At 38.8% G+C, this 265,845-nt stretch overlaps 3 protein-coding genes and 1 pseudogene across 8 annotated transcripts; 3 read left to right on the top strand and 1 right to left on the bottom strand.

Annotated features, from left to right (window-relative positions):
- Positions 1 to 2,719: 2,719 nt before the first annotated feature.
- METTL24 (methyltransferase like 24) lies at positions 2,720 to 107,437 on the top strand. Its single transcript, XM_030316149.1, has 5 exons — positions 2,720 to 3,037; positions 36,315 to 36,413; positions 43,687 to 43,826; positions 52,299 to 52,527; positions 105,570 to 107,437. The coding sequence occupies exons 1-5, from the start codon at positions 2,720 to 2,722 to the stop codon at positions 105,882 to 105,884; spliced, it is 1,101 nt and encodes a 366-aa protein (XP_030172009.1). The 3' UTR covers positions 105,885 to 107,437.
- Positions 107,438 to 115,347: 7,910 nt separating this feature from the next.
- Positions 115,348 to 176,467, bottom strand: CDC40 (cell division cycle 40). The gene is made up of 15 exons (XM_030316148.1): positions 176,221 to 176,467; positions 162,899 to 162,985; positions 155,083 to 155,212; positions 144,259 to 144,342; positions 142,623 to 142,762; positions 140,999 to 141,095; positions 139,273 to 139,412; positions 138,566 to 138,640; positions 136,297 to 136,342; positions 133,602 to 133,703; positions 132,537 to 132,652; positions 132,145 to 132,278; positions 120,065 to 120,141; positions 118,413 to 118,557; positions 115,348 to 117,389 (listed from the first exon to the last, which is right to left on the bottom strand). Exons 1-15 carry the CDS (start codon positions 176,407 to 176,409, stop codon positions 117,212 to 117,214), a joined length of 1,740 nt encoding a protein of 579 aa, XP_030172008.1. The 5' UTR covers positions 176,410 to 176,467; the 3' UTR covers positions 115,348 to 117,211.
- LOC118517990 lies at positions 145,650 to 149,409 on the top strand (annotated as a pseudogene).
- Positions 176,468 to 177,239: 772 nt separating the features above from the next.
- Positions 177,240 to 248,686, top strand: WASF1 (WASP family member 1). Of its 6 annotated transcripts, XM_030316142.1 has the most exons (10): positions 177,240 to 177,416; positions 178,119 to 178,269; positions 229,174 to 229,334; positions 235,026 to 235,160; positions 239,809 to 239,962; positions 240,997 to 241,141; positions 242,605 to 242,777; positions 244,610 to 244,789; positions 245,872 to 246,500; positions 247,819 to 248,686. In XM_030316142.1, exons 3-10 carry the CDS (start codon positions 229,202 to 229,204, stop codon positions 247,974 to 247,976), a joined length of 1,707 nt encoding a protein of 568 aa, XP_030172002.1. In that variant the 5' UTR covers positions 177,240 to 177,416; positions 178,119 to 178,269; positions 229,174 to 229,201; the 3' UTR covers positions 247,977 to 248,686. The 6 variants fall into 6 exon arrangements, with proteins under 6 accessions (XP_030172002.1, XP_030172007.1, XP_030172006.1 ...); XM_030316147.1 differs by lacking the exon at positions 178,119 to 178,269 and having other exon boundaries at positions 240,997 to 241,114; positions 242,608 to 242,777; XM_030316146.1 differs by lacking the exon at positions 178,119 to 178,269 and having other exon boundaries at positions 240,997 to 241,114.
- The last annotated feature ends 17,159 nt before the right edge of the window (positions 248,687 to 265,845 follow it).

Raw genomic sequence — 265,845 nt, 5'->3', positions numbered from 1 at the left:
ATTTGGATTTTTTCTCATAATGGAAACATTATTAGAGAATCATAGAAATGAGATAAGGGAAAATATGAGGTCATCTTGCCCATTTTCTTCAAGAGCTACACTGTTCTGTGTAACCCGTCCCAACCCCAGTCCAGAGCCTTATTAAATATCCCCATTTTCATAATATAGGATCCTCCTTATGTCCCCCTCCCCCCCTGGAGAGTAACTCAACAGATGAGCAGAGGGCTTAAGTTAGTGGTTTTGTAATATTCCAAAGATTACCTCTTTAGCCAGCACTGTGTTGGTTGCATAGAAAATAAAACTTCTAGCAAAGTCTACACCAGACTTTGGTGATCCAGATTTATCAAGCACAATGTGCATCATGTCTTAAACAGCTTTACTGGGGCACCTGGCTGGCATAGTTCGTTAAGTGTCAGGCTCTTGATTTCGGCTCAGGTCATGATCTCACAGTTGGTGAGTTTCCCGTGTCTGGCTCTGCACTTACAGCATGGAGCCTTCTTGGGATTCTTTCTCTCCCTCTCTCTCTCTCTCTCTCTGCCCCTTCCTTGCTCGCATGTGCACGTGTGCATGTGCTCCCTCTCTCTCAAAATAAATAAACATTAAAAAAATAGCCTTACACAGGGGCGCCTGGGTGGCTCAGTCGGTTAAGCGTCCAACTTCAGCCCGGGTCACGATCTCGCGGTCCGTGAGTTTGAGCCCCGCATCGGGCTCTGGGCTGATGGCTCAGAGCCTGGAGCCTGCTTCCGATTCTGTCTCCCTCTCTCTCTGCCCCTTCCCCGTTCATGCTCTGTCTCTGTCTCAAAAATAAATAAATGTTAAAAAAAAAATTTAAAAAATAGCCTTACACAATTACACAACTTAATGAAGTATATCTGTGAGCCTTAATCGTTGTTTCTTGCAACTGTTGGATACTCCTGATGCCAGACAATGTGTAAGATATTTATAAATCTCCTTATACTTTCTTACATTTACCTACTTTAGAATCAATGCTTAAATTTCATTTTTCATGATAACATCCAGGATTTTCTTTAATGGTAAAAATACCATTAATTGAGTAGCTTCTGTGAGCCAGGCATTATTTAAGTTACTGAACATTTAATATTTTATGCAATCTTTGTAATCCTACCAGATATATAGGTCTATTTACACACCAGAGAATGGAGGCTGAGAGAGGTTAAGTACTTTGTCCAAAGTCTCACAGCTTCTGCAAGACAGGGTTCTGATCCAACACATAGGTCAAGTCTGACTATTTAAATAGTCACAGAATGTGAGATTTTCTCTAAAAATTTGTGTCAGGGAAATGTTACTTGCTTGGATTCCTTAAAACAAAGCCCATCTGCAATAGCCCCAGGGCTACATCTAAGAAAAAAAACAAGAGTCAATCATAATGAAACACTCGGGAGCCTGAAGACTGGTGTGGCCCAGGGAATGGACTCCATTGTGTTGTTAGATGTGGAGAAAAATAGCCCAAGTGCTTTGTACAGTGACAGAGAATAGACTGGCTCTTTCTTAAGCTACAGAGGTTTTAGAGAGGAGGGCTCCTTGTGGAAAATTCCTGAGATTCAGGGAGTGGGGGAAGGGGACTCCATATTTGGTTTCTGTTGTCCAAGCTGTGGGTAGTTAGGGGAGAGAATAGGACTGCAGGGGTAGTCTCATGTATAAGTATGGAAAATAGAAGCATAGAACATAAAAAGAAGTGGCCACAGCTAAAGAAAACAAACCCAAATCCAAACCTTAAACCCCAAGCCCAAACCTCAAACAGGTTATGGGAAAGAATTGTAACCATTGGAAATGAACAGTCAACACCGGACTTCAGGCTGTGAGCGTTCAGTCTGATTAATTAAGGTCAAGGTGGTGATGGAAATACCAGCTGGGGAGCATTTTGCCTAAAGATAAATTTGTCCCTCTGTATCTCTGCAAGACAGCAGGGAGGTGTGTGTGTTTGGAGCTAAATTAATTTGATTTACATCATGCCATGGTAACTTCTGTTCTCTCTCCCTGCTGTCAGATGTCTTAGCTGGCTCTTTCCCTCTCCTTCACCCCCACACATTTCATAACACGGAGAGAAAGCATGGATTGGCTTCGGGCAGAATTTAGAAATGGAATAGCTCTAATTTGATTATTTTGTATCGAGTGCTATTTCCTCCCCCCCCCCTTTCTTGAGGGAGAGAAGTTGTAAACCCGAACCTAAGTGCGATATATTTTTATGCTGTGCTTAATGGCACAAACTGCTTGACAATCAGAACTTGTTCCGTGTAGCAAAACCTAGCAGCTCACCTACCTCCTGTGTTTCTTCAACAACACTAATGCTACAAAATGAAGTTACCAACCAGGACCCCGTTAGGAATGCGCTTTTTCTGGCCATGTAGCTTTTCAACTCTGCCTGGCGCCGGAGGCCGGGGTGGAGCCCCCCCCCCCACCTCCTCGGGGACCCCCCCGGAGCCCGGGTTCTGGCCCCGCCGAGCCTCCTGCACCTCCGCGACCCCACCCGGCACGCCGCCCCTCACCCCTTCCAGCGGCCGGCGCGCTCGGTCGGGCAGGATAAGGTTACGCCGAGGCTTCCTTGGACCGCGGGGAGGGAGGCGGGTCCGAGCCCGCGCCCCGGCCCGCGGGGGAGTTCCCACCGTGGGCGGCTCGGGCCCGCGGGGCCACATCCTCGCTGCCGGACGGGCGCGGCGTGCGGGCCGCCGAGCTTAGCCCCAGGCCCGGCCCCCCTGCCATGGCGCGGGAGAGGCCGCCCGGGAGGGGCTGCGGCGTCCTGCGCCGGTGTGTGGTCGGCGCCGCGCTGCTGCTCGGCCTGCGACTGTGCGCGGAGCTGCGCCGCGCCGGGCCCCGGCCCCCGGCCCGTAGCGCCCCGCCGGGCCCGGCTCCCGGGCCGCCCGGGCCGCACCTGCCGCCCGCGCCCGGCCCGCCCCGAGGCGCCAGCAGGAGGCAGGTGACCTACGTGCGCAGCGGGCGCCGAGCGCCTCCGGAGGGCGGCGGCAGCGGGACGCCGGAGCCGGGCTGCTGCGCCCCGCGCGGGCGTCCCCGCCGGAAGGTCAGTTGCAAACGGTGCAGTCGTGGGCCTTTAGACCCGACTCCCCTCCCCGACCGCGCTCAGAGCCCTCCGCTCGGGCCCGCAGGCAGCCCCACCGGGACCTTCAGGAGAAGTCTTCTGATTCTCCCAGCTCAGCCCTCCCTGGAGGCTCCAGTGGTGGCACCCTCCAGCGCCCAGAGACGAAGAGGGACTGAGCCGAGTCCATTCAGTATTCCACCGAGCGTCCACCGCGTGCCAGGCTCCCTGCAGGCTCGCATCCAGCAGTGAGGGACCAAGTCCTGCTCTCAAGGAGCTTACATTCTAGTGAGGAGGGGCTACGAGTGATGGGCAGGGAAAGGAAAAGAAAGGTGTTGGGGTTTTACTTATATTCTGTGCTTCCCCCGGTTTTCTCCTTGAGGCCTGGCAAAGCGAGGTGGGTATCCACCGTGAGTGGCTTTTCCTCTCTGCCTTCATCGAGGCGATGGAGATCCACTCTCCAGCCGAATTTCCCTTGAGTGCCGCCGCAGACGTTGGCATGGTGGCTGGCACGGAGCGAGAAGCCGAGCCCCGGCGCCTCTTGATGGGAAGTTAATTGGAACCTCAAGGACTGAAGTAATAACCTGGGTTTGTCTTACAGCATTCGACAGTGTTGCTCTTCCTACCGCATTAACTTCTTGGCTCACACCTCAGTGAGTGAGTGGTTCAAGTTTAACCTCTGGTTGTGAAGCCTCTGGCCTTCTTCCCTCCTTTTGGAGCTCAGTAATTTACTAGGTCCTTGAGGATGAAAAGATTAAGAACTGCAGGTATGAGCTTGCCTGGGCCTCACACCCATCAAGCCAACCACAGCCTCTAGGGCAACTTCTATCTGTTGCCTGGCTCACCCTCTTTTCTTTAAAACATCCCCTGTCCCCCACCCCCCACCTCTTGGGGAGAGGGAAAATTCTTCCTTTGACTCTGCTGCTTCCTGTAGCTTCCCAGGCTAACCTACTTTTCAGGATCACACCCCTGCCTTCCTTTCCTCCAAGGCTTGCCTCTGCGGTGCCATACCCCTGCTGTACTTGCCTGGCCATCAGTGTTACCTTCCTGGATAAACTCAAATACTTTTTCCTATCTCTGAAACCTCACTTCGCAAATCTTTTTTTTTTTTTTTAAGTTTATTCATTTGTTTTGAGAGAGGGAGAGAGAGGGAAAGAAAGAAAGAGAGAAAGAGAGAGAAAGAAAGAAAGAAAGAAAGAAAGAAAGAAAGAAAGAAAGAAATCCCAAGCAGGATTTGCACTGTCAGTGCAGAGCCTGACATGGGGCTCCATCCCATGAACCATGAGATCATGACCTGAGCCGAAACCAAGAGTCAGATGCGCAACCCACTGAGCCACCCAGGTGACCCCCCTGCTACCCCCCCCCCCCACCAAGTGAAGTCTTAATTTGCTCTTCCACTCCCTTCTTCATGCTCCTAATGCACTTTCCATGACACCATGTTATGTCTCCAGCACATGTCTGCCAAAGGCTTTCCAGGTCCCAGATGCTGTATCAGGTGCCGGGGCCCAAAATGAGTTCAAAGTCTGGTGAGGGCAGCACTCGGCTTGGGCCTCTAGTAATATGACTCAAGTTGTAAATAAGGTCTTGAACTCCAGCTGAGGAGTCAAAAAAGGCTAACCGTGAGGGGACATTTGACCTAGGACTTGATTTTCCTTAAAGGTTCAGGTTCTTTTGTTTCTATGTCCTCAGATGTCCCCATCAGGCCTGCCCTGCAGTTTTCCTCTCACATCCGCCCTCAGCCTGTGTTGTTTCTGTTGTCACCTGTCCAAGAATCACTCTTAAATCTTGGTCACCACTTGAGACAACAGTGTCTGTAACTGGGGCCTGTCCTGCACATGGACAGGGTTGGAATGCACAGACTCCGAGGGTCGCTGGAGGGGAGGTTCACATCCATCCTTTTCAGGAGTCTGCAGCAGTGATGCAGGGGACAGTGGTGGCTTATACAGGCTGGTAGAAATGGAGGTGTGCAAAGTGGTCTGATCCTGGATGTGTTTTGAAGATGAGGGAGGGAGGAGAGGTTTTTGTTGTTTAGCTTTGGGTTTGGGGGGGAGTGGACAGAAATCAGGAGGTTGGATTTAAACAGGTTGAGTCTGAGGTAACCTTTAGACATCCAGGTGGAAATGTCAAACAGGCAGTTGGACGTATTAGTCTAGAGTTGGAGGAAGCATCCAGGCTGAAGAGAGAGATGGGAGTCATCAGTGTACAGGTGGGACTAAAGCCATGAGACTGTAGGAGATCAGCTAGGGAGTGGGGGGTGGCTAACACAAACGAGCGATCTGGGTCTGAGCCCTGAAGCTCAGTTTTATTAAAATTAAATTAGAAAAAAAAAAAAAAACAGAAGGAAATATGTGCATAGAGTCTTGCATGGGATAAGCACTCAATTAATGGTAGCTTTAATATTCACATATCTGTCCTGGGTCTTTAGCCTCAGCCGTTCCCCAAGTGTAATTTGTTGTAACCTATTTCCATTCCTTTGGCTGATGCTGATTCTCTTCCTTGCAAGCCTTCCATCCTCCCTTCCTGTGATTCATGCCCTTTCCATTCTTGACCGCTCAGGTCAAGGGTCATCACCTGGAAACCTTCCCATATCAATCCTACTTCCATGCCAATCTTTCCCCAACTGGGGATGATGACAAATGCATCCTGGTTTGTCATTTGCTTTGTACATGTCGCATGGTAATCCATTTCAGATTGACCGTTTTGTCCCCACAGTTGTGCTTGATGGAAAGGATTGTATTTCCCAAAATGACCCCTTGTAGATGCTTACTCCTGAGACACCGGTATGTAAAAAAATATGAGAATCTTACTATTTCAACCTATGATGTGTAACTCTAAATGACTTTGGTTAAAAATATATAAGAAAGGACTGAGCTTATTGCTATTTTTAAAGTACTGCTTAATTTTTTAGCCTCCTAAGGAAGACTCTTCCCTGGATTTCTTTTTTTCCCCAGCTCTCTATTTATTTACTCTTCTTCAAGATATACATTCTAACTTCGTCGCATTCCTAGCTAGTGGGAATCTTGAATGTGTTTCATTTTCCCTTTTTTTTTCAGTTGAATTAAAATGTTCCTCAAAACCGGAAAGACCAGTTATCCAATCTGTTCTCCCACTTTTGGAAACAGAGTTTGCCATCCCTTATCGATCTTACTCCTTTGTAGCCTCCTGTCCAGATGTGCAATATAAGCTGAATGCACCATTAAGTAATTGACACCTAAAGTTCGGAAATTATGCGTTAAAAACCTTGGATCTTATTTAAATTTTGCTTGTTGAGAATAACGGTAAACAATGCTATTTAGGTTCTTGGTTACTTTGTGGAAGGCACCTACCAGATCCGTGAAGGAGAAAAGTTCCATTCTATTTTGAGGATGGCTTTTTGGGTGGATGAAACCTGCATGGAATAATTGGGTTGTGGAGGGTTTCTTGTCAACGTGCTTCCTTTGCAGGTGTTAGAGGCACAAAAATTCAGCAATTATATTGCCACTTTAATCATAGCTCGTGCTTCTCTTAAAGAAAATAATCTGTTATAAAAAAGAAAAGCAAAGTGCGGTCCTCATATAATTCTTTCCCTCTTTCCTCCTCCCCTTCTTTCAGAGTCATGCAAGAAACTAACTCTAAATATTACATCTGCTTTCACATTAGAGGTCGTAGCCTTAGAGCACTGTGAAATCGGGGCAAATGATACATGGTGGATAAAAACTGTCTTTTTTCATTAGGGCAACCCTAGAACCCATGCATTTTGGTATAGACAGAAGCTTTCCATCAGAGCTCTTAGGCACTAGAATCTGCATACTACATATGAATAAAAACGTCGCTGTAATTCTTTTCCTTCCCCCCATTGCTGTGTTTCTTTCTGGTTTTTCTGTCTTTGACATTGCTGTAATTCTTTTCCTTCCCCCCATTGCTGTGTTTCTTTCTGGTTTTTCTGTCTTTGACATACACTGTGATCACATGGGCGAAACCTCACATGGGTGAGGACTAAGATACGGCCTCCATGATTTATGCTGCTTTCCACAGTCTTGAGTAGATGTTTCTCTTACAGGTTAGCAATCCACCTAAAAGGCAGCACCACAGTACGTGGCTCATTTGCACAGGAGAAGCACTCACATAGGAGCCAAGCTTCCTGAAGAAATTTTTTCTGTCTTATCAGAGATATTTTACTTGACATTTAATATGTTGGAGAGAAAAGTGGCTTCTGAGTCACAGAGCCAGGGAACCAGCAATGTGCTGGATTGGTTTGTTAGTTACAGATCCTTTGGAACAATGTGTCAGAAAAGAAAAAAAAAGCTGTTTCCTTTTCTGAATAACCATATGGAAAAATTCAGTCGTTCTTCCTCACTTCTCATCATCTTAGTTTTATAATTCTGTGATTTTCATCAGGAGGGAAGAGGAAGATGCATAGTAGAGCCTTTGATATATCCAACTGCCTTCAAAGTCCTTACTCTTTGCAGAACCCTTGAAGGTAGGTTTGAATGGCTTGTAAAATATGGCCCAGCGGTAGTTTCCAGCTGCTTAGATTTTTGCTGTGCACCTACAACTCCTGTCCTTCAGGGAACAACATTAATCAGTCCTCTCACACTGTCCTCAGGAGGCAAAGCATTTTCATTTTAAACAAAGTCATTGAGGGTAATTGAATGAGCTCCAGCAATATGTGGGTGTGAAATAGCAGTTGCTTGGTTTCACAGAGAAAAGCAGGTTTTGATTAAAACTTGGATGTGCCTCAGATGGAGAATAGACCTCCGCACGCCTTCTAAACCCCCACAGTTCCTCAGAGAACATTCTGTGGGCAAAGGAGCTGGTAGTGGAGGCTCCACTGTTTGTCAACAAGTGGTGGTGGAGATGTTAGGTGCAATGTGTCCAGTCCATTTTCCGAGGACAAGAAAATCCTGTCAGTTTTCTCGAGTGAGGTTTCCCTTTTCGTCTGCGAAGAGAATCAAGAGTTGTGTAGTCAAACTGGAGACTGTCAAGGGTGATGGGCATTTGAGGTTTTCCATCTACGCTATGACACCTTTGGAGTACTTCTGCCTCTAAGGAGTTTGGCTCTTTATTCTGTGCTTCATAGAAAGTAACAGGAGCCTGCTTCATTTACCACGAGACACACACAAAAGCAGGAATCTACCAGCGTTGATAAGCTTCTTTTAAAAGCAGCCCTTAGGTTCTCTAGAGACCTCACGCGGGTCCCCTTAATGGCCTGTGGAGTTTTCTGCTAAGAGAGGGTGGGAGGATTTGCTGTACAAGAGCATTTTTATCCTGTCAAATGATCGAGACAAAATTTAGTTGTATGAGCCTCACGGTCTAGGACCATGGGTAATAGCAAGCTGGGTTGTTGGTGAATGGCTCAGGCAGTAGATCTCGCCCGTGAAGAATTTTATTTGAACCGTACAGTTTTTTAAGTATTTGAACATTAATATCATTCGATGGGGCCTACAGTGTCCAGTGGAACCCAGCACAGCACTCTCTCCATTTGCATTACCTGTCTGATCTCTGAACGCATTTGAAGTTGCAACCTCTTAGCCAGACGTCAAAATTGATCATCGTTTTTCCTAAGAAGTGACCGGCAATGTTAATGCTGCTAAGCTCAATGACCACACGGCGCAGAAAAACTAGATACGCAGAAACCAAAGGGCCTTTTTAGTCATTCCTAGTCAAGAAAGATGAGTTACTAAAGGCTAGAGTTGGATAATGGGGAAAGATGGTACAGCAGTATACTTGGTTAATGTAATGTTCTTTTGGTTATAAACAAGAGACAATGGACTCTGACCTAACTTAAGCAAAAAATGCCAAAACAAACAAAAAAAATTAAAGACATTTATTGGGAAAACCTTGAGAATTTCTCACTGAATTGGAGGAAGAGTTAAGCGACCACTATGTGCAGGGGGAAGGAGCAGGGTTGCCCAGGAAATCCCAGGTCTCCTTGACCTTTTCCCCAAAGTGTTACTGTAACAAGACTGGCCTCCCTCAGCTCCAGCTTACTGTCTTAGGTACTCACCTTGGATCAGTCAGCTCTAGCCACAAGCCATAATCATAGCCTGGGAGCCCCCTCCCTGTTCCAGAAGCCATTCTTGGAGAAAGGGGAAGCCTTCCCTAAGTTACCTCAAGAAGTCAAGTCCTTGGCATTCCTTAGCTGTTTGGTATAGTTATTGTACAGTTTTACCCTTAAGGTTTTGCTTTCCTCATATTCTAATATTTTAACTAGTCCAGTTCAGGGATCTTGAACCTGAGCACCCAGAAGCAGAGTTTAGGTTTGTTTGTTTGTCTTGCTTTGTTTTGTTTGTTTTTTAATAAGCCTAGCATCTGTGCCTCTGTGTGTATGTATTTCTCTATCGGTTAACTATTTCTCTGTCTAGATATATTCTTATAGATAACCTTTTTTTTTTTTAAATGTTTATTCATTTTTGAGAGAGAGAGACAGAGCATGAGCAGGGGAGGGGCAGAGAGAGAGAGAGACACAGAATCTGAAGCAGGCTCCAGGCTCTGAGCTGTCAGCACAGAGCCCGATGTGGGGCTTGAACTCATGAATTGTGAGATCATGACCTGAGTTGAAGTCGGATGCTTAACCCACTGAGCTACCCAGGCGCCCCAGATAACCTTATTTCCATGTAGCGTTTGGCAGTAAGTTGGCACCTTCTGCATATTACTCATTTTAAAAAAATCATTTGGGTATATGCACACAAGATCTTTGTAGATGCAACATTTTTCCTTTTATTTTTTTTTAAGTAAAAAGTAATTTGTGGGGACTTTTAATAGAGAAAGTAAGTGTGATCAGTACGTAGCCCATTATCCCAATTAGGGTTCTCAAACTAAAGCTAGAGTCTTATGTTTTTTGTTTCATTTTTTTTTCTGTCAATGCAGAGAGTTGCTCTGCAAAAAAAAAAAAAAAGAAATCTGAAAAATTCTTCACAGCATCTAAATATTTACACTCCTGTTTGCAACTGGCTAGTTTGAGTCTTTTTAATATACGATTACTTCTGTATCAGGAGTCTCTCGGTTGCAAGTGACGGAAGCCAACTGAAACTACTGAGAAGAGGGATTCACTGGAAGGGTACTTGGGTAGAACTGAGGGAGAGGTAAACCAGAGAGGCTCTGGGAACTTGACTGTGGACTAAAATGAGCCCTAAAGACCTTAGTCATCCCTGTTACTTGCTACCCAAGATGTAGCAGGTATTAATCGTTCTTTTTGACCACACCTTTGAATTTCTCTACTGTATTTGAGGAATTCTTCACCTTTCTAAGACAAAAAAAAAAAAAAAAAAAAACACCAGAAAAGAATTTCCCCATTTTTCCTTGCACCGAGAATGCATTCATGCAACCGAGGCCTAGCATTCAGATATACCTGCGTGAGAATATGGTTGTACCTTAGAGATTCAAAGAAACAAGTGGCATGATGGCTGTGGAGTAGAAATGGTGGCCGACTGGAGGCATTCCGTGTCCAGGTTGGTGAAATGAGCCATAGAGTCTGTGCCCAGCAGTGGGGCAGTGTAGTCTACACTGGCGAGTAGGGTGGTGTTCCTGCCCTTGAGATTCTGCAAGCTAATAAATCTTTAATCAATTCCTTTTCTACTTAACTAGCCAGAGTGGTTTCTATTGTTTACAACTAAGAACCTTGACAGATCAATAAATTAGAACTGGCAGTTTGGAAGGTTACAACTGTAATTTTCTCTCTCCAATTTTGCTTGGTCTATTTAATTCAGATTTTAGAACATGATGATTGGGGTCCGAGCGAACTATGGGCCGACGGATCTTTCCCTGACAAGATAATAACATTTAGCTTCAGATACTAAATTACACAGATCTGCTAACTTATCACGAGAGACATCAAGCCCTTTTTCATGGCACCATTTGTTGGGGGTGTCGGGCAGGAGGGGGCCAGTTTATGCTGTGATAACAAACAACCTTCAAATCTCAGGGCTCACACTAACAAAAGTTTATTTCTTGCTCATGCTGTGTATCTGTCACTGGTTGGCTGGGTTGGGGCGACTCTCAGTGCTGTTGTCATCCTCTCTCTGGACCCCAGGCTGGCAGCGCAGTCACCATCTGGAGGCTTGCCTGGCACCTTGGCAGAGGGGTGAACGCTCCGGAGGGTCTTGCATGGCATTATTAAATGTCCTGGCTGGAAGCCACACCCAGCACTCATGCTGACAATCCAGTGGCCACGTACCCGTTATGGGAGGACAGAGGCCTGTCCTGTGCTCAGAAATCAGAGAGCTGGAAATGTTCGGTGAGCAGCACTTCCGGCCACCACGGTATGGTAACCCTTCAATCATCCGTATCTAAACGGGCATCGTCTAGGTCATGTTTCTTGTTCGCCGTTCTGAACGCCTCACTGAGTATGCACATTTGACAGTATTGAATAAAGCACGTGAAGCTCTTTTCAGGAGGCCTGGATCTAAAATGAAGCAGACATCTGAATTTAGCAGAACAGGGGAAATAAAACAAGACTCCATTTACATCTTATAAACACTGCTGTGGCGTGTCCTGGAGCTTGTTAGATACAGTGATTCTCATTGACATTGTTTATGTTAGATTCCTTGCACAAAGTAGTGATGGGATGATGGGCTGCAGGTCTTTTTTTCTGGGGAGAAGGCAAGCAAGTTTTGAATAAATAAAGCCATGCATCTAAATGAGCTGAAGGCCTCTGGGGAGATGACTCAAACTCCATGTTTAAACCCATCTTCATAGAGATCACTTACTTTTAGTTGGAGCAAGTTGAAAGACTTCCAAACTTCTTTTCAGGATCTGGCCCCAAATCAGAGGCAATATGCATGTTATACAGTGTTTGCTATTGTGCATAACACGACAGCAAGTGTTTTCAGTTTGTTTTTTATCTACTTTGAGTGGAGTACAACAAATCACTTACAAATCCTAATTCACAGAATGCTAATTGAGCACAGTGATTAGATCACATGTGGAGGGAGGCCTCCTCATTCAGCAGTTTTGGGGGTAGAATATGGGGAAGCCAGTGAAGGTAACGCATGAGATTCTTGGAGACCTGTTTCTGTGGATTTGCACTTGTCATGAAAGGACTTGATTATCGTGCAGCCTCATCTGTGAGATGGGCTCATATTTTTATACTTGAGGCTGGAAGTTTAAATTCTGCTCCCGTCCTCACTGGATGTGGCATCCCTGGTCTAGTCTTTAGTTTTCTCCTCTGTGAAAAGTAGTAGTGCTTAATCCACATGAAAGTTGTGAAGATTAAATGAAAACATGTAGGTAGAGATGCCTGGCCTATGGGAACAGCTCTGGAAATGAGGATGGTCTCTGTTCAGCCTTGCGTTTCTCCTGGGAAGCAGGCCCTTTGGCATCAACAAGGTATAGACATCCGTGTCTGGGGGGGTATAAAGCCTAATATTCATTGGGATGTTTAATATTTTTCATTCTTGAAATTTTTAATTTAATTTTTGTTAAGTTTTAATTTAAATTCCAGTATTAACGTACAGTGTTACACTAGTTTCAGGCATACAACATAGTGATTCAACAATTCTGTACGTTACTCGGCGCTCATCATGACAAGTGCACTTCTTAATCCCCATCACCTACTTCACCCATCCTTCCTCCTTCCTGCCCTCTGGTGACCATCGGTTTGTTCTCTATAGTTAAGAGTCTGTTTCTTGGTTTGTTTCTCTTTTTTTCCCCTTTGTCCTTTGTTTTGTTTCTTAAATTCCTCAGATGAGTGAAATCATATGGTATTTGCCTTTCTCTGACTAACTTACTTCGCTTAGCATTATACCCTCGAGCTCCACCCATGTCGTGGAAAATGGCAAGATTTCGTTCTTTTATATGGCTGAATGATACTGCGTCGTGTATATCTACCACATCGTCTTTATCCATTCTTCCAGCAGCGGACCCTTGGGCTGCTTCTATAATTTGGTTATTGTAAATAACATTGCAATAAACATAGGGGTGCGTGCATCCCTTTGCATTAGTGTTTTTGTATTCTTGGGGTAAATCCTCAGTAGTGTGATAAGCAGATCATAGGGTAGTTCTATTTTTAACTTTTTGAGGAACCTCCATACTGTTTTACACAGTGGCTGTGCCAGTTTGCATTCCCACCAACAATGTTCAAAGGTTCCTTTTTGTCTGCATCTTCACCAGCACTTATTGTTTCTTGTGTGTTTGATTTTAGCCATTCTGACAGGTGTGCGGTGATATCTCATTGCAGTTTTGGTTTGTATTTCTCTGACGATAAGTGAGGTTGAACATCTTTCTATGTGTCTATTGGCCATCTGGATGTCTTTGGTGAAATGTCTGTTCATGCCTTCTGCCCATTTTTTAATTGGATTATTTGGGGGTTTTTGGGGTGTTGAGTTGTATCAATCCTTTATATATTTTGGATACTAACCCTTTATTGGATATGTCATTTGCAAATATTTTCTCCCATTCAGTAGGCTGTCTTTTTGTTTTGTTGGTTGTTTCCTTTGCTCTACAGAAGCTTTTTATTTTGATGTAGTCCCGAGAGTTTATTTTGCTTTTGTTTCCCTTGCCTAAGGAGACATATTTAGAAAAATGTTGCTACCGCCAGTGCCAGAGAAATTGCTGCCTGTGCTCTATTTTAGGATTTTTTATGGTTTCAGGCCTCACGTTTCGGTCCTTGATCCATTTTGAATTTATTATTGTGTGTGGTGTAAGAAAGAGGTCCAATTTCATTCTTTTGCATGTAGTTGTCCAGTTTTCCCAAGATCATTTGTTGAAGAGATTGTCCTTTTCCCACTGTATATTCTTTCCTGCTTTGTGAAAGATTAATTGACCATATAATTGTGGCTTTATTTCTGGGTTTTTTGTTCTGTTTCATTGATCTATGTCTTGTTTTTGTGTCAGTACCATACTGTTTTTGATTACTGCAGCTTTGTAATATAACTTGAAGACTGAAACTGTGACACTTCCAGGTGTCTGATTTGGGGAAGCATTTTTATCCTATGTTAATGAGGGAGAGTAAGTTAATTAGGATGAGCATCAGTGTGTGTGTGTGGAGGGGGGCGTTTAGAGGGGGGTGTATGCAGGGAGCAAAGCTTTGTGGCAGCTCCAGAAGTCAGAAAACTGAGCTCCAGGCCTTTGTGTGTGTGTGTGTGTGTGTGTGTGTGTGTGTGTGTGTGTATGCATGTGTGCACATGGTGCGGGAGGGAAGGGTGAGGAAGCAGGGAAGGTGTAGTTCAAAGGAGGCCAGTGGAGTAATCATGGGTTAAATAACTAAATTATTTTTCTGATCCTGCCTTCTATATTTTAGTCAATTAACTGCATGCTATTATACTTGGTATTTTATATACATTTAAAAGATAAACTTAGTTTAACCAACACAAGAAACCAAAATTTAAGTATTGACCTTGGTAGTACAGGGAAGATAAGGCCTTCGAGAAGTTTACGATTTAAGAGTGGGGTGGGAGAGGCCCTGTGCTAGGGGAGTTGCATGTGTTCTTTCATTTAATTTTCAGAAGAAACCGATGAGGTGGGAATTGTCCTCATTTTGCAGTTGAGGAAGCCCAGGCTCAGAGACATTTACCAATTTGGGTAAAACAGAGCTATGTGGGATGAAATGAAGGGTTAAACTCAAAACCCATGACTGTTTCCATTTGCCTGTTGAGATAGGTAGCTAACAACCAATTCTTACATAAGGTAGATTACTTACCAGATAAAAATTAAAATCAAATTAAAAGACAATCATAGGCTGGGAGAGGATATTGAATATGTATCACCAATAAAAGATTAATATCCAAAATATAAAAACACTACCACCAACAAAAGACCCCCCCCCCCATACACATAGGTTAAAAAAAAAGAGAGAGAGAGAGATAGACAACTGAACAGAAAAATAAGGAGGGGATTACATTATATATATTATATATATACACATTATATTATTATAATTATATTACATTATAATTATAATTATATTATTATTATATACATTATATTATGTACATCATATATAATATACATATACACGTATATATATGTATATGTATACATATATATATGAGAGAGCAATATGAGTATACAGAGAGATGATTAGTTCCACCAATAAACCATGGAAGCAGATCAAAACACAGTGGGATTCTAGTTTACCCCCATCATACTGGAAAAAATCCAAAGGTCTGATAAAAAAAGGGTTGATGAGAATGTTGAGCAAAAGGAACTTCTTACTAAATGACTTTATCCAGGTAGCTCCCATCCACAATTTCTTTTGTTATGTCTTCTTACTTTCTCCATAGCACTCCTACTTGATCACAGTTTTTTCTTTCTTTTATTCTTTTTTTTTAAAGATTTTTTAAAGTAATCTCCACACCCAACATGGGGCTTGAACCCACAACCCTGAGATGAAGAGTCCCATGCTCCACCAACTAGCCAGCCAGGGCCCCCCCACCTCCACCTTTCTTTTATTCTTGTTTGCAGTCTTACCCCCCGTGAAGATCAGGTGCTCATCTGTCCTGCTCACCACTGCATCCCCTGTGACTATGATAGTACCAGCACATAGTAGGTGCTCAGTAAATATTGGTTGAAAAGATGGTTATTTCAATCATTGCAGTGCTAGACCTATGTGTTTGAGGAACATCTGAATCTTTTGAGAGCTACTCTAGAGTCCTTTTGAGGTGTTTAATTTCTGAATCAAGGTATTACACTACAGATTCTTGGAATAGAGCACCCAGCATTGACTTTGCTTCAAACATTGGTGACTATAGAACAGAGGTCAGAAGCCATATCTGGCTGGCCTGTGCCTGTTTTTGTATGGCCCATGAGCTAAGAATGGTTTTTATAAATGAGCACTTGCAACCTACCTTATGATAGGAAACATTAACTTTGCGGGTTTTTAAAGTTTTTTCAATGTTTTTATTTATTTTTGAGAGAGAGAGAGAGAGAGAGAGAGAGCGAGCTGGGAGGGGCAGAGAGAGAGGGAAACACAGAATCCAAAGCAGGCCCCAAGGTCTGAGCTGTTAGCGAAGAGTCCAATGTGGGGCTTGAACTTGTGAACCAGGAGATCATGACCTGAGCCAAAGTCGAACGGTTAACCAACTGAGCCACCCAGACGCCCCTAACTTTGTGGGTTTTTTTTAAGTTTATTTATTTATTTTGAGAGAGAGAGAGAGAGTTCAAGTGGGGAAGGAGCACAGAGAGAAGGTGAGAGAGAATACCAAGCAGGCTTTACACTGTCAACGCAGAGCCCAATACAGAGCCTAATCTCATGAACATGAGATCATGGCCTGACCCAATATCAAGAGTTGAATGCTTAACCAACTGAGCCACCCAGGCACCCCGGGTAACATTAACTTTGAATCCCAGTGAAGCAAAATGCCAAAAAAAAAATTCCATTCTTCTCATTAGTGGATCTATATTACAAAAAATGTACACAATTGTTATATTTTGAATTTAAGAAATAAAAATGTGTAAATTTGTCTTTTCTCTTGTTATGTAAGTATCTACTTAATATCTTTAATTTTGCTTCTTGGCTCACAAAGTCTAATGTATTTATTATCTGATTGTTACAGAAAACCTTTGCCAACCCCTGCTATGGAAGTGGACCCAGGGCCACTTAGCTATGACCATTCCACCTGGGGCGATCACTGACCTTCCTGAGAAGAATGGTCTTGACTTCCAACAGGGACACTGAGAAAAAGTTTTAATCCTCTAACTATTCACAGGAATGTCATTATAAAGTCTTCAAGGTCTTTGTTTTAAGTCCATTGCCATGCAGTGAACATTAAAGTGAGTTAAATCTTGGTGTTTGTTTACCACTTCCAGTTACCCGCCTTTTCTAACACAAGTGTATTTTTTTGGAGCAGACTGTATTATGACAATCAAATGACTTTTCCAGTCAAAGATTCTTTTCCAGTATCTTAGGTCATAGCCCTTCATCCGTAAGTAAGATGGCTCAAGCCATGTGCTATGAGAGGTCCAGGACTTTTCCTGCCCTCCAGTGTTCTGATAATATCTGGAGCTTACATTTTCTGGTCACTCTCTCTGAATTCCTGCTCAGTGTTCTACCTGGGGCCACTGCTTTCCCCTCTCTGCCCATTTTTTAATCCCCCAGTGTGACACCCACACAGGCCTTGCTGAAGGTCTCAGGGTAATGGAGGGAGATACTAATGCAGTTCAAAACAGAAATTGACTTAAAATTGATTGCTCAAAGTTTTCTTGGCCATTGAGGATTTCTTACTGGCTGTATTTGCTTCTTAGACTCATGCACCATTGATCCTGCCTTCTCTTGCCTATACTTTAATTCCTTTCTTCCCTTTTCAAGGCTTCAAGCTCCACTCCCATTCTACTCTGTTGAGTTTCCAGAAAATTCCAGATACATGTCATTTTCTTACTCAGGCAGTTTATCTTCTTCTGGTTTTCTCTCTCCTTGCAGGCCTGGCCTAGAGATGAATTATGCCACTCTGGTGGGAATTGGCTGCAATCAGTGTTTGTTTTAAAAAATCATGTTTCCCCATCTTCTCAACTGGTAGACCACCCATGTAATGTGCCTAGCACAGTGCCTTGGATGCAGTGAGCACTCATTACATGTTGGTTGTTCTTATTATTAGGAGGATTGTGCCAAATTAGTTCCAGTGTTGGTCCCCTCATCCTAACTATGGCTGCTGCTTTTGTATGGTGTGGGGAATTATATGATTAGGACATTTTTGGGACCAGCAGTGTATTGCTTCATGCAGAACTCCCCTTTTTCCTTTATGCATGTCTTCATCTCCTCCTTTGATTTTTTGGGCTCCCTGGTGAACTACATTGCCTTCTGTCTGCCATGAAAATGAGTTACACCGAGGGTGCTGACATGAATATTAGGGTTCAAGAGTTCCTGGAAATAACCCAGCCAGTGCATTCTTTGCGATATAACCAAGAGAACTGAAAACATAGGTTCACACAAAGCTTGTACATAGATGTTTATAGCAGCATTATTCAGAAGAGCCAGAAGTGGGAAGCAACCCAAATGTCCACCAGCTGATGAATGGATACTCAAAATGTGGTATATCCATAAAGTGAAATATTATTCAGCCATAAAAAAAGAAAGAAGTCCTGATACATGCCACAATGTGGATAAACTTTGAAAACATTATGCTAAGTGAAAGAAAACAGTTACAAGAAATAACATATTGCATTTCTCCATTTTAATGTAATCACCTGAGTGGGTAAATTTATAGAGACAGGAAGTAGATCAGTGGTTGCCAGAGGCTGGGGGGAGGAGAGAATGGAGAATGACTGCTCCTGGAATGGGGTTTCTTTTTGATGTGACGAAAATATCCTGCCGGTAAAAAGTGTTGATGGTTGAACAACCTGTGTATATATAAAAAACCGCTCAATTGTTTAAAATGGCAACTTTTATAGTATGTGAAATATACCTACGGTAAAAGTAATGCCCAGAGGCCCATGGAATTTATGACCAGGGTGAAACTACATGCTTTTCTCTGTTCAGTTAAAGATATATTCACTGTGGGAGAGTCCTGGACCCTTGGCCTGTTGGTGCTCATTAATGGGGATGGGCGTGCTTAGCAGAAATGTAGTGTCTGTGTGTTTGCTCCTCTTGGGCATTTGTGTTAAAGAGAACAGCAGTTATACGGATACCTCACTTTTAAAGTTTTTTTTAATGTTTATTTATTTATTTTTTTTTTAATTTTTTTTTCAACCTTTATTTATTATTTTTGGCACAGAGAGAGACAGAGCATGAACGGGGGAGGGGCAGAGAGAGAGGGAGACACAGAATCGGAAACAGGCTCCAGGCTCTGAGCCATCAGCCCAGAGCCCGACGCGGGGCTCGAACTCATGGACCGCGAGATCGTGACCTGGCTGAAGTCGGACGCTTAACCAACTGCGCCACCCAGGCGCCCCTGTTTATTTATTTTTGAGAGAGAGACAGAGTGTGAGCAAGGGAGGGGCAGAGAGAGAGGGAGACACAGAATCCGAAGCAGGCTCCAGGCTCTGAGCTGTCAGCACAGAGCCTTGATGTGAGGCTCAAACCCATGAACCTCGAGAGCATGACCTAAGCCGAAGTTGAACGCTTAACCAACTGAACCACCCAGGCGCCTCCCAGGATACCCCACTTATAAACAACTCTTCCCAAGCTTACAAAAGCTTGCTGTGTCATTATCCTAGGTGGTTCTCATAATAGCCTTATGAGTGAGATGGTTGTTATTTCCTTTCTACCAAGAGGGACTCTGTTAAATTACTGCTTTAAGGTAAATAGAGGTTTTAAACCAGGTCAGATTTAATACTCTTTCTACTCTATACTGTGCCCTACATCCATGCTGAAATCTGGATCTCAGAAAAATATGTTGATTACTATAGATTTTAGGTTTGATATTAAGGCTTCTTAGATATTTTCCAAGTCAGTTAATATATTTTAAAGCTTAATTTTAGCTATTTTGTCAGGGTGGAATTTCAAGCATGCTTTCCATTGCTTAAGAACAAATTTGAACTGATTGTATAATTATGATAGGGAATATTCTTTTGAATAGTGAATATTCATTTTGTACAGAAATAGTAAAAAAAAAATGGCTTATTTAACTAATGTGCACTTATAGGACATTAACCTCAATCAGAAGCAGAGAGCTACATCAGTTTGGAAACCTAAGTGTTTGACTTCATTTTGGTACCCTGGATACAGAGAATTGTTTTGGAAAATCTGAATGCCTGGGCCTTATTCCTGGACAGGGAATGTTCTTATTTATAAAACCAAACCACTAGCATAGATTGAAGTCTGTTTACACATATTAACATTGTGTCCTTTCTCATTATGGTGATAGGTTGAGACAGGGAACAGGAAAAAAAAAATACTATCTCTATATGTAATTTTGTTATTTAAAAAATATAGGTAAACTAGGATGCTGATAATTAAAGGTACATATGTTTGGACAAGCCATTAACTTAATAGAAAAAAACAGATCAAAAGTGCTCTTAAGGTTTATACATTTAAAAAAAAAAAAAAGAATAAAACCGTATAGGAATGGGAGAAGTGAGTAAGGGAAGTTGGAAATTTAATGTTCTGTGTCTTTTATTCAAGGAGTTTTTGGATTATAGTTATTTTGAAGGCAAAATTTTTCAATTTAAAAATAGAAGGGAAGAAATAGGAACAGATTGGAGTTTGGTGGAAAAAAATTAGAGACAGAGAAAAATACAACAGGGAGGCTCTGTGTAGGGAATTCTTATGTTCAGTTTCTTCTCAAATTTCCTGTGGCTTGTGTAGACAGGAGTTACAAAATTTGATGAAAACAATCCGATGGAAGCCATGGACAAGCATTGCAGAATCACGAACATCTGTTTGCATACACATTTGTTTGCAGTTGATTTCAGGGGGAGCATGGGCCTCAGGAAGCCCTTAATCTGGGAGTGGATCAGAATCAGGCATAGGAGTTTGCAGAATACAGATACCTCTGCCTCCCCTACCCCAGGCCTCCTGTGAGGGACCACTCCCTCCCTCACGGGGGTGGGTGCCGGGTTAAGACTTGTCAATTATGATTGAGATGGTTCACTCCTAAACCTGGTGGAGAAGCATCCGCAGCAAGTGTTCAGGGTTGGTTTTTTTTTAACGTTTATTTATTATTGAGAGACAGAGACAGAGACAGACAGAGCACAAGCAGGGGAGGGGCAGAGAGAGAGGGAGACACAGAATCCGAAACAGGCTCCAGGCTCTGAGCTGTCAGCACAGAGCCCGACGCGGGGCTCGAACTCACAAACCGCGAGATCGTGACCTGAGCCGAAGTCGGAGGCTTTACCGACTGAACCACCCAGGCGCCCGGCAAATGTTCAGTTTTTTTTTTTTTTTTTTTTTTTTTAATTTTTTTTTTTTCAACGTTTATTTATCCTTGGGACAGAGAGAGACAGAGCATGAACGGGGGAGGGGCAGAGAGAGAGGGAGACACAGAATCAGAAACAGGCTCCAGGCTCTGAGCCATCAGCCCAGAGCCCGACGCGGGGCTCGAACCCACGGACCGCGAGATCGTGACCTGGCTGAAGTCGGACGCTCAACCGACTGCGCCACCCAGGCGCCCCAAATGTTCAGTTTTAAGGGAGAGCTGCCCCAGTGTGATGTGATGGGCTTTTGTCTCCTGGAATCACCTCACTGCCAGCTGGGCTGAGCCTCAGGAGGTGGAGCCCGGGGTCCTGCCCAACAGCCTGGAGGGTGGGGCCCCCACCAGCCCCACCCCTGGAGGTGGTGCTGAGGCGGACAATCCTATCCGTGGCCAGTTCTGCCTTCCTCGGTCTCCTTAAGCTGCACCTGGGAGAAGAGCCATGTTTTGTTTTCAGGGTAGTAGCCAATGGCTCCTCCCTCGTATTGATTTTTATGTTACCTCATTTGTAAATAAGTGCTTGTTTTATATTGTAAAAATGTTGAATGTCAAAAAAAAACACCTTTTTTTAAGACAGAAAACTTGGTAGCTTCTTGAGAAACATAAAAGAAGTTGCGGTCATCTCTTCCACTCTTCTGCCTTGTCCACAGTCCTGCTTTATGTTTGCATTTCTCCAGCTACACACTGGCATTAGTCTAGCATCTAAGTTGATTAATAACATCGCCCTGTCTCTGTGTGCGTGTGGAATGTCTACAACCATTTATTTAGCAAGGTGAGTAGAAGCCTCCTATGGAAAGTCACTGATTCGCAGTAATTGGTCAGTTATGTAGAAGGTAGTTAAAGCAGTGATTAACAAAAAGCATACACACAGTCTGCTTTAACTCAAAACACGCATGCACATTTGTTTGTCAGGCTTTTGTTGTGAGTTTGGCTCCTAATTGGAGTTCTGGTCTTTCTTGCAAAAACCCATCTGAACTGCATCACCCTTTTCCAATTTTGGTTTCTTCAAAGTGGGGCAAGAACTTAACACTTGTGAGGCAACCTACGTGCAAAACACCTTTAGATTTCAGTGATTTTGTTACTCCGTTTTACAGTTGCTTTACTCATACCTAACATAACGGCATTTAAAAATAGTACCTAGGGGCGCCTGGGTGGCGCAGTCGGTTAAGCGTCCAACTTCAGCCAGGTCACGATCTCGTGGTCTGTGAGTTCAAGCCCCGCGTCAGGCTCTGGGCTGATGGCTCAGAGCCTGGAGCCTGTTTCCGATTCTGTGTCTCCCTCTCTCTCTGCCCCTCCCCTGTTCATGCTCTGTCTCTCTCTGTCCCAAAAATAAATAAACATTGAAAAAAAAATTTTTTTTAATAAAAAAAAATAAAAATAGTACCTAGCTTTTATTGACTTGGTTTCTGTAGAAAAGAGAACTGTTTTCTTTCTGTGCACAGGTTTCATCAGTTTACCTAATTTTAATTAAATTATAGGAGTTCAATAACTTGTGCAACTGATGTAAATTGGTTTGGGAACAAACCAAATCACTCCTGGTGAAAATACAGCTACACTGGTAGCAGCAGGAGAGCACAGGTAGAGACGATGCTGAATGTCCGTTGATCTGACAAGTTAGGTTTTTTTTTTAATATTTTTAATGTTTATTTATTTTTGAGAGAGAGAGAGAGAGAGCAAGAGTGGGGTAGGGCAGAGAGAGAGAGAGGGAGACACAGAATCTGAAGCAGGTTCCAGGCTCTGAGCTGTCAGCACAGAGCCCGATGCAGGGCTCGAACCCACGAACCGTGAGATCATGACCTGAACCAAAGTCAGACACTTAACCGACTGAGCCACCCAGGTGCCCCTGACAAGTTAGTTTTGTAGAGAGATTAAGAATGCTCCCACTGTAAGAAATGTTGAAGAAGAGCAAAACTTCACCATGTTTTCAAGTATGTTGGAGTTACTTTATTTGTAAAATGAATTCCTACAAGGAGGAATGCATCTGTTTACCTTTAAGAGAATCTGCATGCATAGTTGTGCAGGTGGGATGAGGGGGACTGGACCAGTTATGAACAGAAGGGGCATCCCTTCAAGGCTTTGTGGGATCGGCCTTTTGAGTCAAACATAGTTTTGCATTTAACAAATAAAATTGACTGTAGCAAGTGTTTATAGTTTCGAGGTTACAGGTCAACAGCTTTGGGATTATGAAAACAAACTTTATATAGTAGAAAAATCTCAGTTCTCTTCTTAACAAATAGGTTTGGATAACACCTAACTTGATGATTTCAAGGTATAGAATATATATGTACAGGTTCCGATTAAATTTTACAACCGGTACATAAATCGTTGTTGCCCTTTTTATCTGTCACATATTTAAGGTTGATAACTTGATTCCATCTAAATAAATAAATAAGTAGTATTTATATTTGGCTAGATTGAGGTATTACTATGAAACCCAGCTAGTGGATATCCCTACTTTCATCCAAAGTTATTTAAAAAAAATTGTCCTCAATCCCAAGAATTATGTCATGTTCTTTCCTCCCTGGCATTTAAATCAATATAAAAATGTCCCTTGGAATCACTTATGTGGGGGACTGTAAACGAAGTAAAATACATGGTGTTCTCATGAGGTTTGTAGTCTGGTTAGAGAAACAAGACCAAAGTACTTGCAACAGATTACAGCAAACATTTGATTAAATATAAAATGAGAAGTGCAAGCAATAATTGCTGAAGAACCTGCTTTGCATAATTTATCTTGCACACAGTAAAGGCTTGAGTGAATAGGAAGTTTGGGGGAAGTATATGAGACAAAATAAGTGGAATTTGAACTGACTAGTGAATAAAAGAGAGGATTGTTGGTAGGAGAGGAAAGGTATGTTCAGGATAGGATGCACTTAGGGAGCAGACCAGAGAATAGGGTTTGTTTTATAATACTAGAAGGCCCTATAAAATCCTAAAAAGTTCCTTATAGTATTTATCTGAGCACCTCCTAACTTCTCTGAGTCTTGGCAGTGAATTATCTTTGATTATACTTCTTTTCTTTCCCTGGGAATATCCATAAAACCAACGTTCTGTTACAGCCTACCATTCAATCTCTAACGTTGTGGCATTGGGAGAGTTCTGTGGGGATTCATACCCAACAATGATAACCATCTTTTACCTAGTGCCTTGTAGGTACCTGTATCAGTCAGGATAGGATAGGTTATGCTGCAGTAACAAACATCCTCAAAATTTCAGTGGATTAAAATAACATATAAAGTCTATACTAATAGGAAAAGTATAAACTTCCTATGGGGAAGATAAAACTCTGAGACCTGGGATGGGGGCTGCATAATGTAGCAGAGCAAGTATGGGACTAGTTGCCTATAGGTCTGGCTCTGAGTCACAGCCCAACTCCTCCTACCTATGTGACATCGATATGTCATTTCATCTCTCTGAGCTTGATTTTCTTCAATTATATCTTGATATCTTGATTTCTTCAATTATAATATGAAGGAGTCTAGCTCATCCTTAAGCTCTCTTGAATACAGTGATTCTCTGCATGCATAAAACAAGTAAAAATAAAAGCTAGAATAGTTTCTGTCTTCTAGATTCTAGAATGTATTTGCTTTTTTTTTTCTACATGTTTATGTATTTATTTTGAGAGAGAGAATGTATGCGAGCAGGGGCGGTGGGGGATGGCAGAGAGAGGAGAGGGAGATTCCCAAACAGGCTCTGCACTGTGAGTGCAGAGTCTCAGGAGGGCTTGAACTCACAAACATGAGATCCTGACCTGAGCCAAAATCAAGAGTTGGACGCTTAACCGACTGAACCACCCAGGTGCGCCTATAATGTGTTTGCTTTTTAAGCTCTTCCAAGATGTTTGTTTGTTTTTCTTTAACATAAGGACTGCCAGTCTTTTTTTCTCATACCATTAAGAAATATGGTCAACATTTTCATCAGCTTAGATCTGCTATATTTATTTGCCCAATTTGTCCCCTTTACTCTTGTTATTTCCAGTCTGAAATGGGGAAGGAGACTGGGCCAAGGTCGGCTGCCACATTGACGGCTCCACTTCTAACCTCAGGGATTCTTGCTCTCATTCACCAGAGAGCTCTGAGCCCAGAAAGTTCCATGGTGGCAAACCCAACTGACCTCTATAAAGGTCTGCTTCTTTCAGCAATGCTTCATGTTCCTAAAAAGGGCCAGTTAGTGATAAAGATTGTAGATCTTTCCTTCCATTTAGGTTTGAAGCTTAAGTGCTTTTGGTTCCAGAGTTGTGCAACGAGCTTGCCCTGCCTTGTGTTATACTGCTGGCAGCCTCCCATAGATGGAAAAGAAACATTTATTGGGCTGCTTCTGCTTGTCAGGCACTATAACTTACAGTGCATTCAGACAGAAGAATGTTCTATAAATACAGAATCATGAGAGGAATGTCCCAGCATCAGAGTCTTATTTTTAATTGTCAGTAGGATTCACTCAGGCTACCTAAAACTATATAACAATCAAAAAGGACCAGAGAGTGGCAGTATGGACAATATGAAAATGACAGAGATTTAATAATGAGTGAAAATGTATTGAAAACCCATAAATCATACATACGTATGTGCATACGTGTGTAATTGTGTGCAACTGATGGCTTGTATTCAATGGGGTGTGATAGCCTCATCAGAAAACTGATGATGCCCTTGAACCATGCGCAAAATGGTGGGTGGTTTGGCTGGGCTCCTGGACTCTGCTGTGCTCTTTTCCTTCTACCTACCCTGGGCTGCCCTACCCACGGCAGAGGACCTTATGCCTTGCCTGCTTATGCCCTTTCTCAAAGGCACCATGCAGTGTCTACCATTGATTTCCAGGAAAGGTTTTGCTTCCCACCCATGTGCTGTGCCACACTCGGCTGCTGTTCCATGTGTCAGCCTTCAGGGTGGCTGCAGGGTGCCGCAGCTCTGTGACTCAGATGCTCAGTGTGGCCTCTTGGATACATTCTGCCACGACCCCTGTTTCTCTGCACTTGGTCACTCTGGGTGACACATGTTAATTCTCTTTAGTAATGAAAATCACATCTTGTTTAGACTCTAGAACTGAAACCCTTTCTCTGTAAAATTGCTCAACAGCACTGAGCTTTACCATTGACAGGCATTCTGCTCGACATTATTCCCCAGAGCCTCCTTAGAGGCTCTAGGGCTGGGAGGCTAATGGGGCATCCGTATGGATGTGACTGGAAGTCTTGGGATTACAGTGAGGGAACCATGGGGAGATCTGTGGGCTGGCCTGAGAATTGAGGACCAATGTGGGCTGAGAGGCACCAAAGAGGCCTTAGGCACCCCTCATGGACAACTCTGAGTCCCAAGTGACCTTGTGGGGAGGATAGAGGTAGCTATTCAGGTATTGGGGGGAGTATCCCCTCCTTCCTCTCGTAACCCCCTTTCCTGTCTTCCTTTCTTGATTCCTTGATTCCGTTCCCTCCATTCAGGTAGTTTTCTTGTTTTCCCCACCCTCTACTTCTCCTTTGTCTTTGACAGCTACTCAGGATCTAAGGATCCTTAAAATGGGTTTATAGGGGGTGCTGCAGACTTTCTATCCTGAGGCTGATGATTCGGGAGCTGGTGAATGGGGAGATGTTAACTGGCTGGAGTTTTCTAACTGAAGTTAAGTCCACGAACTCCTAGAAGATGTTGATTCAGATGATGTTAAGCTTCTAGGAAATTTTTGAGTTTATTTATTTATTTTGAGAGAGAGATTGAGAGCAAACAGGGAAGGGTGGAGAGAGGGAGAGATAGAATCCCAAGGAGGCTCTGCACTGTCAGTGAGGAGTCCAATGCGGGCTTGAACTCACAAACTGTGAGATCATGACCTGAGCCGAGATCACGAGTCAGACGCTTAATCAGCTGAGCCACCCAGGTCCCCCAAACTTCTAGGATTTTGACTTCCAGAGGGTCTGGGTCCCCTATATGTTTTGAATATGGCATGCATATATGTGGAAGTGTGTGTGCGTGCGTGTGTATACGTGTGTGTGTTTGTGAGAGAGCTAGAGAACACGAATCCCTAAAAATGTGGTTAATGTTGTTCTCCAGTTCCTGTTTGATTTGTTAGGCAACCTTTCTTCTATAATCTTACAGACAAATGAGACTCCTCCCTCCTTTCCTGGTTATGTATGTGTTACCCCAGTGACAAACATGATTTGACATTTGAGTTCCTACTTGGCATGTAGATGCTGTGTAGTTTCTATATCATGAAACCAAATGAGAGCCTCTGCCTTTCACTGGATCTATCCAGGAATTTGGCTGTTCTTTCTACTGTCTATGAGAAAAACCTAAAATACAATATGTTTTATTCTTTTAGCTATTCCCTCAGGGGTTCCAATCTCACCCAGACTTGAACTATTTTGACACACATGCACACACACACGCGCGCACACACACACACACACACACACACACACACACAGAAAACATGGTAATTTAAAGATGTCGGTTGAAGAACAAAACCCAGCTCAAATTTGTTTGGCATTTCTTTCCACCTTACCAGGGTAACTTAGAGATTCAATCTAGAGCTGAACGTCTTTTCTTCCTTGTCCTTAATTCCTTCCTAAAAGTTATCAGGGCCTGCTTGAATTATAGTGCATTTTTTCTTGTCAGAGTTGATTTGATTTCTGGTTCCCTTGCCTCCCAGCCTACACTCTGTGTAATGCTGCAGAGGCAGCAGATTGATGGGGAAAGGATTCAAAATGCTGCTCTGCATTTGGGTTTCAGCATGTGTGCCGTCTGCTGCCAGAGGCATTTAGCAGATGGACTTGGAGAGGTAGGACTGTGCCTCCACAGGGAGGGGACCTCTGGGGAAGAGGTCCCTAGGGGAGGGGCTCTGCCTTTCCCACCTCGCCATTCGGACCCTGACCCGCCACAGAGTCGAGTCCATCATGAGATGATTAGACTCGGCTTCTGTCGTCATGTTCAGTTTGGAACAGTTTGCTTATGATGTGTGTGGGCAGGGATTTCTTGGAGTCTGTTTGGGGCTCGCTGAGCTTCTTGAATCTTTATGTTTAGAGCTGTCGTCAAATTTGGGCATCTTTTCAGCCATTCGATCTTTCAATTTTGTTTTTTCCTTTCTGCACTGCATTCTTACTCTTCCTCCTCTGGGAGTCTAATCTGAAAGTTAGACCTCTTGATATTGTCCTACAGGTCCCTGAGGCTCTTTTTACTACCCACCCTCCCCCGCCAAAAAAATCATTTTTTTTCTCTCTGTTGTTCAGATTGGGTACTGTCTATGGATCTGTCTTCAAGTTCACTGACCTTTCCTTGTGTCCTATCCATTCTGCTGCTGAGTCCATCCATGAGACTTTTATTTTGGTTATTGCATTTTTCAGTTCTGAAGTTTCCATTTGGCTCTTTATATCTCGTATTTCTTTGCTGAGGCTTTCTGTCTTTCCACTGGTTCCAAGAATGTATGTCCTTGCTTCTTGGAGTTTTTCTAGAACAGTTGCATTTAATTTTTTTCAAATAATTCCAACATTTGTGTTATGCCTGTATTGGCATCTGTTGATTGTCTTTTTCCCACACCAGTTCGGATTCTCTTCATGTGCCGAGTAGTTTTGGGTTATATCCTGGACATTTTACATATTATATTATGAGACTCTGAGTCATAACTCATAAACTCTGAGATTAAATACCATAGATAAGGTTGATATATTTGTTTTCACAGGCAGTCTGGTTGGATTGAGGCCTCACATTTCAGCCGGCCTTCTGTGGATCATAATTTCAATATCAGTCCTGTTTTCAAAGTCTTTGCCATGTTTTTTTTCAGACCTCTCCCACATGCATGCCACCCAGTGTCCAGTCTGGGACCCTGACCCAAAGGTCAGTCGCCTTGGCTTCCAAAGCCTTTGATATGCTAACAAGGGTCAGATCCATGTTCCTATGGCCCAGGGCTTCATAAACCACTTTATGGGGTTGCTTTCCTTTTCCACGATTTTCCCAGTATTTTCCGGTTCCTTGTGGTTTCTGAACCCCTGACCAGAAAGGGTGGGCTTTAGTTATTCCTGCTCTGCTCATGCTGTACTGCATACCTCTGGTAACTGTGCCTGAGTCCAAGGCCAAGATAACAGAAGAAAGAGACAGAAAACACTCGCTGGGACATTTACCCCATCCTCTTGGGGTGATAGCCACAGATAAAAGGGTGAGCTGCCCTCTCCTCTAGAGTTTTAGGTGCCTGTGGCCCCCTGCTTGACTTCCACCACTGCAGTGGGATGGCCCAGGCATTGGGATGCTAGAATAGAGGGGGAGAAAAAAGAGAGAGAGAGAGAGAGAGGAAAATGAAGGATTTTCTCACTGTCTCTGAGCATTAGGAGGCCCCTTCTCTGCTGGAGCCTGAACTGCAGGGCCTTTCCCGATGCTCTTGGTCTGGGCCAATGCCCGCTTCCAGTGTGTGGCTGTCTCGAGCGGGGGCCAGGAAAGAGGACCTCCGAAGAAAAAACATTGGTGACCTCACTGCTCGTTCAGTGGTACTTTGAATTCTGGTCTTCTTCTCCAATCTGCCTGCTAGTGTTTACTTTTCAGATTCCTCAAATCACTGCTCTGTGTGTTCTGTCCAGGTTTTAGTGCTGATTCAGTGCAAGACACAGGGTGGGGGTGTGCTTACACATCTTATCCAGAACTGAAACTGAGATTCCTTTGTTTGAATGACATTTTTGCACCGGGTACCTGAATTTTAAATGTCACCACAAAACGTGTAACTGACCCCTGCTCTTTTTGAAGCAGGACTGACTGAGAAAAAGGGCCTGAGCATGCAGAGGGGAATGCGTGTTCCCTGCCACCCCAGAGACTCACAGAGCCCTGCACACTCACTCAGGCCAAGTCCTAAAGACCGTGATTATCTGAGGATGTTACAGAAAGGTTGTGGCTGATGCTTGCACGCTCTCAGCTGTGCCTGGTCGCATGTCCTGCTGGGGACCGACTCTACAACTCCCACAACTCCCTTCTCCTAAAAAGGAATAAATAATTTCCTTCAATTGTTGTCTTCCTGCCCACTAACGGATGCTCTTAATTAGCACAAGATTGCAAAATAGATATATTTTTCTTGTTTTGGGCTTGTTCCTCCCAGAAAGCTTAGGCTTCTCCGACATCGACACATCCACACATGCTCAGTGGATGGTTTAGTTTGCCTCAAGGACTCACAACCTTGTTCTTTTCCACAGAAAAGATGCAGAGCTTCAGTTGTTAGCCATCTCTCCTGATATAAAATTGCTGGTTCTAAAACCTTTCTGGAGCTTCCTAGTTGTGAAAATGTGCACTTAGGAGTATTGCAACTTTATAAAAATGTCCCAATCACTCTGCCAATTATCCAGCACGGTAAAGAAACACCCTTTACATCACTCATCCTACAATTTCATCCCTAAAGACCTGTGGCATTGAAGTACAGAGGAATTGGCCATTAGAAGCCTTCCTTTGGTTTATGTTTGTATTTTACACAAATATGTTGAAAAATGTGCGATAGTGGTACTGTTCCTTGTTTGACAATTTCTACGGGAGCTACTTGAGGTCATTCATGGGTGTGGGGAAACTGCCTACGAAAAAAGAAGCCGTTATTCCACATTTCAAGACAAGGAAAGCTTTTGCACCAGGCGGAATTGATGGCTCTCTTTTCTAGGTCATGGGTGGGTCTGCTTTTTTTGTAATAACTTTTTTTTTTAATGCAGTCAGTCTTGCTTGGGGCTTACGGTCTCGAATTAATGCATTTCTATTATGTGCATACGTGTAGGCTGGTAGGCAAAAGAGCATGTTAAAACATTGCTTTATTTCTTGTATTATCTTTTAATAGTAAAATCTTGGAATTCAGCTCCTTTGGCTTGGAAGAATCATTTTTGTTTTCAAGAAACAAATTTAATGCCGAAATCATAAATCATAAAAAATATCTGAAAGCTTCATGGCGATGCTTGTGGTCTTTTTGAGACTGACTCAGTGATCACTTTTTGCCCTGTGGAAAGCAGAATTTCAGATGTCTGCAAAATAGCCTGAGAGCGACATGAGTTCGCGGTGTATATCTTTTGCTGTCCTAAATCGTAACTTTTGGAAATGTTTTCTATGCACTCAAAACATATTAGAGGAGGCCGGCTCACTTTTCAATGCACATTGCCTGAAGAAAGTGGCAGATGGAGCCTTGACAAACAAAGTGGAGGCTGCTTCCTTGCCTCAGAAATCTGGGACCTTGTCTTCCTTGTGCCGCTTGTCCGTGCTTGGGGAGGGGCTCCTTTATAGGAGTGGCCTGGTGGTTCAGGGAGCAGGACCTTGGGCTGCAACGGAGTAGAGGGACCCTCCTCCCTGGGTTGGCTCAGGAGGAGGCCTGCTTCTCGGTGGCCGCTCATTGTGTGTGCCCGATTTGACATTTTAGCCCAGGTCTGCTGGGGACAGACAGACCAGCCTCAAATGACAGTACGTCCACCCCCTTCTGCCGAAGCAGCTCCTTGCCCCATCCCGAGGGGAAGCGGGGGTGGCAGACAGGACTGGGAATCCGTGTTTCCACCTCCTGGGAGTGATGGGGGTAGCATTGTTCTGGCCACATGATATTTGCAGCATATGGGTAATAGTGTATCCTGGCATTTAGGGAATGGTTTGGGGGTAAAATCATGACAAATTTTCTTAAAACAAAAAGATTTGGTGGGTGGGTGTGTTTGCCTTGTTCTATTTAATACCGGCCATTGGTGTTCTAAGGTGCTCAGAGAGTTCTGCGTGTGGGATGTTTGGAGGGACAAAAATTGATGTATGTACCAGAGAATTAAGACAAATGATAATTGAAAGAGATGATAAAAGCTAGTGGTTTCCTTGGGGTAATAATCACGAACTGCTGTCAGACTGATTCCAGGAGGAACATTACTTTATGTGAAGTGTTTTTTAAACAGCTCGAGCAAAGCATTAAGCCAGAGCATTTCTGGGGCATCTCTTTGCTGTATATTCCTATCATGTCTCCACTTGAGATTCCTCAACAGATAGTCGCTGTTCCAGCTGCCATGTTTAGCTTCATCGGGGTCGACAATCAGTTGGAAATGAGAAATAGGAGCTTGCAGTCAGGATCTTGTCTGTGGATTCTGAAGATAATTCTATAGTCCTGCTATATGGATTCACCATTATTGATCTGTGAAGTTATTTTTATGTGTTAGTGAAGGGTGAGTGGCTTCTGCTGTGTTTCAAGGTGTCTCTTTCATGAAGCCTTTGGGTTTCTTGCAGTAGAGACAGATTTCTGCAATCTGCACTTGTGTTTTTGGCATTTAGTTTGGAGCTATGTTTACGTCCTCGATCTCTTCGTGACCCCACTTACCCTATGGAAATTTCCATCAGAGCCCCTATAGAACTTCATTGCATTTATCGGGTTATAGCTGTGTTAAATTGTAACCCAGAGCCTGGCACAAGGCACAAATGCCCACTGAATCAATGGATGACTCCCTGGTCGAGTCTCATTGCTTCTTTCCAAAGAATGCTGTGCAGGAGACCTTCTATTTGTCTCTCCAGATCCACCATCCACTCTTCTCCTCCTCCTCTGCACCCCCAGAGGCTGACTTTGCATGGACAACCATAGCCTCCCTCTTCTCTGCCTTCTCTTGGCTTTGACAGTTGGTGTGCATATATAATAGGACTGGATGTGACAGGATTGGCTATGTTCCTTTTTGAAAAAAAATTTTTAATGTTTATTTATTTTTGAGAGAGAGACAGAGCGTGAGCAAGAGAGGGGCAGCGAGAGAGGGAGACACAGAATCTGAAGCAGGCTCCAGGCTCCGAGCTGTCAGCACAGAGCCTGATGCGAGGTTCGAACCCACAGACCACAAGATCATGACCTGAGCCGAATCAGACCCTTAACTGACTGAGCCACCCAGGCACCCTGGATTGGCTTTGTTCCTTTATTAAATGCCTGCTCCATAAAGTTTCCCTCTCTGGGTTCCATAAATTCCTCCTGCTCCTTGCTCCTTCAGTCTTAGGATTTGTAAAGTCTCTCTGGTGCTACCTGTCATAGATACTGCATTATTCGTTACTGGTTTCCTTAAACCCTGCCCACACCTTTATAGATAGTCTATTGAATTCTTCTTGGATTAGCCAGTTGGAAGGAGCCTATTGTATCCTGCTGGAATCCTGACTGATATTTGCCCAAGTCACCCAGATAACAAAGTTAGCTATAATCTAGATATCATAATCTTGCATTATTTCAAGTAAACAGTCTCTTCTAGGCCAGTCTGCCTCCAAATTCGAATCAAATATAGCAGGGGTCAGCAAACTACAGCCTTGTGGGCCAAATCTAGCCTGCAACCTATTTTTGTAAATGGAGTTTCGTTGGAACACAGCCACGACCATTGGTTTACTCACTGTCTGTGGCTGTTTTGAGCTACAGCAGGGGGTGGGGAATTGCAGTGGAAAACGTATGGCCTGCAAAGCCTAAAATATTTGCTGTTTGGCCCCTTATAGAAAGAGTTTCCTGATCCCTGATTTAGAGGAAGACCATGATGGGTGAACTTTATCATTTCTATCAAGAGGCTCCTGGGCCAGATGCTGGCACACTTGTGAGTGGCCGTGTGAGAAAGACATGGGGAGTTTTAAACCTGGACAAGCCTGCCTGAAGCTCTGTGTTGCTGTGCAGACAGCAGGGGCGACCTGGAAAGGCACTTTGTCATTTGATGCAAGGACACGACCAGGCACAACTGGGAGGCGTTTGTACTTAACTGTGCTTATAATTTATGATTTCATAATTCAGTACTTCCTGAAAAGAATTGCTCTCCCTAATTTTCAGCTTTTACCTGCTAAAGTTATTTTGTATGTGTCTGTCTCTGCCGCCAGACTGTGCACTTCTTGGGAGAGTCAAGGTTTTTTTTTTTTTAATTTTTTTTTTTAATGTTTATTTATCTTTGAGACAGAGAGAGACAGAGCATGAACGGGGGAGGGGCAGAGAGAGAGGGAGACACAGAATCTGAAACAGGCTCCAGGCTCTGAGCCGTCAGCACAGAGCCCGACGCGGGGCTCGAACTCACGGACCGTGAGATCATGACCTGAGCCGAAGTCGGACGCTCAACCGACTGAGCCACCCAGGCGCCCCGGGAGAGTCAAGGTTTTATTCGTGTCTGTGTTGACCAGTGTCTGGCACAGGGTGGCTGATGCTCAATGAATATTGTTTGACCACGTGGTAATCACCATCTACTTCAGAGAAGAAAGGAAAGTAGGGGGGTGGCGGAAGGCATTACCTGGGAAGATATGTTAATGTTCTCGGGCTTTCTCTGATTAGACTCTCTGCCTGATCAGCCTTCACAGAACAAGAACAGCTATAAGAAAAGGCTGCGTTCCCAGAAAAGGGTGCCCCTCAGGGCAGACTGGCTACATAATTTGTGGGGCTTGGTGCAAAATGAAAATGTGAGCCCTCTTGTTCAACATTTATTAAAGAATTTCAAGACGGTGTCAGCAGAGCATTGAGCCAAGCATAGGCCCTTCTTAAAAAAAAAAAAAAATTAAGATTTAATCTTTAAGTAATCTCTACACCCAGCATGGGGCTTGAACCCACAACCGCAAGATCAAGAGTCACACGCTCCACCGATTGAGCCAGCCAGGCGCCCCCAAGCGCAGGCCCTTCTAAGACTGCATAGGTTGCACGCCCATGAACCCGGCAGCTGAGAACAAGACAGCGTGTGGGAAATCAGTGAGGATTCCTTAAGTCTAGAAAGCTGCAGGGTACTTAGCTACTACAAGGAGGCACGGACCTGTCTAGACGGTAAGACTGTGGGCTCTTGGGCTTTGTGCCACGATGTGAGGCTAATCACATCGGACCTGGAATAACGCTTATCACTTACGAAGTGTCCGCATTTATCTCAGACCCCCATGCCAGGGTGGGCTTCTCTTCCCCAAGCTCACACACCTGGCTTGATGCTGACTGACCTGCTTGCTCCCCCACTCCTCCTGGCTTTTCAACCCCAGGTCACCCAGGCCACCCCATCCAGGGGCAAACCCCCCACATTTGCACTAAAGTATATCAGGGCTAGCCTGTTCAGGTTTTTTTTTTGGGGGGGGGGTGGGTGACAGACAGTTCCTGTCATAATACCTAGTCTTAGTCTGTTTGGGCTGTCATAGCAAAATGGCACAGACTGAGTGGCTTATAAAGAACAGAAGTTTATTGCTCACAGTTCTGGAGGCTGGAAGTCCAGGGTCAGGGTGCCAGCAGAGTTGGTTTCCAGTAAAGGCCCTCTTCAGGGTTGGCGCCTTCTCTCCAGGTCTTCACATTGTGGAAGGGGCTAAGGAATTCTGTGAGGTCTTTTTTAGAAGAGTACTGATCGCATTCAGGAGGGCCCTACCCTCATGACCTAAGCTATTCCCAAAGGCCCCACCTCCTAATACCATCACCTTGGTCATTAGGATTTCCACCTATCAGTATGGGGGAGGGGAACACACACATTCAGATCCTGGCAATATCTGAGTGAAGAACAATGTGTATGCGTGAATGGTGCATTTATCTGTCCCTAGAACCTTCCCTTGCCTCCTTCCGCATCATAAAAGGGGGTTTAAAGGCCCAGTCTAAGCACTGCGGGAACCCCTGTGCCTAGACACCCAGCGTCTTTCCTGACTCCAGACATCTACCCTCCCAGCAGATGGGGCTTCTCTCCCCCCCCCCCACCCCCTTCCCCACCCTGCACCCTGAGCGCTATTCTCCCCCTGAGAATCACAGCAAGGCTTTGGAAGGTTTCTAAGTGGTGATAAGTACAGGTGGGGGACTTGGAACTCTAGAAAGGACTTCATGACTAGTGCTTCCTTTTGACTAGAGGGATCCCACTTGCGTTTCTTCCAGACCACTGCGATCCCCCAGCCCTTCATCCCTCCCACCACCCTTGCTGCAAAAGGAGGCCTAGCCTTCATCTCTAACCACTGTGCTCATCAGTGCTCCTCACGTCCTCTGCTGAAAGGCAGCAGCCCCTTGCTAGAAGGCTACTCTTGTCAGCCTTGGTGGTGACAGCTCCGGGGTCCTCTCCCGCAGGTGCACAGCCCCAGATGCTAGGCACACTGAGACCTGGAAGACTGAGTGCGGCTGCCCTTGTCTCCCTGTGCTGGGGAAGGCACCCAAGCACCCAAAGGACTTCAGGCTTTTGCCTCGACGACATAACTGGCCCTTAGGGAGGCTCATAGTTCTGAAGCTCTAAGCTTTGGAAACTCTAGTAGATAGAGGAGTTTTTCTTCGCATGGGGGAGAGGCACAGTAATACAAAGCCACAGTTGAGAGAGCCTGATGGGGTCAAGTGGAGTTTATTTTTGATCAGAAGAGTCAGACGTCCCCAGGCCTTTGCAGTCTTTTGCTTAACCTGGTAGCTGGGCTTTCTCAGGCCTTGCTTGCCTCCCTGTGATGGATGTGACTGTAATGACAGCAGCTCCGAACCCACTCCCCACCGCCTGTGCACAGACACGTTTGTTTTGCAGACAGTTAAAGTGGCCAAGGAGCCTAGGTGATGCTCTGTGTCCATCCCACCCCCACCCCCACCCCCAGTGCCTCAACACTTTACACATCAACCTGTTTTCTGTTTTCTGTCTTCTACAGCATCCCCGATGGCATATAGATCTCCAGCCGTGGGCAGGACCTGCTCAGTCCCTGGACGAGGAAGCCTTGAGGTTTCTGAGATACATCAGCACCACTCAGGTTGTATTTCAGGTGCAATTGGATCTGGAGACACTCTAAAAGATATTGATCAACCCCCTTTCAAAAAGGATTCGATCAGTGAGGGGGTAGGAAGATTCTCAGGGACTCCTGGTGGGGACTTGATAGGGACATAGTTTCTGAGGCCTCAATGCTTACATTTATCCACTTGTTTGAAGGCAGATAAGATGCCTTCTATTTGCTTCAGCATCTTCTGCCTTCCAGGGGTATTGTCATCTTGAAATGTTTTAATGATTCATCCTGACGTGTTCTTAAAGATCCACTTTAGCAAATTGCTTTGGAAAACCATTTGAGGCGACAGATTCACACCCGTGAGTAGGCAGTCAAGTGTGTCATAAAACAAAACCATCATCTGGAGGTTCAAGTTCCATTTTGGATTTGGAGGAATCTGCCTTTTTGCTTTTCTGCCACAGATGCTTGGTGGACAGGGCCCCGCTAGGCCAGGGAGCAGAGGGGACATTGCAGGAGGTCCGAGAAGCTAATGAATCCAACAGTACTTTGTTCTTAGAGCATTTAAAGTCATTATGGAGCATCGGCCTTAGTGGTGACTTAACACATTGTGGCAGCTCCTGCCGAGGCTGAGCCTGTGCCCCCGGCAAGTAAAGGGACTGTCTATTAAGGAGAGTCTATGGCTCTTGACACGTTAATCAGGAGGTTCTGTCCTCAAGTAGCCTGATCCTGGGGACGGAGAGACAAGAGAAGATCAAGGCCTAAGGGAAACTTTGCCCTGGATTAAGTGGGAGGTGTTAGTAAACTAGAAACTCACACTGCCTCTAAGGCGCCTAGGCCAACTGGGGAGGTAGCCTGTGGAGCTCGTGTGGCACTGAGGGTCTCAGGCTCTTTTGATGTCCCTTCAGCCCCCTGGCATCCCACTTCTTCTCCCAAACCTTGCTGGCAGCAGAGCCCATTTTTCATCTGTGGAGAGAATATGTTTCTAGGTCTTTAGAAGACTGGGCGTAAAAGAAAGTCCCATTTCTCATATAATGCAGTCAGACAATTGGACTTTAATGGTTGTCACCTAGACATGGAAGTGAAAGCTTGTTGAATTAATCGCAAGTTATGGAATGATAAATTGATCCCTGTGCTTTACATAATTTCATCTTGTTTTGCTGCTGCAAATTAATTTGGTGGACACTCACAGATTTAATTAAGGTGCTGAAATTTTAATTGTACAGTTTGGTTTTACATGAAGGATGAAAAGCCCGACCTCTTGACTGTGACTTTAAGAAACTCTTAAGACACCAGAGGAAAATGAGAGGTGTTAAACTTATGAGTTGGGTTTGAGAACTATGGGCTCCATCCCCGCCCCAAATAAATTGACCAAGTAAAAGCCTCTAGATTCCATTTTATATGTATTTCAGGTTAATGTTCTGTAACTTATAAAAGGCATATTTACTTAGAAGAAGCTCGTGAGGCACGAAAGGATTATTTCAAGCCCCTCTTGGATTTTCCCCCGTGAGTTATGAACTGAGAGGAGAAAACTTTTGAAGAGAAAAGAAAAGCATCCCACAATGCAGTCTGAAGTGACTCTGAGCGATTTATTTTGTTTCTCTGTTTCTCAATGTTGCGATCTTGAAAAGGATCAAGCTATTAAATTCTTCCTTAGGTTTCTCCCAGTTCTGTGAGCTTGTACTGCGCCGAGAGTAGTGTAGGATCAATATTGACAAAGTAGTTTTGAGCACCTGCTTCGTGCCAGGGATTGTGGCAGGCCCTGGGGATACAGTCTCTGCCCACAAGCAGCTAACCAACTAGTTGGGAAAGTAGATACATAGACATCTTATTCACCTTGATGAGTGCAGTTGGTTTATAAAGTTCACTAGAAGGATTTTCATCCTCCAGAAAAACTGAGATAAAGCTCTAGACCTCACAGTGGTTTTGTACCCAGGGGTCATTTTACCCAGGTGAAGTGCTGTGCTTTTCTGCACGTCCAGGTCACGTGCAGCCAGCACGTGGGAGTTCATTAGAGATGACATTAACTGACTCTTAATCAGAATCTTTTGCTAAACAGTGTTCCTTCCCCATCTCTATGTAATGCAGAGGTTTTTTTGTTTTTTTTGTCTTTCTGTCTCTCTTTTTTTTTTTTTTTTTGGCTCTTTTAGGAGCTCAGGCTTCCCTTAGAATTCATCTTGACAATGAGAGCCTACAAAACTGGAAGAATATTAGAGTCACTATTACCTAAAATTTCCATAGTTAGCAGTAGTGAGTCATAATGGCAAGGGGGAAAAAAAAAACCTTTGGAAGGTACTAAAGCAAATTCCACCCCCATTCTCTTATGCTACTTAAAAAATATCATCTCCTTCAAATCTGTGTTCAAGCTTGTACAGCAAGGCCGAGCATTTGATGTGTTCATCATTGATTTACTCCTTGTTCAATTCAGCAGGCATTTGCTGAGCACCTGTTCTGTGGTCGGCACTGCCTGGGGTATAAAACCTAAATTCAATACATACGCATGCTGGCAAACAGCTAGGATGCAAGAGAGTTGTGTGTTCTCTAACACGGGTGAACAGATGGGTGGGGGAGCTTGGAAACGGAAGCACAGGGCCAGGGACAGTGTGGCATTCGACTGCAATGAGATGGCACACTTGCACGCTGTGTGTCCCTGATGGCATGATTGGGGACCTGAATTTTTAATGAAACACCAGAGGATATGGTGTTTGGTAGAGTGTGCACAACGTCAAGTGCAGTTTAATTAGGTATTGTTTCCTAATGTGAAAGACCACGATTACATCGCTGAGTTCTGGAGTCGATGATACACTGTTTGATGCTAACAAGAAATGGTTAAATCATAAACACAGTGCTCTGTTCTAAGGGAAGGCTCCAGATCCAGCTTTTTATGGCCACCCCCAAACCATATGCCTCTGGGAAGCAGGCCTTGCGGCACAAAATTAATCTAAGCAACAGTTGCTGTTTTAAAAAAGAAAAAGTAGATTTTAAAACATTATCTAACTACCTATCTAGCTATCATCTAGCCAGCCAGCCAGCCATCTCTCCATCCATCTATCTATCTCATCATCTATGCATCTATCTATTTGTAAAAATAACATAAAAATCCAAGCCCTGGAGATGCAGACTTTACGACTTTGTAACAGTAGTATCTGTTATATTTACTGGTACACACACACACACACACACACACACACACACACACACGGATAAAGGCAACAAAAATACAACTCTTTCCTTAGATGTTGCCTTTCAAAATAATGGTATTACATGAACATACAGTTGATCATTGAAGTGATTCTTGCCAGAAGTCCCCAAGTTTTAAGGGCTCTCTTTACCAGATTTTACTTATGGGGTGCCAGAAATTCTATTCCATCTTTTGGGATGCCAAATGAAATGAGAATAAATTAATCCCTTTAAGCGGCACCTGGCTGGTGCCATAAGTGGAGTATGCGACTCTTGATCTCGAGGCTGTGAGTTCGAGCCCTGCGTTGTCTGTAGAGATTACCTAAAAATAAAATCTTTAAAAAAAAATGGTTAATCCCTTTAAGTTAAATAACTAAAATGCATTTCAGAAAACATTTTTTTTTTCCTGGAGTTTCTTCTCCTTTATCTAGGCCTAATTTGCTTTTGCAGCTAAAATTACAAGGGGAATTAGAGAGAGAGAGAACATAATTACTGGAGTTAGAGCTTAGCTAGGAGTTATTGCCCTCACTTATTTTGCTTACGAGAGTTTATTGAAGCCCTGGCCATAAATCTTAACAAGAAACTTTGAAAAATCAATATTTAATTAATTTTTAGGAGCTGAATTTTACTGAGTGCTTCTAGTTGTTTTGCAAAGCTAATGTCTATCACTGAGATAGTTAATAGGGCAAAACTCCTGTGTTAGGTATGTTTGAGCTAGGAGTGGAAAGGGGAACATTAGCAGAGAGATTGAATGGAAAAGAATGTCTTTCCAACAGGGGTATATCTGTGTAAGATGAAATCTTTGGAAGAAGAAGAAATGCTTTAAGTGTCACCTTTAATAGAATAAAACTCTACTCCCCAACATTGGCAAAGTAAGGGCAGTTGAGCCTCAAAGCCCTGAATCTTGACCCTTAATAGTTATCGGATTCTTGGAGGCCTCTGGCTAATTGTCACTGCCTGCCTCTCTGGCTTTTTGTTAGGGGCCGGGTTGCAGGGGCTGCTGTTTTCATTTTAAAGCTCTGGCCCAAGCATAAGAGACTCTTAAAAACTGAGAACAAACTGAGGGTTGATGGGGGGTGGGGGGTGGGTGATAGGTATTGAGGAGGGCACCTTTTGGGATGAGCACTGGGCGTTGTATGGAAACCAGTTTGACAATAAATTTCATATTAAAAAAATAAATAAATAAAGCTCTGACCCAAGTGGAGCCTCTTCCCTTAATTTGCTAAGGCACAGATGAGGCCAAGCTGGAACCTTCCGGTGGGGCTTTACAAAAGGGTTCCTGTAAACTCACAGGACTATCCGCATAAGAATCACCTGGGGCAGCTTATTAAAAGGCATGTTCGCAGGCATCAGCCTCAAAGATGCTGACTTTACAGAGTGGGACTTGAGAATCGGTATTTTTAGGTGCCTCCCAGACCTGTCAGAATGTAGGTGGGCCATACCTTGGGAAACATGGTGGGAGAGGCGAGAGTTAAATTTTAATGGTGTTAGGAGGGAGTCATGAACAAGAACCTGTGAACATCTATATCATGTTCTGTCATTATGGAGGTTCTTAGGGAGAAGTGCACACAAAGAAATGGGAATCGTCAGACCACTTTAATAAAAATGCTCCAGGAAGCTGACCTAGAGCAAATGGTTCAGGCTTGTGAGGTCCAGGTATGCTTTAGGGGCCTACAGAACTGCCTCCCTCCCTCCCTCCCTACTTACCTGCCTACCTGCAGGGGTGAGAGGAAGGGAGAGCGTCGGACACAATGACAATGAAGGTGCTGATGTTTAAGGTGCAGTAACCTGCCCACTAGTAAGACGGGCCCACCAAACACATTGAACTTTAATTAAATTAGCAGTTTTTCCTCCCTTGGTGGGTGAGTGGGGCCTAGGATATGGGCAGAGGCATAATTCCCATGTCTTTGTGGGTGAATCATAGGAAATGAATTAGACAAATTAACATGCTGATGTACCTAGTTAATAAATGTATTCTGTAATAGTTGCTTAAAATTCAGTTCCATTTTCTGTTATTTTTTTCCTTTAAACAGGGGTCATGGGTAGAGAAGTAGAAAGACATTGGTGAGGGGCAAGAATATATATACAGGGTTTCACATTTTAGACTTCCCTCTAAAATGTCCAAATCCTAGCAATATGCTCTCTCATTTATCTCTCTGATAAATAGTGCTGGATAATTTTGCCAGGCCAGTAGCCCTTGATCACAGCATAAGTACGGGAGATGCTATATCAGTTGACTAGGCTACATGTATATACTCTTTTCAGATTAGAATTCTGGAAACTCTGTTAAATAAAAGAATTGGGCAAACCCAGAATATCTTTTAAAACATTTTTATTTAAAAAAAACTTTTTTTAATGTTTATGTATTTTTAAAAAAAAATTTTTTTTTTCAACGTTTATTTATTTTTGGGACAGAGAGAGACAGAGCATGAACGGGGGAGGGGTAGAGAGAGAGAGGGAGACACAGAATCGGAAACAGGCTCCAGGCTCTGAGCCATCAGCCCAGAGCCCGACGCGGGGCTCGAACTCACGGACCGCGAGATCGTGACCTGGCTGAAGTCGGACGCTTAACCGACTGCGCCACCCAGGCGCCCCAATGTTTATTTATTTTTGAGAGAGACAGTGTAAGCGGGGGAAGGGGCAGAGGGAGACACAGAATCGGAAGCAGGCTCCACACAGAGCCTGATGCGGGGCTCAAACTCTTAAACTGCCCTGAGCCAGAGTCGGCCGCTTAACTGAGCCACCCAGGTGCCCCCAGAATATCTTCTCTTTTTTTTTTTTTAATTTTTTTTTAACATTTATTTTATTTTTGAGACAGAGAGAGACAGAGCATGAACGGGGGAGGAGCAGAGAGGGAGGGAGACACAGAATCTGAAACAGGCTCCAGGCTCTGAGTGGTCAGCACAGAGCCCAACGCGGGGCTCGAACTCACGGACCGTGAGATCATGACCTGAGCCGAAGTCGGCCGCTCAACCGACCGAGCCACCCAGGCGCCCCCAGAATATCTTCTTAAGAAGAAAATCATTTGCTGTTATATTTTCCAATGAATTAAAGCAATGAACCTCAGACCACCCTTTGCACCCAGAATGGTCTGTTGTCTGTGACGTGACAGAGCTGCTGCATGATTCATGGAGCATCATGATGGTGATGGGAGTTTTGAAGGATTAGGGGGAAATTGATGTTCAGTGAGGTGCTGCTGGCCACAAAAGAACACCTGGGCCACAGAACCTGCTTTCTTTGGTTCCAGCCACCTCAGCGTGCACACTGTGCCAGCCTCAATCACAGTGCATTTGCTAAATGTGCATTTGAAATCAGAGACTTGCTTCTGCTTGATTTAGATACATGTTCCCTTTGGTTTCCTTATCTAATTTTGATGGATGAGTTAAAAGAAGTGCTTTGGTTATAGCTCAGGAAGAGCTTCCTTTCTTCCTGCGTGGGGCTCTCGCTCTTCTCCCCTAGGAGGAAGCTCATTAGAACAGTTTCTCGCAAACAATACGGTCTTGGGAGCAGGGACCATGAATTAATTTCACTTGACCCTTGATCAGCTGTTTACCTTGGATAACTCATGCTACCTTTCTGGACCACGGTGGCCCCAGCTTATCTGCCTGAGATAAGGAATTGATAATCTGTATCCCTCTGAGACCCATGGCCACAGTTGGATCTCACAACTTCTGGTAGAAACACCATGGATTACAGTCCTCTGTGTTTTGCCAGCACTGTTCTCTATGTCTGGAATGCTCTTCTTGATCTCAGCGTCTTGGTCAACTTCTGTTCATTCTCCAGGACTCACAAATCTCTGCAAAGCTTTTTGGGACACCTCCTTTCTGCCACCTTTGCTCCTGACCTGTTCTCCCTTACATACTCTGTGCATATGGCTATAGCAGCTCTCAACTTCCCTTCAAACCTGTCTATAGTCTCCACAAGGTTCCTTATAATCCAGTATTTGGAGTTCCTCCGAACATTTGATAGCAGTCTTGTGCTTCCCTGGGGGAGAGGAGTAGTTGGCAGTGGAGAAGGACATAACTCTCCTGTTATGGGTTTCAGGGACCGAGAAAGCAGTACCTCCCCACCTGCCACTTATCATCCAGCGCTTTAAGTTATTCACATTGATTTCCAATCCTTACAGATTGCATGCAATCACATGAGCACAGACAGCCTAGCTACTGACTCCAGCCCTGCAAAGAAGCCTTGGTCAGTCTGTCTTGATGACAGGTTTGGCTTAGCTCATCAAATCCGCAGCAAGCGATGCCGCCTCTACTCTTTAGGGTAAGTGCATTTTATAGCAGAATACCAAAACGGTCCTGCAGGTGGCCAAGGCTATTTCAGTAACACAAAGTTATGAACGTAACAATGTGTAACAGGTGCTATACTTTGCCTCCTACACTTTGTTTCAGACTCATGTGTCAGGTAACTGTCGGCACTTGCGGGTCCCCAGAAGCCGCCAGGCCATTTTCTCTCCCATTCAGCTGGGGGTGAATTGGCAACTTCAGATTTCAGTATGATGATGATCCTCTTGGCGAAGCCCGTGGTCGCCAGCTAGAATTACAGCATCCTTACTGTGAAGAGAGAGAATAGTAAGAATTAAGGGGGGGGTGGGAAGAACAGCAAGCATATTAGAAATTTTTTACACATTTATGAGGAGTGACCCAAGATGAATGGCCACTGTTGGATTTTTATGGTTTGTGCCAATGGTAAATCTGTGTGTACATTTACATTAAAAAGAAAGAAAAGGGAATTCTTGTGAAATCACTGTGATTTTGTCGAAACTGTAGGAAATAATATTCAGTTATTCAGGCTGAAAATGAGCTAAGTGTACAAATGGATTTAGAGGGATTTTTGTAAAAGGGCGAATATAAAATAATGAGATTATTTCATGAAATATATTAGGACTTGCATCCAGTTCTGAACTTATAAAAATGTGTCTCAAAAAAAGGGGGGGGGCAGGAAAGAGTTGTTTTTATTGGGAACACCCTATTCCGTAGACTCTTTGTGGAAGCTGTGTGGCTAGGTTCTCCGACAAGGTCCCCAATGTCCGTTACAAAAGCACTGGGGACCCTAACAGGTGTCCTATGCCTGTTTCTCACTAATCGCTTTCATCATCTCGATGATTCACATTCAGGCACGTGAGTGACAACTGCTAACCCAAATCCTAGATGATAAGGGTTGGGGGCAGACGTTTGGGTCTGTGCCCAGAGGATCACCATCAACATCAGACTTTATCAAACAAGAATTCTTAGTTGTAGTCACTGTGGACTTTTTGTAAAAATGAACGGTTCAAGTAAGAGTCTCAGGATAATGGAAATGTGTATCAGTGGAGCTTGGGACGCAGTAGGCACTCCATATATATTTGCTACATAAATGATTGCTCTAGGTAAGGAGAGCAGGGAGAGTTGCTGGTTATGCTGTGATTTAGACCGGGAGGCTGAGGCTTAGGAAATTAGTTGCTCAGCCACTTGATTAGAACAGAGGGGAGCCCACCAACTATGCTTCAAGACTGTAGAAAGGATGGGAAGTTTTGACAGTAGAGTTTATTTTCTGTCATATTAAAAATGCATGAAAGTAGGTCATAAAAGTAATTGCAGAGTACCACATGCAAATTGGAGATCTCAGCTTGGTCCTGTTTTCTTGCTCTGAACTGCCTTTATAGTTTACTTATTATTTTACACCCTGGAATAATTTCATTTAAAGCCTATCACTGAGTAAAATGAAACTAGGAAAGCTGTTCGGGGGGCGGGGGGATTTTTAAAATTCCTTTTTGCTTTCCTTGTACTTCAGAACCATTAGATAATTTTGTTGCAAGATTTCAGATTACTTCCTGTAAAAAGGTGGTTTCTTATTTTCATCTAAATGTTCACTATTCAAACTCAACGTTGTGAAGAGCAGATAAGAACAATTGAATTCCACTGGGAACAGACGTGAATAGATTATAAGGGCCAACATTTGATTCAAAACCTAGAAATGCTTAATTGAAAACGGGGAACTAAAAATATTTCTGATGGGTAAAAAAAAAAAGAAAAGAAAAGATGTTTTGGATTGTGGTTGCACACATTGATTGCACTGTTATTCAGGACTGAGGATCAGGACAAGCATACCCCTTTCTCAGGTGAATTGCTTGCCTGGGGGCAGGTAAATAGCCAGCTGACATCTCAATTGATACTGAGAGAAGAAAGAGACCCAGCCCAGAAGTGGCGGTCCTAAAATGAGGCACAAGAACAGGGAATGTGGGTCATGGATGGTCAGCGTTCGGGAGTAGTGGGATAGTTGAGAGATGGGCAAGGAGGGCAGGTGGCAGATGGGTCATGGGGTCCCTACACCAGGCAGTAAGTGCTCGAAGCCCCAGGGCTTTGGCAGCAGCAAGACTATGCCACTTCTGTGCCCAGTCATTCTCACGTCAACCAAAGATGATTGATAAAGCCATAGCTTGGGGTGTCTTTCCTAGAGAGGAAGAAAGGAGTCGGAGGACAGACGGACCAGAAGACAAAGGCTGAATGTCCTGCCTTCTGATCTGTTCCCTACCTTTCCTCCACCCCAGGAACTGAAGCAGGAGTCACTTCCACCTTATTTCAGAGTCTGGAATGTCTTTACTAGAAGTCAAAGCTCTTTATTCCACAGTTAATGTAAAAGCATTTTTTCCAGGAGAGTGTACTCTGTGTGAAGTTCAGTTGAAAATTAAAATCAGATCCTTTTCAACCTTGAAATGGGGTAGAATAGACCAATTAAGATAGGGGAAGGTGCTGTACAGGAAGGTTATGTTACAGAGGAAGGGGAAGAGAAGAGGAAGGAGAGGTTGTGTGTTTAGGTGATAATATCATGTACTTGACCTCTTCAGCCTGCGGTGGTGGCTGCTCTGTAAGTCTTCTCCTCTGTGACTTGGAGGGGGAGGGTTGGGGAGGGTGGTAGCTAACACGAATCGGGAAATATCCCCGATTTTATCCTCCCTTTCAAAGATTGTTTTTTCAGAGGTGGGAGTGAGAGTGGAAAAGAAAACTTGAGAAGAGACAATACATAGGTAGCAAATCTTCTTCACCTCTTTTTTTTAGTTCTCTGGCTGGTGGTACCGTTTGGTTTCAAGACATAAATTCTCAGCATAAGACAGAAGAACATTTGATAAATGGCACATGGTTAGGCAACAACTAGTATCTTACACAGAAAAGCTGGGACTTCCAGGTGCCAAACATTTTCAAGTTGTAATAGTTTAACACAGCAGGTGCTCATAGTATACATGAATGAGGAATCAGAAAATCATGGACCCAAGGATCCTTTTTAAATAATTTTTTTTCCTAATCACCACTCCCCCATGAAATTTTAATGCCAGAGATAAACTATATATCTTTTTATGTAACATATGCATGTTGCTTTATATATAAAAAGAGGAAGTATTGTTGACTCCCAAGAATGGAATTTTGCCCCATTAGGGGTGCTATCATTCCTGTTGATAATACATGTTTTGGACAAAATCTTGGCATTTCACGCAATGTTATTTAATAAAAATTAATAATTTATAACATATTTTTTATCTACTATTTAGTGTCATTTATGCTTTGAAAAACCCAGAACAGACCATGAAACTCCTGGGAAACACGATTGTCTTACTTCTTCCAAACCTGATGCCTTCAACGGTCACAGTTAGAAACCTTTCCTATATCTGCTTTTATTTATTTTTAGCAGCTTTGTTGAGCTATAATTCACATACCATACAATTCACTCTTGTAAGGCATACAATTCAATGGGTTTTTTTTGTCGCTACAGTCAAATTTAGAACATTTTCATGACCCCAAAGAGAAAGCCCTACACCCAGTAGCAGTCATTTGCAAATTCAACACGTTTCCTGCTTTTCACCCCCTCCTCGTAGGCAACCACTAGTCTACTTTCTCTCTATGAATTTGCCTATTGTGGACATTTCATGTAAATGGAAGCACACAACATGTGGCCTTTTGTAACTGGCTTTTTTTCACTTAGCATAATGGTTTCAAGGTTCATCCATGTTGTAATAGGTATCAGTACCTCATATCTTTTTATGGCTGAATAATATTCCATTGTATGGCTACACCTCATTTCATTTGCTCATCAGTTGATAGACATTTAGGTTGTTTCCACTTTTTGGCTACTGGGAATAATCGTGCAATGAATATGCACATGCAGGTTTTTCGGTAGACATTAGTTTTCGCTTCTCTTGGGAATATACCACTTCATATTCCCACCAGCAATGTATGAGGGTTCTTATTTCTCCACATTGTTGCCAACATTTGTAATTATTGGTCTTTTTGATTGTAGCTACCCTAGTGGATGTGAAGAGGTGTCTCATTGTGATTTTGATTTGTTTCTCCATGTTGGTGAATGGTCATGAGCATGTCTTCATGTGTTTGCGCTAGGACGTTTTGATTCCTGGGGAACATAAAGGACGCTTACCTTAATACTCTTGGGAATATTTTTAAAAGAATAACCAAGACCTCAAACAGTACCACATCCATACCTTCTACCCTTCAGTAGCATTAAAGGGCATGCAGTTGCTAGCACTGTAGCTGGTCCAAAGGACACCTTTATATGACTTGGGAAGAGGCACCCCCTCAAGAACCCCTACCCCACCTGCTAGAAAACCATCATTATGGTGACTATGATGTGAATGGTACCGTCTAGAATTGTTGGGTGCACAACTCACACAATCACACTGAGGAATCTTGATTGTTGCTCTCTGAGCATCAGAAGAGGGGGGTCAAGATGGTTACTGTTATTCTGTGACCTGTGGAAATTTAGTCCTATAATTCTCCCCGTTCCTATTTCTTCAACAAATCTCTCAGATTTGATGCCCTTTCTGTGCTGAAGAGCTTGTCTCCATCTCAAACCCTAGGCTTAACATATGCAGAATAATATTCATAAGCATTAGTTATATAATTTTCTCTCTCCCCCATGTAGAGAGATAGGTTATAGTCTTCATGAATGCTTATACATTTGAATATACCTATTAACTGCTTACCTATTTCAGAAATGGGTTGTAGCAGGAATTTCCAGTTGTCCTCTGATATCCATTCTTTCCTTTTTTCCTTTGGTAACAGAACTCCTGAGTTTAGCAGGGCACCTGGCCACCTTGCTGAAGACTGCATACCCTAGCCTTCCTTGAAGCTGCAAGTGGCCGTATGACTAGCTTTGAGCAATGAGATATGAGCACATGTGATGTGTACAACTTCTCAGCCATACCCTAAGAGGAAAGGACATGACCTTCATTCCCCTTTTACTTCTCCTGATGGCTGGAAGGCAGACGTGGTGGCAGGGAATGGAACAACTATCTTAGATCATGAGATAGAAGCCTCTGATCTACATGTCTTGCTTCATGGAATACACATTAAGTAGAACATTCCTGTAAAGTAGGATTTTCTACAGTGAATTCTCTTTCTAGATAAATAAGAGCAGCACATGATTTCCTTACAGACTAAATACATTTTTGCTGTAAGTAATATTTTTGTTTTGGCTACTTCATAATTTTACTATATTTATTTGTTCAGAAATCTCTCTTCATTACTACTTGTGAACTTCAGATCAAGGGTTATGACAAATTTATCTCTGGTGTCTAGTATAGTGCCTTAAACATATTAAAGTGCTTTATCAGTATTTGTTTATATACATGAAGAAGACAGCGAAACATAGCCTACCCTATGCCATGCTAGTTACTGTGTACTATGTATTCTAGGAATTCCAGACCCTATAATTTTCTAGTTTTCTCTCACTTGGGGCAGCATTTTGTAGATTTGCTGTCTCTTTACTCAGCACTTGGGATTCAGAGAGAAGCAAAAATGTTATGCTGTATGTTAACCATTTGGAATTGAAATAAAAACTTGAAACGAAAAAAATAAAAGCAAGAGTGACACAGTTCTCTTCCTTATGGAGCTTTACCCTCCAGTAACTGGCGATTTCGTAGATCCCCGAGATCACAAATATTCCTTCCAGGATTCTGTGTCCTGTGCTCATTCACAGTGAGGTGCAGTATAAGGAGCACATTTACCTGGATTGGATTTGACTCCTGGTTTTCCTACTTTGGGCCAGGTAGCGCCACACCTATGTATATTACATTTGCCTTTCCTGTTGCTTTTTACACCTACCACAAACTTGGCTAATTTAAACTAAGCTTGAGGAAGTACCATTTTGAATAAATGGAAGTAAGAATTATAGACATTGATTAAATTAATGCAGCTTATTACTTTCCAGTATAGTACACTTGTGTATTAAGTGTATTTTATTTACTAAAAGTAATGTAAGTTAACCCCCAAATTACAAATTTCAGTAGTTTCATTTTGTTTAGTGCCTACAAAATAGTTCCTCACTATTTGATGATTAACTTAAATATGTATGTGTGTACTTATGATATCTCTAATAAAGAACACTTGTACATATCTAGAGAATTTCTGGAAAGATACACAAAAATTACTAACTGTGATTATCTCTGGAAATTAGTGGCCAAAATTTCTAGGGGTAGAAAACTTCCTTTTTATTTTATCTATTTCCTTGAACTCTTCCTATGTGTCTTTGTTATTTTTTCATTACAAAATTTTTTGTTTAAATTGAAAACATCAATATGTAATAAAGTGCCTTACTAAAAAAGTTAGTTACAGAACCGCATGTGGTTAATTTAATCCCCAAAAGTTTTTGAAGTCTTAATTAAAATACATGTTTTAGAGTAGAGAATGTTTCCTTGAAAATAATATTTTGAAAATTCACTTAGAAAGAAATTATTCAAATTTCTCTACTCTAGAAAGTTTACATATAAATTGTATTTAATGAGTACTTTGTTGACATAGTGTTCTCCTAGTAAAGCTACAGTATTGCCATTTTCCATCGGATGACCCATAGTAACACTGGTTTGCTCATCTCAGTTTCAACATATTCAGTTAAGTGAAAAATCTCTTGGGGCAGGTGAATGTGGCAACATTCTGATAGGTATAGAAAGAAATCTGTCTACTAAAAAAATGCTTTGTAGTTTTTGCTCAACTCTTGGATTTATATTTCATGCCAGGTTTATACGTTAGCTGTTGCTGTGTAACAAATCACTCTCAAATTCAGTAGCTTAAAACCATTATTTATTCTTGCTTATATGTCTACAAATCAGCGGGCTTCCATTGACGGAGGCTGGGCTCAGCTGGGAGACTTTACTTCAAGGTGTGGTGACTAAGGGAAGTTCTGCTTTTCATAGAAATTTGGCAACTTCACTGGGGTACCACTGCCTCTCATGTTTCTTATTTTCCTGAGCCTGGCAAGTTATCTAGGGTATGTTTTCATCATGAGAATGGTATGAGGATGTCCACGAGAGTGGACAGAAGTACTTAAAGCCTCGGCTTGGGACTGGCATACTGTCACTTCCTTCCACAAAGTAAATCACCTAATCAAGCCAGACAATCAAGGGGCAAGAAAGGACGCTCTGCTCATGATGAGCACAGCATGGCAGTAGTGTGGATGAAGGGGGACAGAATTAGAGCCAGTCAGTCAGTCAGTCTGCCATCTGAGTTGAGTAGGTTCAGTAGGAGGTAAAAATTAGGAAACAGAATTTCTCGGGTAAAAGGAGTGATATAGTTTTGAAGGGTGCTACGTCTTCTAGCCACAAGGGGAGAGAGAATTGTAGCTGAGGGACAGCAGAGGGTTGACATGCCATGCGTCCAGTGAGGGCAAAAGCAATGTAGTAGGAGTGAAGGGAAAGAACAAGGCAAATAAGAGTAGTAAGAATGTCTAGGTGGAGGGAGGATCTCTGTACTGAAGGCTTATTTTAATTGCCTAATACCAGGTAAATAATTGTTAGCCAATGAGCTTGTACATGTCCAAATTATGAAATGTCTGCGATACTGGAGTCTAAGAGAATGAAGCATTTCTGCACTGAGTTCAGGTTTGGCCAATGTCTTATAGATACCCTTTGAGATTTTGGTATCTTAAACCATATCTAATTATAGTATTTTGAGCAAAGAAGCCATAAGCACCATTAAAAAAATCGTCTTTCATTTAATTTCATGTTTTTCATCCAAGCTGATGCTTTAATCAAAGTGATGAATATTACTCCACCAAATAAGGAATATGTCTGAGTAAATTAAAAATGTGTAAGTATATGAATGTTTCACATGACGTGCTACAAAGTGGATACTTAAGTACAATTCATAATTTCTTCCTCCTGTTGATGTGAATTTAGGTGAGGTGTCTCTTCTACTTCTTGAGTACCAGATCCAGTAGAACCACACATATTTGCCTCTTCTTTAGCTGTACTATTTTAAAATGCATTTCCACTTCTAAGACAACGGATATTGTCTTTAAGTCAGGCTGCATGCATCATGGCCATTAGAATGGAGACAAATTACCTCATTAGTACACTGCACCTCTCCCTAAGGGAACCGATCCTGGTGCTTCTATTTTTGATGTATTCTGAGAAAAGCTCTTAAGATTACTGGATAGACTTGTTTCATTGCTACTATGGTTTACATCTTAAAAAAATTAATTTGCTATGTCTCTACATGTTTGAACATGTGATTCCCTGGTCTGCATTTAGCAGATAATTTCTCTGCTTGCTTTTTATCCAGAAGCTTTTAGCTATAATGCTTTTTGTGATGGAAGCAGGTTTATTGAATGTGTACAGTTAGCCATGTGTTAAAACAGGAGAAAGCTTGATATGAATAAGAAAATTGTCCTTAGAATTGTCATTTTATCAATCTAACACTTTTGCTTCATTATATTTGTGTTGTTATTGATTTCCACGCTCTTTCTTTATAGGCTGGGGAATGATGATACCCAATTTGAGGTTAGCATGGCCAACAATGGATGTGAAGTACATCGTTTTGATCCTAGTGTTAAATCAGCTCATGTTCTGGAGAGTCCGCGCCTTTGGTATCACCGCTTGTCCATTGACTGGCGGGACCCCCATCCAGCTGTTGCTGCCCCCAAACTGCACAGCAACACCAGGAAACTGGGAACCATTTTGAATGAATTTGGGCATCACAAGGTGGGATTTTTTTCATTTGATCTTATAATTAAGTAAAGTGAACAAACTCGTAAACTTTAAAAAATGCAAACCAAGAATTGGATAGTTGAGGATCTAGTTTCAGTTTTACTGATGTTCACCCACCATTATTTATAGCATCAGCTCTGTAGACATGAAGTTTTGGCAAGGACAGAGATCTTAAGTTGATTTGTAGATTGTAGTCGCTGTTGAGTAGCGCTAGGGTTTTGGCCAAGACTGGGCAAGGAGCTAAGAAACCTACTTCTGGCGTAGGTTCAAGAGTCCCATTTTCATTTGGCAATTGATTTAAAGTGTTCAGACAGAGCAAACTACTTATGTCGGCCTCAAATACAAAAAGTAATCAGAGCCAGGTTTTTGTTTGATAAGAGATTGCTCATGTATCATGTTTCTCACTGTTTTAGCAACTATTTTGGGTTTCTAGGCTCTTAAAGACCAGAAAAAAATGTATATCTTTGATTAAAATGAACTTTGTAAAATTGAACGGACATTATGTGTGTTGCAACTGATATAATTGTGTCAAAAGTATGTCAAATCCCTGCAAGTATTTTATTGTGAATGGATAGCAAGAGGAAACTCAATCTTTGAACTGTGTTCCTGGAAAGCAATTTTTTAGTGTAGACCTGAGCCAATTGCATTCTGTAGGCAAATACTAGATAATTCTCCTGAGCGTGCTTGGCTTGCGTTTGTTTGCTAACCTGCCTGGGCTCGGCCTACTTTGCCTTCATGTTCTCAGCCAGAGATGGCATGTGATTTGGAACATGCCAAGATGGGTGCCTCTGAAAACCAATGTACATGGAACTTAATTTTAAACTTGAGTTGGCTCCTTGATCTTTAACAAAAGGGCTTTTCCTCTGCGTTGTTCTTTTTCTTCTCCGCTCCCTCTTGCTCCACTTCCTCCTCCTCCTTTTTTTTTTAAATTTTTTTTTCAACGTTTTATTTATTTTTTTTGGGACAGAGAGAGACAGAGCATGAACGGGGGAGGGGCAGAGAGAGAGGGAGACACAGAATCGGAAGCAGGCTGCAGGCTCTGAGCCATCAGCCCAGAGCCCTACGCGGGGTTCGAACCCACGGACCGCGAGATCGTGACCTGGCTGAAGTCGGACGCTTAACCGACTGCGCCACCCAGGCGCCCCTCCTCCTCCTTCTTAAAACACACACACACACACACACACACACACACACACACACACACACACACACACACACACACAAAACTTCCCTTTAATTGGACAGCTGGAGCTTCTTTCAGAACGATTTCAAAGAATTTGCTGCTCTTTTGACATGTGATTAACTGTTGATTTGTATTTTGCTCTGCCATTGACGGTCACTAGCATTTAATAATTAGGAGCCTAAATGAAACATATATAGGATTTGGGGGGGGGGTGTAAAAATCTCTAAACAGAAACTGATGTGAGAGCATTTTTCAACACTTCATTTTCTTTTTGCTACCTGTTACCTTCAAAGACCTGTTTTTTGGCAGCTGAAAATTACAGGCTTGAATCTCTAATGTGTCAGCTCTCGGATATTCAAAGAGCTAACTACAGATTCTTTGTGTTCATTTGGGACTCTTGTTGCTCTACCATGATGTTCTGTACACCTTGGCCCTGTCTACCCTCACTCTTTAAAGACTGAATAGAGACTGCTTTTTTCGCTAATATAGTAGCAAACGATTTGGTAAATGTGACGATAAAATAGGGCTTTGAAAAATGACATGTGGATATAATTTATCTAAGCCACGTTTCCTATGAAAAGTGTGTTTTCAGATAACCAGGTATGCACCTGAATTGTGTTTGTTTAACTGCCTAGGAGCTGCAGTGGGCAAACCTTTATGCTGCTGATGAAGCATACAGTCTTTTACACTGCTCCTAAGACAGCGGAAATATATATAGGGGTACCTAAAAAGGATAAATGTTCCAAAGGATTTTTTATATTCCTAAGGCTACTTATTTTTAAAAAAAATTAACATTAAAGCATTATTAAATTAAAAATATTCTGATAAGTACTTATTTAAAAACATTAAAAAATTTTTAATTTTTTTTTATTTTTGAGAGAGCGAGAGAGACAGAGTCTGAGCTGGGGAGGGGTGGGGAGAGAGGGAGACACAGAATCGGAAGCAGGCTCCAGGCTCTGAGCTGTCAGCACAGAGCCAGACGCAGGGCTCAAACTCATGCACTGCGAGATCATGACCTGAGCTGAAGTCGGATTCTCAACTGGCTGAGCCACCCAGCCACCCCTATTTAAAACATTTTAAAACTAAAAATGGTTAAGATGGTAAGTTTTATGTTATGTTTTGTGTATTTTACCACAATAAAAAAATTGGAAAAAAAAAAACCATAAAAGTGATCTGGCTCAGAATTGCCAGTATATATTTGCTGCTTTAAAAATTCCTTATTGAGGAATTGAAAAGATACTGATACACTTGCATAGGTGTGTGTGTGTGTGTGTGTGTGTGTGTGTGTATTTGAATGCTTTAAAACAAAGCAAGAAAAATGAAACCCACTGGTGACTGATTGCTTCCATTAGAAACATGCCTCTAAAAGCTATGCGGTGCCAGATAAAAGGAAACTGCATTTCTGGCCTGCAGCAAGCAAAGTCTGTTTTCATTTTTCTGCATGTGTACAGACACTGGTCAATAGGATGTGGCTCTGGCAGGAAAGCAAATAGAAAACACACACACACACACACACACATACACACTAAAATATGTGCATGAGCCTTGCCTTCTTCACTCATTTTTTTCTGCAAGTGATTTTAGAAACCAGAGGGTTTTTGGTTGTTTTGCTTTCACTTCACGATGCTAAACTATTTTACATAGTTTGGTGATGTTCTCCATGTTAAGCTGTGATTTTTCTTCTTCTCTTTATCCATATCTAGACTCCAGCCCCTCAGGCAAAAAGGAAAGGCAATCCCCTGACATGGTGACAGAAAGATGCATGTGGCTTTTGCACTGCTTTAAAAACCCTTTGGTAATTTTAATTTCAAACTATAAATCAAAGCCCTTTTGAAGCATCAGGTGAGAGCAGCAGCAGCACCAAAACCATGTGAACCATAAGCCATAATAGCACCTGGATCCAGTATTATTAACGATGAACTGTTTTCTCCTTGCTGATGTACTTGTTGCTGTAGCTATGCATAAGAATTTTTCCAGGATGGGACTAGAAATATTGAATCTGAAATTTCTGCTCATATTAATTGTAACGTGTGCTTTTCCCCTAAAGTCTCTATGACACAGAGCATCCTAAATGATCCAGGCTGATGAAAGAGAAGTTACTACTTTCAGTCTTAGCCATGCTGATGATAATATGAATAACAGGACTGCCTTAGACTTTGACTCTGGAAGCTCAGTAATTTACATTTGAGGCGCCGGTTCTCGTGGTGGTGATTTTTGGCGATGGGCAAATCATTTAACCACTCTGGTGCTCATTTTGATCGCGAGTGTAATAGGGACAATGACACTACCTGGATGGATTGTTTTTGAGAAGTACATCAGAGAACACAGTACGATTGAAAAATGATGATTTCAATTCAAAGGATTTTTTAAAACAATTTCAGTAAGTTTTTACAAAACTCTATAGAAAACATTTCTGTTTTCTTTCTTTGTTTTCAGGGAAAATATATCAGATTTCCCTGGAAGTTGCTACCTGCACCTAATTCCACTCAAGAGTTTTTAATGAAAGCTCTGTGTGACACTGAAGGGCAATTGGTTCTTCAGACGTGGTGGTAGAGAACTGTTTCTGTCTGCTGCCCTGGGGCGCTGAACAGCTTTGCTGGCGATTGTGTAGAAAGAAAACACTGTACTGTAGATAAATTAAATAAGCTGCTGAGAATTAATACAGAGCAGAAGTGGAGCAGGGGGCCTTGGGCGGCGGGTCAGAGGGACCGGGTGGAGCTGACCGATGCCTGCTCAGTGCGGGTGCGGGCGCGGGTCCTCCCCTGGTGGGTGGGGCCGCTGTCTTGGGCTGAGTGGCCGCAGGTACCCTCACTGGAGGGGTCGGGGCTTGCTTCCCGGCCCTCCACCCCCTACCCCTCTGGCTCCCCAGGGATCATGAGAAGTCAGCTGTGTTGTGTGATCCCCACTGTGCTGGGGCGAACCCGGACTTTGAAATTGAACTACAGAAAGATTCCCTTTTCTTTTGCTTATCGAATCGGCAAATATAAACAAGATGTTGATACTGGCCTAGAGTGGAATGCGTCTTGGGAATAATACTCCTGCTTTGCTGCTGGCAATGGAAAACGATAGATTCAGGAAGAAGATTTGGCTCCACGTGTATATTATGTCACTTCATTCTCAGAAATTTTCTTTACCTGAAATTCTATTTTGTCTGCTATTAGTTCTGCCGTGCCAGTTTTTTTGTTTTGTTTTGTTTTGTTTTTTGATAAATATTTATGTGAAATGTCATTCCACATTCCTGTCTTTTTCGATACAGTTTTAGTTTATGTCGTGCTCTCTCTCTCTCTCTCTCTCTCTCATAATTTTCTCTTTTTGGTTTGTGTTTGGCGTGGGGGAGGGGTGCATCTTCCCTTTAGGGAAGAAGGAAGAAGGCGCGTCACCTTTCTTAGAATTATCTGGAGAAATAATATCCGTGGAACTCACGAGTAAACTGGCTTAGTTATGTTTTCTGAAGCATACTAAAAATACCTAACAAACAAAAGAGTTTGAAGTACTTACTTGTACTGACCCAAATCCTATTCCATGCCATTCTCACACATTTAATGTGTATGTGAATCATCTGGGGATCTAACTAAAATGCAGATGTTAATTCTGAATTCTGGGGTGGGACCCAAGATTCTGCATTCCTAGCAAGCTACCTGGCCCTGCTGAGGCTGCTGGTTGGGGACCATACAGTGACTAGCAAGGCCTGTTGGCAGAGGATATTTACTAGCGGTTGATTTCCCCCCCGGAAGCCCAGCCCTGGGCCACTTTGTGTTCTGATGCCCTCCACTCTCAGCCCGAGTCTCTGCCAAGGGTGGCATGAGGCACAGATGCTGTGCTGTGCTCCAGATCATTTTCCCGTTCCCGTGCCAGCCTATGCACCACATTTCTGTATTGGACTTGCTGTTTTCTTGGAACAAATTTGTTTTTCGCAGGAGGGAAGCTCTTCTGTAAAAATGTCTCATTGGGTGCCTGGGTGGCTCAGTCTGGTGAGCGTCCAACTCTTGATTTTGGCGCAGGTCACGATCTTGGAGCTCCTGGGATGGAGCCCTTCGTCAGGCTCTGTGCCTGGGATTCCCTCTCTCTTGCTCTCTGCCCCTCCCCCATTCTCTCTCTCTCTCTCTCTCAAAATAAACATTAAAAATAAAAGTCTCCTAGTGGTCTCCCACACCAGTTCAAGGCCCAGACATGCCCGAGTTCTAGATGACTAATGGTTAAGCCTCCAGCTGGACCCCTGCATCTCAGATGTGTGTTCCTCACTAAGCAGTATATGGCTTAAGAATGGGACTCATGTGGGATCCCATTCCAACCATCTAGTGAAGTGCTTAGGAAATATATGATACTTGATCTGACTTACTACCTAGTACCTTCCTAAATAAGATGCAGAGTATCAAAGTTTGAATGCTTTATCTTTTCACACAGCCTAGTGCAGAATTAATAAGCTGCAGTTAGAGCATCCAGAGGCCTTAGCCACCGATGTTTCAGAAGAACATTTGGGTGGGAAACGCCATGGAAACAAGATATACTATGGTAAAGGTAGAAGTCCAGGTGATTCTTTTAGGGCCCGGTGCAATCTTCTGTTTAGACTTGTTGATACTCCTTTTTCAAAGAGAGGTGTGTATCTTTCTGTGTATTCGAAGGCAACTTCGTCTTGCAGAATTGCTATTTAATCATGGCAAGGCTATGTGTCTGTGAAATAAGCCAGTAGCAATTTAGGAGTAATGAGTCAGTTACATTCCTGAATTGCAATTTGAAATGCAGACACATCTTTCTGTCTCCATCAACCTGTAGTGGTCCCAAAGGATGAGCCATCGTGAGCACGTGGGTTGAGAACTTCTGCACTCAATATGCAGGAAATGAGTGTCGGCTTTTTACCCTTTTCACTCATCTATAATGGTGAGATTTGCTGTGAGGCAAATTTCCGGGCCCTTAGTGATTTTCAAACCATTCAGTATTTAGCTAGCATATAGATTTTAAAGCCTGTTTTGAAGAATGAGCTAGGTACATGTGGATTTATCCCTGGTTTGTTTTTTCTTTGATGTGTTTTCCTTGGGCAGAAGGCATGACTGGCAAGGTTGCGTGTGAACCGTGCTCTGGAATCCAGAGACCCACTCCCACCTGTACAACTGAGTGTTTCTCAGATCTCAGTGTTAGAATTGGGAACACTGGAAAACAAACCAAAAATAACAGCACAAGCAAAGAATCTGATCACCCAGGGACCTTGATTAAACTGTTGAACCCAGAGCCAACCTTAGAGATTCTCAGCTGGTATGGCATGGAGCCAGAGAACCTGCATTTTTTTGGGGGGGGAGGGTGTTAAATCAGGTGGTTTATTAAAGTTAATGCTACACCTGGTTTAGTTCTTAAAACTGTGGTTTACCGACATGGCTTGCATCATAGTTCTGTTGGATAGGGCTGGTCTAGAATTCTAGCTCCAGCTTGGACTGCTTCTAAGGAAGCTTCTCCTAAGGAAGCTACTCCTGAGTGGGAGAGACGCAGGGTCACATGGAGTTCAGTGGGTTACTTGACTGCCGGGGTCTTTGCAGAGTTTCCTTGTTTTGTCTGGCCTTTTGAGATTCATCCATGTTGTGGATGTCAGTATTTTTATTCCTTTTATTGCCAAGCAGTGTTCGAGAACCTGCATTTTTAACCAACCCCCACCTAACTCTGACCCAGGTAATATGAAGATCACCCTGTGAGGAGTGTCAATGTGTAGAGAGGACTTCAGTGGCTGAGCCTTCCATTTGCAGATCCCCCTTCCCCTGCTGCATATACAAGGACTAGTATCCAAAATCTATGAAGAACTCGCCCAACTCCACACCTGAAAAACAAATAACCCAGTGAAGAAATGGGCGGAAGACATAAATACTTTTCCAAAGAAGACATCCAGATGGCCAACAGACACATGAAACGATGCTCAATGTCATTTATCATCAGGGAAATACAAATCAAAGCCACACTGAGATACCACCTCACACCGGTCAGAGTGGCTAAAATAAACAAATCAGGAAACTATAGATGCTGGCGAGGATGTGAAGAAATGGGAACCCTCTTGCACTGTTGGTGGGAATGCAAACTGGTACAGCCGCTCTGGAAAACACTGTGGAGGTTCCTCAAAAAATTCAAAATAGATCTACCCTATGACCCAGCAGTAGCACTGCTAGGAATTTACCCAAAGGATACAGGAGTGCTGATACATAGGGGCACTTGTACCCCAATGTTTATAGCAGCACTTTCAACAACAGCCAAATTATGGAAAGAGCCTAAATGTCCATCAACTGATGGATGGATAAAGAAGATATGGTTTTTATATACAATGGGATACTACTTGGCAATGAGAAAGAATGAAATCTTGCCATTTGCAGCAACGTGGATGGAACTGGAAGGTATTATGCTAAGTGAAATAAGTCAGAGAAAGACAGGTATCATGTATTTTCACTCATATGTAGATCTTGAGAAACTTAACAGAAGACCATGGGGGAAGGGAAGGGGAAAAAAATAGTTACAAACAGAGAGGGAGGGACAGGCAAACCATAAGAGACTCTTAAATACAGAGAACAAACTGAGGGTTGATAGGGGGTGGGAGAGAGGGGAAAATGGGTGATGGGCACTGAGGAGAGCACTTATTGGGATGAGCACTGGGTATTGTATGGAAGCCAATTTGACAATAAATTATATTAAAAAAAAAGAAGCAGGGGGTTGAGTGAGGTTCTGTGTCCTCCTTCTCTGTCTCTTCACCAAGTTCCTTTCTTCTTTGTGCCTCAGTTTTCCCTATTATAAGATGTGTGATATGACCCCTGCCATTTAAGAAGGTTGTGCAGGCAAATAAACTCATGTTGGTGAGAGAAATGAATGGAGTATTTTCATGAGCCTAGAATTGTGATTTTACATAAAACAGAGCATTTTGACTGATTGTCGCTTCTTTGAGATTTTCAAAGGGGTCCAGTATTATTACATAAAGGGGATGATTTCACACACAGAGGACATTAGGCTCCAGTGAATGGCATTTGTTTTTCTTCACTGCTGTGTCCCAGGGTGGGCGTACTTGAGAATTCTGCCATTTTGACAGGGTTTTGGGAAGGAGAACCAAATGGATCCTGAGGAAGCGGAGGGGTTCTTAGCTTCAGGTGTCCACAAAGGTTTCCCTCTGTGTGACTCCCTTCTGTAAAGGAGATTGTGGTTCGATAGAAGAATGTTATGTTTAGCGTTGCACAGCTCGGTTTCGCCGGGTCATGACACTCTGCCATTTATTTTATGTGTGTTAAAAAGTGCTTAATGCTTTTTGACAGTAAGAGGCCCCAGAACTTGTTATCATATTAGTGAATCCTCTGAGGGTGTATATTCTTTAAAATTTTTTTTTAACGTTTATTTATTTTTGAGACAGAGAGAGAGCATGAACGGGGGAGGGTCACAGAGAGAGGGAGACACAGAATCCGAAACAGGCTCCAGGCTCTGAGCGGTCAGCACAGAGCCTGACGCGGGGCTCGAACTCACGGACCGTGAGATCATGACCTGAGCCGAAGTCGGCCGCTTAACCGACCGAGTCACCCAGGCGACCCTGAGGATGTGTATTCTTGAGCAAACCCTGTGAGGTCACATCCCGGCCAGCCATTTCTGCCTGGGGAGCTCAGCCATGCCGGTTCTCTGAAGTGCCCGTGCATAACCAACCCCCCATGAAAACAGGCTCCAGGTGCTTGGGGGAAAAGTGGGCATAGTTTTATGTGGAGGTAAAACTTGATTTCTTTTCCAGCCAGTGAAAATATAAGGAAAGGAAGGTTTCACTTGCCGCTTTTTAGTTAAAAACATAAGGACCTTATAAAAACACTAATTTCCCAGCATGGAGTGGCATTCAACAGTTTTGCAATTAAAATGATAATGAAACATTTCTTATAAGAACTTCTCTTTAAAATCAGCACACCATTAGAAGGAATTATGTAAAGCGGCCTCTCTGTTCCAAGTTTTATTTTAAGCTTTAATTTATTCCAGATTCTGCAGGAAAAAACCATCCATGTGACGAGCCTGCTAACAGATGTCAATTTAGTTTTATAGCACATGCCTGCACTCCAGAGTCAGAAAATGGAGATTATCCTTTTTGCCTGCTGTTTATTACACGGCACCACTTTATAACACTAAGCCCTGGAGGATAGTTGATTAATAACTTATGGGCAAGCAACTTATCATCTGCTCTCGTCTTCTGTGGTGTTGAGCGTAAGCTTTATTTCACATTACCCTTTTGGATTAAAAGAGGTGCCAGAAGGAGCAAAGGTGACAGGAAATGGATCTTTCTCTTTTAATTTCATCTAGGCCAGACAACAGATTATACTGTAGTGAAGAGAAATAAGAGAGAAAAATAGAATTATTCAACTAGAAAGAATTAAATTTCTGGTAATTTTTTTTTGTGCCTTTGGTAGATAACACAAAGTAGTTCTATATGGCAAATATTATATCAAAATCAACCATAACCACAATTCTTCCCTTCCTCATAGTCACAGGGTCCATTTCTCTATGTTCACATGGCGTACTAATTATTGGCTGATGTTGCACCTCTGTTCATATTCCCATCTGTCTGTCCAGTCCATTCATCCGTCCATCCATTCCTCCCTTGTCATCTGTCCATTCAATAAAGACTTATTAAGCATCTTCCATATGCAAGTATGGTGCTTAAATAATGAAACTACAGGGGAAAAACTCTTTATGAAATTAGAAAAAATTTTAAAATGTGGTAAAGTACACATAACATAAAATTTACCATCTGAACTGTTTTCAAGTGGTTAGTAAGTACAGATCTTCCTCGACTTGAGATGGGGTTATGTCCTGATAAACCCTTTGTAAACTGAAACTGTCATAAGTTGAACTCGCATTTAACACACCTACTAAACATCATAGCTTAGCCTAGCCTACCTTAAGTGTGCTCAGAACACTTACATTAACCTACAGTTAATGCAAAATCACCTAACACAAAACCTATTTTATAATAAAGTGCTGAATATCTCACGTAATTTATTGAATGCAGAAAGTGAAAAACAGAATTGTTGTTAGATACAGAATGGTTGTAAGTGTATGGGTTGTTGACCCTTGTGATCGCATGGCTGACTGCGTGCTGGAGAAAGGGTCAAACTACATATTGCTAGCCAGGGAAAAGATCAAAATTAAAACACGAAGTATGGTTTCTACTGAACGCGTATCGCTTTTGCACCATGGTAAACTCAAAAAGTCCTGAGTGAAACCACTGTAAACCATCAGGAACCATCAGCATATTCACATTGTTGTGCATCCAATCTCTAGAACATTTTCATCTTGCAAAACTGAAAGTCTATTCCCACTAAACACTAATTCCCTCCCTCCTGCAGCCCTTGGCAACCACCACTTTATTTTCTGTTTCAATGGATTTGATGCTTCTAGGTACCTCATATAAGTGAAATCATACAGTATATGGCTTTTGTGACTGGCCTATTGCACTCAGCATAATGTCCTCAAGGTTCATCCATGTTGTTGCATGTTTCAGGTTTTCCGTGCTTTTTAAGTCTGAATAATATTCCCTTGCATGTGTCAGTGGACCATTGGGTTGTTTCTACCTTTTGCCTATTGTGAGTAACGCTTCTATGAGTATGGGTTTGCAAATATCTTTTCAAGACCCTGCTTTCTGTTGTTTTGGATATATACCCAGAAATGAAATTGCTGCATCCTATGGGAATCTATTTTTAATTTTGTTGAGAACCTGACATACAGTTTTTCATAGTAGCTGTACCATTTAACATTCCCATAAACAAGTCTCTTCAGATTTAGCATGTAGCGGGGCGCCTGGGTAGCTTAATTGGTTAAGTGTCCGACTCTTGATCTCAGCTTGGGTCATGATCTTGCGGTTCATGAGTTCGAGCCCCACATTGGGCTCTTGGCTGATGGCATGGACCCTGCTTGGGATTCTGTCTCTGTCTCTGTCTCTCTCTGCCCCCCTCATGCGCGCGCGCTCTCTCTCTCTCTGAGGCTGTCTCTCGCTCTCAAAATAAATAAACTTAAAAAAAAAGATTTAACGTAACTGAAAAACAGAAATGTGATCCTGTAAAGAGTGCTACAAAGAAGTATGATGTGCTATGGGAGTATTTAATAGAGAAATCCATCTAATACGCCATTTATTTTTGTATTCCTGATGCCTAGTCCATAGTGGGGACTTGATGAATATTTGGTGGGTGGGTGAATGAGCCATTCAGACCCTCGGTGGTTAGACCCCTTTCCTTTGTTTGTTTCCTGATATTCAGCTCCCCTCTGTTCTGCAGGAATGGCATAGGAGGGCAGCAAGAGGGTTTAATAGATTGCTAGCTTTTCCTTGGTTGCGTCTATTGATCTCTGGCGAGAGTATGGAAAGTATTTTCCAGTAGTGTTTCTTATTCTGTATCTCATCTAATATCCAGAGATGTTGAGATATTTCCACCAGATATGTTTCTGCCTTTTCTTTTTTTTTTTTTTAATTTTTTTTTTCCAACGTTTATTTATTTTTAAGACAGAGAGAGACAGAGCATGAACGGGGGAGGGGCAGAGAGAGAGGGAGACACAGAATCGGAAACAGGCTCCAGGCTCTGAGCCATCAGCCCAGAGCCTGACGCGGGGCTCGAACTCCCGGACCGCGAGATCGTGACCTGGCTGAAGTCGGACGCTTAACCGACTGCGCCACCCAGGCGCCCCATGTTTCTGCCTTTTCTTTGGGGGAGAAAAAAAGAAAGCTGCCTGCAGATGTAGGATGAAAGTGTAGTGAAGTTAGGGAACGGTGGGGATATTCAGGGAGAAAATGTTCTTCCTATTCTTAGAACACTGCCTCTAGTCCCTAAAGAATTTTGTTCTATAAAGATAGCAAAAGGGCCTCTTGCTCATTTTCTCATTTGGCTTAAATCAGTAGCATTTTGCTCAATTCCATGCTATTTATAGATATCTTAAATTGCAATTTAATTCTTGAGATTTTTAAAGGGAATTTCAGATATTTAAAATGTATAAGGCATTATATTCATAGACTTAAATTTCTTGTTTCTGGTTTTATGAAAGCAATCTGTTAACCTGATCCCCAACCCAATGAAAGACATAGTTATTATTCTACCCAATTTAAAAACAGTTTTGTTGGCAATGGAGGCATAGAGGCTGGCCACAAAAATATTTGGCACAGCTCTTTCCTTAGAAATTTTTATTGGTTTTGCTGTTTGCCACAGCATTATTATTCTGATAAGCTAGAGAAATCCAGTTATCTGTCTGAAATGAGTCCTGAGGTTTCTGTCAGTTGCTCTGGTCATGGTATTGGCCCAGGAACACATTTCATTGGCCCAGGAAAATGATGACATTTTCAGAATGGTGCTCTGGAGGCAGGTGGCAAGTACTGGGCCATGTTGTCCAGGGGAAGGGTCGCTAGCTCTCATCCAAAAAGACCCCAGCATTAGCTTAATCTCCTGTTAGTTGTGTGTATAAGCCCTCTTATTCACCTCAGAGGGTAAATTAAGCCCTCTGAGCCATGTGTTATTTTTCTGTCAAATGGGGATGATAATCCCTTCTGAGAAAAACCATCGGGATTAAAGACAAAAAGGCCTGTAAGGGCCTAGAAGAGTGCGTGGCCAGCTGCTTCCCAGATGGGAGCTGTTTTTTAAATAGTTATTAAGTGGAATTGATACGAAATGTTTTAGACCAATATTAAAATACCTAGAATGGAATATTATGGTATGGACTATTTGGTATATTTTTTTGATCTTTTGCTTTCTTAGTAATTAGTGGGGAATCTCCAATTGGTCAACCATTTACTCCAGAAAACATTAAACTGAATCCATGTTCTGGATTGGATTATGGAAGTGTGTAGAACACAGCAGTATGAATCTGCTGTCCAGACACCACTGCAATGTCCTTAGGATCGATCTTTCTACAGTGATAGTCATAAATATAATTGGTGTGAATTTCAAATAGTCCACCTGCTTCATGACATTGGTAGAAATCTTGGAGTTCCCATGTCCATCCCTGGGCATAAGTACTTAAAGTGCCACAAGCTTTTTGAGTAAATTTTTGGGAAATCATTTGGGTGGTGAGTATTGATGTCTTTGAAAGTGCTTTATATAGCAATGCTTCTATAATACTTTCTATTACATTTGCCTTGTGACATTGTATTTTCTTTAGGTTGACTTCTCAATCTTTGAAACACCCTGTTTTTATTTATTATTATTTATTATTATTATTTTGATTCCTTTTTGGAGACATATCAAATATAATACCAACAGTTGGCTAAACTAAGTGCTCAAGAATATTTTGGATAAGAATTTTCTGACTAAATGAAAGAAGTGCTGTTGCCTGCCTCTGTCTTTATTGTTTCTCTCCTGAGCTACCTACTGTGTTAAGTATAAACATCTCAGCTGATGTGCAAGGTCTCAATTCAGTTTTCCAACCTCCCTATTTTCTACCGCTTCCCTACAGGTATTCGGGTCTCTAACTTAACTAGACAGTTTTGCTTCCAACTTGCCTAAAATTTCTCACCCCAAAGAGTTTCAGCCACAATTCCTTTTATCACTAATATTTTCTCTGTTTCTGAACAAACAAAAATTACACCTAGTTTTCTTTCTTTTTTTGTTTTTAGTGTTTTATTTATTTTTGAGAGAGAGAGCGAGCGAGTGAGCAGGGGAGGGGCAGAGAGAAAGGTAGACACAGAATCCGAAGCAGGCTCCAGGCTCTGAGCTGTCAGCACAGAGCCTGACACAGGGCTTGAACCCATGAACCATGAGATCATGACCTAAGTCGAAGTTAGACACTTAACTGACTGAGCCACCCAGGTGCCCCTTACCTACCTTTCAAATCTATTTAAAATGCTGTCTCATCCATGAAGCTGTTCTTAAAACCTTTTAATATTTTTAATTATAGAAATGTTATTTGTTCCAGGAAGAAAATTTAGATAATAGAGATCACAGAAAGTAAAAGGATGAAAATTGAAATCACATGTAATTCTACCATTAAGATAATTACTATTAATATATGAAGTCTCTCCTTTCAGACTTTTTCTCACTATGATAAATATATTTTAACAAAATTAAAATGAGATCGTACTGTGTATGCTATGTGATTATTTCCCTTTTGTTATTGACTTTATTTTTTAGAGCAGTTTTAAGTTCACAGCAAAACTGAGGGGAAGGTACAGAGATTTCCCATATACCCCTGCCCCCCCACATGCACAGCATCCGCCATTATCAGCATTCCCCACCAGAATGGTACAAGTTGTTACAATTGACGAACCCACATTGACACGTTGTAATCGCCCAAAGTTCATAGTTTACGTTACAGTTCACTCTTGGTGTTGTACATTCTGTGGCTGTGGACAAATGTATAATGACATGTATCCATGATCATGATATCATAGGGAATATTTTCACTGCCCTAAAAATCCTCTGCCTCATCTATTGACCTCCCCCTCCTGCCACCCCAAACTGCTGGCAACCACTGATCTTGTTACTGTCTCCACAGTTTTGCCCTTTCCAGATTGCCATACAGTTTGAATGATAAAGTATGTGGTCTTTTTAGATTCACTTCTTTCACTTAGTCATACGCATTTGTTTCCTCCATGTCTTTTCATGACATGATAACTCATTTCCTTTTAACTTTGACTAATATGCCATTGTCTGGATGTACCACAGTTTATTTATGTATTCAGCTACTGAAGGACCTCTTGGTTGCTTCCAGGTTTTGGCAATTACATATACAATTGCTATAAACATCCACATGCAGGTTTATGTGGGAACATTCAATTACTTTGGGGATCGTATGACAAGAGTATGCTCAGTTTTGTAAGAAACTTCCAACTGTCTTTCAAAGTGACTGTACCATCCCATTATGCATCCCTCCCAGCAATGATGAGAGTTCCTCTTGCCCCTCATCCTTGCCAGCATCTGGCATTCCAGATTTTGGTCATTCTAATAGGTGCATGGTGGTGTCTCTTCATTGTTTTAAGTTCTATTTCTCTGATGACATATCATGTGGAGCATCTTTTCATATGCTTATTTCCCATCTGTATATCTTCTTTGGCAAGTGTCTGTTCAGTCCTTTGGCTCATTTTTAAAGCTGGCTGTTGGTTTTTTAATTGTTGAATTTTAAGAGTTCCTTGTATATTTTGGATAACAGTCCTTTACCAGATGTGTCTTTTGCAAATGCTTTTTTTTCCCTAGTCTGTATCTTGTCTTTTCATCCTCTTGATGTTTTCTTTCACAGAACAGAAGTTTTTCATTTGAATGAAGTCCAGCCTATCAGTTGTTACTTTCATGGATTGTGCTTCTGGTGTTATCTAAAAAGTCACTGTTAAATCCAAGGTCATCTAGATATTCTCCTATGTTATCTTCTAGGAGTTACATAGTTTTGTGTTTTACATTTAGGTCTATCCTCCATTTTGAATTTTAGTTCTTGTGAGAGATATGTCTGTCCAGATTCTTTTTTTTTTTTTTTGTATGTGGATGTTCAGCACCATTCATTGAAAAATTGTTTTCCTCCAATGCTGTCCTTTGCTCCTTTGTCAAAAATCAGTTGACTCTATTTATATGTGGGTGTATTTCTAGGCTCTCTATTTTGTTCCACTGATCTGTCTATACTTTTGCCAATAACAAACTGTCTTGATGACAATAGCTTTATAGTAAGTCTTGAAGTTGGATACTGTCAGTCTTCAGCTGTGTTTTTCTCCTTGGATATTGCAGTGGCTGGTCTGGGTCTTTTGTCTTTCCATATAAACTTCAGAATAAGGTTGTTGATATCCATAAAGTAATGTGCTGGAATTTGGATTGGGATTGTGCTGAATCTATATATCAAATTAGGAAGAACTGACATCTTGGTGTTGAGTCTTCCCTAACCATAAACATGGACTATCTTTCCATTTATTTAGTTTTTCTTTTATTTTGTTCACGAGAGTTTTGTGATTTTCCTCATGTGGATCTTATACATATTTTGTTAGACTTATACTTAAGTATTTCTTCTGCTTCTATCCCCTGAAAGAGATTGTTGGGAATTGGTATAATTTCTTCCATAAATGATTGGTGGAATTAATTGGTAAACTCTTCTGGGCCTGGTGTTGTTTTGGAAGGTTACTAATTATTATTATTTTTTAACTATTTATTTATAGCACACAGGAGAGGGGCAGAGAGAGAGGGAGAGAGAGAATCCCAAGCAGGCTCCACACTGGAAGGTTACTAATTATTAATTGAATTTCTTTAATAGAGGCCTATTCAGATAGTCTGATTCTGCTCGTGTAAATGTTGGCAGATTTTGTCTATCAAAAAATTGGCCCATTTCATATAAGTTTTAAATTTGTGGGCATAGAGTTGTTCATAGAATTCCTTTATTATCCTTTTAATGTCCATAGGATTTGTAGTGATTTCTTCTCTTTTGCTTCTGATATTAGTAATTTGTGTTTTCCTTTTTTGCTTAGCTAGCCCAACTAGAGGCTTATTGATTTTATAGATCTTTTCTAAGAACCAGCTTTTGGTTTCACTGATTTTCTCTATTGATTTCCTATTTTCAATTTCATTGATCTCTAATCTGATTCTTATTACTTCTTTTCTTCTGTTTACTTTGGGTTTAATTAGCTCTCTTTCTAGTTTCTTTTGGAGGAAACTTAGATTATTGATATTAGATCTTTCTTCTCCAAGTATGCATTCAATGATATAAATTTCACTTTAAGCATTCACTTACACAGCATTCCACATTTTTTTCTTTTTTTTCCTTTTTCTGCATTCCACAAATTTTGATAAATTGTGTTTTAATTTTCATTTAGTTCAAAATATTTAAAAAACTTCTCTTGAGATTTCTTTTTTGATCCCTGTGTTATTAGAAGTTTGCTTATTAATTTCCAAATATTTGGGGATTTTCCAGCTATCATTCTGTTATTGATTTCTAGTTTAATTCGACTGTGATCTGAGAAAAGACATTGTGTGATTTCTATTCTTTTAAATTTGTTAAGGTGTGTTTTTTGCCTCAGAATGTGGTCTCTCTTGGTAAATGCTCAATGTGAACTTGAGAAGAATGTGTAATCTGCTATTGGTGGATGAAGTGTTCTATAAATATCAATTATATCCAGTTGACTGATGGAGTTGTACAGTTATGCGCTTACTGATTTTCTGCCTACTGGATCTGCCCTTCCCGATAGAGAGGTATTAAAGTCTCCAACTATAGTAGTGGATTCCTCTATTTCTCTTTGTAATTCTGTTAGTTTTTCCCTCATGTAGTTTGATGCTCTGTTGTCAGGCACATGTACGTTAAGGATTGTTATGTCTTCGTGGAGAATTGACTCTTTTATCATTATGTTATGCCTTTCTTCGCCCCTGATAACTTTCCTTGCTTTGCAGTCTGCTGTGTCCAAAATTAATATAGCTATTCTTACTTTCTTTTGATTAGTGTTAGCATGGCATATTTTTCTCTGTCCATTTACTTTTACTCTATAGGTGTCTTTATATTTAAGGTGGGTTTCTTGTAGATGGCATATAGTTTGGGTTGTTTTTTGATCCATTCTGACAGTCTCTGTCTTCTAACTGATATATTTAGACCATTGACATTCAAACTGATTATGATATAGTTGGATTAATATTTACCATATTTATTACTGTTTTCTATTTCTTGTCTTTGTTCTTTGTTTCTGTTTTTGTCTGCCACTCTTTTTTTGCTTTTTGTGGTTTTAATTGAAGGTTTTATGTGATTCCACTTTCTCTTATTTTTTAGCATATTGATGATACTTCTTTTTAAACTTTTAGTGATTGCCCTAGAGTTTGCATTACACATGTATAGTTAATCTGAGTCCACTTTCAAATAATACTATACCACTTCCTGGATAGTGTGAGTACTGTATTATAACAAATCACCCTAATTTCTCCCTCCAGTCCTTTGTATCATTGCTGTCATTCATTCTACTTACATATAAGCATATGATATTTACATATGTATACACAATAAAATACATCATTGGTATGATTATTTTGAGCACACTGTTATCTGTTAGATAAGAAAAATATGGGGGCACCTGGGTGGCGCAGTCAGTTTGAGCATCTGATTCTTGATTTCAGCTCAGGTCATGATCCCAGGGTCATGTGATCAAGCTCCTTGTTGGGCTCCACACTGAACATAGAGCCTGCTTGGGATTCTCTTTTTCTTTCCCTCTGCTTCTCTCCCCAGCTTGCATGCACACACACGTGCTCTCTCTCTCTCTCTAAAATTTTTTTTAATTAAAAAAAAAAAGAAGAAGAAAAATATGTTTTTATTTTACCTTCACTTATTCCTTCTTCAAAGCTCTTTCTTATTTTATGTAGATCCAAGTTTCTGGCCTTTATTAGTTTTCTTCTCTCTGAAGAACTTCTTTTACCAATTCTTGCAAGACAGATCTCCTGGCAAAAAAATTCCTTCAATTTTTGTTGGTCTGAGGAAGTATTATTTCTCTTTCATTTTTAAAGGATAATTTTGTAGAGTACAGAATTCAAGTCAGTGGTTCTCTCAATGCCTTAAATATTTTACTCCACTCTTTTTTAATTAAAGAATTTTTTATTTGAGTATAGCTGACACACAATGTTACATTAGTTTCAGATGTACAATGTAGTTATTCAGCATCTCTGTTTGTTATGCCACGCTCACCACAAGTGTAGCTACTATATGTCGCCATACAACACTATTACAAGATCATTAACTATACTCCCCTATGCTGTGCCTTTCATTCCCGTGACTTCTTCATTCCGTAATGGGAAGCCTGTATCTTCCACTCCCCTTCACCCATGTTATCCATCACCCCATGCCCTCCCCGCAACCCTGGCAACCATCCATTTGTTTTCTATATTTATGGGTCTGTTTCTGCTTTTTGTTTGCTTATTCATTTGTTTTGCTTTTTGGATTTAGACTTTTGATTTTAGACTTTTCAGATTTAGATTTCTTTTTTTCATACGGCATTTATCTTTCTCTGACTTATTTCACTTAGCATAATGCCCTCTAGCCTATCTATCCACGTTGTTGCAAATGGCAAGATCTCATCCATTGTTCTGATTAATATTCCACAGTGTGTGTGTGTGTGTGTGTGTGTGTGTGTGTGTGTGACATCTTTTTATCCCTTCATCTATGGGATGAACATTTCGGTTGGTTCCATATTTTGGTTATTGTAAATAATCCTTCAAGAAATGTAGGGGTGCATATATCTTTTTGAATTAGTATTTTTGTTTTCTTTGGATAAATAGTATACTCACTGTCTTCTTGATTGCATGGTTTCTGAAGAGATCTAGGATATAATTCTTATCTTTCTTCCTCTATAAGTGAAGTTATTTTCCTTTGGCTTCTTTCAGGATTTTTTCTATATCTTTAAGTCTTTGTTCTCTTTGCTTTTCAGTTTTAGACATTTCAATTGATACGTCCTTCAGCTTAGAGATTTTTTTTTTTCAGTTGTGTCCAGTCTACTAGTAAGCCCATTGAGGATTAGGGCTAAAGTTTCAGTGTTTTTGATCCCTAGAGCTTCTTTTGGATTCTTCCTTAGGATTTCCATCTCGCTGCTTACATTGCCCATCTGTTCTTGCATACTGTCTACTTTTCATTAGAGCCCTTAGCATATGAATAATAGTTTTAAATTCCCAGCCTGTTAATTCCAACATCCTTGCTATGACTGATTCTGGTCTGTCTCTTTAAATTGTGCTTTTTTGCCTTTTAGTATGCCTCATAATTTTTCTCGATAGCCAGCCAAGATGTATCGCGTAAAAGGCACTGCTGTAAATAGGCCTTTAGTAATGTGATAAGGTGTGTGGAGAGGGGAGGTGTTCTATAGTCCTATGATTAAGTCTCAGTCTTTAAGTGAGCATATACCTCTGGACTGTGAACTTCTCAAGAGTCTGTCACTTTTTTTTCTCTTCCCTTAGGTGGGACAGGAGGGCTAGAGTAGGTTGGATTTGGATATTTTCCCTTCCCCCAGGTTAGTTAGGCTCTAAGAATACCCCAGCAGGTTAAACTCCACTTAGCCACTCTCCTGAGGGCAGGCCTTGTTAAGAAAAACAGAGCGCTCTGCCATATTTAAAAATGATTCCTGGGGCTCCTGGGTGGCTCAGTCGGTTAAGCGTCCGACTTCGACTCAGGTCATGATCTCACGGTCAGTGAGTTCGAGCCCCGCGTCGGGCTTTGTGCTGACAGCTTAGAGCCTGGAGCCTGTTTCAGATTCTGTGTCTCCCTCTCTCTCTGCCCCTCCCCTGTTCATGCTCTGTCTCTCTCTGTCTCAAAAATAAATAAACGTTTAAAAAAAATTAAAAAAAAAAATGATTCCCCCTGCAGAAGCCTCAGGGGATTTTCCTCTGATGTTTATTTACCACAGGAATATGGTCAAGCTCCTAGGAGTAAATCTCACAATACTGTGGGGACCACCCATGACTGGGTCTCCTCAGAGTTTTTCACTCTCAGACTTGTCCACACCGAGCTTCCAGCAAGTTGTCAGTTAGAGTCCAGGTTTTCCATCCCTGGCCCCCGTGCCTGCTGCTGCATTCCCAAGACTCTGCTCTGGTAAGCCAGGACTTCTGTATTCTCTCTGTACCTCTTGTTCTCTAATCTTGGGGGCTGTGGTCTGCCCTGTGTCGTCCTCTCTTATGGATCCGAGAGGTGTCGATTTTTCGGTCTGTTCAGCTTTTTACTTGTTGGCAGGACGGTGTCACAGCCGCCAACTTCCTACATGAGGAACTGGAAACCAGACCTTCCTCTGCCTTTGTTTTTCACTTAACAGAATATCTTGAAAATTTTCACATAGTTGCTAGACATTTCATCTAGATATATTGCAGCATTGTTTGTAATAGCAAAATTCTGGAAACAACAGAATTGTCCTTTGATAAGGGGTTGAATAAGTGAAATATAGTTAAAACCCATACAGTTGCATCCTGTGGTAAAGAATAGATCTATATTTTGCTGGTATGGAAAGATCTCCAAGATAAATGGTTAAGGGCCAAAAACAAAGTCCCAAGCAGTGGGTATAGTATGACACCACTATTCTATAAAAATAAGGAGGCATACATACAAATATATATTTGTACGGGTATGTTAAAATAATAGTGTCTTTGGGTAAAGGTACTGGGGATTCTGGAGTGGGAGGAAGACATTTCATTGTCCTTTTGAAGAGTTTGAACATTTTTTTTTACCATGTGTATCTTATACTTTTCCTATAACACTGTATGAAATACCTACCTGCAATGTAATTTTAAAAAATTTTAATGTTTATTTTTGAGAGAGAGGGGGAGGGAGGGAGGGAGGAAAGGACAGGGAGAGGGAGACAGAATCTGAAGCAGGCTTCAGGCTCCAAGCTGTCAGCACAGTGCCCGATGCGGGGCTCGAACTCATGAACCGCGAGTCATGACCTGAGCCGAAGTCGGACATTTAAGCAACTGAGCCACTCAGGCACTTCTGCGATGTAATTTTAAAGAGCTGCATATATTCTAGTGAATGGATGTATCAAAGTTTGTGTAACCACTCTCAAAATTTTAGTTGTGTGTGTAGATTATTTTCAATTTTTAATTACCATAAACCTTAAGAGTCTTAAGGTTTTTCATATCCATTGCTAAATTATCCTCAGGAGAGTTTGTACCCTTTTATTTTACTGGGATCCTTCCAGTGAATATGATTGCTTACTTTTTTGAATTTCCATACAGTGTGCTTTGCATGTCTTTTATGGGACGTAGCTAGTTTTTTTTTGTATCACAACTACCTGGGTGCTTAGTGTATCTTTGTGATACAGCACGTATGTCTATGATACACAATGAAATTCCTGCGATGTTGATCGATCATATTTACCTTTTCTTCACTGCAGCACTTAGTGTAATGCCTGGCCCATGTGGAATGTGGAGTAAATAAATACAGGTGCAGTGAAATGAGTTTAGTTTCATACTGTTCACGGGCATCTTTCTGAGATGACAGTAGTGAAACCTGTTCTGCTGGCTGAGCATCCTGAGATCACAGCCTTCTTTATAGACCACTGTCCTCTTTGTGGAACATCATCAAGTCCCAATACCTGTAATTTAACAGTTTGACTTAACAGTAATGTTACCAGGAGGAAACATGATATGTATGTATGTAATACAAAGCCACGACAAGGACCACGTGTAGCCAAGCTGTAGGACGAAAGCAGGGTTGACTACTTCAGGTTTCCCCATTAATAGTTGGTTGCCTTCTTTCACTTATTTTTCTTCCATTGGCTCTTGGTGGCAGACAGTTGGCAGACAGTATGAAGGCTTGAGAGACACTGATGAGTTTTGTCCTGTGGGAAATTACCCTGATGCAGTGTAGCCTCCAAATATACTACAAGGTAAGCTATCCCACGGGCATGGATCATAAGCTAAGATGCTTGAATCACATGGTTTATTGAATCCATTAAAAACATACAGCGAGAAATAAGAGAAAGAGATGGAGAAGGTTTATGTATTTAGAATGAGGTACAAGTGAGGTAGAAAGACCACACTGCATGAATCCAGGTCAGCTCATGTCCCCCTCACCCTCGTCCTCCCTCCTTTTTCCTCCTCCCCCCTCCCCTTACTTTCTCATCAGTCTCCCCTGCCATTGGTGTGGTTACAAGGAACAGAGTTGAGGTTTGGAGCAAGGAAGCTTAATTGGAGAGACACAGAGACAGGTGTCCCAAAGGCTTGGGACTTTGTTTTTGGCCCTTAACCATGTCTGGCCACAACTGTAAACTCACTGATTAGACTATGAGCAGCTTTGAGTTTTATTTGGCAAGAATTATCTGTGGGGCCATGATGGGTATAATCAATGGGTGGCCGATTTAAGACCTCATAAATATTGGATGACTCATATGCCTTGTGTATATTTAATGTTTAGTGACAATTTTAGTGTCTACTCAGCCTTTCCATCCCTGTCGATGTTCAGCACATGCCTGTACTACTTATGTGACTTATGCTTAATGTCTCCTGAGTTATGTGTCTATACTTAACACATCTTACGAGTTTCATCCACCCCCACTTGATTTCTTGTTTTCTATAGCAGAATTGAATATTCTCAAATAAAACAACAAATGCACAGTTTTAGTTTGCAACCTAATTGATAAGATTGTGTTGGTTAACTTTGTTGTCATCATTAATCCACTACAGCCCCTCAGTGTTCAACTGTCTCCACCCAGTATTCCACTGGAGCTTAAACCAGTCATTAGTAAGACCTTGTTAATAAAATAGAGTGAGCAAAGAGAGGTATTTGACAATCCTGTAAAGTCTTCCTGAACTTCACTCTTATGGTACAGTAATTGGTTGTAGAAGACAGAACTGGATAGGCACTTATCTTAGGACCTTCTGTGGAAATTGTTTTCATTCTTTAAAAACAAGATTTCGTATATGAGTCTGTTCTCTTGGCATTCATGTCCCTTAAAATGGATCTGCAGAAAAAGTGTTTTTTTGGATATTCATAAGCCCCACAGTGCCCAAGAGAGTGCTTTATGACAAATAGGAATTTTTCTTCTGTGGTTCAATTCTGGTTCATTGAGATTTTGCTATTCGGCTAATGGCCATCATTGCAGAGATGATTCTACCGGAAGATATAAGTCTGAAGGACGAAGTCTCTGCTCTCAGGCACAGGATGGCCAGGATCTTAAAATTTCATAGAATATTGGGGCGCCTGGGTTTCTCAGTCGGTTAAGTGTCTGACTTCGGCTCAGGTCATGATCTCACGGTTCATGGGATTCAGCCCCACGTCAGGCTCTGTGCTGACAGCTCAGAGCCTGAAACCTGCTTCAGATTCTGTGACTCCCTCTCTCTCTGCCCCCTCCCCTGCTCGTGCTCTCTCTCTCTCTCTGTCTCTCAAAAATAAATAAACATTAAAAAAAAATTAAAAGCTTTGTAGAATATTGAACTCACCAAATCACATATTACCCTTCTTTAACCATAGGTTCTTCCCCTGGTCTAGATTTTTTTTTTCTAGTTTAGTGAATGTTTTTATTTTTTTATTTTATTTTTTATTTTTAAAAATTTATATCCAAATTAGTTAGCATATAGTGAAACAATGATTTCAGAAGTAGATTCCTTAGTACCCCTTACCCATTTAACCCATCCTCCCTCCCACAACCCCTCCAGTAACCCTCAGTTTGTTCTCCATATTTGTGAATCTCTTCTGTTTTGTCCCCCCTCCCTGTTTTTATATTATTTTTGTTTCCTTTCCCTTATGTTCATCTGTTTTGTCTCCTAAAATCCTCATATGAGTGAAGTCATATGATATTTGTCTTTCTCTGACTAATTTCACTTAGCATAATACCCTCTAGTTCCATCCACGTAGTTGCAAATGGCAAGATTTCATTCTTTTTGATTGCCGAGTAATACTCCATTGTATATATGTACCACATTTTCTTTATCCATTCATCCATCGGTGGACATTTGGGCTCTTTCCATACTTTGGCTATTGTCGATAGTGCTGCTATAAACATGGGGGTGCATGTGTCCCTTTGAAACAGCACACCTGTATCCCATGGATAAATGCCTAGTAGTGCAATTGCTGGGTCGTAGGGTAGTTCGATTTTAGTTTTTGAGGAACCTCCATCCTGTTTTCCAGAGTGGCTGCACCAGCTGGCATTCTCACCAACAATGCAAAAGAGATCCTCTTTGTCTACATCTCGCCAACATCTGTTGTTGCCTGAGTTGTTAATGTTAGCCATCCTGACAGGTGTGAGGTGATATCTCATTGTGGTTTTGATTTGTATTTCCCTGATGATGAGTGATGTGGAGCATTTTTTCATGTGTCGGTTGGCCATCTGGATGTTTTCCTTGGAGAAGTGTCTATTCATGTCTTTTGCCCATTTCTTCACTGGATTATTTGTGGGGGTTTTTTGGGTGTTGAGTTTGATAAGTTCTTTATAGATTTTGGATACTAACCCTTTATCTGATATGTCATTTGCAAATATCTTCTTCCATTCTGTTGGTTGCCTTTTAGTTTTGCTGATTGTCTCCTTCACTGTGCAGAAGCTTTTTATTTTGATGAGGTCCCAGTAATTCATTTTTGCTTTTGTTTCCCTTGCCTCCGGAGACGTATTGAGTAAGAAGTTGCTCTGGCCAAGACCAAAGAGGTTTTTGCCTGCTTTCTCCTCGAGGATTTTGATGGCTTCCGGTCTTACATTGAAGTCTTTCATCCATTTTGAGTTTTTTTGTGTGTGTGTGTGGTGTAAGAAAGTGGTCCAGGTTCATTCTTCTGCATGTCACTGTCCAGTTTTCCCAGCACCACTTGCTGAAGAGACTGTCTTTATTCCTGCCTCGTCAAAGATTAGTTGGCCATATGTTTGTGGGTCCATTTCTGGGTTCTCTATTCTGTTCCATTGATCTGAGTGTCTGTTCTTGTGCCAGTACCATACTGTCTTGATGATTATAGCTTTGTTGTATAGCTTGAAGTCTGGGATTGTGATGCCTCCAGCTTTGGTTTTCTTTTTCAGGATTGCTTTGGCTGTTCAGGGTCTTTTCTGGTTCCATACAAGTTTTAGGATTATTTGTTCTAGCTCTGTGAAGAATGCTGGTGTTACTTTGATAGCGATTGCATTGAATATGTAGATTGCTTTGGGGAGTATCGACATTTTAGCAATATTTGTTCTTCCTATCCAGGAGCATGGAATCTTTTTCCATTTTTTTTTGTGTCTTCTTCAATTTCTTTCATAAACTTTCTATAGTTTTCAGTGTATAGATTTTTCACCTCTTTGGTTAGATTTATTCCTAGGTATTTTATGGCTTGTGCAACTGTAAATGGCATCGATTCCTTGATTTCTCTCTCTGTCGCTTCATTGTTGGTGTATAGGAATGCAACCGATTTCTGTGCATTGATTTTATATCCTGCAACTTTGCTGAATTCATGAATCAGCTCTAGCAGTTTTTTGGTGGAATCTTTTGGGTTTTCCATATAGAGTATCATGTCATCTGCAAAGAGTGAAAGTTTGACCTCCTCCTGGCCGATATGGATGCCTTTTATTTCTTTGTGTTGTCTGATTGCAGAGGCTAAGACTTCCAATACTATGTTGAATAACAGTGGCATGAGTGGACATCCCTGTCTTGTTCCTGACCTTAGGGGGAAAGCTGTCAGTTTTTCCCCATTGAGGATGGTATTAGCTTGGGTCATATATGGCTTTTATGATCTTGAGGTATGCTCCTTCTATCCCTACTTTCTTGAGGGTTTTTATCAAGAAAGGATGCTGTATTTTGTCAAATGCTTTCTCTGCATCTATTGAGCGGATCATATGGTTCTTGTCCTTTCTTTTATTAATGTGATAAATCACGTTAATTGTTTTGTGGATATTGAACCAGCCCTGCATCCCAGGTATAAATCCCGCTTGGTCGTGGTGAATAATTTTTTTAATGTATTGTTGGATCTGGTTGGCTAATATCTTGTAGAGGACTTTTGCATCCATTTTCATCAGGAAAATTGGTCTGTAGTTCTCCTTGTTAGTGGGTTGTCTGTCTGGTTTTGGAATCAAGGTAATGCTGGCTTCATAGAATGAGTTGGGAAGTTTTCCTTCCATTTCTATTTTTTGGAACAGTTTCAAGAGAATAGGTGTTAACCCTGGTCTAGATTTTAACATAAGCTGTTTCAGAGAGGAAAGTGAAGAGAGAAAATTTAGCCTTGCCTAGCTTCCTTGTAAACAGTGGTAATATATAGAGAAGCCAAAAGCATTAGCAGAGAACATAAACAGAAGGAATATTCTCCCCACTGGAAAGTCAGATCTCAAGATGTTCTTTATTCATTTAACCACATAAGGGACACAGAAATGAGACACGGTTATCGCACATTCAGTGAGATAACTACTTTGGCCTGATAGGGTTATAGGAAGTAAGAAGGACAGGGATTTGGCCAGCAGTGTTTTCATAGAAAACACACGTGTGCTAATACTGGTGGCACTTCCAATAAGCCCCCCATGACAGTCACCCAAACTTTTCTTCTTCATGGCTGGACATATAACAGGCAAAAGTTAAAGAAAATTTCTCCTGTCCAGAAAACCAAATATCATTCTTTTTGCTTCTTACACATTCTGTTATCAAGGATATTCTTTCATTAATGCTTAGGGAAATAAGCATCAGAATCATCTTGCCTGGCTTAGTTCAGGCTGGAATATTCCAATTTATGTTTTTAGATATGCTAAGATAAGTGTGTTTAATCAAGACAAATTCACTTATTTATAATAAGATTCTGCATCAAATGCAATCAAAATGAAGATTAGGTTATTATGGATAAGAAAATCTATCCAAGTAGAAGAATGTTAATGTATGGGAGCAGCAAGAGATATTAAAGGAGGGTTAGCTTTCTATAACACTTTCCTGACAAAGATTCCTATACTAACTTCAGCTGTACATGTGAGGAGCTTTTACATTTTATAGTGAATTAAAGAATCATAGATAGAATATAGGGTAGCAATTTCCAAGACATTATTGGATAGCAAAGCTTAAATGAATCCCGTTCCCTAGGCAACCACATGGAGGGGTATCACATCCTCAGGCTCCTAAAATGAAGTTTAAAGTTGCACTATTTTTGGTTTTGGCTTCTTCTGGAAGTGGTTTTTATCCCTGGAAATTATTTTTTATGTAATGAAGTTTGAGCCCTTTCCAACTCTTCTCTCTGTAGCATTTAGTCTTCTTTGCAACAGCCTCTCCATCCTTTGATCTCAGCATGCGTAGCTATAAAAGGAATGGCCGCGCTGAAAATAAGATCAGATTTGGGGTAGAAACTAATATCATGAGAAGTGAGGGTAGAGCAAAGACATTTCTAGCTCCTCAGTAGGCTTTCATAATTTCAGGAAGAAAAGTACTCTGGAGTTTTCTGACCCACTCCATCTTTTATGAATTTTTTTTTATAGCTAATATGTTATAGGACACTCAGCTTCTTTAGGGGCAAAACATTTTAAATAGAAAAAAGTGATGGGATGGATGCATTTCTGATTTTTTTCAGTAAGCTTTTTGTGTGAGTGCCCAGTGTCATCTATTTAGGCATTTTATCTTCTGTGTGGTTCCCCCAATATTGACGTGCTTTCTCACTTCCTCTCCACTTTTTTCCTCCTTGTTTCCCTTGCCCTGCTTCTATAAGTTTGTGTGTTTGTTTGATTTTAGAGAGAGAGAGCACAAGTAGGGGAGAGGGGCAGAGGGAGAGAGAATCTTCAGCAGGCTCCACACTCAGCCGATGTGGGGCTCAATCTCATGATTCTGCGACCGTGACTGAAATCAAGAGTTGGATGCTCAACTGACTGAGCCACCCAGGTGCCCCCTTCTATATGTTTTTAGTGATTCTTTCCATTAGGCCAAAAGTGTATACACTAAGCAATTGTGATCTTTTGAGCACGGACCGTCTAAGCAAGGTGCACTGGGAAATTCCTGCAGACATGCCAGGTGTGGCCAACCTTTCCGGTGGGGGTGTGTGTTGGGGGGGGGGTCCAGTTGCTGAAACCATCTCTTCCATCTTGGAGCTGGCGGTATCTGGTGACCGAGAAAGTCCAAGGGACTTCTGGAAGGCCTTCCAATAAAAATACCTTGTTAGTATATTCTGCTGGTTAGACTCAAGTTAATTAGTTGATCTTTGAAAATGATTTTTCTCTCTGGAAGATTGAGCCTATTCTTACCTGAACATCAGTGACTTAAGTCATACAAGCTTATTTGTTTCTTGAGTAGGTGTCTCATGATATTTGGCTGAGAGAGTGGAAGCTGGCTGAGGTGGAAAGGGGAAAATACTTGATGTATAGCTTGGTGTACAGTCCGTAATAAGCTGTGACCAGCCAGTGGGCACCCAAGAGCAAATGCAATGGGTGTGAAGTCACTTTCTGTCAACAGAAAGTAGGAAGGAGAAACACTCGGGTATAGTATGCCTTCTTTGCCGTTTCAGCTGAGGCCATGGAGGTGCCCACCTGCAGAGTTTCATGGCATGCTTTGCTTGTGAAGGTCAGCCACAGGTTGTTAATGCTGCTATGTCCTAACTACTCTCAAATATATCATATTCCATGCCCTAGATGAAGAAGAGAGAGTGTTTTTGTTTCCTTTTGCTGAATGCTAGTGAACACTCTTCAGGTACCCGGTGAACCCTGTGAACCCTTTTTTAGGAACTCAACCAGTGGCAGGGGAGCAGTGATGAGGTCCTTGACCTCAAAGACATCATGGTCTATAGGGAGAAACCTGTGTTTGTACAAAGATTATATGGTAACATACTAACTACTGCTGTAAGAGAAGCAGAAGAGGAGTAACTCTTTTTTCTTGGGGTGGGGAGTGGTCAGGGAGGTGATAGGAGGAGGAGAAGAGGAAATATTTCAGCTGGCTCTTGCAAGTTGAAAAGGAGTTTATCAGAAATAGAAGGTGGGAGGGGTTAGTAAATGCAAGGGCAGAGGTGTGGTAAAGATCATTGTAAATTCCAAAAAAGTAAAAAATTCAACGTGGCTGGCGCAAAAGGTGATTTGTGGAGAGAGCAAGGTCACGAGGCAAAGAAAGGAGAGGTTGGGCCCAGGCGGTGAAAGACTTGGTGAGCCCAGTAAAGGAGGTTGGACTTTATTTTGAAGCTGCGGGCAGCCTGCAGGGGCCCTGAAACAAGGGACTTAAATAATAGGGTTTTAAATTAGGTAGATAATTCTAGAAACATTGTGGAGGGTGGACAATTCAAGGCTAAGTTCTCCTGAGAGTAGAGTTCATTGGAAATATCGGGTGAGCAGGCATTAAAGGACTGATAAGAGCCAGTGCAGTGCGGTGGAGGCAACATTAGTCAGCCTTGGCATTTTAGCAATAGCTTTCACATCTGTCAGTGCCTGCCAAAATTTAAAGTGTGGGCAGGAATAAGGGACTTTCACTTTTCGTTTTATGTATTTCTTTCCCAGTTGCATTGTTACAACCAACTTTTTAATAAAACAAATTTGTTTTGGAAAAAAAAAAGAAGTTGAATCCCACTGCAATAAAATTAAAGCTGCAGAACAAAACATCTTAAAGCTCTCTTTAATAATTCATTCTAAAAAGAAATATTCATTTCTAAAACATTTAAAAATTCCTCTAGGGCTTGCTCTAAACAAATTTGAACTGGGTTTTTGCCGATGAAGAAAACAGAAACATGTCACATTCCCCACAAACAATGTAAGTGGTTTTTGCACTATCAGCGACTTGTGATTTTCCTCTAGGGATCTGGTTAATCCAAATTGTTTATATCTCAAAATAAATATTTGATATTTAACTATGAACTGTGCACTTATAATTGCTTTTGAAAGTGGGTGTGGAAATTATCCCACAGATAAGTGAGAATTGACTTAAAAAAATAATAACTTCCCCGTACACTGTTTCTGTAGAGTTCAAATGTGGGCCTGGTTGACAATTTCCAGCACAAAGATCAAGAAACTCACAATTGATACAGTCTAGTTTACCACACTCAGTTTTTTGGAAACAGCAAATTGGAAACATACGCTCTTAACTAAAGATATTGAGAAGCTGTTGCAGTCTGAATTCATTAGTTAGACATCCAGTTACTAAGGAACTCAATCAAATTTGGCAACTCACTTTAGAAGATGGGGCTGCTTTTGCTTTTTTCACAAGAAACAAGACAATTAGAACACATCTGTCTCCGGGGCGCCTGGGTGAGTCAGTTGGTTAAGCATCGGACTCTTGGTTTTGGCTCACGTTATGATCTGGTGAGATCGAGCCCTGAGTCGGGCTCTGTGCTGACAGCATGGAGCCTGCTTGGGATTCTTTCTCTGCCCCTCTCTCTCTCTCTCTGCCATTCCCCTGCTTGTGCTATATCTATCACTCTCAAAATAAATAAATAAACATAAAAAACCCACATCTGTCTCCATTTAGACATTTATGGAAAATACTGATAAGAGGGTCATTAGTAAACTGAAAGATCTTAAACTTGCTAGTATAATGTCTTATAAGAGATTTGGTTTTGCAGGAAGTTCAAATGTTATTACATTATTCAGAGAAGAAGCTGGTAGAGCTAAGAGGGAAGGATTCTCATTCTTTTTTTTTTTCAATATATGAAATTTATTGTCAAATTGGTTTCCGTACAACACCCAGTGCTCATCCCAAAAGGTGCCCTCAATACCCATCACCCACCCTCCCCTCCCTCCCACCCCCCATCAACCCTCAGTTTGTTCTGTTTTTAAGAGTCTCTTATGCTTTGGCTCTCTCCCACTCTAACCTCTTTTTTATTTTCCTTCCCCTCCCCCATGGGTTTCTGTTAAGTTTCTCAGGATCCACATAAGAGTGAAAACATATGGTATCTGTCTTTCTCTATATGGCTTATTTCACTTAGCATCACACTCTCCGTTCCATCCACGTTGCTACAAAGGGCCATATTTCATTCTTTCTCATTGCCATGTAGTACTCCATTGTGTATATAAACCACAATTTCTTTATCCATTCATCAGTTGATGGACATTTAGGCTCTTTCCATAATTTGGCTATTGTTGAGAGTGCTGCTATAAACATTGGGGTACAAGTGCCCCTATGCATCAGTACTCCTGTATCCCTTGGAAGGATTCTTATTCTATTTAACATGCTTGGGAGCTATCCTTGGTGCCTGAAAAAGTGTCTGCCTAAAACCACCTACTCCCTGAAGTATAGAGCATCCATATTAGGGAAGGTGTTCATGGTGACAGGTTAACAATGGACTGACTGTCAAGCTCCATGAGCAGTGTATGTATGTTAGGAAAACTGCATCCTACCCTTGATTTCTATTGAAAAAGTGCCATCTGGAAAACTCCTCCAGCTCCAGTAAAACTGCATTGCCTCATGGCAGAAGTTCCCAGGCATCAGCAATTCTTTTAAAGAAGGAAGATGAATAAGAGGATAGAGAATCCTGGGAACCTCAATTTAAAAGTGATCAAAACAGCCACCATTGAAAGCAAGCAAGATGATGAAGTTCCTGGTTGACAACCTGTAAAGCTTTCATGATTACCTTCACTCTCTTTGTTCTGGGCCAACACAGAGACTTAAAAAAGCCCATTATATATATTGATCTCTTTGATTCAGTTAGAAGCGTATAGATTTGGATGATTTTCAAAGATAATCATCTGCCAAATCTCCCACATGTCAATTAGTATCAGACAAAGTAGCAAATGCATCTTTTCACTTTCACTGTTGGGCAGCCCTACTGTTCGCTGGGTCTGAGGAATACAAAAGGCCTTAGGGCAGTGGGAGAGGAGAAATCTCAACCAGAAGTCCTCTGCAAGCCTTGTCTCCCCCTTCTCTTTTGCATCCTCTTCTTTCACCTACCTGTTCCTTGTCAAATGAATGAGGCTCTTACATACTTTGATCTCAGTGTTTCAGTGACTCCTTCGCTCTTCTGTATGTGCCGTATCCCTTCCTTTGTTTTGAATTTGCAATCTTTCCTGCTTGTGCAATTCAGAGATTGCCAGGTGTAAATCATAGATGTTGTGAAACATGAACAAAATACAGACTTCTCATTAAATTCATGTTAGCATGAAAATACAGTGCCAACTCTTATTTTCTGGGAAGATCAACTCTCACTTTGTCATGTAGTCCTATGTACAGTAAATCAAATGGGCATATCTCCACTACTATGGGATCACAAAGGCCTAGGACAGCCCATTGAATTACACCAAACAGAAGCTTGCACTGTTTGCACACGTCTCTAGAATACACAAGTTGAGATGTTGAACTGATCTTTGCCTGAAAAATAAGGGAGCTGTATATGAGCATTAAGAGCAGATAGCTTTTTGGGGTGCCTAGGTGGCTCAGTCGGTTGAGTGTCTGACTTCCACTCAGGTCATGATCTCATGGTTTGTGAGTCCGAGCCCCACATCAGGCTCACTGCTGTCAGCACAGTGCCCTCTCAGATCCTCTGTTCCCTTCTCTCTGCCCATCCCCTGCTTGTGTTCTCTCAAAAATAAATAAACAATTGGGAACGCAAGCTGGTGCAGCCACTCTGGAAAACAGGACGGAGTTCCTCAAAAAACTAAAAATAGAACTACCCTACGACCTAGCAATTGCACTACTAGGCATTTATCCACGGGATACAGGTGTGCTGTTTCAAAGGGACACATGCAACCCCATGTTTATAGCAGCACTATCAACAATAGCCAAAGTATGGAAAGAGCCCAAATGTCCATCAATGGATGAATGGATAAAGAAGATGTGGTATGTATATATATATATATATATATATATATATATATATATATATATATACAATGGAGTATTACTCGGAAATCAAAAAGAATGAAATCTTGCCATTTGGAACTATGTGGATGGAGCTGGAGGGTATTCTGCTAAGTGAAATTAGTCAGAGAAAGACAAAAATCATATGACTTCACTCATGAGGATTTTAAGAGACAAAACAGATGAACATAAGGAAGGGAAACAATAATAATATAAAAACAGGGAGGGGGACAAAACAGAAGAGACTCATAAATATGGAGAACAGAGAGTTACTGAAGGGTTTGTGGGAGGGGGGATGGGCTAAATGGGTAAGGGGCACTAAGGAATCTACTCCTGAAATCATTGTTTCACTATATGCTAATTTGGATGTAAATTTAAAAAAAAATAAATAAATGTCATAAATTGCAAAATAAATATTTAAAAAATTTATAAAAAAGAGCAGATGGCCTTTTATTTTTTTTTATTTTTTTTTAACGTTTATTTATTTTTGAGACAGAGAGAGACAGAGCATGAACGGGGGAGGGTCAGAGAGAGGGAGACACAGAATGGGAAATAGGCTCCAGGCTCCAAGCTGTCAGCACAGAGTCCGACGCGGGGCTCGAACTCAGGGACCACGAGATCATGACCTGAGCCGAAGTCGGCCGCTCAACCGACTGAGCCACCCAGGCGCCCCGCAGATGGCCTTTTAAAGTGAAAGAAAAAACAACAAAAAACCCCACTGGCAACAGATTTCAGTATTATATATACTGTTTGATTTCTTTTTTTTTTTTTAATTTTTTTTTCAACGTTTTTTATTTATTTTTTTGGGACAGAGAGAGACAGAACATGAACGGGGGAGGGGCAGAGAGAGAGGGAAACACAGAATCGGAAACAGGCTCCAGGCTCCGAGCCATCAGCCCAGAGCCCGACGCGGGGCTCGAACTCACGGACCGCGAGATCGTGACCTGGCTGAAGTCGGACGCTTAACCAACTGCGCCACCCAGGCGCCCCTATACTGTTTGATTTCAATTACCTGCTAAGGTAGATAAAATGATACAAGAACTATAACCAGAATGTTAATAGTCATTTCCTCTTGGGACAGGGATTTTGGACAATTTTTTTTTCTTTTTCTCCATATCTTTTCTCACTTGCCCAATTTTTTAAACAGTTCCATGTCTTATTTTTATAAATAGAAAGAAACAAACAAATAGCATCCCAAATTGTCCTCTTCTAGGGAATGGAGAGGCCTGGGTGGGGGGGGCAGGATGTCATATGTTTGTTGTTTGATGGGTTTAGGTGTCAAACAGTTTTTCTCTTTTTGACAGTTAAACATGTTTTATGGTGTTGGCTATAGGCCTGGCCTCTTCCAATTGGACCTGAACCTGAAATCAGGAATCGAAGGGAATATACAGTCTATTTTGGGTGTGGAGGGGATGAATTAGTGGGAGGAAACCCATCTTTAGTAGGAGCGGAGGCTTATGGCCATTATTCCAGCCTCCACAAAACGCAAGTGGTAGTTTTCTTCTTATTATGCGTTCATGCTGATTTGTATGGAACTTCACAAACCATGAAGTGGCAAAGAAAATGTCCCAGCCCCAAATTAGGCCTTTTGGTCATACAGAAGCTATGAAATGAATATAAATGACAATTTTGTTATTCTAGAAAAAGTAGTGCATGGAACAAAGGGGAGAGGATACTCGTTCCCATGGTTAAATAAGCTGCAACCACTCAAATGTGTGTGCTTTCTCTGGACGCAGGGCCTGAGTGTTGCCTTTTGCCTCCAAGAACAACAGTTAGTAGACCACGCACAAGCAGGGAACTCAACAAAGAATTCTCAAACTAATAAATACTGCCCGTTTGCTTTTCTCCTGTCTTTTTGCAAAAAGGAGCTGTAAATTGGGAAACCACTGACAATGTTGTATTTGGGGCTTGGATCCCTTAACCGTTGTTAACAGTTCTGAAGTCAGTCCCAGTTAGAATCCTGATTCTACCACTTAGTAGCTGTGTGCCCTGGGTTGGTTGGTTAACTTCTCTGAATCTCAGGTTTCTATGGAAACTGCTTGGATTTGGTTTTGGCTTCACCTTTTACAAGCTGTGTGGCCTCCCTAGGCCTCAGTTTCCCTACCTGTAGCATAAGGATAATGAAACATTTCATTCGTTGGTTGGGAGATTAGTGGGTATTGCAGGGAAAGTGCTTAGTGTGCTGCTTGGCTTGGCACATAGCAAGTGCTTAATTAAAGTTGGTTGTTAGTTTTTAATTACCAGTAGTGGCGAGGTAAAAAGATACTCTGTTCTGAGAGATGGTGGATATAAAACAAATGTTAGGGGCTTTGTCTCCAGTGAGAGCTAATGAACAGTTACTTCTACAAGCCACAGTCTTAACGTTTTCCCAGAGATGAGGTTTCTAGATATAGTCTATACCTGAATATCTAGCACATTTCTTTCAGTATTTTATGGGTGATATCTATGTGTTGTCAGTACCGATATTTACGTGTATAAATTTTTTTCTCCTCTCTCTGTAATTGCCACATAAATTTAACAGGATCTTCAAAACTGGTACACTTGTATTTTTTCTTGCAAGTTGTTTTTAAAGACTTTTAAACTTTTTCTTATTTTCTGGCTTTTAGCCATACATCTGTTTATAGCTTTCTTTCATTTAATCTTGTCTTTTCTCTTGGGTTGGGACTTGTGCATATGTCTTGATTATAAGCAGAAATGATTTCACCTAATTCTGTATTTATAATTTTGTATTCTTTTGCATAAAGAGAGCCCTTAAATTAAATAAGCTTTAAGCTCTACAAAACCACAGTCTGCTTCAATTAGAAGCTACATTTGTTTTGCAGGTGAAAGACTTGGTATATTCACCTTAAAATCATCTCAAGTGAATGTTATTATAGGAGGATTAGGAGACTAAAGAGGTCTTTATTTTCTTGTTCCACTTGAGTCTTGCCTGAATTTTGCTTTGCTTCTTTGAGAAAAAAGCATCTGTGCTTTCAATGAAACTATGCAGACATGTAGAATTCATTGGGTGGTCAAAATATAATCAGTCAGTATCTGGTTTCTTAAGTATATATTAGAATTTCAAATGTATAGAACAGATTAAAAAAAAAAAAGAGAACTAACTTCATTAACATAACTCCTCAAACCTAGGTTTTTCAGGCTAACGGACTGGCCAAGTGTGATTTCACAGCCCCATTTTGTTAATGTATTATGCATTTTTTGGGCTCAGAGAGAAAGGGAGAGTGCAGTGTTGTGGTCCTGAGAGGTCTGGCAGGAGAGCAAATGCCATGACTCTGGAGCAAAGAGGAGGAGGCAAGAAGGAAATACGTAAGGAATCCAAAGGAAGAGTGATCCCAGAATTAGAAAGTTGCTTACCAGTTCAGGACGTGCTGAATAAAACCGTGAACTTCTAAGTGGAGACTTTAACTTCCAGTAGGCATGGATTGCTGCCTGGATTCACTGCCACTAATTACTTCCCTACAGAAGGCTTCAACTCTGAGTAACTTTGAAAATAGAGACACCACTCTTTATAAGTAATTAAGAAAACTAGAATATGTTAAAGGTATCTAAAATCAAGTTGGGTTGCATGTGAAAAACAATTACAGTGGCTTAAACTGTAGAAAATTTTTCTTCTCTCACATAAGAGAAGTTCTTAGGGTAGATAGTTCAAATCTTGCAAAGAGACTCTGTAGTCATCAGAGACCTAAGGTCCATCCCATCCAGCTCCCCTCTCTTCCTTCCCTGGGGTGGAATTCTTCTCCACAGGGTCCAATAGCGCTGCTATAGCTTCGGCCATCACACCCCTGCCCCAGGCAAAGGGATGGAGAAAGCACTACTACTAAGTACAGCCTTTTTTTAAAAAAAGAAACTTCCTGGAAATCCTACGTGACACTTTAACTTCTATCTTATTGGTCAGATTTTAGTCCCATGGCCACACAGTCATAAAAGAGACTGGGAAATATAGTCTTTTATCTGGGCAGCAATGTGATCAGCTGGAAATCAGATTTTCTTATTGAAGGAAGAAGGAGGAATGGATATGTGGGCAAGCGATACCTCTGCTGTGATACATTTGCCTTCAAACTAAGTGATGGTATATATGTTGCTATTTTTCTTTATTAAAAACCAAGCATTATCCAAATTATGGAAAGAGCCTAAATGTCTATCAACTGATGAATGGATAAAGAAATTGTGGTTTATATACACAATGGAGTACTACATGGCAGTGAGAAAGAACGCAATATGGCCCTTTGTAGCAACGTGGATGGAACTGGAGAGTGTGATGCTAAGTGAAATAAGCCATACAGAGAAAGACAGATACCATATGTTTTCACTCTTATGTGGGTTCTGAGAAACTTAACAGAAACCCATGGGGGAGGGGAAGGAAAAAAAAAAAAGAGGTTAGAGTGGGAGAGAGCCAAAGCATAAGAGACTCTTAAAAACTGAGAACAAACTGAGGGTTGATGGGGGGTGGGAGGGAGGGGAGGGAAGGTGGGTGATGGGTATTGAGGAGGGCACCTTTTGGGATGAGCACTGGGTGTTGTATGGAAACCAATTTGACAATAAATTTCATATATTGGAAAAAAACAAAAAAAAGAACCAAGCATTTTATAGGATCTGAATCTGTATTAATATGCTTAGGGGGAAGCTGGTAATGATCATAAGTAAATTTAGAAAATGCCCAATTGTGCTTTTTCTGGGTACTCCTGGTACAAAGAGATGCTCGGCAGAGAGGGATATTGGGAGAAGGAAGGGATCACACTTCTTTCTCAAATATTGTAGTGGTCCTTGAACGGAACTCTTTGTTAGCCCTTAAGTCTCAGTCTCAAGGACGATAAACTTGGGGTAGTATTTGCCCCAAAGCTGCACTAGTGTCTGATGTATGTTAATAATGTGTGTGTATCTCAGATTTAGAGCAAAGGGATGGTATTTGAGATGTGGAATATATGTCACTAATTAATTAATTTGTGATCTTGGGCAATTAATTCATTTAGCCTTTTCAGGCTTTAGTTTTTCCATGTCTATAAAATGAGGAGGTTAGACCAGATGTTCACAACCCCACTGGCTTCAATTTTCCATAACCTGGAACCTAGGAGGTTGATTTAACCATCTTCCCATCTACCTATCCATCTGTCCACCTGTCTACTCATCTACCCATCCACCTATCAACTACTTTTGATAGTGCTTGGTGGTGTGCTAGAAGCTGGGGATTAAAAAAAAAGTTATTAGCCTTCATGGAGCTTATAGTCCATTCTTGGCCACGGGGAGTATAACTCTTTTGCCTCTTGTCAGATGCAAATGCAGTTGAAGAAACTGTTTTAAATTTCACCTGCCAGTGTGTTATGTAGAGATGGTTCTTGTCTATTATGTGTGAAACATCTCTGTAGATTTCCTATTTTAATTCTTTCCCTGAGTCATCTCCCAAAACATAGCTGCTGTGGTGCAGAGAAGACACATTTTGATATTAGCTTAAACAAGATGATCATAATTTGGGGGGGGGGGGGAGGGTTGGTTATGGACCTCATTGTGGATTGGTAAAAATAATAACAGCTAACACACATACTCTGTGTTGGGTGCTGTGCATGGTGCCTTATGTGCATTTCTCCTCAAGGCCATTTGACCTCAAGACAGGTAGGAGTCCTTTTGTTCTTGTCTAAGTCACTGAGAGGCTATACAACCTGGGCCAGACCCATGTGATGAAGCAATTGTCCCCAGAGCCAAAGTCCCAGGGACCACAATGTTCTTAGTAGAGTGTTCATGAGCACAAACACACATTTTTACATACAGTTCCAAGGAGTACAAGCCACACCGACACCGTGGTGATGTGTTTAGGGAACCCTGACCTAACTGTATCCTAATGAAGAAAATAGCTGATGTTGGAAAACCATTCTGTACCCCCTCAGGTCAAAGAGTCCCAGTGTGTGGATACTTTCTGCACTGGTCATGAGAAGGGGGAGAACCCAGCCCATGTTGAGGCTGAGAGCCCTGTGCATACATGCCGTGAAAAACTAATGTAATGTCATCAGCCACATCCAGTGGTTCTCAAAGTGTGGTCCTTGGATCAGTAGTGTCACCAGCAGCTGCACTCCTGGTAGAAATGCAGATACTCAGGCTCTGTTCTAGATCTACTGAATCAGAGGCTGTGTGTTGACATGCCCTCCGCTGATTCTGATGCATGGGATACCCGGAGCAGCACTGTCCAACAGAACTCTGTGTAACGATGGAAGTGTCCCAGGGCTGCACTGTCCAGTATGGTAGCCCCCAGCACAGGTGGCTTTTGAGCACTTGAGATGTGGGTGGAGGAAAACTGAATTTTAAATTTTATTGGATTTTAACTAATTAAAATGTAAATGGCCACATGTGATGAATGGCCATTGTGTAGGGCAGCACCACTTAGCCCCATGGCATTCCTAAATACTCCTGTTCCTCACAACACAACAAAACAAAGAACTGAATGCCACATCTAGAATTATGTATTATCTGTTTGCTTATTCCAGTGTTGATGTTATTTAACTAGAAAATGTTTGGGATGGGGGCCTTGCAGTTTAATGCCAGTGACATATTCCTGTGAGGCGTGAGATGATTCATTTTCAGAAATACCAAATAAAAGCAGTGCTGTCTAGTTCACAATAGGCTTACAACCTATTGGAAATATGTACGAACCACCCCCCTCAAAATGGAGTCCCAAACCCTTAGATGCTTCACTTCCTGGTTCTTCTTCCTCCCTCCATTTCGAGGGCTTATTTTCACGGACTTTGCAAGGAGCATGCGCCAAAGACCTGAAGTGTCTGCGTCACCTCAAGGAGGGTACTTTTTGCCTTACATGGGCATAGGCGACTTCTGGGTAAGGCTGTAAGCTCTGTAGTGCTCAGCCAATGAGGAACCAGGGGAGGGACTTGCATGCTAGGAGATAAATTGTCTGATGCGACTGCCCCAAGTGTGCCTGTCCATCAGACACCCGCTCTTGCAAGAATGTTGAGTAAAGCCTTGCTTCACTGTGCTCAGAGTCGCCGTGTCCCTCCTATGAGAGCTTATTTTTCACATTCTATAACAGAAAAAACAATTTGTATACATTTCCAAGTCCCGTCAGAACTTACGGCATGTGTGCCTTCTTAGGTGCTTTTGGATTTTGAGGGCAAGTACTTTTGAATAACCCCAGCAACTCAAATTCCTCAAAGAACGTGAAATTCTGCTTGTACTTGAGGGACAACTATGGTGTTCTGTATGTTGGTCGAGGGGAGATATGGTCACTAGCAGAAAGTTTTGGTGTCCCACACCGAGAGGAAGTCTCATGAATAAAAGGAACAAGGGCAGGACATTGCATGACAGAATAACATTTGGCTAAAGCGTAAGGTTCATGAAGTGTTGAAAATTAAGACCCCGACACCACTTGTGCAGAGTGGGATGATGGAATCCACAGTTGCCCTCATTCCTGACTTCCAGCCTTCGACTCTCTCGCCACTGTCTCGCCACGCAGTCCATGGGATCCTAAGCAGGATGATCACAGTGCTGGTGGTAGAAAAGAGGGGCCCAGTGTAAGATGTCACAGGGGCAGAAGGGCCAGGACTTGTTATCATAGGGGCTGGTGTACATACCGCGTGTCGGGAACTTTCATAGAAACGTGGCACCCAAGGAGGAGTTGGGTGCTGCCCTGAAGGAACTTAGAGCCCAGGTAAGGGAAGGGAACCGACATGTCAACATATGAGTGCAAACCATGCTATGCGCTTCCCTTAGAGATCAATACGGGGTCCAGAAATGGAGGACATCACATCGAGGTGACCCTGACATATATAGCATATACCCCGAGACCTCTTGCTGTTTCCTCATCTCTCATTTCTGGCTTCTAATTCTGCTGGTCCTTTTATAGTTTTCACCCATGGTCGTGTTTTTCCTCACTCATAGCTCAGTGTATTTTAACCATTAAAAACCCCAGCGAGTATATTTTCTGTTTCTCTAAGTGCTTGGGGCCATGTTTGATGTAGCGTAAGTCACATTGCTGGCTCCACCATGCTCTGAGATTGACCAGTCCCACATCTAAGAGTAAACTGTCTGGCTGAAAAACAGTTTATTTGGGTATTTTCATGGGTATTTATTTGTTTATGCATCTCTTCACTTAGGAATGGTTTAGAGACTTTTTTTTTAAATGTCCCATCTCTTTCTGGAAATACTTGAGAACTCTTGCGTAAATATGATTAGGCCAGAAAAATAAATTAACCAGGTGATGTGGCTTTAAGGCACAGGGTTCTGACCTCAGGTCAGAGACAGATGCCCAGGGAAGTGGGTAGAAAGAAGTAAATTAAAGCATCTGCCTAGCGCTGTCCTTGGTCCCCCCACTGCTTTCCTGCCTGACCGCCGGGGCCAGGTCCCTTGCAGCCTCCTCAGTCCTGCTAAATGTGCCCTGCTTGGCTCTTTGCTGCTGCAGATCACCAGTAGCCCAGCTGACTTTTTGACTCCTCACCAACTCGCCATTTCCTGTGTCTGACCTAGGTTTCTGGAGCTAGGACCAGGTTATATCACTGCATCCAGCCCAGAAGATTCCTGCCCAGCAGCCTCAGGTTGGACGCTCTGAACAGGCTGGAGATCTGACAACATGTCTGTTTGTAAAATTTTCCCTTATTTCTTTTAAAATTCCTTTGTAGGGTGTTGCTCCCCGCAGAGGTCATTTCTGTGATCTGATTACTATGTAAAATTATTTTCCTTTATTATGAGTTCACAATTGGTCTTGACATTAGCTTGGAGTGACCCTTCGTATTTCTCATAATATCCAGGGCGGAGCCTTATCTCTCTCTCTCCATAGTGGTAGAGGAAGTCTTGTAATGTCACATTTCTGCCAGCCAACAGTGGTAATTGAGGTTGATTTAGTGTGTTTAAAGTCTAAGGATCTTAAAGAGACTTTTAATCCTCTTGTTCATTTAGGATAGAGTCATTTCTTCCATTTTTCTCTATTTTCTACAAAACTAAGATCCTCTTTTTAATGTGTTCAGCTTTTAATTTTGTAGGTGCAGATATATCTTGCTGTAAGTAGAATTGATATAGAAAAGCCTGGCCTTACTTTGCTTTCTTCATTAAATAACAACTTTTCTTAATTATGCTAAAAAACAGGAAGAAGTTGTATTGATGCAATTATTTAAAGATTATGACTGAATATTGACCCAAACTACAGTAGCTATGGCGAATGAATGTAGCTCGATTTGTTAGGGTGGTAATTAATGATAATAACTTAATTTTTAAAAATATTCATAAATAACTAGATGTGTGGTTAAATGATCATTTTTATAATATAAGCCCAATTACAGAACTCAGTTTGCACGCTCCTTTTCAGGAATCCATTTTTTGCAAACTAGATCTCTTTGTAAATGCCGTAATGTGTATGATTCTGGCCCAAAACCCAGGCAGCAGATATTGAGGCAAGCAGCTGTGTTTGTAGGTCAATTATGGCTTGAATAGGAAGTTCCTTGTTCTGTTAGTTGATTGATAAGCCGGATGGTTGATATTGACATTTCATTGGTGTTATAGCTTAGGCTCTTAGCCAGAGATTTTGATTAATATAATGATTAATTAGCTTTATAATTGATGGTAATAGCCAGTTTTAAGCTTTAATTCATGTTTTCTGGGTGAAAAAGAGAATCTATATCCTTTTATTTATTTTTTAATGTTATTTATTTTTGAGAGAGAGAGAGGGACAGTGTGCGAGTGAGGGAGGGGTAGAGAGACAGGGAGACACAGAATGTGAAGCAGCCTCTAGGCTCCGAACTGTCAGCACAGAGCTGACATGGGGCTCGAACACACAAACTGCAAGATCGGGCGCTCGACTGACTGAGCCACCCAGGTGTCCCGGATCTATAGCCTTTTAAAGATTTAATGTAGAACAATACATAAAGCATTTTTTTTTACTAAAATGTTTTAAATAAAAAGGTAGAGACAATTTAACATGTACTTAGGTAAAATTAGTTTGTCTTGCTTTTTCTTTAAATGGCATGAAGGTTTTTGTCTTATCTAGTGAATCATTCAGACATAGAGACAAAGGTATGTTTAGGAAAGCTCCAGAATGTCACATGGCTTCGGGGTAAGAAAACAAATGGTCAGTTGACGGGGTGATGACAGTGGAGGAGCCTTTTGTAGTGCATCAGTGCAAGCCTCCCAGCCTGAGTACAACTTGGTTTGTCCTCAGTTTCCCAAGAGCAGGTACAGGAAAGGTCTATAGCTTAGTAAAATTATTGAAAGTTATAAACGGTGCCTGGCCTTTGCACATGCTACTCCACTTCTGGGAATATGGTTCTTCTAAGAAAGTAATAGAACAGACTTAAATATGTAGCTCCAAATTAAATATTTGTTGATCGCATCAGTGCGCAGTATCCAATTGGAAAGAATAGATCAGAAGGAGGATTGATTGGGGTGCCTGGATGGCTCAGTCCGTTAAGCATCTGACTTTGTCTCAGGTCATTATCTTGCGGTCTGTGAGTTCCAGCCCCACACCAGGCTCTGTGCTGACAGCTCAGAGCCTGGAGCCTGCCTCTGATTGTGTGTCTCCTTCTCTCTCTGCCCTGCCCTTGCTCGCTCTCGCTCTCGCTCTCTCTCTCTCTCTCTCTCTCTCAAAAAATAAATAATAAAAATTTAAAAAAATTTAAAAGAAGGGGGAATGACTAAGTAAATTAAACTAGTATAAAAGTTAAAAAACATGGAAATGGAGTCAAACTTTTTTCTTGGCAGGAAAGCTCTTTTTCAGGCAAAAATTTGTGAGGGATTCCAAATATATAAAACAGAGGAAAGGGGAGTTGCTTCTGTCGAATTGAGGTAGAGGGCCTAGAGCCTCCCCCACATCTCCTTCACGCCTGCAGGGGCCTCAGCCACCTCAATCACATGCTTAGGCAATCCCCAAGGGACACAGAGAACATTTTAATGAAAATTTATTGGCCTGGAAAGATACTCATGGTTTGTTACATTGTTACATGAAAAAGCATATTTGAGGGGCGCCTGGGTGGCTCAGTCGGTTAAGCATCCGACTTCAGCCAGGTCACGATCTCGCGGTCCGTGAGTTCGAGCCCCGCGTCAGGCTCTGGGCTGATGGCTCAGAGCCTGGAGCACGTTTCTGATTCTGTGTCTCCCTCTCTCTCTGCCCCTCCCCCGTTCATGCTCTGTTTCTCTCTGTCCCAAAAATAAAAAAACGTTGAAAAAAAAATTTTTAAAGAAAAAGCATATTTGAAAACACAATGCGATTCTAATTTTACAAACAACATGTGTGTTTGAATTTTGCCTGTTTATGCTGTGATATATGTGGTGTGTGTGTGTGTTTATGGCAAAGAAAAATGTTTAGCAAGAAGAACACCAGGTATTCAAGAGTTAACTTGTTTTTTTATGGCCATATATATATATATATATACACACACACACATACACACACACACACATATATATACATATATATATACACATACATATATAATTTTTCAGTATTCTTCATTTGTTTGAAGTTTCAATACTTTATCTTTTTAAATTTACATCCAAGTTAGTTAGTGTATAGGGCAATAATGATTTCAGGAGTAGATTCCAGTGATTCATCCCCTACATATAACACCCAGTGCTCATCCCAACAAGTGTCTTCTTACCCATTTAGCCCATCCCCCACCCACAACCCCTCCAGCAGCCCTCAGTTTGTTCTTTATATTTAAGAGTCTCTTATGTTTTGTCCCCCTCCTTGTTTTTATATTATTTTTGCTTCCCTTTCCTATGTTCATCTGTTTTGTATCTTAAATTCTTCAATGAATGAAGTCATATGATATTGGTCTTTCTCTAATTTTGCTTAGTATAATACCCTCTGGTTCCATCCATGTAGTTGCAAATGGCAAGATTTCATTCTTTTTGACTGCTGATTAATACTCCGTTTTGTGTGTGTATATATGTATATATGATATATACGCATACATATATACATATATACATACACACACACACACACACATATATATACATACCACATCTTCTTTATCCATTCATCCATCAATGGACATGGGCTTTTTCCATACTTTGGCTATTGTTGATAGCGCTGCTGTAAACATTGGGGTGCACGTGCCCCTTTGAAACAGCACACCTGTATCCCGTGGATAAATACCTAGTAGTGCCATTGCTGCGTCATAGGGCAGTTCTATTTTTAATTTTTTTGAGGAACCTCCATCCTGTTTTCCAGAATGGCTGCATCAGTTTGCTTTCTCACCAGCAGTGCCAAAGAGATCCTCTTTCTCCGCATCCTTGCCAACATCTGTTGATGCCTGAGTTGTTAATGTTAGCCATTCTGACAGGTGTGAGGTGGTATCTCATTGTGGTTTTGATTTGTATTCCCTGACGAGTGATGTTGAGCATTTTTTCATGTGTCGGTTGGCCATCTGCATGTCTTCTTTGGAGAAGTGTCTATTCATGTCTTCTGCCCATTTCTTCACTGGATTATTTGTTTTTTGGGTATTGATTTTGATAAATTCTCTATCAATTTTGGATACTAACCCTTTATCTGATATATCACTTGCAGATATCTTCTCCCATTCCATCAGTTGCCTTTTAGCTTTGCTGATTATTTCCTTCGCTGTGCAGAAGCTTTTTATTTGATGAGGTCCCAATAGTGCATTTTTGCTTTTGTTTCCCTTGCGTCCAGAGATGTGTTAAGAAGTTGCTGCGGCCAAGATCAAAGAGGTCTTTGCCTGCTTTCTTCTCTAAGATTTTGAAGGCTTCCTGTGTTATGTTTAAGTCTTTCAACTATTTTGAGTTTACTTTTGTGTATGGTGTAAGAAAGTGGTCCGGGTAAATTCTTCTGCATGTTGCTGTCCAGTTTTCCCAGCACCATTTGCTGAAGAGACTGTCTTTATTCCATTGGATATTCTTTCCTGCTTTGTCAAAAATTAGTTGGCCATACGTTTGTGGGTCCATTTCTGGGTTCTCTATTCTTTTCCGTTGATCTGAGTGTCTGTTTTGTGCCAGTACCATACTGTCTTGATGATTACAGCTGTGTAGTATAGCTTGAAGTCTGGGATTGTGATGCCTCCCGCTTTGGTTTTCTTTTTCAAGATCACTTTGGCTATTCGGGGTCTTTTCTGGTTCCATACAAATTTTAGGACTGTTTATTCTAGCTCTGTGAAGAATGCTGGTGTTATTTTGCTAGGGATTACAAAAGTTAATTCTTTTAGACTCTGGATTATGAGTACTTTAATTCCCTTTCTTTTTTCTTATCTGTAGTTTTAATTTTGAAACAATGACCATGTATTGATTTTTTAATAAGAGAATATTTTTGATTAAATATACATATGAATTTATAGAAATCATGGCTTTGGAATATATAGTATTTATATATCGTACATCTAAATGTACAAGTAACCTCTAACATTTAGAAAGAAGATCTGCATAAATAGTACTTGGTCTCTGTTCTAGTTATCTTCTGCTACATGAAAAGTCACCCCCAAAACTCAACTTTCTTAAAACAACAACCAATCATTTCATTATTGATCATAGTTTCTGGGGGTCAGTATTTGGGAAGGGCTTTGCTGGGTAGTTGTGGCTCAGGGTCTCTCTTGTAGTTACAGTCAGATGATGGAACAGCCGGGGTTGGTCAGGCATCTTTTTCTTCCTATTGATTTAGGGTCTCTCTGCAAGGGCTAGTCTGGACTTTCTCACAGCACTGTAACCTTGGGACAGTCAGACACCTTGCATAGGGGCTAAAGTTTTCAAGGGTGAGTATACCACTGAACAAAGTAGAAGCTTTTATGGCCCAGTCTTGAAGTCATCTGGAACCATTTCTACCATACTCTTAGTCAATAGTAACAAGCCCATCAAGGTTCAAGGGGAGCATCACAGGATAGGAGACATAATTCATGGGGCCCAGTGCAAAATGAAAATGCAGGGTCCCTTGTTCAAAACTTACTAAGAATTTCAAGTCCATGGCAACAGAGCATTAAACAAGGTATGGAGCCCTTCTAAGTGGGGGAGCCTGGTGTGGCTGCACAGGTTGCATCCTATGAAGCCATCCCTGGGGAGGGAACATCAGTCCCATCTCTTGATAAGAGGAGCATCGAGGCCATATTGTAGAAAAGCATGAGATGGGAATTAACGGTGAGACCATCTTTGAAGAACAAATCTGTCAGTCTCTGTGACTGATATTCAGTTAATGAGGTGGGTCACATTTTTACTCCCCGGAACTGGAGCTATCCATTAAATACAAAGGAGGAACTACTGACTCTCCAGCAGTCAGGCTGACATAAGAGTAACAGGGATGTATTTTTAAACTCTTTGTGGAGAGATACTGCTTGCCTCTAAATAGACTCGAGCAAAAATACCTGTTTTATATCTGTTATGAACTGCATTGTGTCCCCCACAAAATTCATAGGTTGAAGCACTTACCCTCAGTGTGACTATATTTGGTGAGAAGATCTTTTTTTTTTTCAAGTTTATATATCTATTTTGAGAGAGAGAGAGAGGAAGAGGGAGAGAGAGAGAGCACATGAACAGGGGAGGGACAGAGAAAGAATGGGAGAAAGAATCCCAAGCAGGCTCCGTGCTGTCTGCGCCAAGCCCAGTGCAGGGCTCAATCTCACATGACCTGGGCCAAAATCAAGAGTCCATCGCTTAACTGACTGAGCCACCCAGGTGCCCTGGTGATAGGGTCTTTAAGGAGGTCAAGCTAAATGAAGTCATGAGGTGAGGACCTCATCCAATAAGACTGGTGCCCTATAAGAGGAAGAGATACCAGGAGTGCATGAGCACAGAGTAAAGTCCATATGAGGGCACAGAGAAGAAGCAGCTGTCAGCAGGCCAAGGAGCAGCCTCAGGAGGAACCACACTCGCCGACACTTTGATCTTGGACTCTCCAGCCTCCAGACCTGTGAGAAAATATAAATGTCTGTTGTTTAAGCCCCCCGTTCTCTGGCATTTTGTTATAGCATCCTGGGTACACTAATACGGTATCTAAGATTTTTACCTATTTGCTTTACTTGTCCTTGTGTTTTCTTATTAGTCATCCTTAATCCATTGGCTGTCCCAGTTCTTTGTCAGCTTCCAAGGAAAGCCAGATCTGATAGCAAATGCCACGTTTCAATTGATGTCCCTTCTTTAATAATATTTTGATGACTAAGGGCTTCATTATTTATTTTTCCTGGAGTATTGCTTATGTCCAGCAAAGGTTCATGTCTACTCTAATACTGTAGATCATTCATGGATTTGTATGTACATTTGAATATTGCTTTTATTAACTGGGTCAATTATTTGCAGACATGACCATGAATGGTTCGTTTCGCCCTTTCTGTGTATGCCACTATTGCCCTCAAGGGTTGGAATCTTTCTCACCTCCCCTTGAGTCTGGGCTGGCCCTATGATTTGCTTTGACCGACAGAATGCAATGGAAGTGATGTTGGTGAATCCCAGCCCTAGTTCTTTAAAGGTGTTGCACTGTGTAATGCGGTCTGCCTATGCTGACGGGAGTACCTGGGAAAGGGAAAAGGCTCAGGTGGGGAGCTGCAGGCATGAAGATGTTGAGTGCCTGCTGAGTTCCAGGACGGAGAGGGAAGTGGCTAGGGAATGGGGGGATGTAAAGGACAAAGTGCACCAGCTGGCCCTGGTCTTGTGTCCAGGAAGGAACCAGGAATGAAGCACAGGGGTTTCATGATGGTGGTTTTAATTGGCCTCGGAGCCCTGTTGACCTGCCCTGGATATTGCAAAGTTGGAACTGTCAGGGCTGGCTGATATAGGGGCTAGCAGGACAGCATCCATAATTGCCTCAGAGAGCTGCTGGCCCTTGGATCTCTGGTACGGGACACTTTCCCCAGCATTGACTGCGGAATTGGCTCCAGAACACATAGTGTCTTCCCAAAGCTGTATGATGATAGCTACCCTAAACACTGTAGTACTTTGAATTGCATGATCCCAAAATTCATATGTTGGAGTCCTAACCGCTAGTACCTCAGAATATGAACTTAACTGGAAATAGGGTCATTGCAGACATAATTAGCTGAAATGAGGCCATACTGCTGAAGGGTGGGCCCCTAATCCAGTATGACTGGTGACCTTATAAAGAGGGGAAATTTTGGGGCGCCTGGGTGGCGCAGTCGGTTAAGCGTCCGACTTCAGCCAGGTCACGATCTCGCGGTGCGTGAGTTCGAGCCCCGCGTCGGGCTCTGGGCTGATGGCTCAGAGCCTGGAGCCTGTTTCCGATTCTGTGTCTCCCTCTCTCTCTGCCCCTCCCCCGTTCATGCTCTGTCTCTCTCTGTCCCAAAAATAAATAAACGTCGAAAAAAAAATTAAAAAAAAAAAAAAAGAGGGGAAATTTGGACACAGGCACCACGTAGAAGAAGAAATAACACAATGTGAAGATGAAGAAATAGATCAGAGTAACGCAGAAGCCAAGGAACGCCAAAGACTGCCAGCAAACCACTAGGAGCTAGGAGAGAGCACGGAACAGGGGCAGAGAGAGAGGGAGAGAGAGAATCCCAAGCAGGCTCCATGCTGACAGCACAGAGCCTGACTCACGGACTCACAAACCGTGAGATAATGACCTGAACCGCAATCGAGTCAGACGCTTGATGGACTGAGCCACCCAGGTGCCCCTGTGGTACTTTTTTCTAGCAGCCCCAACAAGCTAGTACAGAGGCTGATGCCCCTTTCCCCACTTTCCCTCATCCCTGCAGTTCTGGGTGGATGAACGCAGCCATCAACTTGTGCCCAAGACGAGGAAGCTGCCAAAATGGCCTCACATCTTAATCCACTTAAAATGAAAGTTCTCGTTTCCTCAGAAAGTTCTGGGAAAGGAGATTTATTGGATCTTTCAGGCACAAGGGAAAGGAGATGATTTTTGGTAAGAGGACCCCTTTAATGCCTCTGAAATGATGCTAGATACGTGGTTTGATCTACCTTCTTCAAGACCTTTCTACCCAAGAATATGTCTTTAGTTATTCCAGAGTTTACGGAGGGTTAACACTGAGTTGTTTCTCTCAAGAAAGCTGAGTTAACCTAACTGTATTAGGATTGGCACTCAGTTATTCCAATGTAATCATTTGCATGACTTTTAGTGCCTTAATTGTTGAGAGCTGATGTTAGCATCTGAAAAGTAAATACCTGGTGCGGAAACATTTAGTGCCTTAGACTAACGATAACATTGGGTGCATTATGAAGGAACAGTGGAAATTACATTTGCAAGATCGCTGTGGTGATAGAACGTTCTGTTAGACAAAAAAAAAAATGGGAAAAGCACGCAGGAAAAGAAAACCATGTTTTATTCACAGCATTTGTCTGGCTACGCTCTCAGACTGGAAGGCAGGGAAGAGTTTATGAGCTGCTCAGTGCTGCACCAGCCTGGGCCGGATGATTTAGAGTAGCCTACCCAATTCTGATTGAAGTAGAGAATTTTCAGTCACTGGAATCAAAAGAGGTTGGCAGTGTTGTTGTATTTGAAAATGCTTTTCGCACTTTAGATAGGATAGCATTTTGTAAGTGAAAATTGGATTTCCACAGAAAGCACATATTTGCAGTGATGTATCCCAATTTGGTTTTTTTGTGTGTGTTTCTCATAACTTCTGATTGATAGCTTATTTTAAAAATATGTTTGGAAAAAAATATGTAATGTATATGCCTCTGTCTTCACCAGTGTAGTTTTTAGGTCAATTTTAGGCTGATTAACTTTGCCCTGTCCCTTTAATAGTTCGTTTTATTGATCACGTTCGATATGTGCAAACTCATAGAAAACTACGGTAAGAAATAAGGCTCTAAGGATTTAAAAAAAATTCTTAACTATGTGAATTGGCGCAAAATGTTGATTTTGAGTTTGGGATACTTTCTGTACTAATTGAGAACATTTTGTGAAGTTTTAATTCTATATTTCTTCTGGCAGTTTAATTACCCTAATTCAGAAATATTCTGCTTAAAATCTCAAAGATTAAACAAGTCAAAAAGGTGGGAGGGCAGCAAGATGAGAAAAGAGTGAATTAATTCTGTTGTGTCCAGTTCACAGGAATTATCTTAGCCCTTGTGCATGTTCTGGAATCTGCCTTTAGTCGGTTCCTTTCAGAAAAGAAAGTTGTTTTGTGTTTTGTTTTTCCATGTTGCTTTTTCCTCTTTGAGTCTGGACAGGCTGGCTTCCAGATATCTGGGCTATTCTAAGGCCTCTTGGTATTCTTGGGGTATTGCCATCCCTCTTTCCCAGGTGGATCATGAGGTACTGTCCAAAGCAAGACAGTGGCAAATCATCTCCCCTGGGATCTCAGGATGCTGCTGGGCCAAGACCATTTTCCTGGAGCAGTAATGTCTAAATCCTCTGTATCTTCTCCTCCACCCAACTCTGAAATCACACAAGCAGTGTTGACAGCCCAGAGTCATTTCTACCAAGTCTCTGTCTGCCTCTAGGGCTGTTTCACTGAGATTGCACCTGTAGAGAGTAATTCTTTAAGCTGTAACGTGTTCTGCAACTCTAAACTGGGGATGTCGGTAATACTGCTTCTACTCGCTGACCCTTATTCACTCTCTAATAGCAACCTGGTTTCCACACTGAAAGCCGTCGAGGGAATCTGAGCTACCATTTTGCCCCTTGTGGTTTACGAGGAGTCGGCATCGCATAAGTGGTTAAGAACATGCTCCAGGTAGACAGACTCAGTTCACCTGTCACTACTGCCTCTCGGGCTGTGTGACGGGGGATGGGTTGTTCTCTGAGTCTGGGTTTCCTAAACTTCAAACAGGGATGGAAACAGCATCACCCTTGCAGAACCGTTGAGAGGAGTAAATGGACGTTGCAAGCGAAGCACTATGCGTAGTGCCAGGCGCATATAAGCACTCAGCAAGTCGTTAGCTCTCATTGCTTTCTGGAGGTATTTGGGGTTCTGTTATTCTAATAGCAAAGCCAGCGAAACCGAGCTGATTCTCCTGACTTAATGAATTGCAGCATCTTTCCTATCCTTTCCTACCCTTCCTATATTTCATCTTCCCTGGAATGTGAACTTACATTCATTAGATGAACAGAGGATGGTGTTGCCTCCCCCTTCCCCGCCCCCTTTTAAAATGCTGTGCTGGTGTTTACTTTGAAAAAGAAATCATGGAATAATAATAGATTTTTTTTTTTTTACAAGTCTAACATTCAGATACCTGAGAACTCTGCCTGGCTTCTAGTCCTGAGAAATTGGAGGGAGCTGAGGTTCGTGAGGCAGTCTTGCAGGCAGTGGCCCTCTGCCAGTCCCTCCCGGTGGGCCACCATTCTGTCTGGACCATGGCTGGGTTCCTGTGAGCAGGGTCTAGGTTGTTGGGGAGGGGCCATGGGCATGCAGTTCTGTGAAAACACATGCTCCAGCATCTCCTTCTCAGGCATCCATTCTCATTGGGCAGAAGGTAGGACGGTTCATTATGATTTCTGGCTGGCATTTCATTATTTGTATATTAACATTTAGTGTGGAGTGAGGTTAAAAATTCATGTTGCGGGTGCCTGGGTGGGTCAGCTGGTTAAGCAGCAGACTTCGGCTCAGGTCCTGATCTCACAGTTCATGAGTTCGAGGCCCACGTGAGGCTCTGTGCTGTCAGATCAGAGCCTGCTTCAGATCCTCTGTCCCTCTCTCTCTCTCTGCCCTTCCGCCACTCGTGCTCTCTCTCAAAAAAACCCAAACATTTTTTAAAAAACGCACAAAAAAACATTTAAAAGAAAAGAAATTCATGTTGTCAGTGGCCATTTGAAAAAGCTGTCTAACTCTAAAATTTGAAACATTCTGCTTTCGTAGGAGGTAGTTATACGGTGATGCTCCTGATGTCAAGATGGTATTTTTAACAACGCTTATTGAATCTGCTAATCTCATTTCATCATTTTGTTACAGATTGATGTTCTCAAAGCAGATCTGGAAAGCGCAGAATGGAAAGTTTTAGAAAATCTTATTCTGGAAGATGTCCTTGAACAAATTGGACAGCTCACCTTTGAGGTTCATCTCCACTGGCCCGGGTTTGAGGTCAGTGGCCGGGACAGCAGTGTCGTGAGGTTCTGGTACAGCCTCCTCAAAGAGTTAGAACTAAAGGGTTTCAGGCTTTTTCATAGTTACAAAGATTTATCTAAACCTCAGCTGTTCCTGAAGAAAGATATTTTCAATGCAAGTAGCTGTTATACTCTGAGTTGGGTGAATACAAGATGGAAATAGGATGAAAGACCTCATCAAGAACTCAAGGAAATAATTACAGCATGAGGCGTGTCCAGTAGTCTAATTATCGGTGTACTTGTCCAGTCTCCACTAGCCTGTTACCTGCTTGAGGCGGGGGTTGTGTTATTGCCTCTGTAGTGCATGTAGCTTGGCACCTGCCACGTGCTAGGGGCACAGTTAACACTCAGGGAAGGGATGGACACAGAGGGCCATAGGAGTCAACCTCCATCTGCCCAGATGCTAGGCCTTTCACCTGTTTGCCTCTGACAGAGTGGGGACGCTTGTCCTCCTTCTTTTTAACATGGAAGATAATCCCCCACATATCTGTTTTCCCTAAAATTCGTTTTGTGTCTGAAGTCCATGAATTCAGCAACATGAAGAAGAAATTACATAAATTTTCCACTCTTACTGCGTTCCTGAGATTAAGTTTGTAGCTTACTGTTCAAAACAGAGCCTTTCCTTTGACTTTCACTCAAAGGTTTTTTTCTGTTCACCTTGGTCAATAACATTGTTTACAACCTTGTAGATTTCAATCATTCCTACTTGCCTTTTGCCGAGGGCTCTGCTGTGGGGTTATAAGAGCCACTGATGCTGGTTTCTGGGAACTCAGGCACACCAAATTCTGTCTTTGAGTTTCAAAGACTAGAACATCAAGAACTTCAACTCAGGATTCCTTCAGACTCAGCCTTAAATCCCCTTCTGTTCCTATGAAACTAAGCACAAAGCAGAATTTGCGTGTCTTTACTGTTGCCTTTTCTGACTTCAGACCTGATTTCTCAACCACCGACTTGCCTACGCTGTCAAATATATTTTTTTTTTTTTTAATACATGATCTGAAAGATTAAGGGAGTTTTTCGTAACTGCCAGTTGGCATTCGTTACAAGACTGTGGCCTGAGAGCCAAAATCTGTATCTTTCCTGGGATGGTTATGCAGTATTTCAGTAGTGCCAATCTTTTTTACATTTTTAAATATTAAACAGAAAAGTGTAGGTTCTCGGTAGTTCAAATGATCTCTATCATTTTTATTTATAGGATTAGACATTTATCCCTACGAATGATTTTCAAAAATTCTACTTCAAATAAGTTAAATGGTATAAAATAAAGCAAATTATTACCTTATTATAAATTAAGTTTATTTCCTGGCATTTTTACATCCTGAGAGAGCAGGAAAATTTTGTGTCCATTGTTTGTTCAAGAAATCTAGGGAGTGAGTAAAATACTGATTGCTACTAGTCTTTATTCCTTTTCCCCATTTTTTACCTCCTTTTACTCCAGATGTTCCCTGTGTTGGCTTTTTGTTTCTTGCAGTGGTTTGAAAATACCGTTCCTCAAGTGAGAAACCAAGATATATTAGCTAGATAATCTTACTAACTTCAGTTCAAAAGGGAACAAGATTTTCTGAATTAGTAGTGATGATTTTGAAAAATACAAATGAGGTTTTTATTTTAAAACTCATAGTACACTAATAAAATTCATTGAGGTGGGAAGACCAGCTTGAATAAGCGTGATTTAAAGTAGTAGTTAGGAGTGCCCGGGTGGCTCAGTCGGTTAAGTGTGCGACTTTTTCAGGTCATGATCTTGTAGTTCGTGAGTTCAAGCCCTGCATTGGGCTGTGTGCTGACAGCTCGGAGCTTGGAGCCTGCTTCAGATTCTGGGTCTCCCTCTCTCTCTCTCCCTCCTCCCCCCCCACTCTAAAAAAATAAAAAAAAAAAATAGCAGTTAAGTTGCTCTCAAGACCATAGGTATTTCAAAAGCACAAAGTGGCGTAACTCTCAGTGTGCATGGTGTTGTCTCCAAAACAAGGTTAACTTCAGCCTAGTTCCTGTTTGGATTATATCACAGATTCTCTCTTTTATTTTTTAATTAAAATTTTCCACATTGAGGTATGTACAATAAACCTACTTTTTACATTAAACCTTTTTTAAACCTTCTTTTACACTAAAGTGTGAAATGTACTAATCCTATGTGTCCAGGCTGATCAGGTTTTAGATATGTACACACCCATATTAAGATTTTTAATTCATCAGATTGAAGACTTAAGGAATTACTGAAAGCCCCCTTTGTACAGGGCAGGTTACCACTTAGTCCAGATTGGTGGTGCAGAACGTTGACTTCATTACATTATATATATATCTGAGGTAAGAATGGCTGCACTGTTAAGGAGAAAAACCACTCAAAATAAATCACAAACACACCCACCCACACCCACCTACTAGGCAGCTTGTTCAATAGTTATTTGTACTTGTTTTATGCTTATTTCTAAGGCTGTCCTTCATTCCCTTCATGGATAGTTTGAAATTTATGATGAGTATTCTGACTGTTGCTATGGTTTCCCTGCCTCTAAAATTTATTATGCTTATTGTGTAGGCTGGGGTTTCTTAACCTCAGCACGGATTGCCATTTGGGGTTGGCTAATTCCTTATTGGGGGAGGGAGGGCTGTTCTGTGCATTGTAGAATGTTCAGCAGCAGCCGTGGCCCCACTCTATACCAGGAGCATCTCTCCCTCTGCTCCCTCGGTTGTGACAACCACACATGTCTCCAGACAGTGGCAAATATCCCCTAGTGGCAAAATCATCTGCTGCGGAGAAATACTGGTGTAGGCCATGAGACAGGGTCTGGGGTACCACAGGACTGCTGTTTGGGAAGCTCCTGTTTGAGAAGAGTGGGAAAAATGAGAACCAGCACCACTGTAACCACCACAAAGGCAGCACAAACAAAACACAGAGAACAGATGAAGTCAGGAGCTGCTATTGAGAGCTTAGCGTGTGTCCAGCACTGGGCAGAGATTGCCCCTGATTCTCCCAGCAACCCTGCCAGGAAGTGTAATTTTCCCAGTTATACCGGTAAGGGAATTCTGAGAGATTAGATAGCTTTTCCAGAATATGCCACTAGTGGATGATGGTAGAGCAGGAATCCACATCTGAGCCTTTCAGATCCGGAGCCTGTGCTGGCCCCCTTCCCTCCACAATGTCACCTCAATAGCCTCTAACAGATGTAAGATGCTACTCCCATGGATGTATTTTTGCTTCCTTATTAGTAAATGGGGTGTGTGTGTGTGTGTGTGCGGGGGAGGGAGAGAACCACAAATATACTAAGATCAGACCTGCAAATCTGTTAGCATTGGGACATTTTTGTAGCATGCAGGTTTAATTTAAACAACCTACTTGCGGGGCGCCTGGGTGGCTCAGTTGGTTGAGCATCCGACTTCGGCTCAGGTCATGATCTCACGGTTAGTGAGTTCGAGCTGCGCATCGGGCTGTGTGCTGACAGCTCGGAGCCTGGAGCCTGCTTCGGATTCTGTGTCTCCCTCTCTCTGCCCCTCCCCCGCTCGTGCTCTGTCTCTCTCTGTGTCTCAAAACTAAATGTAAAAAAAAATTTTTTTTAAACAATCTACTTGATTAAAATATGCCTGCCAAATGGAGGCTCAGTGAAAGAATATGGGGACCCAGCAACCCCTCGGTCAGTATTTCAGTTGCCAGAAAAGCTCTTGCAAGGCCTGGAAGCCGCTCTTGGCCCTGGCTCATCCCACTGTGTGGTACTTTCCTCATGGGTTTAGAAAGGGCACAGTCACTTGGAAGTTCAGTGTTTCCTTTGTTTAGTCTTTGACCTGCACATACATGAGCTTATTCTTAACAGAGCAATGCTCATAGATGGATCTGAAAATACAATTTACTATTGGTCTTCAAATGATGACAAATCTGTTATTTTTTAGGTGAAAGACACAGTGTGTCAGAGATTCAGAGGTCCCCTTTTAGCACAAGCTGTGCCACAAGTTGAAATTAAAGTCAAAGAAAACAGAATTTCCCTTTTCTCTTAGAGTGATTGTATTTGATGCAGCGATCACAGGTTATGTGATAAACATTTGTAACTATTTGGTACGTTCAAATGAAGGCAGCCAGGGAGAAGTTGTTCGTTGAACATCTGTTAGAGTTTACATCAGGGTAGAACAAAAGTAGAACAAAAGTAACTGCAAACTCATGAATTTACAGTGTTTAGTCCGATTAGCTATTTGTGTAAGCCATTTCTGCCTTGGCTATACGATTTTAGGTATAGTAAATATGGCACAAGGTTTGTATTTCTGCAGTATTACATGTTTGGATTTTGCAAAGCTTGGATTCATACTGGGGAACCCCCCTCATCATCGTATTTTGTCAGATTAAAAATGAAGCCCTCATTAAAACAGATTATTTTACTTGACAATAGTACCTCCCAGCTCAATTAATATACTTGTTCACTTCTGCTAGAGGTAAGTTTATGTTTTTGCCTTTTAGGCAATAATGTAATTCTTTTTGTATTAGCCAATTGCTGGTTCTTTGTGAGTTCGTAAATACACTTAACCCTATGTAAAAAAGTCTTTTTCTGATTGAGAGAGGTATTTGTAGTTACTTATCACATGAAATCGGAACCCAAAGATTCAACGTATTCAACTGCCTACATTTAGATCTTATTGAAATTCTTTACATAATTATATTTCTGTCCTCAAGGAAAATAAATCAAGCAAGCTAGTGCCATACTTCGTGTTTAGCACTATATGGAAAAATGCTAGCTCTCATTAAAACTGATGCTTTGTAAAACTAGCAATGTTGCTGTGGGCACAGTTGTGAGAAAGTGATGGGGGCCCGACTCTAATGGAAGAGGCCAAGAGAACGTCTTTAGCTAGGTTCTGTTTTACTGAAGAATGAAACACACATAATCTGGGTATCTGAGTGTTTCTTTTAAATTACCTCGGAGAGAGCAAGCTGGAAGCCGCAAAGATTATGCTGCAAATCTGAGATTTAAAAAATACACAAGAAAGTTGCATTATGTAAAGGTGGCAGAATAGTAGGATGAAAGGAGACAGATTTTGATGCTGTGGGTAACTAGCTATGTGGTATTAAACAAATCATCACCTTTATTGGCCTGTTTTCTTATGTTAGGTTGGAATATTTGATTTCTAAGGTTTCTCCTACCTTGATGATCTCGTTATTCTAAGGTTTTTGTGATTAGAGAAGGCTTAGACAGTGGTAGGATAATTTCTTGATTTGTGCGCTATAAAGGGAAGCCTTGGGATAAATTCAGAAGGATCCAAATGATGTGCTTATTCAGAAGAAAAGGCCGGGGCACCCGGGTGGCTCAGTCGGTTAACTGTCCGACTTCGGCTCAGGTTGTGATTTCGTGGTTGGTGAATTCCAGCCCCGCGTCAGGCTCTGTGCTGACAGCTCAGAGCCTGGAGCCTTCTTCGGACTCTGTGTCTCCCTCTCTCTCTGCCCCCCCCCCTTGCTCGCACTCTGTCTCTCTCCCTCAAAATAAGTAAACATAAAAAAAAAAAAAAGGCCCAGATAATAGGGGACTCTGTTCTGATGGCTCTCCAATCAAATGAAGTCCCCTTAGGCAAAGTACCTTTTTGGATAACACACTTAAACTCACCTGGTTCTAAAAAACAGGTCTCAGACTGCACTGGTTTACCCTTTTGTTTCGAGAATGTCCTAAAAAATTGGCGATATCTGAAGATACTAGGTTAAGTATGTATGTATCTATGGTGATCCTTTTGTGTGTACATGTGTGAACGTGTTACCTTTTGTACACACACAACACAAATGTATAGACATATACCTTTATATGTATGGATGAATTCGTGAGAAAGAAAAATCTTCAGACACACGAAGCTCAGAGGGAGCCTGGACCCTGACAGAGCAGGAACCTGTACCTCCTGCATTAGTGCTAGGAGTTGAGTGTATCAGTGATGCTAGAGGCCTACAGCACTGGACATAAGGCTGTGTTGGGGGAAAGGATTGTCCTGGAGACACCTGCAGCAGTGGGCCCGTTGGAGGGCGACAGCCTCAAAGGAAGAGTCCTAAAAAACCCACCCCTCTCACCCCCACACCACAAGAAAGCTTTATCCTTGCTGTAGCTCTAGGAGGAAATCAAAGTTTCCCATGAGAATTTGAAGCCCCTGGCCGTTTTAAGGAATTGAATTTATATTAATCTCATGGTGAGGAAAACCATAAGGTGAGAAACTGAGGTAAAAAACTGAGGGAGTGAGGGTGAGGGTAGATGGCAGAAGCAAATGTAACACCACTGCAAAGGGACTGCTTCAACTCAGACTACAAAGGCTTTCTTAAAAAACAAAATGAAAAACAAAACAAGACCCACAGGAGATGCATTCTTAACACAAAGTTACAAGTGACAAAGAAATGGCCCACCATGAGGTCGAGTTGACAGACACAATAAACACTGGGATTTTCAGCCTAAGAACTTGACATAGCAAATCTTAAAGAAAATACAAATTGTTTAAAATGATTACAGGCGTAAAAGACTATACAAATAGACCTTCCGTCAAGGGAAAGTCATTGGAATACATTTAACGGATTAAGTGGCAGATTAGACACAGGTGAAGAGACCTCCAGGTGAACTGGAGGAAACTGCCCAAAATGTAGCACAGAAAAGTATAAACATGCACATTCTTTTTTTTTTTGTTTTTTGTTTTTTGTTTCTTTTTCTGATTCTGTATCATGATTGTATTCTTTATTTTTTTATATATATATGAAATTTATTGACAAATTGGTTTCCATACAACACCCAGTGCTCATCCCAAAAGGTGCCCTCCTCAATACCCATCACCCACCCTCCCCTCCCTCCCACCCCCCATCAACCCTCAGTTTGTTCTCAGTTTTTAACAGTCTCTTATGCTTTGGCTCTCTCCCACTCTAACCTCTTTTTTTTTTTTTTTCCTTCCCCTCCCCCATGGGTTCCTGTTAAGTTTCTCAGGATCCACATAAGAGTGAAACCATATGGTATCTGTCTTTCTCTGTATGGCTTATTTCACTTAGCATTACACTCTCCAGTTCCATCCACGTTGCTACAAAAGGCCATATTTCATTTTTTCTCATTGCCACATAGTATTCCATTGTGTATATATACCACAATTTCTTTATCCATTCATCAGTTGATGGACATTTAGGCTCTTTCCATAATTTGGCTATTGTTGAGAGTGCTGCTATGAACATTGGGGTACAAGTGCCCCTATGCATCAGTACTCCTGTATCCCTTGGATAAATTCCTAGCAGTGCTATTGCTGGGTCATAGGGTAGGTCTATTTTTAATTTTCTGAGGAACCTCCACACTGCTTTCCAGAGCGGCTGTAAACATGCACATTCTTAACATTTTTTAGGTAGTTTGAACCTTAGAAGATGAAGCAGTAAAGTTGAACATTTGAACCACGTAAAATGTGCTGCTAGGCCTGGTACGTGCAGTATGGCAGCCATTAGTCACATTTTGCTATTGAGCACTTAGAATGTGGCTAATGTGACTGAGGAACTGAGTTTTACATTGTATTTACTTTTAATTAACTTAAATTTAAAAACTTATACCTGATTCAGTTATTAGAAGACTCTCTTTGCAACAACTTGGGCATGTAAATCGACTTGGTATAAAAGAGGTGGAATATTTCATGGATGTTTAGGGTCTGAATGGAGATGTGCTGTTAAGTGTAAAATATACACCAGATTTCAAAGACTTAGTATGAGAAAAGTAAATATTTAAAAAATAATTGAATGTTGAAGTAATACCTTGGATATGTTATCTTAACTAAAATATTAAAATTAACAACCCCTGGGCTTTTTTTTAACCTTTTTTTTTTTTTTTTTTTTTTTTCATTTATTTATTTTTGAGAGACAGGGCACAAGTGGAGAGGGGCAGAGAGAGGAGACAGAGCCCAAAGCAGGCTCCAGGCTCTGAGCTGTCAGCACAGAGCCTGGCATGGGGCTTGAACTCACAAACCATGAGATCATGACCTGAGCCGAAGTCGGATGCTTAACCGACTGAGCCACCCAGGTGCCTCACCCCTGGGTTTTTTTGTTTTTTTTTAAATGTGACCATTACATTAGAAAGTTAAAGTCTACGGCCATACCACCCTGAACGCGCCCAATCTCGTCTGATCTCGGAAGCTAAGCAGGGTCGGGCCTGGTTAGTACTTGGATGGGAGAAAGTTAAAAGTGACACACATGAAAAAAAATTACACAGCTCACATTTTTCTATTCAACAGCATGATACTGGGACATGTACTTAAAATATGCTTGAGATTTGAGTTAGTCCCTCAGATCTCAAATGCTGAAGGGTGGAGAGTAGGTTGTGGAGAGCTAAAAAAAAATTCATCTGAACTTTGTGACTGCAGTTACAGGAAGCTGTACCAGCAAAGGAATTATCTTTCTTTGTCACTAAAAATAAAGCCACTCTAAGGACTCTGGCTGCAAGTTGTGCCTTCTTTTCCCTTAAGTTCCAGATAAAATTGTGGTGTTTAGGTTGAGAAAGTGGTTCCTACAATTATTATAGTGATTATGAACATGGAAAGTACACATAGAAATACAGATAATGTATATCTATACATATAATCACACACACACATGCATATATACACAAACACGCATGCACACACATGTATTTGTTTTTGGTTAGCAAAATTTGTCTTGAGTTTACATGTTTCTGAAATGAGGCTCAAGATAGACTCTACATCAGTGTTTCTCATCCTCAGTGTACCTGCCTATCAACTGGGGACCTTACTACAAGTGCTGAATTTGATCCAGTGAAGAATATATATATATATAGACACAAAAATATGAATATATGAATGAACACAGAAATATATATGTTCACTGGCTCCTCCAACGAACCTCCATTTTCTTTTCTGTATCTCGGTGAGCAACATCATCTCCACGTGATTCTGATACAGCTGGTCCTCAGTCCGCTCTGAGAAACACTTTTTTCCAAGGAGAGCCTCCGTAACCCACGAAGTGTGGCAGTCCTTATGGCTATCATCCAAGGGTTTAAGATTTCACTGTTCTTGTTTTCCTCCCGGTAATTTATAAACGTGCTAAGGACATCAGGCACCCTCACAGTGCATCGTCAAGAATCACTATACTTTTTTACCTAGGGAAGCGCCTGTTTGACGCTATTCCCTGTCCTTTATCTTCAGAGTGTCTCCTTAGGGCAAAACATTCCCAGCTTGTGCTTCAATATTTAAATGTTCATTTGATTAAAACTTTCAGTATAGCATCACTTTCATTCCAACCTTTAGGGAGGAAATCTGTCCTGGGTGTGATAAAAAGGTTGCAGTGAGGAAAAGGGGCCAGAAGGTAACCACTTAATTTCAGCGACCATATGGATGGTCTTGAGGCTTTTTGAAGCTGGGCAAGAGCCGCACTCATTTGTGTACTCTGAAATAGGTACAGTCATGACTCAGTGTCACCACTAGGTGTATAAATATGGAAGGCGTTAAACTTAATCTGTGTGCTCTCAGCGTGCTGCCCTGTATTTTTGTTACGTAACTAGAATAAACCCACTAATGTTCCATATTAAAATACCATCCCCACCTCTAAAGCACCATTTCTCCCCATAAGATAAAAATGACCCATGAAAATCTGCGAATGGTTTAATCTGTTGTCTCTCAACAGAGTTAACACTTAAAACTAAGAATGAAAATTTTGATAATACTTTCTACAAAAATGCTTTATTTAAAAATACGATCTTTTTAAAAAAGAGACAACTTTTATATACAGTTACTTAGTTTAGAAACAGTCAAAAACACAATAAAATAAACCCAGATTTAGAAATTATGATTTGTAACGTACACAATACTGATGCTGAACAAGATCAAAGTTTAAATGTATGGATTAATTCTTTTTGTCCCATCACATTTCAGTAATTCACATTTGTTAAAACCAGTGGCTTGGGACTGAAGAAAAGGTCTTGTGTGAATTCCTTCCTCTTCAGGAACGGCAGCCACCCTTCCTGGCAGATACAGAAAGGCAGTGTAGCAGCCAGGCAGTGTATTCTTATTTCTTTGAGTGTCTGTGTGTCCAAAAATAACACGTCTACCATTTTTATTCTCTTTTTCCATTTTCTTCTTTGGGATTTATTTATGTGTGGCTCTAGTACCAGGTCATCAATACCAGGCCTTTTTAGAAATTAATTTTTAAAAATGGAAGTTCTAAGCACAAGGAGCATGAATTGCTATTGATAGCCCAGGACTCCGAGCTAATGCCCTTAGGATATCAACATTCAACATGATTTTGGTCTCCACGTCGGCACTCTGAGCCACGATGAACCGTTCTTTGTAAGCATGGTACTGAAATATTTCAAAGTATATTCAAATATATTATAGAGATTTGTACTAAACCAGAAGAAATGGCTTGTCACCCAAAGGGCTATTAGCTACTGTATTCGAGAGGCTATCTTGATTCCACAATTTGAAACTTAAGTTTTTTTTTTTAAACCAACCAACCACAGTTATTGCTTCTCAAACTGGGGAACCTTAGCCAACTTCTTGGAGTATCAATTTTACTCAAAGATGTGGAAAGAAGTTAAACATTTTTCAGATCTTAAAAAGTTCTGTTGACTATATCCACGAGCAAAATCAGAATAATTTTGAAGATAAAACATACAACTTCAAAGAAATGACAAGGTGACACTTTGGACGATGACCTCATACCCTGTCTCCTATGAGGAGTATTTCAGTAGTAACATCTATGAATCAATGACCTAGGAGACCCTGATTTCTGAAAGTGTAGCCAGGTCCTTACAGACAGTAAATACAAATAAAATTCAAAGTCTTCACTCATCCTCTTGAGTGTCACCTTCAAAAATAACATAATTCTCTGATTATATATATAGTCCTGTCTGTACTGATCAGGAAGAAAGCCAAGGAAAGAACTCTGGACTGTTTATTTTCCATCGTTTAATAATTAGAGGAATATCTGCAGTTAGAGAAGATTGCTGGCTTACAAGTAAACACACAATATATGTCATAAAAAATAGAACTCCTGAATCCAAAAGATTTGAACTTGACCCACCAAAAATAATGGGAACAATAATTGTGGGTGGTTTTATCCTTCTTTCACATTCACATTAAATTATACCATCCCTGTTCCTTACTTCCCTTTTTGTCGAAGAGGTACACATATGGTGACTTTCTGAATTATTTGTCATTAGTTATATTACCTCCTTTAAAACCCCAAATCCACCAGGGATTCTTCCTCAATTCAAGAGAGATCCTTTCAGTATATCGACTGGGTAAACCCCAACTGCCTGCCAACAATAACCCTCACCAAATGGAAAGTCAGTGGTCATTCTCTGTATAAATAACATCTATAAAGAACTAAATGAAATTGCCAATGAAATTATAGGAGACAAATTTACAAGAAACGTTTTTTTTAAACAATGGGTCAACTTCATAAGGCCATGTAAGGAAATCATAATTTGTAAATCAAGTTGTCATCCAACACATTTAATAATTAAATATAGTTAAATATGATATTGGATCAAAAATGACCCTAGATAAGGATGAATCTCATTAATCCCACAATTTAATGAGACCATCCCAACCACATGTGATGACTTTCGATGTTTCATGAGGATGCCACACTGCACCTATGCACACCTTATCATGAGCTTTAAATCGACTGTAGAGTTTTGTGGTCTTCCAGTCCCAGATATTCAATTTTCCATTTCCATCTCCTGAAATCACATAGCTAGAATGGGAAGGAAAATAAGTTCAAATTATTGAAACACCTTAAAGTGGATAAGGAACAGAGAAAGAGTTCATCTTTTTCCCTGTAACATTAAAAAAAAAAAGTCAATATGAATATACAATACTCAGAATAACACAGTAGAGTATAAAGTAGTCTATAATTTAAACTTCTACTTAAAAAATCTCCCCATTGAGCTACCAGCCTATGAGTCAAAATTTATTAACTTGGAAGTTATTTAATAAATTAAAAATTCATTCACTTGGAAATTTATTAACTATGGAAACCCAGGGGCCACAATAAATGGAGTATTAAATCACTCTCTAGACAGAAACGGTGCAGGGAAACGAGCTTCACACAGAGCCAGCGAACACCGGTTCTACCAGAGTCAGACTCGACCACCTTCATGGTTATTTTCTGGCTTCAACGTCTTTTGAAAATGTTTAAGACTGACTCAGAGGGGTCAACTCCTAGCCTAAACATACAAGGTTGCAGAGACTTCAGAATTACTTGTACCTATATATTTTAGCTGAGAATAGGGGAATGAGTGCAGAGTTTAACTCCAAGAAAGGCTCCACCTGGGCTCCGCAAATCCAGTGCAGCCTAGAAAGAGCCAAGAGCTGGATTTGAGTCTCAACACAAAGGCTGCCGTGATGTTGTTCATGTCAACACTGTGATACAGAATTAATTCTGCTGTAGAGCGATCTATAGCAGTAGAGCGATCACAGTCTGGCTAGCCTTGTTAGAAGAGCAGAGAGACAAGAAGGCACTGCCTGTATAGATAGGCATTTATGATGTGGTTAAAGGCACAGGACCAAGCAGTATAAGGAGACACAGTACAGAACTTAAAAAAGCCAAATGTAGTTTTCATAGCTTGCTCTTGCCTTTCCAGCAGGCATTGTGACAATCTGCACAGTTCTCATACAATTACATATGTGGGAGTGATTTTTAAAGTGTTATTACTTGTACAACGGTAGGTCATATCATCATTATTTGAATATGAGAATACAGGAGATTTAAACTTACCTCATGTCTGGTGAAAAGTCCACCTGACAAGCGTAACCTGCTACCATATGGCCCTTAAAAATTTTTTTCTTATTTAATCTAAATCTATTCTGTGCTCCAAAAATTAAGATTTGGTTGTCCATCGATTGGCACGCTAGCCATTTCCCTGTAAATTCAAGAAATGGGACATTTTAGAGCCAAGACCAGAAATTCTAAAAAGACTTTATTTTAAATATGTTCAGACATTAATATTCTCTTGTTACCAACCACTTTACAACAATAGGAAAATGAATTTACTATACTGTCTGTAAGGTATTACAAATGTGTTGCTGACAAGAGGGATTTATGTATAAAGTAATGGATTTTGTGCATATAATCCTGTATCATTAAGTACTCTCCATATAAAAGCTTTTTTTTGCCTATATAAGGATATACAGAAATTCTGAGTTTAGCATTAACAGAACTCAAATAAAATTTTATTAAATAAAATTAACTTGGACTAAGTCCAACAGAACCATGGAGGAAAAGAGATTTACCTATGTTAATTACGGAAAAAGGAAAGATTACCTCTTGGTGAGAAAACCTAGGATTATTAAATAAAACTATTCAAAAAAGATGTATCCCCAAACAATTATAGAAACTGTATTGAAAGGCCAAGTTGCTTTTATCTACCCAAGACTCACCAAAGCCTCGAGAGCCTATCTTTTTGCATCCTAGGGAACTTGCAGACATTATTAACTAAGGAAATGCTCTTAACAGTATTCAGTCTGAGAGGGTAAATAGCCTTGTTCAGGGCACGATATCTGTGATGGATAGTTTAAAAATGCATACATAAAATGTAGACACAGGGTGACAAATGTGACAAGTATACAATGTGATTATCAAAGCAGAACCCAGTTAGGTTGCTCTTCTCATAAAAATCATAGGGCATTTGACAGAAGTGATCACTGATTTGCCTGTGGCAGACTCCTTGATGGAAGCACAAACTGTTTCTTGCCTCTTTCTTCTTCCTTGCTCTACATTCACAGGAGCTATGTGAGTTAACAGTGATTTGATGAGTGTTGCCCAAACATCAGATCCTCTACTTTAATACCCTCATGGAGAGCTATAATTATATCAGTAAACTGTCACGGTATCTCTGTAGTGCAAATTACCTTATACTTAAAAGGCAATGCATTATTGAATAGAAAATAGTATTAGACGGATTTATCTTTTTTATTTTGCCTGAGAAAATCTTTTATGGTAAATTGCGAAAGTATTTTTATTATGGGGAACCAGATCAAAATTTTCTATCCCTTGAAAGAGAAAGAACTCACAGTAAATCACTAAATGACTGAACACGGTTCTGTCGGAAGGAGAATTCTCAAAAAAACAAAAACAAAACCCGATCCTCAGATAGAAATCCTTAAGATGCTCAGTGTTAGCTAGAATTCAGTTTGCTTGTTTGCTTGCTTATTTATTTATGTATAAAAAAACAAGAGAATGGGTGAGGTGACTCACTTATGAAAACCAGTGATTATTTCCAATTTTGAAAACATTGCCTTATACAAGTATGACCCTGTGACAGACTTGCCCTAGGAGGGAATGGCCAAAGTTCTTCTGAAGACAGAAATCACACTTTGTCTGAGAGGCTCATAAAACACATTAAAACCACATTCTACCTACTGACTCACCATTTGGAGACAAAGTCACTGCAGGCATCGAGTGCATACTGGGCTCTGCTATGTACTTGAAATCCACAGGGATGTCCCTAAAATTTAACAACAGCTTATCAGAAAAAGTAATTTTTAAAAAGTATCTTTAGGAGAATTGTCTCGGAAACTAAAGAGATATTCTTGAAATGATATATTTAATGAACCTTTCATGAAACTTCACGGGGGGAAGGAAAATCACAAAATGGCATCCCGTTGCTTATTACAGATCTTTCACTTCACAAATGCCTTTCCGTGAGAATTATGACAGTGTTCGTGGTTTTCCAGTTCTACTGAAACTTTGAGTTTTATGTCAGAAAAAAATCTGTGACTAGAGTTCTTTAACAATGAGTTCATCTGAAAATGTACCACCGTAGGCAGAAGCAAGATGTCTGAGGCAAGCCTACAGGGACGTATTTTCCCTGCCAGTCAGCCTTAACGTGCTACTCTGCAAACAGGTGAGAGTGTAAAAGAGCCTTCAGCAATGCAAGTGGATGGTAGGCGAAGCTGCGCGGGGATCTGCAAGCAGGCAGGGCCCATCCAGAAGTAATGAGATTTCTGCATGGGAAAGGGCGATTAAGGGCCTGGTACCTGGACATCTTCTATTTTCAGTCTACATGTGAAGGATTCTAGATGCATATGGTGCAGGGGAGAAAATGCATTAAAAAATTCTTATGTGAGTGACACAAAGAATAAAACAAAAACAACAAAAATGCCAAACTAGTCACACCTAGATCTAGAACCATGACAATTTCCATATGCCATTTTGTTTTTAATATTCTCCACTTAAAATTCTCCATGAAGAATTCTTTAGTAATTCTGAGGGATTTGGGGCTTGTTGCTTTTCATGAGTGATCAGGAATGTTTCTTACAGGTAATGTGTGGAAAACGTAGTCTGAAGAATAACACAGATATAAAGCAGCAATATCAATTTCTAACTATAGTGCAAGTTTCAAAACTTTGATTAATTGGAAAATAACAATAATCAGAATACTAATTTGCTTTAAGTAAGAATTTTCTCTATCCATCTATCTACCCATCCAGAAGAAGCAGATGATTAGACAAAACTTCTATGAGCGGGAATGCCTGGGGGGTTCAGTCAGTTAAGTGTCCAGCCATTGGTTTCGGCTCAGGTCATGATCTCACGGTTTTTGAGTTTGAGCCCCACATTGGGCTCTGTGCTGACAATGTGGAGCCTGCTTGGGATTCTCTCTCTCTGCCCCTCCCCCCTTGCTCTGTCTGTCTCTCTCTTTCAAAAATAAGTAAACTTAAACTTCTAGGAGGGTCTTGGTTAGAAGAAAACATTTTTAGGTGTAACCTGGGAAATAGTATCATTTATCAAATTTCCAATGCTTTATACCTCTAAGATATCAATGAGAAGTCACATTTAAAATTTTTTTTCAACGTTTTTATTTATTTTTGGGACAGAGAGAGACAGAGCATGAACGGGGGAGGGGCAGAGAGAGAGGGAGACACAGAATCGGAAACAGGCTCCAGGCTCCGAGCCATCAGCCCAGAGCCTGACGCGGGGCTCGAACCCACGGACCGCGAGATCGTGACCTGGCTGAAGTCGGACGCTTAACCGACTGCACCACCCAGGCGCCCCGAGAAGTCACATTTAAAATGACTCAAATGTATCGAAAAGAACCTCAGTCTGAAAAAGGCTCAACCATTTGTCTCTCCTCATATAAAATTATTACCAAAAATCATCGGTAACATGGACTAAACCACAGGAGCAGTTCTAAATTAAATTAACCATAGTCTAGGTTCAGATCAATCAAGGTTTTACTAAAAGTAAACAGAAAAAAAAATGTAAGTCGATCCCTTCTTTCAAGGAATCTTGGTACAATGAGTGGTAGACTAAGAAAGGAGTCTCAATACTCTGTGGACTTCGTCACTGCTAGCAAAAATGCCTGCTAGGCATAGTTATATTTAATAAACACAACGCTATTTTCTAATTAGAAACTGTAATTCAGTTTAATAAGCTAGTAGCTTACATCTTACAATCATCTTCAGTCTGGAAATGATATCACTGAAAAAGCCTTAACAAAAATCCATGAAACTGTAAAGATAAAAGATAAACAGGAGGATCAACCTCTGTCGAATTTTCTTCCAAAAATATTTTAACAAAATAAACACCTTTGGGAGAAAACATGTCGGTGACATCTCACTCGTTTAGCAATTAGCATACCACAGGCTGCTCCATATCTAATTATAATCTCTTATTCTCCTTTAAAACTGTCTGCTAGTCGTAATAATTTAGTATTGTTTAAGAAAACCAAGTTTCCTTTAGTCTGCTTGTATCATTGTGCTACTCTTAGCAGGCTTAGGGTGTACAAGTTTGGCAAACACCACCCGTCTGAATGATAGTAATAGTAATTTCAATTTTCCTAGTAATAATAGTAATAATTTTCCTATTGGTGGGATCAGTTCTCACGTTGAGGTGGCCAGGGCCTCCCTTTGTCTTCCAAGGAAGCTGCCAGTAGCACCAGTAGTTGCCTTTCAGAGACAGCTGTATGTGGTGAAGGATGGTGCTGGGGATCCGGAGGTGGTTTTGATGCCTACTTGTCTTTGTAGCAACACTGATCCTCACTTCTGTTTCTTTCCAACTAATCAGACTGGATGCAAGTTATCTTCTGTCCCCACCAGATCCTTCTTTCATCTAACTGTCCAGCCATATAATTAATTCAGGTTCTGGATGTTTTAGGTAGGCCTCAGGGTATCCACAAGGCACAAGCCTCTAACAGATACACAAAAGAGAAAGAGAAAGAAATCAAAGCATACTGCTATATAAAATCATCTAATCACAAAGGAAGAGAGAAAGAGAGAAAGGAATAAAGGAGAGAAAGGAATAAACAGCCAGAAAACAATGAACAAAACGGCACTAGTAAGTCCTTACCTATCAATAATTACTTTAATTGTAAATGGACTAAGTTTAGACAAATATAGGTTAGCTGAATGGATAAAAACAAAACAAACAAACAAGACCCAATATTGCGTATAAGAGAATCACTTCAGTTTTAAGGACACACACAGATTGAGAGTGAAAGGATGGAAAATATATTCCATACAAATGGAAATCAAAAGAAAGCAGGGGTAGCTGCTCTACTTGTATGAAACAAAGTAGACTTTAAGCTAAAAATTCCCAGTAGTAGAAAGGTCATTATATAATAATAAAGGAGTCAATTCATCAAGAAGATATAACAAATATAAATACTTATACACCCAACATCAGAGCACCTAAATATATAAAGCAAACATTAACAGATCTGAAGGGAGACATAGATAGCAATACAGTAATAGCAGGGGACTTCAGTACATTGTCAACAATAGATAGATCATCCAGACAGAAAGTCAATATGAAAACATTGCACTTAAATGACATATTGGACCAGATAGACCTAACTGACATACACAGAATATTCCACCCAACAGCAGCAGAATACACATTCTTCTCATGTACACATGAAATATTCTCCAGGAAAGATCATATATTAGGCTACAAAGAGTCTTAATATCTTTAAGAAGATGGAAATCATATCATGCATCTTTTCTGACCACTATGGTATGAAGTTGGAAATCAATTACAATAAAACTGGAATATGTACAAGTATGTGGAGATTAACAACACACTACTAAACAAAACATGAGTCAAAGACATAATCAAAAGGGAAATCAAAACTATCCTGAGACAAATGAAAACAGAAAAACAACAGACCAAAACTTATGGGATACAGCAAAAACCGGAGGGAAGTTTATATTGATAAACACCTACATTAAGCAAGAAGAATCTCAAACAACTTAACTTTACACTTGAAGGAACTAGGAAAAGAAGAACAACCTAGGTCCAAGTTAGAAGAGGAAGAAAATAACAAAGATCAGAGAGAAAAGAGACTAAATAGATACAGATAGGAAAGAGACTAAATAGAGACTAAAGAGATAACAGAAAAGATCAATGAAACTAAGCAGTTTTTTTTTTTTTGAAAAAGAAACAAAATTAACATTTAGCTAAACTAAGAGAAAAACTCAAAAGAGACATTACAACTGATAATATAGAAACACTAAGGATCACGAGAAACTACTATAAACAATTATATACCAACAAATTAGAAAACCTAGAAGAAATGGATAAATTCCTAGCAACATGCAATTTACCAAAACTGAATCATGAAGAAGTAGAAAATCTGAACATGACTAAGGAGGTTGAAGCAGTAATCGATAACCTCCCAACAACAAAAAAAGTCCAGGACCAGATGGCTTCACTGGTAAGTTACACCAAACATTTAAAGAAGAATTAATATTAATCCTTTTCAAACTCTTCCAAAAAATAGAGAATTCTTCCAAATTCATTTTATAAGGCCAATATTACCCTGATACCAAAGCCAGACAAGGATACTACAAGAAAATTAGAGGCCAACATCCCTGATGAATATAGATGCAAAAATACTCAATACAGTTTTAGCAGACTGAATTCAACAGTACATTAATGGAATCATATACCATGATCAAGTGGGATTTATTCCTGGGATGCAAGGATGGTTCAACATACACGTATCAATAAATGAGATACAAAAATGAAGGATAAAAATTATATGATAATCTCAATAAATGCAAAAAATATTTGACAAAATTTAACATCCTTTCATAATAAAAAGTCTCAATAAACTGGGCATATATAGAACATACCCATGTGTGACAAACCCACAGCTAACATCATACTTAACTCTAAAAGGCCGAAAGCTTTTCCTCTAAGATCAGGAAGGGTGTCCCCTCTAACCACTTCTATTCAACATAATAGTATTGGAAATCCTGGTCAGAGCAATCAGACAAGAAGAAAAAGGCATCCAAATCAAAAAGAAGTAAAACTGTCTCTGTTTGCAAATGGCATGATATTATATATAGAAAACCCTAATGACTTCACACACACAAAAAGACCGTTAGAACTAATAAATGATTCAGTGAAATTGGAAGATACAAATTCAACATTCAAAAATCAGTCGCATTTCTAGGCAATAACAATGAACTACTGGAAAAATAAATTAAGAAAACAATCCCATTTATAGTAGCATCAAAAAACAAGAAAATACGTAGGAATAAACTTAACCACGAAGTTAAAAGACCTGTATACTGACAACTATAAAACACTGATGAAAGAAACTGAAGATGACACAAATAAGTGGAAAGATACTCCATGTTCATGGGTCTGAAGAATTAACATTGTTAAAATGTCCGTAATACCCAAAGCAATCTACAGATCTGATTCAATATCTATCAAAATTCCCATGGCATTTTTGACAGAATTAGAACAACAATCCTTAAATTTGTATGGAACCACAAAAGACTCCAAAGCAATCCTGAGAAAGAATAAAGCTGGAGGCATCAGGCTTCCTGATTTTAACCATATTACAAAGCTACAGTAATCAAAACAGTATGGTATTAGACATTTAAAGCAGAGATAATACCTATCCTTCTCAACCTGTTCCAAAAAATAGAAAGGGAAGGAAAACTTCCAGACTCATTCGATGAAGCCCGCATTACTTTGATTCCCAAACTAGACAGAAACCCAGCAAAAAAAGAGAACTACAGGCCAATATCCCTGATGAGTACAGATGCAAAAATTCTCAATAAGATACTAGCAAATCAAATTCAACAGCATATAAAAAGAATTATTCACCATGATCAAGTGGGATTCATTCCTGGGATGCAGGGCTGGTTCAACATTCACAAATCAATCAAGGTGATACATCACATTAATAAAAGAAAACATAAGAACCATATGATCCTGTCAATCGATGCAGAAAAAGCATTTGACAAAGTTCAGCATCCTTTCTTAATAAAAACCCTCGAGAAAGTCGGGATAGAAGGAACATACTTAAAGATCATAAAAGCCATTTATGAAAAGCCCACAGCTAATATCATCCTCAATGGGGAAAAACTGAAAGCCTTCTCCCTGAGATCAGGAACACGACAGGGATGTCCACTCTCACCACTGTTGTTTAACATAGTGTTGGAAGTTCTAGCATCAGCAATCAGACAACAAAAGGAAATCAAAGGCATCAAAATTGGCAAAGATGAAGTCAAGCTTTCACTTTTTGCAGATGACATATTATACACGGAAAACCCGACAGACTCCACCAAAAGTCTGCTAGAACTGATACATGAATTCAGCAAAGTCACAGGATACAAAATCAATGTACAGAAATCAGTTGCATTCTTACTAATAATGAAGCAACACAAAGACAAATAAAGAAACTGATCCCATTCACAACTGCACCAAGAATCATAAAATACCTACGAATAAACCTAACCAAAGATATAAAAGATCTGTAAAAGCTTATGAAGCAAATTGAAGAAGATATAAAGAAATGGGAAAAACATTCCGTGCTCATGGATTGGAAGAATAAATATTGTTAAAATGTCAATACTACCCAAAGCAATCTACACATTCAATGCAATCCCAATCAAAATTGCACCAGCATTCTTCTTAAAGCTAGAACAAGCAATCCTAAAATTTGAATTTTTTTTTTTAACGTTTATTTATTTTTGAGACAGAGAGAGACTGAGCATGAATGGGGGAGGGTCAGAGAGAGAGGGAGACACAGAATCCGAAAACAGGCTCCAGGCTCTGAGCGGTCAGCACAGAGCCCGACACGGGACTTGAACTCACGGACCGCAAGATCATGACCTGAGCTGGAGTCGGACGCTTAACCGACTGAGCCATCCAGGCGCCCCAAGCAATCCTAAAATTTGTATGGAACCACAAAAGACCCTGAATAGCCAAAGTAATATTGAAGAAGACCCAAGTGGGAGGCATCACAATCCCAGATTTTAGCCTCTACTACAAAGCTGTAATCATCAAGACAGCATGGTATTGGCACAAAAACAGACACATAGGCCAATGGAATAGAAACCCCAGAATTGGACCCACAAAACTATGGCCAACTAATCTTTGGCAAAGCAGGAAAGAATATCCAATGGAAAAAGACAGTCTCTTTAACAAATGGTGCTGGGAGAATTGGACGGCAACATACAGAAGAATGAAACTAGACCACTTTCTTACACCATTCACAAAAATAAACTCAAAATGGATGAAGGACCCGAATGTGAGACAGGAAACCATCAAAACCCTAGAGGAGAAAGCAGGAAAAAACCTCTCTGACCTCAGCTGCAGCAATATCTTACCTGACACATCTCCAAAGGGAAGGGAATTAAAAGCAAAAATGAACTATTGGGACCTCATCAAGATAAAAACCTTCTGCACTGCGAAGGAAACAATCAACAAAACTAAAAGGCAACCAATGGAATGGGAAAAGATATTTGCAAATGACATATGGGACAAAGGGCTAATATCCAAAATCTATAAAGAACTCATCAAACTCCACACCCAAAAAACAAATAATCCAGTGAAAAAATAGGCAGAAGACATGAACAGACATTTCTCTAAAGAAGACATCCAGATGGCCAACAGGCACATGAAAAGATGCTCAACGTCACTCCTCATCAGGGAAATACAAATCAAAACCACACTGAGATACCACCTCACGCCAGTCAGAGTGGCTGAAATGAACAAATCAGGAGACTATAGATGCTGGAGAGGATGTGGAGAAACGGGAACCCTCTTGCACTGTTGGTGGGAATGCAAACTGGTGCAGTTGCTCTGGAAAACAGTGTGGAGGTTCCTCAAAAAATTAAAAATAGACCTACCCTATGACCCAGCAATAGCACTGCTAGGAATTTACCCAGGGGATATAGGAGTGCTGATGCATAGGGGCACTTGTACCCCAATGTTTATAGCAGCACTTTCAACAATAGCCAAATTATGGAAAGAGCCCAATTGATGAATGGATAAAGAAGTTGTGGTTTATATAAACAATGGAATACTACTTGGCAATGAGAAAGACTGAAATATGGCCTTTTGTAGCAATGTGGATGGAACTGGAGAGTGTTATGCTAAGTGAAATAAGTCATACAGAGACAGACAGATACCATTATGTTTTCACTCTTATGTGGATCCTGAGAAACTTAACAGAAGACCATGGGGAGGGGAAGGGGGAAAAAAAGTCAGAGAGGGAGGGACGCAAACCATAAGAGACCCTTAAAAAAGAATAAACTGAGGGTTGATGGGAGGTGGGAGGGAGGGGAAAGTAGGTGATGGGCATCGAGGAGGGCACCTGTTAGAATGAGAACTGGGTGTTGCATGGAAACTAATTTGACAATAAATTCATAAAAAAAAAAAAAAGATTACTTAAGTAAATTAAAAAAAAAAAAACCTAAAGAAAAAAAGACTGAAAATCAACAATCTAAACGTGCAACTCAAAAATTAGAGGAACAACAAGTAGAACAATGAAACTAAAAGCAATAAAAAGAAGTAATAATCCATTAGTATAAAAAAAAACAAAAAAAAACCCAGTATGGTATTGTATAAAAACACAGATCAAATAGAGCAGAACAGAAAGCCCAGAAATAAATCCATGCATATATAGTCAACTTATTTTTGACAAAGGAGCACAGAATACACAATGGAGAAGGTACAGTCTCTTCAATAAATGGTGTTGGGAAAACTTGATATTCACATGCAAAAAATGAAACAGGACCCCCTATCTTACACCACACACAAATTCAAGTCAAAATGTATTGACGATTTGAACATAAGTCCTGAAACTCCTGGAAGAAAACACAGCAGAGAAGCTCCTGGATACTGGTCTTTGCAAATATTTTCTGGATTAGACTAACCTTAAGCAAGGCAACAAAAACAAAAATAAACAAGTGGGACTACCTCAAAGTAAAAAGCTTCAGTACAGCAAAGGAAAACCATCAACAAAATGCAAAGGCAACCTAAGGAATGGCAAAAAATATTTGCAAACCACAGATCTGATAAGGGGCAATATCCAAAATATATAAGGAAGTCACACAATTATTATCAAAAATCCAAGTAACCCAGTTAAAACTTGGGCAAAGGACCTGAACAGACATTTTCGCAGAGAAGACATACAAATGGCCAACAGGTACAGGAAAGTGCTCAACATCACTCATCATCAGGGAAATGCAAATCAAAACCATAATGAGATATCACCTTACATGTTGGGATGGCTATTATCAAAAAGACAGACAACAAATGCTGGTGAGGATGTGGAGAAAAGGGAACCCTTGTGCACCGTTGGTGGAAATGTAAATGGGTGCATATAGCTACTATGGAAAATAGCAGGGAGATTCCTCAAGAAATTTAAAATAGCATTACAATATGATTCATCAATACTACTTCTGGGTATATATCCAAAGGAAATGAAATCACTATCCTGAAGAGGTATTTGTACTTTCCTATTCAATGCAGCATTATTCACAATAGCCAAGGTAGGAAAGCAACCGAGGTGTGAAAGAATGGATTAAAAAAATGTGGTATTTACATATATAATGGAGTATTATTCAGCCTTTAAAAAGGGGAACGAGGGGCGCCTGGGTGGCGCAGTCGGTTAAGCGTCCGACTTCAGCTCAGGTCACGATCTCGCAGTCCGTGAGTTCGGGCCCCGCGTCGGGCTCTGGGCTGATGGCTCAGAGGCTGGAGCCTGGTTCCGATTCTGTGTCTCCCTCTCTCTCTGCCCCTCCCCCGTTCATGCTCTGTCTCTCTCTGTCCCAAAAATAAATAAACGTTGAAAAAAAAAAAAATAAAAAGGGGAACGATGCCATTTGCAACAACATGGATGAACCTGGACAGCATTACGCTAAGTGAAATAGGCCAGACAAAGACAAATACTACATATTATCATTTATATGTACAAGAGTCAAACTCTTACAGAAATAGAGTAGATCGGTGGCTGCCACAGGGTTGGATCAGGATAGGGAACTGCATGAGGCTGGTAAAAGGGCACAGACTTTTAGTTGTAAGATGAATAGGGTCTGAAGATCTAATGTAGAACATGGTGATTGTAGCTATTGTATTGTATAATTGAAATTTGTTAAGAGAGTAGATAGAACCTAAGTGTTCTTACCAAACAAAAAAGGTAAATATTAAAATACTGTACAGTGGTAGATGGGCTAACTTGGTAGGAATCCTTTCACAAGGTATACATATATCAAATCGTTATGTTATAAACTTTAAATATATTACAATTTTATTTGTCAATTCTAGCTTAATAGAGCTGGAGAAAAAACCCCTTAAGCTTTGGAATAAGTTTAATACAGGTTTGAATTCTGGCCTTTCATGTGTCATGGAACCTGGGGTAAATTACTTAACCTATACTAGTTTCCTCATCTATAAAAACAGGGATAGCAAATATATCTATTCCAGAAAACCACTTTGCACATGAAATGAAAGAGCTCACACAAAATGCTTGGGATGCTTGGCACACAGAAAGGGCTCAATAGATGCAGCGTCATTAATCACTATGACAGTAACGACTCCCTTAGACACTCAGTGCATACGGCATGCCAGGCACTGTGCTGGCACTGGGGACACACCGTGAGCACGGCTGACACAGGTCTCTCTCGGTCGGGAACTTGTCAGGGAAGAGGAACAAATACGCAAGCACTGAAAAGCGGCAGGAAGCAAAGCATTATGTGGGGTCACAGATGGGAAGCACTTATCCTCGTGTGAGGATTGGTGAGGAAGGCTCCACTAGCAAATGGGGATTAAACTGAAGTAAGTCTAAGGATGTCATCATTTATAATGAAACAGTAGTAGGACTCTTAGGAGCATTTCTTCAGCTCTGAGAAGGGAAAACAAGAAACATGCTGAGCTCACCCCTTAATGTAATCAAAATATGTGCTGACCAATGCTGTCATTTAGAAAACACACACAAGTGTTCTTAGAGCCCTGTAACTGGTGCATCATTTAAATATTTACCCATTTCTTTTATACCATCCACGTTTTAAAACAAAGCTGAAATACTATCTGAAGATAGAAACATCTGAAAGTTTAAGTATAATCGAACTGTCAGATTCTGTGCGTGTAACATCACTTCCACAGAAAGATCTTAGTTATAAGAGGGTCTCAAAACATGTACTTTAAGGATGACATAAAAACTATACATAAAGTATAAAGTCAGCTCCCCATGAGATGGGGGTGATTTGAAGGGGTGTACTGGTGGTGAGTGTGGGAGAAATTGCAGTTAAATTACATGAAACCTTCAATTACTCAAATTTCCCTGACAGTGGCTAGGGACCTGCTCAGCTCCCCAAAGGGACTCCGTTTTCAGTTTCAGGAGGAAACTACTGGCTGTAGTTCAGGGCTTCCCACTTCTTAAAGCAGAACAACTTCTGTGGTGAGAAGTCACATTTTCTAGTCCCTGTAAGGCCATAACCACGGTTAAGCTGTGCTTCCTAACTGACTATAAAAACAACCTGGGCTCCATCCAAACATTCATTTTAACAAAAAGATTATTACGCATTTCTTTGTAAGGAAATTATAAAACATGACCTATGATACTGAGTGAAACTAGCGTTAGTATTTCTTGACTTTAGAAAAGTGTTGTTTTTTTTTTTTTTTCCCTTCTCTGGGAAAGCAAAATTAACCAATATATTCTCCAAATAAAACATCTGTTTTCTCCCAGTATGGGCTATGAATAGCAGGACACGATGGGTGATGACATGGGGCAATTTTCAGTACCGAATAATCATAATACAGACATTTAAAAAAAATCAAGATGTTTTAAAATATTTTCTTTGGGTTGGCTCTGAGGCCAGGATCTAATGCTCAATCCCAGCCGTGAACAATACAGTCTATACATTTGTGGGCCCTATGTGTCATCGGTCATTTTGCAAAGCACCTAACGAATCTAAGTCAAAACAATATAAACTTGTCGGCAATACAAGAAAAATGACTCCAAACATATAGCCTTTGGTTAGACTGTCCCAAGACTATCAAAGGTAGCAGGTCTAAATTTTTATTTCCATATTCTGGATACTTAAATATTTACAACAGTTTGGTTGGCAAGCCAGAGATCACAGTTGTGAAAATCTTCAAATGGTTGCATAGTATGTACGAAAGCTGGTCTTTCTTTGGCTACAGATTTTTAAACTGCTTGCTATTTATATATGAATCAGATTTTCTACCAACAGAAACTCACCATTCCCAAACTCGGAGGCTCTTATCGTCAGATGTGCTCACAAATCTCCTGTTCTCATCAACAAAAACAATGGTGTTGACGGCTCCCAAATGCCGGTCATACTCCTGCACAATTTCTCCACTTCGAATGTCCCACTGTACATCAAACAAGACAAGAGGTAAACACAGAAGTGGAGCAGATTTATGAAAATAAAGAGATATCAGACCCATGGAAAGTGAAGAAGAAAAAAATCTCTAACATAATGTTTTTTACGACCGACTGTTTTCTACTAAAAATAGCCCATTAGCAGTCCCTAAGAGCAGCAAGCGTTAAACAAGTTAATATTCTTTATTCCATCCCCTAATACAACATAAGCTGTAGAAGTCTTACTAAAATACTGTGAAAAGACTTACCTGCACAATCTTCTTATCAGACATGCCAGCTACAAAGAGATTTTGCTTATCTTCATCAGGATTAAATTTGACACAATAGGGCACTTTTCGGTTTGTAAACCTTGATATACACTGTCCTAAAACCAAAGACTCAAGTTAAGGTAGGTAAAATAAACCCTGGGATGAAAATCTAGAGACCATCTGCTTAATAAATTTTGGGGAAGGGCAGCCTGCTTGTTCTTTACTATAAACTACATTGTTCCTTTTCACAGATTCTTAATGATTAAAAATAAATTTTTCAAAAGTGAATCATCAATTGCAGAATAGATAAAATGATTATGATGTGTAGCCGGAGTTGAGAGCCACTGTGGGTTAAGAGTATGGGCTTTGGCATTAGACCTTGGCTGAAACCAGTTCGGCCATTTACTAGCTGTGTGACTCTGGAAAAGTTACCTCTTTAAGCTTCAGCTTCTTCGTCTATAGGAATGATAAGAATAATTATAGGGATATTTTAAGAATTGAATGCAATACTGGGCGTAAGTGCACAGCACAATGCCTGGTAAACAGTGTTCAATAAATATGAGCTATTACCTTTCCCCTTAAAACTCAGTAAGACAAAAGATGGTTATACAAAACCATACTGGCCACAACGTACTGATGCAATTAATGTTTGTGAATATATAAAACCAACTCGCCTATGGGCCTGTAAACTGACTTATCTTAATGTGGGCAATCAAATTTAATGTTGTTCATCAGACATTTATTGTGCTTCCATTATGTGCAATGCCGCGTGCTACGTGATGGAAGAGAACAAAAATCAATTAAATAGTCTATGGAAGATTTCAGATTTGCTTGTCTATCAGCACGTTTGCTTTATAAATTGTATTTGATGGAAACAAAGTTTCATAGTAAAAAAGCTACTTACGTAGCTGAGTTTCAACTCTACATTTTATGATATTAGCTGATGGTGGTATGAGAATCAGCAGTTACAGATGGCATCATCTGCCACAGAAGACCACTCACACTATTTCATTTATCAATGCTAATTTATAAGATAAATATGGATTAGTATCAGTGAGCTCTTACCTGTCTCAGTGTCCCAGAGCTTAAGATACCTGTCATAAGCTGCACTGAGGAACTGTGTTCCTGCAGTATTAAAGCAGATGTCCCTAACAGCTTTACTGTGACCTAAAGGTGGAGACAATAAAAACGGAGGTGAGGTGAAATATCTCTTAAAACACAAGCACTGTTAAGAGAAATAGCATTTTCAAGCCACACTGTGAGTCAAAATCTCTGGAATCCTATTCCCTGACTTACTGACTCAGAGTTCAGTTAGGTGTGGGCTTGGGAACGTAGGAGGTTTTTTTATTTCCCCTTCAAAAAGCTCCCTAGGTGTTTCTGAGGCATAACATTTAGGTAAGAACCAAGAGACAAGGGGTAACTTTTTTTTTTTTTTTTGAAGTAGGTCATAGCAATCTTTTAATATGTAATACACATAACTGATGACTAAGCAGTCAAGAATTTAAGGAAACATAACAGGCCAATTATTGCCAACGAAAAAGAAGGGACTAGTGACATGTCGGAGGTTCGCTCTCCAGATTACTCACTAAGTGAAACAAAGTGACCTAACCCTCAAGTTCATGGAATCACAGCCCTTCTTCAGTAGCTGTGGATTTCTGTGATCACATTACCAAGTTTCACAGAAGTGAATTCAGAATCTCCGAGACTAATAAACCTTTTTGAAACAAATATCAATTTCTATTTTAAGATAGCATTTTGACAATATATTAATTTTAAAGTGCTTTGCTTGGAAATCAATCCTGCCAGGCCAGTCAACTCTTCTGAAAGTTACAGAGACAAATAAAATGTGGCTAAATGAAAGCAGAAACTTTCCTATTCTTTACCACCCCATCATGACCAAGACTGACAAGTACAATTGTGCAAAATGTGCACTGCACAAATTGTCAACCACACACAGCAGCCCTGAACCAGCACCACCAGTGAACTAGTCAGGCAATGTGCTACAGTAATTAGGTATTCTTTTCTACAGCAAGAGTCCCATCTTCCGAAAGCAGGTAATTTTCAGTTTTCCACTGAAAAACTGCCAGGTTGCGGTGGGGAGACAGATGGGGACCAAATCCACTAAATGTACAGGAGGCATTTTGTTCCCCCGTACGCTGCTGAGAGCCTTCCCACAAGTCCTCCTATAGGCACCTTGGGCAGTATTTATTTGTGGGGTGAGGCCCTAAAATCATAACAAAGCCTGCAGAAAGGACTCCCACTTGAATCTAAAAACAGAGCCACTATGATTTACACAAATAGTGTTTCGATGATGTACAGTTAAATCTGGAAACATAACCAGCCTTCATATGAAATCTGCCCAAGACTGTAAACTATTCTCTGCCAGAAGGGTTTGCCACGAAGCTGTTCTCTTTTTGGCCTTGTTTTCTCCTTCAAGGAGTTCACTCAATCTTACCCTTTTGTATGCTGTAGCTGTCAATTCCTAACTTCTCTTCAAAGCTCAACATCTGGCCATCTAATTGCTTACTGGAAATTTTCATCTCCATATCCCAAAGGCAGCTCAAACTTAACAAGTGATACCTCATCATCCTCTTCTGTTCCCTCTCTTGGCGAATGGCACCACCATTCACCCAGCCAGCTGGGAGTCACCCTAGATTCCTGATGCACTCTTATCACTTACATCCGCTAAGTCCTGCTGATTTTTAACTCGATTGTTTTTCCTCTCTATGCGCCGCTTTAGTCCAGACTCTTAGCATTTCTAATCTAGACCAATGAAATAACCCTGTAATTCATTTCCCTGCCAGCGGGCCTGCCCCACCAAAACATCTTCCATACTGTCACTGTGATCTCTATAAACTTCAAATCTAATTAAGCTAATTTCCTGCAAAAGCCGTTTAATGGATGGCTTTCCAAGGTCCTCTGGATAGATTCTACACTCCTTATTTTTTTTAATTTTTAAAAAATTTAGTTTATTTATTTTTGAGAGACAGAGAGAGCGAGCGAGAGAGAGAGCACGAGAGTGTGAGTGTGGGCGTACATGTGGGGGAGGGGCAGAAAGAGAGAGGGAGACACAGAATCCAAAACAGGCTCCAGGCTCTGAGCTATCAGCACAGAGCCCAATGCGGGGCTCGCACTCACAAATCGTGAGATCATGACCTGAGCCGAAGTCAGACACTTAACTGAACCACCCAGGCACCCCGATTCTGCACTCCCTACTAAGGGCATGTAAGGTCCTCCATGCCTTGCCTCTTGTTATACTGCTTTCTCTGCTTGTCATCTCTCACCATATCCCATACCCTGGCAATTCCGAAATATACCTGGCTGCCCCAAAGCAGCATGCTTTCTCAAACCACTTTTGCTTTTCTTCTCAGTTCCCTTTTTTGTCTGTTTGGGAGGACTTAGTCCCTCTTCAAGACTCAGCTCAAGTTTTTGAAGACTTTCCTTCATTATCGGTACAATAAAATTACTGTCAATGATGTTATCTTAGTTTTAAAAAGTCTTTCCAAACAGGGGCTCCTGGGTGGCTCAGTCGGTTAAGTGTCTGACTTTGGCTCAGGTCATGATCTTGTGGTTCCTGGGTTCAAGCCCCGTGTCGGGCTCTGTGCTGACAGCCTGCTTCAGATTCTGTGTCTCTTGTCTCCCTCTCTCTCTGCCCCTCCCCTACTCATTCTCTCTCTCTCTCTCTCTCTCTCAAAAATAAACATTAAAAAAAAAAAGTATTTCCAAACAGATTTATAGCCAGAGATAAAAGAAGTATTACCAATAAATGTTCGTAGACAGCGCCTGTCTCCATAAACCTCCCATAGCTGGGGGAAAAAAACACAGAGAAATTAAATTTAATAGAAGACTTGGGTAAAATGACAAGTTTCAATCAATAACAACAGTCGTATGCTGGCTATGTGTGTGCATATATGTGTGTACAGGGGATTTAACCAAAGGCATTATATTTAAGGGAACATGTTGCTTAGAGCTGTTAGTCTATGTTGCAACATTTGAACCATACACACACACACAAACACACACACACACACACACACACACACACACACAGAAGTTTGAAATCTGACACTGAAAGATACACCAAAATATCAAGAGAACATAGATGGAGCTAATAAAAGTGACTTTCACTTCTTGTTCTTTTCTGTATTTGATATATTTTCTATGATGAAAACTTTTATGTAATATTATGAGCTACTTCTGGAAGAATTAAATACTATTAAAAACTGCCATGTTTATAACATTTTGGTCCTTACCAAATGTATTTCATTTTTTTGGAACTTACTGAAGCCACAAAATATTATAGAAGCTATATGGAAATGATGATCTAGGCTATAATAGGCTAATAATTCTCATCACATCTAAAGTGAATTAATACAATAGCTTCAAAACTACCTTTATTCTTGCCTACCTCAAATCAAACCGTTGGTAATGTTACTAGTGTTCTAAAACAGCACTTCCTGGCCACCCAGTGCCAACAGCATAAAGTCTCAGTTCCCACAGCATACCAGGCAAAGGACTTCCAGGACCTACCTGGTCCTTGGCCTATGACTGTTGCCACTCTGTATCTCTCAGATTCGAGACTCCAGAAACCACAAACTTACAGTGTTCAGCACACGCCATGCCTATGCATCCTATTCACTCTTTTTGGACCTGCTCCACTCCCTACACTCCCCACCCCTGCCATCCCCTTTACTTAGTTACCCTCCTACTGAAGTGTGCTTCCTCTTTGAAAACAGAGCACCTTATGCCAGGTTCTATAAGCATCATTTACATCATAAAGAAATGATTACCCTAAGGGCAGGGAGAGGGTCTTTTTTAAACTTTTTTTTTTTTTAATTTTTTTTAACGTTTATTTATTTTTGAGACAGAGAGAGACAGAGCATGAACAGGGGAGGGGCAGAGAGAGAGGGAGACACAGAATCTGAAACAGGCTCCAGGCTCTGAGCTGTCAGCACAGAGCCCGACGCGGGGCTGGAACTCACGGACCGCGAGATCATGACCTGAGCCGAAGTCAGACGCTTAACCGACCAAGCCACCCAGGCGCCCCATGGAGAGGGTCTTAATATATTTTTAGTCTTGGCCTGTTGACATATTAGGTACCTAAAAAATGCTTAGGAAATGAAGTAAATTGAACTCTGTTTTTTCAATTGGTCAGAAAGACCTTAATCTTAATATAGTTTGTATGAAGTGAAAGTTAAAGGAAACAAGGGGTTTTTACTCCAAACTGTTAGCCTGTCATTTTAAGCTACTGAGTAGAGACAATTGCCTAAATGACTGCCCTCATCAAGAAAAGCTACCTTCACATATCATTGAGTTGTTTACACAGAGTACAATTTTAATGATTCAACTTTCTAAGCCTCAAGAGTACTAGAGGGCTGATATGTCTTGACCATCATAATAATGCAGACACAGAAGACACAAAAAAGAGCACTATTCTTTCAGATTTTAGTTTTAAAAAGGCTTCTCCCATGTTCAAGTTGATATGCTCTGGCAACTGAGCTTTTTCCCCACATACTCTAGAGCGGAAACTTAACCTTAAAGTGGAGCTTCCCAAGACTGTACAACCTGAGAGAAGAGGCTGGGAGCAGTTCTGCTACTTGGTGTCTACTTGCATTTATAAGAAAAAGGATGAATTATGTTACCTACTTTTTGAAATGGGATTTCTATCATGTGTCCTCTCTACCTCATAAGGTTCTGAGGAACAAATGAACTCATATTTGTTACGTATCCAAAGCCTCTATAAAAATACATTATTAGTGATTAAATATTTATATATCTAAATCCAAAGTGATTGATTACATCCTAATCAGTTATCTAAGCTTACAAATGAGCCTAGAGAGTTGGACCACAGAGCCATATTTGAATCAACATGTTTGGAAGCAATTCATAAATGGCTGCATTCACGGGGCCTAAGAGAAAATAATTAGCCTCTAGTTGCCTAACAAACCCAAATTTATTTATAATTAACCAAATAGACTTAACCAAAGCACTAGCATTGCAGCACTCCTACTCTGTTACTGAAAACTCACCTTAATTTTACAGTCCATGGAACAAGACAGCAATAAATGGCCAGAGAGAGGAAACAATCTGACAGCACTGACGCCCTATAAAAAGGTATTACAGTTATCAATCAGAAGGAGTCTAATGTCCGCTAAAGTGAAACAAGGAAAGTATGATATATTTTTAAGCAACCTAATTTACTGTTTTTCTTAATTCCAAAAATCATGCCCCAGAATAACCTTTGTTGGTAGTCCAAGAGCAGCCCTTATTGACACTAAGCTTTTGAAGATTTGTTTTTTGACCTTTAATACTGACTTTCTCACCCCAGGGAATTCTTAGTCAATCAAGTTGCTAATGCTCTCTCTCCTCTTCCTACTTTTATTCAGTTCCTTCGCTCTTTGCTAGGAGCTGGAAAATTATCAGTTGGAATAGTGCAGATGACAAAGAATATCAACATCAAAAGTTTCAAGTATCTTGTCTCTGCATCAGTTTAAATATTATCATGGTTTATAAACCAGAAACCATCTAATCTTCTCTTAAGCATGATAATCCCAAGAGCTAAGGCAACATTACTGAGGTCTTAGTGCCACTACCAACCCATTATTCACTGCTGTGGTTCCAGAAAAAAGCAGATTGGGCAGGAATATGTGGGGAAAGGCTTGGGTTACCCCTAAGGGGATAGGACACCAATTATGAATGTGATGTCATGGCCAATCCATATGACCACTTTGCTTACCTTCGTATGTCCAGACCACACATGAATTTGTTTCTTGGGAAGATAACACTTCTCAGGTGGCACAGTGGACCGCAGATTAACACCAACATCCTGAGGTATGTGAAGATAGGATCTGCCTTGGTAGTCATACATTTCTTTAACTGAAATAAGAAAACAAAGGAAAGCAGTGAACAAATATAAGCTACAGTCATAAAATCTATATCCTTAAATGATAACTTTTTTTTTAAATTTTTTTTTAATGTTTTTTTTAATTTATTTTTGAGACAGAGAGAGACAGAGCATGAGCAGGGGAGGGGCAGAGAGAGAGGGAGACACAGAATCTGAAGCAGGCTCCAGGCTCTGAGCTGTCAGCACAGAGCCCGACGTGGGGCTCGAACTCACAGACTGTGAGATCATGACCTGAACTGAACTTGGACGCCCAGCCGACTGAGCCACCCAGGCGCCCCTGGTAACATTTTATTCATAGGGATATTGTTCCCTATTAAGGTTTAGGTACTAACATTCTGATGAAGTTAAGACCAAGAGTCAGCTAAAATTTAGTTCTTGAAGTCACTGCTATTGTTTACAATTAGAGGTAATACTTTGGAATTTCTAAATACCCAGAGACTATCAGACCTTTAAATAAGATCTATACTTTTACTTAGTTACACATTTTAATGATATAAAAAAGACTTCACTGCAGCATAATTACAGCGAGGGAAGAAAAGATAATACTTGAGCCTTGTGAGTCACTGGCAAAGACTCAGAAGCAAACCAGGATAAAAAAAAGAAGTTAAAAATATCAACTACCCTTTTTCCCTGTTTTCCTCTTTTATGCCCTTCCAGGTTCCTATTCCATTCTCTTCTCCACTTTCAACATAAAGTTTACAGTGAAGTCACTGGTGGCACTTAAATGGCATAGTATATATAAAACATTTAGCGGCATGCCTGGCACAGAATAGTCCTCAATAGATGTGGGCTGTTACATTTATTATGGCTGCAAGCACCACAGTACTCAACAGACTCCTTGGAGAGAAAACTCCAGAAAACTGGAGTTTGAGAAATCGAATATGGCCTCATCAAACCTAAATATTTGATATGTGATCAATATAAGAATAACCAATACATCAGTACTAAATTATTCCTTACAGTTTGCTAATCACTACATAATTTTCCAAAGGTAACTAATTATTAATGAACCAGATACATTTGAGAATACTTATAATTCATTTTGGACTATATTTCCTGATGTAAAGGAAATAGGCATTTCCTTCCACATATCAAAATTAGTATAAGAATTTTAATCTCCGGTCTATTCACATGAAAAAAAAAGTTTTTCTTTTAAAGTAAAATTTAGTAACAATTATGAACTCGGAGGATATCTGGAGAGTATCTGGCTTGGGTTAAAAACAAAAAGTTAAGATGACTGGAGCCAAGAGTCTGTTCTGAGGAAACAATAGATTGTGGACAATTCAGACCTCTTCTTTATCTGCCATTTTTAAAAAGTCACTAGCACTTCGAAGAATCATCTGTGGCAATCATTAATCATGCTATTTTCTCTCCTTTATTAGAATACAGAAGAGTCTGGTATAATTTCTTTGAGATGCGAACAGTCAAATACAATTATTCTTAATACAGTGAAGCACAGCAGCTGATTAATAAGGGCAATTGATACTATATGAACAGAGAACAGAGTAGATACCTGAAAGTTTATCATAAAAATGAAGAAGCATAAAAAATATATTACCATGTAAGATTGTCTTCTCCTCCCCAGGTTTCTCTTCTTCCTGTTTGCCTTTTTTCTGCCTCTTGGCCGTGATTTCATCTAATTCTTTTTGTTCTTCCTAAGGAAATTAAGAAGTGAACTTTAAAATGGATGTTTTAGAACCCCACCGTGCCCAAGGCTGATTATAAATACTTTATGATGAGGTCCACTTTTTGGTGAAGCAATAGTTATAAGTATGTCTCTCGGATAACAATCTCAACTCTTTGACGGATTACAAAATGACGTTAACAAATAAAAGGTACTAGTTGATACTTTTAAAATCATTTTATACAAAACCCATCCTTCTGGAACACCTAGAAGCAAATTCAATGTGTTATGCTAATTATGTAAGTGAAAAGACAAAGCAATTAGAAAATCTACTACTGTAAAGGAAACTCCGTTTTAGGACATAATGTTGTTCTCCAGTAATGACAGCTTTTACTAAGCCATAAGCATATAAGCAATGACTACAGATCTGTGACAACTTTTATGGGAGGAGCAGTGGAAGGAAGGTGGGGTAGTAATAAGTCCCTATCTATAATAACAAAGAAGTCAACAGGACATGAGGACAGGATTTTCTTGATCTTGTCCACTGCTATATCCCTAAGACCTACAAGAGTCACTGGCCCATAGAGACAGTAGGATTAGGAGGGGGGAAGGGGCAGATAGGGGTCTATAGTTTTATTTTATAAACTTCATGGTATTATTATTTTAAAATATAGATAATTATTAAAATTTTTAAATATGTTAATAAATAAAACCCATCATCAATCCTAAAATCATAGAAAGGCTAATTTAGTATTCTAGATACTCACATTACTATCTGAATATCTAGTATCAGAAGAACACCTACCACAATAGTTTAACAGCATTATCAACTTTTATTAAATTTTAACTTTTCTTAAAAATTATTCAATATTGTATTTTAATTAAAAATATGGAAGAAAATCAGGGTGCCCAGGTGGCTCAGCTGGTTAGGCGTCCGACTTTGGCTCGGGTCATGATCTCATGGCTCATGATTTCAAGCCCCATGTCGGGCTCTGTGCTGACAGCTCGGAGCCTGGAGCCTGGAGCCTGCTTCGGATTCTGTGTCTCCCTCTCTCTCTGCCCCTTCCCCGCTCATGCTCTGTCTCTCTCTCAACAAAAATGAAATAAAATAAAAAACCAAAAAGGTATTTAAAAAAATACGGAAGAAAATAAATCAGAAAAAGGATAAATAAAAATATTCCCAGGGCACCTGGGTGGCTCAGTCAGTTGAGCGTCTGAGTCGTGATCTCGGCTCACTTCGTGATCTCAGAGTTTGTGGAATCGAGCCCCGTAAGTCAGGTTCTGTGCTGATAGTGCAGAGACTGCTTGGGATTCTCTCTCTCCCTCTCTGCCACTTGTCTGCTCATGCTCTCTCTCTCCCTCAAAATAAATAAATAAACTTAAAAAAATATTCCCAAGAAAAATTTAAAAATCTTAGTGTATTTTCTCAGCCATGGCAGGGAAATTCTAATGAGTCATCATTTGGTTCTCTAAGGAAATCTCAAGTTTATTAACATAGATATCCTTCACAGACACACAGCATCTACCTGAATTGGCAATGAAAAACATCAAAACTTACTTCTGAGGGTTTGGCTACATCTTTTTCATCCACATATTTTGCCCATGGTCCCAAGAAACCATCAATATTAGATGCATCATTTTCTTTAAACTTTTTCCTTTTTTCTATTTTTTTCTGACCAGTTTCAAACACAGTTAAACCTATATTAAAAAAGAGATTACAAACATGGATATTTTTTAAAGAAACAACATTTATATAAATACATATATAGAACATATATGTTTTTACTTTGTATGGCTAAAGAAAAGTGATTGTTCAAGTGACCAAAGATTTATTTAAAAACACAAAATAAAATCTATATGAATCTGCCAGATAGACCAACTCATGGTATACAAAAAGAGACTCAGCCTTCTGGGAAGAGAAGCTTCCTACTGTTCCCAATATTTTGCAAATCCTCATCTATTTAAAGAAAAGACCCAGCTATGTAATCCTACAATGATACACAATCCTTTTAATGAATCATGGACCTAGATCAGTAGATTTTACCACTTTTTGAAAGAAATCCAGCAATTTAATATTGCTAAATAATGATAAAACTACTTTTGAAAGCAAGAATAAATTAAAATTTATCATTTAAAAACTGAATTAGGTTAAATTACATTAGGAAATTAATAATTTTGATTCACTTGTAATTCAACAATATTAATTAAACAAGGTTTCACAAGAATCTGGTATTCTTCCAAGTGATCTCAATCTAAACTTGACCTCTAAATCATAAATCTTAGAATTAAAAAGAAAGGAGGAAAGAGGGTGTTTCTGGTTGAGGTTCTGATTTGATCAGTAGGAGGTGGCACTCTGGGTGCCGGCACTAAACTGGAAAAGGTTTATGGGTCACAGTCACAATCTAACTACATAAAAGATACGGCCTGTAGAGTTCTAACTTAAAAAAGCTTACCTATATTAATTCAAATCAGTTTCCTTCAGGTTGCATGTTACAACAAAAGCTTGTTAAAATTCTATTTTAACAATAATGTAGCTGGATGATATGATATAGGGTCTGTAGCTACTAACTAGAAGTCCTCATACAACCATATTCTTTTTCTAATGAGCATATTTTATGGGTAAGATTCCAATGATGAGCTTTGTGAGAAGTTAGCATTTAGAATATGACACTTTGTCTTGTAAGTACAAAATGAAAATCTGCACAAACATATATTCTAAAACACATATTCAAACTCAGCCTTCAAACCTTTAAAGATAATCTTTACAGACAATGTATAATAAAATTTGTTCTGCTCTGTAAAAATGTAGCTTGATGTTAGTGTTGAGAAATAAATTGCCAAGGTTAGCTACACATTAATTATAATTTATTGAATGATTTCTACATGGTTGGCACTGTGCCTAGTGCTCATCACAACCCAGAATAATAGGTACCAACATCTTCCCTACAAGGTTGCACACCTAGTTGAGTGGCAAAAACAAGCTCTAAACTATAATAGTTCTAAATGATACTGCTCTAAAATATATCACTGTATTGTCTCAGCTTAAAATAAAACCAACCTAATAAAACACTAGTTTTTTTTTACTGCTGAAAGTCAATCTGCAAGACAGTAATCATAAGTGTATGTATACATAGATATAGACACATACATATATATTTGATATTAAATATTTTAAATAAATTTGAATAAATTACCTTGATTTTTTTCAGCTTCTTCTACAGAACCAATATATTTAGTAGACACTTGGTGATTATCTAATGAAGGGTCTAATGCATAACCTGAAAAGGAAGAAAGTACACATTATGGATACATTTTTGTCATGTATAGTTTATTTTATTACTATACGAATACACTCATTTCACATTTTCCTTCCTAGATGTTGAAATGGTCTTTAACTTAGGACCAAATCCCTCTTTCCTGAGCTATGTTCCTTTTAGAACAATTAACCCAAATCTCAGGGGGGACCATGCATGACTTCAGTCGAGTAAAAAGTATTCTTATAGGATGAATTTAGCATTTTGTCATTACATTATTAACAGTCTCTCTGGCCAAGATATCAAACTTTAGTCTTAAATTCTAAGATCTTAAAAATATATGTACATCACACGTTCAGAAGCTTAGAAACCATTTCCTTTTTGTTTTCGGTAATAGATAAGACATGGCTTTAGCTTATCAAATTATATAAACTATTAAGTAATTGAAAAAAGAAGAGACTAACAAGAATTATATAAAATCTAGCTATTATTTTGAAAATGCTATTCTCAGGAAAGACAGTTTTGTTTCTCAATTTTAAAATAATACATTTCTACTTCATAAATCACTATGTATGTTTCCTTGGTAAGAAAAGTAAGTAAGAATATCTACTAGCATGTGAATACACTGCTTCAAAAAGTCATGAAAGTGGGACGCCTGGGTGGCTGACCAGTTGGTTGAGTGTCTGACTATTGATTTTGGCTCAGGTCATGATCTCAGGGTCGTGGGATTGAGGCCCATATTAGGCTCTGTGCTAAGCATAGAGCCTACTTGAGATTCTCTCTCTCTGTGTGTCTCTCTTTCTCTCCTTCTGTCCCCCTCCCTGGCTTGCTCTCCCTCTCTCTTAAAAAAAAAAAAAAAAGTGATGGAAGTATGTAGCTACTATATATATAAATGTAGTCTTCAGTGGTCTTTGGGAACTTAAGGAAAGAAAATCTATCTATATGAACTCAAATCAATTTTTCCTTAAGTGGGGGTGCTATAGCATGATAAATGGTGAAATTAGTTTTAGCAATAATCTAGCAAATTTATAAAAGAGAGCTAGATCATTAATCAGTTTATGGCCTATGACTTGCATGAATAATCATAAAATATATAAAAGTATTAGCCAATTTTTTAAGGGGTACATCCTAGTGGATCAAGTTGACACTTTAATTTTCCAGCTGAAGATAAAAGAGAACTTCTTTTGGGGAACAGAAAGAGATTTGTCATTAAACATACTTTTCAAACAAACTAAGGATATAGGCGTTCAACTCATCCTCATGATATGCTAGAATAGAAACAACCACCTTGGCTATTAGCTCATTTGCATAGTTTTTTTCAGTATTACAATATGTTCTTAGCCAGAGGAGAAAGCTTGATGACAGAAAAGCAGCTTTGGAGTAGAATCTCTGAAATCACAGGTTCAAATCCCATGAGTTATTTTATCTTTCATCTCTTTGACATACAGAACAGTGTTCTGTAAGGGATTTTTAAAATGGGACTTTACAAGGCTCATATACAATTTATACCAACATATCTGATGTTAAAAATCCCCATCTCAATCATAAAAATTTATCTAGAATGTAATTCTATTTTGTTGGAGAGTTATGTCTATACCAACGACATTGCATTATGGGTTTGGAGGAAGGGAGGGGGAGGCAGAGAAGAAAGGGAGATCCCTGGTCCTTCCTGTGATATCTGTGTAAGCACCAATCCCCAACTCATTTGGCCATAGTCTTGTCTCTGGGACAGGAATTCATGCTCTCTTCCTTTTCCACGTCATCTACGGTAAAATAAATCTTTACTGCATTATCACCATTACCACTACTGCTTCCCACCCAGGTAATTAAGGGACAATAATATTTTCCCTTCACAAATAAGAGAAGTTAAATATTTAGCTATATACCCTACTAGAAGCCAATCAAGTGATAGAGCAAGATATAACTCTAACACTACAGAATTTTAGTCTAATTAGATTTCTATCATCCTATGGCTCAAGTAAGTTTGAATATGTCTGCGTTTCAGTTCTGAGATATTCTCATCTGTGTTTCTAAAGTTCATTTTCCTTTTTATGCTTTTAATACAGTTAATGCCTACTTTCTTCCTCTGTAGTCTGTCTGAAGTAGCTCTAACAATACCAACCTTATTAGTAGATCCTTAAGATTATTAATACTAATATACCAGTGTATAAATAAGAAGATACAGTCTGCAAAAGAATCGTCACAAATTTATGGAAAAACCTTCAACCTCACTAGTGGTCTACAAGAAAAAATAAAAATAAAGAGATATATTTTTACTATCAAATAAATAAAGGAAAAACAATCATACAGATCTTGGGTAAAGAGAAATGGGACTTTTGGGGCGCCTGGGTGGCGCAGTTGGTTAAGCGTCCGACATCAGCCAGGTCACAATCTCGCGATCTGTGAGTTCGAGCCCCGCATCAGGCTCTGGGCTGATGGCTCGGAGCCTGGAGCCTGTTTCCGATTCTGTGTCTCCCTCTCTCTCTGCCCCTCCCCCGTTCATGCTCTGTCTCTCTCTGTCCCAAAAATACATAAAAAACGTTGAAAAAAAATTTTTTTTAAAAAAAGAGAAATGGGACTTTTACATGTGGTGGTGGCAGTATGAGTTAGGATTCTTTTGGATAGCAATTTGACAACATTTAACAAAACCTTTAGAGACACTTATATTTGGTGATGTGCAGGAAACCATTACAACACCACTCGGACCGTGCTCTCTGGCCACCGCACTCCCACCCTTGCCTCCAGTGCACATTAAAGATCCAACACCATCACTGACTCCAAGTATTTCACAACCAATAAAAGAGGAGAAGTCTTTGAGTTGAAGGCTAAAGTCAACAATGAAAAGAAAGAAAAGAGGAAGGAGGCTATGAAGAAAGCGATTGTTTCCATGACTATGGCCCAGGACATTAGCTCTCTCTTTCCAGATGTAGTAAAGTACGCAAACGGACAATGTGGAATTAAAGAATCTTGTGTATCTCTATTTGATGAACTATGCCAGCAGTCAGCCAGACATGACCATCATGGCTGTCCACAGCTTCGTGAAGGGCTGTGAAGATTCCAATCGTCTAATTCGGACTTTCACAGTCAGGATCATGGGGTGCACCTGGGTGGACAAAATTATAGAAGATCCCTGCGAGTCCCTCCGCAAGTGCTTGAAGGATGAAGATCCGCATGTTTAGAAAACAGCAGCAGTCTGTGTGGCAGAACACCATGATATCAATGCCCAAATGGTGGAAGATCAGGGATTTCCGGATTCTCTGCTGGACCTCATAGCAGATTCAAATAGCAGATTCACCACCAATGGTGGTGGCTAATGCTACAGCAGCATTATTGGAAATCAGTGAATCTCACCCAAACAGCAACCTACTTGATCCGAACCCAAAGAACATGAATAAGCGGCTGGCAGCACGAGTAAGTGCACTGAATGGGGCCAGATTTTCATCTTGGACTGCCTAATTACAACCCTAAAGATGACCGGGAGGCTCAGAGCAGCTGTGTGAGCATGTTAACTCCCCAGCTATCTCGTGCCAACTCAGCATTGGTGCTTTCAGTGTTAAGAGTCCTAATGAAGTTTCTAGAGTTGTTACCCAAGGACTCTGACTACTACAATATGCTGAAGCCAACACTGCTCAGGTTCCGGCAGAATTCAAGGAATATGCCAAAGAAGGGGATGTTAACTCTGTTTGCAAAGCTGTGTGGGCCACTGTACGGTGTGCCATCAAAGTGGAGACATCTGCTGAGTGCCGTGTGAGCACATTACTTGATCGCATCCAGACCAAAGTAAATTATGTAGTCCAAAAGGTAACTGTTGTCATCAGGGACATGTTCCACAAATACCCAACAAGTATGAAAGTATCATTACCACTCTGTGCAAGAACTTTAGACTCACTGGATGAACCAGTTGCTTGAGCAGCTACAATTTGGATTGTGGGAGAATAAGCTGAGAGAACTGACAACAGATGAGTTACAGGAGAGCTTCCTGGAGAGTTTTCATGATGAAAAGCACCCGGGTGCAGTTCACTCTGCTTGATGCCATAGTGAGGCTGTTTCTCAAGAAACCATCAGAAACACAGGAGCGAGCTGGTACAGCAAGTCTTGAGTTTCGCAACACAAGATTCCGATAATCCTTGACCTTGGTTCCCCAGTCAATGTGCCACAGGTGTCCTCCAGGCACATGAGAGTAAACCTGTTAGGAGGAGGACTACATAGTCCGGTGGGACAACCCTCCATCCCATCATCAGTGCCCACAACCTTTGCTTCTTCTCCTATTCCTGTTTTGGTCAACAGTGGTCTGAATGACCTATTTGAGCTCTCCACGGGGATAGGCATGGCACCTGGTGGATAGGTAGCTTCTAAGACTGCCTGGCTGCCTGAAGTAAAATAAAAGCTAAAGGCTTGGGAGACATCTGGAACATTTATTCACTGCCAAGGACACATCTATATGGAAATGAACTTCACCAACAAAGCTCTGCAGCACATGACAGACTTTGCAATCCCGTTTAACAAGAATAGCTTTGGTGTCATCCCCAGCACTCCTCTGGCTACCCATACTCCACTGATGCCAAATCAGAGTATTGATGTCTCCTTGCCTCTCCACACCTTGGGCCCAGTCATGAAGATGGAACCTCTGAATCACCTGTAGGTGGCTGTGAAAAACAAGACTGATGTCTTCTACTTCAGCTGCCTCGTCCTGCTCAATGTGCTTTGTCTAGAAGATGGCAAAATGGAGCGCCACGTCTCCCTTGCAACATGGAAGGATATCCCCAATGAAAATGAACTTGGGCTCAATGAACTTTAAGGAATGTCATTTAAAGGCTGACACTGTTTCCAGCAAATTGCAAAACAATAATTTTTATATGGTTGCCAAGAGGAATGTGGGCTGGACATGCTGTACTGATCCCTAAAGCTCACTAATGGCATTTGGATTTTGGCTGAGCTACATATCCAGCCAGGACACCGAAATTATACACTGGCGCTGAAGCGTAGAGCTGCTGAAGTCTCTTGGTACATCTGTCAGGTCTATGACAGTATACTGAAAACCAAATAGACTGGTCTGGTGCCCTCTGGTCATGCTGTGATTGGTGCAAGCCAAGAACTTTCAACTGGAAGAAACTGTATTACCACATAGAATCTGAACCCAAACACACCAAGGCCACCGACCATGGTAGTGACTAGTCTAACTTGTGCTAACATTAGGGCACAACCTGTTGTACAGGTTTAGCTTCCTGTGAACATTTGTAACCACTGCTCCAATCATTCCCCACCTCCTGCCACTGCTATCTGTCCCTGCTTGTGAGCTTCTCCACAGTGTGCCAATGGCTGGTATTTTTGAGTGTAGTTTGATATCTTGTAATTAAAAGCCTATTTCAAAAGCAGAAAAAAGATAAAAAATAGTAAAGCAAGGGAAAGTGTCACTGACTGGGGCGCCTGGGTGGCTCAGTTGGTTAAGCATCCGACTTCGGCTCAGGTCATGATCTCACGGTCCGTGGGTTCGAGCCCCGCGTCGGGCTCTGTGCTGACAGCTCAGAGCCTGGAGCCTGCTTCAGATTCTGTGTCTCCCTCTCTCTCTGACCCTCCCCCGTTCATGCTGTCTCTCTCTGTCTCAAAAATAAATAAAACATTTTAAAAAAAATTTAAAAAAAAAAGAAAGTGTCACTGAAAAAAAAATTTAAAAAAACACTAAAAACATTTATATTCTTAGAACTACCCCTGGGAATTCATCTTAAGAAAATGAAAAAAACCCATAAAGTTTTATGCACAAAGATATTTACAAAGATAATTTAAAATTACAATTTAAAAAGCATTTTACTTCAGTTTAAGATATACATCACTACATTTTTTTTACATCACATTTTTAATAGTGAAAATTAGAACCAGTTTAAATCTAAATGACACAAGGAATGTTTACATAAATTATACATCTTCAGCAGAGTATTTTACAAAATCATTTAAAAAGGTTAATGAAGAGTTTCTGATACTAAAATGAAAGCTCAGTTAATAATGACTATGGTAGGGGCACCTGGGGTGGCTCAGTCGGTTACCCATCCGACTTCAGTTCAGGTCATGGTCTCACAGTTCGTGACTTTGAGCCCCGCGTCGGACTCTGTGCTGACAGCTTGGAGCCTGAAGCCTACTTCAGATTCTGTGTCTCCCTCTCTCTCTCTGCCCCTCCTCTGCTTGCACTCTTATCTCTCTCTCTCAAAAATAAATAAACATTAAAAAAAAAGTTAAAAAAATAATGACTGGTAAAACTAAAGGTGTTTATTTTAAATTCTATTTTCCACTTCCACAGACTGATGTGGAGGAAATTCTGGGGAACAGGAGGACCAAAAGAAGTCTGAAACCTCACTGAGAAGCCCCAAGTTAAGACTAGCCAGGGAACAGGCCAAGAACCTGGAAGGAAAAGGGAGGAAAATAAGACAAAAGAATTCACACAAACCACTGAGAGATGAAATCAGGAGAAATACCATAAACAGAAGCTAAAGTAACAGCCTATCTTCACTGATACGGACTCTACAGGCGGGTCTTGTGATAAATAAAATGTAGAGTACAATAGAAATCTTCCAGGAAGAATACACTTAGATTATAACATTGCTACAACCATTTAAAAATGGGAAGAGAAGTAGGATCAATGGTTGTTCTCTAGCCCAGCAGGTTGTACAGTGATATATTTGAGACACGTAAAACTGAAGTCACGTGCCATCTCCTTTATGTCTCAGAAATAACACTAGTACAAGGTGTGCAAGGATCTGCTCCCTGGTACTTTGCAAATGAGGGAAGGTAACAGAAAGGTCTCCTAGCCTTACATTCCATGTAGAAGGGTGAGAGAGAACAGATAGGAATTACGATCTGAAATTAGACGAGATCTTTTGATGAGAAAATAAGAAGACTTTTAAGTTAACAGAAGCTATACTTGCTGAATACTTAGGGGTAAAGAAAAGAGAAATTGCTAAACCTGAGGCTGTTTAACTTGTTTATTAATTTAAGTTCAAGCAAACTGTCCTTGGTTCTAAGATTATCACAAAGGAGACAGACCATAATTTGTTTAGCAATCGGCTACTTCATTTATTCCAGGCTGCCTAATATAGGATAGCCCCAAGTCCATTTTTGAACCCAGATCTAAGCCAACTTAGTTTTAAATGTTTTTTTTTTTTTTTTAAATTTTTTTTTTTTTCAACGTTTATTTATTTTTGGGACAGAGAGAGACAGAGCATGAACGGGCGAGGGGCAGAGAGAGAGGGAGACACAGAATCAGAAACAGGCTCCAGGCTCTGAGCCATCAGCCCAGAGCCCGACGCGGGGCTCGAACTCACGGACCGCGAGATCGTGACCTGGCTGAAGTCGGACGCTTAACCGACTGCGCCACCCAGGCGCCCCTTAAATGTTTTTACTATAGGGGCAGCCTGGGTTGCTCAGTTGGTTAAGTGTCTGACTTAGGCTCAGGTCATGATCTCCCGGTTTCTGAGTTCAAGCCCCACATTGGGCTCTGTGATGACAGTTCAGAGCCTAGAACCTGCTTCAGATTCTGTGTCTCCCTCTCTCTGCCCCTCTCCTGTTCGCACTGTCTCTCTCTCAAAAATAAATAAACATAAATAAATAAATAAATAAATAATCTTACTATAGGATAATTTAAGAAAGAAAATAGGTATCAGTATAAGCTTAATTGGACATTTTCTTTTCTGTTTTGTTTTAAAGTAGTTTTAGCTATCTAAATTATTGCTTAAGTCCTCCCTAAAGAAAACAAGCAAAGTGTTTAAAAGTCTGTTTCATACAGGCTAGAATATAATAATAAATTCATGATGTAATAAAATTGATTTTTATGTGCTATACACACATACACACATATACTTCATATTTACAGGGGATCCTTTATGGGTACAAATGCATTTATAACCATTTTATTGGACTGGAAGAGTCCAACTCTTCTAGGTGATTTCAGAAGTATACAGTCTAAGTTTTTGAACACTGTTAATTATAACCTTGTCATGATGAAATATAACCTAACACATGACAATCTCTTCAAAACCAGTTTCTGAGAATGTATTGTGATAAATACTATCTTTACTACAACTCTAAACTAATACACAGTGAATCAGTTTGCATCACTCCCTAAAAATTAGAAAAAAGTAACTTTCCAACATTACAATAAATTATGTAAATTATGATATAGCGCATCAATGGATAATACCTAGGTCTTAAAAATGACAAACTGGGATTATAAATTAACACTGGGAAATGCTGATGGTAGAACACTGAATGAGAAGGTGAGATGCAAATTTTTCACTATAGAATAATTACAGTATAGAGTAACTTGGAGGGATAAAGATCATAATGCTAACAGTAGATATTTTAGTTTAGTGAGGTTATAGGTAACCTTTTTCTTCTGTCTTTCCTAAAAGTTTTAAAATTTCTTTATATTCTTTTTTTATGAAAATAACTTTTGTTAAAAACCATCACTGAGGGGCGCCTGGGTGGCGCAGTCGGTAAAGCGTCCGACTTCAGCCAGGTCACGATCTCGCGGTCCGTGAGTTCGAGCCCCGCGTCAGGCTCTGGGCTGATGGCTCAGAGCCTGGAGCCTGTTTCCGATTCTGTGTCTCCCTCTCTCTCTGCCCCTCCCCCGTTCATGCTCTGTCTCTCTCTGTCCCAAAAATAAATAAACGTTGAAAAAAAAAATTAAAAAAAAAAAACAACCATCACTGAATACATAGTATTTCACGTGATACTGTTTTCTTAACCTTTAAAAATGTTTTTTTTTTAAGTTTTATTGAAGTTTATTTATTTATTTTGAGAGAGAGAAGGAGAAGAGAGAGAGAATCCCAAGCAGGCTCCAAACTGTCAGCACAGAGCCCGATGGAGGGCTTGAACCCACGAACCGTGAGATCATGACCTGAGCCGAAATCAAGAATCAGACACTTAACTGACTGAGCCACCCAGGCTCCCCTTAACCTTCTTTAATCCTATCTTATAATAATGGAAGTTAATGGTAGATAGGACAGAAAAATTTGTTCAGAACTTAAAACAAATTCTGTAAGAAATAAAAGGAGGAATTAGAATTCTAACTGCAAAGAAAGAAAAAAAAGAGAATGTGTTGATGTCTAAAGACGTGATTATTAAGTTTGTTGTAAAATTCAAAGTTTTCTTTGTCAATTACTTTTTGGAAAAGAAACATTAGCACAAGAAACTAATTCATAAAGAAGATAACAATTACAACATCATAAAGACACAGATGAGGATTACAGAAAGAGAAAGGAAAGGTACCACCGAATACTAGCAAATCTGATATAAGTGACTAGGAACTATAATCTGTGGAACTATCAACAGGGACATTATAAAGACCATCTTCTTTTAGAGGAGATTCCTGACCTTGTATGCATGTTAACTTTATTAAATCCTACCACTGACAGATCAGATATAATTATTTTACACAATGAATCTGTGGCCATTCTATTTCCTGATGTCCTTCAGTAAATAAGAGAAAACATTTCAGAGAGAAGATGTGAGAAACAGAATAAAGTCAGTCGGTTAATAACAAGATATACAGAATGTACCAAGAAAACAAATAATCTGATGAAAAATGAGCAAAAGACATGAATAGACATTTCTCCAAAGACATCCAGATGGTCAACAGACGCTTGAAGACATGCTCAACATCTCTGATCATCAGGGAACTGTAAATCAAAACCACAATGAGGTATCACCTCACGCTTGTTAGAATGGCTAAAATCAAAACCTCAAGAAACAACAGGTGTTGGCGAGGATGTGGAAAAAAGGAACCATCGTGCACTGTTGGTGGGAATGCAAACTGGTACAGCCACTGTGGAAAACAGTATGGAGGTTCCTCAAAAAATTAAAAATAGAAATATCATATGATCCAGTGATTCTACTACTGGATATTTACCCAAAGAATAGGAAAACACTAATTCAAGATTTATGTAGCTCTATTTTACTGCAGCATTATTTACAACAGGCAAGTTATGGAAAAAATCCAAGTGTCCATCGATAGTTGAATGGATAAAGATCTGAAAGATATATACAAGATATATACAAGAATATTACTCAGCCACAAAAAAGAATGAAATTTTACCATGTGCAACAACATGGATGGATCTAGTGGGTATAAAGTCAAAGTGAAATAGGTCAGTCAGAGAAAGAAAAATACTATATGATCACTCATATGTGCAACTTAAGAAATAAAACAAACGAACAAAGAAAAAGAGACAAAGCAAAAAAAGACTCAACTATGAAGAACAGACTGATGGTTACCAGAAGGGAGGTGAGTGGGGGGATGGTGAAATAGGTGAAGGAGATTAAGAGAACACTGATCATGATGAGCACTGAGCAGTGTATAGGATTACTGAATCACTATAGTGTACATCTGAAACTAATATAACAATGTGGGTTAATTATACTGGAATTAAAAATAAAAGTAAATTCAACACTATCTGGTCATTTACCAACTTCAGCAGTGACCTGCATATAATGGACATTCAATAACAAGTGTTCATTATCAACTACAACAGAGAACATTCTGTTTTCAAGACCACAGAGTATTTCTAGTACTCAGAAATCACAGCAGATTTAGAATGACAGCTAAAAATATTAGTTTAACTTCACACTTGTATAAATACTTATAGATGTGTTTAAGAAAATGCACCTTTTGGAAAAGGAATCTAGGTTATTAAATTTAAAAAGCAAGAAGATAAAACAGATAATCACACACCCAAAAATGTGTCAAACTGGAAACTGTAAATCTTATCTCCTTACCATAGGTGGCAAAAGTTCTTCTTTGCTGTTCAAACATAAAGTCATTGATATGAGCTGGTTCAGCATATCCAGAAAGCATATTTCTAGGGGCAGCCATTTGCTGTGTCCTAAAGGGATTTTCTGGTCCAAACTGCAATGTTATAAGAAAAAAAAATCAAACTTAAATCCTAAGTATATAAAGCCAGAATACCAGAATTATTGTACAATATATTTTCAATTCTAAATCATTAGGGGCTAAGTAACCTACTTGGGAACATGCTCCCCACACATGGTTCAGCGCAGTTGGGCAATGGCTGATGAGCACTGTTTGTCAGCCCAGCCCCTAGGATAGAAGGAGAGGAACCCAGCTCACCCAAGTCTCTGAATGGCTATTTAAATTTAAATTACTTAAAATAAAATATTCAGTTCCTCGGTCACACTAGCCAGACTTCATGTGCTCAACGGTCACATGTGGTTATTGGCTACTACATTTCCTTCATTGCAGGAAGTTCTCAACGTTTATTTATTTTTGGGACAGAGAGAGACAGAGCATGAATGGGGGAGGGGCAGAGAGAGAGGGAGACACAGAATCGGAAACAGGCTCCAGGCTCTGAGCCGTCAGCCCAGAGCCCGTAGCGGGGCTCGAACTCACGGACCGCGAGATCGTGACCTGGCTGAAGTCGGACACTTAACCGACTGCGCCACCCAGGCGCCCCTATTGCAGGAAGTTCTATTGGACAATGCTGCTCTTGATTACTGAGTTACTATATTTTTGTCCAACGATTTGGGGGATTTGGGGTGACTTTTTTTTTTAATTTATAAAGATGATTTTTGGTATATCAATAATGGTACCATGATGTAATTTTAAAAATACATGTTTCTTCTCTACTAGATTATGAGTTCTTCAAAGGTAGAGACTTAAAATCCTCAATACTTACCATCATGCATGACATACTGAAAGCATTAATGAAGTGAAAGATTAATCAGAACCCCACTGGGGTCAGAGAATAGGAAAAAGACAATAAAAGTAAAATGCTTGAAGAAATCCCTAGAAAAAGATATTGCAAATGAAATAAAATTACTCTGAGAAGTCACACTATGAAAGTCTTACACAAAATAGTACATTATCATCTGTTTATAATGCTTTGAGTTTCCGTAATGGTTTCCAAATGTTATTTAATTTGATTTGTACAAAGATCCTGGAAAGTTAGAGAGGTATTCTCCTTCTCATGTTAGAAATGAAGAAAAAAGGCTAAAGATGATATATTTTATCTGCCCCAGAGTCAATAGTTTTATTATTAATTGGTAGAACCAAGGTTAGAACAAACTCTAGTCTAGGATTCTATTGTATCATAACATTCCTTAAATGTACAATCATACTAACTTTTAAAAAAATGGTAAAAAAAGTATCAGATTATGTCAAGCACTATTAATTTAATAATATTTATTTAATGGTAATGGAAAAATCCAACTCTGTATTTTTTTGTTTGTTTTAAAATAAACAATGAAATGAACTTCCCACTTTGGAAATAGTGGGGTTAGACAAGATATTCTTATTTAAAGTCTGGAAGGTCTTCATGATAAAGTATTTCAGTGTCAGAACACCTTAAGTCACTACCATTAGAAACCACCATTCCTGTGATATATTTCCAGAGCCATAAATATAAGTTATTGGTCTTCTCTTAAGGAGAATGCTGCCTTCTCTAGATATCAATATTATACTATGCACAAAAATCTGAATTTAAATGATGTTACATTTGCTTTATGTTTTTTTTCTGCTTTAGAAGAAAATGCATTACTACAATACTCTTTTATATTGATAGCTTCCATTTCTATGTTTAAAGTGATTCAATTTAAAAATATTTGATTTACATACAAAACTTTTATTACTATTCATTCTGAATTTATAATAAAGGAGAGTGCAAGATTTCACAGCCCATATTAGTTCCTCCTTACTAATGGGTAGAAACATAAGGGAGAAAAAAAATCTAGACTACTGAATGCTGCCAGTTATAGTAACTTTGTCACGAAATTTATTACAAAAACAAGAAACATCCATAAGAGTAAGGATAATAAAGTGATTTAAGTTTCCTAGATGTTCTACCTAATATAGTCAGCTATCACACACAAAGCAGTATCTGATATTTCTGGGGGGAGGGGGGGATCTAAAATGATAAATATCTCCATTGATCTTGTTACTCATATAATAAGCTAACCATTATATTTATAATTTCCATTTGAAAAAGGAAAATACAATTTCCATAGTCTTATTTTATTAAGATTTTACGAAAAAAAAAAAGAACAATTCTTCTACTGGCCATATATATCAAATCAGCTCTATTTTTTTAAAGAAAAATTCTCAGTGTTAAGGAACTTTGATTTCTATATGAATACAGATCCACAGATTACAGCTACGTGTATCTTATATTGGTGCTATTTCTAAAGCAGTCTAAAAATTTTAATGTGCTATGTTTTATAGATGTTTAAGCTGGAGACAACAAAAAAATCTTCTAATGCTATAGGAAGCTGGGTTGGGGGAGGATCTATCTACTTCTGGCTCACCCCAACTGCCTGGTTAACAGCAGCTACTGGAACTGACCTTAAAGATATTAAATAAATGCCAACAAAGAAAAGAAGAGAAATGTTATTCAGCAGAAGTCAGCTCTTCTCAATTCCTTAAAAATTATGTGTCCCAGATGTTCCTGGTCTCTGTGAATATGCATTTCTATTAATTCTGGGTTAACCATTAAAAAACAAAACAAAGTATAGGAGCACTTGGCTCAGTTGGTGGACCATGTGACTCTTGATCTTGGGGTTGTGAGTTTGAGCCCCATGGTGGTTGCAGAGAATACTTAAAATAAAAATATCTTCCAAAAAATAAAAAAATCAAAAAGCACATAAAAAACACACAAAACTGACTTCCAAATATTCTTTTTAACTTCTGGCAATTACGTTTAACTAAATTTGTATTCAAGGGATTTTAAAAATACAAATTTAATTAGGTATGAGTATTTAGCGGTTTTTAGCTAAGACCATACTGAAGTACACCACAGTCAGTTATAATCTTAATCTCCCATATAAAATATACACATTTAAGTATTAATTCATAATTCAGATCACTACATCTCAGGATGTTCCTAAGTATGCTTATATGTTTCACCTGAGTGAAGTAGTGATTTATTTAGAAAGTAGGAGAAAAGCATTTTTAATTCGTTAAGACGCGGGTAGATAAATCTAAGAAATCTGTGTATCGTAAGGCAGTGGTTCTCCAAAGTCTTCAGGAGGTACAGTACTTGAGGGTCAGTGTCTTAGCAGTATAGCATAACATCACAGGTATTAAGAAAATTTACACTAAGTCACAGTCAGAAAAACTGTGAAATCATCATCATAAATTCACATATAGAACACCCCCCCAAGTTATTGAACCAGTAATAATCATATTATACTTAGATTTCTGGTAAGTTTTTCATTAATGTTTACTGTAGCCATCAATGGTTAAACATTTAGAAACAAACTTTAAGGTGAGAAGATCCTGTTGATTAACTTAATTATTTTCCACAAATTTGGAAAAGATCACCACAATTCATTTTTATTGGGAGAATACCTCAATCATGTAAGACATAAGCAGAGTTTATTACTAAAACAAGATCTTTTACTAGTATGGGTTCTATGACCTTGGGCCTCAGTTTCCTCATCTATGAAATAAAAGAGCTGAACTGTCTTCTAAAGTTCATTCCAACATTAATATTTATAGCAGCCCTTATGGCCAGATTTCTAATATAAACTAGGAACTTTTTTTTCCGTTTAACTTTGATGTTTTTCTATTCCTAAAAGTACTATTATTTTAAATCTGAAAATCTCCCTGAAACTTACAGGTTTTACATGAGTCTAGGAAAGCTAACAAGTACATTTTTCTCTAAGTAGATCCAAAAAGGATTGAGTGAAATGAAGAAAATCAGTAGACTAAAGCAATGGCTATTATATCTTCAAGTTCTATCTATAATTTGAGAAAGCTTATCCGGATACTAGGTTAGACCACTTAGGAAAAGTCCTCGGTTGGGAGGGAAAAATAGTATTTTATAAAATAAAGTAGTCAATTCAGTTAATTTACTGAACTAGCAAAGTCCAAGATGTAGGGGTATAATGTGCAAACTCTGCAACGGTCTACAAACAGGTCTTCCAGCCACAGAGCAATTGTGAAGAGTGATGTGAACTCACATCCCCAAATACATTACCTGCTGACAGTAAACCCTGAGACTTGGTTTCCTCCCTATAAAATAGGGATTAGAGTACTAATAATAACATGGGTTATTGTAAAGACTAAAGGAGATGAGGTATACAACTATATAAATCTCTCAGGGATGCAGGATACAGTAAGAAATGGTACTTTTATTTCTATGACCACTCTTTTCCATCATGCAAATCCTTACCAAATTAACCTTCCTAAAAATTCAGCTTTAATTATGCCGCTTTAATAAGAACTTTAAAAATCTATGTATCATCTATTAAATCAAGACCAAACTGTTTACATTGGCCAGAACCCTGTGCAACACCATGCAAACTATCACTCTAATCTTACCTCTCTGTTCTCTCCAACTGACAATGACTAAAGTATTCCTTCCTGTTCTTTAAATCTTTTATAATTTGGCTAATGCTACTCTCTTCTGCCTGGAATCTTTCCTCATAAAAGCCTTTCTAGCCATCAATGCCAGTAATAGTAACATAAATAACAGTAAGGGCTGCTACTTATTAAATGCTTACTCTGTGCCAGAGTTTCCTAGGCATATCACACATTAGTGTGTGTATCCATATAACTTGGTAAAGTAGAAATTATCTTCATTTTACCCTTGAGAAAACTAAGGTAACCCAGGGTCACACCAAAGCTAATAAGCAGTACATTTAACCCCAAATCTCATGTTCTTAACTGGGACTTTACTGTTTATTTTAAATTCAAGTGTTTTTTTTTTTTTTAATTAATTTACTTTTAAATTTATTTATTTAAGTTCAAGTTAATTAACATACAGTGTAGTACTGGTTTCAGGAGTAGAATTTAGACATTCATCACTTACATATAATACCTAGTGCTCATCCCAACAAGTGCCCTCCTTAATGCCCATTTAGCCCATCCCCCCACCCACCAACCCTCAGTTTGTTCTCTCTGTATTTAAGAGGCTCCTATGGTTTCCCTCCCTCTGTTATGTTATTTTTCCTTCCCTTCCCCTATGTTCATCTGTTGTGTTTCTTAAATTCTACATGAGTGAATTCATAGATTTGTCTTTCTCTGACTGACTTATTTTGCTTAGCATAACACACTCTAGTTCTATCCACTTTGTTGCAAATGCTGATTTCAAGGGGTACATGCACCCCAGTGTTTATAGTGGCACCTCTCAACAATAGCCAAACTATGGTAAACACACAAACATCCATCGACTGATGAATGGATAAAGAAGATGCGGTATATAAAATGGAATACTACTTGGTGATCAAAAAGAATGAAATCTTGCCATTTACTGTTTATGTTTTTTTTACGTTTTTATTTTATTTTTGAGAGAGAGACAGAGTGTAAGCAGGGGAGGGGCAGAGAGAGAGGGAGACACTGAATCTGAAGCAGGCTCCACGCTTTGAGCTGTCGGCACAATGCCCGACGTAGGGCTAGGACTCATGGAACCGAGCTGAAGTTCGGACGCTTAACCGACTGAGCCACCCAGGTGCTCCAGCCATTTATTATTTTAAATACTACTTTCTCCATGAAACTTTTTCTTATCTTTACAACCAGACACAATCTCTCCTTTAACCTGAACAGGACTTTAGGCATTCTAGGAAACAATGTGCTCTCTATCGTTTTAGTGTATGTGCTGCTGAAGCGAGCACTCTATCTTTTAAAATAACACAAAGCATATCCTCTCTGGTAAACAGTAGCTTGAGGAGAGGGGTTATATCTTGTTTCTAACAATGGATTCTCAAAATATGGGAACTTGAATTTCATCCAGCAAAGTTCCTGGTGACACCTTTCCATACTTTGCAAATTACACAGATCCCAGTCATAAAATTCTAAGTTAATTATCTATTATGTAACAGACAATTCATTTGGCAACCAGGAAAAATTGTAATTTTTCTTCACTTTTCCCTCTCATCACTCCTTTCTCAAATTGGTGACAAGCATCAGTGTTTGTAACATAAACTAATTTATATATTGAATGGGAGGCTCCCTAAAACAAGAAAAAAAAAGAACAGATCATTAAAGGATTGGTAATCTCACAAAGACAATGATACGCCTAATGCCTCATCAATATCACCAAAAAAAAAACAACTTCATCTTTTAAATTTTGAAAACAGTAATCACACAGCAATGTATTAGTTATGCACAGGACCTAAACATTTAAGAGAAAGAGACTTCATATAAAATGCACTGACATAGGAAGGTCACACGCACGCGTGCGCGCGCGCACACACACACACACACACACACACACACACCACACTACTTCCAAACTTTCTCATTTCCTGAATTTAGTGGCCCTATTTTATTGAAGCACTTTTCATTTAAAAAAATCATGAAGCATATATGTAACGTACAACCTTTCTTCACTGTGCCAGCTAAAGTGGTGCCAAGGGATATGAAACAGTCTATAGGTTCAACAGGCTAGAAGGACTTAAGAAATAATATAATAAAATTTAAAATGTGCTGCAGTCTAAGAATATGAGCATGGGATTTCTGCTAACTGGACAGCCGGAGAACCGCTACACGGATGTCTAAATGCTAGCACTGACATCATCAGCTGTGCTACATTTTTCACTCGCCGTATTTCAAGTGACTACAGAAACCTGAGCAGGCAGATTATATAAAACAGCTTTATGACTGCTTTATCAAAAAAAGGACAATGACCGTGTGCTCAAAACCAAAAAGTATTAAAAAGTACCTCTTTCTTCATTCAGCTGCAATAAAATATGGCTCCTTACCCCCATTTTAAAGCGCTTCTTACAGATCCTGCTACCGAAGGCTTACTTTTTTGTTTTATAATGACCATTTTCTGGCATCTCCATTTTCTCAGCCAAGCATTCTTTCCCTTTTTGAAAACAAAATAGCTATAAACTTCATTTTTCTACAAAGACTTTCCTAAATGGACAGTTTTCACTGTTTTCCTTCCTTCCTTCCTTCCTTCCTTCCTCCCTCCCTCCCTCCCTCCCTCCCTCTTTTCTTTTCTTTTCTTTTTTCTTTTCTTTTCTTTTCCTTTTTTTGCCTTTTCCCCCCTCATCTTCTTTGTGCTTCCATCAGCATTAATCATCATCACCACCACCACCATCATAAGATGTCTCACACAGAGCAAGCAATACACCCTGTGACTACTTCTGAGCAGTGAACACATTAGCACGGCACCCCTTTTTTGCATTCATCACAGGAGCATTTGTAACCAGATGTTTCATAATACACTCCGCACCGATGATGCTAATAAAACAAGTTCTTTTTCCTTTATGGTTAATTTATAATACTCCCTTAACAATACTGAGGAAGATGTTAACTATGTTCACATCTAAGAACCAAACATTTTAAAATGTCTTTTTTCAAAAGACAGAGTTCCATTCTATCAGATAGTTGTATGTTGGTAGGCAAACATTAGCACATTTTTAAAGGTACAATTTCTTTTTTAAAAAATTGAGATATAATTGACACATAACAAGACATGTTTTTTGAAAGTTTAAATGTATATTCTTGTGAGAAAACTCCAAAAAACTCACTGTTTATCTACCTATGTATAATTCAAATGCATTAGCAAAAGGCAGAATCTTTTTTTTTTTTTTTTTTTAAGGCAGAATCTTAAATATAATGTTTTCTCACCTCAGGAGCAAACATGGTCTCATAGGTAGGATTATACTGAACCTCTTTGACTGCAGGGTCAAGGTGAACTCCGGTCTCCAAATCTTCCTAGAAGAAAACCAAATGAACGTTAAAGATCTGACAGATGAAAATTTTATTTTAGAAACTACATTAAGATCATACTAGCCAGCTTAACAGTAATTTTATGATTATTACACGAGTACCATATGATTAATATTTCTAATAATCAAGGACTAATAGAAGTAATGTATATATAGGTATAGAAGTTAGAATGCATAACAAAATTTTTTTCCTTTCAAAATACTGACTTTGTCTCATCTGAACATATTAAAAACTTTTCTAAATAAGCTAATAAGCTACTCAAAGCCTTAAATTAAGAGAGTCCAACTCCTCTTTTTTTATGGACTCAAAACCTCCAGTTCCAAATTCAGGATAACTCCTTCTTTATTCACCAAACCTTATTAGCTATACCGAGATGGCACATGGTTCAGGACTGAAGAAGTGGCAGGACCCTAACATTCTAAATCTAAATCTTACACTCTATGCCAATGTTTCAACCATCTTAAATTCATCCCCTAGCTTTAACAAACACAAAAATCTCACGTCCACCGGAGAATCACTGGGGATCTCTATTTTGTGTAACCCCAACACTTACAAATACCGTAATTCCCAAATTGGCATCTCTAGTCTGGACCTCTCCTCTGAACTCTAAAGACTTGTGTATCTGACCTTTAACTCAACATCTTTTCTCCCAGGATGCCTAATGGACATCTCAAACTTGATATATCCAAAAGTGAACTTCTGGTCACCCCTTCCCAATGACTTCTTCCAGCCTTACATCTGCTCACGAAAAAACTCCTGGAGTTATCCTTGATTCCTCTTTCTTTTACATTGTACCTCCAATTCATCAGCAGATCCTCTATCTTCTACACACATCTAGAGTTCAACAACTTAAGTCCTCTTTCATGGACATCTCACAACCCAATTTATCAACTCGCACCTGGATTATTGCAATAGTCTCTGAAATGGGCTCCCTGCTTCTACCCTTGTACACTCACAGCCTCACTCCATGCAGGAGCTGTGAGATTTTTAAAAAATATTAGATTATGTTACTCCTGCTCTAAACCCTCAGGTAGCTTCTCCACTCAGAGTAAAAGCCTAATAAAAGGTGTAAAGGCTCATTACCAGTTGTTCTCAGAAAGTAAGTATGGTTCCCCTAGGTAGTGTTACAAGGCATTTTTGTCTTCCTGTATTGTTCTGCCTGATTATTTACATATTAAAAACATGCTGTTCATACATGTTTAATTTGCACATTAATCAGGTAATAAATACCTTTCCTTTACTTAGGGTACTCAAGTTATATTTTAAAATGTTTAAGAAAGTTACATATCATATGTGAATTATACTTCAGTAAAGTGGAATTACAAAATTACTATTACAAAATGAGGATGTTTGAATCTAATTGGTTGAGAATTATCCTCCCCCTCAGATCCTAGAATGATCTGTACCCCCACTCGCCTCCATAAACTTCTGTATTCATCTAGTCCTGTGCCGATGCTCATTAACTCCAGCCTCACTGGCTTCTTTGCTATTCCAGAATTCACCAGAGGACAATCCTGCCTCAGGGTCTCTGCATGTACTGTTCCCTTTTCTTGGAATGTTCTTTCCCTGGATATTCACATGATTGGTCTCTCTCTTTTTCAGGTCCCTGCTCAGTTTTTCCACTTTCCTCTTACTTTGCTTTATTTTTCTCCATTATATTTTTCATCATCTGACATGTTTATTTATTGTCTGGATTTTGAATGCACAAATGTATCTTCGAACCCTAGAATTATCCCTATCACATCACCACCTTTATTCTGTTGGTCTTTTGCTGATGTGACATACATCTGTCAACACAATGCATAACACAACTCAAAGTAATAATCAAAAAACATTTTTAATGTTTATTTATTTTGAGAGAGAAAGAGAGAGAAAGAGAGAGAGAGAGAGCGAGCAAGCATGTATGTGCATGTGCACACAAAGGAAGGGCAGACAGAGAGAGGGAAAGAGAATCCTAAGCAGGCTCCGCACTGTCAGTGCACGGGCCACCACAGTGCTCAATCCTCAACGTGAGATCATGATTGAATGGAAATCAAGAGTTGGATGCTTACCCAGATGCCCCGGAAAAATTTTTTTTAAAGGTGAGATATCAAAAGGGTGCCTGGGTGGCTCAGACACTGGTTGAGTGTCTGACTTCGGCTCAGGTCATGATCTCACAGTTCGTGAGTTCGAGCCCTGCATCAGGCTCTGTGCTGACAGCTCAGAGCCTGGAGCCTGTTTCAGATTCTATGTCTCCCTCTCTCTCTGCTCCTGCCCTGCTCACACGCTGTCGCTCTCTCTCAAAAATAAATAAAGATTAAAAATGGGGCGCCTGGGTGGCGCAGTCGGTTAAGCGTCCGACTTCAGCCAGGTCACGATCTCGCGGTCCGTGAGTTCGAGCCCCGCGTCGGGCTCTGGGCTGATGATGGCCCAGAGCCTGGAGCCTGCTTCCGATTCTGTGTCTCCCTCTCTCTTTGCCCCTCCCCCGTTCATGCTCTGTCTCTCTCTGTCCCAAAAATAAATAAACGTTGAAAAAAAAAATAAAAAATAAAAAATAAATTAAAAAAAAAAAAAGATTAAAAAAAAATTTTTTTAAGGGTGAATGATGCTGCAGAAGAAGCAATGCTACTGACAAATGAAGAGCTGGGAGACTTAGAATGACTAATGACAAAGACTAGGAAACTGACCAAAGAAAATAATACTGTAGGCACACAATTATTGTTCCAAAATTTTACCACTTCTAAAGCAACCCTCACCCAAAGCAGCCAACTTAGTTTTTCTACTTCTCAGAGATAGAGTTCTTCAAATATGACTCCCTTAAACTTCCATCCTCTCTAGTTTCAAAACTGTATCTTTACCTTCTCTTGTCTTTCTCATGGCTTCAATCTCCACCTTAGATTTTTATCTGCAACCTTGACCACACGCTTCGCCTCTGGATCCATATATGCAGCTGCTTACTGAACTGCATTATACGGGTGTTCCATAACATCAAACACTTTGTGTCCAAAACACATCTCAATCCACCATGCCTCTACCTTCACTCACTAACAAATAAGGCACAGAATCTTGATTCCATTTCTGAAATATTTCTCCAACAACTCCACTTCTACAGTCCCTCTCCACATCCCTGTCTCCACTGTTCTAGCACAGACTCCATCATATCTTGTCTATTCTAATACCTCCTTATCTGGTTTAATACACTCCCACTTTTGCCATATTAGACAAATTACCGATTTTTAAAAATATCAAGTACTTGCATCTATTCTGTGCTGTTGGCAATGTCACTCTCTTTGTTCCTTATTGTATATCCCTTTATTATCTGATAATATGTCATCTTACTTTCTTTTATACCTTTCCTCCTCTTGGCTCAGTAAAACTGCTTTTCCATGGTCCTAAGGAATGTTGTACATAATTCCTTATAGCAATTGTGATACTATATTATTTGTTGCACATGACTTTTACGAAGATTTTATATCCTCACTGCCTAGTAGAATGCAGAGAATTTAGTGTATGTTCAATAAATTTGTTAAATTGAAGAAAGAAAAGTCAAATCCATAGAGAAATTAAAGAGGGTGAAGGCTGAATAATGATCACCAAATCTGGCAATTACATCACAAAAAAGCCTTTGCCAGAATGATTCTGGTAGTGGAGTAGATAGAAAAGCAGTCGTGAGAGACAGAGATATAATTAAGGATTTAGAAAAAGAGGACAGTAATAGTTTCTACTCTCTCAAGACATTTGGCAATAAAGCAGAGATGGGGTGCCAGATTGAAGGATTTTCAAGGTAAAATTAAGTTTGTTAGCTCCCTCCTTAAAAAGAGACTAAGCTGAGATTTAGTCAATTATAAGCTACAGGATAGGAGAGAGTAGGGAGAAACACATGAAAAGAATGAGGGGAGGGGCGCCTGGGTGGCTCAGTCGGTTAAGTGTCAGACCCTTGATTTCAGCTCAGGTCATGATTTCGTGGTGTTAAGCCCCACATTTGCCTCTGTACTGACAGTGTGGAGCCTGCATGGGATTCTCTCTCTCTCTCTCTCTCTCTCTCTCTCTCTCTCCCTCTGCCCCTCCCCCACTTGCATTCTCTCTCTCTCTCTTTCTCTCTAAATAAATAAACTCAAAAGGAAAAAAAAGAATGAGGGAATAATCAATGGTGTGGTTATCCTGGAAGAAGTGGGAAGGAAAAGAATCGAGGACACAATTGGAAGGTTAGCTTCTGAAAAGAGGAGAGCCTTCTCTGAGATGAAACAGAGGTGACAAAGGATGGGTAATGGGTGACAGATGTTTGGAGCCGGTGGGAGATGTTGGGACTCATAACTGATTTTATTTTCTTTGAGTAGTTGGGGGCACAGGCCTCTTCACAAACCAAGTATGGTAACTCCAAATTCATTTATTGATTCAACAAATATTGATTGGGTGCCTCCTATGTGCCAAGCATTGTTCTAGGCACGCAGAAGCAGATAAAGCTCCCTGACCTTGTGGAGCTTAGAAAGTGGGGGAGACAGATAATAAGCAATATACTAAGTGAATTACATAGTTTGCTGGAAGAGGGTAAGTGTTATGGAAAAAACGGGCTTAACAACATTAGTGCTGACTCACATTATCTCATGTAATTCCTGCAACACTTCTGTGAAGTAAGTATTAGCAACATTAAGTCGCTTACTCCAAGATACTAATAGAATAAATGGGAAGGGGGAAATTTTCAAGTAACCACAATGAACGATATTAAAGAGACACATTAGCAACAAACGAAAAAAACCACTGGCGGGCTATCAGTCAGGGTGCTTAGCCACAAGCAGCTAAACTCTCACAGACTGATTAAACAATATTGAATCCTTTCTCTTAGAACTGCCAAGAAGGGTGGAGAATCAGTTTGGGGCAATAGGCATAAGTGAGGGTGAGTATACAGATGGAATCACAATTGAAAATCAATCCTACCACAGAGCCAGTCCACTGAGGACAACAGTTCGCCATTACTGAACATCATCACTAAATGACTGTGGCTGCCACTGGACACTGCTGTTGAGACTCGTGGCCTGAGAAACGAGATGTTGGCCACCACTGCCACTGAAGATACTCTCTTTCCTTGCTTCTTTGTGGAATAGCTTTAGATTAGAATTTAAGTGAGTGCATTTGTCTGCTGAGCCCAAGTTACTGTCCTGAGCCTTAAATAAAATGGAATTAGGAGAATGAGAATCTGGGCTTTCAGGCTCTGAAGGTCGGGGCAGCAAGGGCTGTTCTTCACATGAAGACTCTCAAGGAAGGGGATTCAAATGTCGGACCATCTAAAGAACGATACGTATACAGTTGACCTTTGAACAATACAGAATTAAACTTATATACAGATTCTTTTCAAGAAATAGAGTACAGTCCTATAAGTGTATTTTTTTCTTCCTTATGGTTTGTTTTTTAATGTTTCTTTGAGAGCGTGCACATGCACGTGCACACGCAAGTGGGGGAGGGGCAGAGAGGGAGACACAGAATCCAAAGCAGGCCCTAGGCTATGAGCTGTCAGCATAGAGCCCAATGCGGGGCCTGAACCCTGGAACCATAAGACCATGACCTGAGCCGCAGTTGAACACCCAACTGACTGAGCCACCCAGGCGCCCCCTTCCTTATGATTTTCTTAATAACATTTTTTCTCTAGCTTCCTTTATTGTAAGAATATAGTATATAATACATATGACATACAAAGTTTGTGTTAATTGACTATTTACGTTATCAGTGAGGCTTCGTCACCAGTAGGCCATTAATAAAGTTTCTGGGTAGTCAAAAGTGATAGGTAGAATTTCAACTGGATGGTGTGGGGGAGGGGTTGTGTCCCTAACTGCTTCCTTATTCAAGGGTCAAGTGTATATTACCCTAAAATGCACACTAGAATCTTCACTGATTAGAGATAGTATCTGCCTAATGTTGAATAGTAAAACTCAGTACCATAAAATTAAAAAGTCATACACAAATGGCTTCAACTGCATAAAAACTAAATGTGTCTCTCTCAATATTTAATTCTAGTATAAACTGCTTAAAATAACAAAGCTTAGCCATATTCATGCCTCCCCAATGTATTTTATAGAATACAGCTGCTAGAACCACTTTTTTTTTTTAAGTTTATTTATTTTTGAGAGAAAGAGACACACAGCACAAATGGGGAGGGGGGTAGAGAGAGAGAGGGAGACACAAAATCCAAAGCAGGTTCTAGGCTCTGAGCTGTCAGCACAGCCTGACGCAGGGCTCGAACCCACGAACCGTAAGATCATGACCTGAGCTGAAGTTGGAGGTTTAACTGACTGAGCCACTCAGGAGCCCCTAGAACCACTTTATAATATAGTTTATCACATTTTTCCAAATAAGGGTATTTTAACTTTGAATTATTTTGAATGGAGTACCATGAGATGGCAAATTTTAAATTCAAAGTATAACTTAAAAAGAATTACTCTTTATACGTACAACAGTGGCAACTAATAAAAAAATATAAATAGGTCTCAGTCTGGTTCCTGCTAAAATTATAGAACAAATTGGACAACGCTCCAGAAAGTGAAGAGTTAGTAATTATAACATTTGATTAGAAAAACTTGGACAATACCACAACCTTGTTTTAATACCCATGAGGAGTTCAATAATAATTAAGCACGCAATTAAGATTACCACAGAATTACAAAGGATTTCTTTTCCATTTTAATTATCCATAAAAATTAAAGTACAGTGAGTGAAGGGCACCCTATGGGTCAAATAAATTGAACAAGTTATCTTCTCTTGATTCAAACAAATTTGAGAATAAAATGAAATAGTATTTACTTCTGAGTCCTTTTCACATTTTTTACTGTTGCACAAATAAGAATATAGATGTGAAAGCACTTTGTAAACTATAAAGCAGAACATAAGTATTAATCATTACTATGAACTATTTACCAATTTATAGTATAGGTTTTTTTTCCCCAAAAAGTAGGAATGAGTAAACTTTCTAAGATGGAAGTTTAAGTGGATGTCATAAAAGAATAGAAATTCACATAAAGATATCCTTTGGGTTTGCCTCTTAACAAATGCAGAGGAAAAAGGTGATCTATTTGAAGCTCACGAGTATGAGTAAGATCACCCAAAAAGAAATTTTAAAATATGCTCAAAATTAGAGGCAGAATTTTCATTTTACTCGAGTTGGCTATGCCAAAGCAGGGAATGCATTGGGGAAAGGTAACATAGTCATGGACTGAAATGAGAGAATGCCAGGTCTGCTTTTTTATTTTTTTAATTTTGAAGTCAATTAACAAGCAACTCTTGCAACCCAATAGGGTTCATTACATGATTTCCAAAGTGCAAAAATCTGATAGTGCTGCATTGAAATACATTTTTAACCAGAAAATAATTGTTGTCACACACTGGAGAACACAAATATGTTTAACTGGAGTTCTAGAATAAGAGAAGAACAGGACTAAAATAGTATGTGGAAATAAGAACTGAGAACTCTGCAGAAACACTGAAAGATCCACATTCCAAACCAATGAATTCCCAATTAAAGCAGCTCTACAAATTCTGAGCAGGACAAACAAAAAGATATCCACACCTGGGTATCCCATAAGGAATCTAAAGACTGAAAGTACACCCCAAATAAAGGGGGGCAGAAGGTAAGGGCCTTAAAAGCAGTCTAAGGAAAAGAGAACAGCTACAATGACAGCTGACTTGTTATCAGTAACAGTGAAAATCAGAAAATAGAGTATTTTAAATATGTTGAGAGAAAAGAACTGTCAGCTAGTAAATGAAACTTGGTGAAAAGATCCTTCAAGAAAGATGGTTAAATAAAAACATTTTAAAGACAAACGAAAACTGCAAGCAGTTGCCACCAGCTACCCCTCACTAAAGGACATCAAGTATACACAATAGGCAGAAGGCAATCTCTTCGCATATGAGATACAGGAATCGGCATAACTCACTGCCATCTTCTGAAATTTAAATATATATCAAAAAATACAGGACAATAATAGCTAAAGTAGGGGTAGTGGAATGTTAATAAAACTGCAGTGTTCTAAGGTTCTTGCACTGTTCAGTAAAAAGTAAAGATATTGATTAATTCAGATGTTTTAATTTCTAGGGGTAATCAAAGAGCAGAAATGAGGGCATAATTTACAAGTGGGTACAGGGAAAAAAAACAGAATGATAAAAAAAATCAATCCAAAAAAATGGATGCCTAGCATATTAATTTTCTATCTTCTTTTCCATTACCTGTATTCAAGGCTACACTTAAAAAAAAAATATTGCTGGGGCATCTGGGTGGCTCAGTTAGTTAAGTGTCTGACTCTTGGTTTCAGCTCAGGTCATGATCTCAGTTTCATGGGTCTGAGCCCCCGCGTGGTGCTTGCACTGTCATTGGGGAGCCCGCTTGAGATTCTCTGTCTCCCTCTCTCTCTGCCCTACCCCCCACTTGCGCTGTCTGTGTCTCTCAAAATAAATAAATAAACTTAAAAAAAATATTGCTATGGCCGCACCTCACAACTTCTGGTATTATTCTTATTATTCAGTTCAAAATATTTTCTATTATTATTATTTTTGATTTAGGTCCATGAGCATATTTTGGTCCATGTATGTGTGTGTGTGTGTGTGTGTGTGTGTGTATCTTTATATAAAAGATATACACACATACACATATACATATATACGTATACACACACACACACACACACACACACACACACACACACACACGTATCTTTTTCAGGCAGGATCCACACCCAGCATGAAGCCCAACAGGGGGCTTGAACTCACAACCCTGAGATCAAGACCTGAGCTGAGATCGAGTCAGATGCTTAATCTATTGAGCCACCCAGATGCCCCTTTGCTCAATATATGCCTTTTCTATCTTACTTTTGATCCTTCTGGAAATCTTAGCAAGCATGGCAAAAAAAAAGAGAGAGATTCAAAGAAGGAAAAAAATACTGTCGTATTTGCATCTGATAGGACCATAGGACTATGTAAGTAGTGAGATCAGTAAAAAAAAAATTAAATAAATAAAAAATAATGCTATTTATGAATATACTGCATAAAAACATGACACACCTAGAAATACCTTCAGCAAAACTATGCAAGATACTTATGGAGAAAATTATAAACTTTGGAAGAAATTAAAAATCTAAAGAAAACCTAAACAAATAGATAGAATATTGTCTCCAAATTGATCTGTGGTTCAATGTAATCAAACAAAACCCTACCTGGGTGTTAGTAAAACTCTACAAATCAATTCTAAACTGTATTTAGAATTACAGGGGCCAAGAATAGCCATGACATTCTTGAATAACTACAACAAAAAGGGGTTAGAGGAATAGCCTCACCAGAGATCAAGCCATATTATTAAAAATGTTCACACCATACACAATAATTAAATCCCTGTGGATTTATGACTTAAATGTAAAAAGCAAAAATCTAGTGCTTTCAAAAAACAAAATAGAAAATTCTTATGACTTTGGGATAAGAAAGGATTTCTCAAACAAGAAACACAATTCATAAAAGACTAACTTGATAAGACTAGACAAGTAAACAACTATTTATCATGAGAGTGAAGGAAGTGAGGAGACAAGCCACAAGCCAGAAAAGATATTTGCAGTACATATAACTGACAAAGGATATTAGGCAGATATACAAAGATCTCCGACAAGTCAAAAGACAACCCAAGTCACTTCAAAAAGAAAAAAAAAGTCTAATCAACAATAACATATATGAAAAGATGTTCAATCTCATTAGTGTTCAGGGAAATGGAATATTAAACACTGAGTACGTTTATAATCTTGTCAAAATGCTTGCGATTCGTCACAATACAGTTAGTCAAATACAGATGAACTTATCTGCATGCTTCACATCTCCTCCCTTGGTCATTTCTCATTACATTTACTATGTGTAAGGTTTTGTTTGTTTTGCATACAAGTGTTGGTTCACAAACAAATGATAATTAATGTCCCTTATTCTCTCATCATAGAACCTTCATCAACTGGGGGGGTGTAGCCCCAGTTGTGTGCTCTGCTTCTAATGGACCTCTGGTGCCTTATGTGACCTCTCTTCCCAGATTATTTTACTTCACACTTGAGTTGATTGAACTAAGTGAGTTCTAGAGACATTCCATCACCCCCACCCAATAAGTGTACATTGATTCTCGATGTACATGCTTTCTCAAGACTTTCTTTTTCACTTACTCTTTCATTCATTCTCTCACCAAATATATTTCCCTTAATCTTGTATACTAGGCATAGGAGACATGAAAATAGACACAACCATGTCTGGTCCTTAGGGTCTGACAATAGTCCAGGGTAAAGAAAAAGTGAACAAGTCACAGCAATGCAGCAAGTGCTACGACTGAGGTACAAAGGGGGCTGCTTGGACAGAGGAGGGAACGTGTGCACTGAGACTGAAGGACAGAATTTGGAGGCGGAGGGAGCACAAGGCATGAGGAAAGAGATTTCCAAGCAGAGAGACTTGTATGGCCAAAAAATCTGGAGAGGAAAAAAAAAAAAAGGCTTTTGGGGCTTTATAGAGAGTTCAGCATGGGAAAATGGCAGGCCTCATGTTACACAGGAACTTGGAAATTATCCAGTAGCAACATGGTATCTTTGGGCAGAGAAGTGATACAACACTGGAATTTAGAAAGATGACTCTGGGCACACTGTGAAGGAAAGAATGGGATATGGAACTAGGAAACAAGAAGGAAAAAGTAGAAAGACCAGTTAGAGGGTTATTATAATTGTCTTGCATTAGATAGAAATGATAAGAATCTGAAATAAAATATTTGACAACTGTCATTGTGTCACAATGATAGGACCCACCACCCAAGAGTAGTGGTTGAAAGAGAAAGGAACATCAAGAATGACTCCTGGGAGAAGTAAAGAAGATATAAAGTAAGGCTGTATCAGTGAAAGTGGAGAGGAAGAAATTAATTTGAGGAACGTTACAACTGTCTGAATGACAAGCTTCAGGGGCTGACAAAGAAGGAAAAGGAAGACGCTTCTGTTTTTGGCTTGGACTAATACGAGGGTTGGGAGATCATTAACCAAAATGGGAAAAGCAGGTGAGGTGGATCTTGAGGGGGAAGAAAAATTGTTAATTTTTCAGCACATTGGATTGGAGGTGCCTGAGTACCATCCTGGGAAGTGTAACAGTTCTGGAGCTAGCAAAGAGGTTAGAATTGGAAATAATAAGGACGGTGTGTCTGACACTATTATAAGTGCTTAATGTGCTTTGTGACAAGCCTATCTTCGAGACAGGTATTAGTGTCATCCCGACTTTACAGATAAGAAAAAATCCTAGGCACAGAGCACTTAAAGTAACTTATCCAAGTTACTTATCCAAGTTACCCAAGGTCACCATTTGGGTAAGTGCTGTAGGCAGGATTTGAATCCTGATAGTCTTGATTCCAGAGCCTTTCACTTCACAGTGTTCACCTGTGAGTCATCAGAAGCACAGACTCAAGTTGAAGGCATGAGAGAGTATGAGGCGTGCAAGGGGGACTAAGGGCCGGGTCCCAGGAAACCCCAATGCACAAGGGAGGACACAAGAACAGGGGATCAGAAGACTGAGGATGGCCTTATGGAAGCCAGAGGGAAAGCAACTTTCGGGAAACAAGAATAGTGTCACTTGATGCAGATATTCAAGTCAGACAGCAGAACTTGACACGTTCTCACCTTTCTCAGGGAGAGTAGGTAGTTTCCCAAGAGGCCAGGGCTAGGTTGCACTGGCTTGAGGAGAAAATGAGATGAAGTGAGAGCTCGAAAAAGTTAAGCTGTGAAAAGAATGAGGACTCAGGAGGTTGCTGGAGTGATACAAGTTTGGGGAGTTTGTTTTGTTATAAATATAGGATTCTAAGCATTCTTTCATACCACTTTATTAATAAAAAGTAAAATTCGTGAAAGTTTGCAAAAGACTTAAAATTATAACACTAGACTTGGGAACATCTTTTTCTTGGTTTGATTTTTTTTTTTATTGAAGTATAATTAGCATACATGTTATATTATTTTCTGGTATACAACAAATTGTTTTGACAATTGTATAGGAAACATCTTACATGCAAAGCAGTTTTTGTACACTGCCTCCCACCAGCACATCTTGAGCTTCTGGTCACCCCCATTAGGCTCTACTGGGCCTATATTACCAATTGGTGGGTGTTTTTCTCTGGTTCTAGACATGCCAACCTTTCCTCAGATCTTCAAACACACTAAGCTCCTTGTCATCTCAAAACTTGCTTTGTTTGCTTTAACTTTCTTGCAAAGTTTCCTTTGTCTGGAAACTCTTGCCTTATCTTGCACATGGCTGGCTTCTTCTTCTTCAAAGCTGCTTTTACAGAGAAGACTTCCCTGACCCATCTATGGAAGTCATACTCCTACTTAATTCTCTATCACGGAACTTTTTTTTTTTCCATTCATAGTACTCAATTGAATCTGCAACCGCTTTACTTGCTCACATTTCATTGGCTGTCTCTTCCACTAGCATGTATGCATCATGATGGCAAAGATGTCTGGCTCCTTGGCCTCTGTGTCTTCAGCCCCTAGAGTAGTTCCTGGCAAATAACACGTCTTCCGTAAATATTAGTTGAATGAGCTATACAATCCGACTTCTCCCTCTATCACCCTCCTCAACTGGGATCAAGCACACTGTTTCTTAAACCTTTTCTCGCTGTACTGACATATATAATCACAAGGGCTAAACTAACATTATTGCACTTTTATTAGATATCAGAGTCTGCGCTATAAGCTACATTTGTATCATTTCACTTACATAAAACCCTCATACAGATACATACTTTAAAAATAATCTCTATTGCACAGGTAATGAAACACAGGAGGTTGTATAACTTGCCGAAGTTCGCAGAAGTGGTGGAGCCGTAACCAGAATCTAGTTCTAACTTCAAAACAAACCAAGGCCGGGACACCGCTCTCTTCAAGTCAGAGTACATAGTCTGGTTTGGGAAGTGTCTGTTTTACACCTGCTCTACACAGGCCACATTCTAATCATAATAAATTAAAGTTTCACCACCTCCCCCTCGCCCTTCCCACTGGCTCGATGGAGGGAGAAGACAGCGGGGAGCAGTGGAGAACTGTCCTGAACTTTCAAGTCCCGGCTTCTCCCAAGGAAGATGCATGTAAGGAGAAGAGACCCGAGCGTTAGCAACTTGTATCTCAGCACTGAGGCAGCGGTAACCCGGAGCCTAACAAGCGACTGCCGGATTTTGGAGCAGAAGCAAAGTCCCGCACTGCATCAGTGGCCACAGCGCTTACCTTAACTGCCACCTCCGGAGCCGAGTCCACCGCCACTGCCAGAGACGGCTTGGCCGAAGCTGATTTAGTCAAGTGCATGAGGGAGTCGGAAGCTGGCAGTGAACACCGTCCACCCTCACTGTCCGAGTCCGATTCGGACCCTGAACCCGAACCATAGGACGCAGCCAAAGATGCAATCGCAGCCGACATGACTGCAACCGATCCTCTGCGGAGACCAGGCCCCGGCGGAAGAAGCGGCTTCCAGGTCCTGACAGATTAGCATGACACACATTACTTACTTCCTTTGCTAAGAGTTCATTTACGACGTCTTTAAGCTATAATCAATTAGTATTTGAATAAATATAAGAGAACGCAGAATACGAAAATGTTTATCTAGGGAAGTAGAGAGAATTGTGATACCTTATAACTTTCAGGACCTAGTCGGCTGGATTGAAGACTACGAGTTCCGAAATACCCTGAGGTCACGAGGTCCAACACTCCCGGCGTTCAGCGCGGCGGGAAGTGGAAGAGGCATAATGGGAAGTGTAGTTTGGTGAGAGGGGCGGGGCGAACTGGGCAGGCCTCTCTTTGACCACGCCCCTGAATGGATGGTTCATTCAATTGGCTATCATCTTCCCTCACTCCCAGGCCAAGCACTGTTCTCTCAGTCCCCTTCCCCCAAATTGGAGATTGGGCAATACCATACAGCCTCAGGAAATGGGGGGGAGAGCCGTATTCATTCCCTCTGTTGGGTGAGTGGGCGGAGGCTGAGTTTTCCACCACGGCTGCACCTGGGCTCTGGGAGCTGAAGAGGAAAGTGAGAATCTTAAATTGGAAGGCCTTGAGTGGTGGAGAACAGCTCCTGATGGGAAGGATGGGAGATTAGGTGGCGAGGTCCAGCGGTTCCCCCTGCTTCAGGAGCGGATCTCCGCGCCCAGTTGTGGAGCGTCGCGCGCGGGGAGGGGGCGGGTGGGGGGCGGCGGCGGCTCGCGGTGTTGTTCGCTCGCGCGTCGAGCACACGGTGGGTCCGGCGACCGGCGGGCGCCGCAGGCGGCGTTCCCAATAGCCCGGTGCCTGGGCCGCTGCCCGGAGCGGATTCCACTCCGGAGCCTGTCGCTCCTGGAGGCTCTAGGTGGAGTCCCGGGAGCTGAAGGGGACCGGCGGCCGCCGCCGAAGCATGAAGAAGGGGTAAGGCAGGAGCCCCCCATGATTTCACGGTGAGCGCGAGTCTCTCAGGAATTGTTTTTTGGTGGGGACAGGGTGCTGGGAGAGGAACTCTTTCTCACTGGCCAGAACGGATGGAGGTGTGTGTGGCGCTCTTGCCCGGCAAAGGTGACGGGGATGGGCGCGCCTCCCCCGCGCCGGCCCCCACCCCCATTCGCGGGTTTCCAGAGCTCTGGCCGCCCACCCGCCTGCCGGGCTGGGTGCCGAGGCAGACGGCTGGCCGGCGCGCCTGGGTCTCGGTTGCAGGGACCGCCCGATGCTGCTCTAGGCGGGGATACTGCGGGTCTCACCTGGGGTGCCACCGCCTGAGCGTCCCTGCCCCGTCGGCCACCCCCATGCCGCCTCGCTCTGGGGGCGGCTGCAGCACCGGGTGGAAGCGAAGCCCCCGCTCGCGCTACGTGCGGGAGGCTCCGTAAAGCCGGCTTGTGTGCGTGTTTGCGCCGCGCGTCTTTATATTACAGCCATAAAGGTAAAGCGAGTGCGGGGATCCCTTTCTTCCCCCGAAGGGAGGTGGGGGGGCGAAGCGGGGCGGTCGCCTCTGATGCCTGGTAATGGGGGAGTGCCTCGGGCAGAGTTAGGGAGCCGCTTACTCAGCTCCGTTGTCGGCAGGACTCGCCCATTGTGCCACCCAGATAATTATTCAACTATGCAGCATCCATTGCACCTTTCCCATTTTTCTTTTCCCCTTGCTACAGCATGCCCCCTAGCTTCGGTACTCTGACGCCTTCTCTTGCTTGCACTTGGCGGATGAGGAACTGGAATAATGATGAAAAGAAAGCACATCTGACCTGAACATTCACAACCTGTCCTAGAGCCGATTAATTAACTAATCCCCAGCTAGACTAGGTACTTTAATACGACTCAGTCTAATCCTATTCTTTTCTGTATAACGTGTGCTTTGGATTATGTTTTAATTTTTTCTTTGGTGTTAGATTCACCTATTAGTTAAGTCTTATTTTTTTGTCCGGTAATTTATTGGTTATTCAACCCATCTAATGTTCCTAAATTTAACATATGTGATAGGTAACTTTCATCTTTCTAATTGTTGATAGCACTGTATCATAATTACAAATGCAGTCTGTCTTTGAACTCTCAGGAACAGTTTTTTCCGTATCTAAGTTTCTGTTAGGAAAGTATTTTTATTTATGGCGGATATTTGAATAAAGTACTCATTCAAGTTTTGAATGAGAAAAGTTTTGTATTTCTTTATTTTTCAGTTATGGAATATTTTACTGGTAATCATAGCCTTCAGTTGAATGAAAGGAAGTATCTAATATTTTAGGTGGGGTTTTAACTGCCATAATGAGCATTCGCTAATTTCTCTAAATTTTTTTTCAGTCTTTGCCGTATCATGTATTAATTGTTAAGAATTTTTCTCATTTTTTTCGAACTTCTTTCTACGAGGATGGGCAGGCTCCAATTTTGCATGATCTACCTGAAAGATGAAATATTTTTTGAAAACAGAAGAAACAACTGTTGGTTACTTGATTATTATGTTAAAAACTGTTTGCCTTTCATTACTTAAAAATAAATGATTCACTACCAAAAATAAGTGTTCCTTTTTTTTTTTGTAATCCTCCCCTTCCAGCTTTTCTCCTTTAAGCTTGTTGTCATAACCCTCTTGATAAAACAATTGCACATAGGCATTGCAGAGGCAATTGATTTAAGGTACAGTAATTGTTTTATGTCCTTTGGAAGTGGCGCACATATAATATCACTTGATGGTGTAGGATCAGTTGCTTGGTTAGAAAATGACCTTGCAATCTACAAAATGGACACCTCTGTGCCTTGGTTTCCTTATATGCAAATGGTGGAAATACTTATTTATGCCACTGAGTAGTATGCATAAATTCAGTAAAGATGTTTTCATAATGCTTTTAAAGAAAATTTAAATATTTTAGCTGATGGATGATGAAAATATTTCAGTGTAAAACACAAGGAAAAAAATGTCAGGATATTCCATGGCATGTCAGAATGGCTGATTTACATTGAATTTTGCTTTGGAGATGTATGGCTCTAAATTGAAAAATGTTTCTCATCCATCAAGAATTTTTAATAATTGTAAATTTAATAGACATTATAGTTAGTACCTATATATAGTTATAAATGTAAGTATCATTTATATTGATGATAAAAGTTATACGACTTGGTAATAAACAAATACAGTCTTGAATTAAGTTTGTAAAAAAAATTTTACAAAAAACGTTAAGGCCCTTTTTATTGAAAAATTTGCAGATAACATGATCCATAGTACATACTTGTGATCATTTGTAAGGTATGATACAGAGTTTTATTATTCAGGCTTGTAAATAAACACATATTTAGACATAATGTGGTAATAGTCTATAATATTACATTTAATTATACATTTTGCTTTATTTTCAGAATAGGTTAAGCTATCCATTTCCAAGTGTTTGGTTTTCATTATGAAAGAAATGGTATTGGTAGCTTTTGATTTCCTTATTGGAGTATTATTAACTCAGTTTATTTTTATAGTGAAAGCTACTATGAGAATATTATGCTATTAAGACTTCTGCCAAAGTTGTATTTTACCAGAGCTTTGTGGGGAAACTTCATATAGATGATAAGTTTATTGAAATGTCTTTAAAATTACTATTGTATAGTTTGTTTTTTTTGAGAATGAATTTGATTACATTTTTAATGTTTTCTCAAATGACCAACTTAAAATTCAGCTGTCATTGTCTCTTGGGTAAATACAGCTAATTAAAGGTTCTTCTAAGTTCCTTGAAGACAGGAACTAAGCTAATGTTTATTGTCATAAATCCAAAATTGCTAGCATAGGGTTTAGCAAATAGTAGGGACTTGTTTTTGTTGTTGCTGGACAAATAAAATGAATGAGTGAAGGGTATCCATTGATATGATATACTGAGTAGAAATTTTAAAAAATAGATTTATCAAACAAATTTTAACTCATGAAACATAGTTTTATCTCAGGAGAAAAGACAAAATGTTTGGAAAGTGCTTTGAACTTTATTTATCTGTTCAAATAGAATTCCTTTACCCACACATTTTTGGAAAGAGCACTATATGAGGTCAACCTTTCATTTATAAAATGATTAATTTTCTTACCTCTTATAGGTCACTACATGAAAAAGTACAGTAAAGGTTTTTTGTTGTTGTTTTCCTGAATTAGATGAGTATAGAAATGTGTTTGATTCTTTTTTACTTCCGTTTTTTAGTGAAATATTATTTAAAAAGATGTAAGTAAATTACAGCCTGTGCTAAATGTGCCTGAATACTGAGTTTTAAAAATAAATGACTTCTGAGGTGGAGTTTTTTTATAACGTAAAGAGTCTTGTATTTTTAACTTATCATATTTAGTTTATAATTTTCAGTCTTTGTGTATTGCTGGTTCCTAATTTAGCATGAGATCTATATTTTAAAACTTGGAAAAATGGTTTAGAACTTGGAACTTTCTCAAAAACAGTATGCTTAGTGGTTAGATTCACAGACAGCCTACCAAATTCAACCCATAATATACTTAGATTATAAGATTAGGCTAATAATACCAGAGAATTAAAGAATATTAATAATAATTAGGATAAATACTATATCGAAAATACCTACACTATGTACAATAATTTTTCTTTGGGAATTTTCCTTGAAATGCTAGGAATACATTTCTCTTGTGTTAGACATGACAACATTATTAGGAACTTGTCCTCTAACATCCACTGGACGTGAAGAAGAGGATCTTCCTCAGTTCAGTGAGCCTTAACATTATATGGGGCAAGAGGTGAGAGAATGAGAGAAATTAGAAGGAGCTAGGGTCTTCTATGTGACGTTTGACAGGTCATTTTACCTTTCAGGGTCTTTGGTTTTCTCTGTTATACAAGGAGAAGGTTGACATAGACCTCTCTGAGATGCCTTTCAGTTACAAATAAAATTCAAAGGCACTTCAATGCTCAGTGTAACCACTTTTTTCTGAGAGTTAATTTTTCCTTTCTAATGTTCCTGCTTTATATACCTTCTCTTATGGAATTTCTTCTTTCTAGATCTACTTCTGAAAAGATTATAGTCTTTTTTTTATCATTTAAAAATTTTTTTTTCATTTATTTATTTTTGAGAGACAGAGAGAGCACAAGTGGGGAGGGGCAGGGAGAGAAGGAGACAGAAATCCAAAGCAGGCTCCAGGCTCTGAGCTGTCAGCAGAGAGCCCGACGTGGGGCTCGAACTCACAAACTGAGATCATGACCTGAGCCAAAGTCAGATGCTTAACCTACTGAGCCACCTAGGTGCCCCTGAAAAGATTATAGTCTTAATCTTCTTCTGTCATGCCTATTCTTGGAAGCAAGACTTTTTAGGTTTTTAAAGGAGCTTTTTGTAATGTTTGTTATTTTGTCTGCTTTTATTTTTATTCTACTTTATTTTTTTTAACTCCTAGCACCATCAAGAAACAGAATTAAGATGATTTGGTTTGTTCTTTTGTTTTTTATTGACAGTGTTTAAGAAAAGTCAAGGTAGATTTTATTTAAACTTGGGAGAATGATCATATCCAGTGAATCTCCAGAGAAATTTTTTTAATAAGGAAAATTATTGGAACTAAGGTTTTGGAGTGGGTTTATGAAGGTAAAATGATGGAATATGACCTGGGAGTAGGGTTGTCAGGTACTGTTTGGGATATCTTGCATTTTTATTTGCTAAATCTTTCAGTCTTACTTTGGGTGCTCTAGAACTTTGGGCATGGCAGGAGCAGAGGTATGGTATGGTTGGAAGCAGAGTGAAAAATAGAGTTTATGAATTCCTTGAGAACAGAAGCAGTTTCATTGTTTTGGTTGGTTGTTTTGTTTTGCTTTGCTTCATTTTTGTGTTTCCAGAATTAATTCTTTAAGTTACATGGATATTTGAGTGGATACAGTTAATACAAAGATTAGCAGGTAAGTGATTCTCTTAGGTGGAAAGATCAGGATGCTGTGAGAAAAGGGGTCATGAAACACAGTTATGATGCTCATTTACAGTGGAATATTTTGTTGGTTTTTAATTCATATTTGGAGGTTAATAGTATTCAAAAATAATATGTAACATGTTCTCCCATGTGGAAAAAATTGATATTACATGCTTGCTATATATGCAAGTCACTGTATAGCTACTGTTATATTTATTATTTTACTTAATACCATAGTCCTATTAGAATTTAATGGAGGAAGAAGGTTAATGGAAATGAACAAGTGGTTTATTCTGCTCAGCAGAAACACAGGTTCTCTGGGAACCACTTTCTCTTCCCTTTCCTCAGTAAGTTACTCTGGAGCAACCATTCTAGTAACTTGGGAACAGTAATTCTGCCTGCCTGCTACTCTTCCCCTCGTCTGTAATTGGTCAGTCTACTGGTGATACCACTTGTCCCATGCTAAACCAGTTATTCACTCAGCACATGATATTGAAGACCAAGTAGGTGCTAAAAGTATACCATAGAGAGCAAAACAGGTCTCAGGTCTCTTAGAGGTAACAGTATGGTTAGACAGATAATGAGCAAATACACATATCTGTAATTAGAAATTGTGGCGAGTGCTGTAAAGGAAAAGAACAGGGAACCTGATTTACCTTGGGAGTCAGGGAGGGTTCTTTAAGGAAAAATTAGTGGAAGTTAGCTATGAGAAAAAGGAAAAGATGCCAAGAATACATGTTAAAAAATTTGGAGGTAGGAAAGAGCTTGGTAGGTTCAACTAAGAACTAAGAAAAGGCCAGAGTAGATAAAGCTCAACTATATAGTGAAAAAGAGGGATTGTGGCTTAACGTACAGTTGTAAAGGTAAATAGGACTCAGACCATGTAAAGCCTACTTAAATTAAGTCTTGTTTCAGTTAGAGCTCTGGATTTTAAGTGTATTGGGGAAAGCCTTGAAGGGTTTTAATCAGGTTAACAACTGGACTGGATCTGTCTTTTGAAAAGATCACTCTGGGAGATCAGTCACAATCCTGCCCGTTTTTGTTGGTGCAGTTCTAGACACCTTCGCTAAGCCAGGACAGTCAGAGCTTTTCCTGAGTTCTAAGTGCCCAGAGGTTTGAATAATTTGTTTTTTCTCCAGTGGCTGAAACTATAAGACATAAAACCCAGGAACTGTTAATGGTGTTGTTTCTTGTCATATGAACTAAATAAACAGAATAGGAGAAGCAGATGCACAGAGTCCCGACTGTATTCACCTGTCTTTGTCCATGGTCCTGAGATTGGGTTCCAAGAGACACCTGAGTGTAATAATAATAAAAATCTTTGTAATAAGTTGTCCATTTTTTCCCATAAACTAGTTGGAATTATATTTCTGGTACTTGGCAGCCAACCACCCAAGACCCATCATAGATTAATATGTACAAGGTCACATGTCTAATAAAAATGTTAGAGGTAGAATTTGAACACAGATTTTAAAATCCCTTTTTTCCTACTACCCTGTGCTGGTAAAGTGCTACATATTAAACTAATGGTTCTGACGGAATTCTAAGGAGGTGGAAGTTGGATGTGGTTGACACCTGTTAGGTGATGATGGCAAGCAGTGTTTTATTTTGGGTATGTTTGACAATGGTACAGTTTCCTGCCATTTTTTCGTCTTGAGTAACTGTTAATCAAGTCTACTGTAATAAGTTAATGTTTCCATACTGAAATTCATTTGAAAAGAAAAAGAAGAGGCACCTGGGTGGCTCAGTTGGTTAGCGTTAGACTTTTGTGGTTTGGGCTCAGGTCATGATCTCACAGTTCATGAGTTCAAGCCCCAAGTCGGGCTCTGCACTGACAGTGCAGAGCTTACTTGGGATTCTCTCTCTCTCTGGGATTCTCTCTCTCCCTCTCTCTTTCTGCCCCTCCTCCCCTCAAAATAAATTTAAAAAAACTTTAAAGAAAAAGCTTGCATGTCAGGGCATAGATTAACTTATTTGATTTTTCTACCAAAAATGTGAAGTCTGTCAGTTTTTCATGTTATGCTATGAAAGTAAGCTTTTTTGTGTTCCACTCTTTATTTAGACTCTGTTGTCTTCTATGTGTCTTATATATCTTTTTGGGCCAGGATAAATTTTGTAACATACATGTACTAGAGATGATGTCAGAGAGTTGTAGAAAGGTTAAGGGAAAGAGAACAGAAGAAGCATTTTGTATTTTAGTTGAGGATGAAGACTAGCAATCAAAAATATTTTGTTGATATATTTGGTTTCATTCATTTTCTGTGTTGATTTCCTGTTTGCAGTTTTGTTTATTTTTGTTCTATTTTCTGCTGTGTCTGCTTGCTTTAGGCTTGTATGCTTTTCTTTCCATGGTTTCTTAAGATGGATCCTGAGATTATTGATTTTAGATCTTTCTTCTTTCCTAATGTATGCATTCAGTGCTCTAAATTTCCCTCTAAGCACTACTTCTGATGGATCCCACACATTTTGAAGAGTGGTTTTTTCATTTTCACTTCAAAATATTTTAAAATTCCTCTTGAGACTTCTTTGACCCATATGTTATTTAGAAGTGTGGTGTTTAATCTTCAAATATGTTGGGATTTTCTAGCTATCTTTCTGCTATTGCTTTCTATTTTAATTCCATTATGGTCTGAAAGCATACATTCTATGATGTCTATTCTTTTAAATTTTGGAGGGTGTATTTTATGGCCCAGAATGTGGTCTATCTTGGTGAATAGTCTATCTGAACTTAAGAAGAATGTGGTTTCTGCTGTTGTTGGGTGAAGTACTATATAAATGTCAATTAGAGCCAGTTGATTGATGGTGTTATTCAGTTCAACCCTATCCTTACTAATTTTCTGCCTGTTGGATCTGTCATTTACTTACAGAGGTGTGTTGAAGTCTCTATAATAGCGAATTTATCTATTTCTCCTTGCAGTTCTATCAGATTTTGGTGTTCTGTTGTTAGATGTATATACATTAAGGGTTGTTATGTCTCCTTGAAGAATTTACCCCTGTATATTATGTAATGCCCTTCTTTTTTTTTTTTTTTTTTCCAACGTTTATTTATTTTTGGGACAGAGAGAGACAGAGCATGAACGGGGGAGGGGCAGAGAGAGAGGGAGACACAGAATCGGAAACAGGCTCCAGGCTCTGAGCCATCAGCCCAGAGCCTGACGCGGGGCTCGAACTCACGGACCGCGAGATCGTGACCTGGCTGAAGTCGGACGCTTAACCGACTGCGCCACCCAGGCGCCCCTGTAATGCCCTTCTTTATCGTTGAAAAATTCCCTTGCTCAGAAGTCTGCTTTGTTTATAATTAATATAGCTACTCTTGCTTTCTTTTGATTAGAGTTAGCATGTCCCCATCCCTTTACTTTTTATCTATATCTATATCTATCTATCTATCTATCTATCTATCTATCTATATATATATATATCTTTACCTATAAAGTGGTATCTTGTAGACAACACATAGTTGGATTTTTTTCATCCACTCAAACACTCTCTTTTAATTGGTGCATTTGAATCATTCACATTTAAAGTTGTCATTGATAAGTGGATTAATATCTATCATACTGTAATGTTTCTATTCATTACACCTGTTCTTTCCACCACCACCACCACCACCACCCCCCCATCTTTTTCAGCCTTCTCTGGCTTTAACTGAGCATTTTATATGGGTGCATTTTTTCTCCTCTCCTCATATATTGATTATACTTATTTTTTAAATGTTTTTTAGTGGTTGTCCTAGAGTTTGCAGTATATATTTACAACTAATCTAAGTCCACTTTCAGATAACACTGTGCTACTTCACAGGTATTGCAGATACCTTATAATGGAGTATTCCCAATTTCTGTCTCCTGTCCCTTATAACATTGCTGCCATTCATTTCGCTTGCCTGTATGCTATAATTACCAGGAACTTTGTGGCTATTACCACTTTGAACAGTTATATGATACAATCAGAGAGGATTAAAAAAATAAAGATTTTTATCTTCTCTTTATCCATTCTCTGTGGCTCTTTCTTTATGTAGATTAGAGTTTCTGACCTTTTTCTCTAAAGAACTTTTTTTCTTGCAAGGCAGGTCTGCTGGTGACAAATTCCCTCAGGTTTTATTTGGCTGAGAAAAGTCTTTATTTCTTTTTAATTTTTGAAGGATAATTTCTCTAATAACAAAATTCTAGGTTGATGGTTATTTCTTTCAACACTTGAAATATTTCACTCTACGCTTTTTTTTTTTTTGCATGGTTACTGACGAGAAGTACAACATAATTCTTATCATTTTTTCTCTATAGGTGAAGTGTTTTGTTTTGTGTTTTCCTGACTTATTTCAGTGTTTTTCTCTTTGTTTTTAGTTTTCTGTAGTTTGAATATTATATGCTTAGGTATAGATATTTTGGTATATGTCTTGCTTGATGTTTTCTGAGCTTCATGAATTTATGGTTGGCTTCTGTCATTAATTTTGGAAAATTCTCAGGCATTATTACTTCAAACATTTCCTCTACTCTTCTCTTCTGGTATTTCTTACGTATATGTTATGCCGCCTTTTGTTGTTCCACAGTTCTTAAATATTCTGTTTTCTTCATTCTCTTTTCTCTTTGCATTTTATTTTTTATTTTTTTATTTTTTTATTTGCATTTTAAATGTTTGGGAAGTTTCTACGGATACTTCTTCAAGCTCATTGATTCTTTCCTCAGCTATGTCCAGTGTACTGGTGACCATATGAAAGACATTATTTATTTCTGTTACACTGTTTTTGATTTCTAATGTTTCTTTTCTATTGGTTCATAGTTTCCATCTCTCTGTTTACAATATCCATCAATTTGTGCATGTTGTCCATTAGAGCCCTTAGTATGGTAATCATAGTTCTTGTAAATTCCCAGTCTGATAATTACAAAATCTGCACTATATGAATTTGGTTCTGATGCTTGCTTTGTCACTTTGGAATATACTTTCATTTCCTTTTAGCACGCCTTATAATTTTTTGTTGAGAGCCAGACATAATGCATAGAATAACAGAAACTGAAGAAGGTAGGTCTTTTGTATGAGGTTTTGTATTTCTCTAACTAGGAACAAGGCTGTGTTTACCGTTTGGTGTAGCTGTAGGTTTCAGAGGTTTTAGTTTCCTCTAGTGTTCTTGTTTTTGTTTCCCTTGTTGTCTTTGGGTTTCCCTACAAATACCTTCTTAAATAGTGTCTGAGCCTTGCAGTTTTTTTCAACTATAATCCTGTTACTGTGTAGGAGCCCTGTTTTAACTTTTTTTATATCTTTGTTTATTTTTGAGACAGAGGGAGAAAGAGGTGAGTGGGAGAGGGGCAGAGAGAGATGGAGACACAGAATCCAAAACAGGCTCCAGGCTCTGAGCTGTCAGCACAGAGCCTGATGTGGGGCTTGAATTCAAACCATATCATGACCTGAGCCAAAGTCAGACACTCAGCCGACTGAGCCACCTAGGTGCCTCTAGCTTTTCTTTTTTTTTCTTTTTTTTTTTTTTTTAACATTTTATTTTTAAGTAATCTCCACATCCAACCTGGAGCTCGAACCTACAACCCCAAGATCAAGAGTCACATGCTCTACCAACTGAGCCAGCCAGGCACCCATATAATTCTATGCTTAGATATTAGTCTTTATTTGGTCTGGACCTCCACAAGTGCTTCTCAGTTTCTCTTCTTCCCCTGCCCCCTCCAATGTAGGTATGCCAGAAGTCTAGAGTGAGTAGGAACTGGGCAGTTTTCATTTCTCCAAAGTTGAACAAGGCTCTAATGAAGTCTTTTCCTTTACTAGATAACCTTTTCTTATGGAGAATTCTCTGGACTTGTTTCAACTTGTTTCAACTGGTTATTGTTTTCCTTCCCCCAACCAAGCAGAAGATTTTTCTCTGATTTTTCTCCTTGAGAACCTTGTGGGGCATAAAACTGAGAAAGTGTAGCAGCCGTTCTCAGACTAGACCCTTGGGCTCCCCAGGAGTTTTAAACTCTCAAGCTAGACCACAGTCAGCCTCCCGCAACTTGTTCAAGTTACCATTTAAGTGTTCATATCAGTCCCTGGCTTCTGTGCTTTCATCTTCAGTTAGTTAATCTGTTTTCTCTGTATTAGTCGTTCTGATTTCTTGGATGATAGTTTGTCCTCTGACCTCAGTATCTCAAGGATCAAAGAAAAGTCCATTAGCTTCCAGTTTGTTCAACTTTTATTTTGTTGTGAGAGAAGAATGATGACTTCCAAGCTTTTTACATGTTGGAGTGGAATCTGGAAGTAACCATATATAAAAACAACTCCATAGTATTCCACTATATGGATATACCAAAATTTATTTTACTTGTTTCCTACTGTTAGTCTTTTATATGGCAAGCTATACTCTAATAACTCTCCTTGAATAAACTGCAATTTTGATTTTAATGGCTATGTTCCAGTTATCTATATCTCCCCACATAATTACCCAGAGATTAATCAGGAATTGACTGTATTTAAGCCAGAAGACTGGAGTTAATTTTTAGTGCTTTCACTTATTTAATATTGGATCATTTTACTTCTGATCAGTTTCCTCATTTGTAAAATGTGAATGATAACCACCACCTGGAAGAGTTGTTATAAAGATTAAGTGATATATTAAAAGGTATTTGTGAACTATAAAGGACTATATAAAAGTTAGGTAACTTAGGGGGTGCCTGGGTGGCTCAGTTGGTTAAGTGTCCGACTTCAGCTCAGGTCATGATCTCTCAGTTTGTGGGTTCAAGCCCTGTGTCGGGCTCTGTGCTGATGGCTCAGAGCCTGGAGCCTACTTTGGATTCTCTCTCTCTCTCTCTCTCTCTCTCTCTCTCTCTCTCTTTCTGCCCCTCCCCCACTTGCACTCTGCCTCCGTCTCTCTCAAAAGTAAAGAAACGTAAAAAATTTTTTTAAAAAGTTAGGTAACTAAGGTATATTAAGTTGTGATATACATTATGAGGTTTAATAAATAATCAAGCACCTTGGTAATGAACTAGCTTGAGACCAGGCTGTACAGACAGTGTTTTGAAAGAAGGTATGATTTATTGATAATTCTGAGAGAGGACAGTTGATTCTGAAGGAGATAGCTAAGTAACAAGTACACCTTAAAAACTTAATTGATGAAATAATATGTTGATAGGGAATATTGTTTAACTTATGCTGGAATACATTAGGTTTTATGAAGATAAGAACTAAGAAAAATAAGCAAAGCCATTTTTATATAGCTCTGCAATTGGGCAGCACTTACTATATCTCTAAAACACTTGATAAAACTGTTAATCAGATAGAATTTAGATATTGCACTTATTCCAATATTATTTTCCAAGTGACTTAGTGATTTCTGAGGTAACATAGTATTTAGTGACTGATACTCAAAAGTGTGATCTGCGGACCCATAGTGTCAGTACCTTATGAGAGCTTGTTAGAAATGCAGAATATTGGATATTAGGCCCACTCCATATCTGCTGAATCAGAAAGTACTGAGTCAGTTTAACAAGCTTCCTGGGTGACTGGTATATACATTAATGTTTAAAAGTCACTAACTTGGTATGCATAAATCTTGCAATAGAGAAGGACCTTTGTTAAGGGTTTCAACTACATCGTATCTCTGAATGAACTTATGGTTTAGAGAGAAGGGCATACTGGGTTAAGTATAACTACCAGTATTGATAAAATTGTTCTAAACAAAGAGATGCACTAATCTATTTTTAAAATCTTACAACTTAACAAAGATGAGGATAGGCTTTTGCAAACCTGATGACCTATAGATCAATATTGACATAAAAAAAGAAAATAAGGTTAATTTTTAAACTTATAAAAAGTGGTAATGGTTCCTTTAAGTAACTTCACTGAGAATTTAGAGAGTCCATTTACTTGTCTTTTTCCAAAAATTTGTAGCTTCTCCATATAAAAGTAAAATTTGCATTTTAATTACTTATTATGGGAATAGTTCTAAAAGTATTATACAGTTCTCTGCTTCCTTAAAAAAAAGTATATGGAATGTAATTTAACTTTTTCTAAATGATAAAGATTCCCCTGTCCTCTACCAAAGCCTTATATGTATAGATGCTCTGGGCTAAACTGATTAATTGACTCATTATGAAACTATTATTATACTTTGTCGTAATACAAAGATGTTGGTTATTAGAGGATATAGGATTATTTATCCATGTAACAAGTTATCCCACATTGCTGGCCAACATTATTGTGATTGGTACTTGGAACTTTATATTTCTCTGTCAATATTTACATGCCTGCTTCTAGCACTTTCCCCCTCTAAATTGTTGCTTCTGATCTACTGCATTCTAGGAAACCAGATTAGATTATACAACATAGGATGGTCTTGGCCTTTCCATGAGTTAATTAATTAATTAATTAATTAATATTTATTGAGCAGCTGTTGTGTGCCAGATTCTGCTAAATGCTGAGTATTCAGTGAAGAACAAAACAAATCCTCACTCATATGGGGTTTACATTCTAGTGGGGGAGATAAGCGATAAACAAATACCAATCTAATATAATGATAGGTAGCAATAAGTGCTATGAAGAAAAATAAAGCAGGGCATAGATATAGAAAGGAGGAGCCACTACTTAAAATAGAGTTGTTAGAGTGAGGGGGGTACAGACCTGAATGAAGTAAAGTGAGATATAATGTTTGTTTGTTTTTAAGTTTATTCATCACACAAGCAGGGGGGCAGACAGAGAGGGAGAGAGAGAGAATCCCAAGCAAGCTCTGCACTGCCAGCACGGAGCTCGAGAGAATGCCAAATCCACGAACCAGGAGATCATGACCTGAGCTGAAACAAGAGTCGGACGCTTCCCCAACAGAGCCACCCAGATGCCTGAGATAGAATAGTTTTTAAAAGAAGAATGCATAAATTTAGTACAGAGACTGGGGCTTCCTCTTTGCCTAGAATTCTCAGGTGTTTACTTAAGGTGTAAGTTTTAAATATTTCTGCAGTTTTGATTTTGTTGGATAACATGGGAACCAAAGGTATGGTTACCATCACACCATCTAAGAATTTTTAGGCTAACTTCTGGGATGAAAGGCAGGCTGAAAGATAGAGTTTAGATGATAAAATATTAGAACTTTGAAAGGTTTCAAAGAACTATTATAATACAGGAATCAAAATTGGAATTGTTCTAGAAAATTTAGGATTTAAAATAACACTGTAACAAATGTGTGCTATAAGCAGTCCCCTGGAGAAACAGAATGGCTTCCCGCGTGGCCATACTGCTCCTGACTTAATAGTGACACCATTAATAACAGTAGTACCATTTTTTGAGCCCTTATTATACGCTAGGCACTGTACGAGGCAGATGTGATATAATCCTCACAACCACCCTGTGAAAATGTGAGGTCCTAATTTTTATGAAGTACAAACTAAGTTAAGCATAGACTGCTACAAAATCAGTACCAGGCCAAATTTAATTGCTTAGTCTCATAAGCAATGCTTATGCTTACCCCGGACTCAAGATTCCTCTAGATATAGGGGGGAAACGAATTATTTTGATTACTTGTTGGGTAGCAAAACTGGAGGTATGTGTTAGAGATTGGTTCCGGAGTTCACACAATGCACAGAGTAAAAATAGCTTACCGTATTAGTGTACCATAATTAAATGAATATGACTTGTTATATTACCAGTTATTTTACCAGTAATTCACATACAATCAAAAGATTAGTGAATTGATTAGTAAGGAATCCAGTACTTAGCTTTAATTTAAAGATGATCTCAAATTCTAAGTGATTTGGTGCTGTTACTAGAAATAGAGAAATCCAAAGCATGAGTAAATTTTCTTTTGGGGGAGTCATGGATGATGAATTTGAATTTGGATGTGTTGAATTTTGGTTAATGAGACATTCTTGTGTTGTCTGGCAGACTGATAGCACAAGACTAAATATTTATAGGGATGTTGGGGTTGTTTGTGTAAGTAATTCTGGGGTGATAGTTCAAGATTTGAAAATAGATGGATTTATGAAGAAGAGAGTGTAGAAAGAATGGGGTGTAACAAAACTGTTGACTCCTGACTTAGTATTTACAAGGTGGGAATTAAAAGGAGAACTAGAAGAGGATGGTGAAAGTGTGATCAGAAAGGATATACTGTGTTGCATTCTGATATGACTGTTCTATTGGGACCAGGAGGTATAAGGTGTTGTAGGCCAGGGCACTTCTTTGAAGAGGAATATGAAATGCTAGTGACGTAGGAGGGGAAGCAAACCCAGAAGTATGTTGATGGTTTTGAAAATAGAGGAGAATGAAATGATTACAAGGACTTTGATAAGGACAAAATTTTTTATAATGAATTGAAGGGGTAGGATAAAATGTTTAAATCAGAAAGGAACATTTCAGATACGGAGGTCTTTGAGGTAGAACTGTGTAAGAATCTGTACACAGACACTTGATGTATTTAGTAGAAGGGAAGGTGCTAACTCCTCAGTCCTCAGGTCTGGAAGTAATGACAGTGGAGCCCTCAAGAGAAGTGGGGTATACTTTGAAAAGCCTTATTCTAATCTTTATGCTTCTAACACTTGATTTGGGGTTGGCAAAAGTACATGCTGTGTCATTTGAGGTGGGACTCTTCAAGGGAGGAAAGGGGTCATGGATTACTAGTGAGTGTTCAATTATAAATGTATTCTTTTTCTTGCTTGCAGTAATAAATCTTTTTTCACTGTGATAGAGGCAGCCAACATCTGTATACCTTATGTATAGTAGATCAGTGTTAATGTCATAAAAATCATCATTTTCATGGTCAGTCTAGTGATGGAAGTAAATGAAATAAAACATGTCTCTTTACCGATTTGTATATAAAGGACTTAGTTTCATTCGTTAGCATTAAAAAGAAAATGTAAGTTTCTTTTTTTGTAATGCTATACTAAATACAGAAAGATGACATTAATGACCTGTCATCAGTTGAACATGAATTTTAATATATATTTCTTGTAGTAGTGATGGATTTATGATTCTCCAACTAATTTTAAATTCATTAAATTCACTCATTAAAAGTCTTACTGTTATATGAGAGGTCATGTTAGGAGCAGAAACTGCTGGTTAAAACAGTATTTACTATAATATCCTTGTGGAGTCTTTTGTAGGGTAAAATGAAATGATTGTTATAAAAGGGCTTTTGAGACAAGTTTCTATTAATATAGGTTGTTACTGTTATAGACCACAGGACTAGGACTGTAGATAAGGCCATGATTTATGTTTTTTTATGAAATATTTAGTGTGGTATTTAAATGTTTTTAATGTGATAAATGACTAAGTATTTGTTTTAGTACTCATTAATTTTTTAGTATTTTTAATTTTAAAGTAACTCCCTAACCAGTCATATTGAACTTAAAGAAAGATGGTGACGATTTATTGAAAATTAAGTTACTTACTTTACATAACTTTTTTATTTCTATTTGAATCTGTTTTCGTCTGCAGCTGTGTCCCCAAATAATGGTAAGATTATCTATAGTTGATTCTATTTGAGGATGACAGTAAAGCATATAAATTCTCCAAGTTAGATATAGATATATCTCACTTTAAGAGAATTTGATATGAAATCATTAATGGAGTGAGTATAACTAAAAATAAAAAAGATCCAAGGACTAAGTCCTGCTTGGAGTACTCTAAGATTTAGACATACAGAAAATGAGCAGAAGGTGGTAGGAAGAAAACCAGGAACTTGAGGTCTTCTGAAAGCCAGATTAAGAAAGTATTTTCAGGGGCGCCTGGGTAGCTCAGTCGGCTAAGCGTCCCACTTCGGCTCAGGTCACGATCTCTCGGTCCGTGAGTTCGAGCCCCGCGTCGGGCTCTGTGCTGACAGCTCGGAGCCTGGAGCCTGTTTCGGATTCTGTGTTTCCCTCTCTCTGACCCTCCCCCGTTCATGCTCTGTCTCTCTCTGTCTCAAAAATAAATAAACGTTAAAAAAAAAAAAAGAAAGTATTTTCAAGGAGTGAACAACTGTGGCAGATGTAGTTAAGAGGTTGAGTGAGACGAGGCCTGAGAATTAACTACTGGTTAGAAAAAATAGCCATGGTGAGATGGTTTGGTACAATGCTGGGAATAAAAACGTTTATGAGACAGATTTAAGTGAGAATTAGAGGAGAGAATCAGAGACCTCATTCAATGAATATTGCCATAAAGGAGTGAGGGGGAAGAAATGGGGGGAAGGGCGCAGGGTTGGTAAGTTTGCTCCATGGAGAGTTTGGGACCAAGAAAGATTTGTTTCTGTTTTTGATTTTTTTTTTTTTAAGAAGGATGAAATTATAGCATGTCTCTATGTTGATGGCAGTGATCTAGTAGAGGGGAAAACAGTGATGCGGAAGAAAGAGAGGATAATTAATCCCTACTGCTTAAATAGGATTTGGGGACTGGTCTGGAACTTTGCCATGTGAAATGGTTTCTGTGGAGAAATATTTGACTTTGAAATAGGAAAATTACAAAGTCTAGTCATCCAGCTCATCTTCTATTTTATAGCTGTGGATTATTTTTAGTGATGGGATGGAAATTGTTAAAGTTGCACACTTCCCAGTTTTCCATTGTGACTACTATATTTATTTTCAAGTCAAGAATAGGATTGGCATGTGGAGAGAAGATAGCAAAGCTCCTTCATCTACCTGAGCTTGTCTGAATTTGCACTATGTTTTAATCCATTAGCCTTCAAAATTTTTTGCTTGCATGTTTCCAGAAAAATTTTTGACAGTGTTCTCTTGCACATTGATGTCTAATATTACTATCATAAGTTTAAATCATCAATTGTTTTGTTTATAGGTGGTAGGAAATAAGCATTTTATAGCATGACATGAGTATTGACTCTATTGAATAAATAATGCTATTTGATTAAATGGATGTTTGATAGCTTTATTGAAATGTAATTGGCATAAAATAAATTGCACAGTTGGATAAATTTTGACTTAAGGATGCTTTCCTGAAACTATCATGTCAAGATAATGAATCCCCCCAAATTTACTAGTCTTCCTTTGTAATTTCTGCATCCCACCTCTCCCTGCTCCTTCCACCAACCTCTCCAACGCCACCCACCCCCACCCCCACCCCAGGCAACCACTGATCTATTTTCTGTCACTATAGGTTAGCTTGCATTTTCTGGAACTTTATAGGAATGGAATCATATAGTATATGTTCTTTTTTGTTTGGCTCTTTTCAGTCCACATAATGATTTTAAGATTCACCCATGTTGTTTCATCCGTAATTATTAGTTCATTTTATTTCTGAATACTATTTTATTGTATGAACAGTATTCCATATAGCAGTTTGTTATTCATTCATCTGTTGATGGACATTTGGGTTGTTTTCAGGTTTGAGCTATTGCAAATAGTCATTGTTTAGACATATGCTTTCATTTCCCTTGAGTAAGTAGATGGAAGTGGAATGGCTGGGTCATATAATAGGCATTTGTTTATCTTTATAAGAAGGTGCGAAAGTGTTTTTCAAAGTGATTGTGCCATTTTATATTTCTACGAGCAAGTTATGAGTTCAGTTGCTCTACATCCTCACCATTCTATTTACTTTTGAAAAATTTTTAAATGTTTTATTAGTTTTTTAGAGAGAGGGCAAGCGGGGGAGGGGCAGACAGAGGGAGAGACACAAAATCTGAAGCAAGCTCCAGGCTCAGAGCCTATCAGCACAGAGCCCTATGTGGGGCTCAAACCCACAAAGTGTGAGATCATGATATGAGCCAAAGTCGGATGCTTAACCGACTGAGCCACCCAGGTGCCCCCTCACCATTCTGATTTTAGCCATTCTAATAGGTTTGTAGTGGTATCTCATTATGGCTTAAATTTGCATTTCCCTAATGAGTAACGATCTTGATCATGTTTTCATATGCCATTTGTATATTTTCTTTTTTTTTTTTTTTTATTTTTAAAAAAAAATTTTTTTTTTCAACGTTTATTTATTTTTGGGACAGAGAGAGTCAGAGCATGAACGGGGGAAGGAGAGAGAGAGGGAGACACAGAATCGGAAACAGGCTCCAGGCTCTGAGCCATCAGCCCAGAGCCCGACGCGGGGCTCGAACTCACGGACCGCGAGATCGCGACCTGGCTGAAGTCGGACGCTTAACCGACTGCACCACCCAGGCGCCCCTATTTGTATATTTTCTTTTGTAAACTATCTGTTCAAATCTTTGGCCATTTATCTATTGGCTTATTTTCTAATTGAATTTGAAGAGGGTTTTTTTCTTTTTTCTTTTTTCTTTTTTTTTAATTCTGGACACGTGTGTTTTATCAGACAGTAGATTTGCAAATATTTTCTCTTGACCTGTGGGCTGTTTCTTCATTCTCTCTTTTTTTTTTAGTTTTTTTTTTTTTAATGTTTATTTATTTTTGATAGAGAGACAGAGGGCAAGAAGGGGAGGGGCAGGAAGAGAGGGAGACACAGAATTTGAAGCAGGCTCCAGGCTCTTGGCAGTCAGCACAGAGCCCAATGTGGGGCTCAAACTCACGAACCATGAGATCATGACCTGAGCTGAAGTTGGACGCTTAACCGACTGAGCCACCCAGGCGCCCCTGTTTCTTCATTCTCTTAACAGTGTCTTTCAAAGAGCAGAAGTTCTTAATTTTGATGTATTCCAATTTAATAGCTTTCACTTTATGGATTGTACTTTTGGTGTTATATCTAAGAAACCTTTACCTAACCCAAGGTCACAAAGTTTTTTTTCTAAGAAGTTTTATCACTTTATATTCTACATTTAGCTCTATGACCCATTTATGCATGGTATGAGGTAAAGATCAAAGCTTTTTTTTTTTTTTTGATGTGAAAAATTGGCTACATATATGTAGGATTATTTTTTTTTAATTTTTTTTTCAACGTTTTTTATTTATTTTTGGGACAGAGAGAGACAGAGCATGAACGGGGGAGGGGCAGAGAGAGAGACGGAGACACAGAATTGGAAACAGGCTCCAGGCTCCGAGCCATCAGCCCAGAGCCTGACGCGGGGCTCGAACTCACGGATCGCGAGATCGTGACCTGGCTGAAGTCCGACGCTTAACCGACTGCGCCACCCAGGCGCCCCAGGATTATTTTTATAAGTATTGAAGTCCAGTAGTATAAATCATTCAATAGTGTTTCTGTTTTTCAATAGGCTATGTAGGTTACTTACTTCTTGAGTGAGCCTTAGTAGCTGTGTCTTTCAAGGAATTTGTTCATTTCACTGAAGATGTTGATTTATTGCGATAAGTTGTTTATAATATTCCCTAACTATTCTTTTTTTAAAATATATATATTTAAGTAATCTCTGCACCCAATGTGGAGCTCGAACTCTCAACCCTGAGATCAAGAGTCACATGCTCTTCTGACTGAGCCAGCAGGCATCCCTCCCTAACTATTGTTTAATATCTGTAGAATCTATAGATAAGAGTTGTTATCACGCCACTGATTCTGGATATTGGCAATTTGTATCTTGTTTTTTCTTCCCTGATCAGTCTGGCTAGTGGTTTATCAGTTTTATTGATGTTCTCAAAGAACCAGCTTGTGGTTTCATTTTTTTTCCTCCGTTACTTTTCTGTTTTCTGTTCCATTGACTTCTCTAATCTTTATTATTTCTTCTTTTTTGCTACTTTGAAGTCAATTTGCTCTATTTTTTCTAGTTTTCTTGAGGTGAATATAGTTGAAACCATTCATTTGAGACTTTTCTTCTTTTCTAATAAAGACATTTTAGTGCTGTAAATCCCCTCTGTGTGCTGATACTTTAAAGTACTACTAGTTTAACGCCTTCCCTCAAATTTTGATATGTTGTTACCATTTTCAGTTCAAAATATTTCTAATTTTTTTTATTTTTTCTTTGACTCAGGGTTATTTGGAGATATGTTTTGTTTCCAAATATTTATATATTTTCCAAGTATTTTTATGTCGTTGATTTATAATTAGATTGTGGTCAGAAAACACACTCTGTAAGATTTGAATCTTTTAAAATTCATTTATTCTTAGCACAGAATGTGGTCTCTGTTGGTAAATGTTACTTGTATACGTGAAAAAGTATGTAGTCTGTTTTGAAATAGGATGTTCTATAAAATTCAATTAGGTCAAGTTTGTTGATGATGTTCTTCAAGCCTCTGTATTATTTTCTGTCTACGTGTTCTGTCATTTTTTGAAAGAGAAGTTGAAATTTCTGACTGTAGCTGTGGCCTTTTAATTTTTTCTTAAAGTTCTATTTTTGCTGTACTTTAAAGCTATTTATTTATAAGTTACATAAACATTTTAGATTTTTGTGTCTTTGATGAATTGACTTTTATTATTATGAATGATCCTCTTTATCTCTAGTAATAGTCTTTCTCTAAAATTGACTTTGTCTGATATTAATATAGTCATTCCAACCTTTTATTCATTAGCATTAGCATGATATATCTTTTTCCATTCTTTTACTTTTAACCTCTCTGTGTCTTCATACTTAAAGCAGATTTCTTGTAGGCAGCATATAGATGGCCCTTACTTTTTTAAATGTAGTTTCACAGTCTCTGCCTTTTAATTGGCACGTTCAGATCATTTATGGTTAATACGAATATTGATATGACAGAGTTAAAAAAAATTTCATGTTTATTTTTGAGAGAGACAGAGACAGCATGAGTAGGGGAAGGGCAGAGAAAGAGGGAGACACAGAATGCAAAACAGGCTCCACGCTCTGAACTGTCATCCCAGAGCCTGACGCAGGGCTCGAACCCACGAACCATGAGATCATGACCTAAGCTGAAGTCGGATGTTTAACTGACTGAGCCACCCAGGCACCCCAGTATGATAGAGTTTAAATCTATCATCTTTCCATTTGTTTTCTTTCTGTCTTCACTGTTCATCAATCCTATTTATCTCCTTTTTTGGTCTTCTTTTAGATTGAGTCGTTTTTTTAATGGCTCCATTCTGTCTCCTTTGTTGGCTTAATAGTTATAACTCCTTGTGATATTTTAGTGTTTGTTTTATAGTTTATACTGTACATCTTTAACTTATCGTAGTCTACTGTCCGGTGGAATGGTGAGTTTTTCACAAATTAATTTATCCAGCTTTCAAATTAACATTATGTCCTTTTGGGCTTTTATTTCTTTGGACTTTGAAATCTACCTGATTAAATCCTAGCCACACTAACTCAGTATAGGATAGCTTACACTTCTGTGCGTTAATCTTCTCATCTATAAAGTGGAGTTAAACTCTTTCATACTCTTTTGTGAGATACAAAGCATTTAGAATGGTAACTGACCTGTAGCAGTATAATTAGTAGCCATTTACCAACATGAAAAATCATGTTGGTAAATTATGGTAAGAGCCTAAATGTCCATCAACTGACGAATGGATAAAGAAATTGTGGTTTATATACACAATGGAATACTACGTGGCAATGAGAAAGAATGAAATATGGCCTTTTGTAGCAACATGGATGGAACTGGAGAGTGTTATGCTAAGTGAAATAAGTCATACAGAGAAAGACAGATACCATGTTTTCACTCTTATGTGGATCCTGAGAAACTTAACAGAAGACCATGGCGGGGGGTGGGGGGGGGGAGGAAAAAAAAAAACGGAGGGAGCCAAACCATAAGAGACTCTTAAAAACTAAGAACAAATTGAGGGTTGATGGGGGGTGGGAGGGAGGGGAGAGTGGGTGATGGGTATTGAGGAGGGCACCTGTTGGGATGAGCACTGGTTGTTGTATGGAAACCAATTTGACAATAAATTTCATATTTTAAAAAAAGCAGCTAAGTAAGCATGTAAATTCTGGGCCTGTGTAAAAAAAATCACGTTGGTAAAAATGTCGTATGAATTTTAGTTACCGTGACATAATTTTAGTTATCTTGACATAATTTTAGTTCTCAACCACCCTAGTTAAAATACCTATGACTTCTTTAGATTAGTCACTGGTCTGCTACCCTTCTCTCTTACCCAATTTGAATCAGTCCTCCTGCCACGTTAATCTTTCTCCAGTGGAACAGCAATCATATGCTGTCATTTCTCTGTTCAAACTATTTTTACCTTACTCACTTTTCTCCAGGATTAAGGACAGACTCTTCATCCTGACAAGCAACATAGCCCATTGTATCCTTCAGCTTTCTTTAACTGCTCTTATAATTGTATTCAGTGTAGCTCAAACTGTAATTCTTTCTTTCTCCAATATGTAACTGTACAGGTGACCCTGAACAATGTGGGTTTGAACTGCACAGGTCCACTTATAAACATTTTTTTATAGTATAGTACTGTAAATATATTTTCTTTTCCTAATGATTTCAACATTTTATTCTCTTTAGCTCCCTTTATTGTAAGATTATAATATATACTACATCTAACATACAAAATATGTGTTAATCAACTATTTATGTTATCAGTAACGCATCTGGTTAATAATAGACTATTAATGGTTAAGTTGTGGGGTAGTCAGAAATTACATGTGGATTTTCGACAGTGCAGAGGTTCAGCACCCTTAATCCCTGCATTTTTCAAGGGTGGTTTCCTGTCTGAATTTGTTGTTGCTGCTTTGTATGTCTGAAAAGTTCTGGGAGCAAGTATGTCTGAAAATTACCTTTTGTAAGGTTTACCAGTGTTCACCTGTCATAATCCTTTGCATCCTTGAAGCCTCTCCTCAAATGCCACCTATTTCATGAAGCTTTTAATGATAGGTAGCTGGTTGTGGTCTTTCCACTCATTATTTCTACAGTTATCCTGTGCTTTTCTTATATCACTGCCCTTATACTACCTTGGATGATAGAGATCCAAGATTCCTTATCTGTAATTCTGAAGTCCAAAAGAATGTGAAGGTCAGGAGTATTTTTTTAAACTCATTTGGTGGCTGTGGTGTGCAGAATAATGGACCCCCAAAGATGTCCATGTCCTAATCCCTGGAAGCTGTAACTATGTTGCCTTACTTGGCAAAAGGGACTTTGCAGAGGTGATTAAATTAAGTGTCTTAAAATGGGGAGATTAGCCTGGATAATTGAGACAGGCTGAATATAATCACAAGGGTCCATATAAGGGAAAGAGGGAGGCAAGAGAGTCAGAGAAGATGTGATGGCAGAATCAGAGGTCAGGGTGATGAGATAACTGGCTCTCAAGATGAAAGAAGGCCAGAAGCCAAGGAATACTGACTGCCTTTAGAAGCTGGAAAAGACAAAGAACAAATTCTCTCATAGATTTTCTAGAAAGAACCCAGCCCTAGACATTTTGGCCTTAGCTCAGGGAGACGTCTGACTTCTAAAACTGTGAGATAATAAATTTGTATTGTGTAAGCCACTGAGTTTCTGGTAATTTGTGATAGCAGCAGTTGGAAATATAGAGTGATAAAGCCTTACTTGAACTGATGTGAGGCTGTTGGTAGTCTTCATTTATACCAGTTAGGATAAATATTCATACATTTTACGATATAAATAAGTTTGATCATATGGTACTAGCCTAGACCTTGCTGAGTTGTTATTTAATATGAGTATATGTATTGTATTACCTTTCTAAAATTTGAGAAATTCTAAACATGAAACACATTCATCCCCAAGGGTTTCAAATAAAGGGTTTGTAGACCTAGAGTCATTTACACTAAATAATGTCTCTTTCCCGCTACAAAATTGTAAGCTACATGAGGGCAGAAATTGAGACTTATTGCTCATCTCTTTGTCTCTCAGCTTAATGATCTACAGGTAATAGCATGAAAAACTATTATTGAATTGACCTTAAGTTTCTGTATACACTGTAAGGAGTATAAAATGTGAGAAACTTGGGAACTTCCCAGATCATCTCAGATCCTAGTAAGGGAGATAAGACATATGTTGGCTTATGATTAGGTACCATAATGTAAATGACCTATAAATAGGATACAGACTGAAATAAAGAGGTGACAATTTAGCTATAACAATGACTACCATTTGTACAGCACCTACTTACTAGGCTCTTAATGTGTATTATTATTATTTTAGTTGGAGTGGAGCTAACACACCATGTTACATTATTTTCAGGTGTATAACATAGTTATTCAACAACTCTGTATGTTATGCTCATCACAAATGTAGCTACCATCTGTCACCATACAATGTTATTACAATATCATTGACTGTATTCCCGAATCCCATGATTTATTTATCTATAACTGGAAAGCTGTAAATCCCACAAAAATCTTGTGGTAAAACAGCTGCTCAGAGATGTTAAATAGCTCTCAATCCTAAAGGTGAGTGGATTGAGATTGGGTTCGTTCTTTGAGGAGAGAATGGCGTGAACAAAAATCTGTAATTGGATAGGCACAGAATATATAGAGAGAATTAGATTCTTTTTTATTATTATTAAATATGAAATTTATTGTCAAATTGGTTTCCATACAACACCCAGGGCTCATTCCAACAGGTGCCCTCCTCAAGACCCATCACCCACCCCCCCCTCCCTCCCACCCCCATCAACCCTCGGTTTGTTCTCAGTTTTGTTTTTTTTTTTTTTTTTAAACGTTTTTTATTTATTTTGGGACAGAGAGAGACAGAGCATGAACGGGGAGGGGCAGAGAGAAGGGGAGACACAGAATCGGAAACAGGCTCCAGGCTCCAAGCCATCAGCCCAGAGCCTGACACGGGGCTCGAACTCACGGACCGCGAGATCGCGACCTGGCTGAAGTTGGACGCTCAACCAACTGCGCCACCCAGGCGCCCCTGTTCTCAGTTTTTAAGAGTCTCTTATGTTTTGGCTCCCTCCCTCTCTAACTTTTTTTTTTTCCCTTCCCCTCCCCCATGGTCTTCTGTTAAGTTTCTCAGGATCCACATAAGAGTGAAAACATATGGTATCTGTCTTTCTCTCTATGACTTAATTCACTTAGCATAACACTCTCTAGTTAACATCTTATTCAACAAATTACTTTAGACTGACTACAGTATTATGTAGACATACCCCCTTTTTTTTTTTTTTTTTTTTTTTTTTTTTTTTTTTTTTTTTTTTTTTTTTTTTTTTTTTTGTGTAGACATACTCTTAAAGAGAATCTAACTCTTGGCTGCTCAGGAACTTAAAAAATTCTGACCTGGGTGGCTCAGTCGGTTAAGAGAATCTAATTCACTTTAAGAGTATGTCTACATTAAAAAAAAAAAAAAGTTATGTCTACATAATACCGTAGTCAGTCTAAAATACAGTTATTTGTTGAATAAGATGTTAACTGTTAGCCTCTCTAGTTGCTGGGATCTGGGATGATTTTTATTTTTATGTATGTGAATATTTCCCAGATTTTCTTTAAGAAACATATTGATTATGTAATAACCAGCAGCAATAAATATTACTTCACAAAATAAAAGGTTTGTTTTTTCTGAATATAGTGGAGAAACACTTCATTCAATGCTAACTACTATTTGATATAATTTTTTTTTAATTAGTGACCTACCTAAGTTTAGTTCATTTTATTAATTTACATGCCCTACAGACATGTTATTCCCCTTTACAATAACTGACCTTAGAAATTCCCTCTTTTCAACTACCTACAAACAACCATTATTTAATCTGTTTCAACACAGTTATTGCTGTTATGCCAGAAACAGTGTTGTAATCCTGTCTTTGGAACTACACTGTGCTGTATTTCGGAGTTCATATGTAAATTTCATGTCTGTATGTTTCAACAGCCTGATACTTAACCTGGTAAATGCTCTTATAGTGAAATAGGAAAAGTGAAGAAAGCCTGTTATTAAGTTACACTAGCAGTGATATGATTTTCCCTGTTTCTAAGTAGCGAACTGCTAATCCTAGATACTCCAGGCACATAGGAACTAGGCTTTATTTGTCTGACAATTAATAATTTAGGTGATGGTAACAGGCATTTATTTTTAGGTAATAAATTGTATTTTCATGTTGGGTGTTGACCCTGGAGACCTTTTTATTTTAATTCCCTGTGGTGAATTTAGTTTTGTCCCTTCTTCCACTATTTGCTGTTGGAAAATAAACCAACATGATGTCATACAGAAAGTAAACATTGCTTATTTTTAAAAGTACTTATTGAACACTTACTATGTAGCAAGTAGTGTGGTAACTATTGGGACAGTATGAATGAAACATAGTTTCTACTCTAATTTATAGCCTAGTAGGAAAGATATAAGCAAGTAAATATATATTTATAAGTTGAAAACATGCTATGAAGAAAACAAATAGGACACTATAATAGGATAACAAGGGGATCTATTTAAGAGGAATTAGGAAAGGCCTTTCTGAGCCTTGAGAAATGAAAAGGAGCCAGAAATGCTAAGGGGGAAACAGTGCATACAAAGACCCTACAGTGGAAAAGAGTGGTGTGACAGAAAAGAGGATAGTGTGACTAGAGCAACAGGGAGAAGGGCTCAAGGTGAGGATGGAAAGATAAGCAGGCTCTTATAGGCTACAGTGAAGGGATTACAGTTATATTATGGAAGCTGTTGTGAAAGGTTTTAAGCAGGAGAAATAACATGATAAGACTTATATTTTAAGGATATCAATAGCTGCTCTAAGAAGGCAAGAATGGACACAGGGAGATCAAATGAGTGTCAGTTATGGTCTGAGCAGCTTGATCATGGAGTGTTAGTGGAGATGGAGAGTAGTGGATGGATTTGATAGATATTTTGAAGGTAAAATCAACTAAGTGGTACAAAAGATGTGGGTAATAAGTAGTGGGAGAGGTCAAGAATGACTGATAGGCTTTTGACTTGGGCAATTAAATGCATATTTGTGAATATCTAATAATACCTGCAGGTGACTCAAATTTGTCATTAGCTGTATCGCAGGGTTTGAATGTAAAAAGGAATATGTTCCCATTAAAATGGTAGATTCCAGAAATTTCTCTAAAGATAACCACTCCCCCTATTAATCCTTTATTTTCATGATTCAAGAAGGGCATCTTCATGTGGGGAAAACTTTGAAATAAAGTTTATGAAAGCAGATTATTTTGCTGTATTTCAGTATTTAGTACAGTTACTGACAGACAATAGGCATTCATTGAATGAATTCTTTTTGAAAGAAAAATTAAGTTCCAAGAATCAGTCTGAAAGAAGATGACTCCTGTGCCATGTGAACAACTTCTTATTTAAGTTGATTTGTTCGGCTAGGTGTACTGTACCAAAGTAATCAAGCAAATTTGACTTACATCTCAAATTATAAACTATTTTGTTACGTGACATTATTTAGAGGCTACTCTATGGAGGTGTTAGAGGACTACTAGGATCTTGCAATAGATTTCTAGAAAACATAGGATGATATAGTAGGGGAAAAAACATTGAACTAGGTGATACCTATAAAAACCTCATTTCCAATTTTGATTCAGTTCTGTATAAGTAATAGTATTTTGGTCTAGTTACTACCTTCTCAAACTTCAGTCTCCCTGCATGTAAAGTAGAATAGCCTATCCCTACCCTAAGGACTTTTTGTAAGGACTTAATGTAATGATTAACTACATAAAAACATACACATCTACATGTATGTAGCATTTAGCAAAGTTCCTGGCACAAAGTAAGAGTTTTATTTCCCTAAAAATAAATACATAATACTTAACATAATACCCAATATGTATGTCTGTGGTAGATTGCAAAAATGACCACAGTAATTGTGTTGGCTTGGCATACCACGTATTTTTCTCATGAATGTTTCTCTTTTCCCAACTATACCCATGATACTTCTTAAATCTAATTTTGCATTACTGCATCCTTATTCCTTTTCCTTTGATAAAACCTTGGCCTTATCCGTTTGACTGTGGTACATTATTCCCTTTATCTCTAGAATTCATGTTTCTTGCAAGGAACCTACAGGAGGAAGTAGAAGAGTTGCTAGGTCTTCCAGAATACTGTACTCAGATTTTATTGTGCATCCTGATTACCTGGGGATCTTGGCAGAAAGCTGATTTTGATCAGAAGTTCCAGGGTGGGACTAAAATTCTGTAGTTCTTTGAATGAGCAATGCTATAGAAGGTCTAAACCAGAAGGAAGTAGTTAGAAAAAATATTGCCTTAAAGGAGACTTAAATGATGATATTATTTTTTTTTTTAGGTTTATTTATTTAGAGAGAGCTCAGGAGGAGCAGAATGGAAGGGGATTGAGAGAGAGAGAGAGAGAGAGAGAGAGAGAGAAAGAGAGAGAGAGAATCCCAAGCAGGCTCCATACTGTCAGCATGGAGCCCAGTGTTAGGCTCAAACCCACAAACCATGAGATCATGACCTGGGCCAAAATCAAGAGTCAGGTGCTTAACCGACTGAGCCTCCCAGGTGTCCCAGTGATAGATAGATCGATATATGTATATATATATGTGTGTGCGTGTGTGTGTATGTATAATATATTTAATAAAAGCTCCCTTGCTCCTTCCATCGCATGAAGACACAGCAAGAAGACAGCCATCTATAGACAAGAAAGGGGGCCCTCATCAGACATCTTGATCTTGGACAGCCTTGATCTGTTCTGATCTTGGACTTCCCAGCCTCCAGAACTATGAGAAATAAATTTCTGTTGTTTATAAGCCACCCAGTATATGGTATTCTGTTACAGCAGCTCAGGTGGACTGAGACAATAGTTTGAGTAAGATGAGATAGAGAGGAGACAGATATCTAAATAGAACATATACTCTTAGTTCCTAATATTGCTAGAACCCTTTGAATGACTTTTAGAAAAAAAAAATACATAACAAAATTTACCATTTTAACCATTTTGAAAGTGTACAATTCCTTGGGATTAAGTACATTCACATTTTTTATGACTTTTAAGTGGATTTTATTTTTTATAGTAGTTTTAGGTTTATAGCAAAATTGAGCATAAAGTACAGAGAGTTTCCACATTCACCTTCAGGTCATATATGTATAGCCTCCCCCACTATCAACATTTCAACATCCTGCCACCACAGTGATACATTTATTACAATCAGTGAACCTACCCTGACACATCGTTATCACCTAAAGTCCATAATTTACTTTAGGGTTCAATCTTGGTGTTATATGTTCTGTAGATTTTGACAGATGTCTGATAACATATATCCACCATTTTAGAGAATGCCCTAAAAGTCCTCTGTGCTCTGCCTGTTCATCTCTTCCCTCCTCCCTAACCCCTGATAACCACTGATTTTTTACTGTCTCCAGTTTTTCCTTTCTCAGAATGTCATATCATTGGAATCATACAGTATATAGCCTATTCAGATTGGTTTCTTTCTCTTAGTAATATGCGTTTAGGATTCCTCCATATCTTTTCATGGCTTGTTAGCTCATTTCTTTTTAGCATTGGATAATATTCCGTTGTCTGGATATATCATACCCTGTTTATCCATTCACCTGTTGAAAGACATCTTGGTTGCTTCCAGCTTTTGCAATTATGAATAAAGCTGCTATAAACCATCTATGTGCAGGCTTTTGTGCGGACATAAGGTTTCAACTCATTGGGTGTGATCCGCTAGATTATATGGTAAGACTTTGTTTAGTTTTGTAAGAAATTGCCAAACTTTGACCCAGAGCGGCCGTACCGGTACGTATCCTCACCGGCAGTGTGATTTCCTCTTGCTCCACATTCTCATCAGCATTTGGTTGGTATTGTCAGTGTTTCAGATTGTGGCCATTCTAATAGGTATGTAGTAGTGTATCATTTTAATTTGCAGTTCTCTAATGACTTATGTTGAGCATCTTTGTATATGTTAATTTGCCATCTGTATCTTTTTTTGGCAAACTCTCTGTTTAGGTCTTTTGTCTGGTTTCTAACTAGGTTGTTAGTTTTCTTACTGTTGAGTTTTAAGAGTTCTCTATATATTTTGGGTAACAGTCCTTTTTCAGTCTTCTGTGAATATTCTCTCCCAGTCTATGGCTTGTCTTCTCATTCTCTTGACAGTGTCTTTCACAGAGCAGAAGTTTTTAATTTTTGTAAAGTCTAGCTTATTTTTTTTATGGATCTGGTGTTATATCTAAAAAGCTATTGCCAAACTCACAGGCATCTAGATTTCTTTCTGTGCTATCTTCTAGGAGTTGTATGGTTTTGCATTTTACATTTAGGTCTGTGATCCATTTTGAGTTAATTTTTGTGAAGGGTGTAAGGTCTGTGTCTAGATTAGACTTAATTATTATACTAGTTTTTGTAGCATGTGAATGTTCAGTTGTTCCAGTGACAATTGGTGAAAAGACTATCTTTGCTCCATTGTATTGCTTCTACTCCTTTGTCAAAGATCATATATTTACGTGAGAGTCTTTCTGGTTTCTGTATTTATCTGTTCCATTGATCTATTTGTCTGTTCTTTCATCAATACTACAGTTTTGATGACTGTAGTTTTATAGTAAATTTTGAAGTCAGATAGTATCAGTCCTCTAATAACTTTGTTCTTCTTCAATATTGCAATGACTGTTCTGGTTTTTTGCCTTTCTGTGAAAGCTTTCTAATCAGTTTGTAAATAGCCACAAAATAACTTGCTAAGATTTTAATTAGGATTGCATTGAGTCTATAGCTCAAGTTGGGAAGAGCTGACATTTGACAGTATTGAGTCTTCCTATCCATGAACATAAAATTTCTCTCCACTTACTTAGTTTTCCTTTGATTTTTAAAAAAATGTTTATTTATTTTTTTGAGAGAGAGAGAGAGAGAGCAAGTGAGCGTGCACATGAATGGGGAGGGGCAGAGAGAGAATCCCAAGCAGGCTCCAGGCTGTTAATGCAGAACCCAGTGTGGGGCTCCACCTCCCGAGCGGTGAGATCATGACCTGAGCAGAAATTAAGAGTCAGATGCTTAGGGGCGCCTGGGTGGCTCAGTTGATTAAGTGTCCAACTTGGGCTCAGGTCATGATCTTGCAGTCATGAGTTATAGCCCTACGTTGTGCTCTGTGCTGACAGCTCAGAGCCTGGAGCCTGCTTCAGATTCTGTGTCTCCCTCTCTCTCTACCCTTCCCCCATTCATTCTCTGTCTCTTAAAAATAAATAGAAACATTAAAAAAAATTAAAAAGAGAGATCGTAACCGAATGAGCCACACAGATGCCTGTCTTTGACTTTTTTTTTTTTAATCAGAGTTTTGTAGTTTTCCTCCTACAGATCTTGTATGTATTTCATTAGATTTATACCTAAGTATTTTGAGTTTTGGGGTGCTTATGTAAGTGTGCTTTTAATTTCAAATTTTAATTGTTTATTGTTGCTATGTAGAAAAACAGTTGAGTTTTGTATATTAACCTTACATGCTGCAACCTTGCTATAATTGCCCAATAGTTCTAGGAGTTGTGGATTTTTTTTTCCTGATTCTTCTGTATCTTCTATGTATATAATCATGTCATCTGCGAATAAAGACAGTTTTATTTCTTCCTTCTCAATCTGTATAATTTTTCTTTTCTTATTGCATTAGCTAAAACTTCAGTATAATGTGATTAGGGGTCAGCTCTTCCTTTGTCCTTGATCTTGGCGGGAAAGCTAGTTTCTCACCATTAAGTATGATATGAGCTGTAGGTTTTTTGTAGATGTTCTTTATCAAGTTGAGCAATTATCCTCTGTATCCTCTGTTTGCTGAGAAGTTTTATCATGAATGGGTGTTAGATTTTGTCAAATGTTTTATCTGCATCTACTGATGTGATAATGAGATTTTTCTTCTTTAGGCTATACATGTGATGGATTATATTAATTGATTTTTAAATATTGAATCAGCCTTCCATAACTGGAATGAATCCCACTTGACTGTGGTATATAATTTTTAATACATTTTTTAATTCACTTTGCTAATTTTACTGAGTTTTGCATTTGTATTCATGAGAGATACTGGTCTGTAGTTTTCTTGAAATGTCATCCGCTTTTTGTTTTAGTGTAATGCTAGCTTCCTAGAGTTAGGGAGTATTCCCTGTGCTTCTTTTTATGACTTTTGAAGCAAGAAATATGCTGTCTGCCTTGCATATTTTAGTTTATATCTTACTTGTCTTGAGAATACTGTACAATGAAAAAGTGAAATGTGATTATGTCAGAGTGGGCTCTCACAGAAGAGTAATCATGGAAAAAATAGGAGATGTGAAGTATAATTTATGTCCACCCAAATAGAAATCTTTTTTCATATCTAGTCATTCTTTATGTGTTGACATTACCTTTACTCGTTAAAAACACTTTGAATTAGTTTTCTTAAATGTGCTCAAGTTCCCAATAATCACTTCAGATAGGTCAGTGACACAGATAGAATTCTGAATTTCATCACTCATTTGTATTCTTTAAAAATTGCCTAACAATTTGGATGTAAATTTAAAAATAAATAAATAAATAAAAATTGCCTAATAGTGAACTTTGAATTTAGTAAGCTCAGTTGGTCGTAACCAAATCCTGTCATTATATGCTTGGTTTTGGACCCCCTTTCTTTATTTGCTTATGTGTATAAAATATTAGTTGAAGACTTCCCATATAGGCTAGGTTCTTGCTGAAATGTGGTCCTTCCATTGAGGTTAGGTTAAGGCTGTGCTGTGGCTCTTGCTGTCGTATAGTCTGTTCATAGAAAGTTAAATGACATTACTCATCATAGTAAATAAGAAATCTGGAATTCAGACATGTTTATAATGTTAAATGTAATGTGTATGATACTGTATTTTATTAGGCATATAGGCAACAAAAACCATTGAAAAATGTGTTGAAAACAGTAGAATTTTAAAGAAGGGATTTAAAGTCTTTGCCTATCAACTCATCTTCCTGCCTATCAAAAAGTTTGTAGACTCCACTTCTTGGACACTTCTTCAGATACAAGAGATGTCACAGCTTCTCCTGAAATTTACTTTTGAAAGTCAGAATAATCCCTCTCATTTTTCACTGCTTAAGTACCCTTAACTCTTCTCCCATCTCTCATTCCCCCCAGGTCTTTAAAACAAACATATGTATATTACCCAAGAAAAACAACATATATGTCCACACACAAACTTATACAAAGTGTTCATTGTAACTATTTGCAATAACTCAAAACTGAAAATAATCCAAATGTCCGTCAACAGATGAATAAACAAACTATGATGCATCCATACAGTGAAATACTAGTCAGTAAAATGAATGAATTATTGATACGTGGAACAGCACTGATGAATCTCAAAATCATTACGCTGAATGGGAAGAAGGCAGGCAAAAAGAAAAAGTAAATACTTTATGATTCCATTTATGTAGAATTCTACAACAAGCAAACAAATCTATAGTGGCCAAACACTTTAAGTATGTACAGTGTATGAGTTTTCTGTTGCTGCTTAATGAGTTAACCACAAATTTAACAGATTAAAACAATTCCTATTAATTATCTAACAGTTTTGTATGTCAGAAATCTGGGTGGGCTTGTCTGTTTTTCTGCTTAGGGTCTCACAAGGCCAAAATCAAGGTGTCAACTGAGTTACATTCCTTTCCGGATGCTTTGGGGAAGAATCAGCTTACAGGCTCATTCAAGTTGTCAGAACCCATTTCCTGCAGTTTTGGAATTGAGGTTCCTGTTTTATTCCTGGCTGTTAGCCAGAGGTTGCTCTTGGCTTCTAGAGGCCACACTCAGGTCCTTTTCAAGTGGCCCCTTCCATCTTCAAGCCAGCCATGGCCTGGTGAATCTCCCTCATGCTTTGAATCTCTTCCTCTTCTGCTATCAGTGGAAAATATGCTGCTTTTAAAGAGCTCATGTGATTAGATTAAGCCCACACATATAATCTCCCTATATTAAGTTAGCTGATTAACAGCTATAATTACATCTTCAAAATCTCTCTTAACACACAATGTAATAGAATCATAGAAGTAGCACTAGGGGCAGGAGATTTGAGGGCCATTCTAGAATTCTGCTTATTACATGTAGTATATCATGCTTCATTTATACCTCAATAAAGTTTATATATTTTTTCCTAAAAATATGACAAAAAAGACCTGAAAATAATAGTAATGATAATAATAAATACTTGCAGAGGGATGATTGTGAGACTCAAATAAGATGTAGATTGATTATTCTCACTGATTTGATTTAGCATAGCATTTCCATGTCCCCAGTAGGGCTAAAATGTTAATAATATTTATATTTGTATTTTCTTTCACCGGTCATGAGAGCAAACAGAGAAGTGAAGAAGTAACTAAGAATTGAACATGGTTGAAAAGAGGTTATTTTATAAGTTTCACAAGTTCTTGACTCAAAATTGTGATTAATACTGTGACTTAATGTAGGTCTATAAATTAAATTTAATATTTTTAAATCCCTATTTTTAAATTAAATTTGTATAATAAATGACTTAGGGTAGCTGTACATTTTGTTGATCCTGTTATTAGTTAGACCAACCATAGAATTCTTGACTTTTTTATAGAAATCTTACATTACAGAATGTAGGGAATACTGTTTCCTTATCTACTGATTGTTTACTTCCAGAAAAGATTAAGTCAAGAATAATTTATTTAGTATTTCATTATAATTATTATTTAATGGCCTTTAGAAATTAAAAATTTTGATTAGATGAAACTTTAGAATAAAATGTGGTTAGTCTTGCTTGAGTCATCAAGTTACTAGTGTATACCAGGTGTTAGCAAGGATGTCAAACAACTGGGATTATCATAAATTCATGGTGGGGCTATAAATTAACATTATTTACTAAAGCTATGCGTACATAAGTATATATTTATACCACATGTGTGATGCAGCAGTTTACTGCCTTGTCATTCCACATTTAGTCCATAGGAAACAGTAAAATCTCTTTAAAATTCTCAAAAATCAAATGTTTGTGATCTTTTTACTCCTTAAGAAGAATCATGTGTTCTTCATTGAATATCAAAGTTCAGGGGCGCCTGGTTGGCGCAGTTGGTTAAGCGTCCGACTTCAGCCAGGTCACGATCTCGCGGTCCGTGAGTTTGAGCCCCGCGTCAGGCTCTGGGCTGATGGCTCAGAGCCTGGAGCCTGTTTCCGATTCTGTGTCTCCCTCTCTCTCTGCCCCTCCCCCGTTCATGCTCTGTCTCTCTCTGTCCCAAAAATAAATAAACGTTGAAAAAAAAAAATTTTGAATATCAAAGTTCACAATCTTCAATTTGACTTCATTTTTGTTTATCTTTTATTGCAAGTTTCCTTATTTTTCTTCCCTTACACCTGACCTAATGTATCTTGTCTCCTTGCCATTTTATCCATCTTGGGCCTCAGTGCCATCCAGTAGAACTTTCTGCAGTAATGGTGGAAGGTTCTATAACTGTGTTGTCAGATGTGGCAGCCACAAGCCATATGTGGCCTTTGAGTACTTGAAATGTGGCTAGTGTGACTGAAAAAAACTGATTTTTAAATTATTCATTTAATTTTAATTTAGCTACATGGGGCTAGCAGTTAATATAGTCTGTATCAGTATTGTCTTCCTAACCTTTGTAGATTGTTTTGATTATATTCTCTCTGCATACCTAATAATTTATTTTATCCTACTTTTATTTATTATTTTATTAAAAATTTTTTAACATTTATTTATTTTTAAGAGACAGAAAGACAGAGCATGGGCAGAGAAGGAACCACAGAGAGAGGGGGACAAAGAATCCAAAGCAGGCTCCAGGCCCTGAGCTGTCAGCACAGGGCCCATTGCAGGGCTCAAACCCACGAACCATGAAATCATGACCGAAGCCGAAGTTGATGCTTAACTGACTGAGCCACCCAGCCTTCCTATCCTATTTTTAAACCTTAGCCATCCATATGTTCATTTTTAATTTTTTAAACTTTTTGGCATATATCTTTGCTTCCTGATTATCTTGTAAGCTTTTGGGTTAGTGAAGGTATTTTACTTCTTTTATATCTCTTTTACCACCTATATTTTGATCATAATACATAATCTGAAAGTATTTGTTGATGGAGGTAGTCACTTGGGAATTGGGGAACTTCAAAATAACCACTGAATGTTTTTTAGGGTATTGTGAGATTGGGGAGACTCAAGAATACAAAATGGATTTTTAAAATAGTAACAGATTAAGTATAGAACAGTAGATTACAAATCTGGAAACCTAGGGCCACCTAGGTGGCTCAGTTAGTTAAGAGTCCAACTCTTGATTTCGGCTCAGCTCATGATTTCACCGTTTGTGACTTCAAGCCCCAAGTCGGGCTCCACACTGGCAGTGCAGAGCCTGCTTGGGATTGCCCCCTGCCCTCTCTTTGCCCCTACCCTGCTCACTTGCACTCTCTCTCTCAAAATAAATAAATAAACTTAAAAAAAATCTAGAAATTTAAAATCTAATCATAGCTGTGCTGTTAATTTTGTTAATAACATAGACAGGTTTCTTTTTCAGGTGAATTTGCTCATCTACAAAACGAAAGATGAATTATTTGGCTTTTAATATCTTTCCCAGCTTAAGATTCTTAAAATTAGTAGGTTTTTCTAAATTGAAAACTATTAACCATAGAGAATAATGTTGGTACTAGTTTTTGTTTAAGTGTATTTTTGATTAAGTGTGTTTTTTGAAAAATAAAGTTATTTTGAGAAAGAGAGAACATGGGAGGAACAGAGTGGGAGGGAGAGAGAGAATCCCCAGCAGCATCCTCACTGTCAGTGCAGAGCCTGATGTGGGGCTGGAACTCACAAACTTGGGATTATGACCTGACCCGAAACCACGAATCCAACACTTAACTAACTGAGCCACCTACACACCCTGATTCTAGTTTTATTTTGTATTTTTAAAATGTTCAGGAAGAGAAGGTACATGCTGAAATGCCCAGGTTTGAGATGCCAGAACACTCCTATGTGTGGTAAAATGCCAAGATAAAAAAATTATGTGATGACTAAGATTGGGCAGGAAAATAGCAAATCAGCTTTTTTTAATACATTTTTTAATGTTTATTTATTTTTGAGAGACAGAAACAGAGCATGAGTGAGGGAGGGAGGGACGGAGAAAGGGAGGGAGACACAAAGTCCAAAGCGGGCTCCAGGCTTTGAGCTGTCAGCACAGAGCCCGACACAGGGCCCTCACGAGCCGTGAGAGCATGACCTGAGCCAAAGTCTGACACTTAACCGACTGGGCCACCCAGGCGTCCCCAGATCAGCTGCTTTATAGCAAACAGTAAATACAATTAGAAAAATAAAACTATATTCAAATGACTATTTATTCCAAGTAATTAGTTACAAATCCAGGAATAAAATTTAGGAGAGAATGTGAACATGTTACAGTGAAGGAAACAACTTAACTGGAAGTCAGAGTTGAGATTATTATTCCTCCAATGCAGGTAATTAGTAGCTGTAGGACAGTATGTGGTAAAGTTTGAAAGGGTATTTACTTCTGCATGCCATAACATCATCTCTTGACACCTTTCAGATCATAACATAAACCAAAGAGAATGCACATATTCTTTTCAAAAACCTAGAAATAATTCCATTATGTTTCATCTCACTGTTTTTCTGAGTCAGCTGGCAGAAGTACAAGCTGCCTTTGTTTTCTATTATCTTCTCAACTCACATCTTTATACTACTTGGAACAGCTCCTCATTTGACCCATTTCTCTATCTTTCCCAAATCCTTCCACTGTGCTCCAGAGAGGTTCTGCCTCTGTGACTTTGCCGACTTCCTTATAAATAGTTATTTTCATCCTCTTTTCCAAACTTAAACCTTCCATCTCCTTGCCTTAACTGATAACTGGCTAGTCCCTAGTGGGGGGGTGTGTGTATATTCATACATCCCACATATATTAAACTTGGAAAAGATGTGGGTCAGTATCTTCTTTGCTCTCTGAAGAGAGAGCAATGCTTCCATATCATTTTTCCCACTTTAAAATGAGTCAAAGAGTACTATCAATTCTCTCTTAACAGTTTGTGAGAAATTATAATGGTAGTAATATTTACTGTGCACTTAGTGTGTGACAGAGACTAACAGTCGCCGCCCTCCCCCCTACCAGCTTTCTTGAGATGTAATTAACTTATATAACGTTGTAAACATTTAAGGTATACGGTGTAATAATTTGATACATATATTGTGAAATGGTCACCACAGTAACACACCCATCACTTGCATTACTGTTTTTTTTTGTTGTGAGCACATTTAAGATCTACTTTCTTAGCAATTTTTAAGTATATACTACAGTGGTGTTAATGTAGTCACCACGCTGTACATTACATTCCCAGGACTTATTTATCTTATAACTGGAAGTTTGTACCCTTTGACCAACATTTCCCATTTTTCCAACCCCCAGCCCCTAGCAACCACCATTCTGCTCTGTTTCTATGAGTTCAGCTTTTTTATATTTCAAATATAAGTGAGATTATACAGTATTTGTCTTTTTCTGTCTGACTTATTTTACATAGCATAACCCCTCAGGATTCATCCATGTTGTCATAAATAGCAAGATGTAAAATTTCATTGTATATGTTTACTATAGCTTCTTTACCCATTTACCCCCCGATGACCCCTTAAGTTGTATCTGTGTCTTGACTGTTGTGAAATAAATGCTACAGTGAACGTAGGAGTGCAGATGTCTCTTCAAAATAGTGATTGCATTTTGGGGGATATATACCTAGGAGTAAGATTGCTGGATCATATGATAATTCTATTTTTAATTTTTTGGAGGAACTTCCATACTGATTCTCATAGGGGCTGTGCCAGTTTCCAATCCCACCAACAGTGCACAGGTTTCCCTTTTCTCCTCATCCTCACCAGCACTTGTTATCTCTTGTATTTTGATAATAGCCATTCTAACAAGTGTGAAGTGATATCTCATTATGGTTTTCATTTGCTTTTCCCTAAAGATTTGTGATGCTGAGCATCTTTTCATGTACTCATTGGTCATTTGTACATTGTCCTTAGAAAAATGTCTATTCATTCCTCTGCCTATTTCTTAATTGGATTTTTAGGAGTTTTTGCTATTGGGTTACTAGTTTAGTTGCTGTGGAGTTGTGTGAGTTCCTTATATATTTTGGATAGTAAACCCTTATCATATAAATGTTTGCAATTTTTTTTTCTATTCCATACGTTGTCTCTTGATTTTGTTGATTTTTTTTTCTATGCAGGAGAATTTTAGTTTGATGCTTTATTACTTGTGCTCATGGTGTCTTATCCATAAAATCATTGCCAAGACCAACATTGAGGAGATTTTTTTTCCTGTGTTTTCTTCTAGAAGTTTTATGGTTTTAGTTGCTTTTTTTTTTTTTTTTTTTTTTTTAGAGAGAGAGGGTACAAGTGAATGAGGGCGGAGAGAAGAATCCCATAAGTGGCAGAGAGACACAAAGAGGGGGGGGGAGAGAGAGAGAGAAGCGGGGCTCACTGAAAGTGGGGCTTGTGTTCACTGGAAGCAGGGTACTGCTCACCCAAAGCAGGACTCGAACTCATGAACTGTGAGATCACAACCTGAGCCAAAGTCAGATGCTTAACCAACTGAGCCACCCAGGTGCTACTATGGTTTTAGTTTTTAAATTTAAGTCTTTAATACATTTTGAGTTAGTTTTGTGAGTGCTGTAAGTTGGGGGTCCAATTTTACTATTTTGCATGTGAATATCCAGTTTTCCCATCACTCTTCATTGAAAGGACTATCTTTTCCCCACTGAGGATTCTTGGCTCCCTTGTCAAATATTAATTGACCATATATGCATTGGTTTATTTGGCTCTTACTTCTGTTCCATTGACCTATGTGTTTATTTTTATGCCAGTATTATACATGTTTTAATTATTATTGCTTCATAGTGTTTAAAATCAGGAAGTGTGATGCTTCCATCTTTGTTCTTCCTCAAGATTGCTTTGGCTGTTGGGGTCTTTTGTGGCTTCATACAAATTTTAAGGTTGTTTTTTCTATTTCTGTGAAAAATGCCATTAGAATTTTGATAGGGATTGCATTGAATCTATATAGTTCCATTATTTGTGGAACTTCTTCAGTTTCTCTCATCAGTGTCTTATGGTTTTCATTGTACAGATCTTTCACCTCCTTGGCTAAATTTATTCCTAGGTATTTTTTGGCTTTGATGCTATTGGAAATTGGATTGTTTTCTTTATTTCTTTTTCAGCTGGTTTGTTGTTTCTATATAGAAATACAACTGATTTTTTTTTATATTGATTTTATGGTCTGCAGCTTTACTGAATTTGTAAGTTATAACAGTGTGTTTGGATAATCTTTAGGGTTTTCTAGTTATAATATGTCATCTTCATATAGATACAGCTTTACTTCTTTACTTTTTTTTTTTTCTTAATTGCTCTGGCCAGGACTTCCTATACTATGTTGAATATAAATCATAAGAGTGGGCACTCTTGTGTTGTTCATAATCTTAGAGGAAAGCATTTAGCTTTTTACTCTTCAGTATTGATAATAATTGTGGGCTTTATGTAAATAAAGCTAATACTATATGGCCCTTAATATGTTGAGGTATATTTCTTCTGTATCCAATTTTTGAAAGCTTTATCATGAAAGCATGTTGAATTTTGTCACATGCTTTTTCTGCATCTGTTAAGATGGTCATATGTTGTCTGTCTTTCATTTTGTGAATGTGGTGTATCGCATTTGTTGATTTGGGTAGTTCAAACCATCCATGCATCTCAGGGTTAAATCCCATTGATCATGGTATATGATCCTTTGAAAAAATTTTTTTATGTTTTATTTATTTTTGAGAGCAAAAGAGACAGAGTATGAGCAGGGGAGGGGCAGGGAGAAAGGGGGAGACACAGAATTCGAAACAGGCTCCAGGCTCTGAGGTGTCAGCACAGAGCCCGATGCAGGGCCCAAACTCACAGACCGTGAGATCATGACCTGAGCCGAAGTCGGAAGCTTAACTGACTGAGCCACCCAGGCGCCCTGGTATATGATCCTTTTAAAGTGCAGTTGAATTTGGTTTGCTAGTATTCTGAGTTTTGCATCTGTATTCATTGGGGATTGGCCTGTAGTTTTCTTGTAGTCTCTTTATTTGGCTTTGGTATCAAAGTAATGCTGGCCTCATAAAATGAGTTTGAGAGTGTTCTTTACTCTTCAATATTTTGGAAGAGTTTGAGAAGGACTGGCTTTAATTCTTCTTTAAATGTTTGATAGAAATCACCAGTGAAACCATCTGGTCCTGGGCTTTTCTTTGTTGAGAGGTTTTTGATTACTGACTTGATCTCCTTACTCATTATCGGTCTGTTCGTATTTTCTATTTTTTCATAACAATGTCATGGTAGGTTGTATATTTCTAGGAATTTATCCACTTTTTAATAGGTTATCTAATTCGTTGATATATAATTGTTCATAGTAGCTGCTTATGAACCTTTGTATTTCTGATGTTAATTGTGATGTCTCCTCGTTCAGTTACGATTTTGTTTATTTGAAAAATTTTTTAATGTTTATTTGATAAATTTTTTAATGTTTATTTTTGAGAGAGAGAGAGCATGCACTCAGGCTGGGGAAGGTCAGAGAGAGACAGAGACACAGAATCCGAAGCAGGCTCCAGGCTCTGAGCTGTCAGCACAAAGCCTGATGTGGAGCTTGAACTCAGGAGCCATCAGATCATGACCTGAGCTGAAGTAGGACGCTTAACCGACTGAGCTACCAAGGCACGCCATGATTTTGTGTATTTGAGTCTTCTCCTTTTTTTTCATAGTTAGTCCAGCTACAGATTTGTCAATTTTCTTTATCTTTTCAAAAACCAACTCTTAATTTCATGGACTTTTTTTTCTATTGTCTCCTAGTCTCTATTTCATTTATTTCTGCTCTGAACTTTATTACTTCCTTCCTTCTGCTAACTTTGGGCTTAGTTTATTCTTTCTTTAATTCCTTGAAGTGTATATTAAGGTTGTTTATGTGGAATCTTTCTTTTTTCTTAATGTAGGCATTAATCACTATAAGACTCCAAGAACTGCTTTTGCTGCGTCTCGTAAGTTTTGGTATGTTGTGTTTGTATTTTTGTTTGTCTCCAGATATTTTCTGATTTCCCTTTTAATTTCGTCTTTGACCCATCGGTTGTCCAGGAGTGCCAAGGACTTTTCTAAAAACTCTGCATTTAACAACCATTTTAACCTACATAAAATACCCTTGAGTTAGGTGGTGTTATTTTCCTTATTTTAAGGTGAGAAAATTGAAATATAAGAGGTCTCCTAGATAGTAAATAATGGAGCTGAGAAAGCATTAAAATATCCTCATGTATGGTAAAAATGAAAATGAAATAATGTTACTGGAAGCAATTAGGAAATAAATATTTCGAGGATCTTGAATTTTTAATACTCCAAGAAAATAACCAGGAACTGCTATAAAGATTTATATAATGTAAGGTTATCCAGTATTATTATCATAAAAATTTGGAAGTAGCCAAAATGTCCAGCATTAGGGAAGTGTCAAATAAATTATGGTGTATCTTGTAGAGTATATAACATGGGCATCGGAAAGCCCATGTGATCGTGAGGATGTGGAAATATAAATTTGTCCAGAATTTTGGAAGATTATCAATATTTTCAAAAATTTTAAGGAAAATACCAACAGTTTGATACCAACAGGTCTTCTGCTAGGAACTGAATACATATTCTTGTACAGATAGGTATGGTAAGATTGAAAGGAGTCCAAGAAGATTCTAATAGGCTGTACTTTGATGGAGCTGTTAGCTAATATAAGAAATATAGAGCTAGGTTTTTGCTAGGGAAAAATAATGACTTTAGTTCAGGGCTTATTGACTTATTGGTTTTATTCATGGGGACATCCAAAAATAAAGAGTCAGTATTTGGAAGTATGAATGTAGAGATACGAGAAGAAAGAACTTGAAAGAAAGATGAGGGGGTAAAAATTTCCATATTTTGGCATAAATCAGGTGCAGAAGGAGACTGTTGGTGGGCTTATTATCATCTGTGATAACTGATATACTTTTCTACTTTTTAAAAATGTATGTTCATCTGTTTTGGTTTGTGAAAGAATCATTTTTGATTCTCCTCTTAAGTGAAATTTTGCTCAGTCCCTGAATAGTGAATTGTTAGAATGGTTTTTTAAAGCTCACATTGTATAAATACATCTTAATATGAAAGAAGCAACAGCGTTTGGTAAAACACACATATACACAAATAGGTTCTGTTCCTAACCCTGTCTTTTGAACAACTCATTCCACCTCCTTGAGTGATATCTTTGGCTTGGCCTAGAATGGTTCCCAGCCTGGACATAATTTTGGATGTTTGTATGTTTTCTATGTGATTTTTAAATTTTTTTAAATTCTTCATTTTATTTAAATTTTTTAAAATTTGAGTCTAGTTGACACAGGTGTACAATATAGTGATTCAGTATCTCTTTATGTAATGCTGTGCTTACCACAAGTGTAGTTACCATCTGTCAATATACAATGCTATTACAATATCATTGACTGTACTCCCTATGCTGTACCTTTTGTTCTCATGACATTTTCATTCCATAACTGGAAGCCTGTATCTCCCACTCCCCTTCACCCATTCTGCCCATCCCTCCACTTCTCTCCTCTCTGGAAACCATCAGTTTGCTCTCTGTATTTATAGGTCTGATTCTGCTTTTTGTTTGTTTATTTATTTGTTTTGTTTTAAAAATCCTTTATTTCAAAAGGACTTAATGAAAGCATATTCTGAATCATTTAGATGTCTACTTCATAATGAGTCCTGGGAAGTAGTTTTGGTTATCTCTGTTTAGGATTGTGTTTAGCATAACTGTGGTGCCACATAGTAAAACTTTAATTGTTTCAGTATATCCTGGATACTACAGGAACACAGTGGCACCTAAATGTTGTATTTGAACATAGGAAAGCCTAAATAGTGTCAATTAGGTAACATATGCATAAAATTTCACAGTAGTTCAAGTAAAGAAAAGGCTGTTACATGGTAGGATAGGCATGAACAAAATAAAGCAGATTTTTGGAGCAGTCAGTACAAAATTCATATAGCAAGCAATGTGATTTTTATCATTTTCAATACTATTATTTTGAATTTTATTGGTTTTGTATTTTTGTATTTAATTTTAAATCTGTTTTGGCTTTCTAGTTATGTAAGGGGTTATAAACGTAAGGATTTACATTTGATTTTATATCTGTATACTGCTAAGTAACATATTCAAAATAAGTTACTATCAGGGATCTGAAATACTTTTTTCTCCTCCAAAAAAGTGCTATATTACTAAATTTTTGGTGTGTAAACCTTAAAATTTCTCTTATACTGTATGCCACTTCACTGTTAGCCTTAAGATACTTAAGGAGGTCTTTTAAACTCTCATTTGAGTTGTAAATTTCAACAAAAGAGACATGAAATTTGTCTCATAATGAATGCACAGTTCCACAAAATAGTGTGGTTATTGCCATTGTCGGTGGTCACCATGCATTTTGGGTTTTTGTACACATGAAAAGAAAGGTACAGTTAAACATTGGAGAAATGGAATTTTTAGTAATGTTGATACACATTTTTGCCATGCTGTTCCCTCCAGGAAGAAGATGACTGGACATTTCATTTGGCTGGGGACATTAGAAGGTGAAATGCTAGGAATATTGTGTTCACTCTGGCACTGTAGTCTAGAAGTCAAGTGAACTCAGGTTACAGGGAGGTTATAAAGACTAGGAACAATGTGGGGGGAACAAAGGAGTTAGGAGGAACAAAATTGCTCCTCTGGGGCTAAAATAGATAAAGTAGGCATGTATCATATAGGAGAATAATGAAATATAAGGAAAAAATAAAAATAAAGGGAAAGAAGAAAGCCACTAAATGCTCTTTCATCTCCTTGATGACCAATTTTGGCTAATGCTCTGCTCCAAATATCAGTAAGTTATTCTCTCTATGATCCCAGATACCTGGTTGTAAATGTTACTAGTGTTGGTCATAAATCCATTCCTAATCCCATAGATTTTATGGATAGGAATAATATATTGATGTAATAGATCTGCTTCAGAAATCACGTTTAGTTTTTGGCTGACCACAGAAAGTTTCTTATGCCACAAATTTGGACCTCACTCCTATGTCTAATCCATCATCAGTCTTATTGATTCTGCCTTCAGGATATATATTGAACGGACGTGCTTCTAGATTACCATCACCTAGTCCAGGGGCACCTGGGTGGCTCAGTCGGTTAAGCATCCGACTTTGGCTCAGGTCATGATCTCGTGGTTTGTGGCTTTGAGCCCTGTGTCAGGCTATGTGCTGACAGCTCAGAGCCTGGAGCCTGCTTCAGATTCTGTGTCTCCTCCTCTCTCTGCCCTTCCCATGCTTGTGCTCTGTCTCACTCTGTCTCTCAATAATAAATAAATGTTTAAAAAAATTAGATTACCATCACCTAGTCCAAATGACTACCATCTCTGTCACCTGGACTATTTCAGTCATCTTCTAACTTAATCTTCTCATTGGCCCACCTGCATTTATTCTGCCATTGCTCCCCTCCCCACCAAGTATCCATAGAGCAGTTAGAATGAACAGCGATTTCTGATCTTGGTACTCTTTTCCTTAAAATCCTTGAATGCTCTCCCATTAGAATAATCTGGACAATCTTCACCATAACCGTCAAGGTCCTACTTGATCGGATCCCCTGCTGACTCTTAGTCTCTGTTCACTACACTCCTGTCTACTGGACTGCTACCATATTGTGCAGATGCATCAAGCCCCTTCCTAGTTGAGAGCCTGTACGTATGATGCACCTTCTAATTTAGAATGAAAACGCACACAACACACACACACACACACACACACACAACACACATGCTTCAATTCTTCCAGCCTAGCTAGCTGACTCCTAATAATCCCATTGGTCTCAATTTAAATATCATTTCCTTAAGGAAATAGATCTATTTATAGTGCCTAGTACTTTTACTTCATTGCAGTTATCATAAGTCTAATTAGATACTTGATTCTAGCTAACCCACGGGAGACTGGTTTTGCTCATGCCTTTTTCTTTAGCACTTGGCACAATGCTTGAGTCATTGGTATTTAGTAAATGAACGGCTAGATGAATGGATGATGGCAGTGTATCAATAGTGTAATTTCTCATATAAAGTACAACATATTTGATAGGTAATTATTGTTTTTAGAAGTATTAACTTTTTAATAGTATAAAGAACACTTGATCTTTTCGTATAATTTAATCAGCATTTGTGGTTTACATACCTCAAATTTCAAATTAGCATCTCTTAAACCACCAAAAATAACCTTGGAGCAATATTATATTTGTATAATGATTTGTTGAGTAAGTGTCTGTGGTGGTTGTATTAATTTAAATATATTTTTTTCATTGAAAATGACATGGAATCACATAATTACTACTATCTAGTGAATCTTATTACTTAGTTAACTATCCTGAATCTCATTTCTGCTCTGTAGGTGTGTAATACTATTTATTATTTCATTAGCCTCCAGTTTTCTTCTTGGGCCTAACAGTAATGTCCATAATGAATTGCAGAGTATGTAGCTCATTTCTTCATTTCTTTTCAACCTTAGCCTATCAAAATTTAATACTTTGTTATTGTAACTTAAGATGAAATATATAATTATCTACCAATTTATTTATTTTTGGTAAAGATAGCACTGTTTTTAGGACAAATTCTTTAACTAGGGCCAGAACATTTCAAAGCAATCAAATAACTAGAGATCTTCAGCATGAGTAATCCTGTGAATGCCCAATTTGGCTTTGTCATGTCTTTGTATATAGAATTTTTGAAATTTATGGTTAGTAATCTTCAAGTTTACCTCATAACAAAAGGGAGATATGTTATTTTTATATGATCCTATTGTTTCACGGGTAAGTTCAGTTACTTTCTATTTCAGTGTATTTATAATAAACAGTTTGGGATATATACATTGTAGATTGGGAGAAAAGGTAAGTTATAAAAATTCTGTTTTTGATATACTTTTAAACATCCTTTTTTATATATTTTAAATCACTTTATTTAAAGACCCATGGTTTTACATACTTGGAACAAGTATTTTTAATTAGATTTGATAAATTTGTTAATGTGGAACTATTTTATGCATTCATGTTTCAAAAATGTTTTATATTTTAATCCGTTGTGTCTGTAAGAATTATAAAGTATTTTGTCATTTGCATAGAACTTTATTGGAAAAACTATTTCCATGAAAAACATATCTCTATTTAAACATACTTGTGCTCAAATTATTTAATTGTTCTGTTACACATAATTAAGTAGTTTCTAATGTTAGGGAGGTAGGACATTTGTTAAAAGTCATTTGCTCCCCGGGCACCTGCGTGGCTTAGTGGGTTAAGTGTCTGACTTCGGCTCAGGTAATGATCTTACACTTCGTGGGTTCAAGCCCCGCATCAGGCTCTGTCCTGACAGCTCAGAGTCTGCAGCCTGCTTCAGATTCTGTGTCTGCCTCTCTCTCTGCCCCTCCCCAGCTCGTGCTCTGTCTCTCTCAAAAATAAATAAACATTAAAAAATACTTTTTTAATCATTTGCTCCCTTAAATTTCTGAAATTTCTATTTAAAATACTGAAATTTGTTTTTATTAGAATAGTTGTTTTATTCTAACCTGTTCTCTTAGGTCACATAATATAATCCTTTAGTTTGAAAAGTGTTCTTATAAAAACTGAAAATTGTATTTCTATAATTTAACATAAAATTTTCCTTATTTAATATTAATGCCATTTTATAAATACAGAAATACCCTTAAATGATTATAGGTTAGTTGTTTCATCAATGTGTGAGTGTAAGGAATTAATCATTTGTCATCAATGGCATAATAGAATACTCGTCATTCTTATGTTCTTTATATAACCCATGAGACAATTAATAACTACAGTTATCTTATGGCAGTTTTTTAAAAGCAACTATTTTATGTTTCCTGAAATTGTTAAATAAAGGAATACTTTAAACATTTTAAATAAAATTTACAGACCATTTTTGAGTTCTGAAAAGGAGAATTTAGATAACGTATTTTTCTGATTTCCAGAACCATAAAATCACTATTATGTCTGATCTTGGGTTATTTTTAACACTTTATGTATTGCTTGCTTGACTGATTGGAGAGAGAGAGTGGGAGTGGGAAAGAGAGGGGCAGAGGAAGAGAGAGAGAGAGAGAGAGAGAGAGAGAGAGAGAGAGAGAATCTTAAGCAAGCTCCATGCTCAGCATGTAGCCCAATATGGCGCTCAAGCCCACAACCCTGGGATGATGACCTGAGTCCAAATCAAGAGTCGAGAGCTCAACCAACTGAGCCACTGAGGCATCCCACTTTATACTTTTAGATATATAGTCTTGATCCGAGTCAACAGAAGACATTCTTGAAATAACTTAGAGAACATATTGATATTATAATAGTTGCCAAAATATAATTTTAATTAGAATTCTGCCAAAATTTTGCTGTTAAATTTTAATATGTTTCATTTTCTTTACTCCTCTGAAAGAGGGTTTCTAATATGCTAGTTTAATAAATATGATGTCTTTAGCAGTATTGTAGCTAATTTTATTTTTAATTTTAACATTTACACCAGGATTGAAAGTTAAGCCCATAAAAATATTATTTAAATTAAGAAACAAATTTATTGAAATTTTAGCTGGATTATGTTAAAGAATAATTTAAAAATCTCTAAGGGATATAGACTTTAGTTTGCATGCTCTCAGTCTCTTGATGTTTGCTTCAGTAACTGGAAGTTTAATTTTAAGCTAAGAACCCAAGAAAATGGTGAAGAAACCTAGGAATTATTTTAGTTTTTTACATTGCTGGCAAACAATTACTTTTATAACCACATGGGTTATATAATAGTTGGAAAATTTTTGTTTGCTATGATAGTATTTTTAGTTGTGACCTAAGAAAACAGATTAACCATTATTAGAATTAGTTATTTCATGTCTTAGCACAATATACTTTAGCTTCTTTATTAAATAAATGTTTTCCACCCTTAAATAGGCAAGTTAGTCAACGGTGGATTAAAAGATGTTAAAGTATATGTAATCGGTTCATTCTGTGTAGTATTTTTTAATTGTTTTTAATATTTATTTTTGAGAGAAAGCAGGAGCAGGGGAGGGGCAGAGAGAGGGAGGACAGAGGACCCAAAGCGGGCTCTACACTGACAGCAGACAGCCCAATATGGGGCTCAAACTTACGAGTGAGATCATGACCTGAGCAGAAGTCAGATGCTTAACCAACTGAGCCACCAGATGTCCCAGTTATTTTTAATGTTTTTAAACAGAAAATGTATCATTTGCAATATTTAAAAATGCTGAAATGAATTAAATTTTAATTTTGCTTGCTAATTAAATTATACCTTTTAGCATTTAGGACTTTTTCACCCTTTCCCAGTATGACAAAGGATTCCTACATTAAAGATAGTGTTGGGAACTCTCTAAAACATCAAGTAGGCAGTTTGCTCAGTATTTAAGAGATGAAATTGTTAGACTTTATTTTACTTTTTGCCACCAAGATGTTTATAGGTGAGTTACATAAGTGACCATTAGAATCACCAAGAAATAAGAAAAAGAATCTAATATTGGAACTGAAGTAGAAGGATGAGGAAGAGAGTTTTTCTCTCCAAAACGCTTTTGAATGTTACCTAAAAGCACTATTTTAATCACAACAAAAGCCATCCACCCTTTTTTGAGATGAGGATAATATTTTAAAACAACTTTCTTCATAACCATTATTTATCAGTGGTAAGTACATGTAGCCTTCACTTGCATGGTAGTGTGGGACCAAAAGAATGATCATACAAACTAAAACCACACATAGTGACATTAACAATCAATGGGAAAAATTACAGTTGTTCCATGATCTTTAACAAATTTTGTCAAGACATTAAAAACTGTCCTGTGTTGGTTATAAACAGAGAGAAATGAAAAAAATAGTAAAACTAATACTAGTTTATTACAATGTAATATACTAAAAACAATTAGAATTGTTTTATTCTTTGTAAAAAACTTACCAAGAGTAGCTTGAACAGTGCTTTGCCATCTCCTTGTATAATAAGTTAGAATAGCAGATCTAGCAGAGTGAGCATCTTTTCTGTGCCTTGGCAAATTGTCCATCTGGATCAGCTTCCAGCATTTTACTTTTGCATTTTCAATATCGGGAAATACCTCCAAGAGTTTCTTTAATGTGAAATTTTTTGCTGGCATCACTTCCCCAGGGATATCTTCATTATTGTCACAGCCACTTTCCTCATTTATGTCAGTAAGTTTGCCTTCACTAAATTCTTCTGACTGCATATCTGGAGTCTCTCAAACAGTAATAATGGCAACGTTCCCACAATTAGCTATTTCTTCTATTATTCCATTTACATTTGAGTCCAGTTTCACTTTCATCTTTATCATTTTTCATTTCTTTGTTGCACTTTTATCTTTGTTGGCTAATTCACTCTTTTAGTTACCCATTTTGTAAAGTTCCATGTGGGTTTAGGAGGCAAGAAGGTAACCCAGCTACATGTTTTTCTGTCTTTAGGCAGGCGAATCGAATGATTAGGCACAACCAACTTTGGAAAGAAGTGATGAGTCACTGATCATGATATACCTCTCTTATGAACATAGTGCTTTGTAGACTGAAGTGCTAGCAAAGTAGTTTGTATTTATGCAGTTGTAGTTAATATAGTGTGGAAAGTGAAATTGGAACCGTGTTGTTGGAGACTGGTATTATTGAACTAAACTTATGATAGCTGAAATTTGTGCAGATGGGAGGCCTGGGAAGTAAGGGCTGCCTATAATTAGAAGAAGGCTGAACTATTTGAACAATTAAAGATCTGGTCAGTGTTGATGAAATTGAAGATGTAGGACTAGTTGGACTATTTGATTTCTGAGCTATTGAACGCCTGATACATTTTACGTGGAAGTGTAAATTTGATACTATTCTTCCAGCTTCTTTAATCCTCTTAGGCACTTCCTTAGAGAAGATCTTTTACGCTGTTTCTCTAAAACAAAACCCCTAGTTGTAGTAAAAACAGTGGTTTTAAACTGGAGAATAATAGTAACGGTGATTATGAATTCGTTATGAAGCAACTGACTTTGAAAGTTTTTTTCAATTTTTATATAATGTTGACATTCTAATAATTAAAAATAATAAGTAAGTTTTGATTCATTTAGTCAGTAACTCCATTTTCATTGTTTTCATACTAGCAAATATTTTATTATTAAACGTGAAAGGGGAGGTCTTACTCTGTATTGGGTGCAATTGAATAATGTTAATTTATTGTTTGATTTCCTACAGGTGAACTGGCACAGAGGTTGATCTCAAGATGCCATTAGTGAAAAGAAACATTGATCCTAGGCACTTGTGCCACACAGCACTGCCTAGAGGCATTAAGAATGAACTAGAATGTGTAACCAATATTTCCTTGGCAAATATAATTAGACAACTAAGTAGCCTAAGTAAGTATTTCTATATCAGTGAAAAATATTTTTTGCAAACCAGAATGTTAAGCTTTAGAGTATTAAGAAGATGTCCTTGTGATTAATTTGGGGAGATATTTGATGAGAAGAGTATAAAATCATCTTGGAAAATGTAGTCATTTTAAACAAAATAATGAATCTTAGAATAATTTATTCTCTACATGTTTCCTCTGGGAAAGAGAAGTAAGGACAGAATTTTAGGAATGGCATCACATGATGGATAAGAATTACTGAAATTGTTTTTAAAGTATGATTTGATCTATGAAAGGTTAGGCCAGGGTTTTACTTTTGCTTGCTCATTATCACTATTACTTTTTTAGTGGCTTCAATTTGTGTTTTAGGACACTAGTATCTCTTTATTTATATGTAGTCTAGGGAAGTATTTATATATTCTCAAATATCTAAAAGTAAAAGGTATGGGGTAGTTACTAGTTAGAGGATTAGGTTAGTCAAGTGAGTTGTCTAAAGGACATTAAGATATCAGTCAAGGGTCTTACATGCAGCATGATGTGAAAATAGTAAGTGAACCTGGCTTCTGACAGACAAAAGGTGAGCAGATTGGCCAGATAGTAAAGGCCAACAGAAGGGACAGGAAGAGGAGGATGAGACAGGCAATGTGTTTCTATCACAAGATTGTAGAACAGAGCTACTAAATTAAGGAATTAAACAAATTATTTCCTATTATTCTAAATTTAATGTTAGAAAATTTAAAATCTATCTTGTGAATTGATGGCTTAGCTTTTTATTAAGACATTTATATTTCATTTTTTAATATTTCATTTTAAAGATAAAACAAGATGTTCTTGGCCTAGATGTATTCTCTAAGTGGTCCTAGATATGTCTTAGCCATACCTACCCATGTAGATTATACTTATAGGGAAGATTGACTCTTCCTTTTAACTTTTGTTCTTTTCTTTTTATAATTGAGAACAAGATAAAGAGAAGTTGTTAATCTATTTTGTTTCAAGTGAGAGCATTTGGACATACACATATGTAACTAGAGCAACATAAAAATTACATTTGAATGCTCTTGGTGAGAGCACTAAATTTCTACATTGCCTATGAAATAGTTTTAAAAATAAAAGGATGTTTGTTTGAATTTAAGTATATTCTTTCCCCCTTTTTGTGCTTATTTTTTCAGGTTAGTTACTGACAGTGAATCACTAACATGGTTTACCTGTTTCTTTCTTGGGAAAGTCAATATAGAATATACTTTTGAGACAAGTCAAAAGAAGAGTCCTAGATATTAATAATGGTTAATCTTACTTTTTAAAAGACATTTGCTGACCTTTTTTTTCGACCTATCACTAATTGAATCTAACGTAACATGACTTCATATAACATTTGTATTACTATGTGTACATGAGTACATCAGTTAATATTAAAATATATATTAAGAGCATAGAAATGACATTAACAAATTTAGTTAAAGTATTTCTTAAAATGAATTTTGGATCTACTACAGGCGTGTTGTTTTAGGTATATTCCCAGTAAGAACTAATACAATGATTAAGAGTGTTCATTTCTGTACTAACCCGTTTTGTATATAACCTAAAGATGAAGATGTAAGGAATATTCAAGTCTGGTATAGTTCCTATAAACATCATCTATCAACAAGCATGTGGTCATATTGTAGCCAAGCTCCAAAAATAGAAATACTTTGTAAAAATATAACTAAATTAGGTTTTCGGTGCTTCACGTTTGGAATCAAGAGACCATTGTAGACATTTTCTAAGCAGTTTGTAGAGATTCAAAAACAAGAAAAACCATAAAATACTGTAGCAAGGTATAGCAATAGTTTACTGCCCTGGAATTAACCTCTCTGGCGGCTTTCCCACTTGACATATTTGGGCATGTAGAATTAAATTTAAAAGGCCCCTAGGTACCCAAAATAAACAAGCCCATGCACTAAAGATTATGCACATAAAATAATCAATTGATCCTTCTCTCAGAGCCTGTTTACACTTACTTAGCTAGTTCATACAGGTTTGGTGATCTGGTTCCCAAACATTTATGCTTCAGAGCATTAAAAGAGGAGGTATTGGGGAGATAAAAATAGAAGCAGGTATTACCTAAGCCAGCCAAAAGAAGTCCTTTACAGCAAAGGAAGAAGTGATGTAAGGAGAGAAGCAATATAAAAACCAGAAAGAGGCCCTTTCACGTAGAAGCAGATATTCTTACACATCTCAAGGCTGCTTTCTAGCTTAGAACATTTTGATTTCAGAATCATCACTAAGTTCTCAAGAAAAGGTTAAATTATGTTTAATTTTGTATTTCTACTTAAGACAGGGAAGCTTAGAATAGATTTTACATGAGCATTCATCCAAAATAGTTAAAATAATTAGTTCATTAAATAATCTCTGAATTACCTAGTAAACTTGGCTATCCAAAATGGTTCTAGGTCATTGAGGTGTTCACTTAACCAAAAGCGTTAACAGAACGCAGCAATAAAGGTAAACTGCAGAGCTTGGTCATGGCTTAGGGGACATCCTCCTGACTTCTTCCCCACAAAATGTTTTCCCTAGTAGAACACAATTTATAAAAGGTAATATATAATTACTGAAGACATAGAATTCACTTTCTTTTTTTTTATAATTTTTTTTCAACGTTTATTTATTTTTGGGACAGAGAGAGACAGAGCATGAACGGGGGAGGGGCAGAGAGAGAGGGAGACACAGAATCGGAAACAGGCTCCAGGCTCTGAGCCATCAGCCCGGAGCCTGACGCGGGGCTCGAACTCACGGACCGCGAGATCGTGACCTGGCTGAAGTCGGACGCTTAACCGACTGCGCCACCCAGGTGCCCCAGAATTCACTTTCTATAAATTTCTTCTGTTATACTAAAATTCTTTCCCATCTTATTATTGTTTTACTTAATGACCATTGAGACTCTAATTACCTGAGGAATCTTTTACCATTCTCTTTTCCCAAGGCCATTCTTCTGTTGAATACAGCCAGTTCATGCTACCAAGATGAGTTGATAGAGCCTAAATTTGACAGATAGATAGCAAGTAGGAGGGAGGATAAATAGATTGGCTTGATAAGACTAATTAGAAACACAGACAATGACAGATAACACTGAATACTTTGCTGTGTGATAAAGCTACAAGGTTCTTGTCTGAAGAGTATACCCCATTTGAACTGAAGAGTTGAGTATGATAAATACTGAAGTTATTCTGAACAGTGTGATCACATATATAATTAAAATCATGAGTTTTAGATTATAGGAACTGAGAAAAGAGAGATAAGCATAAGGTGAAGTCATTAGAGGAGACTTGCTGAATGAAATGTGAATTGAATTGGGCCTTTAAGGAACAAAAGAATTTGGAAAATAGAGAGGAATGAGGAAGGAAGGCATTTTTAGCTTGCATGAAGAATTAGGCAAATGAATAGAGGCAAAAATAAAAATGTTAGGGGGATTAAAAGGACAGGTGATGTGGGATGCTATGTATGGTGGACACTGATTTTGGAAGACATAGAATTTTAGTTGAGAAGATTTAGTTTTAACATCATAGATGATAAGTGGTAAGGAAACCAAGTAGGTTCTTAAATAGGTAAGTAGTATAATACTTCTAAGCTTAGTTCAAATTCATATACATGCCCAGTCAGTTTTACATTGCAAATTTTATTCCTTTCACCTCGAAGAAAAGGAGGTAGATGTGGAAAGTAAGAAAGGATGTGAAAAGAGAACAGATGGGATGTTTATTTTATCCACTGATACATTAGCACTTAAACCTGTAGTGGGGAGGAGCATAGACTCTTACTTAAAAATCTGTTGAAAAACTGTGGGCTCTCTCTTTAGAAAAATGCAAATATATTTTAAAAAATCTGTGTATAATTTCCATTGGTTTAAATTAAGGATCCTTGTATTAAACTAAGCTCTTTTAGGGATGAAATTGTCTCTTCTGTTCCTAGCATTTGTATCCTTAATGTTTGTTGAAAAAAATGAATGGCTTTATACCTGCCCTTTCTTGCAGTTGGGATGCTTTCCTTATCTGCCAGAGAAACTCTGTCTCTGGAAGCATCTCAGACACCATCCCACATTCAAAATTAGGTGCATCTTACCTAATTTGTGTTCTGTGGCTCTTACCTTGTATATAGTAAGAGCTGCCTATTGTTGACCTCCTACCCTGTACGTGGAACTCTGCCAGGTCCTTTGTTCACTGTGTCTCCTTTCCTTATAAATTCTTTTTGAAGCAGATATTTTTATCCCTATTTTACAGGTGTGAGGAAATTGATACCAAGGTCTCAAAGTGAATGGAACAAAGATTTGGACTTATTTATTAAATTGCTTTTCATATTTGTTTAGATGTCTGTTTCTCCCTCTTGTTCAAAACTCATCAATGGCAGAGACCTTCTTCCATCATTTTTATATCTCCAGGGTCTGGTACAAGGTCTGGCACATAAGACATTTTCAGTCTATTTGGTTTAAAGATATATGTGAGTAAATGAATATATACAAAACTATTCATTTTAATATTTTTATAGAAACATTAAAGTTCTTAATTTAATATAGAGAGATTGAAGTTCTGATTTTTTTTCTTAAAGACCATAGAATCTTATAGGCCAGGAATTTTATGTTTTACTTTTTGGTGCCTTCGGTAGGTCATACACCTGCCTGGCACAAGGTGAGCTCTCATTAAATGTTTGTTGATTTAACAGTTATTATATTTAAATACTTTGAAAAAAAGGCACAGGGTGAGCTCTCATTAAATGCTTGTTGATTTAACAGATATTATATTGAAATACCTTGGAATAAATGCAATATTATTCAAATATAAACTAGTGAGATTAGTGAATTCTTTTAATAAATATTAATTACCTCTGTCTCAGGAACTGTCTGAAAAGAGTTTACTATGGAGCTAGACTTAACCTATACAGTATGCTTGGGTCTAAAATGTCTTAATTTAGCAAGACTGTCAATTTTTTTTATTCAAAGGTGTACATAGTAATTGACTCATCTTTATATTGTAAGTATGCATTACTTTATATGTTCTAAATACACTGAATATTTTTCATTATAGATTGCCTAAACTTCTCCCTGGCTTACTTACTAGATAGAAATTTCTGGTTTTTTCTCCTTTTATAATAGGAGTATTTTCTCTTATTCTTTTCAGTAATAGAAATTTATATGACTAGAGAAAATACAGCGATTTTAGATTTAGGATTATTTTTTTAAGAAACTAGATAGAACATGAAAATATAAAATATCTCACAAATTTTCAGAATGTACGTTTTGGGCATATCTGAGACTGGTCTTCTGCTGGGCTTATGAAGACTCTTAGATTCTGTCAGTTGGCCTGAAATTCAATTCTAGTGTAGAGTTTATTTATGAACACTGATTTAAAAGATATATTATTTGTATGTACTTTTTCATCATAGCGTTCTCTAACCCTTACCAGATGGGTAGATACAGATAAAGCAGGTAGAGTATTTGCATTTTAGGCATAAGTCACGTAGCAGGATGTGGTAGAACTAGTGTTTAAAACCAGATTTCCCAGGGTTTATGTTTTATCACTTTGTCTCAATTCATTTGCTTTTAGGCTAGGGTTGTATAAACTAGTTCCAAATAAATGTCAAATTCATTAGGATAGCACTTTTAAATGTTAAATTGTTTGATATTTATCTCTCATCACATTAAATTTATGGTATATGTTTCATTTTTGCCTAGGTAAGTATGCTGAAGATATATTTGGAGAATTGTTCAATGAGGCACATAGTTTTTCCTTCAGAGTTAACTCATTACAAGAACGTGTGGACCGTTTATCTGTTAGTGTTACACAGCTTGACCCTAAGGAAGAAGAATGTAAGTTTATTCATATTATATTTTCTGTCACATATATATTTTGGGTTTGGTGAGATGAGCAATATATTTAAAAACAGTATTAAACACAAATTTATCACAAGTCTTTTTTACCGATGACCTTTGATGTACCTGTTGTAATTATCTATAAATACCATTAGTGTGACTCTTCTGGCTTTTCTATTCTCTTTTTCTTTTTTGCCTCTTTTCTTTGTATATTAAATAGCTTTTAATTTTTTGACCTAAAATTTTTAACCAGACCTTTTCTCCATTCTTTTTTCCTTTATAATTTATTTGTATACTTCTGTCCTAGAAATAAGTTATTGGAAAATTACTTGAAATTTTAGGTTTGATTCCTTAAGAATGTAATTCCTTTTAATATTCTTTTGTGTGTGCATATTAAATTGATGAACTCTGATCTAATTGTTTGAATGTTACTCCCCACCTTAAATGAACATTTCCCAAAAAACCCAAATTGCCAATATGTTGGATAAAAGTATTCTATACTAAGTATTAAACCAGGGATATCAGAGAAGAAAAACAATACATTACAGGCTGACATAATGGGAAAAACTTTAGTGGTAAAATGACATTTTATACTTTGATAGAATACATTGAATGCTGTTGTGTCTCAAATTCCTCTTTTTGATTTTTTGGGTTCTTTTTCCTTATACAAAAAGAAATGAAACTATTTAGAACATAATTTACAGTTATTTTCCCTAGAGAATTATTATTAAATAATATATATAGAATATCTTTTATATCCCTTTCTTCAAAATATTTTTTTGTTGAATAACATTTTTAGTATAAGTACAAGGTATATAACATACCTAAATTTGAATAAAAATAATAGAAGATACCACTGGAAAAAGCAAAAAGTAGAATGTAATGGTAGATATCTTCATGATAGAACCAACTTCCATATATATATATATATATATATATATATATATATATATATTTTTTTTTTTTTTTTTTTAATATAACTTCTTGTCAAGTTAGCTAACATACAGTGTATATGGTATGCTCTTGGCTTTGGGAGTAGATTCCCATGATTCATCACTTACATAAAATACCTAGTGCTCATCCTAGCTTCTTTTTATGTAACCTAATTAAAACCTAAATAGAGGTAAATACTTGTCATATTAAGTTTCTACTGCTTGCAAATATATAAGTTCATAGGTCTGGATATGATTTTCTTATCAAAATAGAACTTTTTTTTCTTAAACAGCTTTATTGACATGTATTTCATACACCCTACAATGAACCTGTCTCACATTAAAGTGTACAATTCAGTGGTTTTTAGTATATTCACAGTTAACGCAACGATCACCATAATCAATTTTAGAACATTTTCATCACTCAAAAAAGAAACCATATACCCATTTGCAGTTACTCCCTAAATCCTCTTTCCCCCAGCTTCTAGCAGTCACTAATCTACTTTCAAGTAGAAAATCTATTTTCAAGTCCTATGGATTTGCCTATTCTAGACATTTCTTATGAATGGAATAATACAGTACGTGACCTTTAGTGATTGACTTCTTTCCTTTAGCATAATGTTTTTAATATTGCTTCATGATGTAGAATGTATTTGCATTTCCCTGATGACTAATGATGTTGAGCATTTTCTCAAGGCTTGTAGCCATGTAGAGACAAGTTATCCAGCAGGAAGTAGTAGAGCCAGGATTTAAAACTAGGGTTTAACTGGCTTATCAGTGTGTATCTTCTTTGGAGGTCCTTTCCCCATTTTTAAATCAGAATATTTTTCTTTTTGTTGTTGAGTTATAAGAATTCTGTATACGTTCTTGATTTAAGTCCCTTCTCAGATGCATGATTTGCAAATATTACCTCCCATTCTGTGAGTGGTTTTTGTTAGTGATATCCTTTGAAGCATGTATATGTGTATTAACTACACTTCATGAAATTCTTGAAATAATTGCTAGTGGTGAAAAAATATTTTATGACCATACTTTCAAATATATCATTTACATTCAAACTTTTCAAATTTAAACGTTTAAGTTATAAATATATGCCATCTAATAATACAAGAATACAGAGATAGTTCCTATATGTAACAGAAATAAAAATTAACAGTTTCAAAATACTGTTAAATTTTAACAAATATCTTAGCACTCCAATTGAAATTGAAAACAAAAATATACGTAATAGTTAAATAACTTTAAAGATATTTTTTAAGTATTTAAAAAAATCTTAATGTGCCAATTACCATCAGAATTGTTTATAATTTCCTTTAAGTTTATGGCGAACATTGGAGAAGGATTCAGAATCTAAAAGCTGGGGGCGCCTGGGTGGCGCAGTCGGTTAAGCGTCCGACTTCAGCCAGGTCACGATCTCGCGGTCCGTGAGTTCGAGCCCCGCGTCGGGCTCTGGGCTGATGGCTCAGAGCCTGGAGCCTGTTTCCGATTCTGTGTCTCCCTCTCTCTCTGACCCTCCCCCGTTCATGCTCTGTCTCTCTCTGTCCCAAAAATAAATAAACGTTGAAAAAAAAAAAAAATTTTAAAAGCTGAATTGCTTAATTTGATACTATTTTAGGGATATTGTATAGAAGTGTTCAAAGCTATTTAACCTAGATTTTTAAACTCAGTAAGAGTTCATGTAAAGTAATATTATGAATATAATACTTATATTACAGAGTGTGATATTAATATTTTTGTTTTCAAATTACTAGTAAATCATTTAAGTAATGGTGAGAACTACCAATATAATTTAGAAAGTGTGTAAAAAAATGAGTTTTTAAACAAAGACCTATACTATTGTATTTAATTATGTTTACAAATATTGTGTTGACTTACTGTTACATAGTACTATTTAAATATCAGATGTTGTTTTGGTAACTGAAAGGCTTTTGTCTTAGTGACCTGTTAATAAGACAAATGGTAAATGAGAGCAGTTGAAGATAGAAAAGTGCTTATTATATGTTCTCTCCTTGAGTAAGACCGTTTTGGGAGACTAAACACTAGGTTCCATCTTGGTTATATACTTATGGTAAATAAGTGGAGTGGGAGAGTGGCAAGAATTGGTCCATTTTGATTGTAGAAAACAGAGGCCACATCTGATGGGAGCCAGAGAACAGCATGTGTTGTTAGGGTGAAAGGGTCAGTCTCAAAGGCAGACAGGTCTGGGTTTTCTAATCCGACTCTGCTGCTTATTTTGCCTTTGGCCAGTTATGTAATGTTTCCTAGTCTTGGTTTTCTTATCTTTAAAATGGAATAATAACATCTATTTTCATTGAATAAATAAAAAAATAAAATAAAAATTATTGAGAACATCTCGCACATAGAGTCTGTATTCATTACATATCTTTTACATCGCTCCTTAGTAATAATGAGAAAAAATTTTTTTCCTTCTCTGAATTTTATTTTGATGTTTTAAGTGTGTTACAAATCATACAGCAGAGAAATTGCTGGGAATGTAGTCATGATGTGGCCATTGTAGAGCCATGCTGCTCCAGCTATTCCATGGATCTGAATATTCATGCTGAGTGAATACTTGTGAGGATGGTAGAGATACTGTTTTAGGGAGAAGAATAGTTTACGAATTGTTTAAAGAAAAGTTTAAGAACTTCTATGGCATAAAGCATTTATCTGTATACTTAAAAGCCATATTAATTAAATATGTAAGAATCACCTACTTTTTCAATATCAGAAAGTCATCCTAAGAGTTAAGAATGTACTAATTTGGTACATTTCTGGGGTGCCTGGGTGGCTTAATCAGTTGAGCTTCCAACTTCAGCTCAGGTCATGGTTTTGCGGTTCTTGAGGTAGAGCCCTGCATCAGGCTCTGTGCTGACAGCTCAGAGCCTGGAGCCTGCTTCAGATTCTGTCTGTCTGTCTGTCTCTCTCTCTGCCCTTCCCCCACTCACACTCTGTCTCTCGCTCTCAAAAATAAATAAACATTTAAAAAAATGGAAAAAGATTTGATACATTTATTTTAACATGCTGCATGCGTCAAAAGAAAATGAGTAAATGAAGTTATTTTATGCTAGTTACTGGAGATTCTAATGTGCAAGACAGTCTTAGTCTTAGCCCATAGCTAAGTAGAGATTCTTATAGTATGAGATAAAAGATAAGTGAAATAGATGATGATATAGATTGCCCAGTACTTGAAAATATTTTCTTTATGGTAAAGTATGTTTTAAGTTTATAGCGTATGTATAATATTTATAGTCTAGCTAGCATAGAGGTCAATATAGCCAAGAATGCAACTGAGGACTAAGTAATTCCTTCAGTGTTATTGGTATAAGCTAAATAAAAGTAATAAAGAGAAATGAGAGAAAAAGATTATTTAAAAAAGAAAGAAGAGGATGTAGGTTAGTGGGGGGTAGTGATGGCAAGTAGAGAAAAGTGAAAGGTATTTTCGGTGGGAAATACAGATATGCTTCAGGCATCATTACAGCCTTTTGAGCCTTAGAAATCAAAGGTGCATTGAAACATATCTGATTGGGAAGATCAGAGACAAAATGATATTGGGACATAATGATAGAGCACTTAAAATGTGGTTCCTGATTCTCAAGCCACTACAGTCACAACTTCCTGAACCATGCTGACTCTTAAACACAGTATGTGAATTTGTCCTTATGTTAAATCCACTTAGTAAAATAAATAAAACACATTTTTGATTTTTGTTTTAGTGTCTTTGCAAGATATAACAATGAGAAAAGCTTTTCGAAGTTCTACGATTCAAGATCAGCAGCTTTTCGACCGCAAGACTTTGCCTATTCCGTTACAGGAGACATATGATGTTTGTGAACAGCCTCCACCTCTCAATATACTCACTCCGTATAGGTCAGTGGGCTAATAAATATGAAGGCTGGCTATTTACTTTCATACTGCATGTTCAGATAGGTAGCAGTCTACCTTTATATGCTAAATCCCCAAATATGCTTTATGTCACTGGGCTTTTGATCAACACAGAGAACCCTCTTTATCCATCACCCTTAGAAAACTTGTGCTTTATTCACTACATACGTTCCCAAGGTTCTGGCATACAAAAGATGAGACTTACTCAAGGGAGTTGTTTTGAGACACAAGGAGTTGTTATTGTCTTTTTAATGTAATATCTGGTCAGATGAAAAATAAAAAGGGCTCAAAATTCCACCACACTAACAAAATTAATATCATTTTTCTTGCTCATATCTACTCTTGATCTATATGCATTAAGCTTTTACATAATGAATATGTACTATCTATTTTAAAAATGTTTTTTACCATTTAAAATAAAATCTAGAATTATTCAGGCTTTCTTTGGGGGTAGTTCCACATGATTTGTTAAATGGGTAATTTAAGATACACCACACATATCCTGAATAAAATAGTATTCAGATACTTATTTGAAGAGGTTTTATCAGTGTGCAAGTCATTGGATAAAATAACTGTTACTACTAGCATGACAATTAAAGGAAATGTGGGGGGCGGGGGCGTTCGTAAGGTAATAAGTAAATTACAGTATTGGCAGAAACTCTTTGTATATCTCCATTGTAAATGATATTATTGTCTTTTCAGGCTTTTATCTTTGGCAGAACCTTTTGTAATTACTGGAATTCCCCAGAGGACTTGTAGAAAAGTTGGTATTCAGCACTAGTTAGAGATGAAAATTGTCCAGCTGTTCTTCAGATTAGTAACACCATCTCTGAAAAACTCCTGGGTTTCCATTTTCCTTAGTTTTTTGTCTGATTTGTGAGAATATTGATGCAGTATTCTTATTTCGTCAATATTTTTACACATTCTGTATTTCACTGATAGGAAAAACATTTTAGTAAAATTATTCTGATTGCCTAAGTCTTACTGATAAATGTTCTAATTGATATTTTTTATTTCAGAGATGATGGTAAAGAAGGTTTGAAATTTTATACCAACCCTTCATATTTCTTTGATCTATGGAAAGAAAAAATGTTGCAAGATACAGAGGATAAGAGGAAGGAAAAGAGGAAACAGAAGGTATTACAAGAGATTGAAAAAATTGAAGTTAGTTTTCATGTATTTGTGTTTTGTTGCATACATGGAACTTTATTAATCTTGTATTTTGTCAGTTTTATACTGAAGTCTTTATAACCACACAGGAGGATCACAGACTAATTGGGGAACAGATGAGCAATCAGATTCTTATATTATGGCATGATAAGTGCCATAACAGAGGTATGCATGGAAGGTTTAGGTAGCACAGAACTACCTGCTTTAGCCAGAGAACAGGGTTGGTAAATGCTTTCAGCAAAGCTTATAATAAATTTCAAAGAACAAATAGGAATTAAGTGGACCAGAGAAGAGAAGGGCATTCTGGCAAGAAGGGATGAAGGAATATTTTGCAGATATTGGCAAAGTAGATTAAGCTAATATTTTCTTAACACAGATCATATCCTAAATGTTTTGGAAAGACTATTTTAGTCTCCCTAAATTCCTGTTATCTCTGTCTGCTGTGTTATCATATTCTACTTTGTAATAAACATTTGGATCTGTTTTATTCCATGTTGATGAGAACTAGAAATAAAGAGGGAAGGAAAATTGGATTTAGGCAGAATTATGAAAGATGCAAAATCTGTTCTCATCATCCCTCTGTTTCTTCTGTAGCTATCTCTTCTCTCCTCCCTTTTCCCCATAATGCCTTCATGTTATTATTTTCTGTACTAGACAGTATCCCAGTGTTCTAGCCGAAGTTTGCAAACTGATGACTGGCAGCTCAGAGTATGCCTGCAGTCACTGTTTTGTTGGACAAACACAGTGGTTTTAAAATTTTTGAACTGGAAAGCCTTAGTTGGACATGCTTGTTTAGTCACTGTAGTCCCCATCTTATGCCCAACTTTCTTGATTCATGTATGTGATCTGCTTAGCCCCTTTGGGCATTTGACTTCATTACACCTACTCTAGACCCCTCTGTGCTTTTTCCCACAGTTTGATTTATTTTCTGTTTTGTTTTTTGAATATCCTGTTTCCTGTTGAGTGATACAGTTACAATGAGTTAATTGGATGTTTGGATTTTTTCTAATGTACTGGCTGGCTAATTGGTCACTTTCCAGATTACATAGCCTTAATAAATTTCCAGGTTTTGGTTAAAGGTAGGCAGTGCCATTAATGGTAGAAATTTCACTCATTATAGTAAAAACTAATAGATGTGGGAGCAGAGTTGGTGAATCTGTTTTTCATCTGGAAGGACTTTCTGACCTCAAATTTTATTATTTAGGCATACTATTTTTATCTGGTGCATGAATTCAAATTAGAAGTTAAAGAAACATGACAAGAAACTGGGATTACAAGCAAACTAACTAAGATTTAACTCTGAACGTACAAATGAACTGTCTCTGTGTTACTTTAACTATATTATGATGGCATTGTCTTTTTCAGTATTAATGTTAGAATTTTATTTTGATTGTTATAACTTCTTTTTAAAAAGTAGCACTTCAGCATTTGGCTTTGTTTCAATACATCTGTTATAGCAGAAAAATCTAGATCGTCCTCATGAACCAGAAAAAGTGCCAAGAGCACCTCATGACAGGCGGAGAGAATGGCAGAAGCTGGCCCAAGGTCCAGAGCTGGCTGAAGATGATGCTAATCTCTTACATAAGCATATTGAAGTTGCTAATGGCCCAGCCTCTCATTTTGAAACAAGGTTTCTTTTCTTTTTTTGTTTTTTAACAAAATTAATGATAAAATACTGGCTTTATTTCTAATATCTGTGCCTCTTAAGTCTTAAAGTCCTGAACTGTTGAACCAGCTACTTTAGCTATAGAAATCATTTTGAAACCCTGACCACTGTGAGCCTACTAAAGTCTGATCATGGGCAGGTCATTTTCACACCTGGATTTTAGTTTTGTCATCTATAGAAAGAGGTGGTTGGAGGAGATGATCTTCAGGGTTTCATATGAACCCTCAGCTCTCTGTCAGTATTTCAGGCAGAGTCTGCTAGAACTTCATAGTAGAGCAATGGGGTCTGGAATTTCTTTTTGAAATATTACAGATTCACTACATATAAAATAGGAACTGAGAAAGGGTAATATTTTGTTTCTTTTTCTTTCTCCTGACTTCCTTTCTATGCCACATCTCCCACCTCAGTTATATCAGGACTTTTTAAACAAAATCACTCATCCCCTTTTGCAGAGCTATAGAACAGGTCTTTTTCCTTGCTCAGTAGCCAGGGGGCCCCATCTGAGTAACATGCTACCCTAATAAACATTATACTAGCATCTCTCTGTGAAGCAATTTGTGGATAGTTGACTGATTATAGTTATTATTGTATATATTATAATTATTGATTTTTTAATGGAAAAAGCGCTTAAAGTTTTCTTTGGAATAATACATGTAAACTATTAGGCCAGTATCTTAGCCAATTTAGGAGTAATACACATGTAAGATATTTATATGCATTGTTGAAAGAATTGAGATTTATTTTTTTAAATAATAATCTATAAACACTGATTTTTACTGCTGTTAAGTAGTTACAGTATTACCAGCATTACCTGATCCAGTACTATAAGTACAATTTAGTTGATTCTTGAACGACAAGGGAGTTAGGGGCACCAATCCCTTGTGCAGTTGAAAATCCACATGTAACTTTTGGCTATCCAAAATTTAGCTACTAATAGCTTACTGTTGACTGGGGAGCCTTACTGAGAACATAAATAATCCATAACACATATTTTGTATGCTATGTGTATTGTATACTGTATTCTTACAACAAAGCTACAGAAAAAATGTTAAGAAAATGATACGGAAAATACATTTACAGTGCTTTACTATAAAAAATCCTTATATAAGTGGGCCTGCTCAGTTCAAACCTGTGTTCAAAGTCAGCTGTAGTTTCTAATTTGTTTTGTGTACATGTGTCCCCAGCATGCACTACAATCAGCAAATATTCGTAAAACCTTCACATGCTCAAGGTATCTAAAATTTTGCTTAAATCTGATCTTATGTCATTTGTTGCTTTGTTACTCAGTTATTTTCTGAGTACCCTAACACCTTTGAAAACATCAAAAAGACAAAACAATGTAGTTAGTCATCCTTGTGGTGCTAGTATCATGGAGGCCTTTCTCGCTGATACAAGATATTTGGAAGTCATTTAGGTTTAAGACTCCAGTTTTCGTATTCTAGCTTTTTGTCATTGGCATCTTGTTTAAAAAAATGAAACAGAGGGGTATATAGCTTTGAACACAATTTACTGAAAAGTTAATTTTGTTTATGAGATTCTATATGTAATACTTTTTATCCTTGTGAATTGAATTAGTATTATATTATGAAATAATAAAATAACTGCAAGGAAAGGTTACATTATGAGCAGCATTCTTTGTTTGAAAAGCAAGATAAATGTAACAAATTTCTGAAGTTTCATAATAGTGATTAAAACGTTGACATTCAAAAGATAAAGCTTAAATGTCTCCTGTACCACACTTTATACCATTAATAATTCAAGAAAAATACACTGATACTGTATTTTTTTTTTTTTAGACCTCAGACATATGTGGATCATATGGATGGCTCTTACTCACTTTCTGCCTTGCCATTTAGTCAGATGAGTGAACTTCTGACTAGAGCTGAGGAAAGGGTCTTAGTCAGACCACATGAACCTCCTCCACCCCCACCAATGCATGGAGCAGGAGATGCGAAACCCATACCCACCTGTATCAGGTATGTTGGGACAGGCATTTGATGTTGCTTCTCAGGGGTTGGTAACCTTTTTCTTGAAAGGATCAGCTAGCAAGTGTTTTAGGCTTTGTGGGCATTACGGTTTCTGTCACAACTACTCAACTCTGCCACTGTTGCATGAAAACAGCCATGGACTATACATAAATGACTATTTGTGTTCCAGCTAAACCTTATTTACAAAAACAGGGACCAATTCGGATTTGACCTGTGGGATGTAATTTGCCAGCCTCTGATAAGAGCTGACCCGTACTCTTGGGAAAAATGTAGCTAATGAGAATTCACTTTAAAGATTAGAGTGTCTTTCATTTTATTATACCTTTATTATCAAGCACATGATGTATAGTATATTAATAAAAATTAAGAATTTTTAGAATGTGGTAAGGGACTAAGAAATGGGAACTAAAGATATGATTATGAGTGTTAACTTGGTATTAGGGGGAATACTTTGAGAATTTGAGAGAGAATAAGCAATTGCTCATAATTTTCAGTAAAGCAGTTTTGAAGTTTATTATAAAATTTTTAATAGGTAAATAGAGATCAGCTTTATAATTTTCAGTTAAAAAGATCAACCTTCTATCACTGAGTCACTCAATGTTCCATCCTCAGGAAGGGTTGACAGTCCTAATTTTCCTTTGTGGTTTGTAATTAGTTGTTATTGATTTTACTGAAATGACATAATGAGTCTTAATAGCTTCAATATAAATACAGCATTGTAATGACCACAGGTATTGCTGCAAATATTGTAATGTGATAAATGTTGAGTCATTATAAAGACTCCTATCACAGCATAGAATTGAGCCTTTTATTTATCAAAGCAAGCATAAAAGGCTTGAGTGTATTCTGACAGGTGCATGAAAGGATGAGACCATCTGGAATCTTAGAAATGAAAGCAACACCCGTTAATTTTCTTGGCATATTCATTCCATCCTAAATACTGAAGAATTTTTAATTTCTATACGATCATGTTAATACATCTACCTTGATATCATTATTGATAGTCATATGTGCCATGCGGTTCGGTTTTTCTCTTTGAGTAACTTGCTAGGGTTTCTTTATCATTTCAGTTCTGCTACAGGTTTGATAGAAAATCGCCCTCAGTCACCAGCTACAGGCAGGACACCTGTGTTTGTGAGCCCTACCCCCCCGCCTCCTCCACCACCTCTTCCATCTGCCTTGTCAACTTCTTCATTAAGAGCTTCAATGACTTCAACTCCTCCCCCACCAGTACCTCCCCCACCTCCACCTCCAGCCACTGCTTTGCAAGCTCCAGCGGTACCACCGCCTCCAGCTCCTCTTCAGATTGCCCCTGGAGTTCTTCACCCAGCTCCTCCTCCAATTGCACCTCCTCTAGTACAGCCCTCCCCACCGGTAGCTAGAGCTGCCCCAGTATGTGAGACTGTACCAGTTCATCCACTCCCACAAGGTGAAGTCCAGGGGCTGCCTCCACCCCCACCTCCGCCTCCTCTGCCTCCACCTGGCATTCGACCATCGTCACCTGTCACAGTTGCCGCTCTTACTCATCCTCCCTCTGGGCTACATCCAGCTCCATCTACTGCCCCAGGTCCCCATGTTCCATTAATGCCTCCATCTCCTCCATCACAAGTTATACCTGCTTCTGAGCCAAAGCGTCATCCATCAACTCTACCTGTAATCAGTGACGCCAGGAGTGTTCTTCTGGAAGCAATACGAAAAGGTAACTTTCTCCAGGCCATTAAAAGCATTGCTGTGGTAGCATTAGGAACTTTCTAAATATTTGGCACAATAACATTTTCTCATTAATAAAATTGTAGATGATCATATTTTTGCTCAAGTGGTTTTTAGAAAAGAAAGCTATGTTCAACTTACATTTTTTTTAAGTTTCATTTATTTTGAGGGAGAGCACACGCGAGTAGGGGAAGACCAGCAGGCTCCATGCTGTCAGTGCAGAACCCAACATGGGGCTGTATCTCACAAACTGTGAGATCATGATCTGAGCCAAAATCAAGAGTCAGATGCTCAACTGACTGAGCCATCCAGGTGCCCTTAACTTTTATTTTAAATCATTTGCCAGAGAAAATATTACATTTAATTATTTTATTTTCCTACTTGGGGATTCTTAAAATGTTTACTGAATGATTGAGAATATCAGACTTATAAGTTATAGAAAATTTAGTTAAAACCCTTTACGTTATGTTTAATATGTATGGTCACTCCTTTAAAAATGGTATTTTCTAGGGCGCCTGGGTGGCGCAGTCGGTTGGGCATCCGACTTCAGCCAGGTCACGATCTCGCGGTCCGTGAGTTCCAGCCCCGCGTCGGGCTCTGGGCTGATGGCTCAGAGCCTGGAGCCTGTTTCCGATTCTGTGTCTCCCTCTCTCTCTGCCCCTCCCCCGTTCATGCTCTGTCTCTCTCTGTCCCAAAAATAAATAAACGTTGAAAAAAAATTTTTTTAAACGGTATTTTCTTCTGTAGTAAGGCTGTCCATTTGGTGTATCAGTGACACTTGCTCTACCAGATGCCTTTACAGGATTAAAGTTCCTCCCTTAGTAACCGAGGAAAGACTTTTCATATTCATTCATTTATTCAGCCGACATTTCCTAAGCACCTACTATATGCCAAACACTGACAATATAGAATGAAAAATAGTGCCTTTCCCTCAAGTATTGGGGAGAGTAAAGCCACAGAAAACATACTCAACAATGTTTATTTGACCACTGGTTAACTTTTCAGGGGGCGTGGGGGGGGGTTGGTGAGTAGAGAGGCACAGTAGACCATCATACCTAAATAAACTGTAGATATTCACTGGGATAGTTAGTAAGTTTGACCAACTAGTATTGCAGATAAGGAAAGAATTAATTGACCAAATTAATGTGACTCTAAATATGATCCCTTCAAATTATTTTTAATAGATCTTGGTTTTTATTTTCCTCTTAGTATTTCTCACATGTATTTGATTTTATTCCAAAAAGATTAATAATATGATATATTTAGTATCTTGGCTTACAGTGAATGCTTTGGTTTTTCTCTATCAGGTATTCAGCTACGCAAAGTAGAAGAGCAGCGTGAACAGGAAGCTAAACACGAACGCATTGAAAATGATGTTGCCACCATCCTGTCTCGCCGCATTGCTGTGGAATATAGTGATTCAGAAGATGATTCAGAATTTGATGAAGTAGATTGGTTGGAGTAAGAAAAATACATTGATAAATATTACAAAACTGAATGCGAATGTCCTTTGTGGTGCTTGTTCTTTGAAAATGTTTGGTCATTCCAGTGTTTTGCTTTCTTTTCCTTATGATAAATAACACTTTTCCTCCATAATTTTTGATTTCTAAGAAAAATATTAGCATACACTTCAAACTAAATGTTTTACAGTGGCTTATCTTTTTTATTTTTCCCTGAAAAGATAATTTGGTCAAATAAACCACTAAGTATTAAGCATGGACAGCTGTTGTTAGAGTAGCAGATTCAGTTTTTTGATATCTTAATTGTGCACTTTGTGAATTTTAATTTAAAGAAAGCAACTGAGATTGAAATCTTGAAGGCAGCTGTATCTATTAATGAGCCTTATTCCATTTCCTGATGTTTTACAAGAGGAAACACTGCCTTGATTATATGAATACACTCAGAAAGTACATTTAGCTAGTAGTATTGAATTCTCTTAAAGGAATGCTTGAATTTTTTTTTTTTTAGTTATTGTTTTACCGTTTTTAAATACTTGCCTTATTTGAATGTTTAGCAGTACCCCCTTCCCACTTATATATTGTGTGGTACGATTTTGCTTGCCTATAAGAGTTTAAAAAATTTCCATGTGAAATACTCAGACATAAACATACATGTAACTTACATTAACTGTTAAGAATAACAGTCTGATTTAATAAATGGTTCATTTTAAAGGTTCATGGGTGTTGTTCTTTGAATAAAACTATTTCTGATAATTTATCAAATATATATATAGTAGGTTTTAAATACATAGATAGTAAGTAAAAAACTTAAAAACCACTTAAGCATATAATTTCCTCTTAATTATACAGATTCATGTCTTGTGTGGAGATAGCTATTACATCTTTTTTTTCTAAGGTCACAAAATCAACATTTTTTTTTACAACTCTTTATGTTCTTAAATTAAAATCTCAATTTGCTGTCTAATTTCAGTACACCTTGCCTTCAGTTTAACAGCATTTTTGAAATCATATTTTGCAGTGATAAAGTGACTTGTTAGTGTTTACACAATCCAGATTCAAGGATGGAGGGAAAGCAGCATTTGTACTAGATTGTTTAATGTGAAGTTTTTGTAGCTGTACCATAAATGACTGTGGTCTTCATCCTTGTTTCTACCCCTTTCACAGTGCAATTTCTAGCTCCTCCCATCAAGAGATGGGTTCTTTTTCCACCCGCCCCATGAATCTGAGAGTTGTTGAGACTTGTTTGAGCCAATAGCTTTGTCTCAGATTAATCTCAGAGTAGCCTGCTGAAAGATCAGAAACTTCGCACAGAGAGCTTTGCCGGGTGTGACCATCTGAGACTAGCCAAGCAAAGCTCACCTGTTGACCGACTATAAACAGATGAGCAAGGCTAACCAAGATTAGCCCAGCCCAGAAGAATTGTTCAATTGACGTATAAATTTATGAGCAAAAAAATAATAGTAATAATGCTTATTATCTTACAAAACCTGAGTTTTGAGATGGATTATTTCACGTAGCATTATTGCAGCACCAATTGATAGCTGATAGATGAGGTCATTGATAACTTGATAATTTGAGGGTTATTTAGGTAGATAACTAACAACCTGTACCCTTTGTGGAATAGGAATGAGGAACTAAGTTCTGTTGTGGCAGTAGTTTGAACATAAAAATTTTTTTCCTAATTGCTCTAATTAACAAAAGATGTGCTCTTTTGGGTAGCTTTGCCTAGAGCAAAAAATTAGATGGCTATTTGAGATTTCTTTCTAACTTTACAAAAATATGCAGTGTTGAATTTAAGTCAAGAAAATACGGCATAGTTTAAAGTTTATCTTCCTAAGTGTGTTATGGCCAAAAGGCAGTAGCTGTATGTAGTTTTTATAAAGCTCAGTTGTGGCCAGTAACCAAAGTGTAATGGTACTGGCATTGGAGTAGTTAAGGGTGATAAAAAAGGAAATGGTTGAAGATCTCTTAATCATAGAAGTGGATCCATTTTATAGCCTGGCAGTACATATCCTAAATAGTTTATGACAGATTATTTTGTTGTTTTTCAGAACATTCCTGAAAGATAAGAAAGTGCCCACAGACTGAAGAGGCCATATATGTTGTGTCTATTTTGAAATCAAAATAACCTTTTGGTCTAGATATTCAGCTTAACTTGGTGAGAGAGATTTGGAACAAATCATTTCAGTGGCCAATTTTAATACCCTAAGAAGAATTAAAGTTCTGGAAAGTACTGGATAATTACTGTCTTCTTATTGCGTTGTATTACTATTCCATTAGGTCATGAAGTATAGAGGTAGAAAAATGAATTGTATATCATGGGAAAATAATTGGCTTCACTTGTTTGGGTCAAAATTGTTACCTGTTTACCTTCATATTACTAAATTCAACAAACACTTTTTAGTCCTTAAGTTATTTGACATTTAGTCTATATATATCAAACACATACAGAATATATTTATGTGTTGTATTTTGTGTGTATTTTTCAAAAGCTGTCTCTGCCTTTTGTGTGTGTGACGCTGATCTTTCCCCTTCACAATAATGCGCGGACAGAAGAGGAGGGAAATACTAGCAGCCGTGCACTTGGGGATGGCATTCAGTCATTATAGAGAGGAGGAGAGTGTGTCTATGACTTTTTCTAAGGAATATTTGCAAGCTGCATATTTATAAGTAATTTTAAGCTATAACTACCACTTTTCATAACTTGATCTATTTGGGCAGATGAGATGACTTCTGAAGCATTTTCATGTTGTAAATATTTATTAAAAGACAGTTAAGGAATATGTTCATTTGGATTGTGTTCTGTAAATTATGAAACACTTCCCTTCATTTCCAGAAAGCCCTACCCTTTCTTCATCAACCCGTCTTCTATCCATATTTTTATGAAGTCTTCTTAGATCACCACAACTAGAGTTCATATATTCCTTTTCAATTTCTCTAATTCTTTTATTATAAGCTTCCTTCAAGTATACTTAAATGCCATTTTGCATTACAGTTATTACCTATTTGAACGTGCCAAATAGATTACTCACAAGACTGCAGGGGTCTTGTCTTAAATAGACAACTCATAATTATTTCCTCTTATAAACAGTTCAGAACTACCCTCTTTTTTTCTTCTGTCCACTAGGGCTCTTAAAATCATATCTTCCTAGACATTGTTCCTCTTCTCAGTAACACAGTTGAGCTGAAACTAGTCCTAACTTTATCAAAACTCTGTGTGTGTGTGTGTGTGTGTGTGTGTGTGTGTGTGTGTGTACTTTAAAAAATAGAAAGCTAGAATTGACTCTTTTGGCCAGAAGGTAAAAGTTATTATTATCTCTGAAGTCTTTCCTTAAGGCAGAGAGCAAATCAAGTATTTTTATTTAATAAGAATCTCATGAATTACTTTCACAATATGTCTTTAACTTTGCCATTAGTAAACATACAACTGCTGTTTGTTTTTTTATTTTCACTCCATTACATTTAACTTGACCTCAGCTTTTTAAAAAACAACCTCCCTAAACTGGAGCAAGTACAAAATAAATTATTTAAAGCTCCTAAATAGTTTAGTAAATTCCTTTTGGAGTTTATGATCTCTGTATTGTCTACTCAATAAAACTGTAAATAAACCAACGCAAGATAATTAATCCTGTAGTATCAGAATTTGACGATGACTTTGCCTCATTGAACTAATGAAAATGAAATATCAAAATGTATTTCTAAGTTGTGTCTTTTAACTGTGATTAATAAATCTTACTGAAGCCAAACAATGCATAGGAGACCCTTGTCATCCAAAGAATAAGCCTTTTCCTCGATTCATTGCTGTACGAAGAACAAATTTATTTATGTTCTCCATGACTTGGCTGTAGAATGCATCAGTAATCTCTGTTGCTTTTCAAGCCTGACAGCCAGGCTCTGAATAAAGAATGAATACCAGCCTTGAATGAACATTTCAGGCACTTTTTTTTTTTTTTTTTTTACAGACTAGTTATCAATACCTTTTTCTCATTATTGTAAGGCCAGCTGCTCTGACTTTTTTTCCTTTAGAAAAAAAAAAAAATGTAAACCACCGACCATGTACTGAAATCATCTTTCTCGGGATATTTATAGTTTCTCCTCTTTCTTACAGTAGATAAATTGGTTTAGTGATAATGATTTTGAATATTTTATACTATCTATATAAATACGTTCCTTGTGTCTATGTGTGTGCTTTACTCAAAGACTTCTTGATAAATTCCTTTTTATCCATCCTGCCTTTAGTCCACCTTTTTCAATACTGTTGCTTTGACAGAGGACATTGATATCTCCAGGGGTAATAAAATTTCCTATCCACCTTTTTGGCTTGGAAATGACAATATGTCTTCTATTGTAACAACTTCCAATATTACTTAAAAGTATCTATTTCGTTCTTACCTTTGAAAACCATGAAATGTTGCACTTGTAACTTTAAAGAAAATCTATAGGAAATATCTGTCTAGACCATTCCAGATAAAAGACCACATCTCCTATCATTATGCTTTATTTTTATTTTTTATTTTTATTTTATATTTATGGCCTTTCTTCTAACTTAGTTGATAATTTTTTTTAATGCCTGCACAATTACTTTGCTGGGTATCGGGGCCACAGCAGTGAATAGACAGAGCCCTCCTTTCTGAGCATACAGATAAATTAACAAAGAACAATGAGTGTTATGTTAGGGAAGCACATAGCACAGAGACCAAACCTAGTCTAGGAAATCAGGAAAAGCCTCCAAAAGGAAATGGCATTTAAAGTTTGAGGTGGACCTAGACAGATAAATTCTGAAGTGAGGGTAGACAGCCTACCAGGCAAAGGAAATATGTGTGTGGATGTCTGGAAATGCTTGATGCAAAGAGTGTTATAACTAGAAATAAAATAGAAAGGTAAGCAAGAACAAATCATGAGACGGTTAGGAACCATATTAAGGAGTTTGCATTTTATTTCGTAGACTGCAAAATTGAAGAAGTGACATAGAATAGCACATTGGAAAGATAATTGGCAGCTGCAACGTGGTAAATGAATTAGTAGTAACCTTGGAGATCCAGAGACCAGTCAGGCTGTTATAATAGATGACAGATCATAATTAGGGATTGGTGGCGACAGAGGAGATAGATGATGAGATAGATTCAAGAGAAATTTAGGATGTGGAATACACTGGACTTGGTAATTAGGAAGGAGTCAAGGATCACTTCTAGAGTCCTGGCTTACTGATAACAAAGACCAGTAGAAGAGGAGCAGGTTGGGCAGGATGGGTGACGCAGTTTGGGACATAAGGCAGGGAAAGGATCACCTGTATAGTTGGAGGGAAGAATTAATCTTGGATTTGTGAAAGGCAACCTCTTCACAGGAAGGAGAGGAGGACAGATGTGTAGGCAGTTAGATTTAAAACTCTGGTGCCAAAAAGTGGAGGAAGTTTCCTTCTGATGGCATCTGTTTTCTCTTTGACAGTGCTGCCGAGGGTGACTGGGAGACAGGAAGAATGTCAACAGTTTTAAGAAAAGTCATTAAAAATGACTATTTGAATGAAATGGTCATTGTGAAAAAGGGGAGAACTTTCCAGGGAAAAGGAAATTGGCATCACTGAAAACATGGTTGAGATTGGTGACTGAATTTATAGCGACTCCAGGCTGTGCTCTGTGATTTTGTTTTCCCCCCAGGAGTCTGAAAATAGTTGCCAGAAGGAAACTGTTGGATTCTTTCAGAGTAGGGTTTTGACTATATCATGGGCTGGAAGGACTATTTCTAGGAAAGATTGATTAATCTCCTTAATACCTTAACCCCGTGATTAAACCCCATGTTGAAGCTCTTCTCTTTGGATTTGCCATAATGCTAGTTTGATCTTCTTTTCTCATTAAGTACACTCATAGGCTCTCCTAGGTTGTTAAATCATACAGATGAGTCTTCTCTCATTTTGAGACTATATTCCACCTCCTCTAGATGCAACATCTTCTTGGTTTTCTTTCTGTATATTGTGCAGCTCCTCCTTTCTATCCTGTTGTACCTGCAGAATTCTTGCTCTACTCCCATTTTAACATGTTCAGCTACCCTTTATTCTGTTATCTTTCAGATCTAGAAATCTTCTAAGGATTCTGCCAAAGATAATTCTGCCATGAAGGTTATGTAATTCAAAACAAAGAAGCAGCAAGGGATTTGACTTTTTATCTATCCCTTTCATGTCTGAGTTACCTCATCTGCCTCATTTACTCTGTCGGCAGGAATCCATTTTCTTTTGAAGACACTTCCCTCAGCTCAAAAAATAAATACCATACTTGATTCTATTGGTTTTGATTTTTAGAGCACATAAAATGAGTCCAAATTTTTCGATTTGATTCTTGGATTAGTTAACAGCCAACGATCTTAGAAATGTCTGGCATAGAATCTCAATAAAACAGTTTGGATAATTCAATGTGAACTGCTTTCCATTACCAAAAAAATAACTCAGAATAGGGTGTGTGAACCAAGCACTAAGCCTTTCATTTTGATATCAAAGACTGGATTATTCCTTTTGCTTGGTGGTTTAATCTCTTTTGTTGTGAAACATGCATAACAGAAAAGTGCATAAAATTTTCAGCTCAGTAATTTACCGCAGTGTAAGTGCCAATATAACCACCCTCCAGGTCAAGACATTGTTACCACACTAAAAAGCTTCTCTCATGCCCCCTCCTGACTACTGGCCCTTTCTTCATCTCTAGCCCCAAGAGTAACCACCATCCTAATTATGGTAGTCACTTCCTTGCTTCTCTCTAGACTTTTACCACCTAAACATGTATTTTCAAATATAATTAGTTTAATTATGCCAATATTTTGAACTTCACATAAGTGGTTTCTTTTAGTATGTGCTTTATTTGTATCTGACTTAAAATTTTGTTTGTGACATTCAGCCAGGTTATATGTGAACTGCTTGTTCATTTTCATTGTTGTATAGTAATCCATGGTATATAAATAGGTCGCAATTTATCCATTCTACTGTTGATGGATATTTTAGTTTGCAGTTTGGGGCTTTGACAGGTAATACTGTGTGAACATTTTTGCATATGTTTCTTGTTTATGTGTTGGCAGTTCTGTTAAGTATATACCTAGAAGTGGTGGCACCTGGGTGGCTCAGTCAGTTAAGCATCTGACTTCAACTCAGGTCATGATCTCACAGTTTGTGAGTTTGAGCCCTGCATCAGGCATTGTGCTGACAGCTCAGAGCCTGGAGCCTACTTTGGATTCTGTGTCTCCCTCTCTCTCTACCCCTATCACGCTTGCATGCTCTCTCTCTCTCAAAAACAAATAAATATTAAAAAAAAATTTTTTTAAGTATATACGTAGGGGCACCTGGGTGGCTCAGTTTGTTGAACATCTGTCCCACTTCGGCTCAGGTCATGATCTCATAGTTCGTGGGTTCAAGCCCCGCGTCGGGCTCTGTGCTGATAGCTCAGAGCCTGGAGCCTGCTTCGGATTCTGTGTCTCCCTCTCTCTCTCTGCCCCTCCCCGCTCATGCTCTGTCTCTCTGTCTCAAAAATAAATATAAACATTAAAAAAACTTTTAATAAAAAAAGTATATACCTAGAAGTGAAATTGCAAAATCATAGGATATGAATATCTTCAGCTTTAGTAGATAATGCCAACCGGTTTTCCAAAGAAGTGGTACCAATTTTTACTCTCACCAGCAGCCCAAGAATTCCTGTTGTTCCATATCCTTGCCACGGCTTCTGGTATTATTCTGTTTAGTTTTAGCTATTCTAGTGCATTTATGACAGTGTCTCATTGTGGTTTGTCTTCTTTTCCCTGTTTAGAGGTTGTATCTTTCCATATGTTTACTGGCTATATCTTCTTCCCCTCTGTGGCTTCTCTTCTCACTGTATTGATGCTCTTTGAAAATAAGTTACTAATTTTCATGTCCATTTTATCAATTTTCCTTCTGGTTAGTGCATTTTCAAGAAATGCACTAAGTTTCCTAGTTTGAAGAAACTAAAATATTTCCCTATGCCAAGTTTATAAATGATTATTCTCTGTTGTCTTCTAGACACTTAACAGTTTTACCTTCCACAGCTGGATCTATAATCCATCTGGAATTGATTTTTGTGTGCCATGTGAGGTCAGGGTTAAGTATCATTTTCTTTTCCTATGGATATTCAATCAAGTCAACACCACTTACTGAAAAGATTGTTCTTTCTCCTCTGTGCTGCACGGCCAATTTATAAAAAATACATTTATGTTGACATATGGTTACATAATATGACTGTATAATGATGACAATACAGATGCACACAGATATATGAATCTGTTTATAGACCCTATTCTGCTCTACTGGTCTGTCCTTCCACCTGTATCACAGTTTTAGTGGTTATAGTCTTGTAAGAAGTGTTGCTATCCAAGAAAGAAAACCTGTTCACCTTGTTGTTGTTCCTTAAGATTGTCTTTACTATTCTTGGCCCTTTGCATTTCTATATAAAGTTTAGAATCGGATTGGCTGCTAACAGATTGGACATTTAGAGGCAGCAGTGGCTAGTTTGGCCTTGGTAAGTGGGAGCCCATCATGTAGTCTTCATTTCCACCACAGCGGCCAACTCTGTTCATATGCCTTCATGAAAATTTGCCTGGCCTTCACATCGTAGATCTCCATCAACTGAGCAATTAATTAAATGTCTCTGAAATTCTGCAACTCTAATGAACAAATCTTCAGTCACCTGCTCAGTTATATCTGCTCCAACATAGCCAGAAATAAGGGCCTTTATGTAAGCAACCAAACTAAGCTCTCACCCATAGTTTTGACTGCTTGTTAACAGCCCTCACATTCTCATTATCCCTCTGCAGAACATCATAGCAACTTGGCAATAACCAGCCAACTCTGCTGTTCTTTTAGGCATTGTTCTCCTCATTTCATTCAAATGTCTGAATCATTACACACGCGAGGGCAATCACCTCTCCAGGATGTTTTCCCAGGTCACCCTTGGTGAAATCTGTAGCAGTTTGGCCGCTGCCCTGTACCAGGGACTATCCATGCCCCACATACCATTCAGGGTAATATTCCTCTTTGCCTTCCAGGTAATGAATAAACCAGTCCAAAACTCCATCCTACCACTTGTGTTCTTCCACCATTCCTGCCTCCATATGAAAGACAGTATTAGATGTGCAGGATATGTATTGGGTGGAGGGGAAGGAAAGGGAGCCAGAGAAGGCATGTGGAGAGGCTTTGGATGGTCAAAGGAGAGGAGGGAAAAAGGAAGATTGGTTGAAAAGTATCTTAGACAGCAGTGCTATTCTAAAAAAGTTTTGGCTGGGTCTGTGGGGAGTCTTTCATTCCGAAGTTGCCTGTTGGAGGGATGGGCCACTATTACTAATCCTGCTGTGCTTAATCACTGGCTAAGAGCAGCATAAGGTAAGCTTGGCCTTGGCATGAATATAATAGTAGATCCAGAAGGGTAGCAGCTGGGGCCTCAGTTAATTATACTTTCCCCAGCAGGAGATCTCAATGCATTTTTATGGCCACCATAGATTGCTTTGGTGACTTTGTCAAATTCAAATGAATATATGAGTATGGGTTTATTTCAAGGCTGTCTGTTATTCCATTGGTTTATTTGTCCTCTGCCGCTACCCCCACAATTTTGATTACTGGTACCTTTTATGAGTCTTGGAGTCAGGTACTAAAAACCTTTCAATTTCTTCTTTTCAAGATTGCTTTTAGGTATTCTAGGTCCTTTGTATTCACTTGTGCATTTTAGAATAAGCTTGTCAGTTGTACAAAAAAACTTATGGGAAATTTTACTAGAATTGCATTGAATCTGTAGTTCAATTTGGAGGAAAACTGACAACTTGAGTTTTCCTTTCAATGAGCATGGTCTATGTAAGTCCTCTTAAATTCTCAGCAGCATTCTATAGTTTTCAGTACAGACGGTTGGCATGTTTTCTGTTAAGTTTATTCCTAAAGAATTTAATGTTTCTGACAGTATTTAATTTTTTTTTAATTTCACTTTCCAGTTGTTTGCTCTTAATATACAGAAGTACAATTAATTGTTGTATATTGACTTCAAACCTGCTAAACTTACCTATTAGTTCTAATGGTTGTTTTGTAGAATCCAGAGAAAAATGTATGTAAGCAATCCTATCATCTATGAATAGAAACAGTGTTCTTCTTTCCTGATCTGTATGCCATTTATTTATTTGTTTGTTTGCTTGGTTGGTGGTTGTTTTATTATGCTGGTTAGGACTTCCACTGAAATGTTGGATAGGAGTGGTAGGAGCAGACAGATTGCTTTGATCCCGTCTTTAGTGAGAAAGCATTCATTAAGTATGATGTTACCACATTAAGAATGATGTTAGCTGCGGGGTTTTTGTCAGATTTAGGAAGCACTCTTCCAGTCCAAATTTGAGTTGCATTTTGTCAGATGCTTTTTCTGTATCTGTTGAACTAATGATAAGATTTTTTTCCTTTCTTCTATTAATAGGATGGATTACAGTGATTTTCAAACATTAAGTCAACTTTGCTAGAATAAGTCTTTGCTTGTTCATGATCTTTTTATGTTAGATTTGTTTTGCTAATGTTTTATTAGAGATTGTTGTATCACTGTTCAGGAAGGTTAATAGTTTTCTTTGTTTGGAATGTCTGTCAGATTTTCACATAAGAGTTATGCTGGCTTTATAAAAGTGTTCCCATCTCTATTTTCTGAAAGAGTTTATGTAAGGTTGGTATTCTCTTTTTTTAATGTTTGATAAAGTTTACCAGTGAAGCCATCTGGGCTTAGAATTTTATTTGTAGGGTGGTTTATTATGCGGCTTATTTTCTTTAGTTGTTGTTGGGTTATTCAGATTTTCAATTGTGTCCATTTCATCTAAATTATTGAATTTATTGGCATAGAGTGGTTTATAATATGTCTTTATTATCCTTTTAATGTCTTTAAAGTCTATGGTGATATGAGCTATGTATGTATGTATGTATGTATGTATTTTTATTTTCCTTAGAATCCAAAATGCTTCTTGAATCTGTGGCTTGATATAATCAGTTTTGGAACATCTTCAGTCATTATGTCTTTAAAAAGTCCTTCTGGCCCGTTTTCTTTCCTCTGCTCCTGGGACTCCAATTACCTACATGTTAGACCTTCTGAGTATCTCCTCTTTGTCTCTTAATCTTTGTTTCCTATTTTCCATTTTTTTTTTGCCTCTCTATGTTAAATTTAAGTATTTTCTTATGATCTCTTTTGTAATTAATCTGTGTCTAATCTGCTTTTATACCTATTGAATGAGGTCCTAATTTCTATGTATTTATCATTTCTAGAATTTACAATTTTTTTTTAAGTTTCCAGTTCTCTGTCAGAATTTGTCATCTTTCATCTCCTTGAAAATAGTAAGGATGCTTATGTATCTGATAATTCCAGTATCTGGAATAAATCTGGATCAATCAAATATCCTCTATTTCTAATGTCTGTTATTTCCATTTGTTTTCTTTATATTGTCTTCTCTCCTTATGTACCTAGTTATTTGTGATTATAGAAGTAATTTGAAGGTTTTGTTTTTCTTTCTTTTTTAATCATCTTCCAGAGAGGAGTTACTTTTTGCTACTTCCAGACCCAGCAGTCCATGTAGGATTATCTCAGTCCAGTGTTAGGAATGGAGATATTTCAAAGTTGAGTTGCACCCCTTGCAGGGCCTCCCTACTTCTGATTCAGCCTTCCTTCTAGGGTGCAGCCCTTTAGGGGTCCAGCCTAAAGTGAGGACGCTGACCTGGCAGCCCCCTACTGCCAGTCCCAGATTCCAGTCGCACCATGAACATGTTAGAAGTACTGCTTATTTTCTCAAGAGCCCCTTCTGGAATCCAAGAATCCCTTAAATTCATCCAAGACAAAGTGGCTGAGCCATCAAATTCCCCCAAATCTTGGCCAGCCAATTCTTTACAATTTTGTTACCTCTCAGGTAGTTTCAAGCACATATCTTCAATATTTTGCCCAGCTTTCTAACTGTCCTCAGCAAGAAGGTAGATCCAAATTACCTAGTGTCCCATTACCAGAAGAAATTGGTCATACCAATCTCTGTTTTGTTCCTTTATCAACAAAAAGAAAATTAATGTGAAGTCCATTTATGGTACTTATGAAAAGTTAAAATTAATTACCAAACATTTTTATCATCTTCAGCATGAGTTACATAAAATGCACAGTTTCCAAATTTTAACTGAGTTCTTTAAGCTCACAATTAAACTGTTTGCTATGAAACTGCATGCAGCTGCATTTAAAGACACATCGGAACAAAAAAAGAGAACTGTGAACAATCCAGGTTATTTTTAACTAACAAAGGGAAGTATTCAAAAGCATAGATACAGAAGCTTATGTAAGTGGAGTCAGTGCATCCCTGGAGTTTCTAAAGAATGAGAAAAAGCAAGTGACAGACCTGTCAAATGGTTCCCAATTTACTGCTTGGGGACTTATAGGATGCTATTTGAAGTTACACATATTATAAAAAACTTCATCATAAATTAAAATTCCCTGGTGGCACTTTACTTTGAAGCAGTCTTGCTTGAGGGAAGAAGGTGTGTATTTGAAGCATTTATTTGTACTACCAATTTTATTTTAACTTTTTGGTGACTGTAGAGTCTTTGTTGATCACAGATGGTGCCCTAAGAGATCTCACTGACAATACCTCTGCTAGAAGATACAGACTGTGCCTTACTCATCTTTCTACTTCTAGCTCTTGGTATATATAATACATGTTTATTAAAATACTAGCTATTTAGAATTCTTAAAAAATAAATCATTCTGGATAAATCTCCTTTCCAAAAATTAAGGCTTAAAACTTCACATATTAGGGGCGCCTGGGTGGCTCAGTCGGTTAAGCGTCCGACTTCGGCTCAGGTCATGATCTCACAGTCCGTGAGTTTGAGCCCCGCGTCGGGCTCTGTGCTGACAGCTCAGAGCCTGGAGCCTGTTTCGGATTCTGTGTCTCCCTCTCTCTCTGCCCTCCCCTATTCATGCTCTGTCTCTCTCTGTCTCAAAAATAAATAAACGTTAAAAAAAAAAAACTTCACATATTATAAAGGAAGTTTATTACTATTACTACCATTACCGTTCCCCACCCCCACCAACCATCTGTTTAGGCACTGCCCTAACTAGTTCACATTTTTTTCCCTCTGTTAAAGTGCACTTTTATTTTTTATTTGTATTATTGAAGTATAGTTGAATACAGTTTTATATGAGTGTCAGGTGTACAACAGAGTGATTTGACAGTTCTATACATTACTCAGTGTTCACCATGATAAGTGGACTCACCATCTGTCACCATACAATGTTACTAGGATGTTATTCACTATGTTCTTTGTGCTGTACCTTTCATCACTGTGACTTAGTTATGTTATAACTGGAAGTTTGTGCCTCCTAATCCCCTTCACCCATTTCACCCATTCCCCTACCTCTTCATGTCTGACAACCACCAGTTCTCTGTACTTATGAGCCTATTTCTGTTTTGTTGTTGTGGTTCATTTGTTTTGCTTTTTAGATTCAGTATATAAGTGAAATCATACTGTATTTACCTTTCTCTGACTTAACTTCATTTAGCATATTACTCTCTAGGTCCATCCATGTTGTTGCAAATGGTAAAATCCATTCCTTTTGATGGCTGAGTAATATTCCAGGTGTGTGTGTGTGTGTGTGTGTGTGTGTGTGTGTGTGTACACCACATCTTTATTCATCTATCAGTGGGCCCTTGGATTGTTTTCATATCTTAGCTATTGTAAATAGTGCTGCAATAAACATAGTGGTGCATATATCTTTTTGAATTAGTGTTTTCATTTTCTTTTGGTAAATACCCAGTAGTAGAATTATTAGATCTTATGGCATTTCTATTTTTTATTTTTTGAGGAGCTTCCATACTGTTTTCCACAGTGATTACACCAATTTACATTCCTACCAACAGTGCATGAGGGTGCCTTTTTCTCTACATCCTTGCCAACACTTGTTTCTTGGGGTTTTGATTTTAGCCATTTTGACAGGCGTGAGGTGATATTTCATTGTGGTTTTGATTTGCATTTCCCTGATAATGAGTGATGTTGAGCATCTTTTCATGTGTCTGTTGGTCATCTATATGTCTTTAGCAAAATGTCTATTCTGGTCCTCTGCACATTTTAATTGGATTATTTGGGGGGGGTTTTGGCATTGAGTTGTAGAAATTCTTTATTAACCCCCAATTGGATATATCATTTGTAAATACCTTCTCCCATTCAGCACCATGCCTTTTCCTTTTGTTGATATAGTTTGCATTCTTTATCTCATTTAATCCTCCTCTAACAACAGGATGAGGTGGGAACTATGTCCATTTTGCAGAGGAAGGAACTGAGGTTCAGAGAAGTTGTGATTTGACCCATGTCTCACAGCTTATAAGGAGTAAAGTCAATTTGAATGCAGGTCTGAATTTGAATCTGACTCCAAAACCCATATCCATAGTTGCTATTTTTGCTGAAAACTACTATGAATTTTCTACCTTTTGAAAAAGATTATTTTGGGGGTGCCTAGGTGGCTCAGTCGGTTAAACATCCAATTCTTGATTTCAGCTCAGGACATGATCTTGTGGTCTGTGAACTCGAGCCCCGCATCAGGCTCTGCATAGACAGTGCAGAGCCTGCTTGGGGTTGGGATTCTCTCTCTCTCTCCCTCCCTCTCCCTCCCTCCCTCCCTCTTTCAAAAATAAATAAATAGACATTAAAAAAATAAAGGGTATTGTGAACATCATTTCTGTTTAAAAAAGTAATACATGACACTGACCAGAATGCATTGTAATTATTTGTTTATATTACTATCTCCTTATGTTAGACTATGAGTATCTTGAGAACTCTATCTTGTTCACTTTTGTGTCTTTAGCCCTCAGCATGAGCCCTAGCCTCATAGGAGGCTGGGGGTCTTTAGTAAATGTTAACGAAAGAATGAGTGTCACTATTGCCAGTATTAATTTCTGTCAGGTGCTAAAAAGCAGATCTAGAGGTAGTGTGTGGTGCATGAAGCTAAAAGGGTCGTGTGTCCATCCTTATACTTGAACCTTTCTCTTTTGAGAAGAGTTTCCAGGTGTCACTTTTTCTTTTTTGCTCATTTCTTTCAATCATTCAACAAATATTTACTAATAGATACTGTGTGTCAGGTGCATGTGATAATTGTGTGCTTGTAAAGAAAAGAAAGACCCTTCTAGTCTTACAGCTTATAGTCATTTTTTCATAAAGGAGTGTGAAGCGAGTCCAGCTGCACCTCTTAGGAAGGGTGAGATGGGGTTTTTGTTTCCCCAGAAAAAAAAAAAAAAACATTATTAGAAATTAGAGACTGAAACATCCTTATCATAGAGAATTTTCTGGCTCTCCACAAAATCCTCTACTTGTTCTATTATGTTGACTTGTCAGCATGATTGATGTCTCATTAACACAGTGAATAAGCAGATACTTGTCATAAAACTTCCATCTGCTCTTCCAGTTCACTTGCACTATTAGCTCATGGAGTGAGGAGGAATTGCCTACCATTTTCCCACTGGTTTTTAAACTTGGCTGATCATCAGGTTCATCTATGGAACTTTTAGAAACTTCTCAACCATTATCTCAGCGAATTCTTTTTCTGCCTTCTCTTTCTTGTCTTCTTCTGGAATTTGAATTACACGTGCTGGATTATTTGATACTGTCCCCTGGCCGCTGGATGCTCTGTTCTGTCACCCACCCTCCTACACACTCCTTTTTCCTCTTGTGTTTCAGTTTGGATAATTTCCATTGCCTTGTCTTTGAAGTTCACTGATTTTGTTTTTGGCTGTGTCAAGTTTACTAATGTCAGAAGGATTCTACAGCTCCTTATTGGGCTTCTTATTTCTAGCATTTCCATTTCATCTTTCTTAACATTTCCATCTCTCTGCTGAAATTCCTTTTCTGCTTATGTGTGTTGACTACCTTTTCCATTAGAGCCTCTAATAATAATCACTGTTGTTATGAAAATCCCTGTCTCATATTCCAGCAGGAATGGGTGCTGTCTTTGCAATTCTGGTGAATGTGAAACAATATCTCTTTAGGGTTTTTTTTTTTCATATCTTTATTGGCCATTTAAGTTTCTTCATCTATTATCTTTTGTATCCTTTGCCCATTTTTCTAATAGAATGCTTGTCTTTTTCTTACTGACTTATATTATACAATAATATGAACTGTTAAGTATCTTCTCCCAATCTGTAGCTTGCCTTTGAGTGTGAAGAGTTTTATACAGAAGTTTTAAGTTGTTTTATACAGAAGTTTTAAGTTTTAGTGTGCAGTCAAACTTGTTACTGTTTTTCTTTATGGTTATATTTTTTGTGGCTGATTAAAGACATATTTTTGTACCCTGAGGTTGTAAAGATATTTTCATATAATTTCTTCCGAAAGCTTTAGAAGTTAGCTTTTTCACAGTAGGTCTTTAACCATCTAGAATTTATTTTTGTTTAGGGTATGGGATAAAGAATCATTTTTCTTTGTGAATAAAAAACTGTTACACAGTCCTTCCTATCTCCACTGAATTATAAAACCACCACTCTCCCATATCACATTCCAATGTGTGAATGAGATGACTGTATATTAGTCTTTCTCTACAACAATACACTTTCCTAATTAACATAGATGTCTAAGTCTTGATTTCTGGTAGGCCAAGTTTCTTTTGATTTTTCTAAAGAATATTGGCTCTTTCTGGCCCTTTATTCTTTCAAATGAGTTTTAGGACCAACTTAGCAAGCACCATGAATACTTGTTTTGAGATTTTGATTGAAATTGCATGGATTGCTATCTATGCATAAGTCATATAGATAAACTATGATCCCACTGTCCAGGGAATACATGTTAAGCCACTCCCAGGAACTCCCTTTCCACACTTAGATGACAGTCTGGGCTGGCCTACGAGTTTTGCAGCTCAGTCAACAACTAACGAACTAGAGAACCCATTGTCAGTCGTCTCCAATCTCTATTAGTCTCTCTTGAACCAGCTGCCCTCTCTACCCTTCGCTCAGCTAACCACAAATTCCACACTTAAGGTCACTGCCGACCACTCCTTTGTCTTTATAGTGCTCTCTACCTAATACATTGGGCAGGAGTAGAGGTAGATGGTGGTAATTCTGTATCCTCTAGAGGGAAGAGTCTGGTCCCAAATGTGGTTGGTTCATAATAGTGTCCCTAGAGGTGGTGCACTTGATGCCTCTTGACCTCACTTTTGGTCTTAATTGTTCTGGGATAACACAGCAGAAAAGTCCTGCTCAACTTCCTGTTTACAGTTAGATTACCATATACCTTATAATCTTTTTTTTTAATAAGGCAGAGATGGTAAAATCTTTGGGAATAGGCACCTGTCTTGATAAATGTGGTATCTCTAAGTATTAACACAGTCCCAGGATGAAGAAAGTGACCAACACGTGTTGTGTAGAATGTATGGAAGCCATATGTGATTTTCTAATTCTTGACAAAAATAAAATAAAATAAAATAAAAACATTGAGCATCTCTGTGCCTTCGAGATCTTGAGACGGAGAGAGGAGTTTTTTTGATATTTGAGAAATTTAATTCTATTAGTTTCATTTGTGAAACTGGCACCTTCAGTCAAGTTTAAGATTTAAGGAGGGACAAGGTACAAATGACTGCAGCTAAAATCTAGGATTGAACAACATCTCAGAGGAAAGCAGTCCAAAGCAGGGCCAGCCACCAAAGTGTCATCCCATAGAGGACAAAAGGAGAGGTTGAGGCAGGAGCTCAAGCAGCTGCTAAGGGAAAGAAGCAGTACAAGTAAAGAGACCTTTCCCCCCTCCTTGGGAGATCCCAGCGTCCTTAACTGGTAGGCAGCTGCTCTCTCCTTCTACTCCTTCTGCTTCATCAAAGATGAAACCTTGGATGAGCCGTCCTTGCCTGCCCATCCACCTCCACCTACCTATTATTTTCC

Source organism: Lynx canadensis, chromosome B2, assembly GCF_007474595.2.
Source record: "Lynx canadensis isolate LIC74 chromosome B2, mLynCan4.pri.v2, whole genome shotgun sequence".
NCBI lineage: Eukaryota > Metazoa > Chordata > Mammalia > Carnivora > Felidae > Lynx > Lynx canadensis.
This window is presented reverse-complemented; position numbering and strand designations above follow the sequence as displayed.

Excerpts from the sequence above, each read along its gene's own strand:
- CDC40 (XM_030316148.1), bottom strand. The coding sequence starts at position 176,409 with ATGTCGGCTGCGATTGCATCTTTGGCTGCGTCCTATGGTTCGGGTTCA. Across the intron at positions 142,763-144,258 it reads AGAAGCTGAAAAAAATCAAG|GTTTAACTGTGTTTGAAACT; the intron begins GTAATTTATTCA and ends TTTTTAATATAG. Across the intron at positions 136,343-138,565 it reads CCATGGACTGTAAAATTAAG|CTATGGGAGGTTTATGGAGA; the intron begins GTGAGTTTTCAG and ends TTTTTCCCCCAG.
- METTL24 (XM_030316149.1), top strand. The coding sequence starts at position 2,720 with ATGGCGCGGGAGAGGCCGCCCGGGAGGGGCTGCGGCGTCCTGCGCCGG. Across the intron at positions 36,414-43,686 it reads GATACATCAGCACCACTCAG|ATTGCATGCAATCACATGAG; the intron begins GTTGTATTTCAG and ends CAATCCTTACAG. Across the intron at positions 52,528-105,569 it reads ATGAATTTGGGCATCACAAG|ATTGATGTTCTCAAAGCAGA; the intron begins GTGGGATTTTTT and ends ATTTTGTTACAG.
- WASF1 (XM_030316141.1), top strand. The coding sequence starts at position 229,202 with ATGCCATTAGTGAAAAGAAACATTGATCCTAGGCACTTGTGCCACACA. Across the intron at positions 229,335-235,025 it reads TAGACAACTAAGTAGCCTAA|GTAAGTATGCTGAAGATATA; the intron begins GTAAGTATTTCT and ends ATTTTTGCCTAG. Across the intron at positions 239,963-240,996 it reads AATATACTCACTCCGTATAG|AGATGATGGTAAAGAAGGTT; the intron begins GTCAGTGGGCTA and ends TTTTTATTTCAG.